The sequence below is a fragment of the Melospiza georgiana genome, chromosome 21 (assembly GCF_028018845.1).
Source record: "Melospiza georgiana isolate bMelGeo1 chromosome 21, bMelGeo1.pri, whole genome shotgun sequence".
Classification (NCBI taxonomy): domain Eukaryota; kingdom Metazoa; phylum Chordata; class Aves; order Passeriformes; family Passerellidae; genus Melospiza; species Melospiza georgiana.
This window is the reverse complement of record NC_080450.1, coordinates 4,227,688-4,500,283: the sequence shown is the minus strand read 5'-3', so window position 1 is coordinate 4,500,283 and position 272,596 is coordinate 4,227,688. Positions and strand designations below refer to the sequence as shown.

The 272,596-nt window shown below is 45.0% G+C and overlaps 6 protein-coding genes and 1 non-coding gene across 13 annotated transcripts; 4 read left to right on the top strand and 3 right to left on the bottom strand.

The window, feature by feature from the left end:
* Positions 1-52,089: 52,089 nt before the first annotated feature.
* C21H17orf67 (chromosome 21 C17orf67 homolog) lies at positions 52,090-56,429 on the bottom strand. The gene is made up of 4 exons (XM_058038995.1): positions 56,360-56,429; positions 55,584-55,684; positions 53,115-53,254; positions 52,090-52,501 (listed from the first exon to the last, which is right to left on the bottom strand). The coding sequence occupies exons 1-3, from the start codon at positions 56,412-56,414 to the stop codon at positions 53,138-53,140; spliced, it is 273 nt and encodes a 90-aa protein (XP_057894978.1). The 5' UTR covers positions 56,415-56,429; the 3' UTR covers positions 52,090-52,501; positions 53,115-53,137.
* Positions 56,430-58,427: 1,998 nt separating this feature from the next.
* Positions 58,428-73,812, top strand: DGKE (diacylglycerol kinase epsilon). Of its 2 annotated transcripts, none has more exons than XM_058038634.1 (11): positions 58,428-59,076; positions 60,655-60,814; positions 61,272-61,391; positions 62,306-62,449; positions 64,175-64,332; positions 64,619-64,670; positions 64,857-64,970; positions 65,461-65,532; positions 66,041-66,168; positions 67,058-67,169; positions 67,810-73,812. In XM_058038634.1, exons 1-11 carry the CDS (start codon positions 58,631-58,633, stop codon positions 67,966-67,968), a joined length of 1,665 nt encoding a protein of 554 aa, XP_057894617.1. In that variant the 5' UTR covers positions 58,428-58,630; the 3' UTR covers positions 67,969-73,812. The 2 variants fall into 2 exon arrangements, with proteins under 2 accessions (XP_057894617.1, XP_057894618.1); XM_058038635.1 differs by having other exon boundaries at positions 67,772-67,847.
* Positions 73,813-76,259: 2,447 nt separating this feature from the next.
* TRIM25 (tripartite motif containing 25) lies at positions 76,260-85,765 on the bottom strand. Its single transcript, XM_058038659.1, has 9 exons — positions 85,121-85,765; positions 83,934-84,029; positions 83,281-83,514; positions 82,649-82,805; positions 82,081-82,158; positions 81,616-81,684; positions 80,979-81,005; positions 80,556-80,651; positions 76,260-79,898 (listed from the first exon to the last, which is right to left on the bottom strand). The coding sequence occupies exons 1-9, from the start codon at positions 85,739-85,741 to the stop codon at positions 79,366-79,368; spliced, it is 1,911 nt and encodes a 636-aa protein (XP_057894642.1). The 5' UTR covers positions 85,742-85,765; the 3' UTR covers positions 76,260-79,365.
* A 2,554-nt stretch (positions 85,766-88,319) lies between these two features.
* Positions 88,320-94,934, bottom strand: COIL (coilin). Its single transcript, XM_058038773.1, has 7 exons — positions 94,675-94,934; positions 92,687-93,857; positions 92,286-92,372; positions 91,691-91,738; positions 91,009-91,084; positions 90,208-90,296; positions 88,320-89,705 (listed from the first exon to the last, which is right to left on the bottom strand). The coding sequence occupies exons 1-7, from the start codon at positions 94,932-94,934 to the stop codon at positions 89,610-89,612; spliced, it is 1,827 nt and encodes a 608-aa protein (XP_057894756.1). The 3' UTR covers positions 88,320-89,609.
* On the top strand, positions 91,038-106,818 carry SCPEP1 (serine carboxypeptidase 1). Of its 2 annotated transcripts, none has more exons than XM_058038776.1 (13): positions 91,038-91,112; positions 96,029-96,174; positions 97,049-97,138; positions 97,842-97,997; positions 98,458-98,532; positions 98,734-98,806; positions 99,714-99,751; positions 99,932-100,060; positions 101,491-101,575; positions 102,328-102,441; positions 103,043-103,180; positions 104,503-104,666; positions 104,778-106,818. In XM_058038776.1, exons 2-13 carry the CDS (start codon positions 96,100-96,102, stop codon positions 104,841-104,843), a joined length of 1,203 nt encoding a protein of 400 aa, XP_057894759.1. In that variant the 5' UTR covers positions 91,038-91,112; positions 96,029-96,099; the 3' UTR covers positions 104,844-106,818. The 2 variants fall into 2 exon arrangements, with proteins under 2 accessions (XP_057894759.1, XP_057894758.1); XM_058038775.1 differs by lacking the exon at positions 91,038-91,112 and adding an exon at positions 94,933-95,086.
* A 7,807-nt stretch (positions 106,819-114,625) lies between these two features.
* RAB11FIP4 (RAB11 family interacting protein 4) lies at positions 114,626-224,536 on the top strand. Of its 5 annotated transcripts, XM_058038563.1 has the most exons (15): positions 114,626-114,970; positions 149,698-149,785; positions 159,198-159,286; positions 210,679-210,902; positions 214,135-214,326; positions 215,847-215,981; positions 217,405-217,440; positions 218,359-218,458; positions 218,863-218,966; positions 219,459-219,599; positions 220,141-220,222; positions 220,480-220,617; positions 221,069-221,227; positions 221,556-221,699; positions 223,516-224,536. In XM_058038563.1, the coding sequence occupies exons 1-15, from the start codon at positions 114,827-114,829 to the stop codon at positions 223,630-223,632; spliced, it is 1,893 nt and encodes a 630-aa protein (XP_057894546.1). In that variant the 5' UTR covers positions 114,626-114,826; the 3' UTR covers positions 223,633-224,536. The 5 variants fall into 5 exon arrangements, with proteins under 5 accessions (XP_057894546.1, XP_057894547.1, XP_057894550.1 ...); XM_058038564.1 differs by lacking the exon at positions 214,135-214,326; XM_058038567.1 differs by lacking the exons at positions 114,626-114,970; positions 149,698-149,785; positions 159,198-159,286 and adding an exon at positions 181,395-181,494.
* Positions 224,537-236,261: 11,725 nt separating this feature from the next.
* On the top strand, positions 236,262-236,333 carry TRNAT-CGU (transfer RNA threonine (anticodon CGU)). Its single transcript has one exon. It is a non-coding gene; the product is annotated as a tRNA-Thr (tRNA).
* The last annotated feature ends 36,263 nt before the right edge of the window (positions 236,334-272,596 follow it).

Genomic DNA, 272,596 nt, shown 5'->3' with positions numbered 1-272,596 from the left:
AACTCTTCCCATTGAGCCACATCCCACTCTGGAATGGAAATATCCACTTCACCATGCTGAAGAGAGATTATGAAACAGCTTGTGACAGATATCAACAACACAAACCAGAACTGTTCCGTGTCTCCAAAAGTCAGACAAACTTGTGTACTGCAAGTCTTTATTTACAAGGGCTCTGAGTGAGGTGCCAGTCCAGAAGTGCTAAAGAATACCTCATATGTAAGGACTGAAATCATATCTTTCCTTTTTAAAAAAGCAACTAGGACACAATTTATGCCCAACAGTTTGGGGTACATGTTACAATGTGTGTTCCTGTGTATCCACACAGAGCTTTGCTGCAAGCCAGTAAAATCTAACGTGTGACCCAAAAACAGCACAGTGAGCTAGAAATTTTCTGGGTAAATCCTGTTCTGGGGAGACACCTCAGAAAAGCTGTACCAAGAGCAGAGAAAGCCTTGGCTTTGCCCTGCAGGATGCAGTGCAACATTTTCACAGTGCAAACGGGAGTGGCACAGACCCTGCTGTCAGAGCATCCCGGCCCAGAGCACATCCCTGGATCAACAGTGATCACACAGCAAAAGAGAAAAGGAGCCTCTGGCTGTTCCTTTGCACTTCCTGAAGGTCAAAGCCTGAGCAAACACACTCTGTTCGAGTGACGAAATGCAGATCAAGGTGTACTAATTTATGATGTTTGATTTTTATAGCTCTAAATTGCACCTTTTTTCTCATCACAATTACTCTAAGTACCTGACAAAACAGTGCCCAAGCAAATTTCCATAAAATGGGGAAGGGGGGGTCAGCCAGCTTCCCTTGAAGGATACACCAGGACTTCTACATCGGAAGCAGTAAAATATCCTTGAGACTTCTACAAACACTGAAAATGTCTTTTCAGTCAGCTGGACTGTGGTTTAAAATAGATGAGATTTTTAATAATCTTCTGGCCTAAAAATCTGGAAAAAAAATTACTGATCTCTCTTTGCTTCCTTTGTTGGAGTGCAGACATTCCTTTGTATAGTGCATACATTACTGTAAAAAAGCAGATATCCCATTTAGTCAGTGATTTTTTGCAAATATATCACCTTAAAGACCTGTTGATCCAACCAGCATGTATTTAAAAATGCCCTTCAAAGATTTCCTCAGGAGGGTAGTTCTGAGCAGGTAAGGGTGGATTCTTTTTGCAAAAAAGGATTATTTCACCCCTGAATAGCCTGCCCTGGTGTGCCATCATTAGTAGCCTGATATGTGGAGTGATAATGTAACATTTCCCTGATTATTTGGGGGGTTATTTTTAGAACAGTAGCATTTATATAACAGTCTTGGTAGAGATTTAGGGTACAAAACCCCCCTAACCCAGGCTACAGCTATTAACCTCATGTGTTGTGTTTCTAAAAAGCCACTTTAATACAGTGCTGTATAAAGTACGTATAAAGAGAAAAATCCATTACAACCAAGGGGATTTTCAATTAAGTATTAGGCTGGTAAGAGGGTTAACAAGTTTGGTGCTTTGCTTCCCTTCCTTTTTTTTTTTTTAAATCATGGCACAGGTTGTTATAAGCAGTTAATGTGCAATTTTGGTGCCACAGATTAAATTGTGCAGGCAAAAGTACTGCAGGTTTTGTAAAGACATATATTCAGTACATTGATAAGATTAATAAATAAGATTATACTCTTTCCCCTGTATTTGCATTAGCCAAGACAAGTATTAAACATCATAATACAGAATGGTTATTCAGAGCTCACTAATTATTGCTTCGTATCTTTAAATGAGATTATAATATGGCCAGCTCTGGATCCTGGTACAGCCTGCCTGAGTTATGCTGTGACATTTAGAGGCAGCAGAAAAAAAAAAAAAAACTTCACCAAATATTTCATATCAAGTTGATAAAAGTGTGTGTGTGTGTGTGTGTGTGTGTGCAGGGCAGGGAAGAACATGGACCTTCCCCTCCAGGTTACAAAGGGCTGTTCCAGAGCTGGGATCCCTGATACTCAGGCTGGCTCTGCAGGTGCTCAGGGGAAATCTCAGCAGGCTGCACCAAACCTGTGGTGCCCATCAGGGGTGGCTGCCTCCCAGACACTCCCACGCTGCTCCCATAACAAGGAGCTTTCAAGGACTATCCCAGAGATTCCTGATCCAGCTGAAGATGGGGCTGTGCAGTTGTTGTACTGGCTCTGGGGTCAGTAAACCTTTCCCAGTTCTGACCTTCAGATGTTTGAAAAAGAGGATGCAGGCTGGGTGAATTTTTATTTTCTTTAGTACTTTCATGGCACTGATATCTGTGTTCCGTCCTTTTTTTCTTAGGAGCCTGTTGAGTCACTGCTGCTCTCCCCCTCTTCCACCTCTTACAGTTTTTAACACAGTCACATCCCTGGCTCTCAGGATGGCAAAGGGGCTTTTGTGGCTGAGTTTTCTTTCTGTTCTCTATTGAACTACAGCCTAGAATGCTTAACATCATGTGTAAATCACAAACAACCACACAGAATTCCCAGTAAGTGCAGTAAGATAGGGAGGAAGAGAATCAGGCTCTGCATGCTCCCTCCTGGAAGCTGCTCTGTGCTGTTGCTCTGGGCTGCTGCTGCTGCTGAGCACACTTCACCCCAGGGCTGGCCACATTTCCATGATGAATGAAGCCACCCTGTGTCCAACATGTCTGTTTTGTTTTAATTCTGCAGAGCTCTTTGGAATCTTCTAGGAAGAAAGGCACAATATAAGTGTGAGATTGTTGTTTTTATTTGAATTGGAAAATAGCCTTTCTGAAAATAGTAAGTTGTAGATTAAATGCCAGACCAGGATGAGGCAATACAGCTTTGTACACAGAGAGGATTATTAGAAATATTTCTTTAGAATGATACCCAGAATGTGAATTACTCAACTTGCCAGGTTACTTATGAAACAGAAAAAGTTACAGAAGTGCTTATGTAACATTGTTTTTCCAGAAAAAATAGGTGATTTTTCTCAGCAGTTCCATCTGCTAAATGGACTAACATCTTGCAAAACCCCCTCACTGCTTTCCCTCCCAGAACTCCTGCGAGGGGACACTCACAAAAGCAGATCTATGCGTTACAAAGAGCAATCTCAGATGGTTTAAGTAGGCAATCGGATACAAGAACAAGCTTGGACTATTTGATGGGTGAGAAAGGTCAGTTTGTTTTTAGCTTCTCTGCATATAAATCATCTATGAAAAAGTTTATTTTGCAAACGTCTTGAGCAGTACAAACAAGCAATACAAAGTTCAGTGATTTGGGGGTGGGTGGCAAGTTGGCCAAAAAGGTCTCTTAATGTGCTTCATCCTTGTCACAGCAGCACTCCCTTACACCCCTGTGACACAATCCCAAATTATTCCCTCTCTGCCAGCAGGGATTTGCAGAGGGTTGGCATCAATGCAGAGTGACTCTTGCAGGGCTCACCTCTGCTGAGTGCAGCAGTATTCATATATTAACAACTGCCCCCTCTGCCTTTGGAATGACTGGCAGGAATGCTTAATATTTGGGGCTGAATCCTTCTAGAAATGTAATTATTGTTTAGCACAGAAGGAAAAAGGCTTAGTCAACACAGAGTATTCCCTTCTAGGCAAATGTATGGGAGGTCTCCAGTGATACAAAGTTATGTTGTGCTACTGTTTTATCTGCTAATAGCATGTGCAATTTTGGGTGCTGAGCTGACAGAGATCTCTTTCAGAGGGTGTATAATGCACCCCTTCAAAACAATGCTTCTTGATGCTTATTTTTTTATTGTATCTTAAAACTTACTACAGAACAAAAACAACAAAAAGGAAACCCTCCTCTGTGGCTCCCCAATAAAGCACCAAGTGTCCATGTCACTCCTTTAATGGGCATTTCTACTTTATGCCATATTTTAAAAATGCATTTACAGATTTCTTTCTAATTCAATTTTGTGGATTAATTTACTGCTCATGAAAGTGAATGATTAATAATAGTGGCTTGGGCCAGACATGGTGGGGTAGGCATTGTGCAAACTTCCCTGCATGGCTCTGCCAGAGCATCTCTGGACCACTTTTACCCTGGAGAGTGGGGCTGGCCAGTTGTGTGATAGTTGGGGCACGTGGCCTGGCTCTTTCATCACGTGCCACCAAGGAAGAATTTCCCTCTGGAGAATCAGTGGCTGGCATGGTCCTGTAGTTTCTGCTGCTGCCATCCGTGGTGCTGGCAGTGGTAACTACAGGAGAACCGGCTGGGAGCTTTGAGCTTGGCTCCATGGAAGCACAGAGGAGACAAAAATGCCTGTCCCTCACAGAGGGGCTGAAACCTCAGGACCTGAAGTTTGTTTATATTTCGTGTCAAGGATGTAAATATTTAGTGTCTTTAGGAGAAGAGTCATCTTTCTGAAGTCAAGCATATGCTGAAGTCCTTTCTTGCCTGTGAAGGTCGACAAGCGGCAGAATCCATAAGACAGGGGGGTAAGAATGACAAAGCCTTGAGTTCAAGTCATTACAAATCAGAAATCAGCATATCACTAATCTGTCTGTATTAAAGCATAACTTAGAAAGACAGTTAATAAACAAGATTCCCTTATTAGTCCTTACCTGCTGTTCCTTGAGAATCCCATATTTTTTGTGTGTTCAGAGCAACTCAGGCAAGTACTAAGAATTTATGGCCACACGACCTGAACTAATTACAGGAATAGCTCCATCTCCAAAAGCTTGTAGTGCCCAGTGGGTTTCCCAGAGAATCCTTCCCAGTCCTGAAATGCACATTGATTTTCACAGCTGTAATACAATTCTGAGCCCTCACTTGGGCATCTTCACAGGTCCTGTTGATACTGAAAACATGAAGTTATACCAGCTCTGAAAGGTGCAGGTCTGAGCTTTACTCAGCAGGATTCGTGAGAATATAGTCTTGAGTAAAACTTGTGCTTTGACACTTGCTGTCTCACAGAAATCCCTTTTATTCCTCTGGAAAGGAATCTTATCTTTACAATTATTGCCACAACAGAGCACTTCTAGAAAGCAGAATTCCCTGTGACAGCTGTTCCAGGCTTTCTCTTCCTATTTTTAGACAGTGGGGACATCACTCATCTAATATAATCCCAAGTAGCACTGTGAGTTAAATGTAAATTTTCAGTAGCAAGAGTTTAGTCCCAATGCTTTAAACATGTCTTTCAAATACATTTTAACTCTGACAGTCTTTACCATATTCTCTTTACATTTTTATAGAATAGACCCTCTCTTCACCACATATTTTCTATTAACAGTATTCCCAGCCCACTTGAAACTTAGAATAACAGAAGACATTAGAATAACAATTTTCAAGTTTTATACTTAAAAATATATCTCTCACTGCTGTGGGTATGAAGCTTGGACACTTTTTTTAGGACAAGAAGGCAAACAAAGGCCAATAAATATTTACAAACTGTCATAAGAGGTTATTTGTTTTCTAAAAAAAACCCCATTATAATTCTGAGTCTGCTACATCATTTCTTCAAACATTTTGTAATGTTGTAATAGATATGAATTACCTTCTGGAGGCAAAAAGGGCTCTGGACAGAATGAAATGATGCCACAGTTATATGAAGAGTAATTAACTGCAGTGTGTAAATAATATGTGTGCTGCTTGACCAGAATTAGCCAAGCCTCACACAACTCATCTGATAATGCTATTTGTGGTTTTAATTTTTCTCCCAGAGAGAGTTCTGGCAGTCCAGAAGAGTCCAATGAAAAGTCTGATGTAAGACTAATGAGAGTCAGTGGAGATTTAAAGTAACGCTGGTTCATACTGTGGGGTGAGACCAAGGATGGTTGCTGAGAAGTTTTTAGAAAACAGCAGTTGACCCAATAACATTGGAATAATTGACAGATATTCCCTGGGCACAGAATCAATGCAAAGAGATAGAGCTGGAGGTTGCACATGGAATCAGCTTCTGCAGGGTGATCATGGAATTTGATGTATGGACTGCACCTACACTCCTAAAACTGAGCAGAGGCTCTTGGATTGCAAAACTCCATTGGACCCCTGCTACACTCTGGGATCTGCTTCCTGCATTATTTTCAACACAGATTTTAGCCTATTTCATAGGCTAGTGGCTACTTAGAGGTGGAAAATCCAGCAATGTCTTCCTTACCATAAACAGTTAATGTGAGGCTAAGTAGATATCTAGGATCAGAGTGGCTACCAAAACTGCCACTTAGAAACATATTTATTTTATAAATAAATAAGTATGTGTACATTGCATCCACATTTTCTTTCCCCTTTCAAAAATTTAGCTTTATAAACCCAGGATACCAAGCAGGATTTTTATTTCTAGGACCTTATATAAATGATTTTCATATACTGCTTGAAATAACCTATCTCTTTATGATGAGACTTTATTGCATATTGTCTTTAATTTATTCACACCATGTTTTGCAAGGCTGTCATTATGGAAATTGCTTATGAAGAATGTTCTACTAGGCAAATAAAATGCCAGCTGAATATATTATGCAAAAATCTGATTAAATTTTAAAAAAATCAAAATCAAATCAAATCAAATCTTGATTGATCATAGAATGGGGTTTTCCTGGTTAAAATCATGCTGTCTGCACTGAATTGTAGGTGCACTTTTTGCAGAGCTCCAAAAAGAACTTTCCATCTCTCCTCCTCCTGGCTTTCACTGCTGGAAATCCAATCTAAAACCTGGTAAACGAAGAAGGATCTTCACAAAAGAATTTAACACTTGTTCCTTGGGAAAGTGTAAAGAGTGACCATCAGATAGGACTTTGCAGAGAAAATATTTACCTGCATTGATGTCTCAGTAACTTTGAAGAGCATTTTCCAATGAATAGTCAATGTTTGGCTTCAACTCAAGTGGCCCAACACCTCATTCAAGCCGGCAGGTTTTGTTGACCCGCAGACCTAATTATTTACACTCTCCAGGTATTGTGACCTTTAAGAAGCACATTTTAGATTGAAGTGAATGGATTTATGCCAATTTACACCAGCTGAGGAACCAGTCCTTAGTTTTACACCCTGTTCTTAAACATTCTGAGTCAGAACCAAAGTACAAGGGTTCATGGAATCTAAGTAATTTCTGGATGTGCTTCTGGATCCATATCCAAGTTATCCTTGTTTTAGCCTTGCTTTCCATCATTATGAGCTCCAGAAGGTGTGTTCAGTCAATGCTTCATGCATCAGAAAGGATTCGTTGCTGTTTCAGTAATTCCTGTCTAAGTACAGCATTTTTTGTCAAGGCCCAGCGTGCTGCTGGGTAACACCAGGGAAAATCAGGAGCAATGTCACCCACCTGGCTACAAAAAAATGAGAATCTTTGCTGAAGACCACAGCTAAGGAAGAAAGAGGAGAGAGTAAGGAATACACCAGCATAGAGCAAGCAAACTCTAAAGCCAGAAATAGCAGCTACATTTTCCAATGTTCTCTTAGTGTCACTGGACTAAATGGGTGTGTAATTCAGAGGCTGAATTCAGTTGTAAACTAAATCCATGGAAACACAGCAGAGGAGAGCTAGCCAGAATATCAGGAGCAAAACTTTGTTGTTGGAATTGGAAGGGCTCTTTCACCAAGTTCACAGAGCAGTTCTGGAGTCCTTGGCGTGTAGAGCACCTAACTTGGAAGTGAACTGGCTCCAGCCTCCAGAGACAAACACAGAATTCCGTTTTATCCCAATTGTGCACCTACAGAGATAAACTCTAGACAAATACACAGCTGTTAGTGCAAAGAACTGCAGCTGTCCAACACACAGCAACTGGAGGTATTCGAGAGTTGTGGTGACTTTGTTGGTGACTTTGTTGCTGAACGTCACTGGATTCTGGTCAGGAGAATTTAATCCATCTTCTTACAAGTAATTGCAGAGGGGCAGATGAGAGCATTCCAAATCTGCTTATTTTAAAACCAAATTTCAAGTTCAATTCTCAATTTTGCCCAAGCTTGCTGTGATAAGGATCTCTACCTGCACTTAAGGTGTTTATAGCCCATGGAAAGGGGCACAACCAAGTGAGCTACAGTCAGTGGAAAGATTTCAGGGGTTCCTGACTCAGTGCGTGGCACTGGTGCTTTGAAAAATAGGCAATGATGAGCACTAACTGCAACTGTCCTATTATTTTTCCGCAGAAAAATACCAGCTTATCAAAACAGATTTTGAATTTTAATTCAACATTCTGATATGAAGGAAGAAATCTGGATCAAAATCAGAGAAAAAATAAAGAGTGAAAGGAGCTGCTACTTCCACCCATTTCAAAATAGAGAAGAAGGTGGTAACTGTGACAGTTACTTAGAACATGAGTTGACTGGCTTCTAGTCCCTCTGATGCAGAAATTTAAAGCTTATACAGCAGCTGTACACTAGTTATTACTATGAATTTTTTACCTTTTTGGCTTCTTCTCTGATTTTTGGGCATGAGAATTCAGACAAAGTTTTTTTGTTCTTTGGGAAAGGCTTGAGAGTAAGTGCTAAAATGTAGCAATTCCTACAAAGTACAGTTCTTATTTCATAGCCTGGGTTTATCTCTGAAGCTCTCACAAAGCTGTCAAGAAGGGTTTCTGCACTCTTCCATCTCAGTTTCAGCTTTGAGTCTGTGTTGGGCCAGGGAGCTCTACTCTATGGATTGAGATTTCTTAGCAAACACAGACATTACACTGTACAGGAAAGACTAGACAATATATAAACGTTCTTATTCTTTCAAAGTCTTATTTTATCTGTTGGCTTTAAACTCACAACCATGTGTATGAAGAATTGGGTGTGCCAATCCCATTAAGAATAATGGGAGCAGAGGGCTTAATTCTCCACTGACTATGCTGAAAATGTGCCCCCTAAAGAATGCTGAGTGTGTAATTGATTTGGGCTATTTGTTTGAACTTGCCAAATGGATTTCTTGAATATTTGTAGCTAGTTTTGAAAGCACTCCCATCCTCAGCCAGACACACAGGTTATTAAAGGATTTGATTTGACATTTAACAATTTTGTATATTAATATTCTCCACTTTTTCCTAGATCAACATAATCCTTCTAAATCCCAGCATCAACAGTCATTACACCAAAAGAACAAGATGTGGCTGCTGTCGCTGTGTTCCAGTATTGAATACTTGGTTAATTTGGACAGATTTATATTCTGCCATTTCCTGAACTGTGAGCAGAACCTTGCAGGTTCAGCTCTTTGAAAACATTCACATAAACAATCTCACTTCATTACTTTGAAGGAAATAGATTCAGTGGCATCTGTGAAGTGGTGATATTCTGTGACATAGAAAGATGTCATTTTGCTCTCAGTCTTGGGTAAGTAAGACTAAATCCTAGCTAGGTACCAAGAGACTGGTACCTGATGGAGATCTGATCTCAGATCTGCTGAGGATTCCTGTCATTCTAAGCTCTTTCAGAGCAAGAAGCTTATTTTCAATTGATGTAATGATTGATAGTATTTTCTATAGACAATGTGAACTGCAAACCAAAGGATTCAACAGGTTTTTTTCCCCAACTTTTCCTAGGCCCTCATTCTGTCTGGCAACACTAAAGTGTTTTCCTGTCATCTCATTCCAATGATCTCAAGCTCTAAACTGTGTTTTGCCAACCTGCCTCAGACTGGGTATTGCATCACTCAACAGATAATTCCATTGCAGTGAATTGGGCTACTCAGAAAATTTACCCTTCAGCTTCAGACCTGGGTGTGATGGGATGAAGAGTCACTCATCAAGTGACTTCCCTATTCCAGTAGGTAGAGCAAGGAAGGAATGTTGGCTCTGTGTGAAGAGTCAGGAGCCAAAACAGCAAGGTCAGCATAGCAGGGAGATGTAGTTTGCTGCTGGTATAAACCAGCAGTAATTCTCTACCCCCAAATGAGAGTAGTGACTCAGAGGTGTCTGTGAGTCACAAACAGCCTGGGGTTCATCTTCAAGATGCTGTGATTAACACTCAACCCCTTGTTGGGGGCTGTGCCTAAAGGTATAACATTCCCTACAGGATGAACATGGATCTGAGCTGGGATTGGTGCTGGATTGGGTAACATCAGTGTTGATCCCAGAGTCTGGGTGGTGAATGTGAGTAGTACAAGTCAGCCTTTAGCAGAGGACACTTTTGAGAAATAAGGAGACCTGAAACTTTTGGCAGAAGATGCCTAACTTATTATTTAAACTCTTGTCAGACATGCTTCAAACCCAGGCTAAGGAGCTTGATTAGGTTAATTTAGGTACAGCTGAGGGTTAGTTATGGCAGAAACCCCCAGTGAGTGAATGAAGAACTATGTTTGGTGCCATCCATTTATCAGCAGAGGTTTGTTCCCATGTACCAGCCCAACGCTGACACTGTTGTGTTCTCCAGGCACCTCTCCAGGCTGTATCTATGGCAAAAGGGAGAGAACAGCTCTCAGTCTAGAGAAAGGCCTGTCTGACAGCCCCTTCCCCTGGTCCTACTGCTCCATACACCATGCTGAGCACCTCAGGAAATCTTTCTGACCCCTTTTGCCTTTAGGTGTAAGTTCTGGATTGAGACATTGGGACCTTCTAAAGTTTATTCATCATATAAACCAGCAGTAACTAAAAATATACCTCTTCTTTTATATACCTCTGCTCTCTCTTTTTTTTTTTTTTTTTTTTTTGTTCTAATATGCTATCTCACTCTTCATATTTCTGTTGTGATTCATGGGAAGACCTTGAGTCTATGATTCACGTATTTTAAAAATCACCAGTGTTATGACCTTTATTTCCTAATGTGCTGACAGAAGTTGTGGTCTTGGTTGTATTTTGTAGTTTCCCCCTGGTAAAACATCTTGAGAGAAGTTGTGGTTGATGTTGTTATGCAAAAGAGGACTCTCGCAGTGAGGATGATGAGGTGTAGCTTATTTGCTGGGCTCAGCAGGACTGAAGGGCTGCATTAGCAGCCCAGGCATTGGCTTTTCTAAGCCTGCTTAGGACACACAATCCAAGTCTCAGTAGCATCTCCTTAACCTTTTCTGCTTTCAAAGCAAATTAATTAAGTAGCAGAGAGAAATGGGGTGAGAGCTTAAAATCTTCTCTAGCTGTTCAACAACACGTTACACTTTGGTCAACAACACGTACTTTTAACAAAACAGAGATTTTTTTTTAGTAAAAATACTGTGCTCTTGCTCATAGTGTTGGCTGCTTGCTGTTAGTGTTGGAACCTCATGGATCCCTAAAAGAATGAGAGTGGCAATGCAGCCATTGCCTGTGAGCTCTGTGGGCATTGCCTTGCCCGTGGTGGAGGGGAAATGGTGCAGTGCCTCCAGCCTTCATCTTCATGGCACAGTTACCTAATCCATTTTCTGCCCTCAGCAGCTACAGCTCAGCATAAAAGTCACATTACCAAGTTCAGGAGGAATCCAGAGAATGGCTCCAGTGTTGTTCTTAGGTCTCTGCCCCTGTTTCTGTCAGCTGCAGCTGGCTCAGCCACTGCTGTGGAGAAAAAGGATTTCCCCTGAAAGCTGCTTCTCCCGAGGCCAAAGCATTTTTGTGACACTGCTGGACTGTGAAAGACTGATACACAGCAAACAGTACTTGTGCCTTGCTGAAAGGACCATTTGGCGGTTCCTATACTGTAAATGTTGAAGAAGCAGAACTTCTAGGGAGGTGATCTTCTCATATTCCACTCCACCCTCTCCAGGTTAAGATGCAGAATTGCAGTCTCAAAGGAAATTATTTCCCCTCTACAGTCTTAAACTTTTCATCTGGGCTTGCATGTTTGACTTACAAAAATCTTGAACTAGGCAGTAAAAGAAAAAAACTCTGAAACAAGGCAGCACATAGCTCATCTTTATTTGAGCTGAAGTTATTTACTCTGATAACAGCCAGTCTTTGGCAGCAGCGCTAAAGACCTGTCCCAGCTCCTGGGAGAAGAGGCATTTACCCAAACCCACCTCATGTCCAGCACTTGCTGTGCAGTCCTGCAGCCACACATCCAGCCTGGACTCACCTCCTGGAGCAGGAGCTGTGCTCAGGGATGGGGTCCAGCTCTCATTCCTCTGCCTCCTGGCTCCACAGGGCTGCTCCTGGTGCCCCAGAACCTGATACAATCCCACCCCAGGAAGGAGAGACCTTGCTCAGAGAGCAGGAAGAGAAGCTGCCACGGCCAGACCCACTGTGTGAAAAGGGGTGAGTAGAGCAGCAATATTGATGTTTGTGCTTTTGATCAGTGGGGTTATTTTAACATTTTCATGTCCCTAAAAACCAGTATATATGTTCTACAATAAATGGGACAACAGCCCACAACTTAGGTCTGTCAGCTCCACTGAGTTCCATGCATGTTCCATAAATATGAATCATATAGTGAACTAAAAAAAAAAAAAAAAAAAAAAAAAAAAAAAAAACCAAAAAAGGAGGGGGTGCTGATTTATGCTTATTTCCTCTGTACAACTACAAACATCTGTGTAGAAAACAAATATGGACACTGAAGGAAAAAAAAAAAATAAATTCCATCCTTTTCCTTTCCCCCCCCTTATTTTGAGGCCTTACAAAGACAAGCCATGTGGTCAACATCTGGAATGTATGTGGGAATTATTCAAATGAGCCTTAGTGGTAGTTGCCTTGTGCCAGGCTCCTGAAGTGGCAAGGAGGAGTGACAGCCACCACAGTGTGTACATGCCACAGTCTTGTGCACCACATCCACATTCCAGTCATCTTCTGGCTGGGTTTACCAGTGGTGGCCAACAGGGCTGGGAACACGACCCCACCTACTTCATGTCAAGTATATTTTGCATGTGTCTGGCCATGTCTGTTCCAGGATCTGTGTTTCACAGTGCCTTTCTTTGGGAGGGGGGGAATGGATGTTGCTGGCTTTAGTTTGGCAGGATAACCTTGAGCCACCTGAGCAGGCAGAGGACAGTCAGTCACATTCAATGAACTGAATGCTCATGAATTGAATTTGGGAGCAGCACCAGGAGAGGCCGTGGGCCACAGCAGAGACACAGTCCAGTCACTGCTGCAGCTCCCCGGGCCGTGCCTGGGGGACCCTGGTGAAGTCTGGGGCCCTTGTGCTTGGGCTCAGGCTCTGCTTGCCTGCAGTGCACAGCCCAGGCTCCAGTTTGCCCTCAACCTGTGCAGCCAAGTTTGTAACAGCCATGCTCTGACCGGCTTCAATGAACTTGAATATGTATTCGTGAATATATGGATGTAAAATACTGCATTTAGTATCAGGTAGTTTGGGATTTAGTTTTCTTTCCCCTTGACTATTAGCTAAAAGTCACTGTCCATATGTAGGGAAAACTTCAGCAAAATCTTTGTCTTCTTTGCTACTCTGTGAAGAATGGCAGAAAACACCCTGTAACTAAGCACACTTTCTCTCCTGACCAGACAAATCTCGCTCCTTTTCTTCCCAAGTAGCCAAGCATCTTCTAATTTGACGCTGGATCGCGAATGCGTTATTCACATCAGCGGCTCAGTGCATCAGTCATCCGGCACTTACGCGGGTTCCGGGCTAATTCTCTCCGAGTTAACTTCGATGGGACAGGCGTGCGTAAGCAGCCAGGAGCCGGCGGGAGCGCAGCGATTCCTTGGTGAGATCAGCGGTGACCGAGGCTCTGCGCTTTCACCAGCGGAGCTCGGGGGGCGGAAGGAGGCGCTGAGCCCGCATCGCCACCGGGAGCGCTCGGGACTCGCAGCCGCCGCATCCCCAGCGCGGGCGGGCGAGGAACCGGCAGCGGAACCCTCGGACAGCCCCAGGGGCTGCAGCTGCCCGGGACCCGGCACCGCTCCAAGGCAGCCCGGGCCGAGCTGAGCCGAGCCGAGCCGAGCGAGCCGAGCCGAGCCGGGCCGAGCCAGCCGAGCCGAGCCGAGCCGAGCCGAGCCGAGCCGAGCCGAGCCGGGTCGGGTCGGGCCGAGCCGAGCTGAGCCAGTCGAGCCAGCCGAGCCGAGCCGAGCCGAGCCGAGCCGAGCCAGCCGAGCCGGGCCGAGCCAGCCGAGCCGAGCCGAGCCGAGCCGGGCCGAGCCCAGCCGAGCCCCGGGCCGTGGCCGCTCCGCCGCTGCCCTCTAGCGGTGCCGGCCCCGCGCCGCCGCTCCCCGGCCCGGGGTCCCCGGGGGTGCTCGGGCAGGGCCCCGCAGCCCCGGCCCCGCCGCACCGGCCCCGCGGGTTCCCGGTCTCTCCCGAGCGCTGTCCGTGAGCATCGCCGCTAGCGCAGCGCCTTGGAAAGGCAGTATGTCTCACTGTTGGTAGGGCTGGCCGCCAATATTTTGCCAAGCCTGTTTTTCAGTGGAAAATTGAATTCAAACAAACAAAAACCAAAACAAAAATAAAATAAAACAAAAACAAACAACAACATCACAACAAAGAAAACAAAACAAAAACGCCAGAAACATCTTTTTCACAATGGAGATCTGCTTTTGCAGAAGAAATGTGTTTCCCTCGAGAAGAATTCAGCCTGAATTTTCAACTTCTGTCTGCTCTTAAGTTTCTGTTGAAATTACTCGTATTTATTTTTTTTTTTAACACAAAGCTTGCATTTCTACAGCAGAGGAGGAGTCATTTACCATACAGGTCTATGAATTAACTCTCATAAAACCCCAGCCAGCAGCATGAGCATAGTTTTCTTTTTATGGATGAGAAGCCGAGAAGCAAAGAGGTTAAGTGATTTGGCTTCAATTCCTACAGGCACAATTAAAAGTTCCTGGCTCCCAGTTCTGTGCTCAGAATGTTAGATCGCATGACATATCTTTGAGAGGCTGTTAAATGCTTTCAGACTCCCTTGGATTTCAGCGGGAGGATCAGCCAATGGACAAGAACAGGAGCAGGGATGGATGGTGCAGCCTCAGCTCACACAGAGCGTCCTCCAAGGGCTGGAGCCAGGCCTGGGGACTCTCAGTCGTGGCTTATCAGACAGAGCTGGCACTTTCTTCTGGCCTGCCCAGGCAAATCTTGTGTCTTAAGATGGAAGAGTGGTGGTTGTTCCATGGACAGTGGTGTTTGGCTTTGGTTTGATATCTAGTTGAGATCCAGAAATGGAAACTGGAACCATTGGATCTTTGTGAGTGGTGACAGTGCAGCATTACACCATCAGCCCCAAGAGGTGATGGTCCAAAATAAAAGATTAAGTAGCTGAAAGGGGACTGAAGGGCTCATCTCAGCCTTTCTTTGAGTAGAGCCAAAGAGCAGAAGTGCCTAACCTGTATTTCCAGTTTGGGTACTTTCATAATGTCTAAAATTGGTTAAATCATAGCATTCCAACTCAAACCATTCTACAACTCAGTTTTCCTCATACCTCAGTTCTCATATATGCTTATAAATTGTTTTCTGGCCTTGTGAGGGAGCAAGGTCTTACTAAAAGGAATGGTATTTAGCTGGGCAGGAGCTTCAGTCAGCCATGCTGGGGGGTTTGTGTATTCTCCATAGCTGCAAGAGGCAAGATAACCTCCCACTCATGCTCTGAGTGTGCACAGGGAACTCCAGGGGCACACCCAAAGCGAGGTTCCCACTGTGGTGAGGCAGCAGAGTCTGCAGTGATGTCTTTTTAGTGATTTCCACTGACATGTCTCTTCTCAGATGTTTGGGATACTGAATCACTTTGCATATTGACTATCTCACTGAGAGCCACCAAGATGGAAAATGTTACTTGGATTCTTTTGCACACTGCAAAACCCAACATTTGCTCTGGGTGGTTCAGATCTTCTCACTCTTCATACTCTGTGTGTGTTGATGCTTTTACATTGAAGCTTTATTGTCTTCATTCACAATTTCTCTATTTTAGGGCTTGTTATTCCTTTGCTTGATGTTCTTCCCGTATTCTCAGCCAGTTCCTTGATGAAGCAGGTTGAGGAACTGAACTGTAAGTTCAGAACAATTCCCAGTCTTGCAGGAGCTACACAAGAAGCCCCACACCGAGTTCAGAGGCCACTGGCCAAAGCATGCCTTTATCACAGGAGCCAGTACAATTCTTCTCCTTCCCCACTTCAGAAAGAGATTGTTTTAAAAATACAGTTTCAGGGATGTTAGTGATTTATTTTTAATTCTGAATAATTGATTATGGAGTCCTTACCACTTTAATACCGGCAGGTTCTTTTATGAGCAACTTGAGATATTTTTTTGCTGTTCCTTAGCCACTTGTGTAGTTGAAAAGTATCAGTAAATTTTAAGGGAAAAAAAACTCCTTGCTTTTTTTTTTTTTTTTTTTGCCAACACAAAACTTCTAATCTTGTTTTTCTTTGATCTCTAATTTCTGTTTCTTCCTACAGCAAAAAAAAAAAATGACAAGATGTTCCTTGTTTTAGGGCCCGGTGGGCACTGATGGCCTGAACTGCCCTTCACCTGTGTCCTCCCCACACTGTGCCCATGGGTCCAGGAGCTCTGTTTAAGCTCAGCTCTGGGCTCTGAGCTCTTGTTTGGTCAAAGCTGTTGAGGTGCCCAAGAATTAAAATCACTCCTTAAAATAGTGATCTGCTACCCAGTGAACCAAATTAAAACTTTTAAAATGCATATCCCCTTCATGTGGAAAAGGGAGCTTTTAGTAATTCAGTTTTTATATCCTTCCTCTACTCTGTTAAGGAATAGCCAGATAAATTGACTCCTTCTAGTCCCTGGTGCTTATGCTGGTTTGAATCACAGAGTTCATGTTGGTGCCACCTACTTTGCCCCTCATATGAGAGGTTCGTGAGATTTTATTGTACTGAAATCACTTTTATTACCAAGTCAGCTCAAATTCAGTAATTTCCAGTTCAAATTTTTCTATTTTGCAACTCAGACAGCAGGTGAACATCTTGGTCCAGATACACCTGTAGATGAACCTGAGACTGGTATCTAACCATCCACTTTGGTGATGTTTAGGCAGTGTAATATGTATCCTATACATTATGTAACAATTCCTAGAAAAGCCCATGCCATTTCTTTTATTGATTGATAAAAATTAACATAATCAGCCAAAAAGCATAGGGTTTCTGCCTGAAACTGAGGAAACACAGGCACCTGGAGTCACAGCAGTGTGGAGTTGGTAGCTGTTAGTGGAAAGTCGCACATCAGGTCCTGGTGTCCATCACTGAAATACTCCATGAACATTAGCCCTCATAATCCCTCTTTCAAAGGCACATAGAGACAGAGCTGCCTTAAAATAGCCTGTGCTGTGCCTTGTCCAGGAGCCTGCATTAAGCCACTGGCAGATGCAGCATGAGGCTCTTCAGTCCTGTCACTGTGCGCCCATTCCCCCTCTGGCATGGTGACCCTGTCCTGTGCTCCTTGTCCTGGGCAGCTCTGCCAGCTTGAGCTGGAAATCTCCATACTGAGAGGAACTGGAAAAAAAAAAACCTAAATTGGGAATTGGTGACCTGGATTGTTCCCGTTCTTTGACATTTGATTTCTTCAATCCCTGATAAAATGAGTCTTGCTATCTCACGCCAACACAAATAGAAGGAAAATGATGTTCAGCGTATTTGAGGGAGAGGGCAATGAGGAGCACTTCCCCAAAATATTGCTTCAGAAGTTTTGTGGGAGTTCAAGCTTTGGAGTCAGGAAAAGGCAATTCAGCTAGGCCTTCAATTTCCCTTTTTTTTTTTAGCATGCTTTATCATAATTTATTATTGCTGAGGTCTACAAAGAAGTTGTGTAAGTGGCCAGGACTTTCTCTAGTGAAAGCTGCTAAAATTCCCTGTAATTTGAGCAGGGCCACATCGATTGGCATGGACTGGGCATGGTCTCTCTGGAATTCAGTGGACTTCTACTAGTATCCAAAGCAATTTTGGTTGGAGATGCACTCTGATTTGTGTATGAGGTGCCTGGCAACGTCGTAATGAGCAGCTTTATAAATAACTCTGTATTATTATCTTTATGTCTTAGGACTAGTATTGTTATTTTTATGGTACTATAATGTTTATTATGGCTATTTTATGGTGTAATTTGATTAGTATGTTACCATAATATCACATAGAAAAGGGGAGGGCATTCCTATCATACTTCTGAACACTACCCCTTCTGTTTCCATCTGAGGAACCCAGAGCCCTTTGGTGATCATTAATTGTCCCACACCATAAGTGAACTCAAGCACAGAGAACTTAAATAATTCCCCCAAGCCCACACAACAAGTCCATGGCAAAGCTGAGAGTTAGACCTCAATAATCCCAACTCCCTGATGTCTGTGTTAACCACTGGGAAACAATCCCATCCCAGGAACAGCAGGTATAATAGAAATGAAGATTGCCATGATGCAGGGCTTTTTAGGTTAGTTGTAATTAGAACACTCAATGTTTTACAAACCCTTTAGGTTTCCTGTTTAGGACTTGATCAAACCATAAACTGCTCGTTTAAATAAGCTCCAAAAACAAAACATACTAGGAAGCTGAGGAGCAAGGAGACAACATTTAACAGCAAAGCTATGTTTATTGCTCATTTGCTTTCCTTGCTGGGATGATGCCGTGTACTCAGATTAAATATGCAGAGCCAAATTTATCCCTTGGGTGTAGTTTTTTTGGACTCTGAATGACACCAGGGTGAATTTGGCACATTTACACTTAAAATTATTATGGGTTTTACGAATATTTGGAATGGTGTCAAAATGTTGTGGGTTAAATTCTGTTCTCAGTTCCACCAGTGCTAACACAGGTTAACACCGTTCTGATCTGACGCTGGATTTACAGCAATGTAATTCCACTGGCCCAGCCTTCAGCTGGTGTGAATTAGTTTATCTGCACTGGAATGCAGGCAGCTCAGCTGCTTTACACCAGCTAAGAATCTGACCCACATTTAAACAGAATTACTCCTAAAATACACAATAGCAAATGCAATGTGAATTGAGTGCCCCTGATTTGCTGTGGGGAAACACAGCTGAAGCTGGTTCTGCTGCTCTGGTGTGCAACAAGCCAAGCTGGTGTCACAAACCTGAACCTGACCCCCACTCGCTCTTGTGATGCTTTGTAAGTTTTAAAATAACACTGGAGCGTTGCACATGCTGTGCGTGTGTAAATCATCTCAAACTGCTGCAAATCATCACCCGTTCTCCTGTTTCAAAGCAGAGATTGGGAAGTGCTTGGTGATATTTGGGCTCAGTTCAGATATTCCAAAGCTTGGATGGATGGATTGTTTTGATTCTTTCTTTGAACTCCTTTCCCACCCCTGCTAAAAGAAACAGATCCGCTCAGTTTAGCGACAGACAAGTTGGAGACAACGCGCCAGTGCCCTCGCAGTACCACCCCCCACATGCCAAATTTGCAGACATCTGCGAGCTGGAGCGCGGCGCTGCGGCAGGAAAGAAGGGCTGGTTATTCCTGGGATGTGCTGCCTTTAGCAGGCACAAATGACTGAAATTAACCTCTCTTCTATGGGCCTTAGCTCGCTTTATGACTGGGGGTCTTTGGTTTTATACCACTCTGCAGAGGTGCCTTTGCCATGCTAAAGATTTAGCTAAATTATAATGAATGATCCTCACCAGCGCTGTGCCCCTAATTAGAACAAGTCGCACAGACATATTGTCTCCTTGATTTCCTCTGTTACATTTCTCTCACTCTCTTTCTCTGCCTGAGACACATGGGTCCCATTAAACATTTAGCATTTAATGTGGTTCCCTTAAATGACTTCTCAAGTTTTCAAGTTCCATTTAGAATTGTATGTTACTCTCCTGACTGTGGTTTTGATTTTGTTATGTTTCATGCATTTAGCCAAAGCAACTGCTCTTCTCTCCCCTCTAGTGGGGAGCAGCTTGGGTCAGTGGAAGCTTGTGTTTTAGTAATTTTGTAGTCACCCATACAAATCTTTACATTTATATATAAAATAAGGAGATTGGGGAAAATAGCTCCTCATGATTGGTAGACACAAGTGTGGCGATTGTGTGATGCTCTTTCAGTGCAGAGCAGTTGATTTGTCAATGAAAACAAAGCATCTTTTATGTCAGTTTATTGTCATATTGCTATCAAGCTCTCTTTGTAAGTGGTTCTGTAATACACAGAGTTTCTTATCAATCCTTATAAATTTCCAATCTAAATAGGAACTCTTGACAAAAAGCTCTTCTAACACATGGTGACATGTACAATGTGTATTATCCTCACTGACTATCCCTGTTATACATGGGGAGTGCTGAAGGACAGAGATTTTGTTGTAGACTGCATTGTCTCTAATACACTTCCTCAGTAGCTGCTACAATGAGAATTCCAAATTGTCCTTTCCAAGAATATTGAGTCAAGTTCAAGGTCTGGACCCTAATCCTCAAGGTATTTTGTGGCCTGTGCCCAAGGTGTTTCATAAATCTTGTCTGTGTTTGACTTAAAGCTTGTCTGTACCACTGTAGTTATCCCATTTCAGATCTGTGCCTGGATAATCATTTTGGAATAAGAATTCCTTCTTTCCCTCACTCTTTCCCCATTTAGCTTATGCTCCTCTGAAAATGGGACACACTTATTTGAAGGAAAAGGGCAAGAAAATCCAAGATAAGCATCTCTTTCCAAATAGTGTCATTAACAGTAAAGAATACTATAATAGCATGACTTTGCACTGGATTTCTGTGCTTCTGGTTACACAAGTGGTGCTGTATGAGGGACTCATGTCTGTAAAGATTTTGACTTTCTCAGCACCAGATTAACCCTGGCTGCTGTTAGGATTGTGAATCCAGAAGCATATTCCTTCTTGTTAAAGGCAGTCCTGATCCTATTGTTGCAGCATTTTAATGGTGAACTGTGACAAGCAGCAACAAAAACACAAGATGTCATTTCAATGACAATGTCTTACTGCTTAGGGACCTCAGATGTGAAATCAGCTAAGATTTAATTATGGTGATTTACCAACACTGCTTGTTCTTTAGGTAATTCCTAAAAGTTTCTGTGATGTGTTGGGTTCCAGGGTTCAGCCACGAGGAGTTGAAATGCATCTCTGGCGCTGAGGTTTGGGTTTCATTAACAGTTGAGCCTCCGTCTGGAGTGCTGATAGGTTCTGCAGTGGGAGCCTTGGCTTGTTAGTAACATCAGCAGATTTGTGAGTCCTCCAACGTGTCCATGGATAATTGTGTTTCAGGCTTGTGTTCTTCACTATAATCTGCTGTCTGATAATGGGTGACAGGGAAGATAAGAAGAGGAAACGTGCCACTCTACCTGCAGCTGCTGCCTCCTCTGGGCTGGTGGCTGGCTTGGCATCTTCTGCTTTAAAGCAGAGAAAGCCAGCATTGATGTCAGGCTCTTAAAGGCCTTTCTAACCAGCCCCTCGTGGAGACTTTGCTGCAAAGAGATATCCCAGGTCTAGGGACTGTTTCTGGAATCATTCTTCTTGCCATAATGCAAACGGGCAGCTTTTGTTTCTATTACAGCAATGATCATTGTTTATATTAAATAGAGCTCTTTGAAATTCTTTTTGACAGAGCAGTTTTCTATTGATAAATGCAGTTCAACTAAAATTGAAGTGTTTCTTCAGGGAGAGCATCAGTTTTGGAAAAATTTTCCATGGGAAAGTTAAAAAGAAGCATCTTGGCTTTTTTGAGAGGAATGTCATGAAATTGAAGTATTTTGGTTTAACTCCATAATTTTAATTGCTGTCTAGATTTTCATTTTTATACTATGCTTACAAAGATAGGTATTTAATACCATGAAGTTGCATTGGTAGATTTCATAGTTTCTACATGATTGTAATAAAAAGGTTTAGCTAATTCTGAAACTTGGAAAGTCTTAGAAATGCTGGGTTGTGGCGGAAAACAGAAATTTCAATTGAGAATGAAAGCAGATTCTAAATGCTGAAATTTCCTATTAGAAGAAATGCTGGTTTCTGCATAGTTTGTGTAGCAAATGCAGACATTAATTTCTCTAGCTGTTCTTTTAATTCTTCATAGCTCTGCAGCCTCTGAAAAAACTTATATTGCATGAGAGCAGTTCATCAGAAAATATTATGATAAATATTGGCCTTTCTAAACTATAGAGTTGCATTTCTTCATCCTCCCAGGAAGGTAGCCCTGTTTCCTACAGGCTTTTTCTCACAATACTGATCCCTTAATTTATATAAATACCGCATGACTGCTGCTGCTGTCTTTGCAATATATTACAATCACAGCTGTGATTATAAGCACTGATGTTGGGGTTGAGATCAATTTTCTTCTATGAATTAAAAAAGGTGACATTTTAATTTATTAATTTCAAAAGGTGAGAAGCCAATATCCAGGCTCTCAAAGACTCTCACACTGTTTTGGTTCTGACTTGCTCTATCATGGTACTCCTGTAAGATCTCTGGTGAGGAATTAACAGTCCTAATTTCCCTGAGCTCTTTGTGGTGGCTTTCTAGCAGAAGCTCTGTGCCTCTCACCAACAACAGCCAGTGCTGAAACATCCTGACACATCTAATTTAAAGGGTTAAAAATCAAGGAGGCAAAGCACAACCAACAAAATGCCATGCCTTTGATTTAATAAAGAGATAATCCTCTTTCTATTAGCTACGATAATAATGACTCACCAGTAGTAAATGAAGGAATATACACAGAATGACATCATGTGAACAGCACAGTGTCTGTGGGACTTAAAACGAAGAGGATTATTCCAATATATCAGTTCTGAGCCTAAAACTGGCAAGGATGGATCTGGAGTAAAATTTAACATAAGAAATGTTTATTGAAGCACTAACATGAGAAAGGAATTACATAACTGAAGTTATTAAAAACAATAAGCTCCTATTTCAAAAGCTTTAATTTCAGTAGAATAATATACACCCAGCTCGACATAAGGCTGTAATTCTATTGAGTCATTCCAATGACATCAGGAACCACAAGAGGGGATGTGCTGTGGCTCATTGATGTCTGCAAACCACACCCCATCCCCGGATGGAATTACAACCTCCATCTTTCCATCTTGTGCTGGAGACCAGAGTCTCATCTGGCTCATCATGCAGAAGAAATTGCCCTGAAGGCCATGGAGTGGTTCTGGACTGGCACTGGTGGAAGAAAGAGGAGTTACAGCACTGGTGGCTCATAGTTCTCAATTTCCAGGCCTCCTGCCTCTAGGCAGCCCATCGATGTGCTTTATCACACAATAGTTCCCAAGTCCTTCACACAGATCACAGATTATTCAAAACAAATTACATACTGGAGCAAAATAATATTTTGTTTATAAGGCCTTCATCTGATTTTTACAGACAAATATCTTGTTTAACTTGATTTTTTTGTCTGGATTGTCCTTGATCACCCCAAAGATTGCCTTGCTTGTATGGGGAGTGGCTGAAAGTTGCCACTTTGTCTAACCTAGGACTAAAATGGCCGTTTAACTGTACTCTGAGCAGAGAAAGGTTCCTAAAGACAACAATATAGAACAAAAACTGAGTAAAATGCAGATGAGATGGTCAAGCTATGAGTTGCATGCCAGGAACAGGCGACACAACTGACTCCTGTGCCCCTGGTGCAGCCTTGGGGAGGTTTCTCTGCAGCTCTGGTGGCCCCCATGGGGATACAGCTATGTAGGATGCACACCTGAACCTGGGCCCACAAAATGCTTCTGAAGAATCTTGTAGCCCACCTATTTCTCTGTCAGAAAGTGCAGGTGGTGTCACTTGTGTGTTCCTTAGATAGCTGCACTGGATACCAGTTAAGGTTTACTCATACTAGGCTTAGATTTAACCTTTTATTAAAACAAGTAAGGAAACACCACTAAGATCTAACAGGCCAAAGCTCCTTCTATTTATTATTCTTGTATTTGGATAGTAAATCCTGAATGTCTGTTTCTGGTAAGCTGAATTGCAGTGGGGAGCAGAGGAATCGCTGGGAGGTCGGTGGGATTCACGGTGGTGCCACCAAGGACGTGTCCAGTGAGCCCTGCTGCTGTCACAGCCCTGCTCCGTGACACACAGCTGCTGCTGGGTGTCCTTCATGAGGCATTGGAAATATTCTGGAATCTGCTTCCCACCCCACTCCAAAGGAGCCCAGATCTGGTGGCTTTCCAGGCAGGTTGCAGAAGACATCCATTGTCAGAGAGGACAAGGACACAGCTCTGCTCCTCTGCCCTGCAGAGCGGTTAAAATGCTGGGGAGTTGATTTCTGGTTCGACTTCATTACCTGAAAACTAAATAGCAAATGTATTCAGACCCATTAGGGAAACTACAATAAGGACTTCTACCTATGGTTTGGGATAGGAACAATTTTTACACTTGGGACAGAAGGAATTGTTTATAAAATCTTATGTAAAATGTAAGAGTCTGTATTTTCCCTGTGTTTCTCTTGTCTTCCCCACCCACCTCTTCTCAATGACTACAGAAATATTTTGTTATCATTCAAAGAGCTGATTTCTTGATTTGGATGTTGGTCTTTGATAACAAGTTTCTAAATGCCCACTTAAATTTACTCTGCTGCAGATTGCAGGAGAAAGGCGGTTACTAGATGAAGGCACATCAGTAAAAAGGTGGATAAATAAATGGACAGGGAAGACGATGCTTTGGAGCAGAGCTGTAAAACTTCTAAGTAGGGTCATTTTTCTAATTATAGAATGGTGAGGCCAAAGACTCCAGTGCCCAGGCAAAGGATGAAAAAAACTATCCAACTGAATAAATAAATCTCTTAAAGAAAAAGATAGTTGTCTGCCAAGAAACCTAATATGAAATGTTGAGAGTGCAATTCTGAAAAAGATTTAATTGGAAATATACTCCTAAGAATATGTAAATAGTCTTTCCATTTCTTAACTAAAAGGAGAAACAGATGCCAGTTCTAAGATCTGAGATCAAATATGAAAAGTACTGAGGCCCCTAAATGTCACTTTAAAAGTATATAATTAGATTCTTATCTTGCTAAGAGGTTGGCCAGTAGTTTTTCAGTGAAAGGTATAAACTCTTTGGATATATTTTACAGCAAATGGTTCAGTTGTCTGCTCTAAGTGCAGTGAAATTCAAACATCTAGATTTTAAAATGTAATTTAAAAATTTAAGTGGCCTTGTGGCAAACCAGTGATGTGTCAGTTTTGACTAGCCAGTGTTGTGGTGCTCTTTAGTTGGGACCTGCTGATTGGGGATCCAGTGTCTGTTTAGTGTGTGGGTGCCCCAACACTAAAAATTTCAGTGATGGTTTGTGGACTTGATTATGATGTCAGTTGCAGATAGATCAGTGAATTTGGGCAAAATAAGTAAACCCATTTTTATTCATTCAAGGGTCTGCTGCTCAACAGAATGTTAGCCTTACACACAATGGACAACAGTTCCATAGGATTGGGGGTCAGTCATTCAATTCCATCTGGTTTTCCCTTCCCTGACTTTGGTAGGGACCACCCAGGAAAACAATGAACCATAGAGCAGGAGTTAATGTAGACAGAAGGGATGGCTCAGTCACTGCCTGACATGGAAATTTTCCATCTGCATGATGATATTATACAATTTTTTAAAAAATAATATAATGTGCACTATGCCTTCCTCAGCCACCAACAGACTGAGACACAGGGGTTTGTTTTGTTTGTCTGGGGCAACCACTCTGATTGCAATTCTACTGAAAGCCAAGACATAAAATGATTGTGACGTTTCTGATCCAGCAGGAATTTCTAAGTACCAGAAAATTCAAGCAACTTTCATTCCACAAGTCACAGGTTCAGGTAGGAGACTTGGTCCTGGGCTGATTTTGTTCAGTTTTGATTACTGCAATAAATCTGAAATTAAACTGAGCTTTCCAACACTGAGTTTCCAGTGATGCCAGGCTAGATTTATGGTTCTGGGAACAAACCATACAGTTTTGCAGAGATTGTGGTGTTGCCATAGAATCATAGACCTAAAGAGTCTGGTTCATTCCCTCTGCTTGCTCTAAACAAAATGAACTCCACCTAAATCCCTTCTAATCAGATGCTTGTCTGGCCTGTTTTAGAAACCAGTAATGGTGATTTTTCCCTCAATGTTCATAGAAAAATACCTAGAAAATGGAAACTACTCAGACCAGCTCCTTTGGTACACCCAGATGTACCTCATGTGTACACCACAGTGTCTGTGGCCCGTGCACAATGAAACCAGATCTTTCTTGGATTAAATGTTTCCATTTTGCTGTTCAAAAAAAACTTAAATGAAAGAGTTTATACAAAATGATGGAGATAAAAAATGGTTTCAATAAGCTTCTTTCCCTTATCTTGGGGAAAATCTTGGTTTAAAGCTTGGAAAAGTCAGTACTTTCTAGTTTTTCCAAAGAAATGTCCTACAGTTATGAAATTGTGACAAAATGCAGAATTCCTCAAAACTGGAGTTGTCCAAGCATTCCTAGCAGGAGGTCAGCATGGTGCTGGAAGGGGAATTTTATACAGTTTCCTCTGCCCATCCCTGTTCTGCTGGATGTGCTTCTCTTTCAAAGCTGCTTCGGAAGGATGAGGAAAGAAATGGTGAGTGAATATCACTGTCAGTAAAGCCAGCAGGAAACCTTCCCATTGCCTTCTGTTCACTCTGTAGCAGACATGAACAGATACTGAGGAGGATTAGGGGTGCCTCATCCTTCTGGGCTCTCCTTTGTGGCCTTGTTACCCCCAAAGCCACACTGAAGCCTTGCCCTGAGCTGCTCCTGCCTCCACTCACCCCCCTCTGTGCTAAACTTGTGTAAATCCTCACCATCATCCCAATGTGTGCTCCACTGCTCACTGTCCTCCTTGGAATTAACCACGAATGTTCAGCCTGGCCAGGAGAATTTCTGGGAGGGGTTTTTGTTTCTGTGGGGACAGTAGCCCTGGCCCTGTTTGGCAGCACCAGGGCCAGCACAGGCGGGTTGGCATCCCTGCAAAAGCAGCACCTCTGCCTGTGCTGTCTGCCCCACACTCACATCTCCCACACGGGCCTGGAATGTGCCTCTTGTCTGCTGCTCGGCTTGCTTGGGAGGTTTTGAAAAGGTTTAATTTAGCTCTCATTTGAGTCTCTTCGCACTGCCAAAAAATCCGAACTTTGGTTCCAAACAGAGTTTAGAAATCCTGATTCCCAGGAGAAAAGAGGAGGGGAGAACGGCGAGAAGTTGAGCGTTTTGAAGGAGCGAGAAAGAGATGATACCACATTGATTTTTTTTATTTTTTTTTTCCCCCTCTTGTTTAAAGGGACAGGTTTTTTTGTGTTCCCATCCTCTTCGCGCTGTGGCCGAAGGTGCGTGAGCAGCTCCAAAGTTTGGGTAACAGCGACACGCCGTGGTCAGCGGGAGCGGCCGGGCCGCCCTGGCCTCGCTGCCTTCTGTAGGGGACACTGCTCTGGCTTGTACCGTGTTGGTGACGCTGCTCTGGCTTGTACCGTGTTGGTGACACTGCTCTCGCTTGTACCGTGTAGGTGACAATGTTCTGGGTTGTACCTTGTAGGTGACAATGTTCTGGGTTGTACCTTGCAGGTGACAATGTTCTGGCTTGTACCGTGTTGGTGACGATGTTCTGGCTTGTACCGTGTTGGTGACACTGCTCTGGCTTGTACCGTGTTGGTGACAATGCTCTGCCTTGTACCGTGTTGGTGACGATGTTCTGGGTTGTACCATGTAGGTGACGATGTTCTGGGTTGTACCTTGCAGGTGACAATGTTCTGGGTTGTAGATGACAATGTTCTGGCTTGTCCCTTGTAGGTATCAATTCTCTGGCTGTACCTTGTAGGTGACAATGTTCTGGCTTGTACCTTGCAGGTGACAATTCTCTTGCTTGTACTATGTAGGTGACAACTCTCTGGCTTGTACCTTGCAGGTAACAATGCTCTGGCTTGTCCCTTGTCAGTATCAATTCTCTTGCTTGTACTGTGTAGGTAACAACTCTCTGGCTTGTCCCTTGTAGGTGACAATGCTCTGGCTTGTCCCTCTCTGCCATGCAGGGATGTGCCAGGCTGAGCTCTGGGCAGCCCCTGTGTGAGGCTCAGAGCAGCCTCTGCTTCGCGGTGTCCCCAAGAGCTCCGGCTGTGGCTGGGCATGGAGGATTCCCAGGTTATTCCCAGGTTATTCCCAGGTTATTCCCAGTGCTGGAGTGTCTCTGGCACACTGCAGCCCCGCCCCGGAGCACAGGCTGTGATATGTGGCAGAGAGGGCTGGCACAGATGGGATGCCCAAGGCACAGATGGGCAGTGAGGGCCTGAGGACATCAGGAGTGCGAGTGTCATTCCACCGTGCCACAGCAGCTGTGGGCACAGAGCAGCTGTGACAGGGTCTGGCCCACACAGCTGCAGAGCAGAACCAAAGCTGCAGCTTCATGAGCAAAGCAGGGCTGGCCTGGTGTAAATCACCATCACTCAGCTGAAATCAATGCATTGCTGGCGTATCTTGTGGTGTTATTGGAAGCCTGGCAATATTTGGTGCATTGCTTAGAGCCCCAAGTCTTATCTCACATGGATGCATAAAAATCTCAGGTTTTGTTTCCAGAAAGCTTTGTACTTGTGGGGGAAAGCTTGATGATGTGACCCAGCGCACTGTGAGGACTTAAATATCTGGAGGCAGATGGAACAAAAAAAGAATATAAAAAGGGTAAGAAATCCACATGAGTTCTCTGCTACACTTTCAAACTTTCAAAATAGCCTCATTATTCTGGAGGCCCTGGTGGCTTCTCTATTAGCTGGGTTGGAATGAAATTTAACCATCTTCAGTGTCTTAGGATTTGACCTAAATTTCCTTGATACAATAGCATGGGTATGGCAATAAATTCTTCCCATTTCCTATTAATCATCCGTTTTTAGACCCTTTTCCCCCCTTTTCAGTGATGTTAGTGTATTTCCAACAAAAACACGGCAGCTATGATCTCACTAGCTCAGAATGTGTAATGGTTTGTAATTTTGTAGCTATTGATATTTTTTCATGCCATCCCAATAATTAGACAAACAAGACATTTCATGTGCACGTGTAAGGAACAATTACACAAAGTAGCAGTCACAGGAACCACATTTTTGGTAAGATATTTCTTTCCTGTCTGGTTATGGCATCTATGGCAGGCACTTCAGCAGCTGTCAGAGAGAGCTCTGAGGATCCTCAGAAGATCAGCAATGGGACATTTCCTATGATCTTGTTGACCTCACATGTCAAACATAATCAGCTAACACACCGAGCAGTGAGCTGCATGGAGCTGTCAGCTTGCTCCAAACCAGCAGCCCCAGGCTGAGTTCTGCAGCCAGTGGGGCTCCTGAGACAGGAGTGGCTGCTGGGGAGGATGCACAGGAGGATTTCTCCTAAAAGAGTTCTGCGTTGCTGTTCGTGGGTCTGCTCAGCTGCAGGCCACGTTATGATGCAAAGAGCAAGGATAAAGGCATTTGTGTTCTAGAGAGAAGTGGTTTCACTGTGAAGTTTTTCATGCACTGTGGCCAAGGACTGTCAGGTTTTCAAGCTGACTGCACTGGAGGATGTGGAGGTGTCATTCATGCTCACCCTGGAGATGTCAAAAGATCTTGGGCAGCTGGGGACCCAAATGCCAGGCACATCTGAATGGTGGTTGAGTAGAAAATGCAAAAATCCCAACTTGCCCCAGAGAGGTGTTGATCATCATGAAGATCTCTCCCACCATGGAATGTCAATTGCAAGGATCCAATTTACAGATGAATATTTGAACCGTACTTCAAACTTTTAGACTATCTGATATAAACCATGCTATGCAAAATTTAAGTTTATGCTTTGCTGAGAATTGTATCCCTGTCACTGAGCACTTCCAGATGTGAGAAATGTTACTGATCTTTTGCAAGTGGTATAAACTCACACTGTGTGACATATACTGTAGGAAGGTGAAGTGCTGCAACAATCTGGACGAAAAAGGGAGCAGAGCAAATATCTGGGGAGGAAGGGAAAATGAGTGGAATAACCAGGCAAAGAAGCGTCCTGTGTGTTTAAGCTGAAATTGAACTATCCTCAAAGATCTTTACTTGGTTCTGAAATGAGGATATCTCAGCCTGAATCTGTTCTATTGCAACAATGTAAATAATTACTTTGGAGACTTGTAGTGATATAAAGTGGAAGTAATTAAAAGGAGAATTGGACCTGCTTGATGGATAATGAAGAGCCCCAAAGTTTCATAGGAACAGGCAACAATACTTTGTATTTCCATGTCACTCTTCAATTGAAATTCTAGTGTTCTTACGAATAGTAATGAAGCTTCAGAATTGCTCCTTTACCAGAATAAGGTGTGAGGAGATTAAACAATTTTTCTAGGTTGGCAGAGTGAGTGAAAGAAGAAGGAAAAGCAAGAAAATATCCTGCAGGAATGCAGTGACCAAAGTGCTGGCCAACACTGAAAATCCATGACTTGTTGAAGCAGCATCCCACAGGATTGACAGACTGGTACTATTTCTGCATATATCTTAGGCATTAAATTAGTTATGGGTTTCATCTTCAAGGACTTTATTAAGATTGGCAAATAGGCCATCAGAGACTTGAAATGCTTGTATTGGTACCCTCAGCTATTGCACATCCCTAGCAGCTCTCAACAGAGCTCAATGCCTTCAACTGGGTGACCTCAATTCATGGTTTATGAAGAGGAGAGTAGGAAAAGAGTATTCTGAGAAGGGGGCCAAGCTACCACAGTTTTAGCTCCATAGCCCAGACGCTGCATAAATACCACTCACAGCTCATGCTTCATTAACTTCTTTTGTAGATGAATCCATGTTTGTGTGGAATGCTTTAAACCTGTCTGCACTGATCCCGTGGATTCCCCAACACTGTGCAGCTGAGGGCTGCATCCTCCCACCCCATCTGGATTTTTGGGACCCACAGGATGGGAGCTGGCCAGCAGGCACATGCACATGGATGTGGAAAAGGCACAGACATGACTTCCCTGTTGCCTTATTCATGAGAGATCAGTTTCTGCACAGTCATTGTAAATCACCATCATTCTGCTCTGCTCTGATAGCCCACTTCATTCCGGCTGCCCTGAACACCCTGACCTGGAGTGCTGTCACACCTAATTAAAGCTGGGTGGGTACAAAAAGATTTGGCTTCAAGTGTGGCTAAACATCTTAAATGCATGCTGGGGCCAGATCTTGAGCTGCTGTATTTCAGCAAGGATGTCATTCTATATCTGCTGAAGACATAGCTTCTGGTTTCTGATTAGCCAGAAAACAGCTTCCAAAAAAGCCTGGGAATATAATATGCTGGGAATTCTTCACAGACTGTTTTTCCATTAGAACTGGCTGCCAGCCTGCTTAGGAGACTGTCTGACATCAGGTATATCTTTCCTAGGAAGTCTCTATTATCTGATGCTGGTATTATTTTTGTGCCAATTAAACTATTCTGTTCTTATTTCAAAATGAAACCATTCTAATGTAAAAGCCCTGGATGGATAATATCCTTTAATTCAGCTGGCCCAAGACACTTCTTTTGTTTTAGACAAATTAACCTAAAATGGAAATAAAAGTTTTGACAGTCAAGAAAGCATAGTCCAAAATAGCTCACAATTTAGAGAGAGCTAATCAGGCAGATGACTGAGACAGTGGAAGTAAATACTGATCTCATTCACACAGCTCTGAACTGAGAGCCACATGATGAAAGTCCTAGGAACCCCTTCTATCAGCTCCAGGCTGAGCTCATAATGATCAGCTATGGAACAGCAGCATTTGGCTGCAAATTAAATCTCACATCTTCTCTGCAAGCAAGCACCCTGTCCAGCTGCAGCAGGGACTTCAGCAGCAAGGAATATTCGGGGATTGCTTTTTGTCACTGACCAAAGTTGAGGGGAGACTGATGAGGTGTTAGGCTGAGACACCTCAAAGGGACTGATTTTTGGAAATCCTCAAGCTATCAGGCTGTTCTCAGGGCTGGCTCAAGTCAGGCACCCCAGAACAGGCATGCAAAATCACTAGCCCCTTTTAAAAACCATCAGTCTTCATCTGCCTAGCAGGCAGATTGGAAAATCAGGCTAATGTAGAAATATTAACTGTGAAAAGCCTTGAAAGTTCTACAAATCTGAAAAAAAAGTACTTATTAGTGCTTGTAAAATCTGTGTGCATAGTGCAGGATTTCTTCTTCCACTGAGCAGTAGAACATGCTGTCCTTACTCCCATGCCCATGAAACTGTTAATATGCTGTATTTATGAATAGCCATTAGAAAAAGCGAGCTGTCTTTGCAGTTTTGGTGCTCAGCCAGCCTGCCCACTTGCCCTTATTCTCCCAGAACTGCTGCTGACTGTGCTGTGTTGCTCTTGAGGATGAATTAAGGCAGAGAGGGAAATATTTCTGATAATGATGCAAACTGAAAAGGGCTTGGTTTGCTTTAGAACTCCAGTCTAGGTTGTTTGGGAATCAGCCCAAATGGGCTAGAGCCACTCACCCAGATCAGTTTACACACTTTGCTCTCAGTGGCACCTCCTAACAGGCCTAATTAACATCAGAGAGATAATTTATTAGATATTTGACTTCACTTTGCAGTTACAGACCGTGTAAATAAGAGTTACCCTGGAAACATGTGAAGAATGACTGTGGCACGTTAATACAACCCCACTGTACTTTCAGATGGATTCTAGGAACGTGTAAAAAGGTGTTGGAAACTCCACTGCTGGAACTGAATACACTGTGATACATTTATGCAGGAGTTGGATTTTGTTCATTTTGGGCCCTTTTACCTCCTCCCACTCGTTCTACCTGTGACTCTCATCCTGGCATTCTGGTGAGCACTGTAAAAATCCATGTGTTGGCTTTGAAAAGCAAAATGATTCTTACCATCACTGATGATATTAACATCTACTAAAAGCTAATGAAATGGGTGGCATTATGATGTCAGGAGGAGCAGAGCCAAAGGTGGTTTTCTGAACGGAGGCTCTGCATGAATCTCCCCAGACTGCCCAGCAGTCAAGGAGATTATATTCTCAACTGTTAAAGCTGTTTACACATACCAACCAGCACTGACTGCCTCTTTGTGGCAAGTTGTTTACATGAATTTATTTTGGGAAAATTCCATTAGACGGGACCAAGATTTCTTCATAAATCATTGAATTTAGCTTGTGTACTGATAAAATCTGGTTAGTCATTTATTCTTCTGAGCAGAGTTTAGTTAGGAGTGTTCATTATTTGTGAGGAGCAGCTTACATGGGTAATATAAAAATAATGGATTGCCTATGGCTGTTTTCACTGGTGGATATTTTACTCTGCTGGGAAAGATGTATTAGAAAATCACCCTCCTTACCAATTCAGCTAATAAAACAAAGGACTCATTAACTGGAGTCACAGACCTAATGTATGCTCTGAATTTTGCAAATTTAGCCAGCAAAAATCTCCCAGCGAGACACTGGAACTGCTTTGAAAGTGTCCTGCAGATCTGTTTGCTGTAGTCTGTGGCTGTGTCCTCTGGAGCAGTGGGGATCTGGCTGGGATATTCCTGCAGCTCCTGCTGCTGCTGCAGTGCTTGGAGTCAAAGGAGTCAGTGCTGATGGATGGGGCTGCAGCACCCCAATTTCATGCACCAGCACAGAGTTTTCACAAAGTACCATTTACCACATTGCAGGCATATACAGAGTTTGGGAGGACACAAAATTCATTCCTTAGTTTTGAACAGAAAGTTACTCTTACTCTGCAATTTCAGGTGAATCCACAAAATGTCTGAAAAAACAACTCTCTTAAAATTTTGTAATTTATAAAGCATCTTTTCTGCTGATTTAAAACTCCTTTTTTTTTTTTTAAACTACTGGCATTTGCTGCTTATATAGCCATAGATAACCACTCTGTATTTTAGAAAGGCCAAAAAAGCAAAGCTAGGATCTAGACATCAGTTTTCATACAAACTTCTGGCAGGACCTGCCAGAATTCTGATTTCTTCATTTCAAGCAAGGGACCAAGGTCAGATTCTTTGTCAGTACAACTGGAATAACTTCTTTATAACTGTCTGCATCAGTTTACACTAACGTGGAATTTGACACATTGCCATCAAATGGAAGGTGACTTTTCATCCTCTAAATTCACACAGACATATTAATCCAACACTGAGGTTTGGCATAATCTTTGATTTTATATAGCACATTTCTTCTCCAAGTGCCTGACAAATATCACCCAAACACAGCCATGTCTGGTAGGGAAGTTAGAAACATTCCTCACTGCTCACCAAAGAAGGCAACTTAACGCCTCCTTTTATTAAAAATAACATTAATTCACAGAACCACAGTTTCAATTGTGTTGGAAACATTCAGTCACTCAGACTGAAGGCATGAAGCTCAGTTAATGAGGTGTTTAGCTGCTCCTTCCAGAGCAGCTCCTTCTTTACCTTTGCTTCAGGCAGTCTCTGTGTCTCTTGGATGATTCTAGATCTTTACCTTGAGTTAATAATTTGCAGGTCATCTCCAGCAGTTTGCCTATGGTAATGTCCAGTTTCCATAAGGACAAATGGATTACAGCTCCTGCAAACAAGGCTGCTGCCACCAAATGAGAGTGAACTGTTGGCAGTAATGCTCAAGGACAAGCAATATTTTGTTATGGAAGAAATATTTCTGTGAATATTAGGTATTTTCTGTTTCATCCAGTGAATGGCTTTTTCCACAAGTTTGTATCTTCACCTTCACCAGGAAACCTAATAGGCAAGTTATTGTGTCTGCTGGTATGTCTGAGTCCTAAAGCAGGAGCTCTGAGATCTTTCTGTGTGCAGATAACTCAGATGGAGATTCATCCTCCTGAGACAAAGGAAAAAACACAAAATCTTGCTTCCTAGACAAAAGGAAAAGGTTAGGACAGCACAGGTGTTTCTAAGTTAGTCCTGGATTACTTCAGCCAAATAAGGGGATTTAAGTCAGACTAGCAGAACTGGAGTCTGGATGTTTGCTGCCTGTGCAGGTGAGGGAAAAATGCACGAACAACCCTTGAGTTCCCTTAAGCTCCTTCCTCACGTGTTAGGCTGTGGGTGCTGATTTTAGGGCTGCACTTCACCTTTGCAGAGGGAGTGGCATCAGTGGATGTTAGGAAATGGAACAGGAGTTCCACATGTGCAGGTCCAAGTGGAGACATTCCCCTGCTGGACTGCAAGCTGCTGATGTTCAGAAGGACTTCCCTTTGCAAACAACAGCTTTATTTACCAGCTTGGGGTCCTGAGGGACTCTCTTAACAGCCTTTCCCTAAGAAATGCACGGGATCAGCACATCTCCCAGCCAGCTCAGCCCTAAACTCTGCTTGTTTGGCCCAACCAACTTTTGGAGCTCACCAACCACACATTGGAGCATCCCTGGAAAAACAGATGTGGCTGAGGCTGAGCTTGGGTGTGAATTGGACTCCAGATGAGAAACTTCTCACCTAGCACAGTGTGGGAAGTCCTTGAGCAGCAACTGCTTCAGGCCAAGCAGTTATTTAATTTTTTTAAATCCCCTTATTGATTCTTTGCTTTTGAAAAGAGATTCTCAGACCCAGTCCTCCTGAAAGCACTGGAGGGATCCGGGGCAGTGTGGGCAGCATTAACAGGAGGGCCTCCACAGAGCTTTGCCAATGCACTTTTCTCCTGGCCAATGCCTTCTCTTCCAAGCCTTGGCCCCTCCAAGGCAGACAGTACCAAGTCAGGAGGAACTGAGCCCTGTTATTAGGTGGTTTGGAGCTGTGGATCCTGCCCTGCAGAAAATGCTGTGCTTGCCTTCTCCCTGACCTGAGGCAGCTCTTCCTGCTGGGCCTCCAAGGCAGAAAGCGGAGTGAGGCTGAGTGTGACCAGCAGGGAAAGGAAATGGTGAGGAAGGGCCCTGTTCACACCCCTGCCCAAAATCCACCCTGTGGCAAGGATCTGCCTGGGACTTCCCAGGGAGGTTCTGCTTTCTGCAGTGTTAGGAAATTCTGTGGCTCCAGCCTGTCCTGGGGATAAGGATTCCCCTTGCTTGCTGAATGTGGGGGCCTGTGTCTCTATTTTAGTTGTTGTGCTCCACGGTGCCCAAACCCATCCCAAAGAGCAAAGAGGAGCACTGGGACCCTCCCTGGGGCGGGGGGGTCCTGGCTGCTCTTCCCCTTGTGCAGAGGCTGCTCTCTCTCAGAGGCAGCACATCCTCTGACCCCAAATACAGAGAACTCTGGGTTCTGCCTGATTTTCTCTGTGGCTTTGGGAAAACTCCTTGGCATGTCCACTTCTCTTCACCTTTTTTGCCTTTTACACAATCTTTAGGGATGTAATTGCTTCTTCTAGAGAGGGGCTACAGTGTTAGGAATGCTGAGGCATTAAAAGTCATGTTCTCCAAGCTGGAAAATCTCACACTGAAATGAGTAAATCCAGAAACTGGCACAGTTTGATGTTTCACCCAATAGATCACTTTTAACTGATTAAAATTACAAGATTAGGGAAAACAGATTAGGGAAAACTTCAGCTTCCTATAAAACAACCAGAGTAAAGATAAGTAACTAGAGAAAGGCCATCTAAAAAAAACCCAAACCAACCAGAACTCACAGAAAACAGTTTCCCCTATGGCTAAAGGCACAAGCTATAAAATAGATTTTTTTTCTCCCCTTCACAAATCATTTAAACATAAGTAAGAAATCAGTAGCTCCCTCTTCAGAGGCACCCTGAGGAATAAAAGTGCAGTGAATCATGGGTATTTTATTACTAGTCTGTGTGTCTATCTGATGGCAAGCATCAATGGCTTCCCTTACACAGGGTGCCCAGGGGGATAGAAGAATGCAGGGAATAGCTTACTAGTTTCTGTGTCTGTCTGGTGGCAGAAATCCATGTTTTCTTATAGAAGACACTGTGGTAATGCAGGGGCAGCCTTTCAGAGTGTGTGTGTGTGTGTGCCTGGATTTCTGGTGGCCAGGCACAGAGTGGGATTGAAATGTTGCCACTCGGTCACGGCTGCTGTGCCAGCCAGGCACGGTTTGGGGCTCAGCCCCTCGCAGCAGAGCAGAAATGTTTGCCAGGCAGGTCTGTGGGGGGAGCCAAGGACAAGATTAGGAGAGTGCTGGGGGGAATATCCAGAGTTTAGTAATAGAAACAGATACTGGTACAGGAGTTTGTTCTGAGGCGTGGGGTGGGAACACAGGTAGAAAGGATCTTCTCAGGCACTGGTGGATGCTCTGGGTTTGCCTGGCAGTGCAGTAAAGCACCAAACACCAATGTAAGTGCAGCTCACTGGTGTCTGAGCTGCTTCTGGGTGAATGTTGACAGCATTGCAAAGCAGCAGCTCCCAGTATTTGACTTCCCATGTAGCCTGAACCTCAGAGACAAGAACAGGGGGTCAGAGAGGGCTAGAGCCAGCCAATCCCAGAGGAAGACATTTTTTATGTATAATGCTGAGTGATCTGTTAAAGGGCTTATTTCAGAAAATGGGTTTATTTTACCTGCACATGCTTTCAAGAGGGGCTCTCTGGCAGGACATGAGCATCATCCAGGGACCTCTCCATAAATTCTATATGAGCTTTAATACTTTGTACAGAAAGTTAACCATGTTATATCTACACTGAGGTGTAAATATACACACCTGAGTATCTGCACGGGGAAGAGTAAAGATACACAGGGTAATTTGAAGCAGCTGGGGAGGACAGAGATCAGTCCAGCTACACTCAGCACAGGATCATGTGCCCTACCAGCACTACTCTGCCTTTTCCTGCTGGACTCCTGTGAGCTCAGTGATTTCCAAAGGGGGCTCCTGTCTCTGCTTTACATCTCAGTGCAACACCCAGACATGCACCAAGTCTTGATTTAAAGACTGAAAGCAACAGGAATCTTGTTCAATCCTAGATAAGATACCACAGAGATTGTTAAACTTGTGCCAGTTATTTCTTGGTATAGACACTGTCCCCAGTGTTGACATTCTGGTCTGAAAGGGAAGGGGTTTCCAAAGACCATGGCTGGTGCTCTTGAACCTCTTGGCTGCTCTGCCAAAGACTGGTGATCTTTTCTGATAATAGCAGCACTCCAAGGTCTGGGCAGGAATAGCTTTTATTCTCCTTACTTTGGTGCATGCTTCTATTCATAATTTCTTTATAATTAAAAAAAAAAACAACCCATATACAATTTTGTTCCTCTGGTGATTTATTTTATTTTCATGGTCTGGAGACATGATGTACTCCCATCCTCTCAGAGTGGTTATTAGCATCTGGCCTGGCTATTTCTTATGGAAAATTATGAAAATGTTTGGTGAGCAAAAGAGACATGCTAAGTGCTTTGGTGGTCTGATCAGGGAGGGTAATTAGGGAGACTGCATATTTGGTTTTGAATGACTGAGCTGTAGCCTTTTCTGGTGGCAGAGACACACAAACTGCAGCAGAGTTTTGTATTTTTCCTTTCAATCATTCTTTTCACTTAAAATGTCTGAATGTTTTGCATGAAACTCCTCACTGGAATGTTTTCAGTTTAAAACAACTTGTGGTGTTTTGGTGAAGGGTTAGTAAGCATCCTGACAAAGCAACCATTGGAGCAGCCAAGGGCAGCCGAAATTTCACAAGAGTTGGAGGGTGAATGATTTCCAGTATCACAGAAGATCAGGAGACATGGATAGTGGGTCTGAGTCAAAGGACTGGAAATCAACCTCAGCAGGCTCTGGCTCAGGCAAGAAAGAGAAGAACTGGCCAGCTGGGAGAGGACAGCTTTCCAGAGGACACTGTAATGCTTCACTTGTAATTTCTTGGGCAAAAAACAGCTGTAATCAAACCCTGTTTGTAGTACCAGAAATGTCCTTTTTTCCCAGTGTAATAATAAACATTGAGCTTATAGGGAATTAGAGGTACCACTTCAGTGAAAACATGCTTCATTAATTCAGTTTTAACAAGAAAACCACATTTTTCTCATTTTTAGTGGTTTTTGTCTGTGCAATTTTTGAAAGAAAAACAGCTCAGAATTTTCATGAATGCATTGGAATTAGTAAATGTGAAAAAACAAACCCAAGAAGTTACCACTGAAATTATACTAATGGAAGACAACTGAAGCCTAAAGTATTGTTGCTCAATATCAAACTAACACCTACAAGATTAAACCCAAGAATTATAAAAGATTATTAGAAAAACTAAATAATTCCATTGAACCTGCAGATGAACTATACAAATTTTAAGAAAATATTTAAGAAAATGGCAAAAAATAATGCTCACTGTAAACATTCTGGGACATGATTACTTTCATGGTTGTGTATGGAGAGGAGTTTTATAATAGCCATAAATCACTCGTGGACCAGACATGGAATCACTATCACCAGCACTGGGATTGTTATTGCAGTGACCTAAAATAACATGGTGCTGCTCTTGGACACCCTGTAAGATCTCAACATATCCTGATTTCTTCTGCTTCTATAATTTCTGCAACCATATTGGCTGAAGAGCTCAGTTCTTCCCTTGGGCCTTGAACTGCAGGCTTTCAGCTGCTTCAGGGTAGCACTGGCCCACAATTTTGTGACTCTTTCCATAGTTCTGTGCAGGGAATTGCTAAGGGAAGATGAAATTCCATGGTGGAGGCTCAGACCTTCCTGAATCTTCCAGTTGCAACCCAGAGAGAAGATACCTTAGGGAGAGTACAAAACTTGCAACACACAGTCAATATTTTGTGCATATTCTGTGTCAGACAACATTTTGTCCATATTCTGTGTTTGTCCATATTCTGTGTCAGTCAATGTTCCACATCAGCCCCTTTCCCCTGCAGTCCCCATTTTCTATCTGTAACTAATGTATATGCATACACATGCATGTTTTGATTTGCCACTTCATTTAACTCCTCTGTGCTAAGAGAAACACTAATATTTATTTCAGAGCACTGTAAAGCTTTTTTTTCCTACAGTGTCTGCTCCCTGATTCCAGGAGAACACTGTCATGTGAAAGAACCTATTCAAAATCCATTGCATTCCCGTCCTTTTAATTTATGCAGTCAGATTTATACTCTGACTTCACATATCAGTTCTTGTCTGCTCTTGAGTTCATTTGCTTTCCCAGCAGACAGAGCTGCTAAAGTAGCTGCACACATACCAGCCTTCTTACACTGGAATGATATTGTCCCTAGGTGGGTTTCCCTATAATTGCCACAGATCGTCCCAGAAATTCTGGCAGAGCACATCACAAGTCCAGCAAATGTGAGAGGATTGGATGATAAAAGCCTGTTTGTGCTGCTCTTAACCCAGCAGGAGTAAAAGCTGATTCTTCACGTGCCCAAAATGAAATTAAGGGGGCTACTCAAAGAGGTCGTGGTTGCATGGTCACTTTAATCTGGCATAAATCTGGCTGCTGCTGAAAGGGGCTGCTCAGCCCTCTCCCCCTTCCCCTGCACCCAGGCACTTCTTTCACCCACTCCTGTCTGCACCAGTGTCTGCCTGGCTGTGCAATGTGTTGGACCACTGGATCCAGCTGAGTTCAACTCAATTACTTGAATATTTTTTTTTAAATCAGTTTCTTGGGGTAGTAGAGGCACATGAATGCTTGTGCTGTGGTATGGGTGTGCAGAGATGGTGTCTGGGGGAACAGGGAATGGATCCCCAGTTGATGCCTCAGGTTTGGCTTTTATATTTTTCAGATTCTGTGCTGCTTTAGTGTGTGAGTCTGGGCTTCATATTAGGGGATGGTGAGCTCTGTGCACAGAGCAGGGAGACAAAACAATTCCTGCTCCAGCTGGGCACCAAGGCCAAATGATGCAGATCTCAGGCCCAAGAGCACAAACAACATGGGCTGAAGAGAGAAAAACAAGAAGGATGGAATTTCATGGGCTGGAGCTGTAAATGGACAATTAGCTCCAATATGCAAACGGAACAGAACTTACAAAAGTGTGAGATCCCATCCCTGGTCATCCATTTTGGGTTGTGCTGCCCAAGGTGGATCCATTGAGGCCTCTTAATAAATCCCTACTTTATTCTTTAGCTCCATGTAGTCTCTGTTCTAGGCCAGCCTTCCCAAGGCATCACAGTAGCAGCCCAAAAGGCCATTGAGTGATGGCCTGATTACACCAGCAGCATCCAACCCACAAAAATGAAATACCCAGGCAAGGCTGTGAACTTCTCACATTTCTTGGCAACTCCTCTTTTCTCATAAGCACCTTCTCATTTCCCAGTAGCCACTGGGCACTGAGGTTTGCAAGGACTTTTTGTCCCAGGACTCTCTTTAGCAGTAAACACAGTTATCTGTGTTGCCTTCTTCTTTCCATTTGTAATGTCTACTATCCCCCACCAGCACTACTCCCAGCATGTCAAATTTATTTAAATTTCTTGTTGTTCTCTTTTTTATTTTCCTTTTACCACAATGTGCATACCATCCTAAACTTTTCCAGAGACCAGTCAACCAAAGAAAAACAAGGTATTTTTCCAAATTATCCAGACAATGAGCATTTCATTTCTGAGACACATCCCAAAGTCCATTTCCCAGTTCTGTTGGGCTCAGGGGCAGCACGCAGTTGAGTTGTCCCAAGAGCAAAGCAGTGCTTTGGTTGTGGCTCCTGGGTTTCCTCCTTTCCAAAAGCAGCAATCCGTGTTGGCACTGTGCTCGTTCCCCTCCTGGCTGCTGAGCCGTGCAAGGGGAGCCAAACCAGAATTCCTGAGCTCCCCTGCCCAGCCCACCCTGCCCCACCCGGCTGTGCTGGGACCTCCACACCAGCAGCCAGGGCAGGAGAAGAAAGGGGAAATTCCCACTGCCAAACTCTGCCACAAGAGAGAAATTCCTGTGTCCACTGCTGGGGCTGGGCAGGTTCAAACCCACAGCAACGGGAGCTTTTGTGGCATCTGTGGCTTTTTCTTTACCACGATGGAAAAAGCCCCTGTGTGTGGCACATTTGCACAAGACTTGACACCAGAATGTGCTGGAAAAGGGAAGCATAAAACCTAGTAACAGATCAAGAAAAAATCCAGGATCATTCTGGAAAGAGAGAAATCTTCCAGGTCAGTGTTTTGCATTTCTCTGTCCTCGTTTCAGTTTTATCACAAAGCTGGTGGTAATTAGTGCTGGTTGCACTTCTGAATCAAATTGTCTGGTGCAAAACCACCCTACACTCCACAAGCTTCATCCTGTGCCACCGTTTCAGTGGTACTGGGGAGAGTCTGGGACTTGTATCCCACAAAATCTGCCCATTCCAAAGCATGGCAGGATTTGGGTGTGAATTGCTACACTGGTGTGTCACAGTTTTCCACCACAGTGCAGGGTGCCATGTGGTGATGTCCATGGAGTCAATGATCTGTACAGTTTACAGCAAATGAGGGTCTGCCCACTAAAACCCCTTGTTGGAGGGAAAAAACTATGCTGAAACAAGGTTTTATTTTTAGGTGGAACCAGCTTGCCATGAGGAGTTCTCCCATTCTGCTACTGGTTTGAAATACTTGCACTGGGAGGATAAAACTGAACATGACAGTAAGGCTTAAAGCTTTATGTAATTATCCTCTGACATGAATTACACACAATTTAACAAGAGGTTCTGTGAAACAAACTGGAGTTTTCTGCAGAGAATTGTCTTTGTGGTTTTAGTCAAAACACAAGGAAAATGTTCTTAGCTTCTTTTTTATTTTACAAATTTTTAGAAGAAATGTTCTCTTTCTTGCCTTCTTTTTTTCTTTTCCTTTTTTTTTTCTTTTTTGGTAGTTTGACTGAAATGATTTCTTATTTTTTGAATTGCTCTGGTCTGCTGTTTTTCCTCCTTGCTCTTGGAGCTAATTTCTCTTTCTTTGTCTCAAGAACTGATTGCATTTGTATCGTCTTCAGACAGGTCACAGGATGTACACTGAATGCACATCTGGTTTATATCCTCCTCCCCTGAGCCACTTCCCATCCCACAATGCAGTAATTCTGTACCATTGCCATATATCAAAGCACAAAGGACACACAGACAGTGGAGCTAAGTGGACACAGTACAAACACAACTAAAATCTCAATTAGTTTAAAATAGCCACTTTTCTTTTAAGCACAGTTCCCAGCTTGTGCAGTGGAGCAGTACCAAACTGAAGAACTTCAACACAATGTAGTTTTCCACGAGGCAAAACTGGCCAACAAATTCAGTGTTCTAGGTTTCCTTTGCAACAGCCTCCTGGCATTTGCATGTAATCCTGAGAGACTCATTTCAGGGACAGAAAAAAGAAGTCTCTATTTAGACAGAACTTGCATTGACTCTCATTTTTCATGATATGGACTAAAGCAGGGGTTGCTACAATACCTGTTATTTGTAGGTCATTTCTCAGGGACCCTTGAGCCTGGGACTTCAGCAGAGGGGCAATGTCCTGTAGGTGACAGAGACAGTGGAGGTGCCTTCAGAGCAGCATCCACTGCCCCTTCTCTGGCAGCTCATCTCTTGGGAGGTGGGAGAATCTCTCTTGGTCAGCACAGGACAAGAGCTGTGGGTCATAGAGAAAGGACTGAGCCAACAACCATCCCTGAGGCACCACCACTGCAGGCCAGGAGACGCTCAGAGCAAGGCAGAAAGAAGCACTCTGTGCTGCCTTGGGCTGCTCTGCCTCTGGCAGAGTCTCACTGCAGAAGGTGTTGGTCCCATGGGCAGGTTTGGTTTGGCTGGCAGCAGCTGCAGCTCTCTAGGGGCTCATCTGCAAGTTTGAACAGACCTGCTCAGACCTGCTCGGTGTTCCAGACTTCTGCAGCAGCACAAGCCAGGCAGGGCTGCAGCCATGGCTGGGTGAGAGGAGATGCCACAAATCTGGGGCAGGCAATGCTGGGGGACTGACAGACTGACTGACAGACTGACTGACAGCCTGAGGGATGGGCTGCCTGGCTGACAGCCTGCAGACAGGGCTGCTGGGCAGCTCCAGAGCCAGCAGCTTCCTGAGGGACTGGAGTGTGCAGCCCCTTGTGAGTCTGCAGCCTCACAAGGCAATCCCAAAGATCAGCTCTCATAACTGAAATCTCTGCTTCTACAAACTCTTGGGTTTATGGGAAAAAAATAAATAAATAAAAGGCCCTCTGAGTGTCAGAGCTGGGCTCTGGAAAGGGATGACAGGAATGGGAGCTCATCCAGGTACTGCAGGGATGGTACAAGCTGGGAAGGGCAGCACCAACTGCCCATTGTCTCCATCCTTCCACGCCTCCATCCCCCAAAGCTACGTGCACACCTGCACCTCCACACACCCAGCTCTGCTCTGATCTGCCCTGGATTGAATTAAGCTGCAGGATCAAAGAGCAAAGCTGGGACAGTTTCCACACAGAGCCTACACTGGGGCTCCCTGCTGTGGGAGACCAGTCCTGTGTTTGTCCCTTCTGGCCTCACCTGATTCAATCAAAGCACAGCCCAAGGTCTGCTGTCCCAGCCCCAGAGCCCTCCCATCACAGCCCCCATCAGCTTTATTCCCACTCAGACTCCTTCCAACTTTGCACAAAATGCTACAAAATGCCAGGAAAGTCAATTTCTTTCTTTTTTTCCCCTCTGGAGTTGGCATTAAAGCTGCAAGGAAAGTCATTTCTGTCTGGTCAGAGAGAGAGAATATCTGTTCCAAATGCCTTTAAAATAGGCACATCAAACTTTATGATACTGCCTCTGAAACAGTGGATTCTATTTTCCTTATATAAAATTTGGAGCAGTTTTCCATGCCCACATCCATGCAGCCTTTCTTGTTCCTGGCTTTGGGGAGGCTGGCTCTCCATTAACCAAGCAATGCACGGTTTCTTAAGGTAATCTTGTATTTTTGCAACCATTAAATCTTCAATTTTAGAGTGAGCTTCTATTGAAAGTGTGGCTCTTAGTAAATAATAATACACAGTTACAGAGTTAAATGCAAACTCTTAAGCAGAATTAAGCTACTTTACCTAAAGATTTCCTCAGAGCATGCAGTCCATTATACCACCCTAAAAATTGTGGGACAGTCAAGGTGATGAATTTATTGTTCTTAAGAGCCCCACCCTAATACCAATCAATTTGGGCAATGGCTGCATTGTCCATGTGATGGAGACCAGGAGGGGAGGTTTGCAGGCAGTAAACTCTGCTCATGAGGCAAATGAAGAGAACAATGTCTGAGTGATAACATTATGCTAAACGCTGATCTCTGATTTTCTGCAACCACCACAGCTCCTTTCAACATCAATCAGCTCTGTCACCACAGGGTGGACACAAACATTGCAGCCCAACCTTAGTGAGTTTGTCCACACAATATCCACAGCACTGCATGGGGAGGCGTTTGCACTCTGTGTGCCATGGGAGCTGAGTTTTGACAGAGAACACTTGGTGCTTCTGTAACTGGATTCTAGAAATAAAAGGAAGCTACTAAAAAGTGCATAGGCCAATAAAAACTTGGCATCTTTTGTAGTCCTTCTTGACTGATAATGCCTGTGTCCATCTCCTGCAGGATAGAGATAGCAGATGAGCACAGCTGAAAACAGATGAGACTCGTGTGTGGGAATAAACTGGGGCAACAGTTAAGGGAAAGGTGACCTTGCTGTCTTTTCATATATTTTCTTGTCGTGTTTAATTTAAGGAGTTATGTTCTAAATAAGCACGTTTTGGTGTTTCTGTTGTCCCTAAGCTTCTGTCTGTGTGCTGCTGATTTACTGTGTGCAGCCCGGAGCTGGAATCCACTTTTCCCTCTGCTCAGGCAAATCCTTCTGGGCACACATGTGTCCATCAGAGCTGCTTGTGTGGGAGTGTGGCTTGTGATTCAGCAGCAAAGATGTTGATGCACATGGAGCAGAATTTAAAGTTTGGCAATAAATTTGTCATCCCTGGTAATCAGGAAATAGATGGGCAAGTGAATTGATGGAAGTAGCATCCTGCTAGCCCTTGGCAGCCATGAATTTCAGACTGTGCAGGATGATTCCTTTCCCAAGCAGGGCTGAAGATGTTTCAGGGTGTAAATAATGCTGCAGACCTCAGTTAGCCCAGTGAGTTCATCATCCATGCTCCTGGGGATGGATCCCAGCCAGGGTGACAGCAATGCCCTCTGTTCAGGGCACTCTGAAATCCACTGCCAGAGCAGTTGGTTTGAGGGAAGTTCCTCTTTGTTCCTGGGTGGATGAGCTGCCCTGAGCTCCTCTGGGGTGAGCCAGCCCTGGGTGCTGCTGGAATGATGAATTCAGAGGCTGGTCAGGGGCAGAGCTCAATGAGACAAGCAAACATTCACCCTCAGACACAGTGGGTAGGAAAGCTTTAACCTCCCTGGGCAGTTTGGGCACAGCTGCTGAGGAGGCTGGGCAGCTGATAAAAGCAGCCTGAACTGCACAGAATTATTCTCATTTCACCAATTATTCTCATGAGAAGACCTGAGCAGGTCCAATTCCCACTGAAAGCCTGGGGTGAGAAAAGGAAAACTTGTCACTCCAGAGGTCATGGTCTCATCCATGAGCAATTCTTCCCTGAGTCTGGGCTGGAAAGCTGTAGCTGGGGCAATCACACAGATCAGTTCTGTAAGCACACACCAATAAATAAATAAACTGGCTTCTTATCAGCTGGAGGGGTTTTGGTCTTTGACTCTATTTTTGTGATTGTTCACTTGGCTGAAACTCATTGCATCAAAGTGTCTCTTAAGAAAAGCTTTTAGCCCCAAAGTCATATTAATATTTAAACTGTTGTTCTCCAGCAGTGCAACAGCTGTGTGATGTGAAATAAAGACATTTTTCTGTCTTTCCCTGAGCAGCTCCAAAGTATCAAATGGTAAATGAAGAAGGGGATATTTTTTTTTTCTGCTATGACTCTTATACAAAATACCAAATACTAACAACTCATCCCCGGCCCTCCTCTGGTGCTATAGATTTGATCTTAGCAAAACTTTGTGTATCACTGAAATGCACTCAAATAGTGAGGACTTAAAAATAAATCACTCTGGGCAGAAAATGTTCCTGAAAACCTTAATTTCTGCAGTTGGAATGCTGAAATGCAGTTCAGATCCATCCACTGTTGAAACCTAAGCTACATTTCTATAATTTAGAGCACATTAAAATATTCATAAATATATATATGCATGTAAAAATAAATATAGACACAGATCCACTTCATTTATTTGTTTTGCTTTTGCATATAAATGAGCCTGAAATCATGGTTTTCACAAGTGGGAAATGAATTAATGTATTTGCATAGTGGGCAGGGCTGAGTGAAGGCACAGCTAGGGCTCCACCATGAGGCTCCTGCTCAGACTTGAACCTGGCCCACCTGAGAATGGCCAGCAAATGTCAGAATTGGGAAGAACAAGATGTCACATGCCTTGGAACTGCTCCCTCCCTAAAGGCACAGAATCTTCTGTGCACAATTTGTATTTCAAGCTTTTCTTCATACCCAGCAGAGTAGAACCACATTTTCCAAGTGATAAATGAAATTCTGGTTCCTTCATGGGACTCCAGGAGCTGACCAGTAGCAGTTCAGCCTTGATCCATCCCTGCTTCCAGCAAGAATTTGTTCTGTGAACATAATATTTGGAAAATATGTATTTTATCTCTTTTAAGTCATTGTAGTTGCATTTTTAGCAAGGTGAGGAATCAACACACCCTGCTCTGAGTAGGGCTCTGACAGGTTGGGATGGTCCATGGATGGTGACTCCATCTGCAGCCTCAGAGTAATGTTCAGCAGCAGGGAACCAAGAAATGAAGGAGTAAATTTTACATAGGTTGGCCTCAGATGCATTGTCATTTCCCAGTAAATTAGAGAGTCTTCCACTGGACCTTTAAATTTATTGTCCCAGCATTATTCTATGATTGCAGAAACAGCCTGACCCTGTTTTGCTGGAGTGTTCCCTACAGGGAGAGCCCAGTGCTGCTCCTGTGTGGACCATGGCACCAATAAATTGAGCACAAACTCCTTTTTGTGGCTTTTCCTGGGGCTGCCACCCAGTGATGCTCTTTCTTTTTTCACTGTTTTTGGGGCATTTTTTTTCCCAGAACATTAATCAAAGTATTTGCCAGGGAAGAAAAAAAAAGAAAAGTGCTCTGCTCTGCTAATTACTTGAGTGCTTATAAACCATATTTTGGTAACAGAAGCACAGGAGTTTATTACTGATGCTGGAACTAATCCTTTACAGGACATGGGAAGTAGATAGAAGTCTATCCTGCACTGATGGAACATTGAGCTCTGTTGATATCTGGACAGGAGAAGTGCTGTGAATCAGATATTCCAGTCCATTTTGAGGATTGGTCTCAGTTTTATGGACACTACAGGAACATTTTCAGAGTCACACCAAAGGTTCTTAGCAAATCTCTAAGCCGGGTACATTCTGAACATCTGAAGCACTTTGCTGAATTAATTTCTTGAAATGTTTATTCTGACAAATACAATACAAAATGAAGCAATGTTCTGCCTCACTTTGGTCTGAGATCTCCTGTGTTTAAGGTTTGCTCACTCAATTTAACAAATGTATGTGCATGATGCTTGTGTTATATAGAAAGATGTCCAGATGGATCTTTTTATCCAAATTTCCCCAAATGTGGAAAAAACAAATGCACTTCAACTGATCATCTCTTACTGAAAAAAACAAATTATGAAGATGAGCTTGAGATTTGGAATAACATTAGTGCTCCAAACTTTTGGGTTCATGTTGAGCTGACACTGGCCCTGCTGCTTTGATAGAATAAGGAGGATTTTATTAACTCAGAGTTCATTGAACATTTTCTGCTTTTTACTGTTTGTCATTTTAGTGCACATCTCTACCCCCAGACCTGAAAAAGGATTAAAATGCCAGATAGGAGACAGATCACTCAGCATTTCTAATCACACATCAGAAATCTCAAGATACATAGTTCTCACAAGATTTTCTACTCTTTGTAGACCATAAAAGGCTCAGATAACCTTCTAAAATCCACTCTGATCTCTTTAGTCATTAAAAAATAAGTTCTCACTGAGAATCTAAAGTAGGCTCCTACTGCAGTGATCACATTCAATCAATCCAATTTCACTCCACTGCTTCAGAAATTATTTATGCATTCATTCACTGGGAGCAACAGAAATCTTCATTCAAAACAATATTCTGACAATTGAAACAGAAAAAAAAAAAAAAAGAAAAAAAAGCCCTGGAGTGCTGTAGGAAAACATTTTCATACACATTATATCATCATTACAGACGGTTATAGGCATTTTCTTTATAACTCTTTTTCATATTCATGTTTCAGAAATGTTCCAGAGCAGCTGTCCTGTCTTTGTGAGTGGGAGAACATGCTCACCTGCTCAGCCTCCCTGAGAAGCAGACAAAGACTGAATCATCCAATTGGTAAGTTTAGTTTTGCATTTTTTCATTACCTTCACCACTGTGAAAGTGAATTTCAAATAAAGCAAGTGACTGACTTGCTTTCAGGGAGCTTTCTGGAAATTCCTGTCTTGGTAAATAAGAACTTCTGGTGCATGTTTTCCTGCAAGGTAAGTCTGGTAGAAAGAGCCAATTAGTTGAACTGCCAAATGCTTAGTGGCATTAGTGTAACTAATTCATATCCTATTTATCTGTCTGTGATAAAATCTTTTGGCCTTGCTGAAAAAGTTGATGCTTTCAAAAATCCCAGCCTTTGCCTTTTTTCAAGGAATTCTTGTGTATTTAAAATTAGAGCAGATATTATGTATGTGATCTTTATAGAGAGACACTACATTTCTGGCCCTGGGCATAGTCTGCCTTTTCAGTACACTTTGTACAGCACCTAACACATATCTCCCTATGCTGCTGAAGATAATAAATGTAGGAAGATAATGTCATGCCTTGAAGAATGATGCTTTTACCAGTTGATCAGTCTGCAGCTTAATTTGGGGAAAGTGAACACGGATGAAATGATCTACTCCGAGAGGGAACAGCTTCTGCAAACCCACAAAATCTTCTGTTAGCAAAAATCTTCTGTGTGTGGATGGCAGGCAGTAAAAAGCCACAAACCACTACAATGTGCTTGTAGGAACTTTCAGCCATTTCTTTCTGGCCTAATGAAGCAGAACCACACTCAGAGCAGTCTGCAGCCCAGAGGGGGAAAATCAGCCCTGTCCTGAAGGTCTTTATTTTATGGGATAGAGGTGACTTTTGATTTTGATCCATTGAGCTGAACGTTTTCAGAAAAGGAGTGAAAAACAAGCAGCAGGAGGAGGGATGTGGTGCTTGCAGTCCCGTGGGCTGGGTCCTGGTTGAGCGCAGAAACAGTGGCATCTAGTGGGCAGCTGCTCAGCCCGGGAAAAGCACTGGCTGTGAAACAGCTCAGCGACTGGAGCTTGTGATCATGTTTATATGGATGGAAGGTTTTCCCAGGTCTGTTTTAATCCTTGTCTTTAAAAGTTTTTGGAAAACAATGATTTTTCCAGCTTTCCCACCTTGAGTATTCACCTTTCAGAATGCTTGTTCTTCTGGTTTGCAGGCACGTAGGAAAGTCCAGCATTTTCCCCCAAGATTTTAGACATGGAGAAAAACAAACCTGCAACTAATCCTTGAACACACTCGGTCTAGTTTAACTATAGAGAGGAATTCAAGCACAGCAGAGCATTGAAGGAAAGATCTGTGTAGAGGAGGAGAATAAAAAAAACCCTGAAGGACTCTGCAAAAAAAGCTTAATTACATAATTCTGTAGCTATAACTAAGTAAAAATTTATGCAGTGTTTACTTCTTATGCTAATTATCTATCCATTTTTTCACTGCTGAGTCACAATAAATGCTTGAGCTAATTTATTTATACTTGATCTGAGATCCTGTTGTCTTGTTAGTTCACTGGATTCTGTGTAAAACACTGGGTATATGTTATGGGCATGCAGAAATACACAATGAGCAGGCTGAGGGGCTCTGCATCCATGGCAATAATCTAAAGCAGTCTAAAGCAGTCACATGCCTTCACTCTCTCTTCAGCTTTCAGAGTTTGTCAGTGATGAGCAAACTTATGAAAGTCTGCTGTGCTCTGCTGGCCTCCCCTTCTCTGGCTGCCTCTCCCATAGGCTGGAGGCTGTTTCTGTGTTTACCTCCAAAATTAATTCCTATGAAGGCATGACTTGGCTTCTTAAATCTGACAGAAGAGCTGAATGTCTTACAAAGCAGTAACTTGGCTATGTTCTTCATGATCACAGGATTGCTGAGGCACTCATAGGCTTTAGTCTAGGTTTCTTTTATTAACTTCAACATTTTTAGTTCATTCTCCTTTCCTTCATACTTTTTTTTTCTCCCTTTATTCCCTATGTTTCAAACTTTCCTCTGTGGTGTCTGCTGCTTTTCTTGCCTTGAGGGACCAGGATGTTCTTCAGTGGTCAGTTCTAGCCCAGAACAGAGGTGCAGATATTTATAAGAGAGATGGGTTTGAACATGAGTGCAAATATGAGTTGGATCCTTTACCCATCAGCCTGACACCAATGTGGGCTGAAGGCTCTCAGCACTACACCACAATTCCTTCCCTTGTGAAGTGGGAGAGAATGGGGATCAGTATTTAATGATTAAATACTTCATTAAATACTTCACTTTTCTGTTTCTAGTTTCCTCCTTGTTAATTAGACTTAATAATACTTCACTTTTGGTTGGAGATCCCTACATGAGATCTTTTGGCCCTCATGTGGAAAAGCAAACTGCAAAGCAATGAACAATATTCCACATTTGCCCTAGGATTAGCTCAGTGTTACTGTGAAGAACTGAGCAGAACCTTCTGCTTCAACTTCCTGGTTACCTTCAAAATGACTGAGTATAACTAGGTGGGAGTTCTTTCATTTCAAAGAAGTACTTGAAAAACGACTTTCACAGGGTGACAGTTGACATAATTGTCATTAAATGAATTTTTCACTGTGCAAATAAAAACAGAGCCAGGATTTCACCTAGTGACTTTAACTCAAAGAGATATGCAAATTTAGATCTCTGTATTGAGAGACTTATGAATGAAGCACACAATAGCAGCCTGATTATACTTTTTCACACCCCCAGATTTAATCTATGATTTATCTTGGCAGTAGGGGAAAGCAAGCCTTTGATGCTTTGAGATTTAAATTATTTCCTTGGAGTAATCTACAAGAGCTGTTTTACTGGAAGAAAAGTATATCAGAAAAACTGTTGATCTAGTTCAGCCTGTCAAGAGCTCTGTAGCACTAATTACCTTGCAGATATTAATTAAATTGTGTTTTATTTTGCTCCCAGTCCTCAGGCTTCAAGTGTGACTGCAGTGAGGAGCTCTGAAAGTTACTTTGCTCCATTCATAACTAATTCTGTTGCCATTACAGATCACAGCAGTCATTTAAGAGCCATCAAGCAATTTTTTGTGTTGTTTTGCAGGTATCATATGTTTCCCATCTGACTGTACAAGATATTCTTTTCCAAGAAAAAGACTTATATAACATATATATAACTTATAAGTTGTAAAGGCACACAGGCAGGAAAGGGTTGGCTGGATTCATTTGCCCCTCCTGGCAGAATTACAAGGGAAAAGGACAATTGTGCAGAGAAACTACACATTTATTAGTCAGCACCATTGGGCTTCCCAGCTGCTGGTCCTACAAAGTCTTCTGATGTTGCCTTGGTACTTCACAAAACTGAGCCTCACTTCCAGTGAGTTTTGTCAGAATATACTATGGGAAACTAAGAGAACAAAATCATCTGCAAATGAAATTGAGTCAAGCTTTTATTATGAAACAATACATGAAATACTCATCAAGCAGTAGGAAATAGTGTTACATAAATGTTGTGTCTTCATGAAATATTGTTATTTAACCTAGAAAACTGTAATTAAGGATTCCTCCAAAGCCCAGAAAGCTGGCCTTCTCTTCATGTTGCTATTCTGCAATTTCCTATTAACCTCTCCCTCCAAATTCCTCCTGCTTCAGACAGTCTAAACCTGTGCCCTTGAAAGGACACTCTAGGACTAATCAGCTGCCCAAACCTCAGAAACTGTGGAAACCCTCAATTCAGTTATTCGTGCATGCAATCATTGCTGGTAGCAAATGCATGGTGATCTAGAGCTCATCAGGCCACTCAGAGCTGGAATTTCTGCTGTACCACGAGGATTGCAGAGAGGTTCTGCTCTACAGTGAGCACGTAGCCAATGCAGGAATAAACTTGTCCTCCGTAATCATGTGGAGATCTGCAGAAAAAAGAACCCAGAATATCAAAATCCATGCTGACATTGGCCATACCAGTGACATCTTAAGGGCTTCAAAAAATTTAAACACTTTTCTAACATTAATTCTGCACAGTGGCCTGGGAGCAGCTGTTGGGAAGAATTCCTGTAGCTAAAGTGAGCCAGCTTTCAGCTGTGTCTCAGCTGGAAGATTTTTTTGAAAATTGCCAACTTACCCCCTTAAGGCTGAAGTTTGGGAATGTTATGTTTTTGTTTTTAAATGAGTTTCAGACCTTTGTTTTATTGTGGATTAATAGAGCCCCACTGAAGTCTACCACAACCTCAGTTTTTAAAGGTATTTAAAGAAGTACAAATAGATATAAGAATTTTAAGCAGATGAACTTTCCATCTTTTGAAACAGATCAGCTGTGACAGATACCATCTCAGAGTTGGTGCTGGGACTCTTCTGTTCCCTGCCCCTGCTCAGCTGCCCAACAGCTTCCAGCACAAGGTGCATCCCCAGCCTTTGGTTATTCCTCTCTCTCCCAGGGTGTGGCTCTGCCTTTCATTGTGGAGAAAAGATGCACTGTAGAAGATATATATATAAATATAAATATAAATATATATGTGTATATACCAGTTGGAGGGTGGGCAATGCCATTAGATTGGGTGCACCAGGTCCCTGTTGCAGTGTGGGAGGCAATGAGGATTCAGCCAGTGTTCAAGGAATTGCTCTTCTGATCTCTGCTCCAAGCGCTGGAGGTGAAGCATGTACTCCTGTTTAAAGCAAAGCAAAAGAACTTTAATTGTGTCATCACTCAATTCTAATGTCAGGCCAGGGACCCAGGATAATTTCACAGCTGATGGAAGAGCCAGTAATTTATCCATTAAAATAATCAAATATAGTGAAATATGTTGCTGGTCAGTTTGCCCCAGCCTAGCAATATTTAGTGAATGATTTCCTCTCCAGAGCAGCAAAGGTGTTGAGCAAGAATTATACAACAATATTCATAAATTAGGAATTCTGTATACACATTTCTTATTTGCATATCAACACAGAAGCCTTTGTTGGGCCTGAGGGTACAAAGGATTCTCACAAACAGATTTGTTATAGCCCCTTTTGAAAACTGGTTCCTGCTGCTTAAAGAACATTAACCCTTGCAGGATCATGTGGCAGGACTGAAGGGTTCTAGTAGGTAGCACACACTATCTACACATTTTCCAAGCCACAAGCTGTTCTAGTGCTGCAGCCAGTTTATTTCCATTATTCTAAACATTTATAAATCTAAAAATACCTGCAGCAACAAAATTTAAGCTCTTATCTATGCCAAATCTATATCTTATAAAATTACAATGGCTTTATCAAACCCCATTTGTAATTCCTTCAACACTAGTTTTATTTTAAGCATAAGTTGTTCGAATTTTCAATACCTTTTGTGCTCATAATATCAAAATAAGTTAAAACATTTATATTTCTTTTATTTATCACCGGTGCTGATTGGTGATAAATAAAATAATGTGAATTTCCTACACCAATTTATAGAGAGAGGCTTTGGTCTCAGCAATGAATTTATTGAAATAAAACAGGCTGTGTACCAAAACCTTGACCTCATCAGGGACAAAATTTACTTTTAAAAAGTCCCAGTCCCAGTGGGCTCATAAGCTTTGTGAACACCAGATACATTCATTCAAAATAATCCCCCATTGCTTTGCAGAGTGGGCACTGCTGGGATGGAAGCTGCAGCCCAAACCCTCTGCACTGGCCAAGTGTTCCAGCATCAGGATCCTGCCTTTCCCTGGGCTCCCTCTGCTCTCAGCCCCAGAGCCTTGGCTCAGATCTCTGGGGAGAGATGCCTCAGGAACTGGCAGGGAACACAACTGTGGGGCTGAGAGGATGCCACATTGTCAAAGCAGGATCTCAGTCAAATTAAGTTTAAACCATGCTGATAACACAAATTACATTTTCTTTTAATAATCCAATGGGGCTGATCTTTCTGTCTGTAACTGAACAGGTTTCTGACTCAAGCAGCACTGTGGAAGTCAAAGAGTGTCACAAAGAATTGCAAATCACGTTCCCCAGCTCAGCATGATCTGGCCCAGTACAAACAGCTTTTGCTTAAAACAGATGAACAGAGGTGGGTTCATCCCGGCATTCATTTCACTCGGCTACAAAGCATCCATACAAAATCAGTTTTTCTCCTTGAGTCCATGTGCACAAGCTGTGCCCAGGGATGCAGCAGCCATGCACCTTCATTCTCATGGAAAATCTCCATGTTCCACAGGGCAATGAGGGTTGGTTTTTTTATCTGAAGATTTTTCCTTTTCTACTGAAAACCTTGACATTTAGGGAGCAAAACAAATACTCATGCTTTGGCTCTTCTTACAGAGGGTCAGCTTTGCTTTCTAAATGAAAAACAAAAGAAAATAAATAAAAGGAGGCTGAAATTTCTCAAAAAGTGGTAGGACAGAAAGTGTCAAGGACAGAGAAGCAGAGTCAGAAATCCATTTCTTTAATGGTCATGAAAAACATTTCTTTAACCCTGAATCCCTCCTCTCCCCACAGAGTCATAGAATTCATAAGGATCACCACAACTCCCTGCCCCTCACAGGACCAGCTAAAACTAAACCATAGATTAAATGTTGCATGCATGCATGTAGAGCTTCTTGCCATACAGGAATTACCTCAATCCAACTGTTCTGCTGCTTCATTTATTCTGTATTCAATATTTGTTATATTTACCACATAACCTTAATTGTGGTTATACAGCAGATAGGAGCTCATGAAATCCACATCTCTATAAATTAAAAGCCATTTTCTTCTCAAAAATTTGATTGGTATTTTTGAACCATGATAAATGATCTCTTCATTCTGCAAGTGAACATTTCCTGAGCCATACTCCGCTCTTGCAGAATGTTTTAAACTGTAATTGAAAGAATTTAAAGGTTTTTTTAATATTTCATGGAAGAACTCAGCTGCTCTAAAGGGTGATATTCATAACATAATGCCTGGAAGCAATAGAAATTTAATACTAAGCTCAAATGGTTTGGGGGATTTGGTGTTGGGTTTTTCAGTTAATGCAATTTAAGAGTAAATAACATAAATCACCCTCATTGGTTCATCAGGGAAACCAGCTTTTCTTGGTCTCTCTTCACGACGAGTCCTCAGCAGCTGTTTGGCATCTTTTTCAGACAAAATTGGTGAGGTGTCTAAAGACAGAACAGCAGAAATTAATTTTGAAATTATCAAAAAGCTAGTATTTTATCTATCAGTTGTGAAATGAAATGTCCCCAAACCTGATTTTTTTCCTATAAACAAAGTGTTCTTTCATTACAACCCCTTCCTAGGGGATATTGCATTCCAAAAGATAGAAGTGGAATTTTAAACCATTTTTATACTTGTGTTTTCTCTTGTCCTACTAGTATGAAGCAAAGCCCACATATTCATGGTACTATAAAATGAGCAAATACAACAGCACCATCACACCACTGGCATTAGTTGCTCTTCCAACTCTTTGTTCTTTTCTGTGTTGCTTTATAGGATTCTTTTCAAAGTAATGAGTTAGATACATTGCAAAGAAGAGATTGCATTGAACATTCCACTTGCAGGACCTTGGTAAAATAATATTAAAATAGTAAGCAAGTAAAACTAAAATTTTGTGGTAACAGTATGGTAATGCAGAGAGTTAAATATCAAATACAAAATCATGATTGTTAAAAATCAAATCCTGGAAAGCCTGCAATATAAAAATGGTTAAGTGTTAAAAAATTAAATATATTAAAATATATGAAAAATTAATACTAGAATAGAAGGTTGACAAACTAATACTACTTATATGCTCTGCAGCTCTACACATATGCAGGTTTGTTGATATAAACTCCTACCTGTAACAGTGGTCAGCAGGACCAAAAAGGAGACCAACACAAGAAACTTCTTCATTTTGATTCTGCTTTCTCTCAGTCTGTTCCAAAATGAGCAACCCTGACCGAGGCATTCTCCTATTTGAAGGAACTACGTCAGTCCCAAATGTTTGTTTGTGCTTTAATTTCAGTGATAGTATGATTCTGAAGACATCTGGTCTGAAGGTTTGAATTCGTCTATTATCTGCTCACACATTCTCTGCATAACTCTTTTCCTGAGGGAAAGAAAATAGAAGGCCTTTTTTTCCACCTCAGGCTTCAGAGTTGCACTGGGTATTTTAAATAAACTTGTGAAAATAAAGTCTATCCCTTTATATTTAGCATGGCAAGCAAAGGTTTTTGGTGCCCAAGGTAAACTATTGTTTTTTAAAAGAAACAACTGCCCAGTACTGTTAATCTCAGAGGCAGCTGCAAAGGGGCCCCTTTTTCAAAGATTGTCTCTAACTTTGCTCCAGCAGAGAAGTATTTACTAATGGGGTTTAACTCTAGCAAAGCCAAATTATGACTGCTGAGAAACACAGCAAATTCTATCAAATTAATAGAATCAACAGAAATGAAAACCCACATAATTCTCCTCCTTTCAGGACAAGTTAGCAGAAAACGGGATCATAAAGCATTTAAGCATAGTGTTGAGTAAGGATGTAGGTTAGGAAATGTCACTGCAAACAGGTGGTTTTGGCTTTGAGAAATGTCTACAGCTCTTCTGGGCAGTGCCATGCTCAACACGTGGTACCAGCATCACCAATTTGTAGGGCATGAAATGCATCCCTTCAACTATAAGATATGGTTGACATGAAAATAGGTACTTGGAGTTCATCATTGGCTCTTACATGAGGGAAGTGAGGAATTTCCCTGGAAATCAGAGTGTTGCCCAACTGTGCAGTATGTGCATTTTCAGTGTTTTTTTAAAGATACCAAGACCTAGAATCCAATCAATTTTGTATATGCTGTATGAATTTACATCATTGCTCACTATACTGTTTTGAAAGTGCAAAAACCTGTGGGTTCTAATGGCAGCCACTATTTTTAGGACTGCTCCAGAGAAACAATCAAACATGTAACGACAGAACGAAATTATGACGGGAAGGCATTTATGGTTGGGCAATAAAGCACAACCATGGGGAGGACAAATACAGCACAAAGGCAAAACTTTGGGGACCTCACTGCTGAACGTGAAATGTTGTAGTGAGGTGGGGATTGGGCTTTTCTGCTGGGCCAACAGAGGACATGGGGAAACGGCCTCAAGCTGAGACGGGGGAGATTCAGATTGAAGATTATCATGGTTTGGTGCGTCAGGCTTTGGGAAGGGCTGCCCAGGGAGGTGGTGGAGTCCCCATGGCTGGAGCTGCTCAGGAGGAGCTGGACCTGGCGTGGGTGCTGTGGTTTGGTGTTACAGTGGCAGTGCCGGACGGACCGGGTGACCGTAAAGGCCTCTTGCAAATCTGATGACTCCATCATTCTGGGGCAGAACGAAATTATGGGGGAAAACATTTATGGTTGGGCAATAAAGGCACAAACACGGCGGTCACTCGGCCCCAAGACAGCACGGCCTTCGCCTCGGGTCTGGGCCCGGCGGAGCCGGAGCCGGAGCCGGAGCGGAGCCGGAGCCGGAGCCGGAGCCGGAGCCGGAGCCGGAGCCGGAGCCGGAGCCGGAGCCGGAGCCGGAGCCGGGGCTAGAGCGGAGCCGGAGCTAGAGCCGGAGCCGCTCCGCCAGGCACAGTCGCGGCCGCTGAGCGCCGCTGGCGACATCCCCGCTGTCGCGACAGGCGGGGGGCGGGCGGCGCCCGTGTCCTGGCAACGGCCCCGGGCCGCTTCCGCTTCCGCCGCCCCGCGCATCCCGCGGCGCCGCTCCGAGCCCGCCGAGCGCCCCGGCCCCGGCTCCGCCGGCAGCTCCCGGGCGGGCCGAGGGCCGGAGCTCGCTGTCCGCTCCGCCCCGTGTGCCCCGCGACCAGGCGCAGCCGGGGCCGTGCGTTCGCGCCCTCCCGGCGCCAGGGACAGCGGCAGGAGGAGCCCGGGCACGGCCGGCGCCGCGCAAGGCCCGGGCGGGCGGGCGGAGGAGCCCCAGCGGAACGCTGCCGTCGGTCCGATGCGGCGCAGGTCGGTGCCGAGCCGTGAGGAGGGATTGGAAGATGGTGCGTGAAGCTGCGCCTTGGCTCCCTGAGCGAAGGGGCCGTTGCGGGGCTCGCCCCGCCGCCTGCCCGGGAGGTGCGAGGGGCTAGGCCGGGGAGCGCAGGGATGGAGGGCTCGGGCGATGCCTCCCCCGCCGGGGCCGACTGGCGCCTGGTGCTGTGGACCCTGTGCTCCGTGCTGCTGCCCGTGCTCATCACGGCCTGGTGCAGCTTCCAGCGGTCGCGGCGGCAGCTGCTGATCCGGGACATCTTCCGCAAGAGCAAGCACGACTGGCACTACACGGACCTGTTCGGGTCGCCCTCGTACTGCTGCGTGTGCGCCCAGCACATCCTGCGCGGCGCCTTCTGCAGCTGCTGCGGGCTGCGCGTCTGCGAGCCCTGCCTGAAGGAGGCGGACCGGCGCTTCCTCTGCAAGGAGATCATGATGAGGGGCACCGCCGGGGCCCCCAGCTCCATGCCGCACCACTGGATCAGGGGCAATGTCCCTCTCTGCAGCTGCTGCATGGTCTGCAAACAACAGTGCGGCACGCAGCCCAAGCTCTGCGACTACAGGTACTGCAAGGCGGTCTGACAGCGTGGGAGCACTGCAGTGCCATGTCAGTGTTGTGTTTTCTACAGGGTTGTTGGGAGACCACACCCCAAAAGAGATCCTGCAGTAGTCAGATAAGATACTATTAAAAAAAAAAACCAGCTTCAGAGAACCTAAAATTAAAATGGGTGCTTGTGAGTCATAGATTAAGAGTGTGGCATTGCATCTCACGTCCACTTGCTCTCTTAATTGCATTACTCCAGCATGATGTGCAGGCTGCTGTATAATTACATACTAGAGACTCTCAGTGTCCAAGGGAGTTTGTATTTTAGGGGATGGTATTAGGAAGTTTCTGATAAATTTGTTGGTTGTACAGTGGATAGCCCGAGCAGTTTGACTGGCACAGCTCACAGTTCAGAAAACCAAAGTGGGCATCTCAAAATTGGCATCTGCTCTGTGTAAATAGAGCAAACAATGTTCTGTAGAGGTTTCAGGTTCATTTTTAAGGATGCTCAAAACAGCTAAAGAGCAGTAAGCTACCGCAATATATTGATAAAGATTGTGTTAAGATTGTTTTAAAAATATAATGGACCATGACATGGACTTGCACTGTCATTAGTAAGGTTGCTTGCAAAGTTTTCAGTGCCAAAATGCAATGACAGGTGCCCCAGTGTGTTACTTCAGCCTACTCAGAGGATCTTTTCAGCCTAGATTCTGCCAGCTTTTTCTTTGCTTCTACGTGATACTGTCAAACTCCTTGGGAAGTAAGCAGAATTACAGAGAAGAAGAGCAGATTATCAGAAACAAAACCTTGAGAGTGTGTGTGGGAGAGGGAAGGGCAGGAATTTGGAGGCAAATGGGAAAGGAAGGAAGAAGAGGAAAAGAGAGTCAGAGCATAGGCCAAGTGTCATTGATACTCTAGATGTGCGTTGGATTAGTCAGGAGCACTCCAAAAATAGCTTTCCCAGCTGCTTAAATCAAGGCTTTGGATGTAGTAAATGAGGATTAACATTCTGCAGAGGCTGGAAGTGGATATTGCAGTATTTCCTCTTGTTCTAGTCTTGTTTTCCAGGACAGCTTTTAGAATAGGTCATGAAGCAAAGCAGTTTTGCATAACTAAATCCCATCAGCCTTGTACACTTCTGTGTAATCTTTTAGGTTTCATGTGTGAAGGGGTATTATCAATCTTAAGGAATGTATTCATTCGTGACTTGCCTCACTGTATTGAATTGAGCTCCAGTATTTTATCTGTGCTCTCTAAGATGAACAGGGGTTGAGGTTCTTTTACAGGTTTTCAGTGTCATTGTTAATATTACAAGCAGGAGCATATTTATAGCACCTATTTTTTAATTAAAAAGAACTGAATTCGTCTAAAACTGTTGGATTTTTTTCCCAGCAGAATTCAAATCTTTCCTAGACCTGCAAGCACATGACCAAATTTATGTAATTTTCTATAGCCAATACATAATCTTCCAGGGAGTGAAAATATTACTTATAATGGTGCATGTGAACATAAATATTTTGACAAAAGTCTAAAATAAATGAGCAAAATCACTGTGCCTGTTTGAAGATTGTTTTCAGGTGTTCTGGTCTTTTTTCAGGTGTGTGTGGTGTCAGTACACTGTGCATGATGAATGCATGGTGGATAGTTTGAGGACTGAGGATTGTACCTTTGGAGAATTCAAAGACTTAATTATTCCACCCTACTATTTGTCTGCAATCAACCAGATGCGTAAAGAGAAAAGAACCAGCTATGAAAAGGTAATGGCCTGCTGCTTCTTGGGTTTAGAATATACCAAAACAACAACCAAATAAACCCACAGACAGACCTTGAAATTTGAACTCTTACATTGTGACAGTAGCAATTGTCAGGTAAATGTTTCAAGATCTGTTAAGAACTTGCTGTGTTAATTCAGAGATGTTTGTCATTTTACTAACGTGGTTGTTGAAATATAAGCAGATGTGGATTTGTCTACCTTACTTCCTTGAATTTTTGTGAGTTTTTTACTGCTTTGTTCATAGCATTGTAGTATTCATTGTCCTGAGCACTGCAGAATCTTCGGCCTTGATGTGTCAGAAGTATTTGTGTTTTGTCTACTTCAGACTAACTGGTGACTTTCTCATTTCAGCCCTTGCAGGGGATGGGGCTCAGAGCAAGGTTGTAAACATTTTCAGATGTGCAGTATTTGTGTGACTGACTGGTTTTTACCTTTTGCAGGTGGTCCCTTACTGCAGTAAGCACTGGATGCCAATAATGGTGCTGGCCAATACTCGCAGTGGAACCAACATGGGTGAAATATTTCTAGGAGAATTTAAAATGCTGCTGAACCCTGTTCAGGTATTCACAGTGCAAAGCCACCATAACAAAACCAAGGTTTAGATCAGAATAGATATCATCTTGTTTTCACAATGGCTGTAGGGTCTGTGGAAGACAGAGGCTTCTCCCAGCCCCAAGTTTGTTAGGATTCTAATACCAGTCCATTTTTTTTGCTTATGGTAATACATGCAGTAATTCAGTCAGAATTACTGCTTGTATTACCAGTATTACCAATTTACTGCATGTATTACCATATTACCAATTCAGTGGTACCAAAAGTATACCACTTTTGAAACAGTGTACACTTTTTAGAAAATAACCCATTTAAATCTTCTTTATAGGCAACCTGTATTTGAATCCTCACTTTATGTGTGGAAATGTCAGCCCTGACAGTTTTTCTTTGTGTAGTTGCTTTCCCCTTAAAATCCCCTGGGATGGCTCAGGATGTTGTGTAAGGCAGGCAGTTGTTCTTGGATTTCCTGGCTGCACCTTAATACTCTTCCTTTGAAGCTCAAAACCCAGCTGTAAAATACAGCCCAAGAGAAATCACTGTGTTTCTGTTTCAAATGCATCCCAAAAAGGCTTTAAAGAATAAACCTCTTTGTGTGCTGAGTATTTTAAAATTACTTTTATCTGAAGTCTTTCATCTTTACAGAATTCATCTTCATGCTTCTAGATACAGACTGTTCCAAGGACTCTGTCAGCTCAGTTTATCAATGCCATTTAATCCTAGGGAGGCAGCTGGTGCTCTGTTGTGAATTTGGGAAACAAATCCTGCTTATGAAAGTCAAGACAACTCATTTGCTAATGTAATATTGCAAATGGAGAATATTTGTTTTGCATTAGAGTTAACTTCTTGAAGTTGTTTATCTGTGAGGCAAATCCTGAGTCCTGTTCTGTGAACTTACAGAATTCCTTATTTTCCTTTATTCTAGGTTTTTGATCTCAGCAAAATTGCACCTGCTAAAGCTCTCCAGCTCTGCACTTGGCTGCCCTGCAATGCTGTCAGGGTTCTGGTCTGTGGTGGGGATGGCACAGTGGGCTGGGTCCTGGATGCAATTGATGAAATGAAGATAAAGGTATTGTGTTTTAAATTAAAAGGTGACATGAGTTTTGGTGTTGCCAAAGTTCTACCTCTCATCTCTTACCTGCATTTATTGCCTTCATCTTCCTGAATAGGCTCACAGAGGAATATTTGCATAATTGCTTATTCATATTGGAAAAGGGTGTGGGAAATGCATCTTATTATTCCTTGTAGTTAAAGGAAAATATGAACACTTTAGATTTTAATTTATATTAATAGTAGTTCTTTTCTGCAAAACAAGGAGAGAACAAGCTGCTGGATATTTTCTGCATTGTTTTTTCCTCTTTGTCTGAACAGATTTATATTGTCATAGATGGTATTGCTGATATTGGCTGGTGTGCTCTGACTGCTCCCTTCTCCCAGGACACTCAGTGTTTTATTATAACCTCATCATTTTGCCAGCTATTCTGGTTATGTTGCCAGTGCATAAATGAGTGCAGTCATTTGCTTCTGCTCCTTGTCATATGTTCTGAAGAGTCTGTCTGTCTGCAGCCTTGCCTATTAGCTGCAAGTAGAGGAGAAAAAAACAAACTCTGTTTACTGTGGATTTGAAATGGAAGATGTTCTCATTTATGGGGTGCTCCTAAGACCTCCTGAGAAAATTAAGAATGTAAAATAATTTTAATAAACTTTATTGCTTAACCTAATAAACTTTTTCTCTTGTGCTGAAAGAAAAAAAGTTTTTATATCAAAGTTTTTTACTGCAGCTTTCTTGTTAATACATAAAATGTTATTACAACTTCATGCATAGTCCAACAACCTCTTTGAGAATTATTGTGTGCTGATGAAGTAGAAATAAAGTAACTATTAAGGTTAATGAATATGAGTATATGGTTGTGTGGTCCTGGGCACTTGATACATTGTCCCTCAGTGCTGATATAGTTGATGAAATCTGGGTTTTTCTTTGTCCTGTTCAAATTGAGTCATTGGTATTAGGTAAACTGTAGAGATTTATCAGCAAAACCTTTTTCTTATTAGCAGTAGGTTATTTGCTCCCTTCATTTATCTTGACTCTCAAATACAGGTTGATACCTGGCTGATAACCTTTCTGGATAAAACAGTAACCAAAGTGCCAGTTTACTGCAAGTGCTTTTCACAGCTGAGTTGCAAAGGCCACAGTACAGCTGAAGTAATTGTTCACCCTCCTGTGGTCAGGAGAGCCAAGGCCTTTGCCAAGGGGACTGTTCTGAGCAGCTCCTGTCACTGTGCTCTGCAGAGCTGCTCTTCACCTGCTCCATGTGTGGGTGACAGCCTGAAACTGAGACCCTGACTGTGCTCCTTGGAGTGTCTGTGTTTCTGTGTGTGGCTGAGCACTGGTACTCTGTGCATTTGTTGTTTAGACCTAACCTCACTCAGTCTTGTAGGAGCATTTTGGTGTCTTGTTGCAGTTCACAGCCACGTGTGTTACATCTCTCAGTGTTCCTGTCACTTCCCAGATCCAAAGCATCATTCCTGGGAAGGAATACTCTGCTCAGTGTTCATAAATGTGTTGTTCCCATATTGTGTTTGTATCTCTTTCCTTCTCACAATGATTTAACATTTCCTTCCTTTACCTTATGTCTGGGTAAGTAGCTCAATGTGCCACCTGCTCTGCCAGCCCAGAGCTCTGCTCTGTTACAGGCTGCTGGGAAGGTGAATTGATCTAACCTGAGCACTGGGGATGGAAGGGAGGCAATGAGTGCTGGAGCAGGAGCTAATCTGCAGTGGTTTTGTGTCCTAGGGGCAAGAACGATATATCCCACAAGTGGCAGTTTTACCTCTGGGAACAGGGAATGACCTGTCTAATACTCTGGGCTGGGGTGCAGGTTATGCTGGAGAAGTCCCTGTAGAGCAGATCTTACGAAATGTCATGGAGGCAGATGGAATCAAACTAGACAGGTAAGGAACAGTGAAAAGATAAAATGTACAGAACCAAACACTGCTGTAGCTCTACTGATAGTCCATTGCAGCAGTTTCTTTACATAAACACAAGTATTGCCAGGAGCTACAACCTAACTGAGGTCTGAATTTAGTCTTTTAGTTGTCCTACAGGGCTTAACTCTTTCATTATTTAACTAAATTTGAGTGTTTTGCCTTAATCCCAGTATACATAAGAGATTCCTAGCTACAGCTTTGATACTGAGGACTGTCTGTCTCAATCTAAGTACCAACTGTTGTTTTTCAGATGGAAGGTTCAAGTAACAAACAAAGGATACTACAACTTAAGGAAACCAAAGGTATTGTTTGCAAGTATAATATGAATTCTGTTAAATACTCTATGTTTGTCTTTTTTTGTTGTTGTTATCAACTTCCCATTAAACACTCTGAATTTTAAACCCTAATAATGATTTTTAACAAGGCATATAATAACGATTTTTAATAATGTTTTTTAACAAGGCATAATTGGAAGTTCTGTCTTACAGGTATTCACAATGAACAACTACTTCTCTGTAGGACCTGATGCTCTTATGGCTCTGAATTTCCATGCCCATCGTGAGAAAACTCCCTCTCTGTTTTCCAGCAGAATCATCAATAAGGTGTGTTTGCTAAAGGGGCATTTCCTCCTTGGAGTTGTTGATTTGACTTCAGGCTATTTTAGGTTCACATTCCTTTACACTACATCCTTCTTGTCACTTTAAGAGTATGAATTAACTTTTCTTAGGGAAAGGGATTCTATGGGTAAAACATGTTGGCACACCCACTCATGAGTGTTCTGCCTTGCCTCTGCTTGCTTAGAAAATTTGCTGTTTGCTCATTTTTTGCTCAGAATTTCTCATTTGCTTTGAAACCTCATGAGTTAAGTGCTTATTCCCTTTTCAAGTGGAAATCTAGTTTCTTATGCAAGTTGTAGCTCATTTCATGAGGAAGGTCTAGTTCAAGGATGTGGAAATATATTATGTGTATGTTTTAGATAAGGTTTGCACAGCCATAACTATACATAAATATTTCAAATAGTGTTCCTATGTATTATCTTTTTCTAACAATATTTTCTTTTATCCCCATTTTGTTTGGGGGTTTTTTTTGTAGGCTGTTTATTTTTTTTATGGAACCAAAGACTGCTTAGTACAAGAATGTAAAGATCTTAACAAAAAGGTTGAGGTAAGTTTTTTAACTTGCTTATTCTCTGGACAGTCAGTGAAGTGTAAAAACTTATCTTGTGAAAGAAAAGGAGAGAAGCTTTGCTCTTTACCATATTTACACTTAATGATATTTGTGTGAGGGTGGCTGTGGCCTTGTAGTATTTTTGTGTTCCCTTTGCTATCTGCAGCTTACTTCATGGAATTCATGTCTTTGGGCTTACAGCAAATTCCTGACTTTTTTCCTGGCCTTGACTCAGTTCTATGAGTGCAAGCACTGATATTCAGCTATAGTTTGCCATAGCACTAGAGGCTTACATAAGTGAGAATTCCTTTTTTCTTTTCTCTACTAATAGAAATTTACTGTCTGATTTCTTAAAGATTTTTTTAAATATGTAAAGAAAACACATTTTGTTGGTGCAGGGCCAATTTTTCTTTAAGTGGAAGCCTATTGAATGCATAAAGTAGATAAGTTCTATTGAAGTACTGAATTTGATCCACAGTAATTAACTTCTGCTTGTCTTTTAAAGCTAGAGTTGGATGGTGAGAGGATTGAGTTGCCCAATTTGGAAGGCATCATTGTGCTGAATATTGGATACTGGGGAGGTGGCTGCAGGCTCTGGGAAGGAATGGGGGATGAACCTTATCCTTTGGCAAGGTACAGAGGGCATTTTTTGCTTTGTTTTTTCCTTTAACAGTTCTTGCAGTGTAAGGAATTCCCTCAGCAGATTGTGCTTTAGTAGGCAGGCTTGTCTGCAGGCTGGAAGGATTCCTTGGGACAGGCTATCTCACATTTGTTTATTTTCCTTGGAATAAAGCCATCCTATACATCAAGGGGGTTTTAAGACTATCTCAAAATGTCTGGCATGACAGACAGCAGAAGCATTGGAGAGAGAGGCTATTAACAATACAGTGAGCCTTCAAAAAGTAGAAGATAGATCCATTTAAGAATCTAAAATACCACATCTCATTAGAGGTTAAAATGGAAAGTAGAAAACAAAACATGTCCAAAATTTTGACTCCCATGTTGGGAGCAATATCAAAGAGAAAAATAACTTCAAACATTAATTATTCCCTGTTGTGACTTTCTTCTTCAGAAGGCATCTGTATAAATATACACATAGTTTTGTTACAAGGCTTACAATCCTGAATTTCTAAAAAATACTTGGGCATGGTCCTTACCCAGATCTAAAAAGTTAAGCCATTAAAAGATTTTATTTTTGATGAATATCTGACAGAAAATTGTACAAGTTTATGGAAGAGAAATCCACTGTGAGCCTTAAATGTGCACAATAAGCCTTGGAAAGTCATACATCCCTGATTTCAGAGGGCAGCTCAGGTGTGCTGACTGGTGAATTGCTCCATAGCTGTTTGATGGCTTTCTTTGCTGCTCAGTGGGGTTTGTGCTCCAGCACAAAAACATAAATGTATTGGTGGCACAACATTTGTCTTCTCTCTGGGAATAGCAGTAAGAGGACATAATATTTGGGGATATGTGCTGGAGCTCATCAGCTCACTGAAAGAAGTCTCATTTTTTCATTTCATAGACATGATGATGGACTTCTGGAGGTTGTTGGTGTTCATGGTTCTTTCCACTGTGCCCAGATCCAGGTGAAACTGGCAAATCCTGTTCGCCTAGGGCAGGCACACACAGTGAGGGTAAGTGCTGCTTAGGCACCTGTTCTCCTAAATATTTTTTAATACACAATACAGAATCTCAAGCACTCAACTGCTTGAATCAGATCTGAAGTTGCAGTTTGCAGTTGAAATGGATATTTCTCTTGTTTAGTAAAAATGTATTATGTCATAATACACAGACCTCTGTTGCTGTGGTTGGTGGCCTGTGAGTGCCACTCAGTTTCTCCCTGGCCAGGCTGTGAATGTGTATTGCAGCTGTAAAAGGTGATTTCAGCCCCTTTGAACTGCTGTGGTTGTATTGCTGTTTGGTACAGCTGTTTTGATTGCTGGGTTGTGTTGTGTTTGGTACAGCTGTTTTGATTGCTGTGTTTGGTACAGCTGTTGTGATTGCTGGGTTGTGTTGTGTTTGGTACAGCTGTTTTGATTGCTGGGTTGTGTTGTGTTTGGTACAGCTGGTTTGATTGCTGGGTTGTGTTGTGTTTGGTACAGCTGTTTTGATTGCTGGGTTGTGTTGTGTTTGGTACAGCTGTTTGATTGCTGGGTTGTGTTGTGTTTGGTACAGCTGTTTTGATTGCTGGGTTGTGTTGTTTGGTACAGCTGTTTGATTGCTGTGTTTGGTACAGCTGTTGTGATTGCTGGGTTGTGTTGTGTTTGGTACCAGCTGATCCTGAAGAGCTCCAAGATGCCGATGCAGGTGGATGGGGAGCCCTGGGCACAGGGGCCCTGCACTGTCACCATCACTCACAAGACCCATGCTCTGATGTTGTACCACTCTGGGGAGCAGACAGATGATGATGATGCCTCCAGCCTGTCAGAGTGACACCAGGGCAGGGAGCAGCTGGATCAAGACCTGGAGATTTTGTGGAATTGGGATTTGATGTGCGGCAGTGAGGAACTTCAGCTCGTTAAAACACCAATGTCTGATCTGGACTGAGGTTTATCAACTAAGGTTCATACTTGTGAATGAACTAGAGCTGAGGAAAAAGCCATGCTTCTGCACTCATGGAAACTTTCACAGCTGAATTACCACCACTGGTTTGCTTTAGCTTGGTGGGGATGCCCTCCAGCCTTTCCAGCTGGAACATGTTCCTCTCGTGGCTGGAAAGGGACGGATGCTGCAGCCCTTCCTTGCTGTGCAATCAGGTCTCTGCACATACACAGCACAGTGTTTCAGAGAGATGTTTCATACCCTTGGAAAGGGGAACAGCTGGGGTTTGACCTGCTTCCACCTGCCCCAGAGCAGTTCCAGAGCAGAAAACCAGCCCAAGCAGAATATGGGTTGATGTTGTGACAGCAGCCTGCTCCTGGCTGCCATCTCTGCCTGGGAGCAAGAGCAGTAACTCTGTGCACCTGCTCATGCAATGCATTTCTGATAAGCTTCACTGGGAGAGTAGAGGATCTGGGAGCTCTGGGGAAGGTACTCAACAAGAAAATTGCTTTTGGACCAAAGGTTTCTGGAAATGTTATTTAGGAAATGTCCTTTTTCAGTGGCTTTGTAAGCCAAAGAGTACCCTGAGGTCTTGAGTCCCCAACATACAATTCAAAATACTTGTACCATGAATTGCACTGAATGATCCTGTGACTTGACTTTGCTTCAGCTCAGTGAGAGACTAATTCCAGTTTTTGTAAGTAGCAACATCATAGTTTTTGGGCAGGCTTTTTGGAGGAAAACTTGGACAAAGGAGCATCTTCTTTAGCTGTTTAGAGAGAAGGGTTTTAAAGAAATTATGATGATTGGCAAATGTGGGGTATTTTTTAAAAACTTGTTGAAGAACGTGGCTCATAATTACCTGAGAATGATCAGTACTGTCAGTCTGTTAACTTGTAATTGTAAGTGTGGAGGTTGAGAGCTGAGTTTGCAGAGGTGCCATTCGTGTGTAGGATTTGATTGTGGAAAAAAGCATGGAAGCATTTGTTTTCTGACTGGCTCTTAGGTGGTAAGAGATGCCTTGTTGGTTACCCTCATTTCCCTTATGGGTAGAAAGGGGGAAAAAGATGAGAGGTTGATCCTGGTCGTGGAGGTTCAGAACACCCACAAGAGCACACAGGGACTGTCTGGTATGTCTGAAGCTTCTCAGGTTAAAAGCTTCTCAGGTGAAAACATCTTCATGGTTAACAAAAGTAGAAGATCTTATTCCTGCTCTTTTTGTTGTAAGAATTTTGAGCCTGCAGCAGGTGAGAACTGAGTTGAGGTTTAAAATAGCTCACTGAGTAAATTCAGTTTAGTTACTGAAGGTGCTCTTCCAAGTAGGAAGAGAATTTATGCTGTGTAAGCCAAGATTATAAGAAGGTGAAGGCTTTGGTCTGAAGTTTGAATGTTGCTGCTTTTGTCATGATCCCCCAGTTTTTAAATTTTCTTTATGCTGACTGAAAATGAGACCATTGGGTAAAGTAGGCTATGTTTCTAGGTTTTTTAAAATGAAACCATTTTTCAAAAACCTGTAAAATGATGTTTGCATTAGCACTGAATGATCTATTTATATTTTAAAATAATTTATTGAAACTTGGCAAAGTCAGTATTTTTAAAACCTTCAACTGTAATCCTCTTTGGAAAGCATTTTTAACTTGATGGTATTCCTTGTAGAAAGTGTATGTACTAGAACTTCAATACTACTGATTCTCAGTGAATTTATAGCAGTCTGAAAATGTGATTAGAGTGTAATGAACTGTAAAGCAGAAGCCATTTGTAAATTCCATATTCATTAGCCTTATATGCATAACTTTAATTATTTTATTGTATGTAAATAGAGATGAAAAATAATAGTAAAATATATGTAAAAAGTGTTTAAAATACTTTAAGTATGCTATGCTAGATTAATCCATTACCTTTTTTATTTTAGTTATGAGCTTCAATTTGTATTAGCTTCAAAAATCATACCAGTTATTATTTTTTTAATGACATGTAACCATCAGCACCCTAAAAGTATTTAAGTTCTATGCTGTAGTTTTTATGTAACTGTGGTTTACAAACAAATGAGGAATCTGTGGAAAAGCAGGGTATGTGCTCTGAAAAGCAGTGTTTGAAATGACACCACTGGCTACTTTAAACTGTACATAATGCAGTTCAGACTTCCCTGAAGTTGATCAGATGATTATTCAAATTGGCTTGAATAATCAATTTGAATAATATTGGTTTATAGCCCAAGAACCTTGAACTGTTGAAAAACGTCACTCTTTTCACTTCTGACATCTAGAAAAAAATAATTGATGCCAAGGTTGGAAGTGTCCCTGTGTTCCCACAGGTGAGTGGGGCTGTTTGTGCTCCCTCCCACTGCAGCTTTTCATGGGTCCAGTCCAGCATGTGTGACATCCCCTGGGAAGGGTAAATCCATCATTCCTGCTGGAGGAACAAAGTGAAAGTAGCATTTAACTGGGTGCTTGTTTGGGACAACCCCTGCTCTGTGGTCTTGGTTTTGGAGGTGAAGTCTGTGTCTCACCAATGGACTGTGAGTGATGGCAGCAAATGTGGCCCTGGGGAAGCCTCTTGTGGAATTGTACCTGTGGTTTAGAGAACATTCTGTAAGGCTGAAGTGTCCACTGGGAGTCTATAGCTGTCATCATTTGTGTGGCAAAAAAAGGTCTTGTAAAACAGAGTCAGGCCTGGCGTCTGTGGGAAGCCTTGCTGTTTCCAGCTGTTCTTTGCTTTCAATGTTTCCTCCTTTCTGGTGTGTTGCAAATTGGGTTAAAGCCTGTTTGGAATGGCTTTGAGGGAGCTGTTTCCTGTTTTAGCCCAGTTTGCCCTCAGCAATGAGCTCCCAGACTGTCTGGCAGCAGGAATGGACTTGGCTGATTTGTATCAGAGCTGGAGCTGCCCAGTGTGCATTGTGAATATAAACTGCTCCATGCTTTTTCAGTGTTGTAGGTGCATAGAGCACCATTTCAAACAGCTCCTCCATCCAAGGAGTTGCTCCTTGTAGGCTGGAGCCCTGGAAATCCCCACACTAAATTCTCTGTGTGGGAGAGGGAACTCTGCAGCTGGAGCTCCTGTCCTGCACTGAAGAGTTTTCCCTTGTCCTATTAATCATAAACATTGGAAAAATTGAGAAAACAATATTTCAAAAAGCCAGATAACAAACTGTTTCTTCTGCCAGTCTGTATATTATAGATTTGTGTAAAATGTACAGGGTAAACAGTAACACTGATTGTCAAGCACTTCAAAGTGAGTTCATGAAGTTTATTTTTAAGTTATATTGTTGCATCTAGTAGCAAGTTTGGTCAGATTCTGATAACTTTCTTTAATGTAGGTTCTCAGTCCTGTGACAGGCAATAGAAAAAGCATAAATCTGCTTGGAGAGCCCTTCTGTGGGTCAGCTCCTCTCCTGGCTCACAGTGCACTGTTCACTCACGTAGAGGATGTGCTGGGTATTTTTATGTGCACAGAACCTCCTGTCAAAGGCTTTGTCAGACAAGAAAATTGGAATGGCTTCACGCAGCTGTTCTTGGCCCAGTGACCCACCTGGTTGGCTTTTCCAGTCACCATCACCACCAGGACTCCAAAGGTTCCCCAATACCCCTGGCCTGTATTGAATATAATCTTTGTTCTCATTGCTGCTGGGAGGAACGTCCCTTTTCTCCACAGGTTCTGAGAACTGATCCTTGAAGGGTTTGGTTTCAATTGGCCAATTCCTTCTGGTTCTGTGCTACATTGCACTGAAGCTTTTACAGTGTGTGCTGCTGTATCTCACTGGTTAAATAAAAAGCTCTGCACCTTTAGCTGTGATCAGCACAATAGCATCAGTGTTAGAATAGTTACTGGTTTTTACTTGGCAACAAATGCTTTTGGTAGAGCAGCACTGTAACCCAGTTAGTCTCTGGGGGAGAGCAGGACACTTAAAAATCTGCATATGTTCTAACTGTACTGACTACTTTCTTCCTTTTGGAAAATAAAAAAAAATTAAGTCTTCAGTTGGAATTAAATTAGACTGTCTTCAAAAATACTAGGATGTAACTGATTCTTCTGAATGTCAACCACTGAATTTAAAATGCTGTTTTCTTCTGAGAAATGAGAGGTGCTTCTTGAGCACAGGGTGAGGCAGCAGAAACCACTTCTTCCTGTGGTAATTGAGTAAATGGAGAGAATTTACACATTCTTTATTTCAGCAATGCTGAGGCCACAGTTGTAAAGCACGATTTTGTCATCTAAGAGTGCTGAATACCCAATTCAGGCTTTGGGCATCTCAGGGAGATACTTCAGGCTGGAAAAAAGCCACATGCCTTGACTAAACCTAGTTGTGTTGTGCAGACTGACCTTGGCTGAGGATCTGGCCCTCAACTGTTCAAAAGTATGAATGTGCTCAAAATTGTACTTTTTAATGCTGCCCTGTGTCCTGTGCTGTGTCCCCCTACTGCTGTATGTAATTAATTCTTTGCATTGTTTAATTTGCAACTTGTTTGTAGATTTCAGCATAAAAATTGTATGGGAGTTTATTGCATTCTGTACCTTCAAGGTTTACATCCCTCAAAAGCCATTTTGTCTGCTACAAACTGCTGTAATCCTTTGAATACCTCCAGCCATCTTCTCTTTCTAGGATTTTTGTAGTTAAACAGAATGGATTTTTATTTTTGTAGCTTGTAACTTCAGTATGTATAGTAGTTGTTTAGTAAGTAGTGATCAGAATACTGTAAAATGTTGTTTTTAAGAGCTGTAACTTTTAATTAGTAATTGCTCCTTACAGGAAAATGTCAGCATGTTAACAGTTTAAAAAGAATATATTATTTAGTTACACATGCTGTGATGCTGCCACATGGGATTTATATTGAATGTTTGTCTATATGTTCTAAAGTGGCACTAAACAAGGAAAATATGAGCCTCAAGTGCAAGAAATAGCTCACAAAATAGGCAGTTTTCAATTGAGAAAGGTGACATTTGGAATTCAGTATTTTTTATTTCCCACAGAGCAGTAAGGAGTGATCAGTGGACTCTTAGCAGATCAGTTGTTTCCTTGTGGTGTAGTTTGTGTATTTAGTGCCCAAACGTGAGCAGACACTGCACCATTCCTGCCCCTCAGAGAGCAGAACCCCAGAGCAGCCCCACAGCTGTGCAGGATGTGAGGTCTTGCTTGCCATGAAAAAAACAGTTAGCATGAGCTTGGACCTCCAGAATAAAAGTTTAAATCAAAATTTGCAAATTTTTCCTTGCCATCAAGCCATGTTTTCAAACCTCAAACTGGTTTTCCTTTGGTTTTGAAGAGAGGGCAGGCTGAAATGGAAGGGTAAGGAGGTAATCCTGTAGAAGTCATTGTTAGAAAAGCAGAAATGCTGGTTTTATCTGCTGCAGAGGCACAGTGAGTGTGCTTCTGTCTCATACAAGTTGTGATGGTTGGTGCAGGGGTTACATGGGCACAGTGTGTGATTTGGGCCAGCTTCTGCCTGAGGAGCTGCAGCTTCAGTGGAGCCACAGAGCTGCCCCCTCTGTAGTTGCTGCACATTAACACAGGGAAACTGAAAACTCAGTTGTTGTACCATGGCCTCTCTCTGTGACTTGCACTCCCTAAAATTCTCTGTGCAGAAACATCTGCTCCGTATTCTTCATAGAAATTTGTAAATACAGATTTTTTCCCAGCACTGGCTCTGTTACTGAATTTCCTAATGCATCTGTTTGTCTCGTTATTTGTTCTGTATTTCTCTGTAGATTTAAGGGCGTGGATTAAAGTATTTAAACTCACCTTTTCCTTTTCCTTGCTGTGCATAAAAACAAATGTGAGTCTTCAGCTCTGCAACAGCCCCGGGATGAGGATGACTGCCTGCTCTGGGAGGGCTGCAGCTGGATGACCTTAGGCATTTTGAGAACAAAGTTGTATTTTGTTGAACTCTGTGGCCGTGCTACTGCCTGAAATTCCTGCTGCAAAATTTGAGCATCTCAAACCTCAACAAATTCTAGACAGCATGGTAATGTCATCTGGAGGTAAAACTAACACTGGTAACATGCAAAGGTCTCTCAGCAGCTGTTTGCCTGCTCCTGGTTCATTCTTCTCCTTGGGGAGGAGCTGAGGTTATGTGGATTCTCAATAGGTGTGGTTTAAATGGTTTGAATTCCCAGGCTTCAACAGTTAATGTGAAATGTCCATGTTCTTATTTCTCACCTCTGTTGACATTGATTTGGGGATCTTAAAACAGCTTCTGATGCTGCACATTATTTACTCGAAGAGGGGAAGGAGCCCTGCAAATGCCTTGGCTGTGATGAGCAGTTTCAAGTAAGAGGTTTAACAGGAGATGTTTTGGTATCAGTAGAAACTGGAGATGGGGCAGGAGATGCTGCCGAGAGCAAATCAGCAAAACTCCCCCGGGGCTTTCCCCAGCGAGGGGAAACATTCAGGGAGACATTCAGGGATCAAGTGGCTCAAGGCTTTCCCCTGGTGGCAGCAGATGGGTTCCTTTGGGCCCTTGGAAGTGAATAAATCCTGTGGGGCCACTTTGTCATAGTGTCAGCTCCCTCCCAAGTCCTCTCCTCTGTTCCCTGCTGTCATTTGCACAAAGGAGAGAAGGGCTCTGGCCTCTCAGCTCCTGCATTATGCCACAATCAAACCTTTTAAAGACTATTTGTGTGTTGTTTCCCATTCAGGATGGGGTCAGAGTGTAGATATTCAGCAGGTTTTTCTTAGATGGATAAGACAATAGTTTCACAGAATTAGGGAGTTTAATACCAGCACAAACAAAATGCAACTAAGTTGCCTCCTTAAAGTTCTGTTGAACTACTTTAGGATCAAGAATTGCTCATGATGGTATTTTCACCTGAATTACCTCCTCTTTTCAATTAGCTTTTATTATTTGATTGGTGGCTCCTCCCACCCTCCCTTAGTGCTTTGGCCAGACTCACACGATTGCCTGTATTTTATGTAAATGGAATTGCTACACCGTAAAATGATATACAAATGTGTCTACCACACAGAAGCTAATAAATGTGTGAATAAACCCATTATTCCCATGTAATGGCAGCTGATTGCAGCCTGGGCAACACGGGGATGTGAGCCCATGGAATGAGGAGAACTCTGAGAGGCCACAATTAATTGACTTTTGGAATGAATTCTCTTTTCCACAGTTCTACTTGGCTGAGCAAGATTCACAAATTGCTGTCTTGAACTTTTTTATGGGACAAAATAGCTGCCAATGAAAGTCTAAATTTGAGTCTGCAAACTTTAGACTTTAAGTCTGCAAACTCCAGAGATTTCTTTTCCCAAAACCTTCCTCAGCCCAACTCACATGGAGAACTTGAGGTGGAAATGTTCAATTTGCTCCATGGATGCTTTGTTTGGGCTGACTTTTGAATCTGTTGAGGCACCAGAGCAGCTCCCTGCTGAATTGTTTTCCACTGGCCACATGAGGAAGCAGCAGCTCCCAATTTCACTGGATGAAATCATCAGGAATCATCACCTATGGCAGCTAACAGGTGTAACCTAGGCTGGCAGATGCTGGATCTCACCCAAGGCTTTTTAGAGCAATCCCACACCGTGTCCTTAATTGTCCAGCTTCCTCCAGCTGATGACCATGGTTGTGCATGGTTGTCTCCTGTCACTGACATATTTTATGAAAAATCCTTTTGCCAGGATCTTTTCTCCTGAGAAGCTGGGAAGCTTCAGCTTCTCTGTGTTTTGCTGCTTTGGAATGTGATTTGGAGAATTGTTTACCCAACGTGTGAAATTGTTTTTACTTGGTGACCAATGACAGCTGCCTGTGTCGAGGCTGGGAGCAGCCACAAGATTTTATTATCATTCCATTCCTTTCCTTTCCTGCCTTCTGATGAAATCCTTTCTTCTATTCCTTAGTATAGTTTTAATATATAATTTTCTTTTAATATAATATATATCATAAAATAATAAATCAGCCTTCTGAAATATGGAGCCAAGATTCTCACCTCTTCCCTCATCCTGGTACCCCTGTGAACACCTCCAGAGTCTCCAGTTGTGTTTCCTGGGCAGGATGATCTCCTCATCCCCAGTGAGGAGGCAGCACCACTGATCATGGGTGTGGGCAGGAGGCAGCTCAGGCCCAGTGCAGAGCTCTGCCTGCCCTTCCCCAGCTCCCACAGCCCCGTGAGTGATGCCCTCAAGAGCCTTTGCTGTCTTTGCTTCTGCCTCCCTCCCTGCTTCCGCCCTGAGCAGAGACCAAAACATTCAGAGTTAGGGTTCACTGTGAGTTTTTATTGAATTCAAGCCACCAGCCAGCCCTGGAGTGGGCACAGGGACCAGGTGGCACAAAATCCATGGAGGGGGCCCTGCCTGTGTGTGGCTGGCACAGCTACAAACAATAACTCACCTTATACAGACTGAATTACAGGGCTGATATATCAGTACAATCAACAGGTTTACAACTGCATATCTTTTCTAAATACACTGTTTTACTGGTGTCTTTAATTGAAGAAAAGATTAAATATTCATTTATTTTCATTCAGCAACTGGTTTTTTTTTTATTTACTCTAATTTGTATATTAAAATGCAAATCAATGCACATTCTCATGGTGTTAACACCAGAATTAGTTCTTTTTCTAGACTAAGTTGCTTTAATTTTAATACTAAAAAGAGAATTAAAATTTAAATATATGCTCCTATATATGCCTTGTTTAAAACCAGTGCAGCTCTTACAGGTAGTGCCCCAGTAAAACCACTTCAGTTGTGTTGGAAAGGCTTTAAAATGGTCATTTATCATGCAGTAACTAGTTTTTCTCCTAAACACACTAATATTTATTACTAGTTATTAAAGTTATATCACACTAATGTTCCAAAATATGCAAGAGACCTGAAGCTAACCAAAGGATTTCTCAGATGCCCAGAGATTGGTCCCAGTAATGCCAAGGTCCCCAATTCCATCCCCACATGGATCATTCACTCAAGAGCTGGACTCAGGGATCCTTGTGAATCCCTTCCAACTCAGAACATTCTGCGATTCTGTGAATTCCAAATTAACAGAACTTCACTCTATGACTTCTACTCATTGATAGCACAAAAGAAAGAGAACAGAGGATCAGGGGCCCAGTGAAGGTTTGTTTCACTCCTGGTCATGCAGGACCCTCATGTGTTCCACATGCTCGGTCCTACACCAGCGCCCCATGCCAAGGATCCCACTCTGTCCAACGAGGCAGAACAGAAGCTGCTGCTCTTTGCTTTGTCTGGGTGTCCCTCCAGACATGGCCACAGGCTCAGGCCAGCACTGACACCTCTGTAAAGCCAAGCAGCAGGGAACAGAGGATGGGGACTTTCTCCACTGCACAGACTGCTGGAGCCGTGTGTGCCCGCAGCCAAGGGGGCAGAACTCCCTCAGCACCTGCTGGGTGCATCTGCAGCTCTGTGCACAGCCCAGGAGCAAAAGGATTTCTCAGAGGGAGCTGCTCTCATCTTTCACTGCTGAAAAACTGGAAGGGCAGAAAACCCAGTCTGTCACCCATTCCTGGCTCCCAGCAGGACACAGCCTCCTTCTGCACCTTTTGCAGCATTCTGCTCAGGCCGGGAGTTTCAGTGCTGACTGTGCTTTGGAAAGGGGAGACCCTTCAGAGGGCAGAACTGCTCCAAAGACAGCCATGGCACTTTCAGATCCACCATCCATTCCATATCCTATCCTGACCAAAAAACTGGAAGAAATGAGACTTGTGCTATCCTTGACAAAGTACTAAGAGCTTACAAACCAAGTAAAAATAGGCACCAAGCCTGAATTCCTGAAAGCCTCTCTCCAAAGCACTTTGGCTAATGTGGAGTGTAGTCACAGAGGCTCTTTTAAGCCTTCTAACAATTCCCTGCCAAACTGCCAGCAGTGGCTTTGTGTTCTATTTCACCAAGTCCTGTAAGGGCAGCTTTAGAAATCCAAGTCCAGGAAGGCTCTCGTGTGAGCTTCCCATGGGCTACAAGAAATAAAAGCTGGCACAAAAGTCCAGAGGCACCAACAAGGTACAGGCCCTATGAGATCCAAACACCTTGATTGCCTACAGACTGTTTTAAAGTTGTGAGGAAGAAGTACAGATTTCTCTGTACCTGGTGAGAACTGCTGAAGACATACCACAACCCAAAGAACACCAGGAGAATTAAAAATCCATCCCAGGAAGAATGGATGTATATTCTCCTTTGTTCTAATTCCCTTTATGTCAAAAGACTCACCCTGTCTGCCCACAGCTTCATGCAGAGAGGAACCAGCAGAGAGGAACCAGCATTTTCCAAGTATTGCACTCTGTCTTGAGACTCTTCAAACTGGAGTCCCAGAAATATGCAGGAAATTCAGTTTCTACCACCTGAGCAACAAAAGATGCACCAGCAGAGAATATCCCAGCTCATAAAGAGGAAAAGCTTTATGACAGGAGACCCTGCTTTAAGCTAAAGATAACCAGCAGAGAATATCCCACCTCACAAAGAGGAAAAGCTTTATGACAGGAGACCCTGCTTTGAGCTAAAGATATCCAGCAGAGAATATCCCAGCTCATAAAGAGGAAAACCATTAGAGCAGGAGAGCCTGAGAGCAGGAATGCATCCCCTGAACTCCTCAGCACACACACAAACCCAGCACTGAAGAGCCTTCAGTGAAGACGTGAAGCATGTTCTGGGTCAGAAGATGACACAGAATGCTTCATCCCACAACTTCACCACAGGATGCACACCACTGCTCTGCAGAATGTCTTCCTGACAACTCTCTGCTGTATTCCCAGTGTCTGGGCTGATGTCATTTGTTGCCTGGTGATTCTAATACCATTTATTTCCCGTCAATTCTAGAAGTCTCTGCAGTTCCACTCTGATGAGATTTGTCATAGTGGCTTTTTTAACTTACAGCCTGAACTTAGGGATTTCAACAGCTCTTTCTGTAGCATCTGGTGAGGTGCTACACTGAGAACACCTGTATGGACAACAGTCTGTGCACAGGCCAAAAGGCAACAGAGACCTCCCTCAAAGCTTGAAAGAATTCTTCCTGTTTCTTTCTCAAAGGGGCCATTGTTACCCATGAACACATTAACGCTGTTGCTCCTTTACAGGAAACCACAGAAGCCACCGGCGCCCCTGAAGACATTTAACAAGGATTTGCATCTAACTTTGATTTCAGGGCAATCAAGACCTTTGCAAACCCTTGTAGTTTGTACCATCACCAACATTTTGCTAAATCACTATCTAAAGGCTTTAGCAATTCAGACCAAAGAACTGGCAGATTTTCTAAACTGCTTAAAGGAGATGATAATTTCTGCATCAAACAATCAATCTTTGAAACAGATTATCTGTGCTGTAAATGAACTAAACTGAGATACCAGGCCTTACGCTTTCATGTGACAGAGAGAGAGAACAGCATCACTGGAGAACAGCCAGAAGGCTGGGTACAGGGCTTCAGTGAACTGGGCTTTGAATTTATAGATCAGGCTATTCTTCTCCCCCACGGCCATGAAAATGAGGAAGCCGCCATCGCAGTGGAGCAGCACCCCGATCTTGGTGGCCTTTGTGTTGGGCAGGCACTTCTCCACGTCGTTGTGCCAGGAGGAGAGCCTGGAGTTGAGCCACTCGATGCACCAGGAGCGGCAGTTCCTGCCCAGGCGGCTCTGGGGGCCCTGGCGCTCCATGCTGCCGTAGCACACGCCCAGCCCGCAGAAGCTGCTGGGCTGCAGCTCCACCTCCCAGTAGTGGATTCCCCGCTTGAAGCACTGGAAGCCCAGCACCTGGCGGTAGTCGGTGAAGCGCTGGGGGTGCTGCCTGTGCCCTGGGAAGGTGTCTGAGATGGACATCCTGGTGTAGTTGTCAGCCAGAACCACCGTGTTGTGGGCCGTGTTGTAATCCAGGGTGATGTTGGCAGCGTCTGCAATGACAAGACTCACTCGGAGGGGCTGAAGAACAAAGCGTTTCTGTTTGTCCTGTCCCACCTCTGCACTTGCTGCCTGTTTATCTGCCAGCTCTGCTCTCCTCCCCAGTGCAGCCAGCTCTTAGGCCACAGCACAAGCTGCTGGGTTCAGCTGCAGCTCTATGTCACACAACAGCCAAAAGGAGGGAGAGTTTTCCTCCTTCCTGCAGCCTCACAGGATCCCTTCATCACCCAAACACCCCAACAGAAGGCAATGGCTGATCTGGCAGCAAAAGGTATGCCATGTTGTATAGCATCTTAACAAGCCATCACAGGCTCACATTAAAGCCTGCATTTCATTTTAAAACAATCCAGTGCCTTACAGTGTGTTTCTAGGCTACCCTAATGCTGTCTTTTTTGGGGAAACCAAAATCCTTACTTAAAAAACTTCATTTATTCTCATAAAGATTCATGGATACTGAAGATTAATTTCATTCATCCAGCAAAAGAACCACTTAGAAACCTCCTGCCCCCCTTTTTCTCCAGAATTTTCCTTCATTTGTAACAACCTATTAAGCTAACAAAACCCCCTCAGATGTCACTACAGAGGACACATAGCTCCAGTGCAACAAGAGCAAGGTCCACCTTTAAGGAGTGCAATGCTGGGTGTCTTACACTGCAGGAGCTCCTCTCTGGGTTTCTTCAGGAAGCTGTCCATCAGCTCTTTGGCAGCAGCAGCAGCAGCTGGGGCACTTGGTGTGGCAGGTAGTGCTGTGTCAACAGAAGAACAGAGAGTTTGGCCAGCTGGGAAGAGACCTCACATGTTTAACACCCCATCAGACACGCTCAGGCTGGAGCTGATCTGGTTTAGCCTCCTGCTCCATGCAGGGTTATGTTCAATATTAGCTCAGGCTGTTCACTGTCATGTCAAGTTTTGGAACTCCCACTCTCTGCACAGCTTCTCTCAGTGTTTGATTGCTCCCACAGTGGCCAGCAAGAGCTGAACTTTTGTTCAGTACACCAACACCAAAAACCATCCTATCATTTTAAGAGCAGTCAATGAAAATTAGAATACACATGATGAAAGTTTGGACTCACCAACTTTAGCAGCTTTCTTTTTCTCTTCTGAAGGGGGGGAAAGAAAAAAATAAAAAGAAAAAAATAAACTGTGAGTTCTACTGGGAGGCAAAAGCCACTGGTAAGACTGTGTCAGCTGTAATCCCATCAGGCTGAAGCCATGTACAAATACCCTCATACTGGAAAGCTGCACATCAAGCACAACCTTCCATTTGCTTCCTATTGCACAGGGTCATAAGCCTGGAAGGAGCTTGGTCTCCCCTCAGGAGCAGTGTGTCCAGGCACGTGGAGTGCTCCTGTTCCTGTGAGGAACACTGACTATTCCCTTCCTCTTTACAGCGGAGCTCTCAGTGCAGCAACAGGAGCTGCAGCTCCATTGCAGTCCTGCTTCCCCAGCACACCCCTGCCTGCCCCACAGCCAGCACTTGGACCTTGTGCCAAGAGCTCCCTGGAAGTAACAGAAGCTGCTTCTTAACACATTCACTTCAAAAAGAAAACATGGAAGATCAGCCAAACAGGCTACAGTGCCCATTAATTCTGATATCTGGACAAAACAGAACTGAAAAGCCCCAGTAAAACCTGGCACAAAGACCATCACCCCAGCCCTAGACTGGAGGCAGCAAAATGTTTGAGTAAGGCTCCTTTAATCCCCACTTACTGGTGGTATCTGTCTCCCCCTGTGAAGGGACTTGAGCCTGGGGAACAGTTTTCTCTTTGCGGGTCTGGTCTGTGAGGGAGGAAGAAGAAAACCAGAACATGAACAGATCCTAAGCAGAACTCAGTACATACAAATCTGTCAAAACCAAAAGGTGTTTGACACAAACTTAAAAACCCTGCACCAACAAGAGGGTGGGGAGGCTCTGCTTTGCTTTACAGCCCACTCTGACACCACTAGAGGCTGATGCAGCCTTGTCCCTGTGCAGCTCACAAGGCATGCATCCCCAAACACCCAAAGCACCCTCCCTTCCCTGTGCCAAGGTGCAGCTCATCACTGCATCACCACCACAGCAAACGGCCCTTTTTTTGTCAGGTCACTACAGGGGAACTGCCTCAGCTCTTATTTAACAGTAAATAAGAGTTGGGACAGGATAGCTGGGACAGGATGGTGTTCTGTTGTACTTACGTGGTCCGGGAGGCTTCTTTCCAACAGTGGCTTTGTTTGGATGAGCTGCTGGAAGGACCTGAATTTTCAGAGGTTTGGCTGCAATGGTGATAATTTATATTATGGTTTGTATGGTCAGGAACAGACATGCATTAGTGAGGACATTTTTCCATCTTATCCATCTTTCCTGCCTTTTGGCAGGTGGAGTCCTGCCAATCTAAAGCCTTTCCAATCTCCTCAAATCCACATCCTAACCACATCCAGCCCTGCTACATAGTTACACCATAAATTACTCCAAGGAAGAAAGGCTGAGCTGCGCCAGAAGGGTGTAATATCATGATACTCATCAGCTTATCCAAGTATAGATAACAGTGAAGAAACACTGGCACATTTTGTCTCCCAATTTAGCCCAGACTGTAATGTTTTTGTGTGGAAATGGAGCACTGCAAAGATTGGAAGACACAATTTACATTAACCAACTGTATTTGTTACACTTTTTAAAAAATTGTATTTGGATTGGAGAGGAAAGATCCCTCATTTCAGCTCAAAGCAAAAGTAGAAAATGCCAGTTTCCCCAGTGACACAGTACCTTCTTCTTTTTTCTCCCGACTCTGAATTACTGAAAGCTTCACTATGTCTTTGAGGGTAATGGCAGACTGGTAAGTGGAATGCACAACATTTTGGTCCATTTCAACTACAGGAACAAAAGCCTCTTTTGTTGATGTTCGTTGCAGTGCTGTTGCTCTCTGAAATGACAAATGAGAGACCACCTTGTGTAGCACACAGGGAAAAATACAACCAACTCACTTTAGATGGGATGCAGTTTGTGCATTCGTCTCAAATTCAAGGGAACAAAGGCCACAGTCAGACACAGCTCATGGCAAAATTCCAGCAGCAGCTCAGACACCTCAATTCCCACAGGCAGCCAGTGACCAGCCAGGTCCCAGCACAGAGCAGCCACACCTCACACAGGTGACTCCTGCCCAGTGACCCCTGTGCCTGTGGCAGAGGCTGTGGCTGAACTGGGACAGTCACCAGACACCCTTCAGCATTCCTTCACTGATATCTGTGTGCTTTTCAGGACATCCTTTGATAGCAGGTTCTTGCACACCACTGCATTTCCATTTGACTGGAAGTCTCTGGAAAGCAGGACCATAGCAGCTTTTTGTCATTCTGCATTCTAGAATGAAGAACTGGATTCACACTTAAATGACACATTACCTTCAAAAAGAGAATATCATCACTTTCAGTCAGTGCCATCTCAATCTGATCTTTGAGAGACTGAATTTCGTTCTTCTTATTTCCCAGAACACCGTAAATATAATCAAACTTATTCCAAACTCTCTTTTCTTCCTCTGTAATTGCTTTCATGATCTCATTTTCTCTTTCTTCAATTACAGCTTTAACTTCTGAAAACTCCTTTCTGATCAATTCCTTCTTTCTTGAAGCTGTCTCCTGGGGCAGACAAGAGCAGATAGGCACTGATTTCAAAAGAACAGTTTATAAACAAAATACTCTAAAGTGCTACTGAATGAAAGCCTCTGAGAAACGTGGGCTTCTCTTCCTTGAAACAAGCAAGAGAAGAGCTGTCGATTTCTATGTGGTTTGGAAAGAAAATTCCTTCACCCACAAGGAATGGAGCCCATTCTCAGTGTCAGCCTCACGTGAGGGTGTAAAGCCTTGCACAGTGCTGGGCTCACTCCCATCTCCCACAGAGCCAAAACTCCTCTTTTCTGTTCCCTCCCAGTGACACCTTCTCCTGCCAATGCAGCCTCAGCACCACAGCCCTTGCCACAAGGGTACAATCACCAGCACCATGCAGTGGCAGCGGGTGCCAGGCAAGCTGGGAGCACTCTGAGCAGCTCCCCACTTACAGCAGATTGGTTCTGTTTTGTTTTCACCGTGCTCATTGCCCGGGCAGTTCTTTCACTCTGGTTATGCAGCTCCGCAAGTTTTTTCTTCAGCAGCGACTGCAACAGGAGAGACCAGAAAGCATTTCAGAGAGGCAGCTGTCATGTCTGCTCTCAGTTTTAAATACTCTTGTAAGCATTTATTACTCTCAGCTTAAAACCTGCCTTCCCTTGAGCCTCAGGGGGTGTAAAAGTACCATCCTGTACATTGTGGCACCCACACCCTCCCCACCTCTCCCAAGAGCAGGATGCCATTGCTGACACTCCCTTCACAAAGGACCCACTGCTTTCATCAGCACAGCAGTTCCCATGCTAAGAATAAATGTTACGTTAGCTCTCAGGTTGCACTTCCAGCGCTAAGCTGATGCTGCTGTTCACCCCACTCCTTATGAGAAAGTTCTCCCTCAGATGAGATTTACCTGCTCCTTTAGTTCAAGATTCTGCTTAGGCTCAATCAGGGCCAAGTTCTGCAGCTAAGCTGCGTACACACCCACCGAACAGATGGGAGTTTGACCACCTAAACCTGTTCAGCACACTTTACTCATCCACACTGATTTTCAACTGTGCTGGAAAATATAAAGGCCAGGTTTCCTTCCCTTCTACTCCGTGAGCCTCCTTCTGTCTTTCATCTACACACTTGAGATCCAGGATACCTTTATAAGATACCTCTTAAGAACATCTGCAGCGGGCTGTCAGCCCCTCAGGCAGTGCCAAGCCCTGGCAGAGAGCAGAGCAGCGGAGGAGGCTCAGAGCTCTGGGTGACGCCACGGAATTTGGGAGGCTCAGAGCTCTGGGTGATGCCACGGAATTTGGGAGGCTCGGAGCTCTGGGTGACGCCACGGAATTTGGGAGGTCTCACTGCTGAGCCCAGCCCAGGACAGCCCAGCCCCGTCAATCCCCTGACAGCGCCTTCCCAGACCCCCGCTCTTGAGCAACATCTTGGAGAGACGAGGAAAACACGAGGAATGGCTCTGCGGACGTGCCTAAGCGCTGTTGGAAGGCAGATAACAGCTCACCAATGCCAGACATGAGATTTACAATCGACGGCTTGTTCCGGCCTCCTCCCCGCACTCCGGAGCGGCCCCGCCGGCACCCAGGGAGCCCTTGGGAGGGGGCTCCACCGGCCCCCCGCGCCCAGCCCGGCCGCTCACCTGGGCAGAGGCTTTTGCCTGCTCCAAGGGGCTGGTGGGGCACAGCTTGTGCCCGAGCAGGCAGAGGGAGCAGATGCAGACGCCGTGCTTGCCGCAGAAGAACTCGAAGAGCCGGTTGTGCTGGGGGCACTTGCGCTGCTGCAGGTCGCGCACGGTGGGGCAGAGCTGGTGGTCGCGGAAGGCGGGGCTGTCGCGGTGCGGCCGCAGGTGCTCGGCGCAGAAGGACGCGGTGCACGTCAGGCAGGTCTGCACGGCCGCCGCCTCCCGGCAGCTGTCGCAGAGCACGGGGGGCTCCGCGGCCCAGCACCCCCCCGCCTCCCCATCCCCATCCTCATTCTCCTCCTCTTCCTCGCCCTTGGCCCCGGAGCGGCCCTGGAGCTGCTCCACCACCCGGCACAGCACCGTGTTCTTCTGCAGCTGCGGGCGGCCCGCGAAGGTGGCCCGGCACTGCGGGCAGCTGAAGCCCCCCGAGAGCCCGGCCCAGGTGAGCTCCAGGCAGGAGGCGCAGAAGTTGTGCCCGCAGGGCACCGTCACGGGGCTGCTGAAGATGCAGAGGCAGATGGAGCAGGTGAGCTCCTCCTCCAGCCCCGACAGGCCCGGCTCCGACTCCAGCGCCGCCATCGCCCCGTCCGCAGCTGCCCCAAGAACTCGAAACTAAGCTGGCCTCGGAGAAACGAAACTATGGCTGGGGCTTTCCGGAAAATTACGTGTCCGATCCCCGCCCCGACGGGAGGGGCGGCAGCCGGGGGACGAACCCTGAGGCGCCCGCCCATGAGGGAGCCGGGCAGCCCCGGGATGGGGGGCTCTGCCCTGCGGAACGGGACCCTCGGTGTGGGAACGGGACCCCGGGGCAGGGACGGGACCCCGGGGCAGGGACGGGACCCTGGGGCGGGAACGGGCGGACCGGGCAGCCCCGGGATGGGGGGCTCTGCCCTGAGGAACGGGACCCCCGGGGCAGGGACGGGACCCTCGGTGTGGGGACGGGACCCGCGGGGCTGCGGGCGAGCCGGGCCGGGGGCTCCGAGCCGGGGCCGGGGCAGCGTCACCCGCCGGTGCCCGGAGGGCTCGGGGTCGGTGCCTCCGGCCGGGCCCGGCCCGAGGGAACCCGGCACAGCCCAGGGTGTCCGGCCGGGGCTCAGGCAGGGTGTGAACCCCAAACCCCCCCCAGCACCGCCCCAGCTGCTCCGAGCCGAGGGTAACCTGGATGCTGGAGATCCTACGGACTCATATGTTTGGGTTGGAAAGGACTTTAAAAATAATCTGCTTGCAACAGCTGATGTCAGTGCAATGTTTTTAAAGCACACCGGTTACTGCTTTGTGATTGTGGAAACCATTTTAACAGAAGATGCTTTCTCAAATTTCTTTTTCTCAGTCTAACAGTTCAATAATCCTGTTTCTAACAGGAACATTGATGCTGAATAGCAACATGGCAAGTGCTCCTGTCTTAACTAGCTTGACTGCAAATCGTTCCACTGATCTCTTCCTCTTCTGCCCTGTCTGCTGGGGTCCCAGGGACTTCCTTGGCGCCCTCTGTATTCCTCCACCCATGCTGGCAGCAGGGATAAAAGGAGCAGCCTGGCACCAAGTCTGTCACCCCTCATTAATTTAAACAGAACCTGATGGACTGCAGCAGAAGGAGCTGTGTGCTCTCAACTCATCCAGTGGGCAAAGAACACTTTGTATGGAGAACTGCTGAGGTTCCCTTTAAAGTAATTTAAAAGTATTAGCAGGCAATCTTGTTGGTGTTAGTCCTTGGGGACTTCCAAGAAGGTTCAGGAGTTACACAGAATCGCAGAATGAACTTGGTTGAACTTTCAGTGAAGATTTTCTTTCTAACATCGCACCAAAACTTGCCTTAGCACAGTTTAGGATTGTGTCCTCTTATTCTGTCAGTGCTGCCTGGGAGCCCAACCCCACCTGGCCACAGGCACCTTTCAGGGGGTTGTGGAGAGTGATAAGATCTCCCCCAAGTCTCCTTTTTCTCCAGGCTGAACACCCCCAGCTCCCTCAGTGCTTCCTCACAGGGTTTTTGTGTTCCCAGCCCCTCTCCAGCCTCATTGCCCTCCTCTGGATGTGTTTGAGCATCTCAACATCCTCCCCAAACTGAGGGGCCAGGACTGGACACAGCACTCGAGGTGTGCCCTCACCAGAGAAAGGGAAAAATTACTTCCCTTTTCCTGCTGGCCACTGTTCCTGATCCAGGCCAGGGGCTGTTGGCCTTTTTGGCCATCTGGGCACACTGCTGGCTCATGTGCATGCTCACTGTATAAAGCACTCAAAGGAAGTGATGTTGGGCGGTTTGTTACAAGGGAAATCTGCTCCTAGCCAGTTCTTTTGGACTATTAAATTCAATCTGGAGAATCATTGTAAGCAATGTTGCACAGACAACATGAACTTGTACCTCCATCAGTTTTCCCTGCAGCCTTTTAACACTCCCTCAGGATAAGCTGCAGAGGGTTGTGTGCCACAGGGCTCTGAGTCACTGCTCAGTAACAGATACAGGTGCAGGAAGGACCATGGAGGCATTTGGGGCTGCAGGGCTGTGACAGGAGCAAAAGTTCAGGGATCAGCTCTGTCATGTGCTGGAGGGTGGAGGAGTTTCTGGGAGATGGGCACGGTGCCACAGGTTTACAGCGGGTTGGGATGTGGCGACCAGGACTTTGTAACTCTGTCAGAGGAAAGGCAAACACCTGGCAGGGGGTGGCTGACACTGACTGCAAGGGAATGCACTTACAGAGCTGTGCTGTGCACGAGATGGGACACAAGAGCAGCTCTTAATGTCTGCATTTTTTATTTTTCCATAGGTGAACGAACACCCTGGGCTTATCCAGACTAAGCCATCTTTCAAAGACTCAGCACCTTCACTGCATTTTCTGTGGCACTCGAGCGGTATCAACTGATATAGACAAAGGTAGGCAAATAAAAAGGGTAAATATAAACCCTCACAATGGCAGCTTCTGCTTCTGGAGCATAGCACAGGATGTTTACAGCTCAGATGAGCAATTTAAGTTCCACGTTGTCAAAGAGGGCTTGAAATTCTGGCTTGGAGGAAGCCCAACCACTGCTGTTGTCTATAGGACAATGGAGTTGCTTCATGCAAACTTGGTAACAATGGGTAAATAAAACTCAAGATTTTACCTTCAAAACACCCTCTCTCAGGGGTGTATTTGTTTTCAAGCATCTGTTTGCATAGCCAGAGTGATTCTGCATCCATTTAATTAATGCCAAAAATACACAGTAGGCAATGGAACAAGAGGTACTGTGAAACACTTGCATTTAGCTTTTGCAAATTCCTAAGAATTAACAAGTAACAATTTCCCTAGCAAAACAATCCTTCCATTAATCCCCACTGTCCGAGCATGACTATGTTCCTGTCTGGCATCTTCTTTTCATCCAGACTGCAAGAACAGCCACACAAATCTAACTGAACTTTTCTCTAAAAAAACAAATCCTAGCATGAAATAATGGTATCTGAAGTGAACAATAATGGTATCTGAAGTAAACCACAAATTCCTTTTACTTGTATAAAACAATTCCTTCACAAACAAGACATTTTAGTAGGGCTGATGCAAAAATGCACAGTACTTTAATGGATTCGTGCACTAGGTCAGAGTACATGACAGCTAAACCTTAATGTACAAATTTTCAGGTGTTTGTTTGTATCTAGGGTTTGTTTCCTCCCATGTCTTCTCTGTAGGAGTCAAGTACCTAGCACAGGGATTATCTGGAAGTGTAAGACTTGCCAAGGCTCCAGAGGTACAAGGTGCCCCCTCAATGCTAATAATTATTAGAGCTGTCAGTGCAGTGCCTTGCCAGCACCTGCTGACCCACTCTGCTGCTGGAAAGGGAAGAAAGGCAGCACAGAAACTTCAGTACTTTAAGAGGGTTTGCTCTGAAACCAACAACAAAGGCTTTCAGAGCCTACATGGATTAACACAGTGGGACACAATTGTGCCAGGGGTTCATGTCAGATTCCACTGGTCCTAAGCAAAGTTGACACTTACCAGTACTATTTATCTGCCTCAAAATTACAGAAGCTTGAAATCCACAGGCTTTTCTGGATGTGTTTAGGTACACTCTTTAAGTAACTGCAAAGTCACAGCATTTGTATCCTGTGGCAGCAGCAACAATATTTATAATAATTTTCTAAATGAAAGTGACCTCTGGCAGTTATACAGCTCTAGCCAAACCCAGACATTTGAACAGTTACTCACAGTACAGGGTTGTGTTTTATCTTTTAATCAAACCATTCCAGTTCTGCAGCTTGCTACAGTAGGATATAAATATTCAAACCCAACAGAACTATATTAGACTTCCTATAATAAACAAAGTTTTCATGTATTACATAAAAACATAGCCTCAAGGAAAAAACTGTTTTTCTTTTGGCCTACTTCTTCTTAAGACAGTAGCATCAACCAGTGCACCTGCCACCCTCAGAACCTGAAGGCAGGATTTCACAGAACAGATCTGTACAATTGTTCACATATTTTCACATCCTAGATGTTCCATTTTCAAGGCTGGATCCATTAACTGGAGGCTCCACAATCAGTCTTGGCTCTATCAGTGCATCCCAGCTTTCAGTTATCTGAAAACAAACCACAGGCAGCACTTGGCAGGTGCCAGCAGCACCAGCAGGTGCAGTTTCTGTGCTGTTATGCTTCTGCCTAGACCTGAACAGCAGCACCACTGAACTGAGATCACAGCTCCTCCTGTGAGTCACTGATCCCACTGGTGAACCTCAACCTGCCTGATGCCCTGGGTGAGGAAAGGTGCTGCTCAGAACAAGAGTGATGAAAGGAAAAGCTGGTAAGAAAGGATCTCTGTGAGACATGATGTTTTTTATTAGCCAAAACAAGAACTCTGATGAGTGGCTGTGACTCCAGGTAACTGAGTACCACACAAGAACTGATTATTATGATGTAAACATGCACGTTCTTGCTAGAAAGAAACAATTGGTTTTGCTTCCATTGGTTCAAATCAGATGCATGGTTACAAAGGGAATGTCCCTGAGGTGAGGAGAGGCAGGAAGCAGGGCAGCTGGCAGCCCTGCAGAGCTGGGGGCAGCACCCAGAGCAGGCCCCACGTACCTTGGTGTCCTGGGGCACGGCGTACTCGATCAGCTCCTCTCCGTCCGCAGACTGGTACACCAGGTCAAACTTCCCTGGCTCCTTAGCAACTGAAAACCAAACAAACAGCTCAACCACCTACAAACCAAAGAAACTTTAAATGTTTACCACAAAAGCCGATGAAAATCAGTTTGGTTTTGGGGTTTTTTTTGTGCTCAGTGTCTGGGTTCATAATTGTAACCAAAAATCTCGAGGGGAAATTGAGTACTACACACCAAAATTAAGGTAATTATCTGACTAGTCACATGAGAAAGTCAACAATATGTTGCTGAAATTTGACAAAAATGCTCAGATGACAATTCATTAATTCTGGCTTACATGGCAACTGCAGGATGCAGAGTTTGAGAAACATTAATCATTGCAGGTCTCAGGAACTGCACCTGCAGGGGCTCACTTCCACACCCACTGAAGACACACATTATGATCTCACACTTTCTCTAAAATAATAATATATTTTCTTCCTTTCTGAAATAATTTCTTTCAGAAAATGAAACCATACTAGAAGTGAGTTACTGACCACTCAAACTGACTGAAAAAAATTATTTTGTAAATACCCATGAGCATCTTTCAGCCCAACTAGCAAGGGTTAGAACTTCTCAATGTAAATAGACATTTTGGGGAAGGAATGAGGAGGGGAGGGGTGTGTTGAGAATGATCCCAAGGAAATTTGGAATACTCCTGAAAGACAAAGTGTTCCTTGGACTTCTGGTTTTCCAGGTGACAGCACATGACATCAAGCCCTTGGTGTCCCCAGGTACCTACATTGTCCTGCTGATGTTGAAAGGATCTCCAGTTCAATCTGCTTTTTTTCATCATTCCAACTGATTATTTTTGCCTCCTTCACAAAGCAACAAGAAAAGAATCAGGTAAGACACACTTCAGCACTGGATAACTATTCCATATTTACAACCAGTGCACTCCTTGATTGCTGCCAGAGGAAATAAGTATATTTAGCTATCAAATTTTCTACTCTCCATGTATAAAATCTGCAAAGAATTAATGCTCAGCAATCTGTAACTACTGGCATCAACAAAACAAAGTTACTCATTGTCACTGACTTTGCAGTTTAAATCAGTAGTTACCCAAAAACCAAATTATTTGAAGTAGCAACAAAATTTTACTTGCAACAGTTTTAAGAACTTGCCCTAATTTCAAATAACACTAGACTCAAATACAGCTACATTTTTCTACTTGAGGGTCTGCATTTTTTGTCATCTCTAAAATATTAATAATCCTTCTAGTTGGTGGTTGTTTGTTTGGTTTTTTTAATCACTTTTAAAATTTTCAATTCGTTTTGGCTTCTAGAGTTTTGATTTTTACTGCTGCACCAGGAATAGCCTGTGGAGTGAACTGAAAAAGAAGAACACTGCACAGCATCAAAATATTTAAGCCATACCTCACCTATCATAGTTCTGTGAAGGAAGGGAGGAAAGAAAACCAGTACCTTATAGTCTGAAATTTCAGGACTGTAATTTTCAGTTAGTTCCAGGCGCTGTTGAAAGAAATACAAGTAACAAATTGTAACTTTTCCCAATCTTTGATGATTCCACCTACATCCAGACAGTTTCCTCAGCAACAGAAAAGTGCAAGAGCCCGGTCTCCTACTCCTGGAACCCAGTGCCAGTCATGGTCCCAGATACACATCCAGGACTTGCTGCTCCAAAGGATTTAGGTTCAGGTCAGGCTGTGTGAGGAGATCAGGGAGATGGATCCCACTCTCCTCAGCTGCAGGGATTTAATTTTCATTTACTTTTTTATTTTGCAACGCAGTGTAATTATTTGTATGGTAAGATTTGCAGTAACATTTACATGGAAAATTACACTGCAATGACAGCAGAGACAGCCTTTCTTGTGTTCTACAAATACAGAAAGTCTAAAGAAATGCACTTAACTTTTGTATTTGCTCCAAACTTTGTAAAAAATCAAAGCCAGGCTTTACAACAAGTGAATTTTTTAGAGAAACTGTTATGTCAGAAACTTAAGAGTGGCCCAAATGAAGCAATTTAAACCTACTAACATTCAGCATTTCCAGAGTTTACCTTAAAGGCAATTCTTTCTCCCACTTGGGGTGGAGCAGCTAGAAGAGGTAAAACACTATAGTCTCTCTTGGGAAACTCCACGGGATTCTGTGAAACAAAGAGCAACCCACTGATTAAATTATTTCATCAATGAAAACAGAGGACAATGTTCATGCTGTATGGATTGCAAGGATCACTGAGAAGAGCAAGGTACATGCTTTGTCTTTAGATATAGAATACAATCACTTTATTGTAGTTTCACGAACACATCCTCAGGCTGACAAACAGAATTACAGTAAGTAAAAAATCAGCCTTTATTCCACCAATCTATTTCTGCTGTTATGAATTACTCTCATCCTGCAGGTTCTTTGTACAGTTCACGCTGCCAGAGGAAGGTGACCCCTGCCTGTGTCAGCACTCACCTGGACAAGGACAGAAGTGTTTGTCGCAGCTTCATTTAACTGCCTCTGTTTGTGGCCTTCACTGCTGTAGTTATAGAAGCAGCCAGGGTTTGCTCCTCTCCCATGGCCCCTCATCATCCCACGAAACCCACGGCCCCTGGGGCCTCTCCAGCAGGGATCCTCTCCCGTTCCACGCCCCCTTCCACGGCTCGGGCTGCCAAAGGATCCTTGCACACTGGCTGGCAACTGTCTAGTGCAGTTCCTTACTATGGAATTACCCAGTCCAGCACCTGCTGCAGACTTTTTAATGACCAGTGTCTCTGAATCTGAACTATCAGAGTCTGAAGAGGAGCTCTGTGCTTTGGGAGCCTTGGTGCTGGCTTTTACAGCCACCACATGGTTTGGCACTGATTTTTCCTTTGCAGTGCTGTCTTGTGCTGGTGTCACCTTCTCATCCTCTGTACTCGAGTCAGAATCTGAACTAGAAGACTGAGGTTTTTTAGCATTTTTACTAATTGCAGTCTTAGTCTTTTCAGTGTTAGACTTTACAGTCACTTTATTAGTTTTCACATCAGAATCTGAAGCAGCTTGGGATTTGTCTTTGGGAAGTGTCACCACTACAGGTTTATGGGAAGATTTATTTTCCTTCACATTTAATTCACTGCTGTCACTGTCAGACGATGTGCTGGAGGTATCTGAAGGTCCCACCCTCTTTTTCCTGGACTGTGTTGTGATCTTTTTGGTGCTATTTTTACCAGAATTTAGAGAAAAGTTCTCATTTGCCTGTTCTAAAGCCATCTTTGCAGCAGCAACCTTTGTCTGCTTCTCATCCTTCTTTTTTGTTGCCAACTCCTTCTCCCTCTCTGTTTTTTTCATCTTTTTAGAATGGGAAGTAGAGCTCTCTTCCTTACCTTCTGCGAGTTTATTTCTTCCCCTAACTTCTTCCTTTCTTTTTCTTTTCGTGTACCTTTTCTGAGAGTCCCAAGTATCTACAGAGGTCTCTTCCCTACAAGAGGAATACTCAAGGTTGTGCTTCTCCTTTTTCTTTTTCCTTTTATGCTTGCCTTCATTCCTAGACAATTCTTCCTCATCCTCCTTGTGTCTGTGCCTTTTTTTGTCTTCTTTTGTTGTGTAAATAAAGCCATCATCTATCTCTTCATAATCATCTGCAACTATCTCTTCCAATTTTACTCTGTTAAAAAAAAAAACAAACAAACAAAAACCACCGTTCAGTGCAATGAAGAATGAAGGAATGAAGCTGCTTAGGCAGCTCAGGCAAGTTCCCCTAGAGTGAAGATGCTCCAGCTCTTCCCTGGACAGCCCAGAACCCTCCCCTGCAGGCACAGGCTCCCCTTCCATCTTCGGGAACATTTCCAACTGCTCGGCTCCCTCCATCCTGTTGGGCATGCTGGGTGTCTCAGGCGCTGGCAGCCAGTGCCCGTGGGCACCTGGCTCCTCCAGGGAAGGAAGAGCTCAGAGCCCGGGGAAGCCCCATCCCACCAAAACCACATGGAGATTCACAGAATCCCAGAACGGGTCAGGAAGGGACCACAGTGGGGTCATCCGGTCCCACCTCGCTGCCTAAGCAGGGTCATCCCAGAGCTGTGTCCGGAGGGCTCTGGAATATCCCCAGGGAGGGAAACTCCACATCCTCTCTGTCCCAGTGTGCGGGCCCTGCACCTCATGGTCAGGTGGAACTTCTGGGCATCAGTTCCTGCCCGCTGCCCTTTGTCCCACGGCTCGGCACCGCCTTTAGCTACTGATGGACACTGACAGTGTGCGTGTGCGGGACTGACCCCCGAGCCCGCTGTCCCGGTCCTGCTGTCCTCATCCCCATCCCGCTGTCCCGGTCCCAGTGTCCCCCTGTCCCGGTGTCCCGGTCCCCACCCCACTGTCCCGGTTCCCATCCCGCTGTCCCGGTCCCGCTGTCCCAGTCCCCATCCCGCTGTCCCAGTCCCCATCCCGCTGTCCCTGTCCCTGTCCCGCTGTCCCGCTGTCCCGGTCCGTACCGCAGCGAGTCGTTGTCCCGCACGAGGCGCGCGCTCTCGGCGGGCGGCAGCAGCGCCCCCTCGAGGAAGAGGCTGAGGCGGGCGCGGCGGCTGAAGCCGAAGCGGTGGCGGATGAGGCTGAGCAGGTCGGTGACGAGCCGCGCCTGGCCCGGCTCCAGCAGCAGCCAGCACAGCGCGCAGCCCGGGCTGGCCGGCGGAGGGTGGTCGAACACCAGCCGCAGCCGCACCGGGCCGCCGCCGCCGCCGCTGGCCGCCATCATGGAGGAGGAGGAGGAAGGGGCGGAGGAGGCGGGCACGGGGGGCGGCGCCTCAGGGCGGGCCGGGCTGGCCGGTCCCGTGACCGCGGGAGCTGAGGGAGGGATGGGGCCGCTCCGGGCTGTGGCCGCGCTCTCCGTGCTGCTGCTGGCGGCAGGTACGGGCCGGGCCGGGCGGGACGGGACGGAACGGGACCGGGAGCGGGGCCTCCGGGCACGGGGCCTCGGGCAAAGCGCTCCTGTGTCCCGCAGCCGGGAAGGGCAGGGCCCGGGCTGAGCCGCGCGAAATTCCGCTTGCTGGGGTGGCGGTCGGGAAGGACGGAGAGGGCAGCAGCAGTCCCGGGGGAGCAGCGAAGCCTGGCCACCATGGCTTGGAAAAGCCTTATTGCTCCCGCTCCAGTGCGCTGCTGCCTTCTGCCCTGATCCGTGAGATGAAGGGACGGAGTGTCAAAGGTCTGTTCCGTGTCCGAGACTGACTGCGTTAAGTGACCAGACTTTACTGAGTTGAATTATATTTTAGATTCCTTTAGAAGTGAGCCTGCCTGTATCTGCTCTCCCTGGGGGCTGCGGAGCGGAGCGGTCCCCGCAGACCCCCGGCTCGCAGGGCTGGGATGAGTGCGGGCGCTCGGGTCATGGCACCAATAACTCAATGGCTGCGGGTTCGATCCCCGCCCGGGCCGGCCACTAAATGATTGGACTCGGTCTTTTTAGCTCCATTTCAACTCAGAATATTCTGTGATCCTTGTCGACATTGCAGCTGGTTATGGGAGTTAGTTCACTGGGGCTGGGCTTTCAGTCCAGGCCTTGAAAACACTTCAAGAAAAAATTATTCCAGCGATTGGGCTGTTATTCCGGCGGCAGCTCTAAGGCCAGGCTCGGATAAGGCAGCGCTTAATTACACACTTTATTCATTGACAATAACTCAGCCGTGGGTGGGGGTGTGGGTATAGGCAGGTTTCTTATAGTTATTTCTTTTCATAGTAGTAGCACTTCTAATTATCACACCCAAGATTGAAATGTAATGTTTTGGAGCAATTCTGGTGGAAAGTCCGAAGCTGAGCCTTGTTACCTAGCTGATTGTTATTGTTATTCCCCTCAAGGTGTAGTTCTGAGGCAGCCCCAAGAGCCCAAAGAGGTGTGGGGATATGTGGAGGTCCGGAGCAAGGCCCACATGTTCTGGTGGCTCTACTATGCAAACAACCCAACCAAAGACTTCACAGAGTTACCTCTTGTCTTGTGGCTTCAGGTAAGGTTTGGTGAGAGACACCTAAGCAATAATTCTTTCCATCTTTGCCTCGTTCAATCTGATATCTGATATTGTACAGTTCTACAGAAACAGAATTCAAAACTTCCTGGTTCTAAATGCTTCGCCTTGTGAATGAAGAGTTGGGGTTGGGAAAAATAAGGGTGATTTTATTCTGCAGTTATGGGGTGTCCTCAAGTGCCCACCTTCCATCAAGTTGGATTGCAATAACAGAGGTTGTTCTTATCTTTCATACAACAGTAGTGATTTTTGTGCATTGTAATTTCACAGCTCCTTTTCTGGAGAGTTTGAAATCTAAGCAATGCTCAGAGAGAGAGAGTAAATAAAATAATCAGAGATTGAGGATGATTTCTAAATGGAAACAATCCCAGTTTGATAAAAGTGATGGCGTGTTCTCCACAGTACATTTCAGAAGTTAATGCTGAATATAATCTCTTGAGGACTTGTTCTTATTCTTTCTGGGCTATTTAATCAGTGTGAAACCCACAAGCTGTACATGCTGGTTAAATTAATGACTTGCTCTGCTCTCCAGTTAGAGATAGTTAACTTTTGCACTCCATATTTGGGGAGTAAGGTCTTCAAACTGTGCTCACATAGCAGGCAGCTCACCAGAAGCTCTCACAAGTGGGTGACTGCTTCTCTGTTGAATTCTTGCTTTCAGAAATGGTGTGTGTGTGCATAGCCCAAGACCACGAGAAACAGAGCCTGCTCTGCAAATTAACATGTAGTGCAAAAGCCATTTCTAAAATTTACAATCTGTCATTCTACTTACTGGCTGCCTTGTATTTTTCTTCCATCTGTCATATCTATGCCATGCTGCCTTTTAACATCTGTGTCATTTGATGTTTCCCTGCAGGGAGGTCCAGGATCTTCAGGCTGTGGGTATGGGAACTTTGAAGAGATTGGTCCATTAGACAAAGAAATGAAACCAAGAAATACAACCTGGGTACAGTAGAGTTCAGCTTCTAACTACTAATTACAAATGTTTGTTTGCTTGTGTAAGCAGATGATCACTACACACACAAAAAAAAAAAAAAAAACAGAACAATTTTTCATTTAAAGTTCAGTAGAACTATAATTTTTCAAGTTAAAATATTGTAGCCTTGTTTAGAAATGAGGGGTAGACATTAATTTAATTTAATTTAATTTAATTTAATTTAATGAAGTATGTCTCTTCCATGGAACTGTGAAATGCAGATGCCTGGGAACCAGAGAGGAAGGAAGTTGTAGAAAGTGTTCTTTCAATTCACAGCTTCATTGTGTGCAGTCCCAGAGCTTTTTCTGGGTGGCTGGCAGTGTAAAACCTATGGCTTATAATTACAGGTCCAGTATGGCCTTCAAGGGAAAACAAATTACAGCTGCCTGTGAAGGTGGAAGTTTAATTAGAGCAATGTATTTGTGGTCTGAGTTAGCAATAGTCTGAAGTACTCTGGAGTTCCCCTAGGTGACCTGGATCACTGGGAGTTTTTGGGTGTATTTCTTGTTACAGATGGGGCAAATTGAAGGACTTTCTGTTGCACCTAATTTTTCTGCAGGTTTTTTCAGGTCCAGGGATTTTTTGGCTCAGTTAATCATTTTGCCATCAAAACTAAGTTATTTTGCTGGTGCTGAACTGAGGTTTTATACAAACCTTCTTTCTGCTTCTACAGTTGCAGGCAGCCAGTGTCTTGTTTGTGGATAATCCTGTGGGCACTGGATTCAGTTATGTGGATGATTGTAGCTTGTTTGCCCAAAACCTTACCACAGTAGTTTCTGATATGATGGTTTTTCTTGGAGAATTCTTCAAGTGTAGACCTGAATTCCAGGTAAGTGAATTGAATTCTTGCTTACTTTTGTATTATTCTCTGCTTTTCAATAGAATTCAAAAAGAATTAGAGAACAGACTTCCAGATGAGCAGTGTTTTGCTGCTAGGTAGTGTGTGGTGCAGGTATAACCACTGTCTCTTATTTTCCACATTTCAGAGTTGTATCTTGATTTTGGGGTTAGTTAGAAAAGCATTGGGGTGGATCATTGTCTGTTGAGTGGTCTGAGCAGCATATACAGATCACAGCTGCTTACAGTTCTAAAATGCTTCAGAACCAACCCCAGCAAATCACCAGGATGTTATGGAAACCTAATGTACAGCTTAAAATAAGAAAAACATTAAATGTCTGATGGTGAGAGGTGAACAACCAGTGCCTGGGTCCTGTGGGGTGTGGGAGATAGTTGGAGGCATCTTCTGCCCTCCATGCAATGAGTTCCTTGTGTGGTTTTTCTCTCCCCAGACCATCCCATTCTACATATTTTCTGAATCTTATGGAGGTAAAATGGCTGCTGGGGTTGCTTTAGAGCTGCACAAGGTAAGTACTTGGAGGATACAGTTCACTTTTCACTTTAAAACAGGTTCTACAAGTACTTTTATTTTCTGGATTACGCTGTCCCTATTGCCTAATTCTCAGAGCTACTTACTTTTTTCACTTCATGAAAACTGATTCTAGAGTAATGAATAGCTAAAATTTAATTCTTGGTGTTTTGTTTTGTTTTTCCTCTTACTCATGAAGGCTGTTCAAAAAGGGACCATAAAGTGCAATTTTATGGGTACTGCTCTTGGAGACTCATGGATTTCTCCTTTGGGTATGTTTAAATTCCTCACTCTTTGGATGATTTATTGTTGTTATTTTGTTTTTGTTGGGTGTTGGAATCATTGCATGAGTGCCTGAAGTCAAAAAGGCCATCCCTGCCCTAAGTGAATTGACTCTCCAGTGAGTCTGGTAAATCAGAAATAAATACTGCAGCCTTGCAAGTCTTCTTGTGATTGAAGAGTCTCTCTTTAGAATGTGTCTAGATTAGGAAAAGTCAGAGAGCAGGATTAGCAAGGAGGACACTTGCATCTGGAGGGATGGTAAAATGTCCCTACACATCTCCTCAGCCTCTGAGGTGTTCTGTAAGAGTCCTGTGCTGAAATGTGACCACCAAGTGATTCACAAGGCTGCAAGTGAGATTTGTGTCTGGTGGAGGATAAAAAGCAAATGAAAGGGCTCTTGGTGCTTCAGTGCTTTTGGCAGGGGCAGCCTTCACAGATTCTCTGCAGCACAGAACAACCAAGCAAACTGTTATCTGTCTGCCATCAGCTGATCCTTCAGAATTTACAAGCAAAGTTGTCATAAAACAGATCTGGTTTATAACTCAGTTTTTCTCTTGTGACTTCTCAAACAGATCAGTTTAGATAATCCCCATCCTCTTGTTAGACCTCTGGCAACGTGCTGCAGTGCTGGGGGGGAACATTTTGGTAGAAACATGTTGGTTGCTTGAAATAAATTTCACTGATTAACTCATAGGGGTTAAATGATGTTGCAGGATTTGTAAAGAACTTGCTCTGTGGTACATAACCTTAGGGTTAAACAGAGCTTACTGATTAAATTTTACTGATTAATTCATCTCCATTTATTTTATTGTTGCCCCAGTAAAGGAGAAGTAAGCTACATCTTACATCAATGATTGATTGTCAGTTTGATGTTTGAAATCTGTTCTGTTTGTTTAGACTCTGTGCTGTCCTGGGGGCCCTACCTTTACAGCACTGTAAGTACCTTAAACTCCTGGTCCTCACCTGATCCCTTGTGCTGCCATACAATACAAATGGGTGTTGAATTTTAAGATTACCTCTTGGCCTGAATAAAACCTTGAAAGCATGGAGGCTGTTAGCAATAAATGGATGTGGAGTTGTAATTGAAGCTCTCCTTCTTTGTGTTTGTCTTCCAGTCTCTTCTGGATGATAATGGTCTGGCAGAGGTGACTGCTGTTGCCAAAGAAATAATGGATGCAATAAATAAAAATCAGTATGGGCTGGCTACTGAGCTCTGGGGCAAGGCTGAAGGTGTCATTGAAGAGGTGAGATCTCTGACTAACATTAAGAACTAACTGCTGCCTGGGGAGGCACAGGATTTCAACTTATCCTTTCTATGAGTGCTGAGCTGGCATGAGTTCTTCCACTCTCTGCCCAGTCATTTTTGCCAGGATTTGTTGTATCCCAGTGCTGATACAAAGGAGTGTTTGCTGTGCCCTGCTGGGAGAGTGACAGAGAAAGAGGGCAGGACAGCCCTTGTGGTCTTCCAGAATTGCACTGAGGTTTCAGCAGACAACTCTAGTCTTCCTGATTCCACAGTTTCAATTTAAATAAACTAGATCTCCTGGAAAGCTTTGAATATTGAAAACTGCATCCACCAAGACATGAAGTTAAGCACATGTCTCTATTTGAAGAACTACAATAGGTGGACAGGATGGAAAGGAACCTCAAGGTCTGTTACTGTGGGTCACTGCATCTCATTACTTAAAAAATTCCAGCATAGACTGGTAAAGTTTTGCTTTGGTTTCTCCTGTTAAAAGGTTGCTCCAAAATCTCATTCTTTGTCACATCTCATTCTTTAGTACATGTAAGGCTCTGGCTTCCTTGGACAGAAAGGTTAATCTGGGGCCACTTTCTCGTTTTTTTTTGTTTTTTTTTCTTTTCTGTGATTCATAACTGACAGTGCCTTGCACATAGTTGGTTTCACTTCTTGCAGTTCAGAATGAACTTTTGGTTCCTGTTTTACTTTTCAAATCCACTTGTCTTCCCCTCTCAGTTGTGATGGTGCTGGCAGGTGAAGGCACTGCAGTTCTTGTGCAGTTGTTGTGAGCTGATTTCTGACCTAAGCACCAGAACTTTAAAAACTCAAAAATCAGGTGAAGCAGGGCTTCAAGAATCTGGAGTAACTTCTGTAATGGCAGCACTGCTCACGTTTGTCCTTGGGTGCAGGCAGCCTCTGTCAGCTGCATCAGAGCTGCCAGTCTGCAGTGCCTGGGCACATGCAGCTGTCACAGCTCCAGAACAGGGGGGCTCATACCCAGCACCACGTGTTCCAGGAAGCATTTTGGATTTTGGAGGATTGTAGGTTGGAAGGATGTTGAGCAAGAGCAGCACCAGACCAGACCTGGCAGAAGGGGCTGTCTAAGAGCATCACCTGGCACTGCAGCTCTGTGCCATGAGTAATGCAGGGCAAGACTTCCTGTAGCTTCACATCTGCTTCAGAGGGTAAATAGCATCTCTGGCACAACCCATGTGTGAACAACACAGGCTTGAGGAATCTCCTTCCCACTTCTCAAAGCAAATGTAGAACTGAAGTTTTTCCACAAGTATCTTCCTGGTGTGCAGGTAAAGTGACAGGTCACAGGATCCTTTATTTAGGATTTACTTCTTTTTTTTTTTTCTTTTCAGGAAAGGCTGTTCTACGTCTCTGAGAGATGTTTTTATTAGTGTTACTGAAATTATCTTGTGTTTTCAGAACACAGACAATGTGAACTTTTATAACATCTTGACAAAGGAGGTTCCAGAAGTGAAATCAGATGAACAAGAAAATCTCCATCTCAGTAAGTTGTATTTAAATACTTGAACTTCTGAGGCCTTGTGTTTCCATCCACATACCTTCAGCTTGGACAGTGGGAAGTCTCAGTTAGCACATCCTTAAAATGGATGTTGATATTCTCTCGAGCAGAACTTGTTTGCCGTTGCATAAGTAGGGACAGATAGGAATGTGGAACAGCCCTATGGATGACACCTCCACCTCTACATCCTGCACACAAATTACAGCAAGGAAGCAGGCAATATAATTGCAACATTATTTCATGACCTTTTAAGTTACTTCCTCTTACTGTCTTTCATTTCTGTCTTTAAGACAGGAAACCAGAGTGTCTCATCAGTAGAAACAGGCTGATTAAATTCCTGCTCTGTGATTTTTGTGCATCAGTGTGAAAAACACACGTGTGGAACTTCTTTCAAACTCTTTCTGTTGGCTTCATAAGGGAAGGTGAAATGAACTCCTGAAAGTAAAACATTGCAGCTCAAAAATAACTGGTCTGTTGAGAAGAGCCAAGTGGTTAAAGCAGAAACTGATGCCCAGAAAAAGTGCAGTGTTAGCTAAAAGCAGGAATGGATGGGCTCTTCCTGTCCTAAGTAAGGGTTGACTTCAGTGGTTTCTAGTAAAAGTAAGCAAATCTTTCTCCGTGGTGCTGCAATTTCATTAGGAAAGGGTTTGTTGGCCATGACTGACACTGCAGATTGTTGTCTGTGCAGGATGGTGTGCTAAGTGTGCCACTGATCAAAGCCTGTTCCCTTTGTGCAGTGCGGCTTTACCAGCGCCATGTCAGGAAAATGCACCAGAGCAGCCTGGATGAGCTGATGAATGGGCCCATCAGAAAGAAGCTGATGATCATTCCTGACTGTGTGAAGTGGGGAGGTACTTTCCTGTCTGCTCACTTGATGAGTTCATCACCACTGTTACACAATATTGTATCCTGTAGGAGAATACTCTGGCACTGGGCACGTTCAGTTGTCATTGTCCATGGGGCTAAGGAGGGGATTTGTTCTCAGAAATGAAGATGTCCTGGGCCAGGCCTGTGGGAGCAGATGTGGTTCTGATTCTGCTGCTCATATCTATCTTTAGCCAAGTAACTAAAAATACAGGGGGAAGGAGGAAGATCCTCTGTATTTCAGACTGGTTTCTGTCTCTCATGCAGTCTTGCTGAAACTCCTGTCAGTTTTTCTGTGCCAGAAGTCTGGTATCTTATAATGATGGATCTTATGGAGGAGGGGATGCAAAACAGCCTTAAAGGGCTGTGTGTGTAAATAGGAGCCAGAAGCTACAGCACTGTCTGTGAGCTCCAGTGGGAGCACAGCTGCTCCTCCTGTTCCTCAGACTGATAAATCACTGCCACTTTTGGCTAGGATTGTTTTTTGTGCAGCTGTGAACTCCATTTTAAAGCCATTAGCCCATGCTTCTGTCCCAGCTTGGGGATACATCCTTGATCACTAAAATTTGTTTTTCTGGTTCCAACCAGGTCAGTCCAAACAGGTCTTTGACAACATGGCTGAGGACTTCATGAGACCTGTCATCGATATTGTTGATCAGCTTTTGGCAGCCAATGTCAATGTTACAGTCTATAATGGGCAGCTGGACCTCATTGTTGACACCATGGGTGAGGAACCTTTTCCCTGGGGGTGGAAACAGAACATGGGATGAGTAGAATGTGGAGCTGTCAGTATATTGATACCCAGATTTCTCTAATCTCCTGTGCAAACCTCTTATATGACTAGCAGTGTTTAAATACTACAGTCATAAATGAGCAGCACTTAGGATGTTTTGCTTATATCCCTCTGAGAGAGGCAAATCCTTTACCTCCATTATAGTGTTGAGAAATGGATCTGCCACATCAGTAATTGCTTGTTTCAGTGAAGCCAATAATTCACTTAATCCTCCTGGCTAAGCACATAGATGTGTGTGTGTGTATGCTCATTCATAGGCAAAGAATGCTGGTAATTAATGAGGGAGGGTGCAGTGGAAGGGTGATCACACCTGCTCTCAGTGCAGGCTCCTGCACACTTTGGGCTTTGTTTGCTGCTTGCAAGATGCTGGTTTGCTCCAGGGCCAGTTTGGGAGCCAGGCCAAGTGCTGCTGAAATGCCTCACAAGGCTGCTGTGCTCCCTTCTGCTGGTCTGTTCTCACTGAGTTAAAGAATCTGCAGTCACAGACTCCACAAACACCTTCCTATGCTGTGGAAGGCTTTATTCCTTGTATGTCTCTGTCCACTTAGATATTCAAATGCCCTTCATGAACAGCACAGCAATCAATAAATCCAGGAAGCATGGTATTTAGGCTGTCAAAACAGATGAGCAGTTAGTGATGCTCCAGTTTACCACATTTTCATCTAAAATTGAGCTGCAGTTAACATGTAAATTCTTCCAGCAATTCACAGGTAGGCTAAAGCTTTGTCCCCCTTGGAGTCCTAGAATTGATCTTGTTGCTCTCTTGGCCTCCACCTTCTCTAGCAGCACCTGAAACAGAAAGCCTTTTCAGTCTCCTCTCAATGAGTGTCCAGAAACAGAGAAACAGAGCCTCTTCTGATTTCCAGGAGGGGAGCTTGGTATGGCTGATCCCTCTCCATGGCAGGACATTCAAGGTGTTTGAGGTGCAAAGTGAAATATGTTGGAATTTCTAGGGCTGCAGAGCCTCCAAGAAGCACATGTCCAGTTTGTACAATCCTAAATCCATTTCATACACACCTTCACTGTTTACTTATTCCCTTCTCCTCTGCATTGGTTTGTTTCAGTTTGGCCTGAATTTTCCTAGGCATAAGAAAATTGGTTTTAGGATCTGAACACACAGACTCTGTACTAACTCTGCTGTACTGGTATCCAGTTCAGGGGGTGTCCAGCTGAACTGGACTCCCAAGCTGCTGTGGAACCAAGTATTGGTAATTTCCCAGTATTGGTAATCAATGCTGTCTCTTATTCCCAACAGGCCAGGAGGCATGGATCCGGAAACTGAAGTGGCCTGACTTGGAGCAGTTCAGCCAGAAAAGGTGGAAGGCACTGTATGTGTCTCCAGAATCCACTGAGACTGCTGCTTTCCACAAGGCCTATAAGAACTTGGCTTTCTTCTGGATTCTCAAGGCTGGGCACATGGTAAATAATAAAGTCCTTGGGGTGGAATCAGCAAGAAGGCTGAAGATGTGTGGGTAGCTGCTGTCTGCTTCCTCACAGCAGCTGCTTATCCTGTGCTGTTCTCTGTGCTAGGTACCAGCTGACCAAGGAGAGATGGCACTCAAAATGCTCAGGATGGTGACTCAGCAGCAGCACTAGGGAGGGGAGCTCATCTGGTCTGGCTTCCTGTCCACCAGCAGGGTTCTGCAGGAGTGTGAATCTGGATCCTAAGCCAAAGGAGGCACAGTGGCTGTTTGGGCACACAGCCTCCCTCATCTTGCTGATACTGTGCACAAGTGCTTGTGGAAAGGTGTTTTTTTCCGTGAATGAGTTATTGCTTTTGAATTTTTAAGCTGTGATTTGCTGCCTTAACCTTGTCCATAAATAACTCTTCCAGAGGGAAGTCCCCTGCCATAAAGAACAAACCCTGAACCTTTGCCTGGGAAGGATTTTGTGCTCTTGCCCTTCCCTGAATGCTCCCTTGTCTGTTTGCACACCAAGAGTAAAACTGATTTGACTTGATTTGCTTTGTAGTCCTCTGGGAGAGCTGACCTGAGGCTGTGGAATGTTCCTTCCTATGTCCTCAGGCTTCACCTCTCTGGATTCAAGATGAAGCCATGGAAATGCCAGGACAGAGGACCTGCCCTAGAGGAATCACAGTCCATCTCAACTTGCTGAGGTGCCTAATTAGGATCCAGGATTCTTCAGTTTTTCTGTGCTCTGGAGAGAGAAAAACATCCCACAGAGGAGGATTTGTCCCTTTTCATCTGACTATGTGTTTCTTGTTTCCATTCTTCTTAATGCCCACTGCTCAAACTTTGCCTTTATCCTCAACACCTGAAGCACATCCAGCAGGAATTCCTGCTTTTCTGTATCCTGAAGCAGAAGGCCTTTAATACCCTCTTGTACCAAAGAGTCCCAACAGACAGAAGCTTCTTAAAACCTTCTGGGTTTAGCCAGAAGGAAAGGAGCATTATTTGAGCAATAACAGCATAGTTCTGAAATATTATAGGAGTGTTTAAAGAAGGATATACAAAATCTTGATTCATGTCTTTTGGGTATTTTTTTTAAGTCTTGCAGAGACCTATTATTTCAAAACTTCTTTTTTTTTTTAATATAATACATAATCAAGAGGAGACTGGTCAGACATTTGACTTTTGCTATGGAGCATGAAGTAGTTGTTTTTTATTGGTGTCTGATTGGAGGCACAACAGCTCCTTCCAACTGTCAGAAACTCACTTACTCCAGCTACTGAAACTGTCATGAAATACCTGATAGCATTGTCTTAGCAAGAACTGAGGCACTGTCCTGGTTTAGGGCAAATTTGTGAGGAAACTCCAAAAGGGGTCCCTCTAGAAAGCAGATTCAAGCCCTCCCCTCTGCTGGTTTGGGAGAAGATCTCCTTGGAGAAAAGTGGGGAAAGAACTGTTTATTTAACAAGCAAAGTATTCACAAGCATAAAAAAATGAGTAATATTAAACAATAAAACCTCTCTCTGTTCTGAAGGGATGGTAAATTCAGGAAGGCCTTGTTGTGGGGTGTAGCTTGGCTTGCTCTGTCTCTTATCAGTCCCTGTGGTGCTGGAAAAGGGGGTGACCAGGCCCAGGTGGGCCACAGGTGTGAGCTCCCAGGGTTTCCTGGGTTTTCACTCCAGAGCAGGTTTGAACAGTTCCAAGAAAAAACAAAACACACAGTCCAGGGAACTTCACTGCCTCAGCTAGCTAGAAAACAAAACCAGCTAAAAAGGAAATGAGAGCTCTCTCCTGCTGTCTGTCCGTGCTGCAGACAACACAGTTCAGGAAAGAAAAATGCTGAAGCTCTCTGTCTCTGTGTTTTGAAAACAACCACCCCAGACATTTCACTGCTTCTCCTTCTCACCTCACTTCACTCTCAGATCTAGTTTTAAAGGTGCAAAACTTATTTCTGGGCTGAATAGACAAATGGGGATACAATTCAGCATCATAAAGTAACCCTAGGACAGGCCCAAGGCTGTATGAGCAGTCACCCAGCAGCTGCACTATTGGTACCTGATAATTGCTTTCCTTTTTCATGTTCCCTTCTTGTATTATTGAGACCTTTAGCAATGCAGATCCAGATTTGTTTTTTGAAATACTTTTTTCAATAAATAGGTCTAATTCATTTCTCTTCAGCACCACATTGATTTTACTGCTTGAAAAGGACATTATTTTCTGCTTTGGCTTTTAGGTGAACAAGAGGAGGTTGCTACCAGTGTGTAAATTTGCATATCTGCATTCTTTGAATATTTTAAAATAATTTCCTTAGCAAATCAGTATGTTTTTGCCTGGGTAATGTGCTGGTGTGGACTGGGATAGAGTTAATTTTCTTCCTAGCAGATAGTATGGGCTGTGTTTTGGATTTGTGCTGGAGATTGCTGATAACACAGCTGTGTTCTAGTTGTGGCTGAGCAGTTCTGACCAGGCCTTTTCTGCCCTCACCAGACCCCACCAGTGAGGGGCCTTTTGGGAGCACAAGGATGGGAGGGGACACAGCCAGGACAGCTGAGCCCAAGGGATGTCCCAGGCCAGGGGTGTCAGCCTCAGCTGGGGCAGAAGAAGGAAGGGGGGACACTGGGGTGATGCTGTTTGTCTTCCCAAATAACTGCTGTGTGTGATGGAGCCCTGCTTCCCTGGAGAGAGCTGCACACCTGCCTGCCCATGGAATGGTGAATTCAGTGGTGAATGAACTCCTCCTTTTGATTTGCTTGTTGCCTATTAAACTGTCCTGATTTCAGCACATGAGTTTTCTCACTTTTACCCTTCAGTTTCTCCCCCATCTGTCTCAGGAGGAAAGTAAGTGTGCAGCTCTGTGGTGTTTGTTTGCTGCCTGGGGTTAGACCATGACAGCAGTTTGAGTTGGTTCTCAGTCCTGTTATGTACAACATTCTGCATCAATCCTAAATTAATACTGTAGAGGCTGAGAGAGGAAAATAACTGAGAAGGTGATCTCTTCAGAAAGCAGCATTTAGTGCTGTTCTCACCTCTCTTTATCAAATGGGACATTGATTCATTTGCCATGGGCTGGTGCTCAGTCACAGGCTTGAGGCATCTGTTCCTTCTCCTGCTTTGTTTTAGCTTCAGCGGGTTTTTCTGTTGGCAGAGACAGCTTGTGATGAAAAAAGATGGTGTCAAGAAGGCTGGTGGTAACGATTTGTTGGTTTTAGGGGCTATGCCAAATCTAAATGTGCTAGAATAAAAACCTATGGAGACAGGCTTTTAACTAGGGTTCATTTAAATGCAAACAACAAAGCAGCAATCCATTACCATCAAGGAAAATTTGTTTTACTCCAGTAAAGGCTTTGTCACGAGTGTGTCACAGCTCTAGATCCTCACAAAGGTAGGTCACCTGCCCAGCAGATGCTGTAAGAAATCAGTTGCTTTGAAAGGAGTTCAGGTCCTGCTGTGTATCTGATGGGCAGTGACATCATTTGTCCACTTTGATTTCATGCACTGTGCCTTTTCCAGATAAGGGCAGTCACTTGGCAAATCCATTAGAGTGATTCATTCTAAATATTAGTAGGATATTTTACAGATGCTGGATCACTCTGAAGAAAACAGCCCAGTGTTTGTATTTCATCCTCTGCAGCTGCAGGCTCTGATTGCATAGGTAGCCTGACAGCCACTGACTTATTTTGCTCACCATCAGTTTAAGTTAATTTTCACAGGAACAGATCTCTGTTAAAAATCAGTAATTCAGCATGCTGCTTCAGCATGAACAGTATAACTTTCTATAACAATCTACCTTCTCCAAGCCAGAGAAAGAAACTTGGAAGTTTCTTTCAAAGCCACAACAAAAGAAGAATGTCTGTGTACTGAAGCAAGATGGAAATCTTGGAGCACTTCTTCATTGTCATGTTGTGTCTGTTACCCTGTAAGTATTCTTATGTATGGCAGCACAATTTTGATGTGTCACTTCTGAACTCTGAGACATATTCATGATTTTCCAGAGGGGATTCAGGAATGGAGTAGTAATTTATCTGGCCCACAAACTGATGCAGAAACAGTAAGAACTTCAACAGAGCAGAGTTCTATTCTAACTCTCACAAAGTTTCTGTGAACCTGCTTTAGCATTTGCTGTATGATAGATTTGATAGTTAAGGAGTAGTTACAGGTCTTGTGGAGGAACAAATGAACCATTTGGTCATTGCTTGGAGAGGATTTTTTCCTTTGTGGTGGGTGAGTGAGGTAGCAGAGAACCGTGTTGGAGGAGAAGGGGTGTGTTAGCATGAACACCTAATGCAGCAGTTTTCAACCAGGCTTCTAAAGCATTGCCAAGGAAAGCAAAGCATCCTGACATATTTCATATATTGACCATTACTCTATACTCTGTTTAAGTAATTCAGTGGCAAGCATTAGCAAAATGATTATTGAATTAACTATAGCAATGATCTAAACCAGCTGGGAATACTCCTAAGCCATGTCCCACCCATAGGGGACCTCAGAACTTCCAGCATTGGTCTGAAATGCTCCTAAAGTGGCAATCTTCAGGACATGCCTTTTTTTATTCCCTCCTCCTAACCTACTTGAGGCTGGAAAATAAGGCACTATAAGGGCACAGCACTGTGTCTCAGAAGACCAAAAACACAGATTCCAGCTAATGTGTCACTGGCTCTGCTGTTCAGTATTTCCATCTCATTATTGCACAATTCTGGATGCAAAGTACACTTGTGGTAAGGCAAGCTTTAGGATGTAGGACTTGCCCAAATTTCACTTGGATGTCTTGTAGGCAAACACAAGGACAGATTCACAGGGGACTTGAAAAAACAAGGCCAGAGAGGCAAACATCACACTTTTACTGAAGCTGGTTCTAAACCAAGAGCTCATTTCTCCCCTAGTTTTTATCCTCCAGTTTCAACACCAACATTTATAGGCAGATTCTGTTCTGAATAGGGCTGTATCAGTTTTTAAATGCTGTGAATCCTCTCAGAGGCAGCTGGAATAATTCCATCTGCAAACTGTGGTGCCTAGACTTGACAATGCCTACCAGTCATTTCTGAAGGCAGCCACAAAGGTATAAAGTTCATCTATAAAGGTGCCAGAACCAGCCTGGTTAAGCTGCTTTCCTATTGCTTCCCTGGTCCTGAAGTGTCCTTTTTAGGGCTATTTCTCTACAAGCTGTTTGCAGAGTGTCTTTGAACCAGACTCAGCCCCACTTGGCCTGTGGGTGGTCACAGCAATAAAGATGCTGCACCTACATTCTCCTGTATAAATATGTTCTGTCCTTTATCTCCCATTATCAGCCAGCTTGGGCTCATCTCCCTCCATCTGTTTGGAGACAACACAAGTGATGACTGACATTAGTATCAGTATGGTATACCATGTTCTAATTTTATTATTCTCTCCCATTTCTCCTTGCTGAATACAGCAATATCTGGGAATAAAATTCCTGTAGTCAGCTCTACTAAAACTGCAGATGGAATTTATGTATTCAGATGTGTATAGTCCATCTTGGATAGGACAAAATAAACAAGGTGTTAAAACTTAATTTGAAGCAGTAAAAGATGACTTTCAACTGTATATTTGTTGTGTTATGGGTGAGTTAGGCTAAAAAAAATACACTGGATGGTGCATCCTCAGTTTGTTACAGCTGTTAGATGATTTTCTAGATGATTCATTTATTTGTTAACAAATTGAGGGAAGGAAAAGAGGAAAAAAGTCTTTGGAAATCTGGGGCTTAGGTCTATTAATGTAATTTCCTCGTTAGAGCCAGAGAGGAATGTCTGTGTGTCACCTAACAGCACAATTTGGGATAGAAGTTGAAAAGAGCATGACTGCTGCTACTACATTGGGTCTGCTTTTCACAGAGTCTTCCTGGAGCTTGAAACATTTTATTACTCTCAAGAGGTTGCCAGATGCAATTGTATGTTATGATCTGAGGGAATGTCCCCTGCCCAATGACTCGGGGCTGCTCAGAGACAAGCGGGCAGGCGCTGTCCTTTCCCTGAGGCACGGGGAGGTTTCTGGGCTGCCCCGAGAGGAGAGGCTTGGCCCAGGGCATCTGGAGGACTGTGGGCTGTGGAGAGGGAGGAATCTCGTCCATTCAGCTCGGCTCTAGGTTGATTCTTGCCAGCCTTGGCTGGGGACAGAGCTGCAGTGGAGTGAGCGGCCACTCGGTGGAGTCAGGAGACCTCGGGATGCCAGGGGGACACGCTGGCCTTGGCACCTGCAGCCCTGGGAACACCGGGAATATTCCTGTGATCCTGGGAATTCCCAGTGGAACCGGCTTTATGGGAACCTCGACAGAGATTGTTTATTTTGGCTGTAACTTCGGGAGAACAGGTAGTTTGGTCTTTGTGCAGTATGTGTGCTGCAAGAAGAAGCAAATAAGGCATTAATGTGTTTGAATTTAGTGCAGTTGCTCTCTAGCTGGGCTCATCTGACAGAGTTTTGCTCATGCCTAATTCATAACCTGGCAAGAATGCTGTTGAAATCAAGCAAGAGCATCATACTGTGTAAAATTAAACCAGTAAAACTTCTACAAGGTGAGGTCCTATAGCATTAAGAAAATTTCAAAGAAACATTTCTCCAAAAAAATTTTAAGTTTTGTTCTTGTTGTTTAACTTCTTATAATAGAAAAATAGAGTAGAGGAAAGGCAGTAAAAAAATCAAGTATCTTGCTTCTGTTGCAAACTTAATTAAGATAGTCTGAGAAAACTCCATTACCTCTTAAGTATTTTTAAGTTCTCAGGGGCAAGGCTGTTAATAAGCTGATTATTTCTGCCTGTTACCTGTTGTTTGTGATATTTAAAGAGAATGTCCAGTTGATAAAGTACATCTGTTATCTGTGGTTAGCCAGAGCAGTCAATGGGAAACAGGATTTGATTCAAAATACAGTAAGACTATGAGAAGCCAAATATTCAAAGAGGGATATATTTTGTGTATTATGAAGAGAAATTGTACTGTGAAGCTGTTCTTAGGGGCTGGTCTCTGGGTGTGGCTGGAACACAACCAGAATTGTAGTTTGGGCCATCAGCCCTGGGGAGTGCCCTCCTCAGACAGACAGTGTTTCTGACACCAGATTACAATTTGCTATGTGAGTGGAACTGACATTGATGGAAAAGCAGCTGATTGTAAAGAAATCCTGCAAATGACAGCCATGGCCTGTGGTATGCAATGAAATATTTCCTCTTTAACTATTTATTCTTAGCGTGCAAATATGGTAGCACCACCACTTGTCATATTTCAAGTTCTAGAAGGAAACTAGAGTGGCAGTGTGTCAAATATTTATTTCACATAGTTCATGAGTCAAATGGAGAAGTTGCCAATTATCTCTGATTAAACAGGTAGTTAGATATACCAATAAGGGAAAATAGTGCATGTCCTACCTAGAAGTGGAAAAGCAGGGGTGAGCAAGGAGTAATGCCAGCTCCACCACTGGAAATAAAAAACAACCTCCTGGATTCAGCCCTAAAAACTCTTCACCTTGGCAGAGCAGCTGCCCAGCAAGTGGGTGGCAAGTGTTTGCTTCAGTGTCCTGATTTCAGTCCCCATGGGACACCCCCAGCTTTAGGATCACAGACCCTTACTGACAGCATCTCTCATCCCAATTCTCCCGTGTTCACTGCTATCAAATCATCTCCCAGCTGTCAGATATTTGCTCCACATGTTCAGCTGTCTGCAATGACAGCTTCTACAACCTTTCCAGCTCTCTTATCAGCTTCATTCCAGTGCTTGCTGTCACTCAGGCTGTCTGTGGCCGTCTTTGGACTTCAGCATTAATTCGCCAAACCACAGTGTCTAAACCCAAATCTTTGTCCCCTGAATCCACCCATTCCAAGTTAGTGCAAGATTGACACAGATTTTAATGATGACAGTTTTGATCTAAATCCCTGTTGCCCCTTACTTGGGTATCTAGACCAAGATCCTTCATCTTCTAGCAAAAGGTAAAGGAGAGTCAGTGGAAATTAACTGGATTTCATGAAATTGAGCACAACCCCTCTGTGGTGTGTATCTCTTCCTCTGGTCATGACAGATAGAAATACTCCTTTTTTAAAAATTTTTTCCTACCACAATATTTATTGTGACTCCACTTCCCAGTGTGGGCACAGCTGCCCACCTGCACACAGAGAGGGGAGTCAGAAAAGGAGTCACTGAGACAAGCTCAGCAAACGAGGTGGGACAGTGACACTGATGTGCTCTGAGCCTTTGAGCAGGTTGGACTGACTTCAGAGCAGTTAGACTAATAGGAACTGATTCCTGGCATCTTCCCACAACTCCAAGGGCTACCAGCTCACACATTTTGAATAGGTGTCCCCAAGGGTGTGCTGAGCTCAATCCCCATATAACCTGAAGAGTTCAAGGGTCTCAAGATAAAAGTTAAACATCCCCACATCTCAGGAATCCTGCTCTAACTAGACAGCTCCAGAGAAGATGGCTGATCAAATATTCTGCTTCCCTTTTTCCTTTCACATCTCCTCATACCTCTTCAGAAATTCTTTGCTCTCCAAGGTTCACATCTGATCTCTGCACTTTGATTCATTTTTTTTCCCAGACTGGAAAGACCATTTAGTACATCAGTGAGGGAAAGGAGAACTCTTCTGTGATTTTTTTTTTTTTTTTGTAAAAAATAAAGGAAGATCAAAGTGGCAGAGGCTCTGGAACCAGCTCCTTATCTCTCTGAGGGTGAATATGTGGGGAATTGTATTGCTGTCACTGTGTTGTTGATTGACAACTGACTTGCAGGCTACAGGGCTGTCAAGCCAGCTTCTTTCCAAACCTTGAATTTTCACATAAAAGTGTTGAGAGACTCATGCTCAAAGAAATAAAGCTTCCTGAGAACACACTGGTTTCTGCAAAAGAGATAAATTTGAGCAGATTGCTCTAACCGTGGAATTTTCAGGGTTGTTAAGGGCCATATGGACCTCTCCTACTGCAAGAAGCAAATGAATGGATCCTGTCTCGATTCAAAACCTGCTGCACTTACATGGTCATTTCAGTTGGACAGCTTTATCAATCACCTACAGGACGTCACTCGGTGATTGATGGTCACCTGCACTCAGCATCTACAGCAGGAAAGGAGTGCTGGCAGAGGCACCGAGTACCTGAGCCTGATCTCCCGAGCTCCTTCCTCCCCTAGAGCTGCACTCATCGTGCCTGGTCTGAGTGCAGGAGCCAGAGTCATCCCATCTCCCCTCTGGCAGCTCACAGCTGTGGGCTTCAAAGGCAGCCCAAAGCACTCCTGAGAGAAAGAAAAGGGGCAGAGCACAGAGATCAAATTAAAACCCAGCCATGGAGCACAGCAGTTGCAGGCGGCTTTAATGAGGAATCCTGCAAAGGCAAGGATCTCCGTTCCGCTCTGCCTGATTAAAGCGGGGGTGGGCAGTGGCAGTGCCCGGCCAAGCGGGGATCCCTCCCCGGCTCTGCCTGCTCGCTTGAGCGCGGCGAGCTGCGCTTGTCCTGCCCTGCCTTAATTGCCCCTTAACTCTCTACACTCGGCTTCTCCCCTCTACCCTGGAACTGTTCAGACCAGGCTTTTTCTGAGAAAAAATATTGCAGTGTGACAGGTGTTTTATTTGGGGTGCCGGACTGAGGCATGGAGCAGTGAAGGGTCCGTGCGCTGCCGCAGGGCCCGGGGGATGCCAGGCCAGCTGCGTCCCGGGCTGCTGCTGCTGCTGCTGTCCCTGCTGTGCACCCTGCCCCGCTCCCTGCCCGTTCTCCGCTCCTCGGGCGGCGTCCCTGCCATCGCCGCTGTTCCCACATCCCGTCCCGCTGTCCCCGCGCTCTCCGTGTCCCCCCGGTCCCCCTGCTCCCGGGCCCGCTGTCCCCCCGTCTCTGTCCCCCCGGTTCCGCTGTCCCCCCGGTTCCGCTGTCCCCCGTTTCTGTGTCCCCGTCCCTCCCGGCCCCGCCGGGGCCTCCCTGCTGCCCGCGGCGCCCCCTGGCGGCGGCCGCGCCTCCCTCAGCGCCATCCTCCCGCTCTGCCCTATTGTTCTCCCGCCCGTCGCTCGCTCCCTCCCTCCGCCGGGGCTCGCGTCCTCCCTGCGCTCTCCACCATCCCTCCCTCCATCCCTTCCTCCTCCTTCTCGCCGTCGCTCCCGCCCCGCTCCCCGGAGCTGATGTCACGCACCCGCTAAAGGCGCGGGCGATCATGGCTGCTGCGGCCGCGGCCGTGCCGCCGGCCTCCAGCTAATGCCCGCGATGGAGCCGGCCAGCCTGCTGCGGTTCCTGCGGAAGCTCAAGGAGGTTTTCGATGTGTGCGATGAGGATGCGGACGGCTTCATTCGCGTGGAGCACTTCGTGGCCCTGGGGCTGCAGTTCGGCCAGGGGGATGAGGTGAGTGCGGCGACTCCCGGCCCCGGGCAACTTTCACCTGCTGTGTGTGGCCAGACCCCGCCCGGGCCGCCCGTCACCCGCCTGCCCTCACCGCGCTCCCCGTCCCTTCGGGAGCCCCAGGTTCGTGCCTCGGGGCAGCCCGGTCCCGGTCCCGCTCCTTTCGGGGTGCCTCGGGCTCCCTCCGTTCCTCGGGGGTGCCAGAGCCTCCCCTTGGCGGCTTGGAGCCCTCAGGGCCATCAGCCGCCTTCCCCCTTTCCCGTGGAGCCCTTCCCGAAACCAGCCCGGCCCCCTCTTTCCCCAGGAGCATCTCCCGTCCCTCGGGGCAGCCTTGGACCCCTCCGGTACAGGGGCCGGTCGCGGCTCCTTTCGAGGGCTGTTTTTATTCCGGGTTTTGTCCGTCCTGGCTGAGCTGAGCTCGGTGGGGCATTGGGAGCGGAGCCGGTGCGGTGTCTGGGTAGTCAGGGAAGCACCTGTGCAGGAGCCCCAAACCGCCCGGGCATAAGGGCTCCATTCATCGCCGTCCCCCCAGCCCCTCATCCCCGCTCCCCCCAGCCCCTCATCCCCGCTCCCCCCAGCCCTTCGGTGACACAGCGTAAATCTGGAGTCGCGCCACCGGTCTCGGCGGAGCGTTGCGTCAGTGGGGCCGGTGTAAATCGTGACATCAGTGGAGATGGGAGTGGGATTCGGGCCAGAGGCGGTGAGGGCAACGCCGTGCGCTGGATGGAGACAGTTCCCTTCAGTGATTCAATCAAGGGCTGCAGCTCCAGCGAAATGAACCAGCAGGAAACGCTTTCCTAGCAGAGCTCTTGGGATGTTACACTTTACTGTTCAATTTAATCCTTTTGGGATGTTGCACTTTACTGTTCAATTTCATCCTTTTGGGATGTTACACTTTACTGTTCAATTTCATCCTTTTGGGATGTTGCACTTTACTGTTCAATTTCACGATGCACCCCAGCAACTTCGGGTGCCCGGGAGGAGGAGTGAAGTTGGGACTATGACGAGGTTTGGGAAACCAGTGTCAAACAACCTTTTAGAGTACAATAAAACTAATTAATGTGAGGAGCTAATAAAACAGTGATTTATAGAGGCATGCCAAAGAGGAAGCAAAGCCAGAGTAAATTCAAGTAATTGTTGGAGCAAAGTGTGTATTTCTAGCTTGCCACTCGTAATGGAACACAGCTTGTGAATTAAATCAGGAAATCAGGAGACAGAAGGCTTATTACGTACAGATAGTCACAGGTCTTAAACATTTTCTTAATGAGAAGCTGCAGTTTGTGGTTTTAACAAGCAAAATAAGGAGAAATGAGTAATTGTAACAAGTTTTATTGATTTGGGGTTTACTTGTCTCTTGTATAATTTTATATAAACTAATAGAAGTATTTTAAAATCCTTATTGCCAGATAAACTGCCTCCAAATTGCTTTTTGCACTGCTGTGTTTATTTGGAGGCAGATCAGGGGCTTTCTTGTGCAGCACTGAGGAAGGCTGACAAAATTCCACTGGCTGTTCTGCAGCAGGATGACACTGAGGTCACAACAATTCTTTTTGGTTTTAGGAATCTTTCAGGTTGCGAGAGTGGAGTGGGTTCTGTAAGATGCAACAGAGGGTTCAGGTGATGATCTCATAAGCTTAGAGTGAATTGGAGTATATTAGTAGAAAAATATTTAAATGGAGAGAAAGAGAAAACTGGAAATCCCAGTAAAGACAGGGCTAGAAGTACCAGTTGTCAGTGATGTTTCAGGATGGGCTGCCTGGCTGGCCAGGCACAGAAGAGAGTGCCAGTGCTGAGAAATGCTTGCTTTGTATTTCTTTCAGTTGTAACTGGCAGTGTTTGATAAGATATTTGTGAAACTGGGACAGAGAACTCTTATCTATATATCCTATTTCTTTATCTATCAGTGTTATATTATAACTTGTTCTGGTTTACTTCCCTGTGCCGGGTGTAGTTGGTGTTGGAAGTCCCTTGACTTCAAAGGAGCAGCTGAGTAAATGGGATTTGTAAATCACCCAAAGAGGTTTGCTACTGAAATACAGAATCAATTTTCCAAGTGCAGATTTACTCCAGAGCAACCACTGTAGGTGAGCAACTCTAGTTTAAAGGCTTGTTAAAAGTGAACTTTTCGTGTGATGAATCACAGTTGATGTTTGGAGATGGTGAGAATCTGCTCTCCCAAGGAACACAGTGCTTTCTACCTTGCAGGAACATCCCATGTTCTGTGTGGAAATGCATCTCATGAAATTAAACTGAGGAGACACTGTTAGGCAGCAGTTCTCTTTAACACATTAGAACATTTTTACTGTCAATGAAAATTAATTATATTTTTGATTATGCTAAACTTCTTGGGCTTCATCCATCTAGGCTCGCTTTACATCCAAAGAAATCTTTCCCTGAGCATCAGTGGAAGATTGATTTGCCCTCATGTGCTATGAAATACAAACAGAATATTATTCTATTCAAAATAGGGTCCTATTTTGTAGCACTGTGTACTGAGTAATTCTGGTACTTACCAACAGTAGCCTGGGGTCATGTCTATGAAATGAGAGAGTATCTATGAAGGGCACACAGATTTCCATCTCTTCTCTACTTCCTCAGAGCCACCACCATCCAAAGTTTGGAGTCTACAAATTCTTAATACTAACTTTAGTAGGGTTTGTAGGGCATTTAGCCTTTTGTGGTTTTTTTTCTTCTTCTTTCTGTTTTCTTTTTCTTTCTTGTGTGTGGTGTGTAGTCAACATGCTGAATTTTATTATTCCTGAAAGATAACAACTCTCTGAAAACTGCCCCAAGGCAAAATTGTTGCAGCAAGGCAGCAGCTTTCCCTTCAAGCAAAGCACTCCTTACCTGCACAGTCAAAATAATAAACTGTAATGTTTCTGGTTAACTTTTCCTATTTTATTTTAATGGGCTTTTGAAATCTCTGCTTCTAATAGGTTCTAGCAAGTTTGCTTGCAAGCTTTTACTTTGCCCTGCGAAGCATGTGGTTCAACTAGAGGAAAAAAGGATTTGATTGTATTGATTTGGCAGAGCCAGGAACAGAACCAGGTCTCCAAATTCCTGAATTTACAGCAGATCTGACTGGCTGTCAAGCACTGCTTGCATATACACACAGCTGTGGAACTTGTACTTAGTTGGGCATTCTGGCCTCTGCTCATGCCCTCTGACTGAGGGCATTTAACTGAGTCTCCATCAATCTTTCTCTGTGGACATTGATGAGCAGTTGAACGCTCAGAGGCTGTAGCAGGACCAAAGGATGAAATAAATCCCTCAGAGATGCTTCTTTGTCTCCAGGACAACACAAACTCCTCGCTGAGACTTTTGGTTCTGTGCTTGGGTCTGACTTTCCTCGTGAATGGGGCGTTTGCCGCTTGTGTAGAAATCTGAAGAAAGGCACCAAGGGCTGTTTCCACAGCGACTTGACTGGATGGCATGTGCTCACTAGCTAAAGAAACACTTCACATAACACTGAGAAATGCCAAGAGTCGCTCACCATCTGGTTCCCTTTCACTGGGAAATAGTTGCAGCACAGCCAAGTGTCTGGGAGCATTGTGAGTGAGGCGTTCAGCAAGCCCCAGTTCTGGCAGGGGATTGTGTGAATGTGGATTTCAGGGTAGTGCCAGTTGATGTTTCATTATGCCAGATCCTACGTAAACTCCACACTCAGTTTTCAGCAACAAGTGAAGTCAGCTGAGCGTGTTGACAGCTTCTTTCTGAGGCAGGTAAACGCCTTTTGGAGGTGCAAACCATGCAGGTGCTCACAGAATCATCTTTGTCAGGGTGAGATCTGCTCATCCACTTGAGCAGTGTCACAATTGAAAGGGACCTTCAGCAGCTAATAAAATGTATAGGCCAATATCAATTACTCACATGAGTGGACAGTAATTCACTTAAAGCCAATGGTTTATTAGTGGTATAGAACAGAAATAGCTAAAAATGAGTTAACGTATTTCTCATGAAGAGATGAAAATTTCTGGCCAAAAAAAAACTGCAGTAGGAAAATGTTTGTTGCTAATTTCAGTCATCAGCCCCAGCCAGGGCTGAAGTTAAAGGCACCAACCCCAAGTGCAGCCCCAGCAGTGGATTGTGGCTGTGGCTGAGTTTAATGGCACTCCTGGTCCCAGGAGCTGAGGCTGGGGTACTCCAAACAGCCCTTGTGCTGTAACCACTCCAGAAGCTGCTTCTCCTGTAATTCAGGACTGTGATTTCACTGCCTGGCAATCCAGAGTCTTTCTGAGGAGTCTGGGTGAAATTCAGTAGTAGAATTCACTACACCTGGCTGCAGCTCAGAGTTGAACCCAGAAATTGAAGGAACCAAAATTCCTGTCCATGTGCACAATGACAGAATAGCTCATATCTTCTTGGTAATGAGTCTGCAGCCATGAGGAAAAGAGAAAAAAGAGACTTTGGCACTGAAACATTGAAACAAAAGGGTGTTATTAAGTGATACTGCCATTCTTATAAGGGCATACTTTTTCTTTGCTTTTCCTGGAAATAATTATTGAAGGAAAAAATAAAATATTTGCCTAGATAGTATCAAGGATACAAAGAGCAGTCCCACTTGACAGTGTTTTCTAGACAGCAGCAAGGCTGCTATGCATTCAGATTCCTTAAAACTCTATTTGCTAATGACCCAGATGTTTAATGTGATTTACAATGACTGGAAAAAAGAGAGTTCTGAAGTGGAACAGTGGGTGCTCAGTTTAAGGATTAGTAAAAGTACAGCCACTATAGCCTCCCTAATTCCATACGAACTAGCAGTGAATATGTTTAAAATAGCCTTTTGAAAAATGCTGAAACCAAGCATGTATTTCTAAAGAGCTGACATAAAGCAAGCTTGGTATTTAGTGTTAATGAAAGGTTTGCCAAAACACTGTGGTGGAGAGAGGAGCTGTGGGTTTGCTGTGCACTCATGAGTTTAATTCGTTATGTAATGTTTGCATTTCAAAGGTGAGAGCTCTGAGGGGTACAGCTGAGAATTGATGCATGTACAGCTAAGAATTGATTATTGCTGTGTTTTGCAACACAAGTCAGTGATCTGAAACAGTAAATTCTTAATGCCTGAAGGAAAGGAAATCAATTTTGATAGCAATTCTTGATATTTAAAGGAATTAAACTATTGAACTACCACAGTGTTTGCATTTAGCACAGGTACAGTGATATTGTGTTGACACATCATTAAGTGCAAAAGTAAAAAATGCACGAATGAAGCATAGAAGACAGTACAGTATAGAAAGTAGCATATGTAAGTGGTGTGTTAAAACATTTAGCTGCCAGGCAGGGCCATGTATTTTCTATGCAAATTTTTCTTCCTCCATCCTGATTCAGTCCATGCTGTTAAGTTGTAAAATTGGTGTTCTTTGTCTGTGGTATGCCTGCATGTTCTCCAGAAATTTGCTCTTGCAGATCCTATGAAGGATTTTGGATTTCTCACATGTATTGATTTTATTCCTCTAATATGATTAAGCTCTGAAAAGCAAATTAAACAAAATTGCTGGAAGGGAGGGTAAGTCTTGGAGGGAGAAAAAGCCACTGCCATCCAGTATTGGGGGGGGTGATCCCCAACACAGAAAATTTTTGGCTTCTAAATGGCATTGTTACCTGCAATTTAGCACAATTGACTCATGCTCAGCAGCAGTGCTTTTGTAGCAACGAAGTGGAAACAAGTAAAAGGCCTTATAATGTTTAATATTTTTATTCTCTGTGCAGTTGACATTATAGTTTCCTATTAATTTTATCGTATTTCAATGCTGATCGTCACAAACATTTTAATATCCTTGATCTGATTTTTGCATCAGACTGTCTGCTCATGAGTTCTAGCAGTTCTTAAAATATGCAGGATTTGGGAGCACACGTGATCTCAGACCTAGATCCTGGCACAGGCTGCTGAGTAAACCCATCCCTGAGCGTGGTTAACTCAGTGCAGGCTGTGATGAAGCCCATGAATGATAAAAGAGAGTGTCAGACACCATCACTACTACTCCAACATATGGTTTTACAACAGCAGAGTGAGTGTGAACCAAGCTCTGTATGATACCCTTTTACTCAAGATACAACTGAAGGGCCTCACTTGGAGAGATTGCAGGTGTTTCTGTCGTTGTGTGTGCTGGTTTCACGTTTTGTGTGCAGTTAAATTATAAATAATAGCAGGGCTCTTTCATAAGCCTTGAATCCATTTCAGTTCTGAAGGATGTTCAGCCCCAGAATGAGAGACAGGACTGAACTGTGGGGTCAAAATACAGCAGGGGAAGCGGGGTCAATGCACAGGGCACAAAATGCAGGCACTGGAAAAATTGCAGTGACTCCTTGGATTTTAAAGCTGCTTTGACAGTTTCGTTTGGGTGAAGGTTTATGGTTTAAGGGGGTCAAGTGAAAAGCTCAGAAACAGGTGAGACTTTTCTCTGTTAGGATTCCTGAAATTAGAGGGAAGGGTACTGGGATGGTGTGCTCTGGAATACAGAGGATATTGGGCTGGTGAAATGAGGGGTGGTTTAGAATGATTACATTTCAGAACTTATATATGTGTTTTTTCAAGTATTTCATAACATCACACATACATCTGCATTGTCAAACTTGGTTTTTTCCCCTTTGGGGGACATTCTGATGGCTCCATCACCTCCAGATGAGCTGACTCTCCCTGATGGGATCCAGATGGCTTCTGGAACATGGGATATTATTTTTCAGTGGCACTTCTGTTGTTATGATAAAATATCCAAGCAAACATGCAAACAGCTTTGTCCATGTGTTTGTATGGTATTAACAGATTTGAGAAACTATCTTAAAATATTGGTGCCTTTTCTAGTTTAGTAGTAAGTGACTATATGGGCAGTTTTAAGCCTAATATAGGATGTGTATGTTGGGATGTGTTCTAAGGCCACTTTCTTAGTGTTGTAACCTACAGGAGAATTTTGTAGGAGAATTTTGCTGCTCACTTTACACAGATTCTTTAACAATTGCTTTATCAGTCTGGCACATTACTTTGCCTTAAAGAGGTAGGAATGTAATTAACTTCACCTTTTGGGGTTTCTTTTAAGTATGATATCTTGATGGATTTAATTTGAAGCTAGCTTTTTATTGACACAATTTAAATTGGAATATTTGGCAAACAACAAGTGAAAATGCTCCAAAACATAACATTTTGCTCAACACAAAGCATTTTTCTCTTTTCTTCTGAGAAACATGAAAAAGAATAAATGGGTTTGATTTCCTTTGCTTGGTAAGAAAGCTGAAAAATCAATTTTTTACCAAGTTATGTATTGAGCAAGTGCAGAGACTTTGTGGATATTGGAGGAAGGAAAAATATGTTGTTCAGTTCTCTGCCTAATGGAGTTGTGTTCAGGTTGCAGTTATCCAGAGCTGTGGGGAAAATAAAGCAACAGGTAAAGCAAAACCATGAATAATGCCAAGCCGTGTAAGAGACAAGACAATGTAATCTGCATGAAAAGAAAATCAGTGAGTTTGTGCAGGAACTAAAGTGTGGTACAAGAGAATGTAGGATTATGGTCCGTTCATGTTTGCTTGGCTATGATTCATTTATTGCAGCCAGATACGGGGGAAACTTGTGAATTTTAGCCTCCAGCCTGAAGAGTGAATTGTGTCTTTCATTCCTCAGTTCTCTCTGGGATTGCTTGAAAATAAAGAATTGAGGAGTGCTTTGGGACACATCTTCAAAGGAGCTTTGATAATGTCAGTTTTGCTTTTCCTGCTGAGCAATTACAAGGCCTGGAAGTTTCCACTGAGGAAAGCTGCATCTTGCCTCCTCACCTGGGAGTTGATGCTCTTTGCCAAACACAAACTGCTCTGCACGCTCGGCTGCATTTCCCTGGGATGTGCTGTGATATTTGCTTCCAGTCAGACAGTCAAATGTGGCTTCTTTAGAGAGAGAGTGAAATAGGTTTGAGCAGTCTGCTGTGGACAGCTGTCATTTGGGAAGGTCTGAATTTGAAGGTCAGTGCATCTGTAATGCCAGTGTGGCTTCGGGGGTGGCAGATTATGATCTTCATCAATAATCTACCACCTCTCCTGTGTCCTGTAGTCACCTTGACTGGTGACTCTGCTGGTGCTGGAGAGGATTTCTGGACATCTTTCAGCAGGATTGGAAGCTTGGGCCCTAACCAAGCTCACAATGTCTTTCCAATGGGTGAAAAGACAATTTGCTATGTACAGGGAATTTGGCACAGGTCAAGTTACTGTTGTTGTGTAAATGCTGGCAGATACAGATAATTTGTTTCTTGATTTAGATAGTCACCCAGATAACCTCTGGGAAAGGTCAAATATTCCCAAATTTCTTGCATTTTGCCAGTGGTTGTGGCACAGATTGATTTTTTCTGTGTGTGTAAGTCCAGGTGATTTCTCTTACTGTATTTTTCTTGTACTCTTGGCCTCACTACTGCCAACTGCACTTCTTTTCTGAGAAATAATTTTTTCCCCTGTGGCATTCTAAATATGTTTTCAGAAGCCTGACAACCCTGGTGTGTGGCAGCATCCTCATGGTTCTCCTGCCTTGTTCTCCCTGGGTGGGTGGTGGGGGCTGGTGATGCTCTGTATCAGGGGTTTCTTTGGGGTGGGCGCTGAATATTCCGTGCATTGGCACAGCAGGGCCAAACTGCTGCTCTCAGTCTGCTGCCTGGGGCCACAGAATGGTTGGAGGAGGAGGAGGAAGAGGAGGAGGGCACCAGGCAGCAGGGAAATTCAATGCAGGAGGATGGATGGTGCCTTAAGGGAGGCACCATGAACAGACTGCAATCCCCGCTGTCACTCTGCAGCATCACAGCCCTGCCTGGGCACTGCTTCTGCTGGAGACTCTCTAAAGCAATGTGTGATGTTCTGGCCTCACTGTGTTATTCTCTGGATTTATTCCTTCCATCTTCAGGGACAGCCTCAGTTCTGGACTCACCATGGCTTTTTGGTGGGTGCTCCTGTTTGAGTGAGGGTCATTGTTAAGCTCTGGTTGTGTTACAGCAAAATGGCACCTGTTTGGAAGGGAAGGGAGCTTTGGAGGGATTGGTCTAAGTGGTCATAAACACAGATGATTTACACAACACTTCAGGTGAAAAGCTTGCTTGATTGAGTTGGTGGCATAACGTGGCCATAAATTACCTTTGGGTTTATTGCAGTTGGCTGCTGCAGCAGGTCTTCAGCAATACATTCTGTTTGGTGGCACTGCTCCCAGTTCAGTGCCTGACACTGCTTGCATTTTGTAGATGTTGCACTATTCTGTAGAGCTGCTTCCCTGGGTTTGTGGCACAGGGTGAAGAGAGGAGGAGAATAGACTCCTGCCATGGCAGGAAATTGCTGATGACTCTATTTTAGGGAAGAAGTGTAAAGAGGCACATTTCAAATACCTTTTTACAGGGGGAAGGGTTGCCATGGATAACAGCTGTGAAACATTAACATCACACCACAGCTGCCACCCCCTGCCCTGTTTGACTTTGTTCTGGAAGGACCATGAGCATCAGATTTGTCCTCCAGACCTCTGGATGGCAGAGGATGGCTGAAGAGACACAGACAGTTATTCCTGTTGGCTTCCAGAGGTGTTTCCTAAGCCCACGGGGACACCGGGCTGAGCTCCCTCTGCAGAGCCAAGCTGCAGAATTGGCCTTTGGGAGCGGGGATTTTGGATAAAGAGGCGTGTCCTCAGTCCTTTGAAGTGCCAGTGAAGTGGAACCTCGCTGAGCTGGTACCTCCCTTCCCTTTTCACACTGTGTGACTGCCTTACAGCTCCCAGTGCCTTAGAAGGTTCATTCATTGAATAACACGTGTGCCAGTCACAGCAGGTACTTCTTTAATTAACCAAATACTATTTCAACTTTAATTTCTCTTCTTTTCCTCCTGTGTTCTCTCTCCCACTCTTGCTGCTGATAGAAACATTCCCATTTTACAATCAGTCTTTTAGTCATCACTCCTGCTTGGCTTTGGTGAACCTGCTGTCAGTAGCCCTGTGCCACCATCAGCTCCACCCTGAGGTTTCCCTAAATCAGCTGGACAGAAGGATCTCCTTGGGAAGGGGGAAGGAGGATGTTCCCTTCTAAAGGATTGCAAACTTATGGTCAGCAGTGAATGAATGCAAAGGAAATAACTGGTGAAGCGCACCCTGTGAAACAGGGAGTCACTGTTTGAGGGAGTACCTGTGTGTATCTTAATCCCCACAAGCAGGAATTGATTTCTAGGAGTAAACTGCCAGCCTGCAATGGAAATGGATTTTAAGACCCAAAGCGTGTGCTCAGTGCACACTGTAATTAGATTGTGATTGCAATTTCAGCACAGCACTGAACTTCAACCTTTTAAAAACTCCATCTTTCTTCAGAAGCTTATGGGGTTATCTATGATATCAGCAATGGACTCAAGGAATATCACAGCTATCAAATGGGGAGGAAAGGAGAGGCTGTCAAAAGATTAAATTTTGACAGCATTTTAAATGTTACCCCTTACACTGTATTTAATGATTCTCTAGTTCTTCTAAAAATCAGTGGCTCTAAAATACTCCAGTCATTTTTGAAAATGTGATTTTATTTCCCCAAGTACAACACAGACTTAGTGAAATTTTGCTTTGGCCCTAGGAAAAGACTCAGGAGGTGCTAGACACAATAACTCATTGCTCTCCACAGAGCAATTTTCCCCTCTGTCAGAACTGGCTGCTGTGCTTTCTGTTATTAATGAGGGAGTTACAGTTCTCTTTAGGAGAGGTTTCCATGTTATCTGCTGCTTGGCACTTCAGAGACCCTTACTAAAGAGCTGATGTGATTCCCATGAAGATTTTGTGCTCTCTCTGTTAAATGGGTCACTCCATGCCAGATAACGTGAGCAGTGTCTGCACCACTTCTTGGGACCAGCAAGGAAAGCAGGCTCAGTACAGGCTGTGTGTCACCACTGCTTGAAAGAAAAACCCCCCCACAATTTTAAAATATTCATCTTTGCTCAACTAATAGGACCAAAATAAAATAATAAAATAAATGGGGTTTTTTTGGTGCCAGATTAATAGATTTAGGTCACAGACTGTAAATGAGCGTGACTCAGCTGTGTGAATAAATCAGTTCACTTGATTGTGGGATGAATTTACACATGCAAAGCTTTTAATAGGTAATGAATATTCAGGGTCTACCACATGGTAGGAGATCTGAAAAAAAGGCTTAGGTTCCAGCAGGCCTGGCTCTCAGTGAGCAAGTGTTACAAAAAGAGTGTCTTGGGGCGGCAGAGAGAGAGCAGTGCTGCTCTCATCCCTGCTTTTTTCCTCTTTGCTGTTGCTGATAGGAATGCAACAGTGTGATGCACCAAATGTGCAACTGGTGGCTTCACAAGACAGGTTTGACCATGCTGTGTTGATGCTCAGAGCTTGTTGTTCTGTTATCACCGTTTGTGGACATCAGATGGAGTTGAACGGGTGTTGATGGGGATCTGAGATCTCCCGGGAGCTGCAGAGCCCTCGGGGAGCAGGTGCTCACCCCAGCCCTGCAGGCAGGGAGGCAGCACCAGGCCCTGTTTTAGTTTAGGGCAAAAGGCTCAAATCTGAGCAGTTACAGGAAATGTTTGATAGAGCATTTACCAACTAAGTTCATGCTGAAGAAGGTGGCTCCCCTGGGTTCTTAGGAACCAACACGAGGTTTGAGGTGGTAAAATCCTGTTTCAGTGAGAGTCATGGCTTTAATTTGCACTGCAGAGCCCGTGCTCATGTAGGAACACACAAGAAATGCATGACTTTCCTGGCCCCTCTTGAGAAACTCAGCATCCTGTAATAATTCCTATTTTCTTAGTTTTTTAAATACTATTCACAAGAGTGGTGGGGAAGGGAAATAAAGCTGCTGGTGCAAAGTTACCCAAGTTAAGAACAGGTCACAACATGACTATCAAGTGTTTTATGTTCAATATTTTTGCTTGCAGTAGAGATTTCTTGCCAGAGCTCTCTGTGGAATTAGTTTGAAAATTTGAGTTCGAAGTAGCTGGATAAGAAAAAAGAATTTGGCAGTTCTGTGCAAATCTGTAATCAAAAAGGGTCTATCCAGCACCTCAGCAAAGTTCTCCTGGGCACAGCCTTTCAGTGCTTTGCACGTGCCAAGACTGAATCACAGCTGATGACGAAGCAGGAGAGGTGACAGGGCTGATCTGGAACGTGTCTGGTGTAGGTGTGGTGTGTGTCAACCTGCACAGGAACTTGGTGTGTGCACAGCCCTGGGGATGGTCAACACCTCCTGAAGTGGGGAAAAAGGAGGAACACGTTTCTTACCAAAGCTGAGCTTGTGATCCATGTGCAACCAGGACCTTCTGAAATTACAGCATGCAGTTCCAGAGTTTGTGGTGCTGACAAGCTTGATAAACTTCCTTACTTCTGCTGAAAATTGATCAACTCAAAGACAACCAAACAAAACAAAATAAAAGGTGTCTGAAAGGCAGGGGAAGAGCTTAAAAACAGCATTGTTGCAGGGAAGCCTGGTATAACCTGCACAGCTTCTGCTCTGCCTGAGTGTAGCCGGGCACTGATGGATGGTCTGAAACACGTGGCAGTGTTTGTACCATTGGTAAAAAGACAATAAAGGAAAGGAGAAACCAGGGCTCAGCTGTGCCAAGCACTGAGATGGGTGCTGCTGGGGATGTTAGTAGGGTTTGGGTGTGTTAAGATAAAAGAATTGGTGGTTTCTGTTGAATAGGAATGGGGTTCAGTAAAAGGCTCAAATTGAATGCATTTGATGATTTGTTGAACTTAAACCATATTTCTTTCTCCTCAAAAAGTCCTGTATGATTTGGGGCATCTGTTTTAACAGGATTGACTGGAAATCAATCTGAAAGCATGAGGGATGTAAAAATTGACAGTTTTCTGGGGTTTAACCATATACAGAATTCTACAGCAAAAATACATTTCATTCTTAACTTCTAAAAGCAGAGTAAAAATCTGCCATTTCCATTCACTACCACAGGTTTTAAGGTGGTTAATTTATTGTTTGATTCTGTTACCTGTAAGAGCTAAGCAGTGGAAGAAGCTATAAAATGTTTAAGATATTTGAGTGGAATGCCTGGGTATTACTGAATCAGTCCTCCCAAGCTATAGCATAATATTCCTGGTGAGACAAGGGCCACATCTTTGAGAGACAGCTCTAAGGGCATAAGGCTAGCAAACAGGAAATGGAGAACCAGGAAGGTTTTTTGACAGACAGAGGGTTTGAACCTGCAGAATTCTGAACTGGCTGCTCAGCTTTGTGGCTGTGCTGAACTGGGGCTGAAGTGCTCAGTGTTCTTGCAAGGTGGGAGTCTGAACAGCAGAGCAGGGCTGGGAAGGAAAGGAGCTTGCTGATCAAGATGTTCCAAAGTGCATCTTCAGGACAGGTCTGAGTAAACACTTTGAGATAATGCTGTCAGACTAGATGATAACACAAAATATTCTGACAGCCTGCTTGGTCTGGAAGCAAACACTGTCTGTTCCTTTGCAGTGATTTCTGATTAAACTGGAGACTCTGGTTGCCAACAGCCCTGTGCTAGCCACTGTGACTCAAGCATTGACTCCTGTTTGGCATGAATTATTCCAATGTTTAAATAAAACCATGTGAATGATAAGAATCATCTTTTTATTTGGAAAATTAAACTGCTTTAACACTTTATTAAAGCTCTCTGAACTCTGAGGCACAGACAGCAGTGAGAAAGCTCACATACACATGACACAAAATAAAATGCTCAAGAGAAGGTTTTTGATATAAGTGCCCTCCATCTATATTTTGCATTTGTATCTGACCTTTTAAAATAACCCAGGTGCAGAAAACATGCTGGAATACATCACACCTAAGGTGATCTTCAAATACACTTCCTGGCTTCCCGAGAGCCCTGCTGTTTGCAGTGAAGAGCAATCAGGTTAGTCAGAATAACTGAGAAACAGGAAATGATATGCAGGAGAATCTCCAGGTGTGCAGATTGTGTGCACTACCTGTGTAGCAGAGTCTGCATCCTGGGTAAGCTGTGCATTGGGAACAGAAGGATTTGTGCCAGTCCATGAAGCTGATTTACAGTAGGAGGATTAACAATAAATAAACAGGTTCCTCTTCACTAGGGATGGTCTGTCAACATATTGTGACAGTTTGGTGCATTAGTCAGCACAGCAGACATCATGTGAAAGTGTCACATCTGTCAGGAAATTGGCCAAATTACTCATAATTCTCAGGACTCTTGTTGTCTCTAAATGGCTTTTTCCTTATGTGAATTTTCCCCATCCCATCTTCTTCCTAAATCAAAGGTGGGGTGTTGTCAGAAGCTACCACCTGAAATGTGGCATCTCACTTTCTCCTGGTGTAAAAAGGCTGAATGTGCATTGATGAAGTTGACATAAGTTGCTTTTCCATTTCATTCTCTGCCATGAGTGTTCATGACCAGAGCTTGACCAACTGCCTGGAAACCAATCTGTAAAGTTAAAGATGCTGTGGTCATCTGCCCCAGTCTGGTGGAGCTCCTCTGACTTTAGGAGGGTTCCCTGTGTCCACAGAGGATGGCCAGAGCAGAGATGAATGTTTGTCACAAATACCTTGAAGAGAATGGGAAGAGGATCAGCTGTGCATTTAGAAGAGCATCCTTTACCAAGGACCATGGTGATCAGGACAGAGCTAAAAATAGATGCAAGGAAAATTAAAAAGTGTCAGAATCATTGAGACAGAGTGGAAGAGAATAAGGTACAGCTCCTGGTGCCTGCTCAATGTGTTTAAATTGTGCTTGGATTTTAAAATTACGGGACAGACTCAGCAAACAATCAGTCCTGGCACTTTCAAATCAGCTAAAGGGCACTCAGCAGAAATGTTAATGGATGAGCTGTAGTGAATTCAGAAGGCAGAAGGATGGGAATAGTCTCAAAGGGTATCAGCAGATTTCTCTGCATTGCTAAATGCAAAAGGCTGAAGAGCAGTGGCTGAACACTGTGACCACTGCACTCACTGTACATCCTTCTGCAGTGTTTACTTTTTCTTCCCAGTGATGGCTGTGATCTGGAACATCTTTTGACTGCTTAAAGACAGATCTTGTTCCTGACTTAATTTCTTGCTCAGGAAGAACAAAATCTTACACCCAGCTCAAGTCTGCATCTTTACAGACAGGGTTGCTGTGTCTGTGGCAGGGAAGGAAGGTACAGTTCTGATTGTATGCAAGATTCATAATTTTGCCTGAACTGGGCTTAGCCAACCTGGACCTTTGAATTAAAAGTTTTCAATGCAAGCAGAGCAGTTGTTTAAGTGTTTTCCATGTCTTTGTCCTTGTGGTAGGATTGATCTTTTCAAACAAAAACAAAGGTGTTTCATCCTAGACTGACTATCTTTGGTCTTTGCTGCTGGAAACCCCACAAGTCTCATACTCTGTTTTTACTGGCATGAAAGAGATAACAGGAGGGAGAACCTGTGTGTCCTCTGTCACTCTTAAAAACACTGGAACATGAACAAAAGAAAATAGAGTCTAGTGATCTCATGGAAAACCACCTAGGAAAAAAAATTTCTTCTTTCCTGTTAATAGATGAGTGAAATCTCTTTAGGAATTGTATTCCTTTGATTGAAGGACATTTCAAGGGTCTAACTCTGTTCTCCATGACTTCAGCATTGGTATAACTGAGCATTAATCAAATGCTGATTGATGGAACAGACCTGTAATGGTTCTCCTACAGAAACAGCAGCTGTTCCAGTCTATGCTTTAAACTCAGGAGCCCAATTCCCAAAGCAGTTGAGCAGCATTTATACAGAAGAAACAAGGAAGTGATTAATAAATGCTATTTTAAATATTCACAGGTCTCTTTGTCTTGCTTCTTAGAGATGTGGTATGAACAGCTGTTGTGTAAAAACTGCCCAATCTCTCCGCTTGACCAGGATTTTCCCTATTTTTGTGCACAGGATGCAGTCACAGGAGTAGATGCCTGACTGCAGTGCTGTGCAGGAGTCCTTACCCATCCAGCCCCAGCCCCACAGCCCTGCACAGGGGAAAGCTGTGTCTGTGTCAGCCATCCTTTGGAGACCTGCAGTGATCCCTTTTTGGTCACATCCTGGCCTGCCTCCTCACTAACTGGGAGCTTTACTTCACTCACACTCTGGCTTTTCTGGCTGCACATGAAAACAGCAGCTCCTGGGAATTTCCTCCAAGCTATGGGCAGAGTGGCTCCTGCCATTGTTTGTGATCTCCACCCCGTGCTGCTACCCAGGTGTGGGAGGCTGATGGACTCCCATCACTCCTGACAGACCTTTCCCATGCACATTGCAGCTCCCTGGCTGCTCAGGGGCTTCTAGGCTTGAGTATTATGGTATGTTCTCAGCCCTGCAGTAGGGAGTGGGGTGCTGGTGGGATCAGCTCTTGTGGTGGATGAGCAGGAGCAGAAACATCTCAATAAGGGACGCTGGCAGGCAGGTGTTCAGTGCTTGCTCAGTATTCAGCCTGCATCAGCAATCCAGTGCTTTAGAAATACACAGCACTTTCAAAGCTCTATTTGTAAGATTTTTCCACTTCTGAGAGTAAATACTTTAGATTAGTTCCATGATTTTAGTGTCACTGATCCCTGCTTGTGATTGACTTCAGCAGCTCATCCTTTAAGTGTTTTCCCCTCATTCCAAATCTTTATTGGTGAGTTATTTGCACAGGGTTTGCTGCTGCCTTTTTTCTGCTGTTGGAATTTGAGCTCACTGGCTGTGTGCTGGATGGTGATTGCTTTGGCATATTTCATTTCTTCTTTTGGCAGGTCCTAAGTTTATTCCATTATCTTTATGAAGTGAACAACACCAAGCAGAATTCCCAGTGACTTCCACTTTTATTTAATTAGTGCTTTATCTTGACATTGTCTAGTGTGTAAATCTTGCCCTTTGGAAGACCAGGAGCAGTTGATGTGTGGTGGTTTTGGCCCTGGCTGCAGACACCTCTCTGCTCAGCAATTGGTGTGTGGCACAAGCTCATTTCTGCGGTGGGAAGGTGGAACCACTGCTGCAGTTTACTGAGAGTATCTGATAAAGTGTTCTGTTCAATAGTAATGGAGAATGTGATGTTTTATTGCTGCCACATGACAGCATGTGCATATTCACACACATCCAGCGCTCTGAATCCTCCATTCTCCATTTCTTGCACTGCACCCCTCATTACTTGCTCTAAACAGGCCATGAGTTTGCAATATCCTGTGCCTCTGCTTCCCTCTCTTAATTCCAAAAGCTGTAAAGGACAAAATCCACACATATGAGCTCAGTGCTGAGCCCAAATTCAGGGCTTGCACTGGGCAGCTCAGACACTGCCTATGGATGTTGGTCTAATGTTTTGGATAAATATGGAGCATTAATCTGCCATGCAGTGTGATACTCTGGAGAGCACTAAGTGACATCTAAGCCCAAGGGGACTTTTTAGGAGCCCATGAAATGACAGCATAGATCTGATCAGCTGCAGCAGCAGAGATTGTGTTTGTTATATCAAATAAGCCAAATTATGCTCATTGTACATTGTGGTGAGGTGAGGTTAATTGAAATTCTGTCATGCCAGCATGTCTGACTGCAGGATTCCAAGCTTTTCTGTGTGCTTGAAAGTGTTTCTTGTTGTGAATGAGGTGCTGCAGTGCTGTGAGTCTGACTGGACCATGCACAGGTTGGATATGGGAGAAGCAGTTCACCTGCCAGGCTTGGGCTGCAGTGTGTGCAAATGGCATCCACAGAGCAGGACACAGAGCTGCAGCACCAACCACAGTCTGAGGCTGTGGGAAAACAACTGATTTTCCATCCAAATCAATGACAGTTCAGTGAAGGACTGATAGTTAAAATGGCTGGGGCCATTTCCAGGCTTGAACTGAGAGCAGAGTTTTGTCCTGTGTTTGCTGGGAGAAAGAGGAGCCTCCAAGCCCTCTCACTCACGCAGTGCCCTTGCTGGAGCAGAACAAGTTAATTGTACATCTGACACAGCAGGAGCTTACTGGGTGTCTTTCAGATGAGTTGACAACTGATAATTATATGAGAGCTACAGGCTGTCTGTCCTCTCTTCCTTTCACTGGGGGAAAGCAGCACAAGGAATGCAAGAAAACCTTTGATTATAGGGAAGGAAGTAGGATTTGTTCTTGTTGTTGTTTGCTGTTATCATCTCCAGCCAATCTTGCATCTCACAGCTGGGATAGTTGCACAGTGTTGGGCGTGTTGCTGTTGTGTTTCAGATCTGACTCTAGTGGGTGGCTGGGAAAGATCTGCACATCTAGGCAGACTTCTCTTTCTGGTTTTAGCTCTCAGGACACGCTTCCAGTTTGCAAGAGCAGAATTTGGGATGCAGCACATCCCAAATGTGCCATCTTTAGTGGGATCTCATGCCTGATCTCCTGCTCTCACCATATCTGCCCATCTCTCAGCAGTAACCCAAAGTCAATGTCAGTGATAAAATAAAAGTTGTTGAAAGTGTTAGATGAAATCTGGGTGTTATGTCTCCTTGCAATTGTTCCCAGGTTACTGCATAAGCTTAGCTCTGTGGCTGAATGAAATGGGCTGTGTGTGCTGGGACATTAACCTGCACAAACAATTACAGCATTTTCACTGCTTTTCCCAGCACCAGTTATGCAGCACCAGTTGTGCAGGAACTGGAACATGCTGTGGTCAAATGAAAATGGGATTGGGAAGTGGGGAAGAACAGTATTTCTTGCAGCTTGCCGTAAACTTGTGATGGGATGCTGTGACTCAAATCTGACCCCTGGAATAGTCCTGCAGAGGAGGAAGCCTTACATACAAGAACAGGATTTTGGATTGGCTTGGTCTGTTCTGGGGAACCAGAGGATTTTTTGGGTTTAATTGTTCCAATTTTACAGCTCATATAAGAGAGCTCAAACCAGCCAGGCTGGGGATTAAATTCCTGTTACTGGATTAGAGCTCTGTGTGTTTGATTTAGCATTAGGGTGATGTCCTACATCAGTTCACTGACAACTAAATTTTGTCTTGCATCAGAGCTCTCTTTTGGCTGATTTGAGAATTTGACAATTTCTGGCTTATCCTCAGACTTAAAAAATCCCTTCTTGCATGTCTTATGTATGTATTTGGGCCATGTTTAGACTCCAGAAATGGTGTGCCACTGGGATATTAGGGAGTGCAGGGCTGCTCACAAAGCAGGACTGGAACCAGGTGTTCCTTGGGCACTGGGGGCTGCTGCCCAATCTGTCAGCCAGGCCAAAGAAACATTTTCCCCCTCATGCTCCTGTCCCTCTCCCTGCACTGGTTGTTTTTAGAATCTCTCCACCTCTGCATGTCAGTTGTGGAGCTCTGTTGCAGTAGATGAGAGCAGAGGCCAAGTAGGTTCAAACCAGCCAGGCTTGGTGTTTCTAATGGTTTTTATATAACACTGGGTGTATACATGGTGTTTATATAGATGTTTGCTTCTTTTCTTATGTCCATGCTCTATGCCAGCTCCCCACTGGAGCATTGTTCCAGTGCCTAAAGTGGAATAACATTCTGTTTTTCAGTAATGAGATTCCTTCACAGGGGACTTATTGCAAGAAGAAATTTATGGATACAGGGGCATTCGCTTGGCCTCTTAGAGTTCTTGGAGTGCTGTAATTGCCACAAGTACTTGCTTTAATGTATACAAAGCTGTGTATGCACACAGGTTTGGGGTCACTGCTGTGTGTCTCAGTGTGTACTTACTGTCACTGTTCTGGGCTTTGAGAGTGGACACAAAAAGGAACTGATGACCTGTCCATGTCCAAAACACTGAATCTGTGGCTGAGTTGGTGATTTAACCCAGGTCTGCTCAAAGCTGAGCTACTCTTTCAAGAGCTGAGACTTATTTTGTATGGAAGGTGGTGCTGGGGTGAGTTTTGCATACCATCCAGACCATTTCAGCAGAGAATTAGGCTTATTAATTACTTGCCCTCCTTCCTTAATTGAGTATTTACTTAATATCTGACCTCTTTTAACATACTCAAACAGTCTGAAATGGCTTTCCCAAGGAATTCAGTCTTCAGCTCTTTATTCAGGCAGAATTATTTTTATACCAGTTATGCTCACTTTGGAGCAGGGCCAGCAGCTCCTGCCCAGGCTAAACCATGGTCTTTCACACAAGGCACAGGTTTTTTCATACTTGCCACTAGGTGCTTTAAAAGCACTTGGAAGTTTGCTTTCAGTGAAGACAAGAGCAGAATCCAGGAAAAAGATAAAAAATCTGTTTCTGTGGCATAGATGGAGGTTTGTTGTAAGTTCAGCAGGGACTAGAGAAAACCATGTAAAAGCTGTGTAGAAAACACTTCTTGTCTGGAGATATTTTTCCAGTGAATATCTGGAGATATTATTCCAGACTGAATAATCTTGGAGCACTCAGCTGCATGGACACTTGCTTGGTGCAGAGTGCAGATGAGATCTGACTGCACTTTGTGTCACTGTGGCTTTTAGAACAGGAAATCCCTCTCCTCTTCCCACTTTTATTTTCCATCCATTTGCTCTTAAAGCTTCAGAGTCTCACCTTCTCTCCAGAGGCAGCTTTGCGGCATTAGGGCTTGAGTCATGCTTGCCTCTGGTGTGAGAAGATTCTGGTGTTTGGATGATAAAGAAGGAGGACCCTGGGGCAGGAAATGCCTCAGCTGTGCTTGCAAACTTCCACAGGTGAGCAGTCAGTGGATGCAGCTTAAAGTACCAAGGAAGTACAACAGAAAAATAGTGATTTTTTTGAGAATAGCATTGTATTACATTCTTCTTTGAGCAGATAATTTATTCACAGGGTGACAGATTGTCTTGTCTGTCTGAGGCACTAGCCTGCAACCCGGATTTAGCTGTGGTTTCCACAGATCCCCTTTGCTGTCAATATGCAGTGTATCCAAGCATAAAATGAGCCATCAGACCACAGCTCAGGTTCTGTCTAAAGTTTGAATGGCCAGGGTGAGAAACCTTGAAAAGCTGTTGGCTGCACCTGATTCACAGTCCTCTTAAAGGCTTTGGTCTGCAAGGCTTTATTTCAGCACTGAGTATTAGCACTGAGTTTATATCTTTATTAAATGTTCAGCAGGATATTAATAGCCTGCATAGCAAGTGTCTTTTGGAGCAAGTGGAGGGTTCGAATTTTCCTGTTTGAATCAGCCAAGAAGTTGATTCTGGAGTACAAGTACAGGAAAATGCTTCAGAACCAGATGAGAAAGGCTAGAGACAACTCTGAAAGATCAAGAATGAAAAACTTACTTAGAGATGTAGTGCAGAAAGGAAATGTCCTAGAGAAAGAGTATCCCATGTTATATGGAAAGTTCTTTCCACTGCCAAGAGAAACAACAGGAAATGGTGAACAGAGAAAAGATTTTCCAGGCATCTGACACTTGCAGTTTGCAGCTTTTCCCTGATACACGTCTGACAGAGCTCCAAAAAGCTGCTGATCTCTGTCAAATCCCAAGGTAAGTCTCACTTCTCCTCTGAGTGCTGCTGCTTGTGAAAAGTTTGGCCAGGGCTGAGAAGGACTTGCAGTAATTGTCTTCTCCTTAGTGCCAGTTCTGCACCCTGACCAGGACGTGTTGGGGTCAGTGGAAAGGATCCTGTGCACCTCTCTGAGCTTTGGCCCCACACCACAGCTGGCTCAGGGTTGCACCTGTGGTACAGGGATCTGTCCTGGCTGTTGGCCTCTCATCATGTCCCAGGGCTGTCCCTGGAACATGTCCTGTCTGCTGTGGAACCCCTCAGCCAGGTGGGCAAGGCTCGCTGGGGATCTCAGCCCGCCGGAGGTTTGGCCACCTGACACCCAAACACCCAAACCCCGGTGGGGTGGGCAGCACCTGCCTTGTTTCAGCCAGTGCCAACCTCCCCAGTGAGCTCCTGTGCAGCTTTAGGCTGAGCTCTGCTGCTGGAAGGTGTCACACTAAAGCTCTGCAGCTTCCCCTGAGCTCAGCACGTGCTGTTCATCTTCCCCAGTCCTTTGTACACCCACATTCCATAAAATTGACAGCAACAAGGACAGAAACGTCACCTCCTGATATTTCATCCCTTTGTATGAGCGTTGCCTTCTGTTTCCTTGGCAGACTGACCTCTGGCTGGAGCTGATGCTGCCATTCCCTGGTGCACCATTCAATGGGCACTATGCTCTTAGATTCTTTTGTTTAATTATTATTATTTATTCATTTTCATCCCAGACAAAGCATGCACAGCCTTTATAAGGCCTTGCCATTGTTATCTGCAAGTGCAGTGGTAATTCAGTTATTGTACCTTTCCCTAATTCTCACCAGTGCAGCAGCATAAATACACAGTGAGCAGAGAGACACATGGTGAGAGCCAGAAGCAATTTAGCCACAAGAGTTTATCATCAAGAGGCAAAGCACCCTGGAGCAGGGAAATTGCCTCCTTTGCCAGCTCATGGCCTGACTGTTGGCCAAATACATGATGCCCTTTTTTTTTCACTGACAAAATATTCCTTTTTGTGGAGCCATGGTGCTTTCCATGATCTCACTGCTGGATGCAGATGACATGAAAGAGCTGTTCTGTGCTGTTCAGAGACATGGAGCCTCCTGCAGGCTCCATTCAATAAGAGACCAAGGGTATCTTCACAGAGCTCTGTTGGGCAGGCTCTGGTTTGATCTTGAGGGGCATTTGCAAGGCTGGTGGTCCCTGGTGGTCTTGAAAGGGGCCACCTATTCCTATTTCCTATTACAGTGAAGAGAAAAAATGTTTATAAACTCTGGGCAAGAAGTAATGTATTCTGTTCTGTGGCTCTTCACCACATCAAGGTCTGCAAAGCAATGGAAGTGATGAATTCCTGTGATGAACATGAGACATGTGGAAAGTTACCCTTTATATGCAGATTTGGAACAAGAGTCTGCACCAGCTTTTCTGAGCTATATCATGATAGACAGCCCAAACCCAAGAGTGCACTGGCCAAAAACCCACAGCTGCTGAGAGAGGCAGGTGTGTAGGTTCAAAGCTCTTGTTTGTAATCCTCAACACTTCACATTTGCACTGATCTGGCCTAATGAGGCTTTACAGACTGGCTATGAAGAGATTTGTTCTGGACCAGTGAAGGTGGAGGATGTGCTGTGCTCTAGGGAGTCCTGACTGCTGGACCATTTCTGAGTTATGGTGCCTGCTGGGAAGTGACATCCACATGGATAAAGGCAAAGTCTTGGTCTGAGATGAATCTGATTTAAGTCCACATCATAATGATGCCTTCCAGGACCTTTCAAATAAGGGGTAAGTGTTGTTTGCCAAGGTTTAGAAATCTATTGCAAAAACACTTTTTAGAGTTAAAAATCTCCCAGTGGTTTTGGTGATTTACAGATTTTATGGCCATTAAGTTCTTCTAGCATGACTTACATTGTATAATACAGTACAAGTGGTTCCTGTGTCAGGTTCTTGCTTCTGGCTTTGCTCAAGGTCAAGGTGCCAAGGGAATTGTTTCCCCCTCCTGTCTATTCCCCCCCCCCTTGTGAACCCTGTCCTGTGAGCTTTTTATGATGTGATAGTTCTTTGGCTGCCTCACTACCTCAGTACCCCCCTCACTGCCTCTCTATCTGGGCAGGGCTTGGTCATTTAATAAAAATGCATCGACCTTTATTTGTGAGAAATGTGAATGCACACCTGGAAGGAGCAGCAAGGACGAGCTGCCATCAGGTGAAACATTTCACTGTAACTCAGCTTAGGTGTGTGCATTGGAATGGCAATTGCCCTGTTCCAGGTCACATTCATCCAGGTGGCTCCCAGAGCGTGACAAAGCATCTTCAGGACCTCTTCCACCTTCTCCATCCTTGGCAGGCTGTGCAGGCACTCAGGGACCTGCAGAGAGCTGTCCAGCTCAGGGGGACGTGGTGCCACCCAGCTAGGACATTGTGTTTGTCTCTGGTCCATGCCAGAGTTGCTGCTGGCAGGGTGCCCATCTCACAATAGCTGTAACCTTGCCCACGAGGTTGTTATTCCTAATTGTACAGGAAGTGCATGGATCCTGTCCAAACCAGGAGGATTAAGAGGTATGGGAGCTGTTGGCTCTTCAGGGTGTGGTTTGCAGTGGGGAAGGAACACCTCTGCTTTCCCTAAACAGTGCCTGTTTGTTTTTACACTAAAGGTTGGTTGGTTTTGCTTTCCAAGCAATTCATTTTCACTCTCTGTGACCCTGTGGTGACATGTTGTCATTATAACTACAGGGAACTTACATTCACTGCAAAAATCAAAATGACAATTTTTTGGTCAGGCTGTTTGGTTTGATTTTAATGTGGGAAAAAATGAATTCACATACTGATACACAAAGCATCAACAGATATCTAAAATAAATTAGCATATACCACTGGGAGATGATAAATATACACATGTTGACAGAGAAGGCAAGCTACATCCCTACTAAAAGGCAGTTGGAAAAGGCAGCTGTAGAAATGAGCAAGATCAAAACAGTAACTTCTTAAAAGGCTTTAGAAGGAAGCAATTTCACAGAACAGGAACAGCCCTGTGGTCCTCTGTGCTGTACATACAGGCATGAACAGTCCAGTCCCACACACCTGGACAGAAATGCCTCTCCAGTGGCTCTTATCCTGAGTGACAGCTGGATGGGAATAGTGACCTGCTTACCTGAGCCTGAGATGTGATTTTCCAGCTGATGGAAGTCACCACATCATTACCTAAATCTCTTTTTCAAAATCTGCCTTTTCCTACTTAGTCCCCAGGCCCAGCACACTTTGCAGTCCATCTGTTTCTGGATAAGAAGAGAAGGTGAAATCACATGTCAGTTGAGAAAATTACCTTTGTGCCAGATACTATCTTTCCAATAGTGTGTGCAGTGAGCCAGGAATGCTGGGTCCAGTCCCTCGTGGAGCTTCTTACAATACCAAGACTAATTGATAGCAGATTCATTGGGCACACTGCTGAAACACAAAAGTACAGTCCCATTGTAGCTGTTCACCTTCATCTCTTTTTGGGATTTTTCTATTGCATTTTGGATCTTTCTTCCATTCAGCCTTGTAACCATTTAGAGGTACTAATGTTGGCCAGGCTGTGATGGCTAATGAGGATGCTCAGTGCAGGCACTCCTGTTACATGAGGCACCCTTGTTCAGCTTCTAAGGCTGTAAGGAGCATTCCTTTTCTGTGCATTCAGGCTTTGTATTTCTGACCCTTCCCACACAAAAATGCTGGCTGATTATCATTCCCTCTATTGGCTTTCCCCGGTGTAGATCAAAGAGCAGCGTGGATTTCTTTGTGTGATTTTATACAAAGTTTGCTCCGCTGCAGTTGCAGTGACACATTTCTGTACGGGGGGATCGCTCATGGCAGGGGAACCGAGGGCTGCGCTGGCTCCCGGGCTGTGGCATTGCCGGAGCCGGCAGCTGCAGCGAGGCACGGGGGGAATTAGAGAAGATTAACAGGGTGACAGTGCCCTGCCCAGGGCTCTGGCTGCTTGTGCGAGCGGGCAGGAGGGGCTCCCTGCTCCCCTCAGCCCCTCAGTAGTTTTGCTGTTGGTCGGGGGGTTCCTTGTTTCCCCCTGTAAGCACTGACAGCCCGCACTGTGCTCATCCCTGCTTATCCTGCTTCCCTGCTCTTAGCGCCACAGGAGTCAGCTGCTGCTCAAACCTGGCACCCTCATTCCACACTTGGTAATTATCCCACCCTAATGAGTGGCACTTACTGCTCATTTCCTTCTCTGGTCCTCGGGGAAGGAGGGAAGGACGTTATCTCCCAGCCACACTTTTCTAAAGGTTAAGATCTTTCCCTTCAGCTAAGTGGAATATTGCTCCTTTAATCATACCTTTCTGCCTGATGTTTGTCAACTAATGTGTCTCTCCCTGAGCTGGATTCATCCCATCCTCATTCCTCCCATACTCGTTTTTGTGACAAAGCATTAATTTGCCATGAAGTTTCTTTCATTCAGTTTAATCTCAGGACTGCTGCTCAGGCTTTTTCATTTGAGATCAGATCTCAAGGCCTGCATTTCGTGCTCTATATCTGTGAGCATGCCAAAAGCCAGCCACATTCCCTTTAAACAGATCAAAACTCATTTCAGGAGACCAGGCTGAGACACCTGAGGATGCCCAAATTTTGCTGCTCTGGGCAGGCCTCTGGCTGGCTCTCAGATCAAAATATAAATTCTTTTAGAAAGTAGATGTGTGTGAAGCATAGCTCTGTGTGCTGGTTGTATATTGTTGGGTTAGCTTTGTATGTTAAGGGGAGCATATAACAATAAAGCACACAGTCAAGAGAAGTGTCTGTCTGAAGTGTAACATTTGCTTTGTAACTTTGAGGTTAGAAATCAGCCTTGTGAGGATTTGCTGACAAAACTGGCTGATACAATATCTTGTGAGTGCTGTTGCGCTTAGCCGCGTTCTTGACCTGGGAATGAGAGATGAACGAGTGAAGTGCCATCGCAGGGCTGGCACAAAAGTGCCTTGTTCTGATTTGTGTCAGCCCTGCAGTCTGGAGCCACTGCCTGGATTTCAGCGCTGGCTTTTGGCTCTGCTTTGGTGAATTTTCTGAAGCTCCTGTTTGGCTCTGAGTGCTGTGTATCCCTGATGTCTGAACTGCTCCATGTAACCCACCTACCTGACTTGCTCTGCTCTCCCACCCTCTCCAGCTCCTTCCTGCTGGCCTTTGGTATTTCATTTGTTCTTTGCAAACCATAACACCTCAATTAAAATGCAGATGTGTCAGCAAGGAAGGCACCAAGAAAGTGTTTTCTGGCACTACGGCCCCCACCTCTCTCCCCAGTTTTACTACAAAACACGAAAATTATTCTGAGAGTAGATCCTGCTTGGCTGATGTCTCACAACTGAAAGCCATGAAAAACATTATTCTGTGGAAATTCCCTTTATGTACTGATGAGAACGATCACACACACTACAAGCTGCAGAGAGGAAGAATATTTTCACTGAAAATCAATCCATGCTGCAGCACTTGTAGATAAGCCCTGATGATATGGAAACATTTCCCTGCTCCTTGTTTAAAGGAAAATATGCTGCACCCACATGACCAATTGCCTCATGTATCTCTTGTGATCTGACTATTTTCTGCTGTATTTGACTTATGCTAATGGGGACGATAATGGGCTGTGCCTCTTTCAGCTTGTCACAGCTTTTGCTAGCAGCCTTGTTTTCCTTGGCTTCAATTCTGATAGCTGTGGAGGAGAAGGTGTTAATGCAGCTCTGCTTATTTTAGCAAGTGAGTGAATCAGTGGTTTTGGGAAAACAGTTCAACACATTAACCCTTTGTTTCCAGAACAACACAAAAAAATCACTGTAGAATGAGCAGATGGCTCGGCATATTTTTAGCCTTGCTCTCTGTTCCCATGGTATTCCAGACTGTGTGGGATTCCCCATAGACTGTTGTAAGATTGGTCGGCCCAGCCAAATGTCTTGTTTTGCAACACAGCATCAGAGGGAAGGAGGGAAATGGAATCCTGTTTAAATCAGCTGTTTAAATAACTAAATGAAAGGTTCTCAGTTCTCACATATCCATAGATCGTGGGAGAGACTGGAGAGAGAGGTTGGTCTTATGATTCTGGCACTTGCTCATTGTCAGCTGCTGCATTGCATTAAGAGGGACGAAATAAACGTGAATTACTCTTCTAGAGCTGTTGTGTGTATAAACAATTGATATATCTAGAGGTGTAGATTGGCAGAGGACAGGCTCACCAGAATTTTTCTGGTTTCTGGTTTGAAGATAAAATGGGGGAGGGTAATTTTTATAGCTGTGAACTGTCTCTTTGGGATGTGTACTCTGAGGAAATTCTGAAACTTCTTAATTCGAGGCAATGATCCTTTCTCAAGTGAGGTCAGATTCAGAGTTATTCACATGCACTCTGTTTCAAACTTCATTGGTGATTCTTTGTGGTTGTAAAACGTTTTGTTGTGTAAGTAGAGAGGTTAACCAGGAAGGCATATGGTGTGAGAGAAGGGGTTCCTTAAGACTAATGACTTTTGGATCTCAGCTGTGGTTGGACATGCTAACTGTAAGGATGATACCTAGAAAATTGGGGTATGTATGGCAAGAATTGTATTTGTTGTTATCCCAAATTAGGTTTGTGTCATCATGTGTTAAAGACTGCAAGTGATTTCTCATTCTGGAGCAGAAATCAGAGCATCAATTTTCCTAACACTGCCTGTATTTCTGTTATACACAAACATTCATTGAGGTTCATGGAATATTGTGTTCTCTTCATAGCTCATGCCCCCTGTGCCACAGCCCCAGGGGCACTGAGTGCCAGCCCCACGGCCCCTGGGTGCCAGCCCCATGGGCACTGGGTGCAGTGTCCTTCCCCGCAACAGGGATCTCCCAGTCAGGATAAACCCTCCTGCCCTGGGGGCTGTGGTGTGGGTCCTACAGCTCCTCCAGAAGGTGTAGGAGGCTGTTCCTGCCCTGCTCTGCTCCCTGTGCCCGTGTGCAGTGCTGGGCAGGCTGGAGCTGTGCCCCTGCCCTGGGGAAGGGCAGCAGCTGCCCTGCCCAGTGTGCTGCAGCCACTCCCGCCTCAGCAGCTCTGCTGTGCTCACCATCTGTCACCCACCTGAGCCAGGGTGCTTCTTGCACAGAGCATTCCTAACACATCAGCACTGGAATCTTCCTTTGCCTCTGAACGCATTCAGCCACCTGCAGTGCTTCTGGAGCTGCCTCTTTCTTTCTGTGCCTTTGTGATTCACATTTCACATCCTCCTCATGGTGGATGTTTTCTCCATCTGGATAACTGCTGGATATTCTTCTCCCCTTGGACTCAGGTCATATTTGAAAGAAGATGCAATTCCATGTGTTATGCTAAACCCAGGCAAGACAAGTGAATGGACTCCCTTGGATTTGATTAGACTTTTTGCATTGCAGCCATTAGTAAATGATGGATTTGACAGATTTAGGAATTTGCTCAAAGTTGAGGCCAAGATTACTCAACAGATTTGCTTATGTCATTTAGGACACAGTCCCAAGATCTGCCTTCTAGCTGGTAAATTGGGTGTGCACAGTTAAAGCAGAAACTGAAACAATTCTTTCTATTTACAGACAGCTCACAGAGAAGCCAACTTTCAGGCTTGAAGCCTGCAGATAAAGGGGCAATGAGTGATGCTTGAAATCAAAATTCAAAGCAAATTCAAAGCCATTGTTTCCAGCAGTGATGTATGTCCCTGCATGCTTTGGGATCAGACAGCAGCTGATGGAAATTCATGATGCTGTTTGCAGTGGTATGAATTATTTACAATGCACAGTTTGCCAGGACTGGGTGGGCTGGCACTTTGTTGGACTCATGACTCTGCAATGCTGTGCCTCCACTCCTTCCATGTGTGACTGGGAGCATGGTCCTGTGTGCTGTAGGGTCAGGCTCAGGGACAGCATCAGCTCATCTCCTGTGACATCCTGAAATGGTGACAGCTCAGATTGTAACCTATTATTCTGGCCTAGGTAAATTTTCTAGGTGTGTCTCACCTTCTCAAAAGGCCTCAGATGAGGGACTCCAGTTGCTTTTTATGGTTCCAGACCCTTCCTAATTTATAGTTCTGGTGGGTGAACAATGGTGCTGATAAAACAAGTGTGCTTTGCTTTTAATTGAAGTCTGGTCAGTTTTATTTTGCAGATAATGGTTCTTTATGTCTTCCCTCTGCTACAATCTTTTTGAACCTGCTTGTAGTTCCCTGTTTGCAGAAGTCTTTGTACCTAGCAATCATCACTTATCTCCCTTTTGCTAAATTAAACAGAAGAAAACTCTCTGGTTTTGGTTGTATAAGATGTTTTAATTGTATGTCAGTTCTCTGCAACACGTCTGTGTATTCAGCATCCCATATGACAGTGGGTACCACAATTGTGTGCTAGTTTCTCCAATGCAATGTAAAATAATTTCCCTCTTCTTGTGTTGCTTCCCTGAAATGCCACAATATCAGAGAGAAATCTCATTGCTTTCCCCTCCATCTGTAAATCCCATCTCATCCAAGACAGCCCTTCTGACTGAAGAGCTCCAACATCTGGGGCCACATCAGTGCCAAGAACACCTGAACCAGGGGCTGGTGAAAGGACAGGGGTGGCTCTCACACACGGGGTGGTCTCATTGCCCAGCCCTGCAGCCAGAGCACAATTCCAACTGTCCAGGTGTAAATTCACTCCCTTTCCAATATGGGAAAGGCCAATCTGTTGAAACCAGGGCAAGTGCAGTTCTGCTGCTCCTTTTATAAATCATGTGGGAAGCTCGCTAATTCCACCCTGCGGCATTTACATGTTTAATCTCCTTTTGCTGGTTTTTTTGAGGTTTCTCACAAATGCTTCTGCCTCAGGAGATGCTGCCCAAATGTCACTGCCACAGCACAGCCTGACCTTTCCTGCAGGTGCTTGTGTTGCCTTTGTCACAGCTCCCAGGTGCTCCCTGCTCGCACTTCAGGGTGAGATGTGCTCACAGACTCCTGCAGTATGAAAGCAAATTACTGAGACAAGTTGTTTATTTCAAATGGCATCCTCTGGCTGTGATTTGGATCCTGCTGCAAGATTTCTGTGGACAGAGCTGGTGTGGGGTCCCTCTGAACTCAATTACTTCTAAATCTTACAAGTGTTTTTTGTGTTAACAAAATCTCTTCCTTTTTGAAGAAAATTAAGTGAGGTCAATAGAGGTCTGAGTTTCTTCTTGCCTGCAAATGGAAGCAGGATTCAGTTCCAGACAGAAAATCTTTGCTGGAAAAAGTACTGATGGTGTCTTGGCAGCTTCAGCACAAGAGCTGGCCAGGGCTCTGGAGAGGGTTCCTTGGCTGTTCAGTGCAGGTGCCTCTGTATTGAACTCACTTGCAAGAAAAGATCAGTTTCAATAATTCTCTTCTGAGGTCTGTCAGTGATTTGTCCTCTGCTATAAACCTCCTTTCCATTCTGCTTCTTCAAGTGTTCCCAGCCTCTTTTTGTGTGTCAGAAAGCAGCACAGGGCAAACACCCCCTTGCAGGGCAGCCAGGATGGCTGGGACACCCCAGGGACAGGAGGCAGCCCCTTGTTTGAAGTGAGCAGTTGTTACAGTGGAGAAATGTGTTTGCATTGAAAGGGTAATCACCCATTCATCCAGGCCAGTTAAACAATAGGGACAGAGGTTTGCTTTTCTCCAGTTGTTTCCCAAAGAAAAATGATTTATTTCTTCTCTCTTATGTCTTCTCTCTGACTATTGGATGTCTGCTGAAGAGTTCATTAGAGACACCCTTGCAGCTGCCGAAAGAACCAGCTGGATTATTGAGCCTGCAGCTCATTTTTCCTGCCTTTGTTCCCTTCCTACAGTGAAGAACGAGTTTGCAATCCTTGTTTGTGCTGTCTGTCCCACATGGTGGGGAGCTGCTCTGTGCAGAGAGTGTCTGCCCCATCTCATTGTGATGACTTCTGATGTTAAACTCTGCAGCACACCTGCTCCCTGTGCTGCTGTAGGTCCCACAACAATCACACACTCATTTCACACTGAATTTTGGCAGCAGTTGGTTTTGTGGTCCTGTGTCCATGGCAGAGCCCAGGGATGTGGGGCCCAGGAGCCTGAGTGTGCCCAGGGCTGGCCCATCCTGTGTGTCCCACCTGTGCACGCCTGGGCTGTGCCCCCTGTCCCATCACAAGGACAGAGCTGCTGTCCCTCATTCCCGGGCTGGGCACTCCCCCAGTCCCAGGGGATTGCTGATTGCAAAAAAAGCTTCAGTGTCACCCAGCCTGCCAGGTGGGCTGACAAATCCATGAGGTTCCCAAGGCAATGAATAAATAAAACAACTTTTGATTCATTGTGGGGAGCCAACCCTTTCTGAGAAGGAGGAAAGGACTTTATTTCTTTACAAAGTGAAGCAGAAGGATGGTTTAGGCAGTGTGGACACCAGAGAAGATTTAGGGGTAGCTGTAGTTTATTGGCCACAGATTGAAATTTAACTTAAAGCAACGCCTTCAGTCTGGAATTAATAAGGAAGAGCTTCTTGCCTTATTCCAGAATGCTATTGGTAAAAAAGCGTGATCAAATGCACTGCAGGCTCTTGAAAACTGTGTGCAAATGTGCAGGGATTTATGTACCAAATGTGTGTGTATATTAATGCACAAACCCTGTGCAAGTATCCACCCAAGCCTGGATACATCACAGTCCCTGGTGATCAAAATCCTTTTATCCCCTGACCTGCAATGGGAGCTGTGTTTATTCCTGGCTGAAGATGTGAGCGCTGCTGGCATCAATTCCATCAGGCTGTTCTGTAAATTCTTCATCATCTCCTGCACTGATGTCAGTTATTTGCATTGTAACATCCAACTGAAAACCTGCAAATTAGATTTAGGGGAAACTGGACACTGAAGCACTTTGCTCAGGTGATAATTTCATTTACTCTTAAGGCATTGCTTAGACCTAAATGTGAACATATCCTCTGTTCCTCCGTAATACACATTCCCAGGCATATAACATCTCATTTAATTTGATTTTAAAAGTGTAATTTTAAATGTCTGAGAAGCTGGTGGACAAAAATTATTGGATCAACTTTGAGAAATAAACTTAAATTGCCAGATTCACCAGGAGCACCCAGTGACACCACTTGTTATAGCACAATATTAAATAGACTTGAGGCTTCCCAACTGGCTGCAGGAATCTGTGCATTAAAATTTAAAACACAATTGTTGTTTGTGAAGGTGACAGGGATAACACCAACCCGGATTTTCCATATCAAGCATGTCTCTACTTAATTGGTTTCAGTCAGGATTTTCAGCTAGTCTGGTGTGCATTAACCACACACTGGTTTCTGGTGCAGCAGCTTCTTTTTTTTGGAAACACAGATGTGTGTTCTGGTGCTCTAAATTAGTGGGGTTACAGTAATTCCTTGTGATGCCAGGGTGGGAATTGGATCATGAGTCACACCATAGCTGACATTTGGGCTCTGTTGCCCAGCTGGCAGGACTGGAGCTCTGCAATATGAAAGTTTTCAGAAAATGTCTAACTTGTCATGGGCTCTGAACTCATCATGTAGCTCCTTACTTGCCCTGCCTATACAAGCTGATTTTTTATTTTCCCTAGGAAAATGAGAGGGGAAAGGATTTAATTTAAGGATCAAATTGTGCCTTTCTCATTCGATATAGAATTTTGCAAATGAGTTAAATTTTTTTCATTTTTTTCATCCAGATTTGCATGTTCTAAATGAGCCCTTTGGCTTATCATGGCAGTTATTGGTACAGAGGGAATTTATAGGCCCTGAGAAGTGCCTGTAAGAAGAAGTGTCGTGCGCACACACGAGTGAATTATCTGCAGGGCTTTGGGAAGCTGCTGGGGTTTTGCTAGCACGTGGGAAAAAAACCACACCAGAAAATTGAGAAACTAGGTCATGTGGATTCATTTGCTGCGTCTTTGCAGCTGGGCTTTTGTTGCTGCTCAGGCTGACATTTCTGAGCTCACACGGTGCTGCAGCAGGATTCTGTGCCTGCTGTCCCTGCACTCAGCTTGCTCAAACCCCTCGGTGTCTGAGGGCCCAGCCCAGGGCAGGGCTGTGTGGAGCTGCCTGTGAGCTCTCAGGAGCAGTGAGGGGCTGCCTCTGCCTCACTGAGGGTCCCTGCAAGGCGCTGGCACACGAGGGGATGCACACAAGCTCCAGCAGAGTGGCTGGCAGAAAGAGCAGCCAGCTGTGGGTCCAGGTGTGCACTCACCTCCCTGGACTGGTCTGCTTCTCGCTTTATTCTTCTTTGGCTACTTGTTCCTCCCTTCCTTTTTTTTCCTAGATAGCACAAGAGCCTCTCCAGTCTAGGCTGCTTTTCTTCCTCTATCCCAAAACCTTCCTGAAAAATTTGCCAGACCGTTTTTGGGGCAAGTGCTAATTTGGTGACTGTGTTTAAATTCAGTATATTCTCATTCTATTGGTGAATAATGATCAGAGAGACTAAACTGTGAAGCTGAGATTATGAGGAGTAATTGCTTTTTTGCACAGGGTACTGTGACTGTGTTCACAGGGGCCTTAGGAGGAGGGAAGAGACAAGGATCTGACTCCATGTTTCAGAAGGCTTGATTTATTATTTTATGATATATATTATATTAAAACTATGCTAAAAGAATAGAAGAAAGGATTTCATCAGAAGGCTGGCTAAGAATATAATAAGAAGGAATGATAACAAAGGTTTGTGTCTCAGACAGAGAGTCTGAGCCATCTGGACTATGATTGGGCATTAATTAGAAACAACCACATGAGACCAATCACAGATGCACCTGTTGCATTCTACAGCAGCAGATAATCATTGTTTGCATTTTATTCCTGAGGCCTCTCAGCTTCTCAGGAGAAAAAAAATCCTAAGGAAAGGATTTTTTCACAAAATGTGTCTGTGACAGTGTACTAGACACAACCATTCTCTCATCACATGAGTATATTTTCATACTGTTAATTTTCCTGTACAAAAATGATATTCTCTGCTGTGTCAAGGAAGTTTGGTTTCATTCCAAGTGCCCAATGGGTTTTCTCTCCTATAATCCAGATTATTTAGGAAATGAGACTGCTATGGACTGTGCACATCTTGGTCTGTCCTTTCCCCTTCCCTGAGAACTTGTGATAGAGGGGTGGAGAACCACCAAGGTTTTAAGTTGCTCTGAGCTGAATGCATGGCAAGAGCTGCCAGAGAAGATTCTGTCAGCACCCTGCTCTATGGTAAGAGGACAAGTCACAGATTCTCCCCTTATTAAGCTCTTGAGATCCCCATAGGACAGGATTGATGTGTCCCAGCTGAAGAAGTTTTTGTCAGATCACATGCCTTGGTCAGCACCAAGGTCATACAAGGCATGATTTCTCCTTGCAGAACCATTTATTGGCTGGTTCAAGTGAACAGTGTGAGTGTTCTTCAACTTGTAGTCGTCTGTAGAAGATACAGACTGTATCAGAGCAACAGACTATACACCAGGCTCAACACATATTTTATCATCTTTTATTTTAGGTGGAAAAACTGGCAAAGTACTTGGACCCAAATGATTTGGGAAGAATCAATTTTAAGGACTTCTGTCATGGAGTTTTTGCAATCAAAGGTATGTGCATATTTCTTTAAAATAATCTTGTTCAGTTCCCCTAATGTTTCTCTGGTTGCAGAAAATGTAATGATCAAAGACATCCTCTCTTTTAACTCTGGTTATTTGTAGTGACAGTAGAGCAGCTCTGGGAACAGAGCCAGGATATTTTTCCTTTTTTTGCATCTCATCATGCATTAATGGTGAGCAATGCTAGAGTTCTGCATCCATAGGTGCTTGGACATTGGTTTACTGCTAATTTTTATCAAAATAAATGTGTTGTGGTTTAAAGAAAAATACAGCAGAATAAAGAGTAGCTTTGTGGTTAACAGACAGGGCCCAGGTTTGATACTTCCAGATTCTGATCTGGTTCTGCCACTGATTTACCTCAGGGAGTTAGGGAGCCCTTGGGCTTTCAGTTCTCTGCTAGGAAATTTAAGACTGTTAAATTCCTCTTGAGGCATCTGAAAGGTATAATTAGTTCGTGTTGTTAGGGTACTTGGGGTCATGTATTGGAAGGAAATAAGTTAATTACAGGTTGGCAATGAAGATTAAGATCAGGTGGATCCAACCACCTCCCTTCCAAGGAAACAGTCCTTGACATTGTTATGCTTTAGAGCTTAGCCTAAAGGCAACAAAAAACCAGTGAGGAGGGACTTCAGCTGACTTGCTGCTGATTGCTTTTCTGACTTCCCATAGTGAAATAATCCATCTTTTCTGGACATGTGCTGTGTTCTTTCTAAAGTGTTTGAGTGATGTCACAGCCCAGAGGCTTCACTTGGGGACAGGGTGAATGTCCCAGTGATGGTGGTGTGGTTCCAGCAGGAGCCTCTGGAGAGTCTGCTATGATGAGATTATTATGAAGCTATAACGATGCAAAAACATAAAACCACAGTACTTTTAATTAAAGTTTATGGCAGCCAAAGACAGTGTATAATTAGGTAAAATTACAGTGAGAAGCTGCTCTCATCAATATTTTTGGAGACACCATCCAAGGTGACACTGATGTGTTTGAAGAGAAGGCAAGAGAAAGCCCAGGAGGAAAGTTATTCCATTTGTGCCCAGACCCTAAAGTCTCTGCTTGGGGTTTTCCTTGAGCAGAAAATGCTGTAGCAAACTGAGTTGTAGTTTAAGACACAAGCTCTGCAAATCATCTGGTGTCTTCTGTAATTCATAGTGTAAAGATTCCACAAACGCACAAAATATGATCAGGAAGGGATGTAAATGACCCAGAACATCTCTTCTGTGGTAACTGTGCCCTTGTCCACGTACTCTCAGTGGTGGACTGGGCAGCTCCATCTCCTTTACTGTGGGGACAGTGTGAGAATATTGAGTTATCAGTCAAGAGGCCTTGGGGTTTTCATCCTTGCTCACCTTGTGGGACCTAATTCTTGTGTTCATATCCTAAGGTTTAATCCTGCAAAGATGTGACCAGGACAAACCTTGCACTCCAAGTTTATGAGCAGCTTAAAGCCCAGGGTTCAGATCATTGTGTGATGGTTGTTAGGATGTAGCTGTGAACAGATGCAGAGAAATCACCCAGTGCTGCAGCATCACCTAGAGCTCCCTTAGCACATCATTAGCATTTCCACACTTCCACAGACTCACTGCTAAGTGTTTATCATCCAAGCAGCAGCAGCTGTATCTATTTCTGATAAGACACTGTGCTGCATGTTTTCACAGCATCTCTTTAGAAACACTGCTTCTATTGCTCACCTCACAGCATGGAAATTTTATTCATCTTTGGCTACCTGCCATATTTTCCTTAAAAATTAAATTGGTTATGTTGAAGTTCAGAAAGGGCATGCCTGCCTTTCAGAGTGGAAAGCCTCCACCATGTTGTTTTAGTGCAGCCACATCCCAAGGGGAGTAGCAGGCTTATTATCAAACAAAAGCAATTTGTCTTAGCAGCAACAGATTATAAATATGATTCTTTGACATCTCAGCCTATTACAATTGCTTGGGGCAGTCAGATTAATAGAGCAAAATGAGATGCTACTATAAATCCACTGGGGTTTTCAGTAATAGAGTATGAAGTTATGCTATTCTTAGCCATGCAAGCCAAATGTTTAAATTCAAGCTTTACAATCCTAATGCCTTACTATATTTCTTATTTATGGGATTTCAAATTAATTTGTCCTAAAGATGCTTGCCTTTACAGTATGGTGATGAAATTGTTTACTGCACAGAGGTGATATAGTGTCAAGGTTTTTTGGTGGTTCAGTGCCTTGAATTTGTTTAAATCATGAGGTTTCAGACATCTAAGAGCAACAGGTTCAAATCAGAACCGACATCAAATCAGAGTTGACCTCTGATGATGTTGGTTTGAGCATTTCATATCCAGGGTTGGATTTCTATGAAAAGCTAAATACTGGAATTTGAAAAAATCCCAAACATCTAAGTGTTTAATGCTCTGTAACTGGTTGATAGAGAAACTCCTGCCCCTGGATCTAAAATCTGCAGCTTGGCCTCTCTCCTCCATAAACCAGGGCATTGTTTACTCTTGCATGGTACACATGAGAAGTGTTGTGTTCCTCTACAAATGGACATCAAGCCTTGTTTCCTCCTGGAGCTGCATAAACCTCATGCCATATGGGTCATGTACCTGTGGAAAACAGTTCATTTCCTGCAGCTGCTGAGTAGCAGGAGCTGTGGGTAAGGACGAGCACTCTCACTGACAGTGGGACCTTGGGAAGTGGTGGAGAAGATTTGTGTAAGTGAGGTGAGCATGCTGGAGGGCAGGAGGTGCTGCAGGAGCTCCTTCCCACTGTGTCTCTGGGGAGGAACACTGGGCAGGTGTGGTGCTTGCTATTTATGGAGAGCTTTGCTTTGTCTGCTGGTCTTTTGTGGATTAAAGCACTTTGCCTCAGCATCTGTGCTGAGTCCCTGCTGTCCAGGCTGCTTTCCCCATGCAATTAGGCTTTGCCAGAGCCAGGGATAGGTTTGCCATCAAATTTAAAGCTTTGCAGCAATTTCATTGGAATGCCAGAGTATGAAGGTTTTACTTGTGCTCAAGCTGCCCTCTCTATCTGCTGCCTGCAGGGCTTTAATAACTGTCTGCCTGTAGAGCAATTGCCATGAAATAACACCTGTAGCCTCTTGCCTAAGTGCTTTGTGGCACTGCTCAGAGACACTGAGAGCAGCCAGAATATCTCTCAAAGGCTGAATTCCCATTAATTTCAGCAGGGTCAGCATGAGAACCATTACTGTTTGCTCAGCAGAGCCAATGAGTGTTTTTGCTGCTCTGAATTTATATTGTACTGATCCAGTAAATATTTTCTGCCACTTGTAATACTTAAAGGCTTGAGTGGAGCTGTTAATTCCCTGTCTCTGCAGGCTGGTGGGTTCCACAGTCAGATATGTTTGCAGGACCAGGCTCTAATTGAGTCTGACTCCTCTTTGTATTCTAAGATTTCTATTGTCTTTCCTATCTCTTTACTTTGATATTCTGCTTAAAAGTACCCAAACCCTGACAAATAAAAGGGGAGCTCCCCCTACTGCCCTCGGTGTTACAGCTCACAGGGATAAGAGGCTACTGTATGAACACAGATAAATACAGAATTAAAATACAAAGGCAGATGTGTTCTGACTTTATAGCTTATTTTAGCCATGAAAACAGTGCTGACTGCTGTGCAGTGTTTGGAGGGTCGTGGCTTTTTATAACAGGAGAGACTGAGCCACGTCAGCACAGAGCATTTCTGCATTTCTGAATCTCTGTGCTTTAGCAGAATCACTGTTTTTTCAGATGAAATCATACAGCCTGTTGTCTCCTGGAGCAAGGGAGTCTTTCCTTCATGTTGTAGAAGTTTTAAGGACATTGTAGTTATGCTTGGTTATGGAATTTGAAAATGGAGAATTGTAGGATCTCCTTTATATTCATTAACAGTATGGAAGAGGCACAGCTGTGAATTTATACACTTCCCCACCTGCAGCAATAGCAACCTTTGAATCTTCAAAATAGTAACACAGACCATTTTGTGCCTTCAAAAATCCATCTCTGTGCTTCCCTAGATCCTGAGGCATCTCCTTACTGCAGTTGGTTGGAAAGCTTCTAGAAGCAAGCTTATATATAAGCACCTAAAAGTTAAAAAGTAGATATGTTTCTCTGTGAGTTCCTAGCACTTTTTAATGAAAATTCCAAGAATACAAATTTACCCAACGTTTCAAAGAAATGTTCCAAAAGGGATGTTGGCTGTTCTGCTAGCTCAGACTGTGACAGGTTATTTGGACTGTGAAATAATACGAAAATAATAGAGTATGAAATTTGATGGTGTTTTTTCAAAACAAAGTTTTCTAAAGCAGAATATTTGTGGCCTTCTGCTTCACTGGAGATTATTTTTTTTTTTTTCTTAATAGCTTTTATAGTTCCATTCAGATGCTCCAAGCCAACATATTTCTCACAAAACCAGTGCCAAGTTTTGGCCATCTCCTTCAACTAATTATAAAATCTAATTTCCAGTCCCATAGCTGAGAAGAGTGTTGTGCCAGCTGTGCCCTGGAGATCCAGCATGGACTAAGAGATGGGTGTGTTGCAGTCATGTAAAAGGGAGATTATTTACCTATAATATCTAGGACCAGGACAGCTGCACCAGCATGGGAATTTCAGTAAAGCACATCAGAAAACCCCAAAGTCTACATGAACCCATTTAGGTTTGTAGCTGTGGATCTCAAACTTCAATGAGGCTGTAGCTGGAGCTGATCTGATGGATCTCTCTGTTCTGGTAAGAATAACTTACTGACAGGGGTGGTGCTTGGGATGCTCCAGGGACAGGGACTGTCAGTGAGTGTGAAGAGCTGAGCTCTCCTGGAATTAATTACTTAGAGCTGCTCAATGGACTGAAATTGGCTGCTCCTGAAAGTACTTGAGAGTTTTCTAAGACTCCACTAAATTTCACTAAATACACTCTGAAACCATAAATGAGTCTAATACACCACTGAAGATCCAAGGGCAGATAAAGTGAAAAGCTCTTGCAGTTAGGAAAAATGCCAGAAACCAACTACATTCAATTAGGTAACTAGATTTGATTTCCTATAGCATTAAAATTGCTTAATTGCCTGTGAAAATTGTCTGATGTGTTGTGGGTTAAATCTCCTTCTTGGAGCATTTGCAGGAAACAGCTTTGCTAAAATTGAATTTATTTGTGGCCAGAATGTCTCTTTGCAAATTAAATTTTTGTTAAGGTGGGAAAACCATTTTAAAATAAAACTGATTGTAAATTCTTGAAATTATCTCATAAGGGATATCATGTCTAGCACCTGAGTGAACTGAAAAAGTTAGAAGTTGATGTCTTCCCCTTCAGTGATTTGTAAATGATTTTCATCCTCTTTACTTAGCACTGGAGATGACCCTGTTCTGGCCAAATGAATTGTGTTTGCTTTTGCATTTGTAGTATTAGGATAAATATTTTTAACTCAGATAATTTTGTCAGACCAGGCTAGAGAGTGACTCAGTGCTTTGTTGAACTAGAACTCGTACACATCCACATTTCCAAGTCTCTTGAGTGGACAGAGAAGCTGCTTCTGTGCTGGCTCATCAGGTGTTTCTAGCCAGGAAAGAAATTTCAGCAGCTTCTGGCCACTCTCATTTTGTGATCTGATTGTTTTTTAGTCCTTTCTGCAGCCACAAGCTTGCTGCCATCTGTGTCACAGTGATTTAATCTGAGCACAGCCTTCACTCTGTGTCTCCACAAAGGGCAGCCCTCAGTGGAGCTGCAGCAGGGGCTGCACAAGGACCTGGAGCTGTTCCTGCCTCGCTCTTTCCTCTCTCTGCTTCCTCACTGTTATTGCAGGGCAGATAGATCTTCTTGCCAAGTGCTGCCCAGAAATGTAGATGAAATTTTCCCAACTGCAGCAAAGGAGAGAGAACATTGAGCACATTTATATCTTGTGATACAGGTAGACGTCCAAATGAAATATCTCTAATCAGCCATGTAAGTGGCTTTCAGTTCTACCTTTTCCAGGAAAATGAATTTATAACAATAATAGGACATCTCTAGTGCAAGAGGCCCTTAAAGTAGCCAGGAATTATTCCTTTGCTTCATTGCAATGGGATATTTTTGGACAGATTCTAGCCTTGGGTACACGCTGCTGCACAGCTTGAAATATCCACCATGGCAGTTCTGCAGACCTCAGTGCATGGGGTGCTGCTCAGGAGTGGTTCAGCTAGCAAAGAACAAATCTTTGTCCAGTACCTTCCTATTTCCATATTGAGATTTGCCAGAGCAAACCTTGATTTGTTGTTGTTTTCTGTCTGGCCTGTGACACACTAATTTAGCTCTCTCCACTTCCCAGGCTGCAAGCCAGGATGTGTTCTAATAAAAACATATCCTGGGTAATAAGAGCACACATGGCACAGCATTGGAGACACTCCAATGTTCTCTCTTTATGTTACACCATTGTGTAACCCTCCTGGAGTACCTGAAAAATTCAAATTATATTTAGATGAGGGGAGCAAAAGGTGAGATTGTATTGGCATTGTTGCAGAAAAACACTGAATAAGAAAGCTGATTCATCACCTGACTGTGCATCACCTTCCTGGTGAGAAGGGGTGAAAGGAGGACCAAGGAAAAGACCTTCAGCATCCGTCCTCCAGAGTGAAGAGGTTACAATTTGTGTCCTCACAAGGAAGAGGAGAACAGAGAACTTATGTTTAAAACTCAGTTTTTAACAGGGATAAAAAAGTGGCACAATCTTGAGACTCTTGAAACCACTGGATATTTTTTCATTGATTTGCTGGATGTTGGAACAGGTTCAGCTGTCTGCAAGGCAGTGGTGATGTGGTTTAGTAATCTCAGAGGAAAACGGTCTCTCAGGATTTCCTTCTCTTCTTCCCTTTTTAATGGCATATAATCACATGCAGATCTCCCAGGAGGATGAGGAGAGCCAGGCTGTGAGGCCAGCCTGCATGCAGAGCAGGGCACAGGGGATCCTGCCTGCTGCACACACAGACACCTCCCCACTGAAACTCACCCTGGCAGAAGGCTCAGCTGAACTTACACCCTGAATCTGCAGCACCAATGGAAACTTGGCCTGTCACTGCAGTAAAAGCAAGATTTGGCTTTGTTTGCCATTTTAAGCTATGGAGTTTGGTAATCAAATTGGATCAAGTGGCTGCTGATGTTCTAGAAATGGATCTGGTGCTTGGCCAGGCTCTGGTGAAGAAGTGGTGAGGCTGCACTGAGTCAGTTGGATTCAAAGGAGGCATTGCTTTTCTCCCCAGTGTTTTTATTGAATAAATGATAGGCCAAGAGCTATCATGAAGTGGTCCCTCCTAATGGACAAGGGAAATGAAAGAATGTGATCAGGAGTAATCTTAGATAAGAAATGAATGGCAAAGAGGGGGCACAGAAGACTCTACATTTCAGACCCTGGAGATCTGGGAGCTGTTTGTGACTCTAGCTCTAGCAGACCAGTCTGTCTGACCTTTTGAAAGGAGGCAAGGCAGAAATATTTGTCACACCCTTGTTTTGGGCAGTTAAATCCTTATTTGAAGACCCACAACTTTTGTGACTTTTCCCCACTAAAAAAAAAAAAAAAAAAGAAAATTGGGAGAGCACTGTTGGTAGCACAACTGTATTAAGTAAAGCCTGGAATTATGGTGTAAACTATTGTTGTTGAGAAATTTTAGAACATTGTAAACATTATCTGTTCATTACACTAACCTGCATCCATTACTGTGTAGCACTTGGTATTTATTTTCCTTTCTTGCTGGAGGTAATTCACTTTAAGGAGTGGTTGCTCCATCTCATGCAGAGACCTTTTAGCAAAGCAGTTCATACATGTGATGAGTCTCACAGTGGGTGCTGGCACAAGGCAGTTTGATGAGCAATAAGCTTTAGTTGTTAATGTCAAAAGGTAGAAAAAATAAATTGAATTTTCCTCTGTGAGAGGACTAGCAAATAACCTTAGGCAACACTTTAAGCTAAAACCAAGAGGAAGAAAAGGATTATGGCTGTGTGGGAAATGTGACAGTTACAGGTAGGGCAAGTTATATAGAAAGATGCTCTCTCCAGGCAAACAAGTTTAACATCTTTCCTCTGTCAAACAGTAGATTATGTTTTTGATTGTTAATCCCAGATAAACTCCTCTTTGGAAAGTGACCCTACCACACATTCTTGGCCACTCACTTCTCCAGCAAAGTGGGTATTTAACAGCTTCATTTATCCTCATTTATCTGCTCAGTACCACCTGAGACTCTCACTTTGCTGCAGAAGCTGAAAAAGGAAAAAAAGGTCTTGCTGCCTTTGTCCATGTGACATTTCTGAAGTCCCAGTGATGTCTCCATCCAGCAGGTGCTGCCTCAAAATGTGCCTGTGTGTGGCAGACAGGGACAGCACAGTGATCCCCCTGTTAGGCTTCTCCATCTGGTCATTTTTTCAGGTTTCTAAAGTACTCCTTTCCTTAGTAAAGGACTCCTCTCCATAACCACAACATGTCTTCATCCCTACAGATGCTATTCCTTCATGTAAAACCAGGAGAGAAGGTCAGCTAATGGTATAAACCTGTTCAGTTCACACTTCCTTCCATCCTCGTTTCCTCTGGCTCACCTGCTTTGGGATCCATGTGTAATGTCTAATATATTGCATTAGTGCTGGGGTGGAAGGGAGGAATAACTGCTGGGCAATGGCAGCTTCCAGGTAGGATAGTGCACAACAATGCTGAGAGGGTTTCACACAGTCTGGGCCCAAGGCTGTGAGCTGGGTGCTCTGAAATGACCTGGCCTGACATTACTGCCTTCTGCAGCTCACCCTGCCAAGTGCAGTCACTGGTAATTAATGAGGAGCGAGGCATCTGGTGATTTCAGTGTTTCTGTATTTGTCTCAGGTTTTCAGATGAGAGAAGGACCGAGGGAAACACAGATATTGATTTTTCCAGCTCTTAATGTGGTTGTTTAACAAAAGCAAACACACAAGCTTCAGGTCTCTGGTTACAGTGCATAGATATTTGCTTGTGAAACACTCTGTGACAGAGGTTTTTTTGAAGGGGGATTTGTGACACTTGGGCATTGTCTCTTTGTCATTTTGACCAGAGAAAATCAGAAGCAGCTCCACCTGACACTGGTGTGCAGTAGTTGGTAGCTCATGCCAAGCTGCAAATGCAGTGTTTGACTCCAGAGCCTGGGTTTGGTTAGAGGTGGGTTGGTGCCCCACAGGGTGGTTTGCCAAGCCAAGACATGCTCAGCTTTCAGTTTCATTGCAGGCTAGTGTCTCCATGCTGAGATAATTGCACTTTTCAAGTTCCACATGTTGAATGTGTGCTGGGCAGAACTCTGAAGGCAGAGTTGCGTTACATCTATCTAAATAAATCCCAAAGCTGCCTTCCAAAGTTTTGTGCACACAGAAACCGGTTAGAAATCGGTGTTTCTTCCTCCATTGTCCATGTAATGGACGATAAGCTGTTGGCCTGACCATTTCCTCTTGTTTCTCTTTGCCAGGCTGTGAAGAGTTACTAAAAGATGTCCTGTCTCCTGAAAACTCAGAGCCCCAGCACTACCAGCCACAATATGTTGATTACTATTACCAGGTAAGAGAAGCACTGTTCCTGTCTGGTGTTAGTGGGCTGAGGAAGCTTCTGGAGTGATATGTAGTTGGATCATTGCAAATGTTGTTGTTTTACTTGGCCTATTGGCTCTTCCTCCCTAGGTGCATGGCTGTCAGCAAGCCATCCATCCTGTTTAACTGCATTTAACACGGGTTAACTGGTGGGAAAGTATTTAGCATTTAGCTAATGCTCCTCTTACAAGCCTCAGTATTCACCTGGCTGTGAAGGGAGATCCCTGTACAAGCTCGCTGCCACCTCACGAGTGGAAAACACTGGTTTGTGTCTAATTTAATCAGTCAAACTTTGTAGGTGAACAAGTCCTTAGGGACCTTCTGCAGAAAATAAACAGGGCCTCAGCAGCTGTTGGACAGCAGAAACAATACACCATTGGAAATCTTTGCTAGTATTTTGGCTGGTGGGTGTAGCATATTTTTAAACCTCATTTGTATTCTGAATTTGTCAGTGTCTGTGCAGTCTAAGAAGTAGAGCACTGCTAAGTTTTTCTTTTAGCATCTCTTTGTCCCTTCTTCACTTTACTTTGGTTTTAATCACCTCCACTCATGTAAAGATTAAAGGTGCAGTTGGCATCCTGCATTCAGAGAAGGATTGTGTGTTAGTGGTGCTACAGACTGCAAAAGATACAGAAATCAACAGGACAAGCATTTTACCTTCACAGGTAGTGAAGTGTGGGGACAATTCTCATGTGTTGAGGAAGGATGTGATAAGTGTGCTGGTAAGCTGCAGTTGGTTTCACTGTCCATACAGAAATTACAGAGACATTTCCTGCACCTCAGTGCCCATCACCACTCTGCTTGTTTCCAAACCCCTGGTTTTTGTACCTGATGACACAGATACCCACCATGCTGTTGCTTGGTTACCTTAATAGATGCCATAAACCAAACTCCTTGGTTTGCAGTAGCTGAGAGAGGCTATAAAATGCAAACAGGCTCTGCACAGTCGATGTTCCCCTGTTGCTATGCAGATGTGTCAGGCTGGTTCTGACACTCTTACAATGCAGGTGACAGTTGGGTCTGTATTCCTTAGAGATTTCACATCTGCTGTCATGCCAAGATGTGCTGGGGAGAGCTCTTGAAGACAAACTGCAGAACTCTGCAAACTGCACCTCCTCTGCCATTCATCCTCCAGGAGAGCCTGAGGGTTGGAATTGCAGTTGCTAATCCTGGTAACAGCTGCTGAGCTTCCCATTTGAGTGCTGGATTTGTGCCTCTGGAGAGGGAGGGGGCAGAGGGTGACCCTCCCTGTTCAGGAAGAGCTGGTCTGACCCTGCTGTGCTGGAAGCCCTGCTGGTCACTCCTGATGTCCACCAGCCCCCTGGATGGTCCCTGCAGGGGATGGCACCACTGCAGTGGGGTCCTGCAGTGGTGTTTGTCCTCTTTAATAGAGCCAGTGTGGGATTTGTGCAGCCTGGGAGCAGAACCAGCTCCTTCCACACCTGCCAGGCCAGGTGAGCTGTCGTGGTGGCAGAGAACAGGGAATGGTGTGCACTGCTGTACATCCCACACTTGTCCCACAGCTCTTCTGCCCCGCTGCTCTCCGGAGGGGCTGGTTCCGCCTCCCATCTCCAGGTGCAGTTTGGAAAGTGTTCGCTAGATGTCAGCTAAGGACTGGGAAAGGGCGTGAGCAGCCTCTGCTCCCGCCCCGAGGATCCTCTGCTGTGGCAGGAACTTGGAATTTTCTGGCTGATGAAGCAGAGGAGAGCTGAGGGTCGGTGGATTTGAGGTTGTCACCGTTCATGGCGTTTGTTCTCCGTTCCCAAAGAAGAACATATGACAAACACATACACTGTCCTTGCATCTCCCAGACCTTAATGAGTGTGAATTCCTGGTGCTGTAATCGAGTTTGTGGGCAGCTCCCATTGGCACAAATGGTAGTTGCCTGTCTAATCTGATTTTCAGCCCAGTATACCCTTTGCATGTCTCTCCAATTCTCAGGTGCACTCAAATTCCCAGGCAGGAGAAGGACACAACTGCTCTGATGGTACAAATAGATACTTTAAAAAGAAATGCATCTTTTTTATTCCACCCAAGGGGCTGTGCTTACACAAAGGCAGGTGCTGAGCTGGTTCATTGTTATGCTGTCTCTGCATTGATGACTTGAGAGAAGTTTCCCCTGTCCTCTGCTTTCACTTTTGCTTCCCCTCCCCAGAGCCCCCTCCCTGCATTGTAGCTTTCTGAAGCCCAAAGGCAGCAAACTGAAGAGGTAAAGGTAATTCCAAGAGGTGAGATGAAGTGTCAGGGGCCACTGTGAAGTGCTGAACTGGTCCAGCTGTTTGCATATGTTGAGTCAAATGGGGAAGAAGAAACTGCCAAGCCTCCAGCCTTTAATTAAAATCAACTGAGTGCAATTAATTTAAAGGAATACATAAAACCCCTTGATACCAGGAGCTCAGGGCATTTCATTTGACATTTTTTAAATGGTATGATTTTACTTTTTGTTTTTCTTCAGTGTAAACAAAGAACAAAAGCCAACAAGCTTTTAATGTCTGAAAACTTTGTCAAAAAAAAAAAAAATAAAGGCAGGGAAAAAAATCCCATTGTGTATGCAATTCAAAATGTAAGGGCCATTCCATGGAAGGTTGTTCATGGCCTGTATTGAGAGGCTGTGTGAGTGATATCACAGGCAAATGGAGAGCTCTGCCTTTGAGCTCAAGGCTGTTAAGGTGTGATATGCAGAACATAAAGAGTGTAACTTCTATGGGTTACTACAGGATGTCCCACTGACTTCCATCAGCATTGATTCAGGCTGCAGACTGTTTTGTCTTTGGACCGGAGGCAGCTGGTCCAAAGAAGCTTAGGAGGATGGGATTGCAGTTAGGAGATAGCAGTTCTAGAGCCCTTCAGCTTTGGAACATAGAAATAAACATTTTCTGTCTGTCTGTGAGTTGAGTCTGTTGATTTGGTTAAAGTCTGAATTGTGCTCTGTTTGAGGCACTGCTTCAGTCAAGTGCTGTTCATTAGTATAATTTCTGTCTCTCACAGCCTTTAGAGAGGTAATAGAAATACTCAGAATTTGCCAGAAGCCAATTTGTCAATCCTAAATTCCTTTCCCAGTGTTTGCTGCTATGGCCTCAACTCTTGTTTTGGCTTCAGATTGAAGGGAGACAAAAGTCTCCCTAGTCCAGTTTTCTTTGTGGCAAGCATCTAGTAGCACTTCAGAGGCCTTGGATAGCCTTTTGGAGATGGTAACCAACACAGAGTCCACAGCTCAAGCTTGTGTGTGTAAAGGCAGGCCCAGATTGAGGCAGCTCAAACAAAGCAGAGTGCCTGTGTCTCCAATTTCCAGCTGGCTGGCTCGGAGCCTTCCCGGGCACACAGCCAGCTGGAGCACTGGCCACAGGACTCACAGGGAGCTGGGCTGGCTGCATCTGCAGCTCTCGGGCCAAGGTTTGCACTGCAGGCCCTGGGAAGCACTGCTGTGGGTCTAGGGCTCTTCTGTCTGAGCACCAAGTTTGGGGAAATGGGAATCAGAGCAGGAGCTCCTTTGGCAGCTCTTCACCTGGTGGATTTGGGCTGTTCAGATTTGAAGGGAGCCTGAATTGAGACCACCCCAACAGGGGACAGAAGAGGGGGTTGAGTGACAGATTTTGGAGCTTCTCACCATCAGCTAGCAGGGCACTTCTGAGTGCTCCTTGTGAAGGGACAGGCTGTTTTCCCATGTCAGTTGTTGCCTTTTCATCTGGAATCGATGGCCAGAAGCCACATGTGCAAACCCAGTGGAAGAGCATGTTGTAAAGAACAATAATGGCAGGGTCCTTGTTTCAATCAAAGCTGTTTCTTATTAACTGGTGCTGTATTGAATTGCCACATACCTTTTTTTTTCTGTTCCCATCTGTAAATAAGAGTGAGTTTGTCTCTTCCCAAAGTACAGGATGATCGCTGCATATCAAAGAATGAGCTGTCTTTTCAGTCCTCTGTGTGTTCCCCTGCCTGCCAAGTGATTAATTACACTGTATGAACAGCAGAAAAATTGTTGAAACATGACAAATAAATTGTGTTTGCCTCTGGGATGGAGCTGGGACTGCTGGCTGATCTGCTGCTTTGAAAATATTTTCAGTAGCAATTAGGAGTCCCTCACCAGCTTGTGAAAAAAGTTTTTTTCCCTACTAGCTGCTTGAGGATATCTCCAGACACCTGTGTCAGAGCAGTGAGGACCTTCTGCACTATGAAGATATTGTGATACAAATGGGTTTTTCACTAGGCTGTGGAAGAAGGTAGCAAGAGAGCCTGAAACCAGAATATTTTGAATTTTAATCTCATATATTCTGTGTTTAGAAATAATGACTCCACCATGATCATTGCATTGCCAGTGTTTTTGGAAAGAATAACTGACCTCATTTGTTAGAAGATTTTTCTTGATAGTGTTTTTCCTGACATCAAACATTGGTGTTTCCAATCTTAATGTGAAATCCATCTTTCCTTGCACCTTCTGTGGCAGCAGTAGTGGAGACACTCCTGTCTTAACAAAAAAGCACCCAGGGGTTAAGGTGGAAATGCCTTTTCAACCAATGGCCTAGAGGAGAAGCCAGTCAGTGTGGTAAGGACAAGCAGTATTAAACACATCAAACTGAAGCTTTTTCCCCTGTTTCTTATCATCCTCCAGTTTTCTGCAGCACCCACACGCTCTGCTCTCAGTCCCTCTTGGCTCCCATTGTGTTTTGAGCTCTGCAGATGCTCGGTGTCTGTGTGTGAGGATTCCCCTCCCTGTGCTCGGGACCTGGGCTGTTTCTGCCCCCCTGGTATCACACACTGCATGTCTGCAATTGCTCCCCTTGCCAAGCTGCTGGGGGCTCCTGTGTCCTGCTGCCCCCGTGGCACCTGGCACATCCAGAGGTCTCTGTTGGATCCAGTGCCCTAAATCTGCCAGGTTCTCCTTCCCCTCAGCCCCTGCTGCATCCCCTGAGAAATAAATATGCTCAGCATCTCCAGAGATGGCCTTTTGGGATGCCCAGCCTCAGGGCTGATCCCAGCCCCTGCTGAAATTGGTAGAAACAATTCTTAGCCCCTGGCAGGTGTTGGATCAACCTCTGGGGTTGTTCCCAAGGTCGTTGTCTGAATCTTGCTGGAGGGGTGAGGTGGGAGAAAAGCTTGCTAAAGTACAGCCATGCAGCTATAGAGAGAAAGAAGTGCCTGTTCCTAGGCAGGATTTGACAGTGGCAGTGTGCACTGTCTGCACCAGTGAGAAGTTTATTGTAACCTCTACAGGCAGTACTCTCAGCAATTCATTTTCCCTATTTTTTTTTCAAGCATCTAAAAGCAACATTAACTACAACTGCTGAGAAACCCCAGTGAGCAATTACCCACAGCAATGAAGAGCATGGTGTGCCACCATTTGGAATTCATTTACATGGAAATTGCCTGCTTTCACCTGGTGATATTCTGAATTTTATTTTTTAGGTTTGTGCATACATGCAAAAATAACTGTCCTTGGTCAAAACACCTGCATAAAAATAACCTGCCTCTGTGGCTGCTCAAGCTGATTCTGAAATGTTGCCCTGAAGAGCTGCTGTACTGAGAATGAGTAGTTCTGCACTTGGGGCAAGGCAGGCACCTTTTAACAAAATAAATCCCAACTCCTCCAAACACAGCCATAAAAGAGATTGAAGATTATTTTCTTTTTTCAAAACCAGCTTGAATTTTTGATTTGGTGGAACATCACACACTGACATTTTTAAAGGGGAAATTACTTCACCCCTGACTCATTTTTGCTCGGTTGTGGTATAAAATATCTCAAAAGAAATAACACACTCTGGTCTGGTCAAAAATAATTCTTCTCTTTCTCAAAATATGTTTTGGGTTTTCTTTAGGGAGAAAACTGAGTTTTTGACTTTCTCATCCTAGGCAGGGTCAACAAAATACTCTGGGATCTTAGAGCCTGTAGGCTGGAGAAATCTTTTCCCATGCAGTTCTTGGCACAACACCCCAAATGCAGCCCCAGTGTGTGAGGCCAGCCGGGCTGGGGGTGACCTGGCAGAGCAGCCACAGCCCTCAGAATGGAGAGTCTCAGTGCAAAGTGGTGGTTCAGGGAGGGCCCTGTGAGAACCCAGCATCTGGGCTGAATTTGTGACAGTGCTTTTGTACAAAGTCTGCCAGTTAGCTGGTTTAAATTTTAAGCACCTGCTCTTGCAGGTGAATCACTGTGATAGAAGCATAAATCAGTGAGGGGCCAAAGATTGTTTGCTTCCCCACAGGGTTGTGTCTGAGTTAAAATTTACTGTTTCTTAGGGCTAAATTTGGCTGGGTGGTTTGAGACAGGGGGAAGTGTGAGTGCCTGGTGCAGACGTCACAGCTGTGACTCGGCTCCAACTGAGCTTTCTTCCAGGCATCCAGAGCAAAGTCATTCTGTACACTTATTGTTATCTATAGATTTTTTTTTTTGAGTATTTATTTTCTGTGGCCCAGGTGGAGTTTTGTGTAGCATTCACAGCTTTACCATTCTGAAGCTTGTCACCCCTCTCTATGGCAGAACCACTTAATAGACATTTTCTGTCTCAACCTGAATTTTCTTTCTGAGTCATTATCTTCAACCTTTTAATCTGCTGATTTTCTGACAGAGCACAGTTTTGGGGGTGTTTTTTCTGAATTTGTCAGTTGCCATGGCAAAATATTCCTCCCATCCTTGGATAAACCAATTTAGGCTGTGTCATAGTCTTTAGGTAGAAGCTGTGAAATGACTGAAAGCTAAAAGTTGGTGTCTTTTATTGAGGAGGTCTCATCCCTATTGATTTAGTCCTTCAGGTAAGTATGGCTTTGTGGTTTAGTGCCTTTTGCCTTTTGTTTGATGTACTGAAAATCTGTCCACTTCAATATGTGGTGTGTCCTGAGTACAGCATTCTTAGCAACAAAAGCAAAGAAATATTATGGCAGCACTTGCCTTGCTTTGTGTTCCTGTGAAAGAAATGCAACTGCTTGGTCAGAGGATGGTGAGCAACTCCTGACTGATGCACAAATACAAAATATCTGTAATAAAAGTAGCTCTATGAGGGCAGGGCACACAGCATTCACTGGCTTTCTTGACACTTGCTTGACAAGGAAACCTTTGTGCTCCACTCCATAAATTGACACTGGTTCTTTCTTACTTGTTTTGGTTTTTTTTTTTTAATTTCTTCTTTTACTTTGTATCATTTCTCCTTGCTGCTTGGGGAAATTTCTGCTTCATTTATGGAAGATTGTGGGACAATGCACAGTTGTCTTTCTTCTTGGAATATTTATGGTGATAAGGCTGTGAAATTGAAGTATAGGGGATTTTTTTAGTAAATAATATTGATTTAAATTGGTTGGTCTATTTTTTTATTTGTTTGTGGGTTTGATTGTTGGTTTTTTTCAGAACAAGAAATTTCTATGTAAATGTGTAAAAACTGGTTGATAAAACCAAGCTGGTTAATAAAATCAAGATTCCAGGTTACTATGAAACTGTAAAGAGAAAGTCAACCACAGAGGGATGTTCTAGCTGATAAAACCAGCAAAATCCCTCATTGCACAAGCAAACAAAAAGGATCTGACTGCTTCTTTTCTCCCTTTGAACTTCTCTGACAAACCTGAGAGCAGTGTTGTTTTTTGAAGGTAGCTTCTTTCATTTTTCAAAACAATAGCTGCACATACTGCTAGAAACTTTCCCACTAAAATAAAAACATTCTTCTGTAGGTGAAATCTTACAAGAGTTGTTTCTGTCACACAGCTATTGCTGTGCTGAGACAGTATTGCAGGGTTCAAATACATTATTCCAGTAGCCTCAAGAATTGCCACCAAAGTGACCCAGACAGTTCATGAATTGCCCAATTCCTTTCCCAGTTAGGAAAGCTCCAGGACACCTTTCCCACGTCCTTTGTCTCTGAGGTCTGTCCCAGCTCTTGCCACATCCAAAGTCCCCACAAGAGCTCGTGGTGTTTGTCCTGCTCTCTCAGGTGTCCCCAGGCTCTCCTGGCCTGACTGTGACCGGGTCCTGCTGTGGGACTCTGCCACAGCAAAGTGTCACACAAGTGCCACCATGGCAATGTCCTGCATCAGAGGCAGCAGAACTGTTTAAAATTAAACCAGTATTCAGCTGGGCTGATAGAGCTAAAATGAGATCTTGATTATCCTGTCTGTTTTTAGAAACTGGAGAAGAATCAAAAAGTAATTTTTTAATTTTTTTTTTTTTTTTTACATGCTGCAGTGTAGAATGTCTTTGTCTGGGTGGAGGCAGGCTTTGCCAGCACTGTCACACATCTGGGCTCAGAGAAGCAATTTGTAACTGAACAGGAAGAAAAAGTAGGCCAGCCTGCAAGAGAGTATCTAGGAATTACTCTTGAGGGATTTGTGCTACACTGCCTCCAGCAGCTGAAATAACAGCATGAAATTGCGATTAAAAATTAAGAAGAGATATGGGCTATTTGACCTTCTTTCAGTCAGGTACACAGAGGCCCTGCTAGGATGGGGATGCACAGAAATGCAGCTTCTGTTGAGCAATTATGTGCCAGCAAGAGGCTGCTCAGGTTCATCCTAAGCTCCATGGAACAGGGAGATAATTTCTTTCTTTGCAGAACCTAAACCAGTTTCATCACTGGTTAAAGTGGAGAGAAACTGTCCTTGCTCCAACAGCTACAGATGAGAAATAGGAAAGGAACTGTCAATTGTTACATTTTCTGAGTTTACAGAAATCCAGGCAGGATTAATTAGGCCCCTGAGAGGCCGTGTTAATTAGGATTTAATTTGCCAAACTTGCTCTTTGGCTCACCTTTTTACCCAGACTGTTGGTGTGAATGCCCAGCTGACTCCAGCATCAGCTGGGAGCAGACCATGAGGCAGAGCAGCCTGCTGGGGTGGATGTGTACCCTGATCCCAGGATTGTTTTGGAACTCAGTTATGATAAGCTGCTGGGAAGTGTAAGTTGGAATAATAACAATAATCTAACCATGGCAGTGTTGACACAGAGCTGACGCAAGTGCTGATGAGCATTTTGGGCTGACAATGTGAATCTGGTGGCTCAGTCTGAACCACCAGGGCTAGAAAGGGTTTGGAAAGGGAATGCACAAAGCAGAAAAGGCATATCAAAAAGGATGATTCCTTGGAGCTTGTGCCAGCCTGTGTAAATAAGCCTGTGATAACAAAGTGTTTGACTTTGCAAGAGGTTTTGGTTTGTCCTGAGCTGTGGAGCCTGAGAGTCGGTGAGGAGACAGCCCTGGTGTGAATCCTGCTCCTTTGTTACCTCTGGGCATCAGTCTCTGGTGACCCACAGATTGTTTGGGGAAGAGGCTTTCTCAGTGTGTGTTTGTGCAATGCCACCAGAGCCAAGCAGGATAATGACTGGAGGAGAGAGAGTTTGCAGGCTCTGCACCCTTTGATAGGTACAGCAAATACATAAATATGGTATAAATCCATCACAGAGTTTTGGCTACCCATTTGTATGGAATAGTGCAGTACTTAGGTAAACTGTCTTGCCCATGGTAGAAATTTATTCATAGCACCCTAACAAAGCCTACCTCATTTAAAATGGGGAGAGCTTCTCAACTGACTTGACTGTGCTGCCACCTTCTTCAACTGACAGAGAGGATGTTTGTCTTGTTTTGGTGACAGAATAACAGACAGAACCTTGGGTATTTTTGTGTGTTCTCCACAAGAAATTTCCTTTATCTGTAATTGTTCTGCATTTATTACTGCCATATGCATGTTGAAAAAATTATTGGTGTTTGTTGCTTCAGTGAGTTCTTAATCATTGTGTCCTTGAAGGCTGATGCCATTGGGGAACATTTCTGTGGGTAACTGGGGCATGTGTCTTTCATCAGGAGATGGACATATGGTCACAATGCCCCAAGGCACAATCATGGGAAGGTCTAGTGCATGCAAGGTGGGAACCTGTCCAGAATGGAGAGGGGTATTGAAGAGCCATGAAGAACTGTTTATCAGAGTCTTAGATGCTAAAAATCAATTTAAGAACATAAGAGAAACAAGTTTGTGTTCCTGCTGAGCTGGTTGGGAGTTTTTTTCTCACCTTGTAAGCTTTGGAGACTGTTACAGTAGGAGCTTTACCCATATATATCTCTTCTTCCAACTCTTACAGCTTCACCTTTGGCAGGGTTCTCTTTGGGTTTTCAGAGTTTCAGAATTTAAAATGGCTTGTCACTCCTCAGAATATTTCACAGACTAGTTATTATTGTGAAAAAGTGAGGAGACCTGAATAATGAATGAAGTCAGTATTTCACTGCACCTCTGAGATCTGGTTTTCATGGAAATCAGTAATGCAGAGTATTTTATGAGACTAATAGATAAATATTGCCTTTCACAGATATTTGTTTTCCTCTGAACTGTTCAGCACGAGGATCAACAACCATCCCACAATGAATCACACTTTGCAGGGTTATCTGCGTGTGGGAGCTGCCACAGGTTTGTCACCTGGGAAGCTGTTAGTCAAGTGGCAGAGTAAACCATCAGCTTTCTCCTTCCGCTGTGTTTTGAAACTGCACTTAAATGTTTCTGTTTGTCTCACTGCCAAGCAATGGTGAGATATTATGGGGAATTATAAAAGGGAGTTTTGTGCAGTAAATTCAGAGTTCAACTGTTCTCTAGTACAATTCCTTGCCTGTAAAGGAACTCTGAGGAAGCCTTCTCAGATTACTGCACCCTGACAAAACACTGCCATCAGGAGACATCCTGTGTCATGGTTCTCATATCAAAGGGAAGGAGTTTGTGCTCAGATACTGCAGAAGGTGCCCTGCCAAGAGTGACTGATACCCTGCTGGTTTACAAAGAACAGTTTTAGCAGTGAAATGTACTGAGTAACACTGCCCCATGTGCTTTGTGAGGCAAGGTCCTGGGGCTGGGGAGTGTCCTGGAGCACTTTCTCTGCATTTATTGAAGGTCACTAATTTTCCTTTATAAACAAAATCATCAGATTGTTCCTGACTTAGAGCCAGGGCATTACTTGCTGTACTGTTGAGGGACATGCTTTTCCTCCAGCTTGTGTGTAATCTTATTAGATCAAAAACCTTCACAGGAAGAGAGTCTCTCTTGATTGTATTTTTATAGTGCCTGTCTTGTGTTCCTTTGCCTCTCTCCTGGGAGGACAGGATCACTTCATTTTAGAAGGAAGTCATTAGAAAGGGAAGAAAGCAGCACTAGTAGGAGTATTTCAAGTTTTACTGAGTGAAGTGGTCATATTTAGTGTGACTTAGATACTTGCATTGTGCATGGACTCACCTTCCTATGCAAGGTCTTCCTTCCTGTGGGGGAACTGATACCCAAGAGAGGAAGGACTCTCCTGGAGAAGCTCCCAGGAGTTCAGACTGGCTTAGGACATCCCCTCTCACCTCTGTGAGCGTGGCTGCCTGGGCAGGTCTGTTTGGGGAGGCTGGGGCTGTGCTGGGGTTTGGAGCTGCCCTGGAGGCTGGGGCTGCCGTGGCACCCCTGACACTTCCATGAGAGCCCTGGGGAACAGAACCACGTGGACCCCACACCCTCCTGCTTCCCGAGGCACTTCACATCTGTAACTGCTTCTTGGGTGACTCAGGGGCTCTCAGAGTTTCCCCTGTGCTGACAGCTCACTGCCTCTGTTCTCATGGCATCCCAACACTTCCATTCTGAGCATGGTTAATTAGAAGGGAGAGGTTAGTGTCAAGGGCAGGGATCAGTGTTTAAGGGTAGTTCAGTGTTTTAATTTGAGCAGATTATGGAAGTAGAATGTGAGAGGTAACTAGAGGTATTTTGCTTCCTGCTGAAATGGTAAAGAAAGGTCATATTTAGCACAGGGGGGGCCCTTTCCATGACCTGTTCTTTACAGCACATGGGGCACTGCAGGCCCTTGGCTGGACTCAGCCCACAGCCATGGGGTGTCTTGGTTTTCAGTGGATGATTCCAGTCTGCACTGTAGGTCATGGTGCAGGTGCTGGGTGGGAATCTTCTTCATTAGCTTCATTTCCCTCTAATATTGTATATTCAAAGTATCTGTGCAGCACCAGGCATTGACAATACTGCTGATTACTTCACATCACTGTTTAATTAGGATGAAAGACAAGGAATGAGCGAGTGGAGATTTTACACTAGGGAAAGAAATTGATTTATGGAACAATCAGACTGTTAGCTCCACCAGACTTGTTAAAAAGTCACTGGGGTTGATTTAAATCAGGGAATTTGTACAAAATTATTCTTCTCAGCCTGTTGATTGCAGAGACCCAACAATGGGGCAGAAGTGGATCCTCTGCTGCATTCTGTGCTGTTTCTCAGGAGTGAGGAGCTCAAGCCTGGACTTAGCAATGCCTCAGTTGGACCCATTGAAAAGCCTTGCCTGGGCCATACCTGTTCAGTCACAGAGCTCTGCTCTTGCTATAGCAAGGAATTTCTGTCCTTTGGCCCATGTGGAATCACCTGGGAATTAAAACTGATCTAATCTAAAGGCAGCTGGGGGATGTACCTAGGTGCTGCCCTTTCTCATGCCTTGTATAAATGCAACTATCACCCAAAAGGTGCAAATCAGTCTGAAAGGTCTGGATAGTGTTAATATTGTCACAGCCTTGCCCACACTCGTGAGCTTTGTTGGGCAGCTGTACATTTCTGCTGAAGCTGGGAGTTTTCCCTGAGGCATCCTGAAATAAATGCTGTATGAATTGAAGGTGTCTTGCCTCCTACAGCAGATCTGCACCTGCTGTTCCTGCTCCAGGCTCGGCCCAGCACACCCAGTCTGGCATCATCACACCCTGCTCTTGCCAGGCTGCCATGTGAGGGCCTTTGCTGTCTGACACCAAATGTCTCCCAGCTCCTGCTCACAGTGGGGCTGAACAGGGGTTCTGTTTTTCTGTTTGTCGAGGAAACTTCACTCTGCTGATATTTATAGTCTTGGTGCCTGTGAAGGGACCATAACAGAAACAAAAGGCTGTCTGTCATTCTCTCAGGCTGCTGCAGCACTTGTTGCCCCAGAGTTCCTGTGGGGAACTGTAGGTTTGGCTGAGCTATAGCTGATTTGTTTTTTCTTCCAATTTCTGTAGCTAGAAAGGGGAGTATTTCTGTGACCAGGGCAGAGAAGTTGATACAGATACTTGGCTAATGAACATTTGTCAGCCAAGAAAAATTAATTCTACCTTCACTGTTAATGAAGGGTGTATTTGGAGGGACTCTAGTGCTAAACACAGGACCAGGAGAGAAAACAGCTGAATTAATTTTCTTATTACTACAAACCTTCTGTGATTTTTGGGAAGGGCAGCTGAACCATGCCCTCCATATACCATGCTGTCCTCCCTCTCAGTAAAATAAGGATAAAACTATAGGTTCTGACTGTCTGCATGGCAAGCTGGCTGGCAGGGCACATTCACACTGTAGTTGCCAGCTGTACTGAGCAGAGTAGCCCCCTCCCCTCATTTCTTGTCCAGCTCCAGAAAACTGCCATGGAATTAACATGTGCTGCCCCAAGTCTGGGAACAGCAGCCACATCCCTCAGCAAACAACTCCAAAAGGGCTTGACCGTTAAATAATTGCCTCTGCTGCCTGGCTTTTAAGAAATTAAGTGGAACTTAAATGGGAGTTCTGCAAAGTTTGATAGTCCTTCCACTTTGGCAGTCCTTCCACTGCCATCCTTCATGGTGGGTGTTCAAGCTTCCAGTCTAATGGGGATTTGTGACGAGGCATCAACTCAGAAAAAGTGTCAACAGCACCATAGGTCAGACAAGGACATATTATTATGCACCTTTGAAAACACAGCCAGACTTCACATCTCAGCCCAGCATGCAGCAATCATTAGTCACCCTGCATAATCCCCTTGACCTATTTTTTTTTTTCCTTTCACAGTGGTCACATTTGAAAATATTGTCTAGAGCTGGTTGGGCCCACACAAGGTTGTTAATTGGGGCTGTCTAGCTGAGGGGTGACACAGAGGCCAAGTTCAGCACAGTGTGCTCAGCACCCTGGTGTGATGCTGAGGGCTCCCAGGGAGGGAGGTGGTGTCTGGGAGGCCTTGTGCCACCAGTGTGCACAGGGACTTTATTCCTGATGCTTCTGAAGCACCTTGGTGCTTTGGTTTATCTGGAATTAAGGATTTGCCAGGAGCTGCCCCAGCAGGAGAGTTGGAATGTGAGAAGTGCTAATGACATTCACTTACAGGAACAATGGAGCAGCCAGGAAAAGCTGCCCACACACCTCCATCCCAGAGAGCTGGGTGGGAATGCCCTTAGTCATTGGGGGATTTTAAAGGGGTTGCCATCCTTGTTTTCCCTGAAGGCTGGTGCCAAAGCTGAGGGAAGCAGCACAATTCCCAATGCACTGGGGCTGTCACTCGTTACCATCTCACAGCAGCTGCTTTCCCTTATCCTGCAGAGACAACTGTGGGGTGGCCCTACACAGGTGGAGAGATGTGGAAATGATCTGCAAGCTTGGTACAGAGGCTTGTAACTTCAGAGAGATTTATTCCACATCCCATATATCAGTTAAACTCCTGGAAGCTGAGGCCAGAGTTATGTAGATGAAGGAATTAGCATAAAAACTATTTACAATACTTATTCCATTATTATACTATCAAAGTGCTTCACAGGCTCTAATAAATTCCTGTTGCAGCTTCTCTGGGAGCTAGAAAATTGTTATTCATCCAAGTCTGAAGATAAATTGAGCTGTTCAGGGATAAGGCCCCGGTTGGTGGCAGAGTCAGATTGGTTTCCAGATAAGCCAGGAGCCTGCATAGCACTGAGGTCACAGGAGATGTCCATCATCGAGTGAGAACAGGTACCTGGGGCTCAGCTGGTGCCCTGTCTGCTTTTCTATCTGAGCATCTATAACAGCAGTGCTTCTGTGCATGTAGGTGGAATTTAATACCAAATTTCAAAGGCTAATCATTTTCCAGAGTGCTTTTCCTTGTCCCTCTGTCTGCAGAGCCTGCCCAAATGAAAGGCAGAGCAAAGCAGGGCTCCTTTGCCTCAGCCAGGGAAAGGATCAAAGCCCAGGATGGTGCTGAAGGCACAAGCCTGTCTGCTTACCTGCACTGGGTTATGAAGCTGCTGGTCCAGGGAGATTGGTAGGTGTCAAATCTGCTTTACAACACTGCACAAGGGTGGCATTATAAGTTTGCTGCACCCTTGTACAAAAGGCATGATCAGTTGATTAGGTCAGGCTGCGTTTTGCTAGAAGCTGCCACTTTTGGAAATCTTGCTTCTCCCTATCACATCAGCCTTTCCCTGGTGTCTCAGGAGCCACAGGTGAGTGTGAGTATCCTCCAGTCCCTACAGGCATTTGTAAAATTTACAAGGCTGAAAAAAATTTGCAGTGCTAAAATTTGGAGCTGATGGTCTTGAAGCTTGGTGCCCACGTTGCCAAACAGAGGTGGTCAGAAATTGCTTCTCTCCTGCTGGAAGGCTGCACTTGATGTCAGGAGTGGTGCACTGAGTGCATTTGAGGTATGGTGCAGGTGTCTTTGTGAAGCTGTTTCCTTGTCTGGTTTTGATCTACCATGACAGGACAGAGCTGTGTCAGTCTGTCCTGATTATTCCTACCTTTATTAAAGCCCTGGGTGCTGAGTGCTACTGCCTGTGCTCTTGTGCTGTTCATTCAGGGATTTAGGGCAGGAGTGCTTCATGTTGCCATCATCATCTTGTAAGGGGCAAGGAACAAATGTGCTGCATTCCCTAGATCCAGGATAATCATATCTGACAGCATGCTAATTAATCATCTCACAATCAGGTAATTCTTTCCCATGTAGCTGTCTAATTACTGTTTAGTAGCCCAGAATTCATTGTGCAAATAACTCATATTTTCAAGCAGGGGTTTCAAGGAGGAGCACAGTGGGCCATGACTCCTGGTGTAACTCCTCCATCTTCTTTGAATTACTCTTGGGATAAATTTGTTGTGTCAAATCTTTTAGTCTACTGAACCACAGAGCAGCCCTAATTGTTACCATATTGGCCACAAGGAAAGAGTGTGCCCAGCTCCTCTGCTCAGTGCAATGGGCTGAGCTGCTGATAATGTGCTCACAGTACATCCATATGTTGGCTCCCCAGGAGCACTTCCTAACCTAGCAGATTATAAGATAATGAGCTTGAGCCATACTTTGGGGATCAATATACAGGATGGTCTTAAAAGATGGACTTGTACATTAGAATGTGCTGAATGTCACCATGGTAGAGATTTACTTGTAAACCAGGGAAGACAGCAAAGATAAAAATTACAATTAACATGTATGGCTTGAAATTGCTTTCTGTCTTTGCCTCCAGGTCATTCCCTTCTGGTTTAGTTGGGTTTCCCAGTGTTTGTGATGTGTCCTGACTCTGTGTGTGCATGCATGAATCCAAATTCTATCCAGCCAAAAATTTAGACTCATTCAAAAATTTTAACCACACTTGGAAGAGCAGCAGAAACTTTACAATATTAATCTTTTGTGTGTCATAAAAGAGCTTTTTTATGGGTTTCATTAAAGCAAGACAGACCTTCATCCGTGGGACTTTACCAGTGCAAAAATGATTTCATACTTCAGCACTATTCCCATATGTGAAAGAAATCAGTGAAAGCTGATACAAGGCAGTTTCCCAATTGCAGAGCTGCCTCTTGGGCTGGAAACATTATTTAGGTGTGTGTGATTTGGGTTGTTGCTAGCTATATCCCATAATATCTGTGTCAACACTATAAAATTAATCCCTAAGACAACAGTGTCCAGCTTGAACAGCATATGTACACCTACCTTATGTTGGCTGTGGACCCACTGATAATTTAATATCTCCCATTTTTTCAAAGCTCTGTGACCCTAACAAAGAGGTGACTTCATGTCCTGGTGTCAGGTTTACCCCAGACATATTGCAGCAATTTTCTCATGTTTTTATTGCTCAGTTGTACTCAACTGTCTCTGTATTTGCTGCATGATTACGCCTTCAGTGTCCAGATCATCAGACCTTTGCCCAAGCCGGCCTGAGAATGGCCTTGCAAACATTCTGAGGAGCTGGAGTGTGTTTGATTTTCCTTGGCTTATTTGCTTTCCATTATGTGTCTTCATGGTGATAAAAACTGCTGCTGCCAACCTCAGGAGTGCTCCAGCTCTGCTGTGTGGAACACACAAAAGGAGGAATGATGTGCAGGCTGTGCTCCCAAAAACTGCCTCGTGGAGCTTCTCCCCAGAGGAGCCAAGAGGAGGGAAATGTCGACCACATAAATAGCAGGGGCTCTCCAAGAACGTGTGCTGAAATAAAAGCAGCTAAAAATAGTCTCTGGGACTAAATGTGAATCATCTGGAGAGCAACTCGCAAAATTTTCTGCAGGAAAATCCTGAAAGGAGGAAGCCATGCTTTCAGAAGCAATCATGCAAGCTGGAAACAAATAAAGGCTTCCTATGAAAAATAAAGTCTTCCTATGAAAAACTGCAGCTTCCAACACGTGTCTTGGAGAGAGCTCACACCCTGCCCTGGGTCTGCCTTCTCCAGTTGTGCTAGGGCTCAGTCTCATTCTTACTGGTGCAGGTTTTGGTTAAGTCTCCCAAGGACTGGGATTTTTATTTTCCCAGATTTTGATCCTTAAGAACTGGGACTCCAGCAAGTGGAATCGGGCTTTGTTACAACAGCCAGTCCACAGAATTTCTCTCTCCTCCAGGCAGTTTGCAGGTGCCAGAACCATGGGAAGACGGTAAAACTTTTAAAAAATAGTGGGTTTGGTTGCACCCCTTCTTCCAGTGCAAATGCTTATCCCCAGTGGCTTCCCTCAGCCATTCATTTGTCTCTCTTTGCCAGTTGTAATCTGCTGGGCTTTACCAGAGCTATTTCCAATGCAACGCCTTTAATCCCAAATTGAAAAGTCTTTGTGCACTGGGGCCTCGGTGTCGTGTGGTGAATATCTTAGATGCAGAGAGGGAGCAAGGTGGCTTCTTAGTTACCAGTAGTTAACACAAGCCATTGTGGCTGATTTAATTGCCATTTATCCGTGTCTTTGTGTGCCCTGCTCGGAACTGGAAATAAGGCAGAGGATAAATTGCCATAAATAGCCGTGGTTCACTGTGGCACCAGGGGAAAGCTCAGCCATAGAGCAGCCCTGGAGTGCTCTGACAGGCATTGAGGAGCGGCTGAAGCCTTTCTGCAGGACAATGCTGGGCCACAAAAGCAGCATTAGGGTCAGCAGCACTGGGGCCTGCAGCACTGGGGCCAGCATCATCGGGGCCTGCAGTGTTAGGGCCAGCAGCATTGGGGCCAGCAGCATTAGAGCCAGCAGCATTGGGGCCAGCAGCAGCAGGGCCAGCAGCATTAGGGCCAGCAGCATTGGGGCCAGCAGCATTAGGGCCTGCAGCATTGGGGCCAGCAGCATTGGGGCCAGCAGCATTGGGGCCAGCAGCATTAGGGCCTGCAGCATTGGGGCCAGCAGCAGCAGGGCCAGCAGCATTGGGGCCTGCAGCATTGGGGCCAGCAGTGTTAGGGCCTGCAGCATTGGGGCCGCCTGCAGCGTTAGGGCCAGCAGCATTGGGGCCAGCAGCATTATGGCCAGCAGAATTGGAACCAGCAGCATTAGGGCCTGCAGCATTGGGGCCAGCAGAATTGGAACCAGCAGCATTGGGCCCTGCAGCCCCAGCCAGGCAGGAGCAGCTGGTTGCAGAGTGATCCCCAGCAGAGCCCCTGGGACAGAGTTGCCATGGGCACACTGCTGTGCCAGGAGCGGGCACTGAGCTGGCACAGGGCAGTGGAGGACCCCTGGACAAACAGACACTGCACCTGTTAAAAACCAGAGCAGGCCCCTGGTACTAAAGTGATTTCAACATTTATTATAAGAAAAAGAAAGGCCCAAAGCAAGGGGGCCAGGGCCGAGCAGGAGCGCTCCTGTCCAGGATGCTGCAGCGCCGGCGCTGGGGCTGCTTCAGCAGCGATGGCCCCGATGGAGCAACACAAATTCAGGGGGTCAGAAGCCCCTTTTTATCCTGTTTTTTGTCCCTCTGGATCGCTTTCTTTTTGGATCCTTCATTTGCATGAAGGTTTAAGGCGCTTGATTGGCCCATTACTGTTCTGTCCAGGCTGGCTCCTTTTGCTTGGTTCACTTTACTGAGGTGCGTTATGGTACCTTGAGTACCTTTTACAATATAATAACCAAACTAACAGTACATGCTTAACGATCTATCAACTATTTTACAGTAGTTTCTAACCCATTTTTAACACACCCGCACCTCTGCTCCACCAGCTGGGTGTGTTTCTTCTCTGTGTCTTGCAACTTCTGGTTTTGCATTGGCATTTCTGGCTGAGATGCTGGATGTGCCAAATTCAGTGGTAAAGCTGTTTCCTCTCAGAGTTGAAATGTCCATAAAACGCTGATTTTGACAACATTTTGGCTCAGGAAAAAAGGAAATTATTTGTGAATATCAGAGTTTCTCATTTTGATGTGTTTCAAGAGTAGAAGCTTGAGGTTTTCATTTTAACTTGATTTTTATTTGTTTAATCCTTAAGAACACTTCAAGAAACTGATTTGCACTAATCTTTACAAAATTCTTCTAGTGAGAACTTTCACATTTTCCTTTAATTCTTTTCAGGAGTATCAAAATTTCTCTTTCAGAATCCCTATTTTCAGCCTGAGGCTTGTGAAAGACAGGGCAGCTACCAAGCAAAGCAATCTAGGAATATAATGGGAACGATATTTCATGAGAAATTGTTCTTTTCCATTCAGGAGAAGAATGACTAATGTGTAGTGCTTTTCTACTAGCTGTTAACAATGCGTTTCGTTTTTCCTGACGTGTTTAGAAGAATGCGACAAGAGCCCCGAGGCATCTTCTAACAAAGAAACGTCTCACTTGGCGTTTTTACAGCGAGCTGAGGCTTTTCTGGGTTACACACGTCAAAGTGAAGTGGTGGGTGTACCTTCCATTACCCACCAGAAAGGAAACAGAAGGAAAGAGCCTGATAAAGCCATGGGTTTATTAAGCAAATATTTCTATGTAAGGTCAAGACATTGCTGCCTGCTGAATTTATTCCAGACTTCAGGCCTGCTTTTTAAAAAGCTTTAAGTGTGAACAGATAAGGAGTTAATTTACCTTTTCAGAATTAGACCTTCTTAGACCTTCTGAAAAATTCATGGAAATTGTGATTGGGAGAGATACATTTTTAAACATGCTTGGTTTATTTAAGTGCAATATTTGCCCGTCTTTGCTGTGATGTGTGGAGCCCTCCCCTCTCAGTTCTTATCCCAGGATATCCTAACTGATGGAAAATTGTCTTCACCCTCTGCCCTGAACGCTTGGCTCTGTATTTGTGAATTTTACAGACATCAGGCCCAGCTGTGCAGTGGTGTGACCTAGAAACAGAGCCTTGCCCGCCTAGAGTGATGTGCCTTCAGCATCTGTGTGCAAAGAGCGGGAGCTGTCCCAGGTGCCCCGCTCCCCGGGGTGTCCGGGAGTGGCTCCATTAACAGATGATCATCCTTTTGGCAGAACTGTTCACGCTCAATCTCTTTGGCTGAGTGATGAAGCTGGTTGGAGGCAGAGCACTCCAGGGCTCAGTGTAAATGCAGTGCCAGGAGCTGGCAGAAGAGCAGTTCATTCTTCCAGAATGTGTCTGGGAGTACAGTGAAGTGTAAAAACTCAGATGCAAAACCAGAGTTACCTTCCCGTGGTACTTTCTTGACCTCATTGTCTCCTTTTGCTTCCCACTCTCCTTTTCAACCCTATTATTTGAAGTCAGGAACTGAGGCCCTTCTGGGAGGGGACATTTAACTGATTTACTCCAACCGTACTACACGTAGTCTTGTACAAGGAGTTCATTTTAAGTTATTTACACCCCCATAATGGTAACTGTAGGAGGAAAGCAGAGGATTAAAGTATATCCTCCCTGAAAATTTAAATATTGGGAATGTCTGATCCTTTCCACTTTGGGCAACCCCATCAGCAAAATTCACAATTCAAAAATTTCCATTGTTGCAGAAATCTGAATTATAGACATTGGTCTAGTTTATGATTAAATTATAGAAAAGGGCAAGAAGTGTGTTTTCCATACCATTAAAATTTGAAAGATACTGAAAAATGTTGCCTACCCTAACTCAAGAAGTAATTTTCAGACCTGTTTGTGAGCAATAGGGAAAAAAGGAAAAAAACATGTCAGATCAGTCATACTGAAAATTTTAAAATGCTTTGATCTGACTTCCATAATGTAAACATTGTTATTGTAGTTGACTCACCTGTAGAAACATATCATATTAATGCTGAACAAGGAAGCTGGAGTGCATTTAGGACCAGCTGTAACACTGGAAAATGGGATTTTAAATGTCTATTCACCTCTTCTGGTTTTGCACAGGCTTCCGTGAGCTCTGTGAACCTTTTCCATCTTAGCCACCACTAAGATACAGAATAGCCATTAACACAATTAACACATTATGAAGGGACAACCAATTCAAAAGGATGAGAGCCAAAATACTCCTATAACACTCTGGGTATTACAGACCACCTGTAATACTGATTTGAAGGTAGCAGAGAGGTCATATTTTTTTCAGATAGACAAGTTTGTCTTCTGCTGCGCTTGAGATTTCTGTCTTCCTCTTATCTGAGTATTTCTTGCTCTCTGAAACTTCACACATCTTGCATTTTGGACTGTGATATCTTTGAGAAAAACCTTGGCACCAGGAGAGCTGAGTGTCCAGGACCTGTTGCCATAATGCAAAAGTTTATTGTGTGTTGCTGCAGCAGTTGATTTTATGAATTCTGTGTTTCCATCAAGAGTCATTTACCTGCAGATCATGACATTTTGGCATGGCAGATTTTTACAGTTGTTCAGAAATAGCTGATTCAACTGCAGATTTTAGCATCAAACCTGGGGGCAGACTTCAATCCTGCCATTGTTTCCGACATCTCGGAGCAGCTCAAAGCAGGGGGGTGAGGCAGAAAGTTTATTTATTTAAAGAAAAATTAATATAGTTTTTAACATCGGTTACAAATCCGGATAGAAAATGTTTCGCTAATAAGCAATATTTCAGACTGATGAGAGCACTTAATGGAAGTTTATCTTTACCTGAGTTAAAGCAAACGCTGCCGTTCCCAGCCCTGTGTGATGCCGTGCTGAAAGGAGCATTTGATTGGGAATGCCTTGGCCAGGGCCGGTCTGGGAGCTTTGGAGTCTGCCCCGGGAGCCTTGGCAACGATACACAGGAGCCCAGCTCAGCACAGAGCGTGTCCCAGCTCTGCCTTCAATCCCGCGTGTGCGAGGCAGGAGGGAAACTTTGCTGCTGCCGAGAGAGGCTTCAGACACACTGCAGTTCCCGTAGAGACTTTCACAGTCACTCTCAGTAAGTACGATTTTAAATTAAGGAATGGTTTTTTTCCCTCTGAAGTTGTCTTTGTTAAGCGTGCTGTAGTTCAGGGATAAAAATCAGGCTAAAACGCACAGTTAAAATATACAGCAGCCTCCTTTCAATTAGTGTGAGGCTGCTTTAACCAGCCATTCACTGAGTGCTGTGGGACTGAAGGAGTCGAGTCTTAGAAAACCTTAGAGGCTCGTAAAGCAGAGCCTGACCCTTCCCCTTTGTCAGGCTGTTGTTTTCAGGGTGAGCCCGCGGCATTGTGTGTGCAGTGGCACCGACAGCCGAGCAGGGACAGCCCCGGGCTCTGCTCATCTCCCCCTGCACGGCTGATGCAACAGGAGCCATTCCCACCCTTGGGCACTGGAGGCTGGGACTGTGGTGAAGAGGCTTGAACAGAAAAACTGAGCTGAGCTGTTCCCTGGTTTCTAAGGTGTCTGTTTTCTCAGACGGACTGAGAAATGGAGAACTGGAATGTGTTGTGAGGTTTCGTTCTCACCAAGCTTTTCTGCTTTCTGAAATGTCTGTGTTTGCTTTTGGTGGAGTACAAAGTGATTGTGGAAAACCTGGAGATTTATCCCAAATCAGAGGAGAGGATATGATTGTGGTTGTATGGCTGGTTTTGGACAGGGGTGTCTGCATCCATCTGTAGCCTGTGTCACAGTGTGGCCTCAGGGAAGGAGCTGCTCTCCCTGAGCAGAGGGAGCCCACACAGAGCCTTTCTCCTGGCATGTGATGTCCCTGCGTGGGCTGCACTGGCGTGGGTGGGCATGACTGCTGCTGGTGCTCATGGCAACCTCTCCCTGTGCCTGTGATGCAAACAGCAGTGGCTGCAGGGATGTCTGCACTCCTGTGGGAGCATTTTGGGCACAGCTGTGCACAGACAGTGGTGCATCCTGTGAAGTTGCACGTTCCTGTGAGGTACATGTAGTGTAGAGCTGTGGCGCTCACAGCACAGCGCAGGGCTGGGCTGGCCCAGCTCCCTGCAGTGGTACCTGTGTTGCTCTGAGAAAAGGCCAGGGCACTGGCACAGCTCCTCACGTGCAGTTCTCTCACAGCTCAGCTGCCTGAAGCTGGATCCTGAGGAGCACGGCTCCCATCAGTGCTTGGTGCTAACTCAGGCTGCTGCCAGGAGCTGAGTGTGTCTGTTTGTCCTTCAGCCAGGGACAGGGACCCTCTGTGCCCCCCACCCCAAACAGCAGCACTTTGCAGCCGCCCCTGGTGTGGGGATGCAGCAGAACAGAGTGCAGTGAGTGAAGGACTCAGACCTTTGGGAACAGTGAGCACTGCAGTGAGAGGAAGAGGAGTCACGACTCGATTTATTGATGCTTTTTGATCAGGCAGTTGTACAAATGTTTTCTGTGGGGGGGACTGAGTTTAAAGGAAGTTAGTTCAAAGACTTCACACATCTGATGCTCAGGCCAAATCCCTGTAGCTTTGGTTCCCTGCTGGAATGAGTGTGCAGTTCAAGTGCAGGCTGTCATACTTGACTGGCAGCCAGATGAGGCTGCTGCACCTCATCAGCTCTCCTTGGCCCAGACTGCTCACAGCAGTGTCTGTGGGAAGCCAGCTGTGACAGAGCCAGGGACCTCTTGGGCTGAGAGGTGACAAGGATTTGGCTGGCCCTGCTCTTCTCCACTTCCAGTAGCACATGGGAGATACAGAACCTTGCCATTTAAATCAGCAATGCTCACTGAAGTCAGCACTGGGACTGTGCACCCTAATTAACAATCTGGCCTGTCATTTCTTCAGAAAGAATCTGACAGCCCTGCTGAGTGAGAGGTGTGTCCTGTGCTCCCTTGGTGGTTGGGGTGGTGTGTGGGGAGCTCCTTGGGTGTAGTCTGCTGTTGATTAGATGGGTTGGGATTTCCTCTTGCCTTGGAAAAGGCCATGCACTCCACAGCAGTGTCCATATGGATAGTTCTGATTACTCCCCTGCAGCCTCGTGTGATGGCCTCAAGGGTTTAGTGCAGCTTTGGCTGAGCCTGTTCCTGCAGAGAACTCCTCTGTGTCACCCAAATAACCTGGGCACATGAACTGTGCTCTGTCTGGCTCAGGGGTGCAAGTCTGCTTCTGCCATGGCTGATAGGGAATTACTGTGGGAAAGATGCAGAATAGATCACATCCTTATCATGTTGTGGCCCAGTTCACTGTAATACTTGTTCCCTACAAGGCTGCTTAGGGATTCCTAACCCATTTTTCCCCTTGGAGAAGAATGTGGTATTTTCATAGCAGAAACCAGTATGGATATTAGCTAATTCCAGATCCCAACACCTTGTGGTGTTTCCTGTCTGTTTCCCTCATCCATCTCAGTGTATAAAATGTGCTCCATGAGGAGACTTTCCATGAGCGAGGAGCAAGTCTCTTTCATCTGTGCCTCCCTCCTCCCTCATGGAGTGTTTGTGTGTGTTAAATAAAGCGTCAGGCTTGGTCAGCTCCAGCTTGGACTCATCTCCTGAGTATTAAGGACTCTCTGTCTCTCTCACTTTAATCTTCCCCCTGCTTTCTTTCTGTTCCTTCCTCTATTTTTCAGCAACAGTGCCACCTAATTAGGTCACGGATTGTTTCATACTCAGAACCTTTTAGGAGGTTTTCCAGTAGCTGTGAGTTTTGTTATTCAAGGCACTGGTTCTGCTTGCCCAGCTTTCCTGCTTTGTGCCTCTGTTAGCTGTTCCTAACACTGAAATATTTCTCATTCACATGGCTGCAGCAGTAAAAGCCTTGTTAGTTCCATAACAAGCTGCCACTGACTCCTCAGGGAACTCCCCAAGAAACATTTTACTCTGAGATCAGTCTGCTTTTCCGCATTCCCTACTGTTTTATTAATAAGGATATTTTCCTGAGAAGGAGATTCTCACATGAAGCCGCCTGCAGGTTCAGTGGCTGCTCCTCCCTGGAGCCCAGATAATGCCTCCTGCTTGCTCAGGATGTCAGGATCCCCATCAGGGGAACAACACACAGGCTGCTGCTTTCAGGGCAAGCAGGGGTCAGCAGCATGTCGAACATCCCTGGGAGTGTGGCCTTAACTCGTGTGAAACACACCTGATCCAAGGTGGGGCTGGCCCCAAATTTTCTTGTATCCAGATTCAAGGACTCATTTACCATGAGTCATTACTCATTTTCACCTCAAAAACAAAGTTCAGTTAAGCTTGAAGGAGTAATTCCAAAGGATGTGCTGGTCAGAGGGGCAGAATTGGATTATTTATATCTGTAACCAAAATCTAGGAAACACTCGATACATCTAAATCAATCTGCAGCCAGAAGTCTGTGACAGAATGAGCTGGGACTAGATGCAGCCCTTATAAGTGGTATTTGTAGCAGATTGCTACCTCCTTCCTCAAAACAAAATACCATTTTTCTCCTGTTCTCTAATCCTAGCTTTTAAAGCTTTTTTTTTTATGGTCCTAAATTATGGTATCCCCAAATATTCTTAATAGCTGTATTAATACACAGAAAAAAAAAAAAAAAAACAAACCCAACCCAAACAGATGAAAGAAGGGCTGATAGTTCAGAAGGGTTGAAAAGATTTCTACTTTTCTTCTGAGTTAATTGAGAGCAAAGGCTGTTGCCCCTTTACTGCACAAATTTCAATTAGGCTGACAGCAGAGCTGGTCACAGAAGGCTGAATCTGGCCTGTAACAATTTGTCAAGGAAAATCTTTCCTGTTTCAATCATTGAACCTTATTAAATCAATTTCATACAATGTTTTAGTCATTGCCTTTCATTCATGCCCAACTAAAGCTTTTTTATAACAAGCAGTGACAACAAAGTTTGCATGCAAGCATTAACAAGACTGGCTTTGCCTGGTCTCGTGTGGCATAAGAGACTGTCCAGAAGTTTTCATCCTCTTGTCTGGTGGGTGAAAAGAGGGGCAGGAGGTGCTTCCAGCTCCTTCTCCAAGCAAGGTACCAGTGCATCCAGGTGAGATGGAGTGTCCAAGTTTTTAGCCTGAGTAAGTGTTTCACTCAGGGTGTTTTGTAACACTTTTCAAAGTGAAGATCACATATGGCTGTGGAGGGACCACCTTGGCTGGCTTTTTTCTTGTGTCATTTTTTGACATTGCTTGCTGAGTGTGGCTTAGCAAAAGAGTGGAGAGTGATGAAAGATGGGAGTTGGACAAGAAAACTACATATAAAGTAAAGGAGGTAAGAACTAGAGGGCAGCTTTCCAGTCAGGTAGGATCTGAGCACCAGGTGTGAGCACCACTCCTGTCTCCAGAAATCTCATAAGGTAAGTTATTTAGTAAACTTTCTGGGCTAGTAGATAACATCTGTTTTGCAGTGCATTTCTGCTCAAATTTGTATCCATGGCTTGTTGTGTCACCTCTGATTTCTTTTGAGATTCACTTCTCATTCCTTAATCACGTCAAGCACTTAAACCCAGTGGGAATTTGGAGTAAGTCAAGAGTTTTGAGCTGAGCCTCTCCTGCTGTCTGAAGCTGAAATGAGCCAGCCTCAAGAGCTCCTTGAGAGATCCTTTGTGAGCAGGATGTCCTGTCAGGTTTACATCGAAATTACAACTGCCTTGATAATTTTATTTTTTAACATCTCTGTGTTGCAACACGTGAGAAATCAGGGATGCAGGCTGACCTGGAGGAAAAGGCACGCTGCCAGGGCAGTGGGGCTCAGGTCTTTGTAGAAGGAAGTGTCACATTACCAGCTGATTAAAGGCGTCTGGCAGAGCCTGAAGCACAGAGCATTGAAGCAGTAATCCAATAACTGTCTCGAGAGGAGCCTGTGCAGCCTTTGGGGCGTTCCCAGGTGAGTCCCTGCAGTGTCTGCAGCCTCACAGGACAATCCATGGGTCTTGTGCATTCCTCTGAGTTTGGGGTGGAGAAAGGCATTTGCACTTTGCAGAAGGGGCTGGGGGGAGGGTTGGTCACACAGCTCAGGGCTGCTCAGGTGATAGAAAGGCTGATGGCTCTGCCTGGGGTATCTTTAGCTCCAGCCACACAGGCAGCCTAAGAAGCCCTGCAAACTGCAGTGAATTGGTGTTCACAGCTCAACACATGAGATGAGGAGCCCCATGGAGGCTGTGGCTCTTCTCACCCTCTCTCCTGGGTGCCTGTGCCTACCTTGTGTGGTGTGGGCTCCTGGAGAGGCTGTGTCACATCCATATGGATGCCTTGAATACCCTGAGGTTTTGGAGTGGCATTAAATGTCTGTATTCAGGGAGCTGAAGGCAATCTTCAGTCACTCTGGACACCAGGTAGGAGTGACTGATGGTGCTGATCCATCCCTGGGCTGTCAGTGCTGCCTCTGCCTGCCTGGGGCTGGGCCAGCAGGAAGGAAACAGGGAGCAGACACTCCCCATCAGGGATAGCTGACAGCATGGGGCCTGTGCAGACACTGCAATTATTTCATTCATTTTCCTTTTTCCTAGTTTTAAGATGTGTGATTGCCATAGGGGGGACCACCTACTGTTATACTGTGATTTGAGAAAGGCTTTGAACTTGTTTCTCTTGAGCTTTGGTCAGCCAGATGTAAAACAGAAGCAATTAAAACATGGGAGAAGTGAAAAGACCTGGGAGATGGGTCTGGAAGTCTGGTCAGAGCCAGCTCTGCCAAGGGGGTGGAAGAGAAGGAGGGCAGGTTTATCTCTGGGGTGAAGGGCACTTTTACCCCAAGACTTGCAAGAAGCCTTAAACAAGAAGAGAAGAGAAGCAATTAAAGGGTGGGAAGTGTCTGACCACCTTTCAAGGCACAGCCTCTCTCTGTCAGATTTCTTTGCAGCGAAATGGCAGCAGCCACTCTTTGTTTTTGTGCAGGCGTTAGGAAATTACACTGGTGGTATCCCAGCTGTGTTGCCTGGAACTTTCTTCCTTGTTCCATGTCTGCCCTGCAGCACACGACAGCACCTCCCAAAGGCCAGTGAGTGAGAAAAGCTTCCCTGGGCCACCTGGGGAAATGAGTGCAGCTGTTTGTTCACAAAACAGCAGCATTGCAGGTGAGCAGCATTGAGCAACCTCTGCAGGCTCCCCCTGCAATAACCCCAGGTTTCCTCATGTCCTTTCTGGTGTTCTCTATCTAAAAATGACCCTCTGTTGGAATAAACTTGTGACATGTAGAAACTATTGCAATGATCCCAGAAGAAACCACAAACTCGAGATGTTTCTGTCTGCTTCCAGTTAAACACACAATGGGTCCATTTTACGTCAGCTGGCATTTGTCAAACTTATCACAGTTTATGTTTACCACAGTGTTCTTTGGGGAACCATTAGAACTGCGTGTGTCACCCAGGGAAAGGCCACAGGAATCCAACTCAAAATATTTGCATTGCTTGCAGCCAGGCTTCACAGCATGGCAAGGGTGGTTCACAGTGCTGGATTTTTGGAGCTGTTGGTGTAGCTGTGCCCCAGGTATTGAGCTGGGAATTAAAGACACAGCAAGGGCAGAAGGTGACTGGAACTCTCTGCATGTGCTGCTGAGGACAGATGGCTCACAGGCATCCCTTCCTTCCCTCCTCACTGCTGCTCAGTTTGTACTCTGACAAATAACAACAAAAGGACTTTATGAAAGACATTTGCATTTGTGATGTTTATAGTACAGAGCCTGTTCCTCCTACTTAACTGTATCATGAGTTAATCCGTTCATTTCAGCTGCAAAGCCTGATGCTGAGTTGGTTTACACTGGATAATTCCAGGTTAACTAAGCTACAGTCACTGAGCAATCCCAGTTACAAGAACATTCTTGAGTGCTGGAGAGAAATTAGACAAGATGGAAGCTCAGGCACACCTGGCAGGCAGTCAGAGCAGTGTGAGTGTTTACAGACCTTACTGTGAAACAGGGAGGTGAGGCTGGGAAGAGCTCATGATTGTGAGCCTGTGTATTCAGGCTTACAGGTGGGGTTTGTGTGAAAGAGGAAAGTTTGATGAAAAGTGCTGATGAAGACCAGGCTACTGTCCCAGTACAGACTAAAAATACATTGCATTTGTCATTGTGAACATTTGCACTTATTAATAGCCAATATTAAAAATGCTTTCTGAGTCCATCTGTTAAAGTGTCTGGCTCAGGCAATGTATGTTTAGGGTAAGTTTTTGAAAATTCCTGCCTTGGAAAAGATTTTTTTGCTGACTTTGAAATGTTAACAGTATTTTTCTGAAATTTGATAAAAACGTTTTACTTACTCAGGTTTATAAATCATGATCAAATTCTCACTGTAGCACCACTGTATTGAGCAGTGGTTGAGGAGTATTGAGATGAGAACTGGATATGAGTGATCCAGCCTTACATTGGCATGGTCAGGACTGTAGCCACCCCTTATCAGTACATCAAGGACTTGGATAAAATAGAGAGATCATGCACCAGATGAGTGATTAATGATGCTGGTTTTGGGTAGCCACTTAAGACAGGATAGCACATGGATCCAAGATTTATGTGCTGGGAAGTCTGTAAGGAAAAAGGCCCTTACATTTTCCAGCCTGATACAGGACATCACCGTTGTGGGATATAAATCTAGAAGATATAAACAATTATCTCTGTGTGGGTGCTGGCTCAGTGTGGAAATGAAGGGGCTGAACAATTCCACACTGAGCCAGCCCCATGGTGTGACAGAGCCAGAGGGAATCCCTTCATGTGACCCCTGCAGTCCCTTGCAGTGGAGGGACAGGACACCTCCTGCAGCTTTGGCCTGGAGGAGCCTCGTGTGGTGCTAAAGCTGCCATCCCTCGTGTTGTTCCAGGCAGCAAGTGCATTTCAGGGTGAGCATCCCTTATCAGGGCTCCCATGCTAGTGACTGGTTTGTCCTGGTGACTGACAGCTGTGATAATGAGGTTATTGTGAGGAGGCAATCAGTGCACAGAAATGTTTTTATGTCTTATGGTCTGGGATCTTGGGGGTTTTGTGCCCTGAGAGGCTCCAGCTGGCTGGGCCAGAGCAAAGGGCAGAACATGGAATGACTGTACAAGAAAAGTCCCTGTTGCTTTCTCATCTGCATTAGGGGTTAGTTTGTCAAAGTCATTGTAGAGCTGTTTGCTGTAGTATCAAGACAGAGTTTTCTAAGCATTGTTATGTACCTTTGAAGTAAAAATACCTGGGGGGGAGCAAGGCAAGTCCATTAGTCCCTATAAACAACTGGTGGTTCACAGATGCTCCATTTCTAGGTAAATCCCCTCTGCTGCTCACTCTCTCAATGCTCACTGAACTCTGTTGACTTAACTCCAGGTTTTTACACAGCTGGCTTATCTCTGTACAGTGCTGTGCCCCTGGGAGCCTCAGATCTGGGTCTTGGCTTAGACCAGAACAAAATGCTGAGGGATCTGACTGGATCTGGCTGGGCAAGGGTGGTGTGGAGGAAGAGGGTGTTATTCTGGTTGCAGGGTTTGATAAAAATTTACCTTTTCTCTTTTATTCTGTGTTTTTGTCTCACTGGAGTTGTGGAAGCTTTTTCCAAAGCACCACTTCCACCATGCAAAAATCTTGTTTCCTTTCTCTCTCCCCACTGAACTTCTGCCTGTTATATATCTGTGAGTTGCAAAAAAGAGCCTCAAACCAGCAATGGCCACAACAGCTCCTGTCTCTCAGGGACAAGATTAAAATCCACCAAAATGAGATGTCATGGAAAGCATTGAGTTGCCATTCTCTGGTGCCACAGAAAATTGACTTCCTGTGTCGTGCTGCAGTGCAGAGCCCATGGAAGTACCTGGATTTCAGTGTGAATGGAGATGGGTGGTGAATAGGAGCCACAAATCACAAGGGTAAAGGAATGTGCTAGGGATGGCCCAGGTTGGAAATTGGATTATTTTGATGTCTGTACTGAGTGAAGGCTAGAATTCATGTTCCAGATGATAAGACTATCCCTGTGTAACTTTTAAATTAGAAGCTGTACATTTCTTACTGAGATTGGACTGTCCTTGGTAATATCCAACCATGCCTCTGAAATGCTTTGTAGGCAATATTTATAGGAAGTAGTGGGGGTTTTCCATCTGTACCTTAATATTTTAGTTGTTGCTATTTTTTAGCCATATCCAAGAATGAGAATTCTGTTTGTGGATGGAATTGGTGATTGAGCCCATTCCTGACATTCTGCATGATCCAAGATCCTAAACACAACAGTAATCCTGAACCAGGCGTGTATGAATTTGCTGCAGCTGCAACTCGGACTGCAATGACTTTATGAACATTACTTACTGAAACAGGTTTAGCCTGACAGTCCAGCTCCCTGCTCACACTGGGGCAGTGTCTCTCCTTCAGAGGGAACTGGAAACATCTGGTTCCTCATTTGGTGAAGCAAAGAGCCAAAAGTGAAAGAACAGGGGTGCAGCAGCCAAGTGTCACTGAAGTGCAGAGCCACAGGAGCAGAGCAGTTCGTGTCTCTCATGGAGACCCCGGGCCTGTAGGGGCTGGGGCTGTGACACTGCTGTCACCACGTGGCCACAGGTGACAGGAGGATGAAGCTCAGCTGGCAGGGAGGGCCCTGCAGGAGTCACAGGTCACAGTGAGACAGCAGAGCCCAGGCAGAGCCACACCATGACCTGGTGGGAATGGTCAAACACTGCAAACAGCTCAGCTCCTGCACTCGGCAACCTTCTCATCCCTCTGACAAACAGCTCTCCACTCTGCCTGGGTGGAGAGGCCACAGCTCTCAGTGCCAGGGGCTGAGCCAAGGCCACCTCTTGCCCATGAGTGTTTTTTCCCTGGTGACACTGGTGTCCTGGTGGCACTGGGATAGATGACCAGCTGCTTCAGCAGTCCCATTGCTAGGTGTGTGCTACATGAAGATGGCACTGGATTGATAAGACAGAAAAGATGAATGGTCTCAGATTAAATTTTCCAAACAAATAAACTTTGATCTGCAATGTAATTTAGATTATCTAAATCCGACAAAGTCTGGGGCCTGAGATGCATCAGGATTCTCAACTAAAAAGCATTTCCTTTGGCACAGTTTGGTGTCTTTCAGGCATAGCAAATGAAAAATGTTTTCTTGTAACTTCCATCTCTTCTTCCCAGGTTTTGTCCCTCTTCTCCCCAGGTTTTGTTGTCTTTCCTAACCTTATTCATCTGCTAAAAAACAGGGCTGGAGACAGGAGCTTGTATTGGGCAGACCTGTGAGCACTTGTGAGGCCTTCTGTGAGAGAGATCATGAGGTGAAGCAGAAACTAATGTCTATATTGCATTAAAAGTCAACATTTTGACAGAGAAGTTTTCTTTTGAGATAGAAAACTGTCCATTTGAGGGCAGAAAAGGAAGGATCAAACATCCTGCAAGCTGTGGTGTATCATCATATGGTGCATGGTCAAGTTATCAGTCTAAACACTGTCCTGGTTTGCAAATCTCCATAAGCACAGATGTGCTTTGGGCACAGTGGGCTCATTGTCCCAAGAAAAATTGAAGGGAGCTCTTGAATGATGTCTTATTATAGAAATGTTGCTGCTAAAAGCAAATTCTCCCAGAGAGTAAGTGCAGATTGTTTCTGTTATTGATTGCCATGGTCTCTGCTTCATTGAGACCACATGGCCCACTTTGTTTTTGTAGCTGTCTTTTATTAAAACTGACAAAGAGGTATCAGCATTTAAAAAGATGAGTCTTGAGAGTCCCCTGGGCGGCATTTTCATGCTGTAAAGTGATACTGGCACATTTGATCCACAGATGCTTTTAACACAGTGATAAAACAAAACCTTTCCTTCCCAGGGTGGTCTTCTACCATACAAAGCTTTCTGGTTTTTCCATGCTCAATGGGCCAAGAAGTGGAGAGAACCTGCAATTCCTCCTATCTTAAACTGTGCTCTCAGGATCTGGTCCTGTGTTCTATGCTGCTGAGGACATCCCTATGTGTTTAGTTCTTAAATATACTCTGCTGCTTCATCAAAGGCTCATAATGCATTTTACACTCACATGGGTTATCTGTACTGGTTTTCAATATTCCTGAGAGTGGTCAGAAAGTTTTCATCCTTCCTGGTAACCAACATTTATAGTCCCTAATCCTCTCCTGTTCTTGTACCTGACTTTCTAAGAAGCCAGTCAGAGTTTTATTTGAACACACAAACCTTGTTTGTTTTCATTTTTTTGGCATTATATTTGAAGGTATCTAAAAAAATTTAGATCTGAGACATTTCATACTAGGACCTATCATGAGTGGAAATGTTTGACCTCAATCTGTCTGTGCAGCAGCTCCTGATCTGTAAAATGGGAATACCATCTTCTCTCATTTTGAAGAGACTTTATGAAGATGAATTAATCGTTGCAGAGCACTCAGATGTCAGAGTGATGAACACCACAGAAAAGCTTAGGGGGAAATAAATAGTTCTGTCTGCAGAGCAGGCTGTTAGTAGTAGCCATAAATAAGACATGAAGCTGCACTTTGATCAAGAGACTAAAGCAGATATTGAATAGTTGCTGATAAGCCAAGCACCAGCCAGTCAGGGTCCTGAACACGTCCAGACCAGTGGGAAGTGGTGTGTAATTGTGTGATTAAAGAGATGTGGTAATGCAAAGGAGCAATAGGACCAAAGTGAAGTTGCACCCATGAGCTCAGTGCAGGTTTGTTCTTGCTTTTGGATGTTCTGTTCTGCAGCCTTGCTGTGTGCCATGAGAGAAATACTAGCCCCTGGTGAGCATGAATTATTCTTATCCTGGCCAGATGATTCTTTTTCTTTTCCTTTCCTCTGCTAACCAGTTGTGTTACACAGAGAAGGGGCTAAAAGCTTAAAAACATGTTGTGAAAAACATGCTCAGAGCTGAAACTCTCAAAAAGTTCTTCTGGCAGCAGCCTGTCTTCTACAGACCATGCAAAGCATAATCCAGCAGATTCATGTGTGTGAAGGGCTGTCAGAGCCCCCTGCTCCATCTGCAGCCCCAGGCTCACCTGAGCCCTGGCCAGTTGCTTCCTTGGCTAGGAAAAAAGCACTGTAACCTCCTCTCCCTTCAGCCACAGTGGAGACAGGCGAGTTAATGTGATTCCATCTTTCTGGTGCAGTATGGAGCTGCTTGCCTCCACCTTGGTTTAAGCTCTGAGGTGGTTGAGGGATGCTCACACTTCCCTTTCCTTTCTATGCTCTTGGCAGCACAGTGAATGTGTCCATGCCTCACAGAGTTCTCCCAGCCCATTTCTAAAGGACAGGCTACGTATTTTTCACTTGAATTTGCTCATGTAGCCTGTTTTGTTTTATTTATTTTTATTACTGATCATTTTGACAAAGGTTAAATAGAATAGATTTTGTGTCTGGCATATTTTTGTAATGCTTTTGACAAAGGTGCTTTAATCATGGATTCACAGCTACAATTCTGAGATGCCTTCAGAGCTTGACATGAAAAACCTAATGGTACAGTTGCAGTGATGAGGGGGATGTGTATCCTGAGCTATCATCTGGCCTTTGCACTCACAGCTCTTGACTATTTGTCCCTCATGAGGGGTTTTGGAGAGGAACACAGGAAATCCCTCTGAACGCCTCATTAAGCAGCCAAAGTGTAACCTACTGATGGCAGAGAGGTTACAAGTAGCTCATCTCTGGAGAGAGCAGAGGGTGAGTCTCCTGAAATGTCCTCGTGCTGTAATTGCATGTCCCAGAGTCGGGCCCAAGTTCATTGCAGGCCCAAGGAATGGATGCTCGTGGCCCTCAGCCTGTCCTGCCTTTGGTGCTCTCCCCCTGCACAGAGAAGAGCCCCATGCTCGGGCAGAGCTGTTTGATGTCCCTGCCTCTTCCTGGGGGCAGGACACGAGCAAGATCTCTGCTCCGAGGGTCAGGGCAGAGCAGACCCCTGTGGTGTAGGGTCTCAGTTGCTGCTTCCTTAATTACTAAAATAAGCCTCTCTGCAGGCACTTGGGGTTTGGTTTTTTGGGAGTGGGAGCAGGGGTTGAGCTATGCCTGCTGCACCCAGAGCAGTGTTCCCCTGCAGCTGTAGTTTGGAGCTGACCTCCTTACCCTGTTCAGGGATGAAGGGATGGGGAGGGCAGGGAAGAAACTGCAGAAAGTTCTGGAAAGGCTCTGTCAGCTGTAAATGCAGCCTGTTTCTGCCTCCTCTGCAGTCTTCAGCTCCCCTACTCTGCACTTGTCCTGTGTTCATCCTACCTCAGCCCCCTCCTGACTTCCCCCTAAATCGTGGGAACAAGTTGTAGCTGGGAGCAAGTTCATTCTGTCCTCTTTTCCCTACCTCAAATGCCTTTGCCTGTTGTGATTGCAAGGTCTTTGGGGCAGGGACTGTATGCTCCCTCTGTTTTGGCAGAAACTGCCTTAATTAGGGACTGTTCTTGGTTTGTTCTGTCATAATAAAAGGGACTTGTAACAATACTGCAGTAACTCATGCCAGTCTTACTGCATTTCCTTCAAAGGAAGCACTCCAAAATAAGATGAGAGTGGATGAGATGAAGATCAGACCAGCTGTAATTGCAAGTCTGAGATATCTCATTTTGGAGCAGAGCAGTTACACACAGTAGTAACTTGGCCAGCTCTTATTGTAGGGGAAAAACCTACACAAAAGGTATTTTTACATAAGTCTCTGTAAAATAGCCACCAATATTCATCAGAGAGAGCATGATTAAAGGCTTTTGAAACATGATTGGAGTTGCCAGTTTTCATGAGATAATTAAGATGCAGGTTTGGTGTATATATATTCTGGTGATCTCATTACCTTCATTATTAATTAGTCTCTGTTCTTCACATTTCAGCTCCAGTTTCTTGTCATTAGGGTGACTCGCCTGTGAGCGATGCCTTAGTGAGATGCAGAGGAAGGATTCTGCCTCTGGAACAGCAGAGGAGGTGCCAGCCTTTGTTCAGAACTGCTCCAGAGGAACTGCAGTGCTTTGTACCAGATCAGCAGGTTTCCCTGCCATCAGCCCTTTCAGTGATGTGCCCTGCTCGGTGTTTCCTGGCCAGGAGCCCCTGGTTTCACCAGGCACTCTGGGAAATCATAGAATCAGGGAATCATAGAATGGTTTGGGGTGGAAGGGACCTTAAATATCATCTCATTCCAACTCCCTGCCATGCCTCACCACCTGCAAAGGGAAGGGGACAGCAGTAGTTTTGATTTAGGCTCTCAGTGATATATTCAGCAATCTTCTTCTAATCACCAAAATAATTAATACTTTCCTCAGATTTTCTCTGGCCTGCTTCTGCAAGCCCCATTTTCAGGATGCATAGTGTTGGTTTGGGAGATCTGTGGGATCTGGCTGTGCCAAGCATCCTTTTGCCGATCTCTTTCCTTTCCTGTGGTAATGAGGATAAAATTTACTCTCCATTGACAGCTACTTGTCACTGTGCTCAGACCCTGGCCAGGACTCAGCACAAGTACTTTGCAGGTACCCTTAATACAAGTGGCATATGGAGGGTGGGACTTAGGAAAAAAGATGAATTAAGGTGGAACCTGAATGTGAAGGGACGCCCTGGGTGCAGCAGTTATGGCAGAGTGTAGGCATTGAAGGACTTTCCTCAAAAGGCAGCAGGTCTGCTGCTGATGAGGGCACAAATCCTGTGCTCAGGAGGGTCTCAGTGTGCAGAGCCTGCTCGTGACACCACACACAAAGCTTGGAGCATATTTCAGTGTCTGTGGTCATCTGAGCAGTCACTAACCTGCACAAATTCCTCAGCTGCCTGAAATCATGACAGGAGAATAGGCTCCAGTCTCAGATGGGAGAAATGCATCACGCGAGCTCTCCTTCCGCGGCGCTGACTCAGTTGAGCTGCAGCTGCACCGAGCGGAAGCTGCTGTCCCAGCAGACGTGCAGACACCCTTCCCTGCACCCCTGCTGCTCTTAGGCATGGAGCACCTAAAGGCCCGTGTCACTGCCAAAATTAATCCTCATTCCTTCACGAGAAGCCAGTGATGGTCACCTGCCCAACCTCAGCCATGACAGCGTGCTCTGCTTTTCCCTTTGTAGGAAACAAATCTTAAATCATATTAAACAGAAAATTATCACTTTACCATGAAATGTGTAAAAATAAGGTTTTTGTCTCAATGGAGATCAAAGGAGCTTATAACAATCTCTACTTAATCAGGCTTAGCTTTAATGAAGTGAGAAATGAACCTGCATTATAGCTAGGGTTATTACTTGATAAAGATTTTATACAGTCACTCCTTAATGAGGATTGATTGTCTAAAGTCCATACATTATGAGAAATGCATCTATCAATGAGAGATTTGTGCCTTCTCAATTATTACTGTGCAATAAATATCAAAGCCCTGGGTAGCAAACTGAGTAGGGTGTTCAGCAGGTGTACCACACAGCTGTGCATATGTTCTTAACATTTCTGTTACAATATTCATTTTAACTATTGCTGCTTTATCTGTTTAATGCTTATTTTATGTTTTTCTCATCACAAGCTGTTGAAAGTAGATCTGTGTTGGGTAATGGTTCTGTAATTGTCAGGTTTCATAATGTCCATAGTAGTGCCTGATCTGTGTAATAATACAAACACTTCTGACTTGCATTTTTCAGGAAACAATTACAAAATGTACCATGCAGGTAATAATTTCATGTGTGATTGTTGTTTATTCTGCAGTGAGCCCTTGATGTACAACTCTCTCTCTCAAACTGAATACTGAAAGGAAAAGCAGATTTTAGAAGTGTCCTATGTAAAAAGCAGTGAAGTTGTCTGTCCCTAAATCTGTCTTGCAGAAATTGCTTTGCCCATTCATTCAGATCAATGAATAGGAGGATGCTGGGGAGAGGTTTTGATTCCTGTTGCACCATTCATGATCAGCTTCTCAGCTCCCCAGGAGAGCCCCTGAACAGGAAGGGTCTGGGGTCCCTCTGCCCCTCAGGGAGCCCAAGGTCTGCAGGGTCCCCGTGTGCAGGGACCTGCCCGAGTCCCCGTGCCCCCCGAGTCCCCGTGCCCTCCTGGCACACGTGGGGACGGCAGTCTGTGCCGGCTGAAGCTGCACTTGGCTTTCATCTGTTGCTGTAACACTTTGTCTCACTAAACCTCAGGCATCCCCTGCCCTTCCAAAACTTCTGTGCTCAGCAGAGATGGAATTCTTTTCATTTTCTTTCAATGAACTGCAAAAAGGGTCAGGTTCAGTGAATTGCTTTAAGCATTGCATATATATATAAGAATTAGGGCTGATTAATTTCTTTCTCTTTTCCTTTTTGAACAGCAGTGTTTTACACTTGGAGTCACTGGCTGTGATGAAAATGAGGGCAGGTTCAGGGAATACATGGGCCATGAGATGTTACACTGGTAGATGGGTTTGTGTCTGCCTGCTTTGCTCTGTTTTCTGACAATTTCCTTATCCCTTGCTTCAAGTAACGTTTGGACCTCTCTGGAAAATGTCTTTGGACACAATAAAGTCCAAAATATTTTAGAAGTATAAAGTACTTAAGTGATCTTTCAGTGATTTACACTTACAGCATCTTTGTAACTCCATGTACAAGCACTGTTTCAGAAGTACACCCCAAAGAGCTTTGCCCCTTCTGAAATACCTGGAGGTGACATTAAAGACAGGCTTTGGAATATGGCCAGGTCAAATGGCAGAGTAGTGGCTGGGGATTCTTTTATTTTCCTTTTCTGAGACTTTCAGTGCCATTACAGTTGGGAGGGAGGTGTTTGTTTGCTGGCTGAATCTGCAGGATGGTGTTTCCGTCTGTGTGACATAGCAGCGACAACTGTGACAGTCAATAAGGGCAGGGTTTGGCTCCCAGATAGAAATTTTATGGAAAAATGTTTTTTTTTGTATTCCCCTTTCTGCCTTGTAGTCTAATGCTGCAAAGCCATGGAAACAGATCTTTTCTTTTCTTTTCTTTTCTTTTCTTTTCTTTTCTTTTCTTTTCTTTTCTTTTCTTTTCTTTTCTTTTCTTTTCTTTTCTTTTCTTTTCTTTTCTTTTCTTTTCTTTTTTCTTTTTTCTTCCTTTATTAGCGCGGACAGCACAGTAAACAGCTCTTACGAGGTGTTGCGAAAAAGGAAAGGAAGTTACACAACTTCCAAGAAGTAAAGTGAATATAAAATAACAAAGTCAGTGTGATTGTTCTCAGCCTTTTTGTTTTGCTTCTCATTATCTTGTAACTAAAGGGATTAAAATCAAGGACAAAACAGACATCACTTCCTAACAGGATCTGCTTTGCTTTGAGCACACTGAGGGTGCTTTAGCTGTCCCCATCGCAGGGAGGCCGTACATGTGCTCAGCTGTGACTCTGTTGTAGGAATGGGGGTACATGGGGCAGGTGAGGCTGTCCCCTGTGAACCCTGATGTCCCCAAAGATGGTCCCTGCCTGGGGAGCTGACAGCCCTCAGCGTCTGCTACTGCAACCCCTTCACGTATGAAGTGTCAGAAACCCAAAATCAGTCTGTAAAAATTCTTCTGTTCCACCTCAGATGTGTTCCTGCACACTCACCACCTGCAGGAAGATTGTCAATAACGCTGGGCTGGGGAGGCTCTGTCCACCCTGGCCTTGAACACTTGTGGATGGGGCATCCACAGCTTCTCTGGGCAAGCTGTGCCATTTGCACACACATATAATTATATAAAAACATATAAATTACATATAAATATGTAAATATAGAAATAATAAACATGTAATTACATCAATTTTATTATATATGTTATACAAAGTTATATAATATATCATTATATAATATAGAGAGAATTAATCGGGTTCTAATCGGGTTTTAAGCCACATTTCATTCCTCAGGAACCCTCCGCATCTTCCCCTCTCACCAGCAATTGCGCATAATTTTAATTACAGATCATTTTGAGCAATACCGCATTATTTTTGAGCAAAACCGAGTGACTACGACTGAACCCAGGAGCGGGGCCGGGCGCGCGTCACTCACACCCACCGGAGCGCAGCACCGTCCGTGTGGCGGGGCCCTTCCCGCCGCTGCCCGCCCGCCCACGGCCGGAGCCGCGGTGGCGGCGGCGCTCCCGGGTCCCCGAGGCCCGGCCCGGCCCCTCCGCGTCGCCCGGCAACGGCGGGGCGGGGAGGCTCCGAGTGCCGCCCGCCCTCTCTGCGGGCGGGGACGGGGCGTGGGGACGGCGGCGACCTCCCGGCGCCGAGCCAGGTACGGGCAGCCCGGCAGGAGGAGGAGGAGGAGAAGGCGGGAAGCGGCCGTGGCTCCTGCGGGGTGAGGAGGAAGTTTGCGCCGGGGTTCTGGGGGTTTTCCAGCCGCAGCTCCGGCGCGGGCTCTCGCTCTGTCCCTGCGGGGAACCCGCGCCGGGGCTGCGGCGTGAGGGAAGGGGGATCCGTGAGGGAAGGGGGATCCGTGAGGCCGCTCTGCTCCTGTGGGGATCCACAAGCGAGGGGGGAAAGCATCGCTGGGGTTTTTGGTGCGGTATCGGCGTTTTCGTGAAATGCATGAAATTGCAGGTGGAGCGAAACCTGCTGGGGTTTTTTCCTGTTTGCCGAAGGAGGGGATTTTCGCTCCGGAGTTGTGTGTGCTGGAAGGTTGGGCTCGCTATGGAAGTGAGCGGGTCCTGGGGATGTTGCTACACGGGAAAATCTAAAAGCGTCTGTGTCTGTCAGCAGCTGTGTGGGGTGAAATGGGGGTGTAGGGGAAGAGGCAGATGTCTCCCTCATAGCTGAGCCTCTTACAGCTCCCAGCTCTGAAACCTGGAGGTACCCAATACCTGGGATTTAAACCTTTAAAAGGGGAAGAGGAGGAAAACCGAGTACTTTTTAAGGATGAATGCAAGCAGGGGGCTTGCTCTGTAATTATCTTCCGTGGCGCTGGCAATGTGCTTGGATTGCCATTACTTATTGTTGAATGTTTTTAATACCCAAATGTGGTTCTGAATGCATTTGCTGGCTCCGGGATGCTAGTGACATAGGCACAAAAATATGATTTGTGGTTGGTGTGTGGCTGTCACGACAGCCTGTGCTGGAGCTACAGATGCTGCCTGTTGTGGCCCCGGTGTGGGACCGGCCGTGCCCTGGTGCGGTGGGTGAGGCGGTTCTGCCCCCCATGGCCGTGTGAGATGTGTTTGGCAGCGTTTGAAAGCAGCTCAGAGCAGAGATCTTGTAGATGTGAGCAGTTCCTGGCCTGGAGTTCGTCGTGTCCCTGAAATGGAGAAGGGCAATTGTGCTTTTCTGTTAGGCAGAAGTGACGTGTCGTTAGAGATCCCAGGGCAGGCAGGCGCCCTCATTGCTGGGTGCTGTGCTGATTTTGAGGTGGAATTTTATTGTTGCAGCTTTGGTAGTAGCAATATTTTCATTGCTTGTGGCAGATTTTTAAGGTTGGTGGCTTTGGGGCCAGAGAGAATTATTTATTCTCATGGTATTCGGCTGATTTATCTACTGTGGGTAAGGAGGAGGCACAGATGGGAGAAAACTTCTGAAATGCGTTCAGAATAGACTCCCTAAATGTGAACTCAGTGGTACCTGTATCCAGTATATTATATTATTACCTATATACCAGTATAATTTGTGATTATTTTGATCCCTTTTGCTATGTTATCATAACTACTTCTGTTGACAATAGTTTTATTCCATTCAAATTGCATGTGAATGGGGGGATTGCTCCAGTGATGGGACTGGATTGCCCTTTCCCAACAAAAGTTATTTTTCTGCCTGTGATCCCTCCAATTTTTGGGGGAGGTGGGGAATGACTTGGTGTCACCACCAAATATGTGCAGTAGTGTGGAATATTCTTACAAGTGGGCACAGAAGGAGGGTGGAATTTCTGTTGGCTGTTTGCTTGCCCAAACTGAGGGGAGTGTGAGCTGAACCCTACACAAGATGTGGCAGCCTCCAAGCAGTTTCAAAACCATTTGTAATGGGTTTCTTTTAAGTTTGTTATTTGAAGAATTACTGCACACAGCAGCAAGTCTCCCAGAAGCCACCTGATGTGCAGATGTTTCTCAGCTGTGGTTATCCTGACAGGGCTCTTACCACCAGGGTAGTTGGGGAATCTTTGCCATGTGCAAAACAAAACACTTCCCATGCCAGAATAGCAGGGGTAATGGAAATGCTTTGCTCCAGTTATTGATTAACCAGTACTGCTACATTTGTCAAGCATAGCTTGATCTTAACTTTTTATTTAAAATAGTGTCCTAGTGAAACACTTTAAGTTAAACTATTTAATAGTTTATTAATTTTATAAATTTATAAAACGATAACAACTATTAATAAACTATAAATAGTTTATTAATTTTAATAGTTTATGAATTTATTAAATATTTAATAACTAGGTTATTAAACTAATCATAGGTTGTTTCTGAATTAACCATTATCCAAATATTAATATCTTCAAATGTTCACCATGTTTATGTAGCTGACCCTTAAAATTCTGAAATGCAGCATAATAATGTCACTCCTTTTGTACTTTCTCCAGTCATTTAGGTTGATTGCTGCACCAAACACAGGACAGGCTCTGTAAGTGCTTCCTGACAGCACAGAGCAGTGCTTTGGGCACTGTGTGGCAGCCAATACTCAATACTGCTGTTAGTAGTAGGGGGTCTCTGCATATGACTCTGCTTTGAATTGTGTTTTCAGTGTGCAGCCTAATCTTATAAAGGATTTCTTCTTGGTTCCCATCTGCTGTGTCTGTGCAGGTTCAAAGGTATCTCCTGCCTATGTGTATTTACTGGGTAAATAAAAAAAAAAACCAGCTTATTGACCAAGCCAGGGTCTATGATCAGTGGGTTCTTAGTTTGTGCTTTACATGTGTGCAGCTCAATGATGTGTGTGGCAGCCCTTCTGCGATGAAGTGCTTTAACTTCACTGTAGAAACTGAAAAAAAAAAGGGGAAATACCCTGGAAAACAAGCACTTTTTCACTGAAAAAAGGGCAGGTATGTGAGAGACTTTGTTTAAAAATAAATAAAATGTCTTTTATAAATACATAGAGAGAATCATTTTTTTTTTTAATTCAGCACTTGCAATCTTTGCTGGGTAAAGGCTGCAATTCCAGTTATTCCTGCAGCAGAAATGCCTTAACCTGTGGTTTGCCCAGCCACCAGCTGAAGAGCAGCCAAAGTCAGGCAGCTCTTTCTTCTCCTAATGAGGAGCTCTTCAGAGCTACTTCAGTATTTCTTAAACATGAAGTAAATTACCTTTTAGGCTCGTCTACATTCAGAGTGACCAATGAGCTCTGGGAAGTGTTTCTGTATAAACTACAGCAAAGCCACATCCTTAATGCTTTCCCTCTGCTTGCCAACATAAACTGCTCCTCATCAGGCATGGCTGGACTTCTTACTGTGGTGGAGAAACTCGAGATGTTTCTCTACCTCTTGGGGTCTGAAATTGCTCCCAGTCCCCGAGCATCCCTCCCTGCTGGAGGCTGCAGTGTAATCTAACCCGGCTGGGTGGCAACACACAAGTATGAGTTGTGGGACAAAAATATTTTTTTTTTTTCATTGTTTTTGTTTAAATGGCTTCATTTCCTTGTGTTTGCTGCAGACCAGACCTGCAGTAGTATAGAAAATAAATGCAAAAATTATAGTTTCCAAATTCCTCGGGGGAAGGGAGTTTGACCAGTGTTCCTGTGAATAATTAGCTTAGACACAAGCAGAACTGTTCCTGCCTGGGACAGCTTCTCCCTGTTCTTCACGCTGTTTGTGCCTAATGGTGCTGTGGAGGTGCCAGGAGGTGCTTCCTCCTCCTCCTCTTCCTCCTCACCCAGGGGCCGGCGCAGCACGAAGGCAGCTCAGGGAGCTCTTGCCCGTGTGCCTGCAGCGCCCGCGGGCAGGTGTGATGCAAGGGGTTTGTCATTTATCGAGGCCCCGCAGGGTGACCTTGAGGCTGCTTAAGGAAAACGCGTTGGGTGTGAGCTCAGCTGTCCCCGAGCAGCCGCCACCACTGGCCAAGAGCATCTTGTAACTCGGAGCTGGTTAACTGGGGGTGTGAGCTGAGCAGTGAGAGCTGAGCTGTGCCTCAGGCATGCGGGCATGTTTTTGAAAGCAGCCTCCAGCTCTTTGTCAGCATAGGTGTTGTGTTCTCTGGTACCATTGCTTCAAAGTAACATAACCTGACCATTCCTGTGACCCTTGGGTCTGACTGGTCTGTACTGGGGGGTCTTTGGGGGTGCCTTTGACCGTGAGCTGCAGCTCTGTGTTTGCTGTGCGAGCAATGCTGTGACATCTGGCCAGGGCACGGTGTTGCTGCCAGAGGAATGGTGAATTGCTGCCCCCGGTGTGCCAGAGCTGCCCTCGTGCCCTGCTGGCAGGTTCAGCAGGGGCTGAGCCACAGAGCCAGGCAGCAAACCCTGCTGAGAGTTTGACATTTTCTGTCCTCCCTCCCTGATACTGCCGCTCTGACTTTAAAAATAGAATGAGATCGTCTCATCTCAAGGCAAAGGCTTCTCAAGAGGGTTCATTATGTCACATGTATTATCTGCTCTGCAGATCTTTTTAGGCAAATATGAGTTGGTTTTTTTTTAAGTTGTACACCAGCTTTTATAAACCAATGTCTGCAGCACTCCCACACGCAGCAGGAAGGTGATGCTGCGCTGCCCACAGTTCATTTTACATACAGCTGAGCAGGGTGCCCTGTCCAGGAGGAGGGGTGGCAGGGAGTACCCGCTGTGGGCTGTCCCAGCAGTTCACTCTGTGGGAAGGGCCGTGTTACCTCTCTGAGGAGCTCTGGCAGCTTGCACACTCACGAGCATTTCACTCTAGAAATGTTACCAGAGACTTTTCAGATAGTTAGATCTCGTTTCTGCTCTTACTGGAGTGGGCAGTGGAAACTTGGAAGTTTCCTGTGTCGTGTTTGTGGTGTGTCAGCTTGTTGCCACTTCACACCTTTTCTAGATATGTGAAAGAAGAGGAAACTGTTGCAGTTCAGAGGTAAAAGTGCCTTAGGCAGTGATGGAACAAAGTGCCAAACGATGCGGTGGGTTTAGATCTGAATTCCGGTTGATGTGCTGGCCCCGTTCATGCTGAAGGTAATGCACTCTAATTCCTAACGCTGCAAATGAGGATGTTTTTTCATCTGCAAAGGGATTCTCCTTGCTTTGATGACCCTCCAGTGATGGCTGATGAGCGTGTGATAGTCCAGTAGTGGGGAGCAGCCCAGGGAGTGATGGGACACAACTTCAAAGTAAAAGGAAGAGCTTTTTATTTTTTTTACTTTGTTCAGGGGATCAAATTAGCAGTCTGCTAAAGCCTTTTAATGCTAAAACTTCCAGAGCATAAACAATGACCTGTGAAAAGGAGTGCTTGGTTCTGGACCCTGCATATGATGAAGTCTGGCATCTCCATTATGGCCAATTAAAGTGACAGCAGAGTGTAAACACTCCTGACTCCTTCTCCTGGCTGCACATGGCCTTTCTCCTCTGCTTGGAAGAGGCACGATGTCACTTTGAACTTCCCAGCCAGGGCACAGAGCAGCCTTTCAGAACCTCTGTGCCCTCTCCTCGGGTGGTTCAGCAGGAGCAGCACAGAAGCTGAAGCTTGGTCTTCCAGGCAGAACCTGCTGTCCTTGAATTGCACAATTGTAGGAGACACAGAGGTTATCCTGCAGGGGAGGGAGGCTGGCAGTGCACTGCAGCATGGGCTTGCCCTCTCTCTGGGGACTCTTCACTGCCTTTCCAGGATGCTGTCCAGCACTCAGTCCAAGATCTGGATTTTAGCAATAATCTTGCCCCTAGAAGTTCCTTCCAATACTCACCACAATGTGTGAAGCTTTGCCTTAAGCAGAGCTTCAAATATTAGATTTGAGTAAGTAAACAATCACAGGAAGCTGTTGTGTTGACCAAACTAACTTTTGGCCCTGAATAACTTCATATTTGAACAGCTTAGTAGGATATTGGTGCTCTGCACGCTGATCTTGAACTCGGAGAGATTTTATATTCCCAGTTATATGGGGAGACTGGGTGTTCTGTGTTCTGCAGCAGGAGATGGAAGTGGTTTGTGTGACTTCCTCCCTCCCCATCAGCCTACCTGTGAGCAGCCTGCCCTCCCCTGTGCACAGGCACAGCAGCCTGGGAGAGAGAGAGCCAGATGTGGGCGAGAGCCAGATGTGGGCGAGAGCCAGATGTGGCAGCAGGGAGCCAGCCGTGGGTGAGAGCTCACTCACGTCATGGACGCGGAGACACACGGGTGGCCTCCCTTAGTGCTCCTACATTTTCCTCTTCTGTCTCTACTGTTCCCATCAGATCAAAGGGCAGATCAGCACCTCCCCACCTCTGCCTGACAACTGAAAAGGAAAGGAAACACGCTGGGGAAAACCTGTGCTTTAAAAAGTGTAGCCCTCTTGGTGTAAACATGCAAATGTTTGTAGAGGAGTGGCTGTTTCTACAACACATCAGGGAGAAATGCTTCACACCCTTCTTTGTCAGTCAGTAATTAAGAGAATACTTGCCTTCCAATGCAGTGGCTGCTTAAATAAAGATGAGAGAGCATGGATTTTCTCTTATGATGGAGTGCAACAGTAAGTAACTTTCATCTGAAACCAAGCCTGGCACACCTCCACATGGCACCTCTTCCAGTTGTGGTGAGGTGACTTTTCCTGTGCTTTTGTTGGGAAGAAAGTGGCTGGGGAAGGTGCAGGGGCTCAGGCTTGTATCCCACAGCAGATTCAGCCTGTCAGAGGCATGATCCTGGTGAAGGAGGGCCATGGCCCATCTGCATGTGGCATTTCTTGTTTCTGGTCGTGTGTGATGGGTCCAGCTCTTCCTAATCAGATTGCAGAGTGGTGGGATACTCGGATCCTCTTTTCTTCCCTGTCTCCTCTGGCATACTGTGAGGCTGTCTAAATGTCAGGGGTGCTGGTGATTTGGCTGTGATGGGAGTGAATTTTAACGAGGCTTGCTCTTCAGCATGAATGTATTGATGTAGGCATGTCATGTAGCCTGTCAGCCAAGTTTCTAGCTTTCAGCTGCTTTGTATGCCTATTTTGGAGATTGCTTCCAACCTGGGAAAGCCCAGTCAGGTCACTGCAGGGCAAGGCAGAGCTGTATTCCCATACCCACCTAATGCTGACACTGCTTTCCTGCCCCACGACGATCAGAAGGAATCCATGGGAATCGCTGTCTTCTGGCTCCTGCTTCTGTTTGGGGTGGCTCTTGCAAAGGCAGGCTGGGCTTACTCATCTGCCTTCAATGCAGCCACACAAAGCCTCTTTCGAGGAAGGGAATTCATTAGTTTCTGTGAAGTGGCCTGGGATCTGTGGGCAGCAGGTGCTCCTATAGAGCAAACTGTTGCTGAATATTCAACAGTTGCCGTACAAGCGTCTGGCCGGCTGCCTGTGAAGCACTTGGAGTTATCCTGAGCATCCGATTGGATAAAGTGCAAACCACTTAGGGCTTTAAAGATACCCGCAGCTATGTTGTCTTGGTGGTGTTTTAACTTTCGGGGTTGGGTTTTCTTTTTATGAGAATCTTCCAAGATCATAAGCAGCAGCTTTATCTCTTTTGACTCAGCCAACAAAGAAGGGAGCTGCCTAGGAGAATGACAGCCGGTGATTCATATTCAAGTCGTCAGAACCTCATTCTCTTGGCTGGTTTCTGCTAATGGCATGTGCACTGGAAACAAATGACTCAGGCTAGAAGTGTCTATTCATCTTTAAACTTCTTAAACTCTCCTTAATCTCAAGTTAGCTCTCTTGAAGCTACCTGAATAACACTTGTTCTTGCCATCCTCTAATTTGGTACATGAAATACTCTAGATATCTAAACTATGAAGGAATAATCTGAGAGGCTAATGTGTGCAATCAGCCCTTTTTTTCACTTTAATTTCCTTAGGTGTGGTTTGTTAGCAGCTTGTGCTAGGTGTCATCATTGGAAGTATAGTTCTGTGAGAAACCATGATCACTGAACAATTACAGCTTCACATAACTCACAGCTTTACTCAGTAAGGTGTGGATGCCTGTATTTGTTTACCAGCAACAAGGCCTGATTCTGTTGTCTTGTAATAGCTTACTTAAACCTGTGTAAGTTGTTTTAAAGATGCTTTGTCTGTGTTCTCCTACTGATTATGCTGCAGAAGGAAAAGTTTTAATTCAGTGTGTGACTGTGACAGTTGCACTGCAGGCTGGTTTCACCCAGGGAGCTGAAGGGACACAGAGTGGTGTTACCTGTTTCTGTGCTTTACAGGATCTGCACGAGGGGTCCCCATGTGCCAGGAGTGTTGTATTTCCAGGGGGCAGGGATTCCACACCCCTGAGCTCTCAAAGCTCGGTGGTACAGCCTGTGGTTCTGCCCACAGGGAGCAGACTGGAGCACGGTGGGCTGCTGTGCATCGCCTGGAATTGTGATAGCACCCATTGGAGGTGGACCTTGAGCACCTAAAAGAGAGAACTGACAGCTATTGGAGCTGAGCCCTGCTCCTGGCAGGGTCATTCGTGGTGCTGCTGGCTTTGGAAGGGCTGAGGTCTTCAGTGAGTGATTTTGCTGCCAGGTGCTCAGCGAGCAGCTGAGATGTGCTTCCTGAACATCCACTTTGTTTGCATCGGGCACTGGGGTCGGGCCAGGTGTGTGAAGAGAGGCCGTGGTAACCTGGGATGTGGCATCCACTCTCCCTCTGAGGGGAGCTCCTCGAAGGAGCTGGGCTGGGCCTGTTCTCCATTTATCCAGTCCCCATCAGTCCCTGAGCTCCCACTGCTCGAGGGTGGGGTCAGCAGAAGGGAGGACCTGCCTCAGAAGGGGTTCCATGTCTGGCAGTGAGGCATTTCAGAGGCTGTAAAGCAGATGTCGAGGCTTTTGATGGACCATCGCCTCCAAAAACTCATTTCTTTTATTCTTCCTTTTTTTTTTCTCTTATATATATATACATATACATACATATATATAATTTTGTTTTCCTTTCCCAGGAGGCTTTAGAGTGCAGGAATAGAGGAATTACACTTTGGAAAAGAATCCCTGGCACTGAGCAGGCTGGGGACAGTGAGTGTGTGCTGTAGGTGTAGATCAGCTCTCCCATACAGGTAAAGCTGAGAAGGTTGCCAGAATGGGACAGAGAGGAGAAGTGAGCCCTCAGCCCATAGAGATGACTGCAGGTTTAATTGCTAATGGACTCTTCAGAGAGCACCTCAGCTGCTATTATTAGAACAAGCAAATGTGTGGTGTTACCTACAGGGAGCAAAAACGGAGTCTTTGTGATCTTCTTGACCTTTACTTTCTTGTGTTAATTTGTTTAATACCGGGGAGATTTTCCTGCTGTAAAAACTTGCTTAAGCAGAGACTTCTCCAAGATCTCTGAAAATGACATGCTTATTGGGAGCTTCAGGGATCCACTGTGTACTGTTTGCCCCTCTCTTTCCCTCCTGGATCAGACTTTTAACAGCTGGTGCAATTCCATAATTGCAGTCAGGCTTTATTGCATTAAACTTGCTAAGAAAATAATGTCTGTGCCTGTGGGGCTCAGCGTGGGGGAGGAAACTTGGGGAAAATGTAAGATAAATACACCCTTCTGAGTACTTGTGAAACATTGTACTTGCTCTTTGCAATCTTTGCTTTTTCAACACCTACTAAAAGGACTTACTGCTTGTGCTGTTTGGAGCTCCCAAGGTAATTTGCAGAGAGCAGCAGTGGCGTTGTCCCTGCTGGCTTTGGGAGGGTGCAGGTCAGGTGTGCTGGAGAACACGGGGCTAAGCAGGGCAGGTTCCAGGGCTGGTGTCTGACCTGGCAGACCCAGACTGGCTGGGGATGAGGGGCTGGGGCTCAGAGCTGTAAATCTGATTGCATGAGGAGTGTGGCTTCAGTGAGTACTGCGTGGTATAGACCAGGATAAATCTTTGGGACACCTCTTGAAGCAATACCTCAGGAAAGTTTCAGGCACAAGAAAGCTGACACAGAAAAGTGGGAGAAGGCTTTTTGAATAGTGCCAGCTGTTTCACTGACATTGCTTGTTAGTCTGGAAGGCTTGTTGAAAGCTCAGCTAGAAAAGCACCCAGGTGTCTGCTCTGAGTGTGTACCTGGAGTTTCAAACACAGCAGGCAGTGCTGTCCTTTTCCCTGCTGGGGTATTCATTAGTTAATGAGATTTGAGCAGGTGGGGTTGTTTGGAATTTCTTCAGCCTCCATATGCTAGGAGATTTCAGACTTATATAAATTGGTATTTCAGGAAAAAAGTGGATGGTAAGACCTACATTTCTAACAGGAGTTTCTGCAAATCTTGAAAAGCTGCAGCTGCTGCCTGACTCTTTTCCTATTGAAGTAGAAAAGACAATTGGTGTCATCAGCACAGAGCACCACTGTTCTGCAAAAGTGGATTTGAGCCTCCTTGGCTCCAGCAGAAGAGTGTCCAGAGGCTGAGGGGGTGGGCTTGGAGCTGAGTGGTGCCACTGGGCCAGTGTCAGACGTGCTCACCAGCAGGGCAGGGAGTGCTGGTGGTAGTGCCAGTGCCTTGGGGTTCCTGGGTGGGAGGACAGTTGTGCCTAAACACGAGGTACATCCATGAGTGAAATGCTCCATTCCTTGTGCCAATGAACTCAGCTCTGAAAGCTTCCCTTGCTAGCAGTAGCTCAATGGTCAGGCTGCCTGTGGAGCTTCCAGATGAGCTTTGGAGTAGAGCTCTGAGTCAGGACTTGCTCTGCAGCTCTGAGTTATTTGTGTCAAAGCTGAATTGTGTGGCTGCTTATCAAAGGATAGAGTAAAATCTTAGCCTTTATTTTTTCAATTAAGAATTTTTATTTGTGCCTCAGGGACAAGCAAATAGAACCCAGCTTGTCTTGGCTATTCTTAGTATTCATGGGGCAGGAAGGGGAGGGAGAGGGCAAACAGCAAGAGCAAGGAGCTGCAGTAATGAGAATGATGTCTTATTTTAGTTGATGCTTAATCAAGACGTGTGGCTCCAGGAAGCAGGATGAGATGATTTTGCCCTTTTTTTCCTGCTCTCATATATCTTTGATTATCACCAGACTTACCCTAAACAATTTAACGCCTGCCAATTCTTTTTTCATCTGACAACTTTTTGTCCATCCTCAAAGACAGGGTAAACTGTTGGACTTATCTGATTTGCTTTTGTTTAATCTGTAATATTAATCAGAGGACTAACTCTTGGTGACTAATATATTACCATCTCTCAAAAAATGCCTAACTTCGTTATAAAACTTTGAGGATATTTATTACTTCAAGAACATTTTATTACATGTTATTTAATGTAGTGAATTAGGGTAAAATTGACTGGGTGTTGTGTCCTTCTCTCCTGTGAAGTCAGAGGCAGTACATGAGCCCCTCTGGAAGGTACAGGCTACTTTATTGGCTTGCAGGAGCTGGCTTTGTAAAGCAGGTCAGCTTTTTGTGTCATGGCTTTTATTCAGTGTCGCTCTTGCCTACCAGGGTACCAGAGAGTGCCTTGTTGCTTCTCCTGTGTGTGCTGCACTGCCTTCAGGGTTGATCTGCACTGACTGCCCATTTTCCTTGTGCCAGGGCACTGAAATCCAGGACTGTGCCTACCTGGACAGCGAGAGCACGTCCAGCGAGCCGGAGCTGTTTGCTGATGAGGAGGGGATGACTCTGGCGCAGCAGGAGGTGCACCATGAGTCTGACATGGACAGCGCCATCGAGAGCGCCCAGAGCTCCGAGGCCTCGGACGTGTGTCGCAGCGAGGACAAGGACAGCGTGCTCGGTGGCCTCTTCCTGCCCGGGGACAAGTGAGTGGTGCCAGGGAGCAAGGCGCCTCCGTGTGGCTAATCCCTCCTGGGGGAGGCTGAGGATGGCTGATGGATTTACAAATTTAACATCCCTTTACGACATAAGGGGGATGGAGGTCCAGGTCCTCTAAGTGGCTTAGTCTCAGTCCTGGCTCCTTCTGGCACGTTCTGTGAGCACTCACAGGACTTGCATGTTGTGTGTTGAACTGAAAGCATTGGGTCTCTCCAGAATAGATCACTGCAATAACATCCCCCAAAACACAGATTCTTCTCTGCTGCCATAAGCTTTATATGCTGGAATTAAAACAATACTTCTTCCTGCAAAGCAGTTCAGTATGGGGAATACTGCTGCAGTCTTTTGTACATCTAGTTGTGTGCCTGGTGTTGTGGCCTCTGCTGATTTGCTTTGCAATTTCGTGTAGCGAGTTAATTCTTTGTGTTTCTAATTTTCCATAACCTTTCTTGTGTAACAGTAAATTGTGTTTAACACGGGGTGTCCTGGCATGTGTGTGTGTGTTGCCATAGTTTGCTGTTAACACCAGTGTCTCTGTAACCCTAACTTGACTCTTCCCAGGTGTGCACCTGGGAGTGCTGGTTGAAGATGGTTGTGGGGGAAAAGACCCTAATTTGGCTTAATCCTGCTTTGAACTGAATTAATGCAGTCACTACCAGACAGAGCTCAGCTGGGCTTGCTTTGTAAGCCTCTGCCTTGTCTTCCCTATTTTTGGCCTGTCATCTTGATTTGTGCCTCTTGAGCTTTGTTTGTTGCTAAGGCAGCCTTTCTTCTCTCTCCTGGGCCTCCTCGGGTGCTCCCTGTGCTGCCTCATTCCTGCCCTCCTCCTGAATTTCTCAGCTAGCTGAGTTTTGGCTTCTCCCATCTGCCCAAGCAACCTCAGAGACTTTATCAAGACAATTACAGTTTCCATCAGCTCTTTATCAAGCTTGTCTCCTCTGCTTGCCATTCCCAGTTCTCCAAAGCCCCATCCTTGTGGTGACTGGCTTTTTCCCATGCTGTATTTGAAATGTTTTTCTTCCCAGCTGTGCCAGTCAGGCTCTTGTGAAGGGGGTGGGCCAGGCATTGTGCCTCCTGTACCCTCCTTCTAGGCCAGGCAGGAGCTACCAAGAGCTGCTGTGCTCTGATAGACCTTGATTTATCCTCTGAGACCTCCTCAGCTTTGGTAAATCTGTTGGGGAGAAAAAAAGCATGAGAAGCTTCATGCTTTTGTGTTAAAAGAGGCAATAGAGCTATTTACTTTGGGCAATAGAGAGATTTACTTTGCTGCTTGCTGAAGGAGCAGGTGGGTTGTTATCAGGTGTATCAGGCCTCTGAAATCTTGCTCTGAAGAACAGGAGATTACCTTTGAAAACAAACCAAAAAAGCACTAAACATTTGAAAGTTCCCTTCAGAAAGTGTTAGAATGAGGAAAATCTGTCACTATTAGCCAGCTCCTTTGCAAATGACTGTGTAATTCCTAGGTCTCTGATCTTGGTGGAAGTGTTGCAAGGAGCTTCTTCCCAAACTCACTTGGTGTAACTGCAGTTGAGATGCAGGCAGCAGTAGGATTGTAGGATCTGCCAAAAACTTACCAACACACAGTATGTCTGTGGCACACTTTATGAATAAATGTTAGTGTGATATGTTGAGCTTCTCACTAATCCCTCAGCCAAGGAGCCTTGTTAGATAAGTTCCATCTATTTCTTGTATGAGTATTCCTATCTTTATCCTTCAGTAGTGTGCCTGGCTTGACTTGCCCTAATTTCTGTTAATGTGAGTTAGATAAATGAGTTGCAGGTTATAAATGGATCTCATCAAAACAGGGGAAACAAAAGAGCATACATCTGAAATGTTGGCAGGCTTCCTCTTCTACTAATTGCTTTTGGAGGGAAGGGATATGCAAATGATGCTTGCAGCATCCACCAAAGGAACACTGGTGCATCTCTTGTTTACAGCTCACAAGTGGAGTATTACAGGAAGAGTACTCTCCCTGTAGAGAGGTTGAGAGGCTCAAGGTAGACTCAGAAGAAATTTTGGAGGAAATATTGTTGAGCTGCTGGAGAATAATGTCAGCTGGGAGTTGCTGTCCCAGGGCTCAGCTGATGGAGCTGGAGATACAAGCCCTGTGCACTGAAGCAGAGGGAGAGAAAATCTTAACCTGATCTGCATAAAGTGCCAACAAATTCCATTGGTGCTTGGTCTGTACTGCAGAGAGGGAACTGTTGGGCTGTGCCAGGGCCTCACAATTGAAGCATCTATTTCAGGTCTTCCAGGTGTATTTTCTGTAGGGAGAAGTTTGTTTTTAAGAACTTTTTTGTGAATTTACTGGCTTGTCTGTTTGACTGCCTCACCAAGGTGGGAGCTGAGTAAACCTGTGTAAAACACCTGCACTCTGCAGGTGCACTGCACAGGGCAGTCTGGAGTCTGGGCAGGTGAACCCTGTGCACCCTCTGCAGCCACCTTGCTCTGTTTTATTAGATTTGATGTGCTCAAAACTGCTCTGCCAGCTGCTTTCCTGTGGTGCCTGACTCTGCTGATCTGCTTACCTATGTGCCCTCTTTCTCTGAAGTCACAGGGTCCTGCCACTCCCTGCCCATTTAACATCATTTTCAGGTACTTTTCTGGTAGTTAGACAGCCTTTTCTTGTGGTCCATATATCCTCTGCAGGACAGAATTTGTCCTGATGGAAGGAGGGGAGGAACCCAGCCTCCATGAGTCACATCAGGAGTTTTAGTGACTCTGGTAAGGGGTGAGCAGAGGTTTCTTTCTGACCACACAGAGGAGAGTGGCTGGAATTCCTGGGGTGTGGGAGAGGGTGTGTCTGGATTACTGGGAAACTCTCTGTGGAATAGAGTGACAGCCTCTGTCTTATACATGTTCCTCTCACTATCCCATGCATTTCAGAGCTGTCTGCATGGTTCCTGCATTCAGAGCAGAAATCCCCATGTGGTCTTCACATGGAAATGGTGGCTGAGGATGATCAAAGTGTGCTCTTTAAAGCAAAATGGTTTGTGCTGATCCAAACTTGTCACACAGGTACCTTGTTCATAGATTCTCATGCTCTTGTCTCTCAAGGCACTGTGTCAGCTGCACATCAGGTACATTGAGCACTTCAGGGCTTTAGCACAAAGGTGGGTTGCAGCCTCAAAGAGGGGACAGCCTGTGAAGGTGGAGGTTCCATATGAGGTGAGGCGCTATCAAAGTCGGCCTTCGAGATGTTTTGACCTCTTGTTTCAGGTCAAGTCCTCACAACCCTTCTGCAGCATCTGACCTCTCCACTTATTCCACCGCCTCCCTGATCAGTAATGAAGAGCAGTTTGAAGACTATGGGGAAGGAGATGATGTGGATTTTACTCCCAGTAGCCCATGTCCTGATGATGAGACCAGAACCAACGCCTACTCTGACCTTGGCTCATCTGTCTCTTCCAGGTTGCTCCTTATTCATTAACAAACAATTTTTCATTTTTATTCTTCTCTGACCATAGCAGAGTTTACACTGGTTAGGTAGACTCACCTTAAAAGCAGAATATTATGAGTTCATTTCCTGCCTTTTAATTGACAGACTGCATGTAATAATAAGAGCTATAGCAAATATGTTGTTTCTGATAACCTCTGTTGGGTTCTGTTGAAATAACTGGGCTATTTCACTTGTAGAGATTTCTTTCTATTGCAGACAATAATTCCACAGTTCAGGGCTAGTACTGGAAGGGATTTGCTGCAAAGGAAACCAACTTCACATTAGGTACCCACCCTGGTATAGTGAAGACTTACAAGAGAGCTGTTTCTGTTTAGCATTCTGATACTACAAATCCTTAGCACTAATCTGTGAGGGGAACTGCTGCAATATGTTCAGGGGGTTATTTGAAACAAGCATCCTACTGACTTGGAATGTCTTGGGAAACATAAGCAAGGAGCTGCTGTCTGTTAGGAGCTACAAATCCAGAGCAGTGCCCTTGCCTCCTGCATGTATCCTCAGTCTCTGCAGCTCTTACCTCTTGTGGCCAAGGCAGGTCCAGACTGTACAGTCCTTCCCCCAAGCAAGGAATGGGTGAGCAGGGTTGGGAAGAGTTGAGCAGGAAGATTCTCTAGGATTTGTCTGCTTGGATCAATAGCACACAGAGGTCTTGTCTTCATTGCTGACACAGGACAAGCTCACTGCATGCTTCTGTTCTGCATGCAGCCCCCCCCCGTGCTCCCTGTGTTTGCAGCATTTCTGCAATCCTGCCTGGCCACGTCTCTCATGCATGCAGAGCCAGACCCCTCCCCACTGCCCCTTCATGGTGATGGCTGGTGTCTTCCATCCCCTCTTTCCTCAGGTTTATGCAGCACTTTCCATTCTCATTCCTGGGGCTCAGTGCACATCATGCCATGATTGCTGTCTTTTATTTGAGTTTATTTTCTCTTTATCATGCCAAGAGGTACTGTTATCTCCTCTATAGACCTGGGTCCACTTCTCCCTTCCTCCTCATTCCAGGGTTCCTATCATCCTACCATCTGAGGGGGTTCATGTGACTTCCTACCAGACCACTCTTTTCTTCATATTCCTGCCTTTCTCTTGGAGAGAAGTCTCTTCAGGTTGCATGCCAGGCTCTAGTGGGAAGATGGGCAAGATGATAGGGGGACATTGCTGAGGTTGAATATACTCATGTAGCTGCCTTTGCTATGTGCATCACAGTGGACCACATGTACCTTTTGCTGTTCTTTTGGTCACCCAAACTGATTCTTTCCACTGCCACCCAGAAATATCCACATCCTCTGGAAGGCCTCAGCTCAGACAGGTGGACTTGCCCTAAGAGTAGCACAGGCCATCATCAGCTCTGACATAGATGAGCTGTGGTTAGAGATGGTTCTTCAAGTCCCTCATCTGTGATTCTGACACACAGTCACGAGGAAAACCTGTTGTGGGTTGGTTACTACAGCCAGTAACATCTCTCCTTTCCTGCAAACAGTGCTGGCCAAACCCCCCGAAAAATGAGGCATGTTTATAACAGCGAGTTACTGGATGTTTACTGCTCACAGTGCTGCAAAAAGATAAATCTCCTCAACGATTTGGAAGCCAGGCTGAAAAACTTGAAAGCAAACAGGTAAGCAGCCTATTGCACTGCTTTTTGCAATGCCCCCTTGACATGGGACTGGCTAATAGCAGGAGGAGAGGGAGAGCAAGCCTCTCCCTTCTGTATCCCATTCCTTCTTACACATGTTGTTCTTACAAAACAGTAAGAAATTTAGACTTGGATATGTAGCCCAAACCAAAATGCTGTTCTTCATCAGCTCTTAAATATTTTTTCTGATTTAAGGTGCAGATATCATTGCTAAACTCAAATATTTTAACCAATGAGCTCTTTGATTGCAGAGTGAGAGTGATATTTCAAGGAATTTTTCCCAGGAAGTGGGATCTGCTGTGCTGCTTAGTGCAGATCTACAGTTAGCTCCTGCTTTCTCCAGGTGGGAAGGAGGGATCTCCAGATCCTTGGCTAATGCACATAACCTTACATACACCTCTCCTAAAGCTACTGGTCAGCAGAGGTACTTGGCTTCTCTGGGATTTTTTAAATTATGTCAACAATACTTGAAAAAAATGATAAATCCTGTGGCAGAAGTTACTTTTGGAGGTCTTTGCCATTTCAGCCTTTTCCTTATGTTTCTCTCTCTGCCACTCGCCACTTGATCACTCCTAAGCTGTGCTGAGCACTTAGAAAGTGCTTCTAACAATCACCTAGAGTTTTTGAAGGGAATTATTTGGTGGGATTTTAGCTCCCCCTAGAAACTGGATGTGAATCCTGCCTGTCAGCGTAATCCCTGGGACGCAGCGCTGCCCTGCTGCTCCTCCCTGTGCACAGCAGTGTGGAACCTGCCATGAACAATGTTCTGCCCTAGCAAGGCTCTGCCAACATCCAGACCTCGAGCAGCCAGGGCTTTGGGAATTTTCTGAGGGAGGCTGGATATGCCTGACCAAGAGCTGTGTCTGTGCACACAGAGATGTGACATCCTCTTACCAGGAGATGCAGCAGGATATTTTTGATCTGATTCCAGTGCTGCCTGCAGCAAAGGGTCTTCATTTAGATAGCACCAGTCTCTGGCTGCACAAGGGAACTGTAACAATGGAAAGACCTCAGTTCCTGTGCTGAACTGGGAAGCATTATGGGGAAGGATAAACTAACTGTTCATAAAATCATCTAAAAGCTGGAAATCCAGAATAAATGTCCATCACTAACTTGGCGTCCCTTTGTGGTGTTTCTAATGTTAGTTTCGCTCGGATTTACACTGACAAATCTCTGCTACATGTAACAGTATCTGCAAATTGACTTATTAATGATCACAGTAATTTGTGGCTTCACTCATCTTTGTGTTCTTAGTAATTGCAGCTTTTGATTCAGTTGTTAAAGAATATTGTTCACAGAATCATCTTTTGAGTAGGCTAAAAATGTCCATTATATTTCATTGTGCAATTGAAATTGAAGCAAATAACTGTTTAATTTCTATATCATTCCTTCTGTATCCATGTAGCCCTAACAGGAAAATATCAAGCACAGCTTTTGGAAGGTAAGAGTCTTCAAGTTTTGTATGAATAATTATGGAATCAGCCATAACAATTCCATAAGTGGGAGTGGAAAACAGAAGTAGGAATAATTTTAGAAAAATAAAAATGTACCAAAATAGGTTTTTAAGGGAAGGGGCCTGTGTTTGGGTATGAATGTTGCCCCTGTTCCTCTTGGAGCAGGCCCCTGAACTGGAAACAGCTCTGTTAAAAATATAGATAATTTTTGCTTCCTTGTCTGCCAAATGTATTCCTTTGTACTGCTATTTTATCAGTCCAGCTACTGCTTATTTAACCCTCATAATGTGAGCCTTGCTGCTGTTGCCAAAATGTGAAGGAAAGCAAGAGCACCCCTTTAAAAAGGACATCCAGAATTGTCATCTTCCTTTGACTGAGTGAACCAGCCCTGGTCTGGGGAAGGCTGTAAGGTTCAAGGACATTTTAGATAATCTCCAGTGTTACATGTTCTGACACTATTCTGCAGTGGGAACTGCTTGATATTTCTTTTTTTCTGTTTTTTTTTTTTTTTTTTTTTTTTTTAAGTTCTTAGAGTATGAAATTTTCTAGCTTAACTGTACCAACCAATGTGCAGTGGTGACCTTATTTTAAATTTGTAATAAGGCAAATACAATTCAGTGCATAGTATGAATAAGACTTAAGTATTTTTAAAACTATGTTAATGCTAGTGGCAGATCCTATCAAAAGCAACAAAGAACTCACTCCATAGAACTAATGTCATTGACTGTGCTCAGTATGACTTCATTTAGCTCCCAGTCTCTTGTAAGGCTTGGGCTTAAATTGTAATTGTTGTAATTGTAACTGAAATGATTGCACAGATTTTACCATGGATGTTCAAAGTCTGAAGCCAGACTCTTTGTCCTCCCTCCTCATCAAGCAAAGTAATGATCCTTCTGATCTTTCAGACAACTCTTCCACAACAGTAACTTCAGCAGCAGTAATGGCAGCACAGAAGACTTGTTCAGAGACAGTATAGACTCCTGTGATAATGATATCACTGAAAAGGTGAGAATCTGTGCCCTGTGAGTAATGTACCCAGCCAAATCCTGCTGGAGCCCAGCGTCAGGGGATCAAGATCTTGCTCAGAACTACCCATGATCTGAAGTAGCTTATTTCAAAATGTCCTTGATGTTCCATTACTATTACAACTTTTCAGGCTTAATGCAAGAACTGAGCAAGCACAGCTCTAGGCATTGTGTTAGGACTTCTTTATGGTGTATTTGCAGTGATCACCCTCAAGGAACGTGCAGGGTCTGGAGAACTCAGAATTGTGGGGCTTAATTTTGCTGCTGGCTTTGCAGAGAAATGTGCCCCCTTTTAAAATGGTAGAGTAGCTAAATGCCAGTTAGAATAGTGAGGGAGTGTTTGAAGAGGGACTCAAACTGAGTCTGTTTTGCTTGTCCTTCCAGGTCACCTACCTAGAGAAGAAGGTGACAGAACTGGAGAACGATAGCCTGACAAATGGTGACCTGAAGAGCAAACTGAAACAAGAGAACACCCAGCTGGTTCACAGGTAACAAAGCACAGAGCCAGGTCTCCTCACCACCACAGCTGTGGGGAAGGAATATTTCTACCTCTAGAGTATGACCAAGTCTTCTTCCTTAATGCTGATAGAGGAAATAAGGCTTCATCTGGAATAGGGGCTGCCTTGCTGAATTTTCAGCAAGAAGAGGCCTGCAGGCAAGTGTTTTTGACAGAGATGTTACTGACTTGTACAGAGAAAATGCTTCTGCTGTAAGAGAGGTTACCCCTGGTGGTTGGGGTTTTTTCCTTGCTTGTAGCAAGAGCAGAAGGCTGGGTCTTAGTCCCAGCTTCATGAGACTGAAAGAATACTAGATGAACTGATACTACTTAATTCTGTGTTTATTAGTAAATAGAGATACTGGGAGATGTTAAATGCCAAAATAGATGGTGAATTAGAATGAAACAAAGGAGTAGGCAGAAAAGAGAGAGGCAATGAATTTGCTTCTGAAGCTGTTACTGAAATGAGATCTGATTTCCTTAGAGTTCATGAACTAGAGGAGTTATTGAAAGACCAAGAAACATCAGCAGAACAGACTCTGGAAGAAGAGATAAAGAGACACAGAGAAGCTTACAGCAAGTATGAAAAAGAGAAGGGCACTGAAATTGAACTGCTAAATACAAGGTAACAAACATCTTGGTGCTGCCTTGAACAGGGAGAAAGGGCCTCTTTTCTTCGTTTTTACTTTGCTTGTAAATGTAGGCTGTTCACCAGCAACAGTGCACAGATGGTGGCAGGTTGGCAGCTCTGTAGAGTAGCTCTGCAGTCACATGTCTAATGCCCAAAAGCTTGGAGGATGCTTTACATTAATGCTTTAATCCACGTGGCCCACGTAGACAGCTTAACTGGATATTTGGCACACATTCAAGGAGGGAATTGTGACCAGTTCTAGCAAATGTTTGTGCCTGTGTTTGTTTTTTTCCATCTTATGTTTTTTTCAGCTACCTGTTGTTAGGAGCACAAGAACCTGAGGGTTGGGGTAGCATTTTGGGCCTTGGAACTGAACAAGCAAAAATGCATGTTAAAAAGTGCTGTAGTTAGAAAGATTTTCCCTATTTGGTCTTTCTATCAAGTTCAAGTGAGATGGCTTTTTAGAGCACACTATTGTGCATGTCTGTGTTCTTGAAAGGAGGTATTTGCTGTAAGACTTTTTTAATTAATGCAGGGTTCAGCAACTGGAAGAAGAAAATGGTGATCTGAAAAGCACTGTCACACGGCTGAAATCCCAAACGGAGAGATTGGATGAGGTAACAAAACTCCTGAGTCCTTGAGCAACTTAACAGCAGTTTATGTAAGAACAAACTCTTACAGTGTTTGGCCCAGCTTCTTAAATTTTCCTCCCATAAACCAGATTATTGATGGAATTGGAACATTGGTCACCTTTAGGGGCAGGAATGTCCTGAGACACAAGGCAGTTTATGGCCAGCTGTGTGTAGGTTCCTGTTGTGAAGCTGAGCTGTGTCCTGCTCTCGCCCCCTGTTCTGAAGTTCCCTGTTGGTTCCAGGAGAGGCAGCGCATGTCAGACAGGCTGGAGGACACGAGTCTGCGGCTGAAGGATGAGATGGATTTGTACAAGAGGATGATGGACAAGCTGAGGCAGAACAGGCTGGAATTCAACAAGGAGAGGGAAGCCACACAGGAGGTAAGTGTGAAGAGGGATGTCAGACCAGGCAGTCTCGTATCACCTGCATGGAAGCCCTGGGGAAAAGGAATGGGCAGGATGGGCACTGAGAGCACAATATCCAGTGAAGCTATTGCTGGATTGTGTTTCTGTGGGAAGGGTGCCCACAGAGCAATGAATGCTGCAAGAATACTTAAGAAGTGCCAATCCCCAACCCAAAGGGCTTACAGCTCTTGGAGAACTGTGTGCCCTAACATTTCCCTGTGTTTGCAAGGGAAATTATGCATGAAGCTTAGGAATCACAGCCATTGCCAGCTCTGGGGCCTTTAAGGGGACCTGTGCTTGCAAAGGAAGAGGAAGAGGCTGTATTGTAGGACTGGCCTCAGCCAGGCTCAGGAGTGCTTTTGCTGGAGTACAGAGGGGGCTGTTTGCAGGGAGGGCTGCACAGACAGGGCCTGTTTGCTGCCCACAGCTCATCGAAGACCTGCGGAAGGAGCTGGAGCACCTGCAGCTGTACAAGCTGGAATGTGAACGTCCTGGACGTGGCAGAAGCTCTTCCTCCAGCCTGAGTGAATTCAATGCCAAAACCAGAGAGGTGGAAATGGAGCATGAAATAAAACGGCTGAAGCAGGTGAGCAGGGAAGGGCCTCTCAATCCACATCAAACGTACAGGAATACCTTGAAAAATGCAAGCCCAAACACTCTGCCTTCAGATTTTGTCCCCTCCTTTCTCACACAAGCACAAAGACGCTTGTTGCATCTGTGCAGGACTTCTTGCACTGGTGATGTAAGTTATGCCCCAGGAAAACTCAGGCAGGGAGGCCTTATCACTGGAGGTAGGAGTTGCTGTCAGCTGCAGCCTCACTGTATGTCATCCAAGCTACCTGTGATGTTAAAATATTTTTTTTAAGAAACCTTGTAAGAAGAACTTAAAAAACAGTCTTTTCATCCTTAAATAGGAGAATCAGAAACTTCGTGACCAAAATGATGATCTGAATGGACAGATTCTAAGCCTCAGTCTTTATGAAGCTAAAAACCTCTTTGCAACGCAAACCAAGGCCCAGTCACTGGCTGCTGAAATTGATTCTGCATCGAGAGATGAGGTAATGTGCTTTTCTAATCAGGTACTACATCCAAGAATATGCAATTTTCAATGTAATCAACTGTCAAGGTTGAACTCTCTGAAGCTGACAAATGAACGACAGAAAATTCTGCTTTGCTAGGAGTTCAAGGGTGTTAGAAGATTGCCTTAAATCTAACACTGTTTTGGTATCCTTATATTATAACTCTCCCATTTTTCTCTCAAAAAAAATTGAATTATTAGGATCTCAATGAACTGTTTTGCAGTTCTAACATTTTGCATCTTGCAGAGTAATGTGAGAGCATGACATTAATTTCATACAAAAATGGCCATTGCTAGTTACTTTAATTTTTACTTTCTGTTCTAAGTTTAGTTCATGTTACTTCACTAACAAGCTCTTACTTACATATTTGAGCTATATATTCCCTGTAGCAGAGCTGAATTCTTGGAGAAAGTAACTTCTGTGCAATTAATAACTTGGTAATGCTTTGAAAGATATTCTGGGGAACTCCTTTGTATGTGGGCTGAGTCCAGCTGATGTAGCTTCCTCTGAGCTCCAGGACAGATTGTGAGATCAGGCCAATGGATGAGAGCTCCCAGGGAAGAAAGGTTAGTGGTGAAGGAGATTAAAGGAATTGTTTGTCCTTGATGCTCTATCTCTTCCAGACAGAATTTCCCATTTCTTCATCAAGAAAAGTTGTGAGACAGAAAAGTCCTTTTTACCCAGTCTGTACTGGACTGACCTGTCAGCCTTAGCCCCTGGGCAGGCCCTTGAAGTGAAGGCCCTTGAATTATGTATTTGAGAACTTAATTTCTTGCTGAACCAGAGCACTGTGAAGAAAGGCTGTTTGCTTGTAAAGCTCTAATTAGGTAAAAGCAAACTGGCTTTTGCTATTGTCAAGAAAAATCTGACTTTGTCCCTTTCAATCTCATGGCTCTGGCTCATGTGAGGAGTATCCAGCACTCCCCCTTTAAAGGAAGAAAGGCCTGAAAGCAGTGGCCCAGACTCAGCAAAACCTCACAGACCTGCACAAACTGTTCCCATTGTGCCATTTTCCTGTATGAGCAGAACAAAGGTAACAATCTGCAGATTCAGGGTGGGACTTCTGTGAAGTCTTATGAAAATGGACAGGCAAATAACATGAGCTTTAGGAGGATCTGGGGCTCTGACATGCCTTGGCAGCTTTTTCAGTTTGGCATTAAACATTCAGAGATGAAAAGCAAAGCAGTCTTCATCTTTAGAGAGGTTGAGGGGCCTTTTACAGCCAAAAATCTGGTGAAACACATGTATGTAATACAGAACATTGAGTAGCAAATGGATTGTTCTTGTGGAGTATGTAGTGGTTGTTTTGGGGATTTTTTTGAGAGAGAGTATGCACATCTCTCAAAAAATCCAGAGGAATTCTCGAGGAAGCACATGTTTTTCCTGGTGCAGAACACTGACATATTTGTTTCGTTCAGCAGCCTTTCATGCAAACACGTTTAGATTTCAGTAGTAATGAAAAAATTGAGTATCATGAAGCTCTTGCTCGGAGATGAAGCAGTTGATCCATGGTATGGATGCAGGATGGATTAGCTTGTTAGATGGGGAACTTGTTTCAAATGACCTGCCAGAAGATCCCTGAGATGACTGTTCACCACTTCCTTTGATAGCAAAGATCTGTAGCCTACAGATTTGTTTCTAGTACAGATACAGGGAGGAGCTGGAGTTAGAAAACCTGTCACAAAAGGAATTGGTGATCTTGAGCAGGCACTGGTCTCTCACCTGTCTCAATTTCAGGCTGTTACATAAACTACTGAGAATATTTCAGGAGTAACTTGGAAATGTTGTGTTTTAGCTCATGGAAGCCCTCAAAGAACAGGAGGAGATAAATTACAGATTGCGACAGTATATGGACAAGATAATTTTGGCAATCCTGGACCACAATCCATCTATCTTGGAAATAAAGAATTGAAGAGAATATGAGAAAGAAAAGCAGCAACTGCCTGATATTTCTGCACATGCCACTGGATCTCAGCAGCACTCTGATACTGTAAATGAACCTATAAATGATATAATACACACTAGGTGTGAGTGTGGGTGCGCGGGTGTGTTTCTATGATGTTTGGTACACTGTTATTTGTCATTGAATTGGCTTGGTTAGACTTTTTCCATGCACTTTCAATACCTGTGATGAGATGGATACTGTATATTAATGTAATAACAATATAACTGGATCATGTTGTTTTAGATACTGGACAAAATGACTCTACCTCTAGTTGTAAAGGTAAAAATAGACAATGGAAACATGGATATGGCCCTAACTTTAGGAGCAAGAATTTTTTTCTTTGTTCTTCCAGGAATTTGGGTACCACAAACCAATTGACATACCCAGGTTCAGTTCCTGACTGGTGCTGACTGTAGTTTCCTATTTGATTTAGTTTTAATACTTAAACCACACATCAGATTAAAAAAAAAAAACAAAAACAAAAACAAAAAACCACCAAAACCACACAAAATTTGGGAAAATACACGAAGTAAATGGGAAGGAAGGGAAGATACTGCAGAATTTTTGCTAGTTATGAAAAATCACCATCCATTTGTTTGCCACTGTCAGCACAAAGTGTTTTTCATATAAGATCACTTTGGAGCCTGCTTTCAGATGCTCTGAGCCTGCTCTCTAGTGTGTGTGCATGTGTGTTTTTTATGTCAGGGTCCCTGTAGCATTGAGGCAAAGAGGTTTCAAATCTGTTCCCCTATTTTCAGGGGTATATTATGGGCCATTAAAATGAATTCTGGGATTCTGCCCCTTCCCCTCACCCTGATTTTAAAGATTTCACTGAAGGAACACATTCCAGTTCTTACCAAAAAAAAAGAAACAGAACAACAAAATATTTACATGAAATATCTCACCTTAGGGGGAGCAGGAGGACCAGCCCTGCACATGATGTGCTGAGTTGCTTTCCCACCCCAGACAGCTGCACTCCTCTGGGAATGGCATTTTCTGGGCAGGCTGTGCAGAGAACGGCTGGTTCCTGGCACAGCAGTGGAGGATAGTCTGGGACAGGGTGGCTTCTGCCTATAGGACAGGCAAAAGGAAAAGAGCTTCATCTTGCAGAAGCTGCCAGTCCAGACTGAGCTCACATGTGCATATCTAAAGCTCTGAGTAGGGAGCACATCCCAGTTTAGATGAGCAGTTGTGCAGGTGCTGAACTTTGAGTGTGTGCTGCATCTGCTCATGGACGTCAGTGGGACAGAACATTAAGCTTTAAAGTTGAGTGTTTGCTTAAATGCTGCCTTAAATAGGGATGACTTCAACATGTGCCTGTGTTCTCTAGAGCTGGATCTATACTGTAGGGCTAGGACATTTTTAATTAATAATGTAGCTTATATAAGGAGCTTATGGAATTGTTTGGGTAGTTGAATGCTAAAAACAAATTTTATTCCATGCACTTTTTTTTTAAAGTAAAAGTTTCACACTTTTGATTCACACCAACTGGCACAGAAAAATCAGCCAGAGTATTTGGCTTTCCCCAGTGCATAGAGATGTTTCCTCTATTAAATACACTTCCCAGGAGAATGTTACAGTAGCAATGACTGTGCTTTTCTGTGTATTTCTTGCTGTTGGCAGTGTCTTGCCCCTAGTATTCTCTTGATGTATCTTGGTGTGTATATGTGATGCATTATTCCTGAATTTGAATACATAAAACTGTATTCAGTTAGGGATGTAAATATATATAATTTTTTTTCTGCAATCTCTGTGCTCTTGCCTTCAGTGATGTGTTACTGGAGTGATGGGAAGCAGAGGACGTGCTGAAATCAGGCTTTCTTGAAGGCAAGAAAATAAAAACAGTTTGTTTCTATGTATCTGCATAGGCAGGTGTAAAGTAATGGAGAGAGAGAGGAGCCAGAGGAATGACTGAGACACAACACCCCAGTGCACACAGGTCTGCAGTGCTCTGGGAGAAATGGAACAGTCTGCTTCAGTCTGTCATGTCACAGGGCTGGGTTCCTGAGGCTCTGGGGTAATCTGGAGGAAAGGATTTAAAGACCACTCCTTTGCCACCTGGGAATGGTGTAAGATGTAACACTGCAGCAACTTCTGTTTGTTTAGAAGTAGGTGGAACCCCATGGAAACCCCACAGATCCACCTTTCCCACCTGCTGCTTCTTCTGGATGTGCTGCCCAGAAGGTGGAAGAGAAGCAGTTCAGCCAGCTCGGTGCTTCCTGCCTGCAGAACTCCTCACCTGCACTTTGGTGATGGCATTTCCCTCTGCCTGGTGCTGTTTGTGGGTAGTGCCAGAGACTTCACTCTTTGTAGGCCACAGAGAACTCTTGCACAGTGTCAGGGGGCTGTTGTGACCAGCAGGGCTGGGTGACCCAGCAGCCCTGCTTCTGGAGCTGTGTTGCACTGCTGTGCTGCTCTCATGCAGAGCATTTCAGTTAGAGTGAAGCTTTTGCAGCTTAGGCTGGTGACTGAATGTTTCCCCCCTAATTATTTTTAGGTAATCTGGACTCGGCTTCAAAATTTCAGTGGTCTAAAGCCCAGTCCCATTAGGGTGGAAGTGTTGAGGACTGTTGCACTGAAAGCAAAGCCTGTGGACTTGAACAGAAGACATTATTATAGTGAGAGCCAAGTTTTTGTGCAGATAATTATATGTAGGAGGTGAACAGTCACTAGTAGTGACATGTAGTCACCAAATCTGGCTGATATCCCAAAAGGAATGCTCTAGCCAAGGGTACTCAGCAGTGGAAATTCCTTAAATCTTGCAAGACTTCTTGTTCAGCTCTGTACCCAGCTGTGTAAGTATTTAGAAACTCTTCCTTGCTCCAGTGTTTGCATTTGAAGAGATGTCTTACCACCATGTTGGTGGTGTTTGTAGCTGTGTTTTATTGTGTAAAGGAGGTATCCTTCTGCTCCTGTGGGGCCCTTGATGTGGTACTGCCATCTGTTACTGTGGAAATCATATCCAGATACTTACTATGTTTGACAAATAATGTGAGTTGGAGGTGGGAGAGGCATTTCACTGGCAGATATATTTTCCTCTAAGGTATCCACCTCTAAAAATACTAATTAGCAACTGCATTCTTAGACTGAGTAACTACAGATATTAGAGCAACTCATCTTGCAGCTCAAGCCCTGGAGAACCCTTTTATCCCAGAAAAGAAGTCATTGTGTTTTATGACAGGCAGGTAATTTGGTAACAAAGGATCACTTGGTGGCTCACTGGGGCAGGGAGGGGAGTGATCTGATAGCAGTGTTGCAGAGAGTGCATATTGTGATCAAGTGGCAGACAGACACTGGCAGAACAGACAGGAGATGTTGCAAATGGGGAGACACTAACTTCACTGTCTGTTCTCTGATAAATTTCTTACTTCTTTGCTGTGGACATCCTTTGTATTCTCAGGCTGGCCAGGCGAGTACAGCCTGCCTCTGTCAGTGTTACTGTTGGTGGAACAAGGGCCTCCATTCCCTGGGTAAATCACTTCAGACACAGAAATGTGGAATCATGTCTCTAGCAATACACAGATGCAGTAAACACTCCTGTGTCAAACCCATGGTTCTCGTTAACCCTTGGGGGTGCAAACACAATCCCAGGTACTGTACCTTGACCTTAGATTCTGAAAAGCTAAATGATATTCTGGTCAAACCTGTTGCAGACCACTACAGGTATTTCTGGACAGTCTGGCTTTTGGCTAGAAGCTGCCCTTGGTCAAGCTAATCCCACACAAGGTACTGCAGAAAAATTGCCTCTTTCAAAACTTGCACTCAAGGAGTACCAGAAATGCAGTCTCTCAAGATTTTTCTGGTATTGGCTGCTTCCCTCCAGACTTCAGTCTTCAGCTGCTGCCTAGTTCTGATTTCAGAATGATGCTGATTCAAAACTGCTTTGACATCAAAAGATTTTTCAGCTTTTTGAATAGCTTCTATTTAAGACTGAAGCTGTAAAGAATTTATATTAAAGTGCAACATTGATGAATTGTAACTATCCCATCTATGTTTAAGGAATTTTAAATATGCAAATATGTAGGAAGTTTCAAAGAAACCCAGCATCCAAAGAACTTTTGTTGCCAACTTTCCTTTCACGGTCTTTGGGAAAAATTCAGATATTTCTCAGCCAGCTCTGTAGGGAGTTGAACACAGCATTATTAATTCTCAAAGATGTGTATCAACAAATATTTTGCTGTCTGAGTGCAGCAATGCTCCATTTACTGTGGTGGAACTGCATTGCTCTCCAGAGAGGATCTAGGGCAGTATTTAGGCTCCCTAATCTGGTTTGTAAATGAGGGCTTGGAAGCTGATCTATAAACACACATTGTGGGCTGCTACACGAGGCACTGCTCACTGGTCTGTGCATCACAGTGCCCATGACATGTGACGAGTCTAAGAACTAGAATTTACAAATAAAAGAATGCTTTTTTTACATTCTTTAATGGCAGTGAATATGCAGTGGTTTTCTCTTAAAACAAATACTGTATGGTGTGGTCTGAGGGATTTTTTTCCAAGGAAGGAAGGAAGTAGCAGCTGATCAAACACTTGCCAAATCAGTGGCTTGGCTTATACTGATTTAAGTGAAAACTTGACTCAGACTTTAACTGAGCAGCTCCTGGTGTAAGCAGCAATGCTCATATTCTTGTCAAGTCATTTGTTACTCAAGAAACATTGTCAAGAAGTCACAACTGGTTGGTTTTAAAGGACATAGCACCACAGTTCTGACGTTTTGTTCCTTTGCATCTCAGTATTTTTGAATTCATTCAAAACATCGATCCTAGGAGCAGTTTGCTGTTAAATCATGCATGGGTTTCTAGTTAATGAGACTCTGCATGTAGCTTTAGAGTTTGATGAAGGTTGCAGTCAGTGCTGGGTTTGAATCCTGTCATTCTGCATAATGCACTGGGAGTTGGTCTGAAGTGCAAGAGAGTTGTTTCCTTCTGGGACTCTTCCTCAGCGTTCTGTTGAATTTACATTCTTGGTCTTGTCCCCAGCCACCATCAGGTGTCTGTGTGCCTTGGGGCAGCGCTTTGAGCAGATGGGAGGGACAAATTCAATATTCTTGGCTTTAGTGTGACTTAAGCTACCAAGGCAAGAATTTCAGTCCTGTTTTGATACCAGACCAGTCCTGTCCTTGCCTTTTTTTGTGGTTGTGAAAACTGGTTGTGTCCCATGTACATGAGAAAACTGTAGCTGGTTCTCACGGTATACAGGCAGGTGGGGTGAGTAAAGCTGAAGGTGATGCAGGTGAGGGATCCCTGGGATGTGCCAGGTTCTGTGCAGGTGTCCCACTGCACACTCTGGAGGCTCAGGCCTGCAGCTCAGCGTGGCCAGCACATCACAGAGTGACAGCAGCAGCCCCTGAGGATCTCAGGCAGAATCTGCAACAGGGCCACACTACCCGAGTTTGCCACAGTGTGGAGCCAGCTGCCAGTGCTCTGCTGCTCTCTGCACCCGGCCCTCAGCCTGCTGGCTCCAGTCTGCAGCTTCTGTTCAACTGCAAAACTAGTACTGATACGGAGATTTGGTTTTACCTGACTTTAAACCTAATGAAAGCATTAACAAACTTGGGCTTCTGCAGTGTAATTTGGACACCTAGCCCTGGAATGGAGGTGCTGTGAGTGACACCTGAGCTGTCAGCTTTGCTGTCACTGCTCTGGGCACAGTGACACCCTGCACACCCCTCAGAGCTGCTGTGCCCCAGTGAGGGGTGGCAGGTGACAGTTCTGGGGGACACATCTGTGCAGGGGTCAGGGGGCTGCAGGCACTCCTCCTCCCAGTGATGAACTCACACTGCCCAGCATCAGCCCTGATTTATTTACCACCTTATCCATAGCTAAATTACTCTGGCTTTGGAGAAAGGACATCAGAAGGAGAACCAAGAATTTAGTATCCTGTGAACACTTCAGTACACTACAGGGCAGTAAATGTTGCACTGATATATATTTAAATGCTGAGACATTTTCAGAATTACTGTAAAATCAGTTGTGAGAGCCATTTGTTTTTCTCTGTTGCACAGACTAGTCACTTTTTTTGCATGGTTACATATTTTAGTACTTGTGCCTTTTACTTCTCTGTTGTGAGGGTACATTTTATTTTCACATTTTATCATCTGGTTTTGGACACTTTTTATATACACTTCTTTAATCATCTGGTTTCTTGTAATGTACATGTGTATATATAAAATAGATCAGATTTGTATTCATGTGCCTCTGAGATGTAAAAAATATTCATTTTGTACAGGTTTTTTTAGAAGCACTAGGTCATGGTCTAAAATACGTAGCAAATGAAATTTAACATAATTAGCAGTTCTTTGTCTTCTTTTAGGAATGTTGTGTCAGATGGTTGGTCTCTTGTAAGGCAATGTCACACACACTGCAGATTTATTGTTTTAGTATTGTTTTGAGACCAATTCTATCCACTCGTTGGCTTAAGTTAATTCAAAATAATAAAACACTTAATTAAATGTTACAGTCCTGACTTGGTGATTATAGTTTTTATTTCCATTAAAGCAAATTTGCTTCCTTTTATACTTGAAATGGGCACCAGACCAAAACCTCATTTGAACACATTGCCCATTTCAGGTTAACTTCCATTCTGGGATTATTTTTGTGGGATCAGGCAAGTGATTTACTTTGACCATTGAAATGGAAAAAGAAATAGCATTACCAATTGATAGACTCTCCATCTTAGAGTGCCTAAAATCTTTTCTTTTCCTTGTCTTCCCTGCCTGGCTTCTGTGGCAGCGTTTCCTAAGGACAGACCCTGGGTCTGCATTCCTCTTGCAGATGTGAGAGATTGGGTGTCTTGCTCTTCACATTTTGGCAGATGCTGAACAAACTCCTTCCCTTGGGGTTTGTAGCACAGCACTCTCCCACAGCATTTGGGAAGCTGTGTAGATGCATTGTGAGCCTGGACATCTGGAACTGGCAGCGAGGGCCCTGGTCCTAGAAGTGCCCTTCCCTCCCTCCAACCTCTTCTCGAGCTGGTGGTTTTGTTTCTGGAGTGTTGACCCTGCTCGTCTGATGAGATCCTCAAATTGTTCCCCCTCTCACACCTTGTTGTTTATCAATACCCCACTCACCAGCCCCCAGACAGTGAGACAATAAACTGTGGTAAGTCTCGAGGAAAAAATCATCAATATCCCCTAAATCTTTCAAAAAACCAAGTTTTTATCTATGAAAGAATATGTTCCATTCTCACAGAGCAGAATTTTTTTTACTGAATTGGACACCCATTTCATAGAAAGAAAGCTGCTTTAGAAGCAAGGAGGTGGTTTTATTTTTTATTTTAAAGGCTGCTTGGTATGAAAATGAGCAAAGTTCACTTGCTCCATTGTTACTGAAAAAAAGCAGCCAGCTAAAGTGGCAAATGACTATTTTTAATCTCATTCTGTAATTTATAACATCAGTGAAGTGATGTCAGTACTGTTGCAATGTGCCATTACACTATTTTCTCTGTATTTTCTTGAAATACTTTTTGGGGACAATAAAGCTGTCCTTGCTGATGTGGATCCTTCAGGTAGCTGTAATGTACAATCAGAAATGTAAATAAATTATTTGCTTTCCCTGCATGACTAAAGCATTGTCTGTGGTGGGTGACTGATTCAATGTCCCTCCTTACCTTCCTCACTGGTCCACCTTTATTTCTGTGCTTCATTTAAAGAAGGACTGCCCAGTTCTGTTCCCACCAGCTTCATTCACTTTGCATAAATTACACAGATGGCACCAGGGAAGATGTTTGCTCAGTACGTGCCTTACCTGACATCCACAGTTGTGTTAAATTTCCAAGCCCAAGCTTCACAGGACCAGCCCATTAATGTCTCCACCAACAGCCCTGCCCTTCTCTATTGATGGAACTCCAGCTGGGAGCTGTTTGCAGCTTTTTGGCTCCAGCTTTTTTATGTAACTTAAGTACAATTATTTACTGACCCACGTAGCAAATGAGCACATGCTGTGGCTCATTCCCTGAGGAGCTGTTTGTGGGGAGGGCACAGCCTGGAGCTGTGTCCTGGGGGATCCAGGGCTGGGGCAGTGTGACCTGGCATGGCCAGCAGTGCCCACCCCAGGGCACGTGCTGAGGGGACTTTCACACCTCAGCCGAAGGCAGCAGCTTCCCCGGAGAGTCCTGAGGGAAAACTCCGCCATGGGCGGGGGAGTCCTGAGGGAAAACTCTGCCATGGGTGGCCCCTGGCAAGGCCGAGGCTCCTGGGAGGGCCATCCTGGCAGCAGCACCGCAGGCTTTGTCCCTTTGTGAGGGACCAGGACAGCGCTGGGACACCTCTGGCCGTGACTGGGAGCCAGGACCTGTCCCAGGTGCCAGCTGTGCAGACCAGGGGGGACCCTCAGCCTGGATCAGGCCAGGAGTCCCCACGTCCCGAGCTGGCGGAACAGGCTCTGCGTGAGGTGCGATGGTGGAGGACACACCCAGGCCTGCTGGACCCACACTCTGAGGTAACTTTTTCTTTTAATCTCCAGTTTGAGCCACCAGACCTGCTGGCTTCTTCTCTGGGTTTTGTTTTAACTGCTGGAGTCAAAAGAATGACAAGTGAGGAGCAGCTTAGGTTCCAGGCAGGTTTTTGCAAGATCTGTGTGGAGGGAGGGGAGTGCGCCATGGGCCGGTCCCTGTGGGCAGCCAGTCCTGAGCTGGTGTCAGTGGGCACATTGCCCAACAGAGGGGTTCAGTGCTCTGGGAAAATGCTGCTGACAGAGGGGCAGACATTGTCAGCCCAGAGAAATGCTGGATGCTCCTTACTTGGGAAAAATGGAGCCTTTTGTTATGTGTTGGGAACACCCCAGGGTGAGGTGTCCCCTCAAGCAGCCCAGTGCAGTTCCCTGCCCTGTCCCAGCTGCCCAGCAGCATCTCAGGTGAAACCACCAGGGTTGGCCTGGGAATGTCAGCAAAGCCCACCCTGACACAGCCACGGGCTGCAGGTGGTAGGGATGTGTTTCCACAGGGGTTTCGTGGGCTTGAAGTTTAACTCCTGAGAAGCTGCTGCTCCCACCCCCAGCCTGCACGTCCAGTGTCACCTCGTGTCCTCGGGCTAACAAAATGTGACCACTTCGCACCTGTGTGAAAGATAGTGAAGGGAGCCAGGGAACCAAGCCTATGGCATGTTATTTAAAATACAAAGCAGAGTTTAGGGTGGTAAGATCTCTGCCTCCAGTTGGGCTTGGAGCAAGGCAGAAGAGGAAAGGGAATTTTGAAAAGACTTCACTAGTCAGTTCAAGCCTTTCAGGGCAAATTTGTTCCTTTCAAAAATATTTTGATGGTCTTCAAGTGGTTATACTATACCAAACAGCTTTCATTTGACTGACAATAGTCTCTAAATGTGGTATGTGTCTTTTAGAGTATCATCCCATGAGGCTGTGAGGTAGCTTTTCTCACAGTGGGCACAGATATTTGGGGAACGAGAGCAAAGACACTGTATGAATAATCCATGGAGCAATGTACCCATGTGTTATCTTCCCTGTTCCCAGATTCCTCCCAGCAATGAGATGTTGGATATTCAGATTTATAACAGGCTCAAAGAAAAAACACTTCACCAGAGAGATAGGGAGCAGTTTTGTTCCCAAATCTCAGCAGCTCATTCTAATGTGCTGTACTACTGACCTACTTGCACAGCAGTTACTTGCTGGTACATGAGAAAGACACGGTGGGAAAACAAATCACATGTTACTCTGGGGGCAGGAATCATCCCCACCACATAGCACAAAGTCTGTAATAGTTTCTAGCAAGTTGTGCTGTTCTCACTGGGCTGGTGGGACACAGGACCCTTCGGTCATTTTACAATCAGAAATTAAAGCTCAGAACTCCTGGGAGGTGATTGTTGCCTTGCTCTGATCATCTGGGGGGGAAAAGTGGGTTTGGAGGCAGACAGAGGCTAACTGGGGTTAGCAGAGTAGGAAAGAGATTGTAAGAGAATTGGGGAGTGACAAGGAGGACTGTTAGACAGATGAAATACATCTCATGAGAGCAAGAAGGGAGTACATCAGGCAGCTCCTGTAGTCTGGCAGCAGGCTCTGATCTGCTCAGGTTGTCTTGGCTGACATATTTTCTTCAGCATAGCAGTCTCAAGGCCCTGACTTTGATGTTTTCCCTTGCTCTGTTCACTGTTCCTGATGGCCCATGTTTCAATGTTGTCCTGAATCTCCGATGGCAGCCTGGGATCTGGGGTGTGTCACTCCACCCTAAATGCCTTTTGACACATGCAGTGCAGGAGGGACTCTCGTGGCTTGCATAACTCAGGGTGAAATTTGTCCTGAGAGCCAATGTTTTTTGGTTGCATATGACCAGTAAATTGAAGACTGTCCCAGATGTATAACTATAACTATTTGGGTTATTGGTGATTTTTAAATGACTTTGCAATGATCATATGTCAGCGTGTCCTCTGGCATGGTGCTTAAATCTGAATTTCCATCACACTGGGATCTTTGTGCCTGAGCAGACGAGGATGCAGTTTGTATTTTGATGTGATAGTGTGCAACAGGGGCTATAACTCAAGTACAAACCATTGCTGAAAAGACAGAGGAGTTGGGCTGTGGCACCAACAGAGGTAATGGAACTCAGCTGCTGAAAGGCTGTGCTTGTCCCTCCCTGCTGTCCTGGAGAAAATTGCTGGCTGTGTTTTGTGAAGCACGGTCTCTCTTGGCCACCCTGTGGCTTCTCTTAACGTGCTCAGGCCTTTATTTGAGACCTGAGCAGTCACAGGGCAGAGCTGCTGTCAGCCCTTTAGGAACCCTCTGGTCAGCCTGAGCACTTGTCCCACCTGAGAGAGCAATAACCCTGCCCAGGCCTGTCCCTGAGCTCTGGCTGTGCACAGCAGGGAATGGGGGATGCCCTGAAGAACAGCAGCAGCAGCAGGGGGGCTTGCTTTCATTCTAGGAAATTCTGTGTGAATCTGGATTAAAGGTGCAGCCCCTTCTCAGTGGCCCCATTGCAGGGAGCAGCAGGGCCAAGCCACGGGCATAGCAGAGCTTCCCTGCAGCAGAAAACAGCGGGGCTCTTCCCATCACCCTGCCAGAGCCCGGGAGGGAGCAGGAGCCTTGCCAGGGCTGCCCTGTGCTCACGGACGTTTCACTGCCCTGAAATGCAAAGTCCAGGGCCAGAGGGTGCAAAACATCTGCAAGTTCTGCGACTCCAGCGGCTCCTGCCATCCTGCTGTTTTCAGGATCTGAATATCGCTGGGATCCTGACTTCCCAAATGACTGTACCCTCAAAAAGTAAACCTTACTTTTTTGGGATAGGCTTGTTGCAGTATTTATTTGAAGACCTAAAAATGGGACCCTCAGGAAAGCAACTGTTTCTCTTGGGAATGAGTTGATCAAGCCTCATGGGTTTGGTTTATTCAAGCAAGGAGCACATTGTGAATGCAGGTTGCATGCCTGTAATAAAGGTTGTGTAACTCAGATCTGATTCAGCAGAGAGTGGGGCCTGGTTACAAATTCATAAAGTGAAAAAGTGATTCTACTATGTCAGATTGGTTCTAACTGTGCCTGGGGGTTTTTTGTTTGTTTTTTGTTTGTTGCTTTTTGTTTGTTTGCTTTGGCATGTAGTTTTCAGGAGGAGCATGTAAGCCAAAACAATACCAGATTACTTTCTGCTGCCCAACATTGGTTCAAAACTAGAAAACAGGATGAAAATTTTCAATTCAATGCTAAATAATAGTTCAAAACCACAACTTTCAAATTCTTCCCTCCTGCCCTACAGCTAGTGGTGATAAAAATGAGAGCTGATTCATTTCTTGGGTTTTAACCAAGGGTTAGCCATAAGACTAAATATTTGGTAGCTGGAAACCCAAAGGAGGAAATACTAATAATCCAGTATTGTATTTATGATTTATGCTATTATGATTTGACTATGTAAACAGAACATAATGGGTTTGAAGTAAAATGTGAAAATTCAGTTTGAATATCAGGAAACATAGACCGCCTGATAGCGTCCCAAGGGAAGGGGTGGAAACGCCGCTGTTTGGCTCTGGGGAGGCGGCGGCAGTGCCGGAACGGAGCCGCGCCGTGCCGGGACAGTCCCCGCCGTGCCCGGGCAGCTGTGTCCCCCCGCAGCGCTGGCTCCTGCCCCGGGGGACCCTCCCGGCCCCGAACCGGGAGCAGGCACCGGAGCCGTGTGCGAGCTTGGCAGGGCTCTCCTCGTTCCGAACAGCGGCTGTTTGTTTCCCGAGGCTGCTCGGTGATTTCGCAGCGATGCTCCGCGTTCCTCTGCCGTGAGAAACACCGGCAGGAAGGAAAGCAAAGCATCACCGGGGATTCCGCGGTGTCGGAGCAGCGGCGCTCGGGGACACCGGGGACACGGCGGGGGTGGCGGCAGCGGGAAGGGCTTTCCGAGGAGCGCGGCCGCAGCGACACGGGGCAGGGGATGCCGAGCTCTGCGGGCGGGGCAGGGCCCGCCCGCGCTCCCGCTCCCGGCGCTCCGCCCCGCGGCCTCACGTGCCCGCGGGAGCCCCCGCACGGCGCGGCCGCCCCGCCCCGGTCCCACCGCCCCGGGCCGCCCTCCCGGCCTGGCCCGGCCCGGCCCGTCCCCTCCCGGCCTGTCCCGGCCCGGCCGCGCCGCTCGCTGCCTTCCACTGGCGGCGCGCGGGTGCAGCCAGCCCGTCGGGCGCGGTGGCCAAGTGGTAAGGCGTCGGTCTCGTAAACCGAAGATCGCGGGTTCGAACCCCGTCCGTGCCTGCCGAGGCAGCGCGGTGCGCTGGCAGCCCCGCCGCGGGGAGGCCGCGGACGCCGCCTCGTTTGCGGCTCATTTTTGCTGTCAGTGTCGGTGATCGGGCCCCGGAGCCCCGCGAGGCAGCTGCGGATCACGGGGGAAGTTCCAACGTGCGGCCGGCCGGGTGTCCCCGAGCCCCGCGTGTCTGTGCTGCAAAACAGGTCAGGGGTCCGTGGGTGGTACCGGAGCCCCGGTGTCACCCCCAGATCCTTGCACACACTTCTCGGCGTTTTCCTCAGGACCTATGTCCTGAACTGGGTGAATCACAGCTAAAACAAAGCAGATGTTTGCGCTGTGATGCTGCAGGGCAGGTGTTAGGTGCGCTCAGTGTGAGGAATCCTCCTGCTGGTGCTTTCTCCGTACGTGCTGGATTTGATGTACCTCTCACAGATAGACAGGCCGAATCTTGGAATAAGCAAGTGCTTAGTGCAGTTAAAATCATGCGAGTGGTAAGGCTGGACAAGCTCTGTAAGATCATCGAGTCCAGCCATTAACCCAGCACTGCCCCGTTCACCCCTAAACCGTGTCCTCAACTGCCACATCCACATCTTTTAACCCTTTCAGAGATGACGATTTCACCACTTCTCAGGGCAGCCTGTTCTAATGTGTGACCACCCTTTCCATGAGATTGTACCATTTATACCAGAATTTACCCTAATTGCTTGGTTCCTGATCAGTCTGTGCAAACCATGACACATGCAAGAGCATTTCTGCTGCCTCTGTATAACATCACTTTGGTTATTGCTGCTTTCAGAGAGCTTGAAATATGTCAAGAGTAGAGTCATCGTATTGCAAAATCAGCAATAGCCAGATATCTGGGCAGAGCAGAGGAGCCTCTTCAAATCTTCCTTTGATGCTTAAGAAAAAGCTGGTTTTGCTGTTTTCTGTGCCACACTTGGCCAGGACCTGACAGGCAGGAGGCTGTCTGCCTTTCTCAGCAGGGACTGGAAGTGTGTGTGCACGAGGTGTTTGGGGAGGTCTGTACAAAATGGTTGTGCAGGATGTTATTAGCAAGCCACAAAACAAGCTGTAGTATGTTTTGATATAAAAGCAGGAAATACAGTTTAGAACTTGTTTAGAAAAATGCAGACACTATTTTACTTGCAAAATAGAGCGCTGTCAAATCCCATCACCTCTGTTGGAGGCTTTTGAGGATGAAGTTCCAGCTTTGAAACACCCTCTTTTGATTTATTTTTTTCCCCTACATCATTTCACAGCAGAATGTCAAACCAAAATGTTTCTACTGGTTCAAAAGCCATCTTGCTGCTTTTGCAGGGATTTTCAGAATTCTGTGGGTTTGTTTCTGGTCGAAACCAGTTGTGAAACTGAGGTTCTCCCTGGAGCAGGTTTCCCATCCTGTAAACTCGAGCAGCCAGGTCCTGCCCAAACGTGTGCCAAGAACCCAGGACTGTGAACCAGGTATTTTAATAAAGCTCTGGCATCGCTGTTCTCTGTGGCCATAACACATCCAGGCAGCTCACCAGTTGCTTAACTTCAGTCTCTGCAGAACTGGAATATTCCTTTCTAGCTCCAGGTGTCTGTGGGGAGCGTCCTGCACAGGCTCCTGCTGAATTCCCAGGGAGAGGCCCACGGGAAAGCCTTGGCCCAGGATTGCTGTTGTCATCTTCACTTCTGGAACAGCACCACGAGGGGATCCTTTCTGTTCAGGGACAGGCAGCTCTGTGTGGGCCATCCTGCCCTTGTTGTCTCCAGGGCAGGGTTGTGCTGGGCAGGTCACGTGTTTGCTCACCTCCCAAATTCCCACCCCCTCTTCTTGCTCACTCAGGCAATAAATTTGATTTTGGTTTTAATTAGTAGCTAAAGTCCTGAAGTGCCAGCCAATGAACTTTAATCAAGGCATTTATGATCTGATCATAGCTGTGCTGGGGATGAGTTTGGCTTAGGGTTTTTTGGTGGGTTGAGGAAAGAGTTGTTTATTTTGGACACAAGTCCTGACTGAAAACATAAAATTTTTTAGGTGGCCCTTTTGAGTTGCTTTAAGATCTTTGATTTTTTTTCCCCAGAAAATACTGAGCTGCCTTTCTCTGAATATAACACCTCTATGAAATGAGGAGCTATTAAATGAGGATTAAAATGAGGCCCCTCTTAATTACCTAATAAAACCATATTACAATTAAAGTACTTAAAAGATGTGTTACTGCTGGAAATCTTGGCCACATTTAAAAACAGAATTCCCTGTCCTCTCTTGCTTGACAAACCAGTTATTCAGAATCCAGACATTTTCCTGACTGCTTTAAAATAAGTATAAAAATTAATCAATTTTAACAGTATTTCTTGTAAACTTTCAATTTTAGCAGTATTTCTGAGTTATGTGTGTTTAAGAGGCTGACAGAAAATGTTTGCTTTTTAAAGGTAAGATGTGAATGGGCACTGAAAATAATGGGGTTTGTTTGGATTATATGAACATTTTCAGCGCTTTGCAACTCTCCTGAGTGTCTGTTGCATCCTCCCTTGGGTCAAACTTCAGCAAGCAAAGAGCAGAGTGTTGGGAACACGGCAGGAGCTGTGTCTGGGTCAGAAATAGCACTGAGATCATTGGAAAGCCTTGCTCGGACCTTGCTGATGGAGCCAGGCAGGGGGATTGGCCCAAAAGCTGGGCAGACCTGCCTCTCCCATTAATGATGTGTTGGATTGATTTCCCACCTCTCTGCTTTTTGGGTTATCCTTCCATGGAATGGCTGGCACCTTAAAAAAATAAAACAGGGGGGAGGGAGAAGAGAGAGGGGAAAAAAGCCCAGGCACCCAAGGCCTGAAACCTTGACCTTGGAAAGAAAAGGGCAGTGCTGGGTTGTGCAAACAGAGCGTGGTGTGCCAGGGGTGAGCAGGCTGAGCCAGCTGGGCCATGGGCCTGGCACAGTTTGCTCTCCCATTGTGGGGGTTGTCCCTGCAGCCCAGACCCCTCTTTGAAAGGAGAACAGCACAGCCAGGCTGGGAGGATGCTCCATGTGCTCTGTCCAAAACCTCAACAGCATTTCCTGCAGGTTGGACAACTAAACATACAAAGGGTTTTATAAAGCTGCCAGTGCCAGTGAGACCACCCCAAACTGGGCAGGAGGCAGTGAGCTCAGATGAGGCACAGAACAGTATTTGCAGCATTGTCTGAGTCCCAAATATATGGCAGAGTAAATTAACCCATGAGTAAATAAACCCCAAACTGTGGAAATCCTCACATGGCTAAAGGAATGTGATTCTCATTTCTATTATGCCTGGAATTTAATGGACTGCTGAAGTTTGACCAAAAGGCATTTCTTGTGTCAAAATGAAAAATTACAGATCAAAAGGGTGACTTTGCAGACAAACATATCGATCTAAAGCCTGGGTGACACAGACTTCCTGGAAGAGAGCCCAGAAGCATGTCTGTGTTTAAAGTCAAATGGCTGTAGCCTTTTACCACTGATGAATAAAAAATGTTTTTGTCTGCATGCTGAAAGCTCCAGCAGAAACAGAAATTACTCGATTTGTTCTGCCAGAGGAGCAGGTACGTGTATGTGAATAGTAATCCTTTGAATGCTGCAGAATTCAGTAATTTTAAAAATGACAGTGAGATAGGAAATAAGAATTATTTTTTCCCCTTGAAAACTCTGTTTATGTCATTGTAGGAAAGACAGAGTGAGAATCCTTATTCTGTGTTCAAGGGACAGAGCTGCTGGTGTTCTCTTCTCCAGAAGTGTGAGCAGTTGGGAAACTGCCCTGTGAGGAACCCAGTTGTACTTTTGCTTTACTACAGGAGTAACAACTCTTACACAGGTCCCCAAGGTTGCTATTGCCATCTGTAATTAGATATTAATGGCCAGGTCAGGGTGTTCCTACCTGAGCAGGAAGGTTGGAGGGGCCAGCACAGCAATGCTGCTGCTCCTCTGAGAGCCAGGGGTGCCAGTGGCAGTGAAGCTGCAGGATTTGGTGAATGAGCTCCGAGGGCACCCACGAGAGGGAGTGGGAATCCTCACTGCCGTGCTGGTGGAGGGCAGAGCAGCACTCAGCTTCCCCAGAGAACCTGTGCAACAGATTTGAGATTAAGAAAGTGGTGCTGAATGGCAGCTACTGCTTCTGGGGAACCCAGAAAATGCCAGCTGGGCAGTGTGTCTCAAATGACCTGCAATTATGCAGGGAAGGAGGAGCAAGATGGATGGATGGGAGATTACTAATCCCTTCTTTGCAGCCTGTTTAACCTCAGCAGCACAGGGCCTGCTGCTCACAGAAGCCCTGCTCTTCTCCCTGACTCCCTCTCAGGTACTTTCTTATGTTCCTGGCTGTAAAATACATGAAAAAAAAAATTAGAAAGAGTATCAGAGCCTAGGCCTGCAAGGTTTGTGTGCAGGGTTCTCTTTATCTGTGTACACTTTTGCCTTTACCAATGAATGAAGTTCACTGCAGTGAGCAAGCTGTTGCAGGATGAAGAGCAGTAACATGAGCCTAGCTTTTATTGTGATGATCTTTCTGTTAATTGGGAAAAAAAATCTATTTGAGCTGATGAAATGATATGTTTGTAAATGCAGTGCCATGGGAGCAGAGTCAGGTGTTGGATTAATATAGCAATAGGACAAGAGGAAATGGCCTCAAGTTGCACCAGGGAGGGCTTAGGTTGGATAGTAGGAAAAATTTCTTCACCCAAAGGATGCCAAGCCTTGGTAAGAGCTGCCCAGGGAAATGGTTGAGTCACCCTCCCTGAAGGGATTTAAAAGATGTGTTGCTTAGGGACATGGCTTAGTGGGGGACTTAACAGTGCTGGGTCAGTGTTGGACTCTGAAAGGTCTTTTCCAACCTAAGCAATTCTCTGAATCTCATGGAGAGGAATTGCCTTTGCACTCTGCCCAGTGCAGCTGCACAGGCCTGGTGATACAGTGACAAAGCCAGGCTCAGAGGCCAGCCTGGGATATCAGGTCAGTGCAAAAGCTTCAGCAACAAACAGGATGAGACAAAGGGCACACACTGAAGCACAGGAGGTTCCATTCAAAATTAAGGAAAGACTTTTCCAGGTCAGCAGGATTGATGTTGGAATGGGTTGTGCAGTCTCCATCCTTGGAGAAATTCAAAAGCCATCCAGACACAGCCCTGGGCAGCCTTCTCCAGGTGACCCTGCTTGAATAGGAGGTGGGACCAGGTGACCTCAGAGGTTCAGCCTCAGCTATTCTATAAAACTCCTTTGCCTCTAAAGTTTTACTGTTGGCTGTGTCTGGAGGACATGGGCCCAAACCATCCCCTGCACTGGCAGCAGTGGCTGCCTCAGAGGTGCTCCCTGGGGCTCTGCCTTGCCAGCTCATTTGTGGCAGTGGTGCTCCAAACTCGTGCTGAGTAGGTACAATCACCCAAGTTAAAGAATTTAAACTGTATTGGAATTAAAGGCAAGGACAGCCTAATATAGAATGTAATGTTTACTGTCTTTGAAGAAGCTGTAATAAACTTGGATGGGAAGCTTAAGCAAGAGATGGAGCAATCAGCTGGCCTTGCAAGTATGTCAGAGGGTCCTTGGAAGCCTGAATCTTGTCTGTGTCATTGCTGGGCATTGTGGCCATCAACTGAACCCAGATGGTGACAAGAGTTCAGTGGTGTGCAGTTTGCACTGTCACAGCCTTACTGGCACTGTGAGGATGATGCATCTGGATTGGAGGAATCCCTGTTACTAATTTCACAGGGATTGTACCCAAGTTTGAGCACAGATTTCATCACAGGAAAAGAAAAGTGGGAGGTGTGTGATGCTTTACTGGTGAATCTGGGTTTGAAGCCTCATTTCATATGTCCAGAGTATAGACAGGAGGACTCATACTGTGGCAGCATCTTTAATTTTAGGGAAGCATCTTGCAGAGTCCCGTGATCACTGTCCCCTCTCAGCAGTCACTGCAGTGCCTCAGTGCCTGTGCAAGACCTGCACAGTGACAAATGAGCTCCAAGCCTGAGCTGGTCCCTTTGAGACTTGCTTGGGCTGAATTCCTGACTCCTGTCCTTTCATCACTCTGGGCCCAACTGAAAGAGTACTTGTGAGCTACCAAATATAGAATGTGCACAGCCTATTTCACAACTGGAACTTGCAAATGCTGGAGTGGATTTCATGGACTGAAGCCCCCCAGGGAGGGAGCATTACAGTAAATAATGTTAGTGCATTTGTTTAATCCCTGGGGATTGTGGAACGTAGGATTAAAGTGGGCTAAGGGGATTTCCCCATTGACAGCTGCTCCACAGTGCACAAACACACACATACCCAATTTTTTTATGTAACTTGTTCAGGCCCAAAGAATTTAAACTGCATATGGTGCTGACCGTTATTTCCACATCTGGTTACACATATCTGTCTCCCCCAGTAATTGTCTTTAATAGACACAATTGGGGATGAGGTAGTTGTCCTAAGAAGAGACAGAGCTCTGTGTTTGAACAGGAAACCATTATTTCTGAGCTTAATCAGAGCTTATTAGTTCTGTGATTTTCTCCTTTCTCCAATATACGCACACATGCTTTAAATATGAAGGCCCAGTTTTTGGTAGGACATTCCTCTTGTATGGATGATTTGCCAGAGGTTCTTTGGACAGGCAGAGCCTTGGCCAGTGAGCAGAGAACCAGAGCATGTCTGGGCAGTGACTGGGGGCTGCAGCTCACTGGTGTTACAGGGAACCACCAGGTTCTAGGAAGGATCACAGAGGAGGGACTGCAGTTTCTTGTGCATCCTGAATGGGCCTGGCTGCTCAGTGCTCCTGCACAGGTACATGGGATCGGGCCAGCTCCTTGCACTACATCATATTTGCACTTTTCTGAACTTTTAATCACAAACTTGCTATTCCTACTGTTCTGGCTAAAACAAACAAACAAACAAGATGGGGGAAGAGAGAGAGAGATCTGACCCTTGCCTCTGGCATGGATTCGTATTCGTGGGTGAAGACCAGAATTTCATCCTGTGCCATCAGTGGATTTCAACTGTTCCTATTGTTACACTGTGCTCAAGTTTAACATGTTTGACAATCCACTCTCTTTCTCAACAAGGTCAGATGCCAAAATACCAAGCTGTTGGCTACAAGCCGTTCTCGCTCACATGCTGCTTAGTACCACACTCAGAAGTTAAATCAGTGATCTCCTGGCAGAGAAAGGTACTGCATAGGCACAGGCAGGATTGAGAAAGACAGACTCAGATTAATGCATCATGTATTCATTCAACTGGACCAAGCACCATGCACGGGGTCCATGTCCCATTCAGCAGCAAGCAGGGCACTCTCCCATCCACAGAAGATCCCTCCTGACTTTGGAAGTTTCACACCTGGCTTCCACTTTGTGAACACCTTTAAAGAAGCTACTCCATCTGGTTTGTGGCTCTTGTGAAAATGTTTTTTTTTTTTTCCAAAGAGGGCTATTTTCAGAAGTGACAGAATATATTGTTCTGGGCTATTGCTGGTCAAACCTTATGAATATATTAACCTTTTGCCTGCCAAACAGCTTGAAAGAAACTGGTTATTTTTATTTTTAGAATTGTGTAAGTTCTGTTGCTTTATAACTCGATATGCTTCTGATTACATCTGAACTCTATGCAGACCTAATCCTCTTCCTAGCTCCCATCCAGGCAGGGGTGTGCTCATGCATTCCCTGTGCATGGATTCTGCACACCATGAAGGGCAGCCAGCAGGAACTTGTGAGAGGGGATGAAGTCCTAAGACCCAACCTTCTCAGGTGTGGAAGTACCTCCTGCCAAGTGGAGACTTGCCTTAAATGTGCCTTTTCCTGTGGCTGCCACAGGGCTGCCAGGGGCACCGGGGGAAGTGGGAATGGGCTGCCAGCAGCTGAGCACGTCCCATGGGATCAGGCTCCCTGCTAAAGAGCTCCTGCTGGGCAAAAGTGTTGTGTGAAAGTCTCGCTCTGCTCTCATGAAGATTAAGTGGTGCTTCACATCAGTACTAGTGGGGCCAGGTCAAGACAAGAGGCAGCATGTTTTGAGGCTGCTGAAAATAGCAAATTAAGCAGTTGGTCAGGACATCAGAGAAGCAATGTGCCATCAGGTCAGTTAGGGAGGAACTCCATTCCCTGGCTCATGCTCTTCCTTCCATATGCATAGGTACATTTTTTTTTGCTGTGAATTTGTTGTGCTCAGAATTATTCTGTGGCATTTCAAGCAGCTACATGATTGAGACCAAGAAAAAAAAATTAAAAAAAAATTAAAAACGAGAGTGAAGTGGGCAGATGTAACTTGCATCCTGTAAGAGCAGCAATCTCTTATTTCCTAAAAGCTGATGAGGCCTTTTCTTGTTCAGCCCAAGGGATTTCTACAGCATCTATTCCCTTCACCAGAGAAAAGGTTAGTGTCTTTTACACCGTTTTGGGAAGTCTTAATTTCTACTGTACTCTCTAGGCATCATCTCTGCAGAACCCTTCCAGATGGTCAAGAAATTCTTTCTTTTTCTACCTTCCGCCAGAATGTCTCATTTTCAAAAGGCTCATAGAGCTCTGTCCCTCTTCCAACCTTTTCACCCATGGCCCATGATTCACTTTGCATTCTACTATCAGTTTTAAACAACATGTTCCTTGGCTCTACATATTCATCAGGCCTCTAGCCAAGGAACAAGTTCTTCTGTGTAGAGGATGGTTTCACAGTGTTGACCGAGAGCAGTTCTGTGGCAGATCAGTTCGAGTCCTCTCTCTGCCATTCTATCCACACAGGCCAGGTAGAGTCACTTGCCACATCCATAACGATGCATACACAGGGGCTGCCTTGTCTCCAGTATAGATACAGGAAAAAATGTGGTGTAGATGACAGAGAGGTGCATTGGGTGCTGAACCCAAAGATTTAAAAGATGAGGCCTCTGGCTGTTAGCTTTGATTTTTTCACGCATGAACACACAATTATTTAATGCATGAACACAAAATCACCACATGCATGAAAGCAGAATAATGTCATGCATGAGCACACAAGTATTTAATGCATGAGCACACAATTATTTAGTGCATGAACACACAATTAGCTCATGCATGAGCACACAATTACGTCACATGTAACGCACAATTACGTCACACATGAGCACACAATTACATAATTCATGAGCACACAAGTCACCCAAAAGAAGCCAAAACCTTTTCAGGTCCATGTGGCATTTTCTTAAAACATATTTACAACTGAGTGTAGTGTAAAGAAACTACACAATTTATCAGGGTACAGCTATGCTTTGTGGCCAGATTTTCTCGGTCGTAGAGGTGTACTCACCCAGTTTTACTGGAGATGTAAATGAAAAGACTTGGCACACATGGAAGGGCAGAGGATGTCCTCTGACATACCTGTGATACACACAAGGTGTCCATGCCCACCTCAAGATGTGCAGGGGAAGGCTGGAGATATAGGCAACAGTGCAGGGAACAGTGCAGGGAGACGTGTGGGGAGATACCCATAGAGCACTGCAGGGAGATGTACGGGGAGATATGCAGGGAGCGTGTAGGGAGATGCTGGCTGCGAGCGGCCTCGGTGCGTGCGGGGTGCGGAGCGGGTGACGCCGCCGGGCGATGCCGGGGTGGCCGCAGGGTTTGTCTACAAGCTCTGTTTGTGGGGTCTGTCCGCAGGGTCTGTTTACAAGGTTTGTCCGCAAGGTCTGTCCTCGCGTCTGTCCGCAGGGTCTGTCCGTGGGATCTGTCAGCGGAGTCTGTCCGCAGGGTTTGTCCGCAGGGTCTGTCCGCAGGGTCTGTCCGCAGGGTCTGTCCGCAGGGTTTGTCCGCAGGGTCTGTCAGCGGAGTCTGTCCGCAGGGTCTGTCCGCAGGGTCTGTCAGCAGGGTCTGTCCGCAGGGTTTGTCCCCCCGGGCCCGGCTCGACCCTGGCCCCGCTGGGCGCAGCGCCGGGAGCGGCCGGCAGGGGGCGCGCCGCCCCCTCGGTGCGCGGGGCCGCGGGGCTGCCCCGGCGGGAGGAGCGCGGGGAAGGGCGGGCGCGGCCGGGGCTGCGCGGGGCGCGGCGGCCGCTCCGGACCGCGGAGCCGCCGCCTGTCCCGTGCGGGGCCGGCCGTGCCGGCGCGGTGTCGCGGAGGGCAGCGGGTGGGGAGGGCAGCCCGGGAGAGCTGCCGAAGCCGCCGGGCCGGGCTGCGGCGGGAGCTGCCCGGCGCAGGGGTGGGGACTGGCCGCTTCCTTAAACGGCGCGGGACCGGCGGGGCGAGCCCGCACCGCCCCGGTGCGCCGGGCCGCGCCGACCCTCCCGGGACGCGGCCGCAACACGTGGAGCGAACTTTTGAGGGACGCGTGTCTGCGCCGGACGGGAGCCCCGCCGCCCGGGACCGCAACGCTGCACGGAGCAGCTCGTCTCTCTCCGGTTTGATGGCTTTGGGTGTTGGATTTTGGCTTTTTTTTTTTCTTCTGCTTTTGGGTGGTTTTGGTGTTTTTCCCCTCTTTCCCCTACTTCTCTGGTGCTCTTGTGTCGGGACACTTCAATCTCGCTGGGGCAAACGCCGCGTTTGAAAAGCCAAGAGAAATGTTGCAACGTCCCTTGTGGCATTTTTATTTTATTTTTCGCCTTTTGCAAAGGCAAAGAGGAAGGGTAGGAGAAAACCCACCGTGATCAATAGTGGCTTAAATACCCATCTGCGAGCCCCTGGGCTGCGGGAGGCAGGAGCGGGGAGCGCGGCCGCCGCCGCTCCCCGCTCGGCTGTAGCTCAGCCCGAGCCCTTCCCGTGCGGATTCCCGAGGACCTGCGGCTCTGGGCGGGGAGGCGGCGGCGGGGGCCCACGAGCCCCTTTCCCGTGCCCCCCTACTCAGAGCAGGTAACGGAGGGCGCTCGGGATTTTCTGTCCGTTTGGTGTTTTCGCTCCCGCCTCTCCGCGCACGAAGTTCCCGCAGGAGCGGGAGCGGGATCAGCGGTGCCGAGTCACGATGGGCGTCGGGGCCCGGCCCGAGGTGCGGGACCGGCTCCGGCAGCCGGGACCGGGACTGCTCTCAAGTTCGGGGAGGGGCGGCGCGGATCGCTGCCTTCCTCGGCCGGGGGATGATCCCGCTCCGGCGCGGTCCCCGGTGGCCTCGGGGCGGGGGCTCTGCGCTGGCGGCGAGCACCGGCCAGAAAAAGGGGTTCAGTTAAAGATAGCGGTGAGTAGTGGTCGCCTGCGCCTGATGGGCGAGCTGAGGGCTGGGTCTTTGCGGGCGAGATGAGAGGTTCGTGTCTTCAACTGGCCTACAAAGTCCCAGTTCTCGGCTCCCGGGACCTGCCGGGCGCGCAGCGGGCGAAGACGGAGCGCGGCGGCGCCGCTGGCGCTGCCCGGGGCCGCTCGGGCGGGAGCGGGGCCCGGCCCGGGCGCGTCGCTCCGGGGCTCGGCGGGCGCTGCTCGGGCGGCCCTCGGGGACCGCGGCTCGCCCGGCGCTGGTGCCGGCGGGTGCCCGGCTCGCCGCGGGGAGAGGACGGAGCTGGTTCTCGCGAACCGTAAGTGCATTTTGTATTCTTCTGCCTCGGAAAGGGCCTCAAACGTGCGCGTCCTACCGGTGCTGGCGGCCATCCCCGCGGCTTCGCGGCGGTCCGGACCGGCTGTGCCCGGCCCTGCCTTGGCGGAGCGAGCGCTCGGTTTCGCTCCCGCAGGACCATGTGCATCCTTCCCTCCGCTTTCGCTTTCTAAAAACACATCTGTTTTCTTTTTTTTTTTTTTTTTTTTCGTTTTTTTTAGTTTTTTTTTTTTTTAGTAAATCTAGTCACATCCATACGGAGCAGCCGGGCTACCGGAAATTCTCTTACTCACCTAAGCGTTTTTACCACCCAGCATTCCGGAGTTCCTTATTATTTGTCGGATTTCGATTCGACACACTGCACGTCTGCAGACACTGGTTTGTGCTCCTTCTTTGGGCACGGTGTATATACAACTCCGGGTGTGTATATTACTCTTGGCTTGTATAGCGTCGTATTTATAACTTCTATGCCCTTCTGTGTTATGTTACATTACATTTTAAGTTCTTAGAACTATTTTCAGGGTCCTCATAATTTTTGATTTATGTAGGGATGTTTTTTACTTCTCTCTTGTAAAAAGTCAATGATATTGACCTCCATTAAAGAAAAAGGCCAAGTGGCAACAGAATTCTCATGGCTAAGGTCTATAAAACCAAATGGAAAATTAAAATCTTCCTGTGTTTTTTTGAGCCACTTAGAATTTCATTTTCTCTCTGGTGCCGCATTGTAGGAGTCTACATTCTGTATATGTGTACACAGACTCACACAACTTTTAAGCTCTTTTTCCATGAAATTTTTATGAACAAACTCGGTTTTCAGCACAATTTTTTGTAGCCATTGCCCATGAAAAATAAGCGTTGTTTCTTTTGCATTTGGGAGAAGCTTACAAATGCTGTTCTAGACCTCTGCATATTTTTTCTCCTTCAGCCCTTTATATCCAAACACTTGTGTGCAGCACACTAATGTGTATTAATAGCTATTGCTCTGACACAGCTCCTGACACAGTCAGGACATGCAGACCTTGACAGATCAGAATTATCTCCTCTGTGTGGTCCCTCAGGTGCTTCTTTTGACTTGGGGGACACTGGATGCAGTCAGGTCTTACTTGGGCCTGTTCCCTTCATGAACCTATTCTGGTTGGGAGCTTTCTTTGAAACCAAAATTTCAAGGAAAACTTTTTGCACGTTTCTTTTCCCCATATGCCTGTTTTTCCAAAGAACCCAGTCACAAAAAGGAAAAATACCTGAAAGTAAGGAGTAGTAAAAGCAAAGATTCTGTTAGCCATTTAGGAGAGAACCCCTTGGAGCCCGCTCTGCCGGCCCGTTTGCAGCCCTGTTCCCCCTGCAGATCTGTGGCCCTTAACGAAATGAATCTGCAGTGAAATCACAGAAATCTGATTCTAATCATCCGCCTGGAACAAGCTGGCGCTACAAGAGGACGAGCATAGTGTAAAAATACTGGAGGCACGCGGGGCCGGATCATTAACATTAAAACCTGATGGTGTGAAAGGGGGACGGGTGCAGATTCCTGAGCCTCCTCAGCCCACTCCTTCCAGCTTGTGCAACTTGTTAGGCATCTCTGGCAAGCAGTGATTTTTGTGGAGGTTGGTTGTGTTGCTAGTTGGGCTCCTGGACTTGCTGGAGGGCTAAAGTGAAGTTTTCCCTTTCGTCCCAGAGTTTTTTAACTGTGCTGTTCTTTGTTAAGAAGGGTAAACAGCTGAGTTTAGCTTTTGTCAGGTTTAACATAATCTGGATTCTTTTTTTTTCCCAGCAACAATTAGTTTCTTCCTGCCTTTAAGTAACTCTAGCAAGTTTTGTATGCCTGAAACCTATTTTGGAGCACTATACAGCATAATTTGAATTACTACCTTTTCATTTGAGCGTACCAGTCAAGATTCACTGGAAGCCTGGCTTCTGTAGAAAGTGAGTGCTCAGCATTTTACGGTCACCAAGGCTTGTCAAATGTGTACCTTTAAGCTTCCAACTCCCTAGTCACTTGTAGAGTGTTTTTTTCTTAATGGCATTTGCCAAGGTGAAAGGACACATTTTTTAAACAATATTCATCTGTTTGCACTAGTGTGGATATAGTTGTCTATAGCTGTGAGAACTCTGTTGACAGACTGGCTGGTACTGAGAATGTGGGTTTTTCTCCATTCATCTGCATTATTAGGATTATTTAGATCGTAGCCACACACACTGCATTGACAGACACTTTCCAACTTCTGTCTGTGCCCCAAAGAACGTACAGTACAATGCAGATGTACTTCTCAGCATCTGGTTTACACTGTGGAGTTTAAACATTCTCTCTGAATTAATGTTCAGGCTGGAAGGGAACATTCCCTCATGCCCCAAGTGACTTTTTGTGGGTCAAATTACCAAGTAAAAATATTTTATTTTTAAATAATATTGCTCTGAAGGCTGGGTTGGGGGTAGACCATGGTTTAGCACTTTCCAAATGCTAAAGAAGATGGTTCAAGCTTCTGCTGCAAGTTGTGGACAAGCTCTTAAATTATTGTTTTAGCTCTGAGGCTTTCATAATGTTCTGTGCTCTCTGGGATGCAGATTCAATTATTCCCCCCTCCCCGGTTAATAATGGGGCTTTGTTTTATTTTCACTTATAAACTTTATGCCTCTCTTGCTAATCTTTCTGTGTGTACAAATATGCTTCCTTTGTCAGTCAGACTTGGCAATACTTGGGCCACACTAAACTAGTTCTGGGCAGTACAGCAAGGCTTTCTATTTATCAGGGCTTTCCGGGGAAGTTTATTACACTGTAGGGGTGACATTTCCAGCCTTCTGAAAGAGTTGGTAAATATTTGGCAGGTTTTACTCCTTCAGCAAAAAAAAAGGGGCCATATTTTATCTGTGATAAGGCCTGAAAGAAAACTATCTAGGCATTAAGGTTTGAGTTGTCAGGCAGAAGGGTGGGGTTCGTGCAGGATATTCTTTGAATTGCCCTGAGTGAAGTCAAATGTTTGCCTGCAATTTAAGAACCACTGTTCCTCTATGTTTGCAAATAGAGACCTTCGAGCCAGGGCTGTATTTTAAGTTGCTGCAGGAGGGCACAGAGCAGAGCAAGCCTGTGATGTCTGGGTTACAGGTATGTGTAATCAGGGCCAGGCTGGAGTCAGATCGTGCCTGGGATCTGCTCTGCTGTCCAGCACAGACCTTTCCCAGAATGCTGGACACTCTGTGTTGGAGCCTTGCACCCCTGCAGAGGGCTGAGCCCCCAGGAGTGAGCAGTGAGTGTGTGCCCAGCTTGCAGGCACTTCTCCCTCTGCTCTTGGCTCCATCTGCAGATGGCAAATGCCAAGCTTGGGCTGTGCTCCAGGCCAGCTCTTCAGCACTCAGAGGCAAACTGACAGGGAGGGGAATGTTCTGCTCCTTCCCACTGCTGGCCTACTTGAGAAAATCCTTCCAGCTCCTGCTGATTTCATCACTTCCCTTCCTGAGGACCCAAAAGTGCCAGGTCCCAGAGGGGAGGAGAGCCTGAGGAGGCTGCAGGATGGCTGGTGCTGGCCCACAGGTGGGGAAACACCTCTGAGGCTTTGGCTCCCTGCCACAGTCCGAGTGACAGCCCTGTCAAAGGTGAATTGGTGGCACCTCCATGACTTTCCCAAAGCACTTTGCTGTTTCCTTTTGCCAGTGTGATCCTTGCTTGGTAGAGGGGTTTCTCTTGGCCTTGATTGCTCTGGGGGAGCAAGTGAGAAGAAGGAGGGTCTGTGTGATGGTACTACCAGGAGGGTTACAACTGCTCAGATCCCAAAGAGGGGAGTGTCTGATGGCTGGGGTAGGGAAACCCTTCCTTGCTGAAGCCAGAATGCCTCTGCCAGGTCCCACTGCCAGCCTGGGCGTTTGTGTGAACCTTGGTGTGAGCCAGCAGCAGTGTGGAAAAGAAATCATGTGGCTGCAGACTGAAGAAAATGAGCCAGGGTGATGCTGGTCTGGGGACAGCTTCCCCTTCCCAACTCATGGGCTTTGGATTCATGGCATATTTCTTTAGCACTGAAGAATGAAAATATTTCCAAGACATTGCTCAGTAGATTTGATTTTGGATAAACTTGCTGAATTTTATTTGGATCTCGGTGGCCTGTCAGTTTATGAGGCTTAGGCTGTTGGGTTTTCCCTTCTATGGCAGCAGGCAATAGGCCTTTGTTCTTTGTGTCTTTTGGGAGAAAGTCCTCCATGATGTCCCTGATGTCCACATGGGTGGATGTTGTGCCCACGTTTGGAGGATTTCAGTATTTTCCCAATTTCTTCCCAACAGATTTGCTAGTGACACCATTTATAGGTCCAGGGCAGGAGTTGTGACTCCTAGATCATGCCTGATAGAGCTGTCATTTGTTGTTGTTATTATTTTAAATACAAAGCATCCCACCTGACCAAGGCTTTGGAGTCCTGCTCAGGCAGTTTCTGTGCAGGACTCAGATGTCAGCCCATGCCCACTGCTCCAGGTGGGACTCTGAGAGCAAACATCACCTGAACTGTCCAGTCTGCTCAAAGGGCCAGTCCTGGCTGGCTGGAGGCAGGGCAAGATCTTTTCCCATCCTTTTGCTGGTGAAATCCCATGAAAGAAAACAGTGGCATTCCAGTTCTTGCAACTGGTTTGAATCTCTATAAGTGAACTTCACTTTTTTTTTTTCTTTTCCCATTCCAAGTATGGAATTTCCTCAAACCATAAAATTTGAAAGCAGATTTGATTCAACAAAATCTCTCTGCATGATAACTTTTGAAGTATGGTGAGGAACTCAATTTAAAACACTTTAATTCAATCAGCAGCCTGTAGGAACTAATTTACAGTGGCCCAAAGGCCTGCTAAAATTAGTCACGGTTTTATGTTTTTGGAAAAAAAACTCTTTAGGGGTGGCTCTGTTGTTACAAAGAACAGGACTTTTGAGTGTATGACTGTTGGTAGGGTTAAATTCAAATATGCAAGTGCAGTAGTTTGAGGAATAAATTCCAGAAGCTGTTCAAGGCTCAGCTGCATTACAGAGCAATGATCAGGTTGGGTTAGGCAGAACTGCCATGGACTGAAACATCTGGAATAATATCACATTTCCCCAAAGTGGAATTTTCTTTAAGAGCAGCAGCAATTGCTGATATTTGAGAGGGTGGAGCCAGCAGTAACCTACAAATGGCTGGAAAATGAATTAAGAATTTATAGAGTGAAATATTGAGACTTTGTCAGGAATCATGATTTTGATTAGGATCTCTTGTTGAAAGCATCAGCTAATTCTGAGAACTGGGGTTTCCAGGCTGTGGGGATTGGTTGGGCAGTTTCTGCCGCAGCCAGAACTCGGCATCTTGGCACTGGGCTTTTTAGTCTTTTGATGAATTCCAGTGAAACAAGTTGTGGCAAACTGATTTGGAGCTTTGGAGCCAGAATATACATGAAAAATCTTGTATGAAATGAGAGATTGTTTCGTAAAGAATTTGAATCTAGTTCAGTTAAAATATGCTGGATTTAAAACTGTAAATTATATTTTGATTTTTTAAAAAAAAAAGTTTCCTCAATTCCTGCATTATGGGGTGTAGTTTACTCTTGAAGGATACTATAAAAGACTTGAAGTCTCAGTTGCATATTAAAGTACTTTTTATTAAAAAATCTGCTTTGACTACAGATATTTTGTATGATTGTGACTTCATCTGTTAGTTTGGAAGGAAATATTTCTGGAGAAGAAAAACATTTCCATGCAAATAGCAGTTGTAGAGAACAAGAAACAGAAAGGTGCTTAATCACAAGTGAGCTCACCCATTTTAATTTACCTTGGACCATAGCACCAAAAAAAAAAGTCATTTGGAAAAAAAACCCTAATCAGGTATTTACAGTATCCATTTTTTCCATCTTGTGGATTATTCAGCACTGCAGTTAATGGTTTACATCAAGCTTTCAGTACATTAAGAATGTGTGCTGCTGTACACACCCCAAAACCAGCCTGAATCCACATTTTGGAAACAACCTAAGTGAAGGGAAGTTTTAAACAATTTCACTGAACAATAAAATTCAACTGAGTAACTTAAGCCGAATTTCTTAAATCTGAGTCAGTAAAGAGCTCCCAAAATGTCATGCACAATAGATGGTAACAAAGGAGCAGAACTTCCCCGAATCTTTGCACAGTGTTTGTTACTGCAACTCAAAGTGCTACTTTGAGATTAGAATTACTTTACTCCAAGTCCCAGCCTAAATTTAGCTCCAGGATTCACATAGTGCACTCGCTTCATTGGAAGAGTTTGGTTTTCTTGCAGCATATTTGAGCTAGTTTTGCATCTCCTTGGGGAATAAATTACAGCCTGAATGAGAACATTCACACGTATTTATGGCATTAATGCTCTGTGCAGTCGGAGGGGCTGTGTGCAGGCAGCCTTTAAAACTAATGCTGCCTCTAGCCCCCTTCCATTTAATTTTTGTATCAATGGCCATCAAGGGCAGTGAGAAACAATGAAACATTTTTTTCTTCTGACAGTGTTTCTTTGCAAACACAGCAATAAGTTTCTCACTTAAGAATTTCTATCAGAGGGAACTCTTTCCCCCCCCAACAGCCCAGCCCCACTTAACTGCACTTGTGTAGCGAGTTGTTTCACATGCCCCAAATAAAAATGCAGTAAATCCAGAGTAAGAAAAATGCTTATGAGCCAGTTTAAGGTGTTATGTAATACTAGTTACATAAAGTTTTGGATGTCTTTTTACTTTTATGGTATTATTGCCTTCAAAAAGAATACAAACTGCAATTTAATTTCAAAACATTTGATAGTAGTTTTGTCTTAAAATATATAAATTTGGCTTGTAGATGTGGCTACATCACAGAATGAATTTACAGCTCTCCAAAGAAACAGCAGGTGTGCCCAGTGCTAAATAAAACATCTCCTGTAAGCCAGCAGAGATCTCCTGATCTGCACCAGCCCAGGATTTATCCCGTGCTCTAATTTTGGTGACGGGGGATGTTTTCAGACAAACAGTCACGAGCACACTATCATTTTATAGCACTATGCTCAGAGCTGTTGGGAAATTCTGATAGTTTCAAACCTTCTACAACTTTGAAGTATGTTTTCCAAACAGAACTATTTTATAATTGGTCAGCTATCAGTATTACATCAATGCCAAATTACAGTCAGTTGTTTGCAGGCAGCAATCAGAGTTTCAGTGCTTAAAAATACATCTAAAGAGGCTGTTGCAAAGCACAGTATGAGCTGTGCTGTAGGGTGGTGTGGATGGGATTATAATCCCTGAAGCTCTGACCTGGTGGGCTGCAAACACGAGGGTTTCTTTAAACGCTGTGGTCAGGACCTTGTGTTACCTGTGCCTCTCCTGCCTGTGGCCTCTGCAGTGCCCAGGAGGTGAAAGGAATCAGCCTCGGGCTGAGCTCTTCCTCCCCTGCCTCCTGTCCCCCTGAGTGAATTCACACCCGGAAGGAAACACTTCAGTGCAAGAAATGTAGAACATCCCAATACAGCCTCCAGAAATACTCTCCCACCTGAATGATTTCCACAGCAACCAAAGATTTTACTTTTAATGGAATTTGCTATTACTTCACTATTCCAGGCACAGCTTTGAATGTAAGCAGCGCTGCTGAGCTATTACCTGACAGCCAGAAGCCTCTTGTTCATTAAAAGTATTTTTAAAGGGATAGAATTTCCCCTTTTGCCAAGCATTTCTTGTGCCCCCTGCAGTACTGAAGGGCAGTCATGAGCCTGGACACTCAGAGAGCATTAACTGGTAACATCTCATTCTCACTGAAGTATCTCATTGGAAGTATCTGGCAAAATGAGTCCTCATTCACCCAATATGGAGTTCAGTTGGTTTCACCAGTCTAAACAGTGGGTCCTTGGTCTGGACTTCCCCTCAAGGCAGAGGAAAGGGGGAGATGGCTCCAGGGTCAGGGTGTCTCACTGAGTGAGTTAATATTTGGGGCTGGGAGACAGCTCTTACCTCACTAATCAGGAAGTTTGTACAATCAGTTTTGAGTCAGATGTGAAGGCTCCCCAGCCCCTGATGCAAATGGAAAGGTTTTTAACCACATATTTCAGTTAACTCTTAGATTTGCTTGATGGCTTTGGTATGAGAGATCTAAAACTTGTAGATGAGAGGCTCACAGGGACTGGTGGTTGGGCACTGAACACCCGCAGGCTCCAGCACCAGGGTGTGCCTGCAGCACCCAGCTGTTCTCAATGTTGCTGTGACTTTCTTTCAGTGAATTTGGTTTCTTTAACCTATTCTTATGGCTCTGAACTAATAGCAGTTTTAAGGACACCTAGCTCAGCTTCGTGTTGCCAAATCCTGTCGAGTTTAATTAATGTCATTCAGCAAATGAGGGGAGTTTTCCTGTGACTTGCTGCTGTGAGGAGCTTCTGTATATATAGAGTTGGACCCCAAAACCAGTGGGCATTCTCCACAGTAACCAGTGGTTATGAACCTGTGCCTGGCAACGTCCTCCCTTTGAAAAAAACATTTCAGAGTTACCCATAAGAAGTAATGCTGAAATGAGAGGGAAGAGTCATGTAAATTTCCCCACACATGCTGCACTAAATCTGTGATCCCTAGGAATGTAAACTTCATTTTCTGTGCAAGATTTTACTGTGTATAGTGCCAAAAAAAAAAAAAAAAAAAGAGCTTAAGCTAACAACAAAAAGCAACATCTTAAGTAGAGAGCAGTATAGTTTAAAAGCTCGAGGTCAATGTATCAGTGCTTCAAGAAGAGTGAGTGCACCTGGGCTTGACCAGCTGTCTCTCTGGGAGCTGGGGTTTTTTTTCTCTTCTCTGTTGTGGCCCAGTATCCAAAATAGACACTTTTCATGAATGTGCTGGCAAGGAACAGCATGTGATGGGATTAGTGATGAGGCGAAGCCAAAACACTTATCAATTATTGTATCTGTTTACTTCCTCAAAGAAGGCTCCCTTCAGAGGCACGTGCCCCCTCGCTTGTAACCAAACCCTCTGTGCTCCCCCTCGCTTGTTGAAAATTGATTTGCACATGCTTTGCCCTGGTGGAAGTCTCTTGGCTTGTGCCTGTGAGATGTCACTGTGGTGGGGGGAGCTGGGCGTGGGTGTTCCTGCCCTGGGGACGCTGGCACTGCCCGCGGGTCACACGCCTGCCTCGAGGGGTGGCTCTGTCCAGCCCATCCAGCGCCACTAAAAGGGCACTCGTGTCTTTAGAAATAAAAAAGTGTGCAGCTTTCAGGTCCCAGTCTTCTCTACTTGCTCCTCCCCAGGGAATGGACACAATTTGACCTCCTGTATTATTTTGAACTAGGAATAAACCTTTGCTGGAAAGGTGGAAAAGCGCAGTGAAAAAAATTCCCAGGATCATGTAAGCTGTGGCTAATGAAATGTGGATTTACGTGACCACCCATAGCTGATGCACATTTTCTGCTTGACTTCTTCCATGCGATGAGTCCACTGCTAGCAGGGGCAATAGTTTCAATTATATGCTCCATATTTTTTTTAGGGCTTTGTACACTGCCCAGACATAAGGGAACTAATCCACAAAGTGTGCAAATGAAATTAATCTAAGTTCTTACCTGAAGCAGTATCCAGGCAAAGTAAAAAACGAAACCAAATGTTTTTTAAAAGCTTGAAAATGACAATAATTAGCTCATGTTTTAATGCTAATACATTCTGATCATATATGTAGTATTGTAATGCTCATAATTGGTTCAAAAATGGGGAGAATAAGTCCAAATTTGTAATTTTTTAAAAAGTCAGAGACTGGACTTTGTGTGAATTCTTTGGAGTGTATGAGCACAGGAATATCCTTACATTCTTTGCACTTATTTGACCTCAAAGAACTGGTAAATGGAGAGCACCAGAACACCTGATAGATGTACTTAAAGCTCCAGGTCAGTAGCATGCTTAAGCACATGCTTAACTTAAAGCATACAATTAATCACATCCCTTGTCCACAGAGTAATTAAAGTTGTGCTTATGTACTTTGTACAGCACAGTACCTGCCTGCAGGCGTTCTCTGAATAATACTGTGCCTGAGAAAGTGGTGAATCAGAAAGTGATTTTTGGCTGGAGTTTGAAAATGAACTTAAAAGAGTGAGTTAGGCACCCAGAACTTGTTAGATTTGAATAGCTATGGAAAAGCTGGTCTTGTCAGCAAAGCCCAGTAAAGCAGCAAGGTGTGGCCATTTACTTTATGGTAATGCCTCAGTTTTGCTTAAAGTGAAATGATTTTAAAAACCCTTTTGCTTGGTAATTCCCTGCTGCTCTCCTGTAACTCTTTGCTTCCCTCAGTGCTGGGCAGAGCCCAGGTGGGGCAGCCTCTTGCTGGCAGCTTCTCTGTTAGCTCACTGCTCAGGGTTTAGGTGGGTTGAGCACTGGGGGCCAGAGTGTGGCTGCTTTTCCTGTCATTGGCCAGTCTGGGCAGGGCTCTGTGGGAACACTGCTCTGGAGCCAGCAGGCACTGCTGCTCATTGTCCATGGCCCCACAGCCCTCTCCAGCTGCTCCAGTGCCCTGGGCTACAGCAGCACTGCTGAACCCACCAGCGATGGTGCTGAGCGTGGTCCTGGGCACAGCTGTGACCTGGGACTGCTCCAGCCTGTCCTGGGCATTATCTGGGACTCAGCATGAGCCATGGACATTATCAGGAGGCTGTTCCAATGTGTCCCCTTTTCCCCCTTCTTTTGGAGACTTTAACAAGACAGCAGTGGCCAGACTGGGCTGGCTGGCCATGCCCTGGTTAATTTGCTGGAGCCTCTTCCAGCCACAGCTCCTCCCCTGGCATTTGTCTCCTACTGCTCTACTGTTGTCCCTTCCTGTCCCTGTCCTGGTGCCAGCCAGTTTGATGTGTCACCCATCACAGCTCCCACCTGGGCTGCTCTGGGTGGGTGATGTGAGCAGGCAGCTCTGCCATCTTCTTTGCCAGCCTGAGCCAGGTCATGGTCTCTTGCCCCCTGAGTGTAATGTGGCAGCCTCTAGTAGCTTGTTGATGACTAATTGTTTTATTTTTTATACTTAAAGTCAGCTGCTTTAATCTGCTTGTTCTCCAAGGCTCTGTGTACAAATGCTAGTGAGGTCACCATGCTGAGGCAAACCAGGGCAGCATCAAAAGCTCCTCTTTGAAATATTGGTGCCTGGGTATCTGAATGGTGGGAGGCTCGTTTGCAAAGCAGTCTCTATGGAAAGTCTGCGTAATGTGTTTGATTATCCAACCTTGCCATTTTCAAAGGGACCCAGTCAAGATGAACAGAGCCTGGATGTACCATCTCCTAAAAATAACTCTGGTTTTCCAGCTCCTCTGCTGGTGTTGGGAGTGGGAGAAAAAAAAGTGATGCTCCAAAATGGGGATTGTAAAGAGAGGAGATGTCAAATGCACGTGGTCAAACCCACCTCTTGCCAGCCCTGGGGGAGCACCCTGGAGGATGGCTGCTCTTCCAGTTGTGCTCGTGTCCTGTCCTTTCAGGTCCCAGGCAGCTTCCCTGGGCACTCTCCCCGCCAGGAGCTCAGCTGGGCAGCTCTGCTGGAGACAGTGACAATGGGGACATGGTCTGTTCCTTGGCAAAGTGAGACACTTCCTCAATTCTCCTAATGTGTGTATTTTTAATTTTTTGTGGGTGAGGTACAGGGGCAGAACTGGCCAGGATGGATCACAACTCTCACTGTGCATTTCTTTTGTGCTGTACAGTTAAAAATTTCTTGGGGACTGCTCCTGTAATTTTCAAGATGGTGATCAGCCTGATCTTGGTTTTGAGAGAAAAATCAGAGCCACCCCTTGTTGCAGAAAGCAAACCCCACATGTAATGGTTTCTGGAAGTTTTGCCAGCGTTTCTCCAAAGCAGCTCATTAATTCCAGGGCCGTGCTGATATGGGCTGCTCTCTTGGTGTGGTGTCCACTGGCTCATGCACCTCGAGTCAGCTCCAGGTTTGGGAAGGGCACAGTCCCAGAGTCCTCAGAGCCTTGGTGTCCTTTCAGCTGCTCTGAAGGCAGCCCTTCGTCTTTCCCAAGCTCCACAGATCCAGCACTGCTGCCATCTAAACCCGGAGGCTGAAGCTCTTGTCCGGGCACAGCAGGATCAGCAGCTGCTGGTTAAAAGGCTCAGCTCTCTCCTGTGAGTGGGTGTTACTCACTTGGTAATACCAGTCCATTCCAGCTGAGGATCTGTCCCTTTGTTTTGTGTATGGGACAATTTGTTTTCAATTTTTGTTTCTGAAAGGAAACTGTCAAGACAAAATTCACACTTAAAAAAATTAAGGGAAACAGCCTTTTGTCCGTTTCTAACAATCCCCTTCCATGACTAAAGCTGGAAGAATTCTAGAAACTGCAGTAATTTTCTACCTTCACTTTGGTTTTATTCTGCTCTTGCATTTTCTAAGTTTCAGATACAGCACAACAAAAATAATTTGAGTTAACATCAGTGTAACCTAGAGATGTGTTCTTTGATCATCAGAATCTGATTGTGCTTTATCTGGAAGTGGGACGGGGGCAGCAGGGAGCCAAGAGCAGCTTAGGCAATATTCACTCTTCTTGTAGTGCACAGCCTGGTGCTGGCTTTGCAATCCAAGAGGGAACATGCAAAACCTCTGTGGAGGGTGTTCCCCTTGAGCACATATCCATCCTCACTCAATTCTGCCAATGACCCAATGCCAGTGAAATAAAACTGGGGTGAGACAGCCTGCCCAGGCTGCAACAACTCCAGTTACTGCATTTCTGTGCCCTGGTCTGCTCTGCCTGCTCGTGGTGGGGTCCTGGCTGCTGGGGAGCTTGTGCTCTCCCTGGGCCAGGGGCTCATCAGATTTTCCTCCATAGTGGTACAGCAGCCAGTGCTGCAGGGACCTGGTCCTGCCTGGGGCTCCCCTCAGCTAGAGAGAATTGTTTATTGTCAATCCAAGGAGAAGAAAATAAAACCAAAAAACTTTTGAAAATAACAACATGCATCTCATTTTCATTTTAGTCCTAAAAACTACTTGATGCTCATTCCAAAAATGAATGAAGCAGCCAGGAGTGCTGCTTTCAGTGTGGGACTGCTGATGCTCTGACTCATGCTCTGCTTCTCGTGGGCTCTTTTAAGCTTCATTTAGGACACCACCATCATTAGCATTTAGAGGGCTGCTGCCTTTTTTTATTATTATTGTCACACTGCTGTTGTAAGTTTCTCAAAGATGCAAATAATATTTGGATCCAATCATGGCTCGTGTTTTATTACCAAATCAGGGCATAGGGTTTGCTTTCAGCTGACTTACAGAAGAAATTGTAAATGAAAATAAGGTGTGGCTCTGTGTAGTTCTGAGAGGGTCTCCAGGGTTTTTGGATGCCAGGTTGTCTGTTACCATGGATGTCATCCCATGTGGGATGGCTGAGGATATTTTTCTTGTGTTGCACAGGGCTGGGACCTTTGTGACTCCCCGAGCATCCCTGGTCACACCAGCTGTGAGATGGCTTGTGAGACTGGCAGCACCTGCAAACATGATACTGGCAAAGGGTCCCTCACCGAGGCACCAATGTGATGCTTTTGCTACCAGGGAAAGAAGAAAAGCCCTGAGAGTGCTGAGGGGTTCCCTGCTTTGACACAAACTCTCCTGGAAGTCCTTGAGCATGTCACAGTCCTTCTCAAGGGCAGCAGCTTGCAGGAATGCTTGCAAGCCCATTATGGGATGGGGCCCACCCCAGCTCTCTACAGGCAGAATTCATGGGCAAAGAACAGAGCAGAACTGTGGGAATCTGCCTGTAGTTGCTGTTGAGTCCATTGCCATCAAAATACTGATCAGTTGAAATGAAAGTGTTACTCCTTGCCCTAAGAACATGCAGGGCTGGGCTGGGATTTCCAGGAGGACTTTTGAATGAGGGTTGAAAATTCCCAGCCAAATACTTAGCTCCTTTTTAGTTGGAAATGTATAGATCTTCTTCAGATATTACTCTAGCTGAAAGTTGTTAAGAAATCAGAAATAATTCTCTAAAATTCTCAGCTTTTTAAATAAATTAAAGGCAACTGTTACTGCAGATGGATGTGAACTTTCCTGTTGGGATCTGAGTGCTGCAAATCCCCAGGGGAGCTCCGAGTGCCCCTGGGTTGCAGGGTATGCCCCAGGGTGGGATGTGTGGGGCCACTCAGCCCTGGGGTCTCCACTTCCCCTGGCCAAAGAGCACCACTCACATGGGTGCCAGAACAAGGGCACCCACAGGAATGGGTAATCCTGCCTTTTGCCCTCTGCCTGGGGTGTGCCAGGGCTGCCTGCAGCGAGCTGTGCCAGGCTCTGTTCGGTGGCATCCCTGCGAGTGACAGACGAGCCATCTGGCATTCTGCTGGAACTCAGCCTGGCGTTCTTAGGAGGAGCCCACAGGGATGGCAAAGCAGTTGCACTCCTTCCCCTGCCAGGGGCTGGGGCTGGGGCACTTGTGGGCACATCAGCAGAGCTGTGTGTGCCACGCTGGAGAGAACGGACCCTGTCACACCCTGCCCTCCTGGGGACCGACTGAGCGGCAGCAAGAAAAATGAGGGACTTTCAGGGGCAGCTGTGTTTTACTAACCCAGTCATAATGCCCCTAAAAATCCTTATTGTTCTTGCAATAGTCAACTGTGGCACGGGGAGGCCTGGAAGGAGAGCTCGAGGCAGGAAGGAGGGCGGGCAGGCTGGAGCAGGGTGTCAGGCTGGGGACAGGGTTTCTGTTGGAGCAGAACTACAAGGACGTGGAGTTGTGACCTGTGGTGTGGAGCATCTGCTTCTTATGATGCTCAGGGCATGAGAACTGGAGCACAAAGATTAAATAAGCTGAGTGCTTTCCCTCCCTATTGTGTCTGTCTGACATTTCCCACCCCCCCAACCAGAAATAAATAGAGAGATGCACCCCAAGCCCACAGAAAGAGCCCTTACCCAAAGAGCCCTTACCCAAACCACTCCTCCCCTCCCAAATCTGCTTTACTCTTCTTTCAGCAAACTCATTGCAGGTCTCTGGTCATCCACAGCATCTTCTCTGAGCTTTATTCCTGCTGTTATATCTCAGATCAGATCATGATGAAGTAATTGTGTGGAAAGAAGCAATCTGTTAAACAGAACAGAATATTAAATTATTTGCCATCTTTATGCATCTAATACTTTATTTGCACTTCTGAGAGTTTCTGTATGCTGAGTAAAAGTTTTTATTTTCATTGAACTCTGCAGCAATGTTCAAAGCTTTTATCCTTTAATAACTCTAGGGGTATGGATACACAAATTAATGGCTCCCTGGCCCCACAGCAGCAGCAGTCCTTTCACACTGTCTCTGTGGATTACTTTTTCATTACCCTTCTGAAAAGGCTTTGTTTATGGCTTTTAGCATTTAGTATTTTTATCAATTAATTGATATTATTATCAATTAATTCTGCTTAATATGCCCATGCCAATAGATTAGGAGTGCATGCCTTTTTATTTTTTTTTTTTTTTATTTTTTTTTTTTTTTAAACTGGGTTTTATGGCTCTGGAGCAAGATTTACTCATTTGTTATTTGTCATTCTCAGGAGCATTTCAACTGCTTTTCTTAAAGCTGAATTCTTTATAAAGGAGAAGTGACTAGAAACCCTGAGCCGAGTCCCAGGTCTGGCTTAACTTTGTAAGGCACACTGACACACTGAGGCTGCTCCACTTAAGGTATGGTATGAACCAGGAGCTGATCCCGTGCCTGTGGAATGAGTGTTCACATGGAGTCATCCTCTGGAGCTACTGCAGCTGCTGTGTAAGCAAGTCCTAAAGGACAAGCCCTGTCCCAGTGACAGTGTGACAGAGAAGACAGACAATGGGCACAAGGATGAAGGATGGATTCTGTTCAACCCACAGGGAACAAAGAAACCTGGGCTGCTCAAGGCCCCACAGACCTGTCCAGGAGTGTCCTTTGTGCCAGCTGATTCCAGGAATGTCACACTTTTGGAACTGTTTGTGTCAGGACTTCCTGCTTTGACACCTGTGATTTCTGAGACTGCCTCATCATAGGAAACCCCAGATCTGCTGCTCCTCTCCACAAGGACTTCCTGTATCCAGCAACTCTTGTGTCTTCTTTGGATACTGAAACGAGATGAAAGGGCTTGAATGTTTCCTTGGCAAGATGGGAGGATGGAATTGGTTTAATCTGTTCTGATTCTGACACCTACAAGTCCACTGACCCAATCACCTCTTCTGTTGCAAAGCAACACTCTACTACTGTGGAATATTCTTTGTGATGAAAGCAGGAGGATCGGGAATGGGGGTTTGTAACTTTTTTGGATGAGTTTCTGTTACAATTTTTATCTTTAGTATCAACACTTTAAATAAGGATATTTATATGTTAAAATAAACACATTTTTTGCCCTGAAATACTGGAATACACCTCCCCAGCCTCTTCCTACCTCAGTTCTGCCACTGAAGAGAAGCCACCCATGGATTTTAAGGTCAGAAGGACAAGTCAGAACTTCTAAGAGAGGATGTGCACAGAACAATTCCTGTAGTTCATCCTGCAGCCCAGACCCTAATGAATGGATCTTTTTCTTATGTGCTGTGGGAATTCTGCCTATAGAAATGTCTGAGGAGCTGTTCCAGGGCTTTATAACCTTGTATCTTGTTCCTTGTGGCAAGCTGCAAGTTGCCTGCTTATCCTGGCCTCTGTGGACAAAACCCTCCACGTGTGTGACTGCAGAGGGAAACAGGAGAGCACTGTGGTTTGGTGCTGGTTTGTCAGATCTGTTCCAAAGCAGCTCCCCCAGGTGCCTGTCAGAGGCTCACATGCAGGATCCCTTGTGCACATCCTGCATCCCTTGTGTCCTCTTCAGCACTTGAGGACTGTCAGCAGACCAGAGTGCATTTCTTAGTGCCCACACCAAGTCACTGAGACTTCAAGAACAAATCTGACTAGATTGAATTTTCTTTCTTTTTAAAGTTCAGTGCCACTTAACACCTCCAACTTAGCTTTGAAAAAGCAGAAATACCTAAAATAAATGTGTTTTGAACAGTACATGCAGGCAATTATGGGTTTTTTTCAGACTCAGTCTTGGGTGATACCCTCAGCTTCTACTGCTGTTAAGCACTGCCCCAGACTTTCTTCAAGTTGCCATCCCCAGTCTGTGCCAAGCATCATGAACATGAAAATAGATCCTGTTGAAATAAAACACCCTGGTCCTCACAGGCACACAATTTTTTCCCTGAAAATCAGGTAATAGGAGATGAACTGACCCTGAGCCACCACTGATGCTGCTTTGCCCATCCCTGGAAGGTGCAGAGCATCTGGACTGGTGACTGCCCACAAAGAACTGACCCGAGGCAGCACAGAGCAAAGGGTGCAGGGTGAGATCCCAACAGGGAAAAGGGAGAAGAAAAAAGAAATTTCTCTTCAGGTACAGGTAATTCTGTTAATGCCTGCAAGGAGTCTCTCACTGCAGGGGATGTTGCTGAAATGCCTTGCACTGTTATCAGCTGCTCTCAGTGCACAGCTCCTGTCCAGAACAGTTTAATGTGGTACCTTCAATCAAACAGAAATTGTATGTCAGACACATACATGGAGTAAAAGCAGAGCAGGAAATACATTTTGCAGGCAAATTTATTGCTTTCTTTTATTGAAGCCCTGTGGTACTTTGCTGTAGTTTCTGATGAATAAATAGCTGCTTCACAGAGGAAATACAGTTATTTAGGCAAACTTTTGTCATAGTTTAAACATTTGATTTTCAGCAAGACTGAATAAATCCAAGCTTTCAAGGAACCTTTAGCTTTAGCAGGTGGTTATTGGGCTTCGTCTTTTCAATTGTACCAGAATTGGCCACGTTTCACCAAGAGAACATTTGCTGGAGTTGGTGGGAAAGAAACTACAACTTCTCCAGTGGGATGGCTGGGCCAACCTTCACACAAACAGGACCCTGTGCCCAGTTTGTATTGCCTGGGCTTCAAAGGCTGGCACTTGGTACTTTTTTAAGAGAAAAGCCAAAACAATACCCCAGCAAAGTGAGCTGACATGCCTGGGTCCCAATTTCAGAGCACAAACTTTTCACCTGATCTAGAACAGTGTGACTGTGCCTTATCTCTGCCGCTTCAAGTTTGAAAAATTTGTTACGGCATTGGAGCAGGATTTGTCTTCTTAACCTGGAAGCCCAACAGACAGAAAGTCCTCTTGTTACTGAGCTTGATGCTGCTTTATATGCAGCTTTTAGAAAAAAAATGAAAGAAAAACAAAAAGTATGTGCTGTTTCCTTAATACTAAGGATACCAGAAAAAGAGTTGCGGTGTCCCAGGTGAGAACTGTCAGGTCTAATGATTTAAATCCCACATTATAATTGTGAGGAGTCCTCTTGGCTATTTGTTCTGGTGTCATGGGCCCATCACCTGGCTCAGTGTGACAAACACTGAAGGGGTCCCTGGTGATTAGTGTACCTGCAAAATGTTCCTTATATTTTTAAGTTGATATTCCTGTAAACTTCACTTTTTCTTTCTGTCTGTAAACTCAGAGTGGTTCTTTAAGCTCATTAGCAACACCCTCATAGATAAAAAATGCAGAGAAACTCAGAGTTGTAGCAACCCAGTTAGTAAATGAGGGTGCCAGTAAGCCCATGGAGCTGGGCAGGATGCATTTAGCCTGCACTCCAAGGAAGGCACCCCCAGACCCCTCAGGCTACTCATCTGCCTCATGAGAGAAGCTGAGCAGCACAAGGACTCTCTGCTGCTCTTCTGACCCTGTGGAAAAACAATTTGTTTGCTCAACAATTTGCTCATTTTAAAAGGAAAAATTAAAGACTTACTGGTTTCTACAGCCTACCCTGTACAAATATACCCCCAGTTCATCCACTTCTGATGATTCATTCATTCTCCACCAACAGACTGACATCCTGAGTAGTGCCTGCATGTACAAGAGGCATTTTCAATCATTACAGAAGGAAGTGGAACAGGGAAGGACTGATGATCCAGTAGGAGCCAGGGACATTTCCAGTGTGCCATTGCACAGGACAGGTTGGTACCACACTCAGACCACAGCCCCATTACAGTGTATTCTGATATTTATGTCTGGTGCCATGGATCTTATGCTGTGTGTAGTATCAAGTGGTTTTTGCTCCATGACAGGTGAGAAGCAAATCTATGGATCCCAGTGTGTGGAGTTCCAAGCAGTTACAGCTTGCACTTAATTGGGGGAAAGGAAGCCAAAGGAAATCATGTGCATTGGAATCAAATACCATTTTTAGGAGTGTGTATTTCAACAGTGATTAAAATAGCTAGGGACCAAGGCACACTCATGATTAATGGTCCCTGTGAGCTGAGGGCATGTCCCACAGCCTCAGGCCCTCCTGAGAGACACCCATGAGGAGCAGGAACTGCTTGGTTAGGCCTTATCTCCCTTCATTGTGTGGATCAGCTTTATCATGTGGCTTGAATTACTCTCTCCTGTTTCTGGAGCCTGTGCTGTGTGTGAGCAGCTCCAACCCCAGCCTGAAGCAGAGGCACATCCCTGCATCCCATTCCCATGGGGCCAGCATGAAAGGCACTTCCTGAGCTCTGCCTGGCACGGCTGAGCTGGTGCTACACTTGGAACATGACCAAGCAAATGATTATTTTAAAGCCACTTATTTTTCCTGACTCTGTTTTCCTTCACATTTTGTGACTTTGCTACTGCCTGAACCCCTGCATGTCCCTCTGGCCAGTTGTAGCCAAACCACTGAGCAGTGACTTCCCCAGTGGTTATAGACAATTTCATGAGGGACAAACCTGTGAGACACATGAAGGTGAGCTTGGAGGCCCTCACTGTACCCTGTCCCTGTCACAGGACACAGCTGGGTACCTCAGGACTGCTCAGCCCTGCTCAGTGAGGCTCCCTGGCAGCAGGGCTGGCACTCTCCAGTTCTCTCATTATTTGATGCCAGATGAGAAGCTCCCCAAGGCCCTCAGGTCTCCTGGAGCAGCTGTGAGTCTCTCTGAGGGTGCTGGGGAGGGCTGAAGCACACACAGGAGATGAGCTGGGGGCTGCTCCACGCTCCCCCCTCACTCCCTGTGTGGCAAAAAGCACAGGCTTAACCTCTGCGTGCCTCCCACCCGGCTGGGCCAGACACAGGGAACTCTCCCTGTCTCAGTGGGTTTCTGCAGCCCTTAATTGATTTGTGCTGCTAAACAGCCCTGCAGTAAATGAGTACAAGGTGTTAAAGAAGGATGAGTTAGTGGGAAAGATCCAGCTGAAACAAAGCTTAGATAGAAACCATGTGTGTGCAGCGAGAGCACTCTCACCCCGTTCCCAGTGCCCGGCCCTGCACGGGGTGATTAATGCCTCACAGAAAGCCTGGCTTGTTTTCAGGCCTCTGGCTTGTCCTGGAGCATCCCACAGCCCAACTGTCCAGTACCAGTGGCACCAAGGAATGCAGCTGCCCTGCTCCAGCAGCATGCACACACCACTGCTTTGCCCATTAAGGATGTCTTTTCCTGCATAGAGACAACAATACAAGGCAGTGCTGTAAGAAAACTTGAAAAAGACACAAGTGAGGAACTTCTGGGAATTCCTCAGGTTTTTTTACCAGCTGCAGAGGAGGGTGAAAACTTTTGGTTACACAAATATTATAGTTTATGCTATTAAACAAATCATCATTTGTCAACAGGTAGCTGAATTATGTCCAAGTCCGCTGGCAGAGCCAGACCTGATTTTGTTCCCAATGCTATTGTAGAGTTAACAGCTGGCAGCAAACTGGCAGTGAGGGCTGTGCTGGGCTGATAAATAACCCAACCAGCCTCACAACAGAAGTGGCTCATGGAGAGACTGCAGCTCTGGCTGGAATGTGTGGAGTAAACGCTTGTTAACAATCTGTGCACAGGCAGAGAACTGCCTAATGAAAAGGTACTAGAAAAATGTTATTTAAATACAACACAGATTTCCTAGGGTTATCAAAAGAACAAACCACGTTTTAGGTCTAAGAATACCAAACCACAGCAGCAAACCAGCAAATGTTTGCATTTCTCACTGAAACCAAGTCTGGTAATAATGAGTGAAATGTCCCAACCGGTTCTAAGATACGAAAGGCAAACCAGAAAACCAACAGAGAGAAATATTTCTGTATTTGTTTCACAGCCCCCAAATTCTGCTGGAGAATTTTCCACTCTTCCAGATGTTTTCTGAGGGAGGGAGAGAGAGAGAGATGTTCTGATTTCAAATGCTGTGTTGCTTCTAAGCCAACGAGACCACTCTGTACCACCTGGGAGAAGGCAAGGTGACAAGTGGCAGTGCCCCATGAGGCTCATGCAGTGATGTATCACTGCCCTGTGTTCTGTACTTAACACTGCTCTGCCTTTGTCTTTGCTTTGCAGGCATTTTATCTTTATCATGGGTAAGACCAGGAATGTGTGTCTCTGAGAGAGAATGAGCATGGGGCTACAAGCTTCATCTCAGTGCAAATAATATTTTAGCAGGAAATCTACAGGAGATTAAATTAGGGGCCTAATGACTGAATATTAAATATTTCAAGTTTTGAGTTCCTTTAAATAAGCAGCTACAGAAAAAGGAGAAGTCTGACAAAATTAGCAGGTCCAAAAGCACTAGAGGAATCCACTAAGGATGACTTGTTTTTTTGGTGCAAATTTAAAAAGACTTTATTATTATTTTTATTAGTAGCTGTATATGTCAACATGCTATTTCCTCAATGCGTTTCGAGTCCAGATTAGCCAGAGTTTTAGGTATTGGCAGACTTGCTACAATGGAAGGGAAATGCCAATGGAATAACTTTAAACATGATCCAATCCCTGATGATTCACTGGATGTGTTAAAATTTCCTTTGAGACCATGTAAGTAATGCAGGGACTGGAGTGCAGAGTGCCTGTGACTCAGCTCTCTGAGGCAGCGGGAGGATGTCAGAATTACTCACTGGGACAGGAGGAATCTCATTTATCTATTTATAGGCAAGGCTGAGATGAGCTTGAACCATTAAAGAGCTGAGTTTGCCAGTTCCCATAGGGGAGGAGGAGGGAAGGACCTCATTTTAGCTGTTGAAATCAAAGCTTCGTTTTTTCCCCCATTTCCAAAGCTGGTGACTGGCCAGTTATGCTTTCTCCTGCTCACACAGGCAGCACAGGACTCCTCCTCCCTGTAAGAGGCCAGTGCCCACTTTGCCAAAATCCCATCTGCTGCACGTTTCTAGGAACACAGGGCTCAGCATTACTGAGCCAGTCTCCCACTATCACAATCAATTACATCATATCATGCTTTTTGGCAGCCTGTTCCAACACTTCATCTTAAATTTCCAACCCTCATATCATTTGTTCTTGTGCCAGCATCGTAATTTAGTTTAAACAATTCTCTTTTTTTCTCTGATCTTTACCTATCAGATGTATTTACCAAAAACAATCCTATCTGCTCTAGTCTTTGTTTTGAGAAACTAAACAAATGAAGCTCTTCTAGTCTCCTCTTGTTCTAAACCCTCTGATCATCCTTAATGCCCTTCTCTGTACCTGCTAATCTTCCTTGAACATGAGTGAACCTGTATCTTCTAGGACTGGGTTTGCCTTTCCATATCAGATTGGTGGCTCACAGTTATCCTTCAGAGCAAGTAATTCTCTCTATGTGTTTTTTTTAACCACCCTGCTTTTGTCCTTTTCAAGTGAGTAATGTGATATTCTAGTGATTAATTTTTAACTGCCTGTCTTTATACTTTGTCTATTCTATCTCAAATTCTGTCATTAAGTTATTGCTGATTGATGTTCTGATCCTTCTCTGGATTAGCAAAGCCCGTGTCCTCAGCACATTTCTTTATGACATTCTTACAGCTGTGCCAACAAAATAAGTAGGACTGGCTCAAGAGTGACCCTTGAGGAGTTCCACTCTCTGTCCAGCATTTCTGCTTCCCACAGAGCTCCCTGTCCTTGGCTTTAGCAGCTCTGCATTTGCCATCCACACTAATCCCCATCTTCTCAACTTCAACTACTAATTTCCCATGTGGTGTAATATCAGATTCTTGACTCATGTCTGGATAGAGTATATCACCTGTATTTCATTTGTCTTGGAAAAAAAAATCAGTCATCAAAGAGAAATATGAGGTTACGCTGAGCTCCTTTAATGTGCCATTCTTTCCAAATCCTGAGGTGGAAATCTGCCAGAGCACCTTGATCTGAGCACATGGAATTCTTTAAGCTTTTCCTTCCGTCTTACATGTGATAATTTTCATTCCCTTAAGTATGTTCCTACTAGAAATCCCATCTTTGCCCCATTGTCCAATATGATAATCTCTACTGAAAATGTAGGTAAAGTGGTTTTAATTGATTTTGGACCATATGTAGACTAGTCTAATCTCAATCCCACTCTCACTATATAATGACCATGTTTTTCCTTTTCTCTCCTTCTGTATTTATCTAACTGAAACCTTCTACCATCTGCTTCATTTCCTTTTCAAAATCTGATTCACAACTTTACTTTTGACATTTCTCATTATACCCTTATATCTTCTGAACTCAGCAAATTAAAACAGCAAGACTGAAGCAAATAGTTCCTCCAGTCTTGCCCCAACACTCTCCTCTGATGCCACACTCCTGGCAAAGGTGACAGAGTAGCTCATAAAGCAGGGCCAGAACTGCTGGGCTGAACATGCCCTTGGTGATGGGCTGCAGAGGCAGGTGCTCATTCCCTACAGACTCTGATTTCAGTCCCTGGCTGCACCTGAACTGAGCACCCCATTGCTGCTCAGACCTTCTGCCCATCCCTTGTCTGCTCTCACCAAACTCCTGCATGTGTTTGGGGCTGGTTTTGGAGTGTTTCCCTTCAGGGTTTGTCCTCTTGCATGTTCTAGCTAGTTTTGGAATCCAGTTCCCATCACATTCAACTCCTCAGGTCTTCAGTGCAGTTGATTCCACTCCTTTGTTCCCTTAATTTCTCAACGTTTGTCCTTTGAGAGATGAATACTGAGTGACTGTGTGTGACTACAGACAGTGCTGGATTCAGCCCTAATGAGGTACCCTTAAAAACTCTCACCCAGAGTCTTCACAGGCTCTGGATGACTCAGGAGCTCAGTGCTTTAGAGACAGTCAAAGAACTTCACTTGCCTTTCTTGTGTGTGTGTGAGACACTGTAACCTTTCTCAGGATGAGCCAGCATTTTCATTTCATAGACAACTGAGACATAAAGATCACACTTCAGAACATACTGCAATCTCTGAGGAATTAGTTAAGTGCCTGAGGTGAAGTTCAAAGCCTCCTAACCCCCCTGAGATTGCTGCAGCAGCCAGACCTTGCTCACCTGAAAATGAGGTGCCTGTGCCAAGCTATTCACTTTGAATTCTGTCTGGTTCTTGAGGAAAGCAAAGCTCACCCAGACCCTGGATTGACCTGTTCCAGACATGCAGCCAGGACAAGCAGCAGAGGCTCACCTTAAACTGGCTGTACAGGGCCTATTCCAGAAAAGAGGAAACCAACACTCAAAACATATCATAAAAATGTACTGGTCACCCAAACCCCTTTAAAAATCACTGTCATGTAGGGCTTGTGTACTCAAAGTGGGACTTGAATCTCAGCAGAGGGTCACCCACCCACTCACTGACTTCCCCACTGCCATGAGAATCACTCCAGGATCCTGCCTGTGACTTGTCCTTGCTTTCCCTGTTTTCTGAGTTGCAGGATGGCAGCAGCACAGCCCTCGCTTCCCAAAACAGCATGAGAGACCTACCACAGCACTGAGGCCATGCTACTGTCCCAAAAAGATGGAAGATGGATGGAAGCTCTTCCATTGGCAAACTGATGCATGTTCCATCCCCATAGAAGAGATGGAATGGCAGAGCAAAGCAAATTTCTCTCCTCTCCATTAATATACTGTAAATACTCTGGAGGGGGAGAAAAGCTGTGCCCCTCTCCCAGAGCATGTCTGCCTCGAATTCACAGTGCTCTGCTGGGCACCTACTGACCTTGGCAGTGTCACGGGACTAGGGTTTGTCTAAAAAAGTAACCTCCTTGTGAACAGGCTC

Coding starts and splice junctions, on each gene's coding strand:
- C21H17orf67 (XM_058038995.1), bottom strand. CDS start 56,414: ATGAAGAAGTTTCTTGTGTTGGTCTCCTTTTTGGTCCTGCTGACCACT. Junction 55,685..56,359: donor CCTGCTGACCACTGTTACAG/GTAGGAGTTTAT, acceptor TTCTGTCTTTAG/ACACCTCACCAATTTTGTCT. Junction 53,255..55,583: donor TCCCTGATGAACCAATGAGG/GTGATTTATGTT, acceptor TGCTTTAAACAG/GAGTACATGCTTCACCTCCA.
- DGKE (XM_058038634.1), top strand. CDS start 58,631: ATGGAGGGCTCGGGCGATGCCTCCCCCGCCGGGGCCGACTGGCGCCTG. Junction 62,450..64,174: donor TTGATGAAATGAAGATAAAG/GTATTGTGTTTT, acceptor TTTGTGTCCTAG/GGGCAAGAACGATATATCCC. Junction 66,169..67,057: donor GAACCTTATCCTTTGGCAAG/GTACAGAGGGCA, acceptor TTCATTTCATAG/ACATGATGATGGACTTCTGG.
- TRIM25 (XM_058038659.1), bottom strand. CDS start 85,741: ATGGCGGCGCTGGAGTCGGAGCCGGGCCTGTCGGGGCTGGAGGAGGAG. Junction 83,515..83,933: donor CAAAACAGAACCAATCTGCT/GTAAGTGGGGAG, acceptor TGTCTGCCCCAG/GAGACAGCTTCAAGAAAGAA. Junction 82,806..83,280: donor ATGATATTCTCTTTTTGAAG/GTAATGTGTCAT, acceptor TTGTCATTTCAG/AGAGCAACAGCACTGCAACG.
- SCPEP1 (XM_058038775.1), top strand. CDS start 94,933: ATGGAGGAGGAGGAGGAAGGGGCGGAGGAGGCGGGCACGGGGGGCGGC. Junction 95,087..96,028: donor CGTGCTGCTGCTGGCGGCAG/GTACGGGCCGGG, acceptor ATTCCCCTCAAG/GTGTAGTTCTGAGGCAGCCC. Junction 100,061..101,490: donor CTGAAGGTGTCATTGAAGAG/GTGAGATCTCTG, acceptor TTGTGTTTTCAG/AACACAGACAATGTGAACTT.
- COIL (XM_058038773.1), bottom strand. CDS start 94,934: ATGATGGCGGCCAGCGGCGGCGGCGGCGGCCCGGTGCGGCTGCGGCTG. Junction 92,373..92,686: donor ACACTTCTGTCCTTGTCCAG/GTGAGTGCTGAC, acceptor TTTGTTTCACAG/AATCCCGTGGAGTTTCCCAA. Junction 91,739..92,285: donor GAGAAAGAATTGCCTTTAAG/GTAAACTCTGGA, acceptor TTCTTTCAACAG/CGCCTGGAACTAACTGAAAA.
- RAB11FIP4 (XM_058038563.1), top strand. CDS start 114,827: ATGCCCGCGATGGAGCCGGCCAGCCTGCTGCGGTTCCTGCGGAAGCTC. Junction 149,786..159,197: donor TGGAGTTTTTGCAATCAAAG/GTATGTGCATAT, acceptor TCTCTTTGCCAG/GCTGTGAAGAGTTACTAAAA. Junction 210,903..214,134: donor CTCTTCCTGCCCGGGGACAA/GTGAGTGGTGCC, acceptor CTCTTGTTTCAG/GTCAAGTCCTCACAACCCTT.